We start from the raw sequence: 287,033 nt of genomic DNA on the forward strand, positions 1-287,033 counted from the left end.
GATGTCGTGTAGGTATATGAAAGGGGTGTCTTTTTGCAATTAAAGGTATACGAAAGGGGTACAATTTCTATCAAAATGGTATACAAAAGGGTAAGGGGTTGGACCTCCGGGCGGAGCCTCCCCGTACAAAATTTTTTCGAGTACCCCCTCGGCCCCTCCGGGAGGAGGAAGTACCTACCCCCCGGGAGAGTCGCCACAAGGATCCTAAACGCCATATGTCACGCAACAGGTTACCTTCACCATTCACCAAGCCCTGCATCCATTTTGAACTTTCAATTCAGGGCAATCTGTAGTTTTTAACCTTATCCAAAAAATTATTACCGGCTTCGATTCAAAATAATCACCACTGACGCCCAAATATAATTTCCTTCCGTCTCTCCCGCCCTGGCTTACTCGTCCCCAGTCCTGGCAGGGTTTACATGGCCCTGGCCTTGGTTTGAGCGGTTTGAGCAAGAAAAGCCGGCATTTTACAACTCGGCGGAAATCTTCGCTTTTTAAGGTGGTAAAATGTCAGGGGAAGAGAAGCCACGTGAGACAAACGTGTTCTTGGCCAAGATAGCAGAGCAAGCTGAGCGATATGAAGGTAAACTTACCGTTTTTGACGCCATAAGTGGACATTTTGTGTTAGAATCCTTGGGTTGTAATCTCGCCAAGTCGGTCGGTTACAGTAGACAACACTATGCTTTTGACAAACATTTCACCAAAACGGTAGTTTTGAATGATATTCGCTCTTTTTAGTAAGTCTCAGGTCTTTTAATCGGCCAACTAATCAGTCGTAAACATGATTTGCACTACAAGCTTTTGAGTTTACCTTTGGCATCGATTCGCCATTTGTACATGTAAGATTACTTCGTTATTTTGGCGTTGTACATGTCAGAGGCATTTTGTGGAATGTTCACCCAGATATCGTAAAAACGTTTTCCTCATTTTAAACATTGTACACATTACACGAATTGTCGAAATTGATTTTATCGCAATTGAATGATTTCAGAAGTAAGTTTACGACTACGTTTACGGGCCGGTTTGTTTAATATTATGAAAATTGAAGAGTTTGTTCGTATGTCTAGCGGCGTGTTTAAATACAAAATCTGCTTTTCTATAAAAGACTGATCGATCTTGGTCGGTCTGAATGCTACTTCGTTTTGTTTGGTTGTTGCAATTTCGAGGGTGTGTATCTGTTCACAGTAAATCAGTAAAATGTTAATTTTTTGCGTAAAGGTAAGATACATTTTAATAAGGCGGACGAAACTTCATTAGACATTACCTTTTATATGCTTGTGAATTTTTTTCACTTTACGAGTCAGAATTCTTGATCTGCGAAACGTCGAAAAACCCGTATTGAGTGGCATTTCCTTGAAGTTTCCACTGTGCAAGAATATAAATTCGTATATGATGTTTCATCCAAGGTAATTGTTTAAGGATTTAATTTTTTTTTTGTAAAACAGACAACTTAATTAGCAGTATCCATGCATAGGACCATATTTACTAAATTTAGCCCCCGACCCCCACCCCATCCCACCCCATCCCACCCCTGATTAAGTGCCACATATGGCAACAAAAATATTAATGAGCGCTGTCTTAACTAAAACGATTTCCAATCAAGTGTCGTAAACCAAAACCAGAGTAATCACTCCAGTGGCCAGTCCCAGAACACAGACAATCCAGTAAACCAATCAAGCAAATACATGTATCTGGCATGAATGGTGCAGGAAAACATGTGTGAGTCAATCATGATTGGTTTTGGTTTTCCTTCTAATTGTTTGAGAAAGTGGCAGGTGTTTTTAACCAATAACTAAGCCTAGTGATGCAAAATCAAAGCAAACTTGAACTCCTTTTGACACTCAAGTAAAAACCACTCTAAGTGCCACACCCCAAAACAACAACTTGTCACTTGCACTTCAACTCTGAAGCAGTGTCTATTTGACATGTGTTGATGTGCCCTGATAAAGGTGCTTGAGACAGTGGCGTTGACATTTTAAACTGAGTTTCGGATGTTGTTGCTCTGTTTTTTGGATAAAAAAGAGTTGTAATTTAAAAATGTTTTTAATGGACATATAATATAAAGCGCTGCCCCTGAATAATTGCTTACCTTGAACAAGTAAGTGTCACACCACATAAAAATTATTAGCATATACTGTACCACACAAGTGAATAGTGCTTTTCGCGCGCGCTGATTGGTTAACTCCGAGGTGATTTAGATTAGCAAAGTTTTATTCACCCCCGAGCAGCTAGAGAGAAACAAACTGCCTTGGTGCATCGCTTTGTTTACCGAAAGTGACGTTTTAGTCTGCTAGTTATTCAACTTGTGTGGTATATATTAAAACAATTTTCACCCCAGTGGCGGTGAATGTGGTGGACATTTACTAAGCCGCTTCGCAGCTTGGTAAATATCCACCACTATTTACCTCCACTTTGGTGAATAATTGTTACAGTCGTGCCAAGAGAAGCGTACCCCCCTAGAGTACATTAATGAATTGATTATTTGAAATTTGAATCCGTTAATCAATTTCAATAATGCATTCATCTTATTAATAATAAGAAAAATTCAATTCCTCTCCGGCGCCTTCCCTTTACTTCAAATCAGGCGACTGTGATCAGAAACCACATTTTGATTCGAGCATTGATCCGTCCCTATATTATAAATAAGATGAATGCATTATTGGAATTGACTAACGGATTCAAATTTCAAATAATCAATTCATTAATGTACTCTAGGGGGGTACGCTTCTCTTGTTACGACTGTAAATAGTAAATATAGGATGCTGAATCCTGCTTATTATGTCCAGTGGGCATTTGGAGCGGAGGAAAATGCAAGAAGTGAACATTTTTACAAAACATTGAACAGATCTTGTCCTTTCGGGGTGAACGTTTTGAGGGCTTATATCATATCTTGCGAATAGAATTGAGCCAAAACAAACTAAACTAGCACAGCATGTGGCAGAGTATTAGAGGCGTCGCGCTTAACAAACAAGAAACTAGCAGCACAGACTAATGACCTCTAGACATTTTCTTGGCCACAACCTTGTGGCTCTATTCAATACATAATGCCTCCAAACAAAACAGTACCCCTCAGAAAGAAGTGAGAAGCAGATAAAGTCAAAAGACTGAATTTACATAGAATGGCAAATGTACAAATGTCATGAACAAAGGAGTCATGCAGGCCCATCACCTTAATTTACCAAATCCAGTGGGAAGGATTCCAAACAAATCTTTTTTGTTGGCCTGTAACCATAAACATCGTTTCTGTTTCTTTTTTAGCTGTTGTATATGGACGAATTCCCTTAACGAATCGCCTAACACTTGTTCAAACAGATCATCTGAAACTTCAAACCGCCAGATGCCATGTTTCCACTTCGAAGTGCACGCTAAACTCTTCCTGCTTCTTTTCGCCTGATCCTCGAGGCTAATTTTATCGCGTCTCATGCAAATATTATGGATTCAGCAAAATTGAGGTGTCAATAAGACCTGTCAACAATCAGTGATTTGATCAATGAGAGGTTGCACTAGAATCTTGTGCACCGCGGATGCTTAGAACGGCAGCAAAAAATTCTTTGTCCGCAGGCTGATTGTTTTGAGCTTGAATGCACTGCCAATACGTTTATTCTCATAATTATTATTTGTTTTCTTATCTCAGAAATGGCAGAATTTATGTGGAAGGTTGCAAAGCAAGGGCCAGAACTATCAGTTGAGGAACGCAATCTTCTGTCTGTTGCCTATAAGAATGTGATTGGGACAAAAAGAGCAGCTTGGCGCGTAATATCTTCATTGGAGCTGAAAACAGAGAAAGAAGAGAAGAACAAAGAAATGATCAAGAATTTCAAGGCCCAAATTGAGAAAGAGCTCAATGAGATATGTGGTCAAATTATTTCTCTCCTAGAGGACACCCTTATTCCTAATGCTGAAAACGATGAATCCAAGGTTTTCTTTCATAAAATGTAAGTACTGAGTAGACCTTGGTTTTTAGAAGAAGTCAATAGACATTTAACAGTTAGGGTGTCAAAGTAGGAGTGGTGGCCTTATGGTTAGGGCGCTGGACTCCAGATCGAGCAGGCCCTGGTCTGGGTCATTGTGTTGTGTTCTTGGGCAAGACACTTTACTCTTATAGTGCCTATCTCCACCCAGGTGTATAAATGGGTACTGGCCAAGTAATGCTGGGGGTAACCCTGTGATGGACTAGCGTCACTTACGGTGCGGGAGCAGAAATACTCCTAGTCGCTTTGTACTACAGCAACTAGAATAAGGTCTGGCCTGATGGGCCACTAGACTCATATGCAGACTTTACCTTACATTGTTCTCACTTCACTTTCACTTTAATTTGTTTACCCTCGGATTTGTTGAGTAGTCTATACAGCTAATAACTCCAAGCATTCCACAGTACACAGCACAATGGGCAAAGACCAGACCACAACACCGGGAACTCCATGCCCTTCTCTTTACGATAAGTGTGTGGGTTCTTTTACGTCCCCTGCTGACCATGACACTGAAGATGCAGGAGAGGGGGCCTATGGTTTATCGTCCTTATCCGAGAAGACTAGAATATCAAACCATTTTCAGATGTCTTTGCAAAGGCAGCATATTCTCTTCAGTTATTTTAAGACCCTGAGTGTTGGTCTGGTCTGGGACTCGAACCCGAGACCTCCCGCACGGTAACTAGTCCGACTGGTTGGCGGTTCTCACCTTTTCAACCTGTTCCCTTTTTCTTTGCTTGTCAAACAACAGAATTATTAAGAATAATTAACAGTGAGAATAATTAACAGAATAATTAACAGAATAATTAACAGGGTAATTAAGTTCTTTAAGTAGGGATCTTGCATCCTGGAATGCATTTAAATTTTGAAAGTGCATTTTTTTTGAATTTTTTGTACATAAAAATGCACAATTTCTGCATTAACACAATCCCTGTCTCCCCTCAATCAACTAGATGCCTGATGAGCTCACCATTTTCTTTCAAACAGGACTGGTGATTACTACAGATATGAAGCTGAAATTTCTGGTGAAAAAATGTCTGACGCAAAGGAAGCTTATGATAAGGCAGACAAGACAGCCCAAAGTCTTCCAGTCACACACCCAATCCGCTTGGGTTTGGCCTTAAACTACTCCGTATTTCATTACGAGATCCTAAAAAACCAAGATAAAGCCTGTGAGCTGGCAAAGAAAGCCTTTGATGCTGCGATTAGTGATCTGGATACCTTGAATGAAGATTCGTACAAGGACAGCACGCTGATAATGCAGCTTTTGAGGGACAATTTAACCCTGTGGACCTCTGACCTTGATGGTAAGTTGAAATGCAAAAAAATTGAAAATGTCCTTTGACATATGAATACAATCCCACCTCTATTAAGCGGCCACCCTCCATTTAGCGGCCACTTTCCAAGTCCCGATTGATTTGTCAGTAAACTGCCGTATTTGATACCTCTATTCAACGGGCACCTCTATTAAGCAGCCGTGGCCACCTTTTTTCTGTCGCAAGTGTATAATTTATATGGATTTTTACCTCCATTAAACGGCCAGCTAATTATTTTTCCAAGCAAAATGGTGACAGATGATACAGAGTTTTCATTCTATTATTAATTAAGGTGCAGCAAAATTATTTTGCTATGAGTGGAAAGCCCGTAGCGTGCTCTACAAGATGACATAATTTTGTTGGCTGTGACGTCATATCATGGATCAACCATCTTGGATTTCACAATTTTTTAGAAAGTCAGAAGATAATGGAAATCGTGGAAATTGATGCAAAATCAAGCCAGAATGCTCATGGAATGCAAAATCATACAGTTCTGTTTCAAAAAAAATGTAAAAAAATGATGATTTTTGGCAAAACCTGCTTGTAATTATGACGTTGCTATGACAACATCAAATATCATGGACAAATGATTGACATATCAAAATTTTCGCAAGGGATGAATGAACAGCTACTGAAAGTTTTAGCATTGTAGAGTAAATCCCCTTGTCAAAATTTTGAAAAAACCTTATGCAGGGGGGGGGGGGGTGGCAATATTAATCATGCAATTTAATTTTGTTGTAGCAGAAGTAAGTAATATGTTACTGTATCATAATTGTATCACCTCCTGTTTCAGTATCCATATCTGGATACGAAATACCACAATACAGTCAACTCCCTCTACAACGGAAACCTTCAGGACCACAATTTGGTGTCCGTTTTAAAGTCCGTAATAGCGGGAGATATTTTCAGTATTTCTTATTCGCTGGGACTTCAACTCCTGTCCATAATGATGATAATAATGTGTCCATAACAGTGAGGTGTCTGCAAGGCGGGAGTTGACTGTATGGAGTTATTGTGGCAGGGTTAGTGCACTGGTTAGTTAACCTTGGATTAAAGGTCTCTAACATCCCATTAACATCCCATAAAACTATTTGGTTTTGAACAGTGGCATGGCTTCTCTTGAAGTAAAATCACCATGCAAGTAGATGAGAAAGCAAAACCAAGAAAAAAGAGAGCTTTTGGGTTATGCTTTGTTCTTTACTTTTTGTGATTGTTGGGTGCTCTTATAGGGTGCTGTCTGTTTGTTAGAACTGGCTGGCCAGAATTCAGAATTCTGTTGTTAATCAGATTTGTCCTGTCAAATCAGTCAATACATAATATTATACGTTGTTATGGGAGTCTGCATAATCTGCGGGCCAGCGAGCCACCATGTGAGCCATGTGAGGCATGTGAGCCATGACTAATAGAATTATAAAAATACAAGCTCACCTTGCTTTGCAAACCTCTCTCTTTGATTGGTCTTGGATGTCAAATTAAATTTTCTTGTTGGAAATATGGGCTGGATAGTTAGGTTTGCTTGCGGTTAGCTCAACTTCATTTTGCTTGCGGTTAGTTCCGCCCCTGTTTGCTTGCGGTTAGCTCCACTCCGGTTTGCTTGCGGTTAGTTTCACTCCAGTTTGCTTGCGGTTTGATTTTCCCTGGTTTGCTTGTGGTTTAATAGTTCCACCCCGGTTTGCTTGCGGTTAGCTTTCATTTGTTGGTTGGGGCAACACTATCATACAGTGATATATTTATGCTTATAGCATATAAACTTTTAAAATTTGGATATCTTATAAAACTCTTGTTTTTGGTGGATTTGTGGGAAAATCTCGTGCAAAAAAGCCCATTTTCACATTGAAAACCACCAGACCAGCCGTCCGGTTCTGACAAAAAGGAAGCGCCCATGGATTCTGCAGTATGAAATTTATTAGGAGGAATATCAGATTCCTTACAAAGGGGGTGGGGGTGGAGAAGAATTAAGTACTGAAAGAGAACCAGGCTTCTTTCTTGAATCAGACTTTTTTCCCCTTTCAATGCAGGAAAAGATGACACAAAACTGGAAGATATGGAGGGAGATGACGCAAAAGAGTAGTTGACACAGCCCAAACACAAGAGTTATCTTAGAAATGACTTGCATGCTTATCTGCTTGATAAAGTGTTTTGATCTGACGTGGCCACAGATGTCAAGCTTCTCAATTCTTGTTTTTAATTCTAATAAGCTTTGTTCCCTAAGGTTATATTCTTTGTTTTAACTTTTATGGCTTCTTCACGCACTTGAATTTTACACCTCAAAATTTAGTGCATATATATCATGTCATGTGTATGTGATAAAAATTAACTAAGCCTAGGTAGTAACAACATCAAATCTACCTGTGTATATTTGGAAAGCTTTGTAATGTTTTCTTTTTAAATGGCAATTTAGTGGCGTTCCTTTAGCAGAGCAAGCATGTTTTCTGTCATATTTATGCAATTATTTTTCATGAAAAGTGAATTATTCAGTGGTTTTTTTTTCCCAAGAAATGTTTGTTACAGTGTGGCTACACCAACCAAGCCCACCCAAGCAAATTCTTCACAAAGAAATTAATAAAAATGATCACAAATTTTAAGCTTCGGTAGCATGCAGCTGGTGTAGATCTATAATTTGTGGGAAATCTATTGTTAACATGGGACTAACTATCCTGCACTCAGTTGATGAAGTGAGACAATAGCGAGACACCTCATGACATATTTATACCACGTAACACTCAGTTCATATAGAATACTACTGACTAAACAGCACTGCGGTTAGCCTAACTAGCACTCCGGTTAGCCTAAATAGCACTCCAGTTAGCCTAAATAACACTCCGGTTAGCCTAAATAGCACTCTGGTTAGTCTACTTTAGCTTGGGTTGCTTGCGGTTAGCTTTTATAATAGGGTTAGGAGTTCTGTCTAAAAAATCCAGATTCTGGCAGCTGGTCGTCGATGGCCTAGCGGACATCGCTCTCGCTTTTTTTAACTTAAAAAAGATAAGTTAAGTTTGATATGTACCTCGTGTTTGAAAAAATAAGAAGTCTCACCACATCAGCTGAGCGCACGATGGTCACTCCCTTGTTAACATACAAGGTTTTCATTCCTTCTCTTATGTAGATTTTGCTGGGCGGCCGTGGTTGGAGTAGTCACACAGTAACTACTTTCTAATAAGATGTTGCAATGTGCAATTTTCTTTTCTTTTTTCTCAGTTTGTCAACAACTTAAAATTAATTTAGTTACTGTAAATCTTGTTTGTTTCCCGTGCCATACACTAGCCACTTAATGCCCTTTGTCTTTGTGGTTTTCAATCTCTTGAGGTGATTTAGTGGCAAAACAGATCTGTCCTTGTGGGAGACAGAGCTGCCATAGGCCAGGAAATGGTCAGAGAAAAATAAAATTCTTGAAGGTCAGGAAAAGTCAGGGAATTTCGGTTTATTTTGAGTCAGGGAAAATCGACATTTTGAAGAAAGTCAAGGAAAATTAAAATAACAACACCTGATTTACACCATTAATGAGGGTCGGAAAGGGGGGAGGTGTCGGTCACGGTTCACGGGAATTAAAATCGAAAATTCAAGTTTCACGGGAATTTTACAGACTTTTCACGAATCACGCATAATTCAGCGTTTGATTGGATCGCAAACAGAGGCTGGAGGCCGCTGCTTACATCCGATATTTTTTATTTACTTGGCCAGGGAAATGTTATTTTTCTCAGGGAAAAGTCGGGAAATTTTAAAAACTGATGTCTGGTAACGATGGGAGACTCCTTATTGGCACACCCAATCACATATTAGAGCGGTTTTCACTTGAGTGTCGAAAGTAAATTGCGTTTTCTTTGGTTTTGCATTACTACGCTTAGTGATTGGCTTAAAACTCCTGCGCCACTTTCTCAGCCAATCAAAACTAAAACCAAAACCAATCGCGACTTGCTCGCGCACGTTTTCCCGCGCTTCGTGCCGGCTACATGTATTTGCTTCGAGTTTTGATTGGTTCACTGGGTTGTTTGTGTCCTTTGTGATTGGCCGGAGTCAGTAATTACTTTGGTTTTGGTTTTACGACACTCAATTGAAAACTGCTCTAAAGCCACAGTAAACACATGTCTGTATGTACATGTGTCTTCATGGGCCCACATGGACACCCAAACAAAGGCATGGTTTACACGGATGCGGTTTCCAATCGACACGGTTTCGGTCTTCAAAGCTGACTCGTCCCCAGTTGTCTCTTATGCGAAAATTGCAAGACGCGAAGGATGAGGGAAGGAGGAAAGGCGCTTCTTCCTTACCATGATTCCCTCCTAGACTCACGACGACTGGGGACGAGTCAGCTACACGGAACCTAACTAACCCAGGGTTCATACAAAAAATTGCAACCATTTTTCAAGGACCAATCTGAATTTTCAAGGACCACCTACCAGGAATGTAATTTCACAGATGGTGCGGCATTGATGCACATTCCCAGTCAGTCCAATAATTCATGCGGCATGCGCAGGACAATCAAGAGTTCTATACAAAACCGCGAATGGTGAATTTGTTTAACTGACATTTGAACTCGCGTACGCAGTTGGATTACTTTGCTTCTCAATTTCCCATAATCAGCTGCTTTTACACCCGGCTTTTTAAGTGTTTGAAAGTCTATGTAAAGCAATTCTCTTTCGACCCCACTACATTCAAAGTTGAAGAAAATTCAAGGACTTTCCAAGAAAAAAATGGAATTAAAGGACTTTTCAAGGACTCCCCCTAAAATTTAAGGACTTTTCAAGACTGTGCGAACCCTGTAACCGTTTTCGAAGTGTTTCGAATGTTAGTGTGCGAGCAAAAGCTGCCGCCACTCCATGCGAGGTTCAACCATGTTTACTCTTCGCAATCCAGCCAATTTCGCACCAGTTTCCTTAGGTTCTCGTTAAATTTCCCTTCAAAAATCCGAATTTCCAGCTGTCGAAAGTCCCGATAAAAACAACCAAAAGATTTAATGGTGTAAGCGCCCCCAAACGTCCTCCTTCAAATGCGGAGACTTTTATTTTCCGAAGATAAACGAAGTTTTCCGCATCCTCGGAGGGTCTCGGAGACCCAGGGGCAGTTAGCCGGGGGGCGACGGGCAGCTTATCGGGACGACGGGATTTTCGGGCGAAAGTTTACAACAAGAGCTGTTACGCTCTTGTTGTAAACTTTCGCCCGAAAATCCCGTCGTCCCGATAAGCTGCTCGTCGCCCCCACTAACTGCCCCTGTAGCCTGCGTAGCAGGCGTCTGTTTACGTTTTTTAGCGCGTTTAAACGAGTGCGCCATCGCGAGAAGGCCGCGCGAGGAAAAGTCGAGGAGATTTTTCCTCGCGTGGCCTTCTCGCGCCTTTCACGTTTCCCATACTCGCGCTTAAAACTACGGCGCCTGCTACGCAGGCTACTGTCCCTGGGTCTCCGAGGATGAGTTTTCCGAAGACTTCCAAGGAAGTTTCGAAGATATTTGAACTCACTAACGAGACGGGATGTCTTTCAATTTTTTCACTGCAGAACGTCAGTCAGGTAAACAGTAGGTAAGAAGTCGCTGCTTTGGAAGGATCATTTATTTAAGAGTTTTCGCAAGAGAGCTGAAGAGACAGCTGAAGAGAGAACCTTTTCTCTTGGTTTTCGTCGACGCGATTTCGCGTATCGATTACAGTGATTCGATCGAATACACCCATGTATGGCAAAACTGGGAAACATTGAGGTTCGTTGAGGAAACATGCACGCGCTATGAATGTTTCTGGAAACGTGTTACCTCTTTTTGTTTAAAGGGACTATGTCACGGTATTTATATAGATAACTCTATTTTCGTTATTTAAGAGCTGTGAACTTTAAAATGGCAGGGCAAAAGCCTTTTATTGGCAAAATCACTGAAATTTAAGGCCACATAACAAACAAGGATGATTTTCGAGCATTTCATACAAATTAAGATAAACTTGAAAAAAGTCGGGCCGACGTTTTTCAAGATTACCCAAACGCAATCCGTTTCAATCTTCTCGAATTCTGCCCATCCATGCCCCTTATTGGCCTTTCTGTGTTTCTTTTGAGTTCTTCTACAGTTTTAAGCCGTTATTCCGTGATATTTCAGTTAATTCTATGAACAATTGCTCAGTGCCGAAATTGCCTAAAATGGCATGACATAGCCCCTCTAATTAATTAATTGGCTACAGATGACAGGCTTAAAATATTGTTGGCGGTTTGGGCTATAGAGCAGATTACCCGCGTTAACGGTATTACATACACTGTTACATATCTAGCCTGCGTTAAAAGTTGTTATAGGAACCCTTTCAAATCAAGTGTAACTCAACAATAAATGGCCGCGTAGAGCACGAAGGAAAATACGCCCAGGCAGTTAGATCCAAAGGACTTATACAAAGAAGAACGAAAGACAAATTCAAATTCAGAGTCAGGAATTAAATTTGACCAAGGTATTGCTGGTTTTCACTGTCACGCAAGTAACGATACTGTCACGCGCTACAAGAAATAAATCCAAATCTTTTTTAGTCAAAAAAATCAAGAATATTACAGGTTGTAGAAAATTACTAGATAGTCTACGTGTCCAAGTCTCAGGTCTGTACGGTATTCCGTACTCGAGTTATCCGTTAAAAATTTCACGAAATTTTAGAGAGCACAGTATGGAAATTCCATGCTGGAGTCCGTGTGAAGGGGCACCAAGATGGCCGCCGGAAATGAATGAAAACATCTGGCATTCACTTCTGCTATAAAAAGCGGTCAGTTCACCTTCGTGAATACACTTCTTGTAAAACCTCAATTGTTCAGATCGATAAAAAACACAGGATGAAGCATTTTTTTAAGTATACGTGACAGTCTTCAGGCGGCCATTCTGATGTCGTGTGGCGCAAAACTCCGAAATTCAAAATGTTATATCTTAAAGACGGCGGATGCTAAACGAGCTGAAAACATTCAGTAAGATATATGTTGAGGACGTCTAATGGCCAGTGAAGGGTAAGAAGTCGCGATTCTGGATTTTCCAATTTCGATGACGTCACGTGAAAACCAAGAATATCACTGAATGGGGGGGGGGGGGGGAGGAAGGAAGGGGGGACTTGTGCTCTCTCTCTGCAATTGGCCGTTTCAAAGGGAACTGGAGCGAGTTTTTAATTTTCAGTAATCGATAATTTGACACCACTACAGGTCATCACGGTGAGATTGGTCATTTGACCACGTTTGATGGTTTCAGGATAAACATAAACAAAGTTATGGACCTTGAAACATGGTTCAAAATCCATACAAACGTCTCTTGTGAGCCAGCGTCCCCCCAAATCATATAAACTCTTAAATTTTTTGTTCGCCTTATAACAGCAGTAAAATCCTGCCAAAGACCCACTATTTGAAAGAAACCAAGATGAAAATCACTATGTTTGCCCATTTCAAAGACGGTATCGCAGAGTTTATATGGTCTGTCTGGATTTTCAATCATGTTTCAAGGTCCAAAGTTTCGTCTCTATTCATCCTAAAAGCATCAAACTAGGTGAAACGACTAATATCACCGGGATCTTTCATGTGGTGGTGTCAGATTATCGATTGCTTAAAATTAAAAACTCGCCCCAGTTCCTTGCGCAACCTCGGAATGGCCAATATCCTCCACCCCACCTTTCTTAATTTTCTGGATCCGCCCCTGGTGCACATTTCAGTTACCAGTAGCAAAACCTCCAAGTATCAAGGTCTTTTGACACTCTATAGTACCCTTCTAAGCTGTGTATACCCTATTGAGGTGTTAAGTTTCAGCGCCAAGATTTTATAACTGGTTTGTTTGCATTTTTTATACCGTAGCAATAAACCTTGTCCAAGAAATATGAAAGTAAACCTCTAGGGTATTGGTTAGATATTAAAATAATCACAGATGCATCCTCGGAGAACCATACGGGCGAAAAAAAAAATCGGCGAAGATTTTTTTCGCCCGTATAGGCTTTCCCCTGCCCCCACTAACTGCCCCTGGGTCTCCGAGGATGTCACAGATGTAAATAAGTATATAACATAAAAATTCCACCTTGTACATTTCTTGTTTGGCCTGAATTAAAAACCCATACCCTTTGTACTTATAGAGAGTTGAGGTAATGTGATACCAGTAATTCTGATTACACGTTCTTTTTAAAGTTGCTTACTTTAACGAAAACTACAAACTGGGACAAAGACCATATTCGCTTCTTAAAATAAAAGTCAAACGCTTCAATACAAACTGTAATGCTGTAAGAAAACGTCTTTTTTGGTGCACAAACACTTACACAGAGAAGTAGTCCGTTATAAAAGATTGTTTCTGGTAAGTTTGGTATCCTTTAGGCGCTGACTAACTTTGCTTTATGAAGTTTTGGAAGTGCTAAATTCACTAGTCAAACAATTAATTAAGCATGCAAAAAGATGTGTTTACTGAGGTTACTCAGGTTGTGCCATAGAGTGGTTTTCTCTTGAGCATTGAAAATATTTCGCATTTGCTTTGGGGTGATGATGAATGTGTCTGCACCCACCCACAGGCCACAAAGGTCCGCCTAATTGGGGAGTAAGGGTTAAAATTATTATCAGAATGCAGAAAATGTGGACTTCAACAACTTGATTTTTCGTAATTTCCCAGGGGAGAATGCCCCTGGACCCCCTCAGATGCTCACGCCTCTGGCGCTCGCACTCACCCATGCAAGATCCTGCCCATGGCCCTGCTATGTTTTGTGACTGGTTTGAAAAACTCCCACCACTTCTCACCCAATCATTATAAGTAAAATCAAAACCAATTGCGAATTGCTCACATAGGTTTGCCCACACTTCACGGCAGCTAAACATGTTTCCTATATGTTTTGATCACATCACTGGATTGTTTACGTCCTTTGTGATTTGGTTTAACAACAACTGCTTTAAAGGAGTTTTTCCAAAACAAGAGGTTTGTTATATGGTGCTAAATCACATCAAGAGGCCTTCAAGTAACCTAAAATCATGCCCTCCCTCCCTACTACTCTTTCGTCTTTGCAAGGGAAAAAAATGCCTAATTGCAGGTTAGCCTTCAAGTAGCCTGCTAGCAGTCTCCAGAGTAGGGCAGGGTGAAAAAAGAAACCGGCGAGCAAAGCAAGCCAGTGTGGCTTGGGGGAGAAAGAAACGTGCGGCCATGAGGCCGAGGCCACGCTCAGCTCGCTTTGCTCAAAGATTCATTTTGTGCCCAGCTCCACTCGGGAGCCTGTTCGCAGACTAGCCATCAAGTGGCCAGTGTGTCACACTGGAATGGGTTTGTGCCGCTGGCCTCTCAGAACCCCTACCTCATTATAGTCATATTCTATGGCCAATTATAGACCCCATTTTAGTCACTTTTGGGTAAATGTAATTTTCACGAACCTAACTTAGTCGCTTTCTGTTTTTGCGTCTACCGTATAAATCATTTTAACTAAGTCATTCTATCAAAGTCTCTTCGAGATATCGACGTTTTTGCATGAAGTATGAGTCGAAGGTTTATCCTGTGCATTGTTCTTCGAACTTATCATTACAGTTTCTTTGTAGTTTAGTTTAACAATTTCCTATCTTCGCGGAGGAAATGCAGCCATATAATTTTGTCAAAAATGGCTCGTCCGCGCCGGGTATTTATACACATATTCCTTAACATTACACAAATAAACAGTGCAAATTTCAGCGAGATCTGACAATTCTATACTTTAAAATTGCAAGGACCTTTCGAGGCAGTCGATTACGGCAGCGAAATTAGCAAATGAAACAGCAAAATATGCGTTCGACGCTTTGTTTTTGCGACGCCATATTTGAATTATATTGTTATAGGTAGACCGCTGTTCAATGTGTTCAAGGCCGTATCGTTACGATTGCTCCACGAAAAAGCACGAAAAAAATACGGATATTTCCGACTACACACAGCGGAAAGTAATCCCTTGAGAAATTAAAACAGTCCCTTGAGAAATTAAAAAAGTCCCTTGAGAGTTTACAAATATGTGGTTCCAAATTTTGACCACATAACCCCTATTCTACGTTTTTAGCTTGTAAACAAGCTAAAACGTCGAAAAAATGAATTGACACATTATAAAGTGAATAAAGAACACTTTACTTTTCTACTGCACTATAAACATTCTGGTACATTTGCTTACCATAAACATTTACAAACATACCGTCATAGATTTTCTTAGCCTCAAAATCCTGGAAAGTGTGACCCCATTCTAGCCATCCTAAAAAAATGCTTGAAAAGGCGACCCCATTATAGTCAGTCCAGTCATGAAAATGCGACCCCCTCCAGCGACACATCCCCATTAGCCCATTTATAGGAAGTGCCCCCCCCCCCCCCCGGGAGATTTACCAAAACACACAGTTGATTATCAGTTGGAAGTTGATAAACTAGAAGGTAAAAAAACTGCTGTAGAAAATTTGGAAAAGCTGATGTTTAGAGCATAAGCCCTTCACTGCAGCAAAGTTGATGCACAAACATTGCTGCTTAGCTGAAAAAAAAAAAACAGAAGAGTGCAAAAAAAATCAACAATTCAATCTGCATTAAAATTGAAAACTTTTAGTCTAGGGCTTGCTTTCCAAATCTACACAGGTGGTCCAATGTTGCTATATCTTAGCACTGTTTAATTGTATACAGTAAAAACTCCTGTAGGGGGACTTTGCTGGAACCTGAAAAAGTATAAACTTTGAAAAAGGTGTCCACTTATTCTGGGAGGTTGAAAAGACAGTGTTTCACATGGACTATGACTAAGAGTCCACCTCTAAAACCTGTCCGCCTACGGGAGGCATCTGTTAGCCACGGTCTATCTGTGCTCGATTTCTTACATGATGCATACTTTTACTTTAAAGGTGTAAAGCAGCCTTCAAACGACAAACTAAAGTTGGCAAACTCATGTTGGCAAACTCAAGTTGGTGTGTGTGTGAACGACACAACAACAGTTGGCAAACAAGTTGGCAAACTGTTGGTGAGAATAGAGACAAGTTCTATTTTGTTGCCAACAGTTGGCCAACTTGTTTGCCGTTGTTGTGTCGTTCACACACACCAACTTGAGTTTGCCAACAAGAGTTGGCCAATAGTTTGTCGCGTGAATGGAAAAAAATCTGTAATTATTACAACAAATAATTTATCTCAGAGAGCAAAGCTTATTAGCATTAAAAAAGAAAAGAATTGGGGAGCTTTGCATCTGGGCTACACATTTGCTGTGGTCACATCAGATCAAAACAGTGTATCAAGCAGATAAGCATACAAGTCATTTCTGAGATAACTCTTGTGGTCGGGCTGTGTTGACTATTATTTTGCATCATCTGCCTCTATATCTTCAACTCTTGTGTCGTCTCTATCTGCATTAAAGAGAAAACATCAAACTTGGTATTAAAAAGGTTGCCTGAGTTTTTTTTTGTAGACCTAATTTTTCCCCTACTCAAGAAATGCTCTGTGGGAAGTGCGGTAGCCTAATGGTTAGTGCACTGGACTCTGAATCAAGCAGTCTGCATTTGAGACTTGACTTGGGTCATTGCATTGTGCTTCTCTCCACCCAGGTGTATAAGGGAAGTGGTCATAACAAGTGTACTCGACAAGGACCCACCTTGTGTAGGGGAAGGGGAGCTATGCAAGATACCACCTGTCTGATAAATCAAATGGACAAAATTTATTGGCCTTAAAATTTAAGCTGCGACTTTCATATTCAGTGTGCATATAGCTTGAATTGCTGGAGAAATGGCCCAAGGATCTTTTTCTTAGTTTCTACTCCTGATAGAGTGGGGGCTATACAAACAAGACACCATCTTAAAAGGGGGAAAAGTGGGGGGGGGGGGGAGACATGAAGAGACCACCTGTCTTTTGAAGAGTGATGGGTCGTGTCTGAGTACTGGCAAATTTAATGCTGGCAAAGTGAAGGGGGGGGGGGGGATTCCTGCAATGGACTACCATCTCACGGCAGGCCAAGTGAACTGTCCATAATAAGGAGGCACGTCCATATTAAGGAAGTAGGCAATGGAAACCAAAATGATTGCACCTTTCAGCACTGTGCAATATTCCTTAAAAATATAAACCTCAAAATATTTTTATTATTAAATTCTTTCTAATAAGAAGCCCTCCAAACAGGGTTTTGAGCAAAACAAGGCTTAAAGCGAAGGTTTCAGTTTCTTAACAGTCATTAGACATTAATCATAATCAAACAAAGCAATTCAGAATTTGTCGAGTGTCTTGTAAGGGCTATCTTTCGATTTGCTCCTTGAGTTGATTTGCCAGAGGCAGCAAGGGCTATAAAACTGTGAAGAGAATCGATTGAATGAGTCAACGAACTTGGCACCCAAAAGTTCCACTTCATGGGCAAATTTCGTGCTCAATTTTTCGTGCTTAATTCTATCTATTATTTCGAGACATATTGCTTCCGTATGCCTATGGTCTATAAACAGTAGAAGTAATTTTGCTTGCGTCACAGCTTGGACATGCACAGAACTATGAAACCCTCCCTTTAATATCAGAATTTAACAGTAATCTTACACGAACATATACCTGTAGAAGAAAATTATAATGAAAGAATTTTTGGAAAAGCTTTTCCCCCATTTCAACCCTTTTTTGCCAGACTTACCATCTTGACTGTCAGCGGTCCACAGGGTCAAATTGTCCCGCAACAGCTGCATTATCAGCGTGCTGTCTTTGTATGACTCTTCATTCAATGCATCCAGGTCACTAATCGCAGCATCAAAGGCTTTCTTTGCCAGCTCACAGGCTTTTGCTGGGTTATTTAGGATCTCATAATAAAATACAGAGAAGTTTAAGGCCAAACCCAAGAGGATCGGGTTTGTAGCTGGAAGTTCCTTCGCGGTGGCTATTTGCTGTGCCTCGTTGTACGCTGACTCTGCATCATCACGAACCTTCTTTTTCGCCTCATCGTCAACAGCAATTTCAGCTTTATACCTGCAGTAGTCACCCTTCCTGTTTGAATGAAAACAGTTTTAAAAGAGACTTTGTCACGGATATTACCAGATTTTTGAACAGCTAAAATATTTTTGTTGCAGGAAACCTAAAAACAATAGTCCATTTTTATTAAAAATTGCTATATTAGAGCACTAAAACTGTAAATGAGCATTTTTGGCTGTGGATGGCTTGGATGGAAATGGATCGCAACTTGAAAAAGTAAGGCTTACTTTTTCTTGTTTCTGTGTGTCTTCAAAAAATTTGATATTGATAGCCGTAGCTTGTTTTTTTTTACCGCAAAATAATTAAGGTTATATCTTGCCGCCAAACAAACTGGACTTTATTATATAAACATCAGTGAAATACCAGGAAATCTTTCGCGCGAAAAAATCATATCTTCACACGTGAAAATAACATGTTATTTTCACATGTGAAGATATCGATTTCGAAACATTTTCTGACAAGTTTGCCCTGTTTCAATGCTGAATGAGTCAAAGTAAATCGATATTAAGTCGAAACATCTTCCGATCTTCCTCGGCAATCTTCGGATATCTTCGGAAATTTTCGGAAAATGTTCGGAAAATGTTCGGAAACATTCGTACGATCTTCGGACAACATTTTGCAAATCTTCGGAAATCTTCGGAAAACGGTCGGCAATCTTCGGAAAATCGTCAAAAACATCGTAATTAGTAGGTTTATATAATAAACAGAATATTACATGGTTGCTTGGAGATATGAAATTTATCTTCTCGTGTTCAAATCGATATCCCACTCGTTCGCTGCGCTCACTCGTGAGATATCGAACACTCGAAGATAAATTTCATATCTCCGCGCAACCATGTAATATCCTCTATATATCACTCAGAAGATAATGTGCTAACAAAGTGTGTGAGGCTTTTTTGATATTTCTTTTGGTTCCTGAGAAAATCCACTTTGAGGCTGGACAATAGAGAATTTTTTGGTTGTTAATACATGTCGGGACACCACAAGAAGAGTATTTTGAATTTCTTTAAAGGGGCTATGTCACGGATTTTAACAGAGTTTTGAACAGCCCGAATTTAGATTTGTGTTGTAGGAGACCTAAAAATAATGGTCCATTTTTATTAACAATTGCTATTTTAGAGCACTAAAACTGTTTAAGGTCATTGCCCTGTATTGCATTGCGCATCCTTACTGCGCAGAATTTTACGCGTATTTAGTGCGCGTGCGCGCGAACATCAACAAAATGGCGGCTTTTTTCTATGTGGCTTAGTCCGCGAGAGAAGTAAATTGTCACTTTCTCCTAAACGAATCTGGTGACCTATCAATTTTTTCTCATATTTTTGGTGTAGCGATCAAATTCTTTCTGTAAAATGAAAACAGATCAATTCATGTGTTTGAAAAATAAATTATCGCTAAAAAAGTGTACTTTGCCAGTACTCGCAGAGGAATTATAAAGGAATTATATGGAATATACATGGTCTTCCTGCTCCTAAACGAATCTGGTGAGCCCCCTTTTTATTTCAAAATTTCAGTTCCCTCAAAGTAATAAACCAGTAGGCGAAGTTTGGTTAAAACATTGTGTTCAGTTCTATTTCAGGGCAATGACCTTAAAAGTGCGTTTGGCTGCAGATGGTTCGGATGGAAATGGATTGCAATTTGAAAACGTTAGTCAACGTTTTCAAGTTGTTTCCGCGCGTCTTCAAAAAAATCGATATTTATGGCCAAAGTTTAATTTCTATCCACAAATAAAGGTTGTATCTTCCAATAAAAGTTCAAAGACAATGTTGCCTACCACTCATTTTAGAACAGTTTAGACCAAAAAACTGTGAAATCCCTTTAAAGCCCCACAAACTTTGGTGCATTAATATCTCATGAACATTCTGGCCAAGTTTCGTCAAAATCTGATGAATCTACATACAAGCCTGCAAATAACAGCCGGTCACCCGACAATTTTGAAAATTTTGACCAGATTTTGTTAACAGTAACCTTAAGTTGTTTACCACTAATTTCAGAACAGTTTAGACCAAAAATATGCAAAATCCCTGTGACATAGCTCCTTTACCTCATTAAATAAATGGTTTGAACCCAGGGAGTATCCACACAGCGGTCAAACGCCACGCGTGCGCAGTTCCTGTGTAATTCCCGCCAAAATTTGCCATACAAAGTCTTAAATTTTCCAAAAACTTTCGCTTTAAAGCCAAAAGTTAACGCAGTCCCTGGAAAGTTAAGGTTTATACGTCGCTTATGGATTGGAAATTTGATAAATTCATCTTCACTGAGTGTCCCAGCTTGAACTGTTCTTTCACCGTACTATTTCTTTAACAATTTCTTACAAAAGTTTGTCCACTTTCGAGTCAAAAGCTCGAGGCGGCGAAGACCGGATGTGACGTCAACTTTTGCGTTTGACTGCTTTGAAGGGAGTATCAGTAGTTTGTATAGTGTAATCGTCCAGGTGAGAGTTGTTCTGAAAAGAACTGTTGTTGGTGACTGATGTTTCAACAACCGGACTTTTCTAAAAATCAAGATTTACCCAGTACTTACATTTTATAAAAGAAAACCTTGGATTCACCAGTCTCAGAGTTGCTGTTGGGTATAAGGGTTTTATCCAGGAGATCAATAATCTCATCACAGATCGTATTGAGCTCATTCTCAATTTTATGCTTGTAATCTCTGATTATTGCCAACTTGGATTCATCTTTATCTACTTCCTTCTGCTCCAAGCTAGAAACTATGCGCCATGCTGCCCGTCGAGCGCCAATCACATTCTTATAGGCAACGGAGAGAAGATTGCGTTCCTCGCTGGACAGGTCAGACCCTTCCTCTGCAACCTTCTTCATAAACTCTGCCATTTCTGAAAAAAGGATATATTAGATCATATGAGTACTAACAGATCAATGCAGAAAGTCAGAAAATAACAAATCCCCAGAATCACACCTGATATTGATAATGACTGGTCACTATTTTGACTTAAGAATTTTTTTGGTCTCATGATTTTAAAAACTCTTAATCCAGTTACTTAAAAGAGACATGGACAACCTGGAGGTTCAAAATTGTTTGCGAATGAATTGGCGTGTTTTCGCTGCCTTTTTCAGAGAAAAACTGCCTCAAAATGATCAATGTCTTCGGAATTTTTGTTTGTGAGGATGGTTAACAGCTGATTCATCGCTATTATGAAGCAACTTATGATCTTTTTTTCTGTTTTATGTGGAAAAATGCACCGATGATGCAGAGGATGCAGAAGTTAGCAAGCTAAGCAGATCTGCACCACCACATTCTGTCAGATGCTCATTAATATTCATTTGTTACTTTCGATTATCCAGACTCTTGATCATCCGGACTATTTAGCCTAGTCCCAACGAGTCTGGATAATCAAGGTTCGACTGTATATCGGGGTTCCACTGTATTAAGTATTTTTTTATGTTTTTTTAATTACCGTATTTATTCGGCAATAAGCCGAGCGATTTTTTCACCAAATCTTACAGAAAACTGGTCAAAACTCAGCCAAATTGGGGGTTCGGCTTTTAGCCGAGTATTTCCGCCGAAAAAAAATTCCATGGTACTAGAAAAGAGTTGAATTTGAATAAATTATTCATCTATAAGCCGAGCGATCATCGATAAAGAAAATTAACAAGCATTTGTAATTAATTCTTGTTCATTACCTTTTATTTAAGTGGCGGCTCCTAAAAAGCCATTGAGTTTAGTGAAGAAACGTTAAGAATGAAGTTTTTATTCGTCTTTTCTTCGCTATTGGAACTGCGGTCATCCTTCGGCTCGCTCTGGAATCCGAATATTATTTTGTCGGCGTGCGTGATCGTCTTGTGAACGGTCGAGATCATTCGAAATCTCGCATGTATTGAACAATTTCCTCGCAATCTCTTCCACAAGTAAATTTGAATCAACCGCTAACGTGACACTTCTAGAGAAGAAAGAAAGAATCGATTGTTTTGACTTGCTTTGGCGACGTCAGAAACTGACCAATCAGAAGCTGCTGTTCCCACGCGCTTGGCAAACATTGTAACACGATCTATCAGAAAGCGGCTGGCTGGATGTAATATTTTTGTTCAAAACTACAAACTTTACACGACTTCTCTGCTCAAAGAAACCACTTTAGAAGAGTTTGATTGGATTCAGAATACTCGACAAATACCGGCAACAGCACGGCATTACGTGTTGATAACATCTAAAGTTCATCCGCTTGATCTGCTCGCTGGTGACTTGCGAAATATTTTGCAACGAACTGAACAGTATTCATCCCGTATTCTCTTGCGATTTTGCAGTTGTTTCGAACGGTCTCTACCTCAGCAACAACTTTCATCGGAAGGTTTAGTTGTTTGAAAACTAGTAGCTTTTGGTATGATGATCGATAACCACTTAATTCTTCAGAAGAATGCGTGATTGTTTGAGATGGGATTCTAAACTCAGGTGAATTTTTGTCACGCGTATGTACGGTTCTAAATAAATTCATCTTTTATTAGTAATTTCTTTTGTTGTTTTTTCAATTGCATACATGTAGTTGTTATTTAACAAATATGTTGATTTGCTGCTCGTGGATTGTTTTGTAGTTTGAAGGAAAAACTAGGTCTCAGCTTATAGCCGAGTGCTTTGGGTTTATTTTTTGTCAGACTCGAACTGGTTCTGAAAACCGAAAGTTTAGGGTCTCGGCTTATAGCCGGGGTCGGCTTATAGCCGAATAAATACGGTAGTGATATTTAAAATGGGTTCCCATGAATTTTCATATGATCTCTGGGCACTGGGCATTATTTTCCGTGGGATTTGAAATCCTAGGGCTTGTAAGTGTTTGTAGAGAGCAGTTTACAATAATTCTAATGTCATAAATCCAAAACCAAAGTACAGTAATCACTCTGGCCAATTACAAAAGGCACAGACCATCCCTTAAACCAATTACAGTTAATTTCACATTACTTTACCGTACCACGTTCGTTGGGAAATTGGGAACTACATTACGAAGTAGCCAATTACGTTGGGAGTTAGACAAAAAAAGTTGTGAAATTCGGAAGAAACTTCTCAACTTTGGTGCGACTGAACTTCCCAAGTTTGCAAGTTGAGGAGGAACAAGACATGTTGCTCGAAAGTCATGGTGATGTCGGAAATCCAGGCCAAGAAAAGTAATGTGAAATTGACTGTAAAACTTCAAGCAAATTACATGCAGTGTAACTGGTGTGAAGTGTGGGTCCAAAAGCTGTGCAAATGAGCCAAGATCGGTTTTTTGCTTTTAAGCTGGCGTGAGATTTTTTAACCAATCACTAAGCATAGTAATGCAAAACCAAAGCAAATGCAAAATACTTTTGATACTCAAGTGAAAACCGCTTTAAACGAGGTTATACCACCTTTGTTTCAAGGAATTAGAAAATAAATGCCCCTTATTCGACTATTCTTGAACAGAATGCGAGAATAAGTGACAGGCGTAGTTTACATTGCTATGCATGCTAGGAATTATGCTTCAAAATTACAATTAATGTAAGCTGTAACTTGCAGAGCAAATTTGAATTTTTAAGTGCAATTTCAAGTTTGGTGATTTCAACCAAGTCTGCCGTTAATTTCTCGGCAATTAGTTCATCCTTCTTTGAAACAGAGTGGAATTGTTATGTTTCATACAGGGGAAAATGAAAACCGGAACTTGGCAACTTGCTCAGGCAAATTTGAATTGAAAGTTGCAAGCTGCGATGAGCAAGCAAACTGTCAATAATATGTTGGAACATTGTGCCGCAACATTGCAAAGTTACCATCAAAACAACATCTGCCTGACTGTAAAACTGCAAACAAACTGGTTGTCAATGAATGAAGTTGACATTTAGTATACTCTTTTGAGTGAGCACTTAAGGAATCGGTATCTTTAGGGGGTAAACTAAACTTGAATCATAATCAAAAACTGATTCTGGCAGTTTTAGGGGGGGGGGGGTTCTCAACATTTCCAAGTGTCACTTTTAAATGGATGTAACCCCCCTCCTACCCCTGGCTGTGTTACAAATGGCGAACTCATGTCAAAGGCTTGTACGTAGTTCAAAAGCTTATCATGTTGAGGCTGTATATGTAACAAACTTGAGTAGGCAGATTAAAAGATAGACTGATTGCTGAGTGTGAATTACATTTAAAAACACCGTTTTGGTGAATATAAGCTTTAGAAATGTTTGTCAAAAGGAGCGTATTTTATTTTAACCGACTTCGAGCCGACGATAAAACAACCGGGGATTCTAACAACACAAAATGTTTACTGATGGCGTCCAAAACGACCCATTTACCTTCATATCGCTCAGCTTGCTCGGCTAGCTTGGCCATAAACACACTTTCTTCTTTCCCAGCCATTTAACTGCCGTTTAAGGGAAGATTTTAGCTACAGAAGAGTAAAATGCCGGTATTCTTGCTCAAACCAAGGGCGTCAACCTAACTAGTAACCAGGCCCTTTTGTTTCGGTCATTTCCATATTTCCTGTCCGTGACGTGCCGGAAGTAATGACGCTTCCGGCTAACAATGCCTGAAGCTGAGGCAGGAAAAACGCTGTTTTGATCTAGCTGTTTTCCTACTATTAGATTAAGAAATTAACAGCTTTAATCATTTCCATACTAAACGTAAATTTTAACTTTTTTAACGATTGCAATTCAATGTTTTTGTCTAAGTATGTCTTTCAGAGCGCAGAAAATAAATCATGTTCATTTGTCATCTCATAATGATATGGGAAAATCTCATTTGCATTTACTTTCAAAGTAAATGCAAACGAGAACAGACTAATATACAGGTTTATTAATACCTTGTGTGCGGCACGTATAAAACAATTTTTCTAAAAATGGTCGACGAGTTTTTAACTCTTGGTTTTTAGAAAGGCCAGGTGGTCAAGAAGTCCTCTTTTTATTCTGGACTTAGTTTTGCTTTCAAAAAGGTTTAAAATTTTATACTCCACGATTTTTTTTGATGTCCTAATTCAGCCTGACGTCTAAAATCTGATCCAAGACAGACCGGTTGCTGTTGAATTTGTGTCCAATTCTAGGTTTTGATCATGATTTGAAAAATCAGTTGGCTTCTAGCTCTTTTTTCATTTTCCCTTGGTAAAATTAGCCTGCGAATAACGGGAGCGAATGAGAGGCGGCTGTATTCGCAAGCAATGGTAAAATCAGCTAGGCAGGGTTCGTACTCTTTTGAGCTTTTGAAATTCAATGACTTTTCATGACCTATTCCTTGACTTTTCAAAGCTTTCCATGACCTTACTTATTTTGACCATTTTTCTTGGAAATTGTCTCGATTTCGGGTAGGTTTTTTACCCTTTTCCTCACAAAAATAACCTACCAAATTTATTTTGTAGAATCAATACCACTTTCCAGGTTTTCCATGACCCGTACGAACCCTGCTAGGGTTTTATTAGCCTGCGTAGCTTGTGTTTTGTTAGGGTATAAAGCACGCACATGAAAGCGGCAAACCCCTCGTGGCTTCGCCGCTTGCTTGTGCGTGCTTTAAATGCAGGCTAGGGGTTTTTTACCTATGTAAATAAAAGTTACACATATCTGGGAATCAAGAGAGTAACTATTATTCTGTTCATCTGATTGTAAACCGAAAAAATCCCATTAAATTACTGTTTATCCAGTGACTCCAACAACGTAAGCATGCTAATTTTCTAGGAGCTTAGTCTGTCATCAAAACAATATTGCAGACCAGTCTCATGGGTGCAAGCAAGAAGTGATTCACACCTTTCACTTCACGCCCAAATTCTTCTCCCTCCCCGTTGCAGAGGCACCTCAAAAAAGTTTTCGGTGGGAAGAGTCCACTGAACGAAGTGAGTGCAGGCGCAATAAAACAACAAAAGCAACTACGCAATGGATCTCTGTTCTTTTGCACCTGCACTAACCTTGCCCAGCGGATTTTCACAACAAACGCCCCATCGGAGACAGAGCGACGGAATCGGGAACCTCTGCGAAGGTGAGAGAGCCCCTTTCTAACATTTGCCTGAAAGGCAAGCCTCTCCTTAATATTTTGTTTACAGGCAATGAGCACAAATCAGTTGAGTTGTACGCTTTTATTCTTGCAATTTACACCAATGAGCTCAGAATTTCAACAAATGAGGGTACTGTCCCTTTCTGAGTGAGAACAGGGTCTTCATGTACTTCTTGAGGTGCGGCACTTTAGAGATCTCAGGAAGGATTTGCTCATCAACGGTCTTTTGATCTTCTACACGCTCCTCACTTGGTTTCCTCTCCTTAAAAAAAATAAAAGAAAAAAAATGGTTATTGATCGATATTCTCTCTTCTCTTAGTTCCTTGCCCCCTGGTGGGGGATAGGGCCGGATTGATCGATATTCATTAAAAGAAAATTCTTGTGCACCCTCAATGCACTCTTCTCTCTTGCGGAAGTCAACCCCAAACTCCAGATAAAATGAGAGCAATGATCAGTGAGAGTTAAAGGGGCACTGTCCTGCCAAAATAGCAAAGTTTCACTCGGCTTATTTCCACATTATAACGCCAAATGCCACCAAATCTACAGCTAAGTTGGATAAAAAGATTTTATAGAGCAAAACAGAAGCAGTAGATTCGAGATAAAGTGCAGGATTGCAAAAATAGAAATGGATTACAGTATATGAAATTTGATTTATGACAAGGTGTCAAGAAATCAAACTTGCTATTCTTGTGACAGTTTGACCTTTCTAGCCATTATTTTGTCTGCTTACTGGTAGTTTATATTTTTTTGCTTGTGTCACTTTTGGAAATGATTTCTTCCGGTTTTTAAGACAATTAAGTAAGCTTAAATCAAGCTCCTGGCCCTAATCATAAACGTTATATTTCAGCCAGGACAGTGTCCCTTTAAGTTGATGTTGAAGCAACAATAACGATTACAATTTAACAATAATTATTATTGTTGTTGAATTTGCCATAGCTGTTAATTAACCTTCTTACTGTCGATTGCATCTACCTGTGAACGCACACGCTAAAAACATGTTTTCAAATGACGTCAAACGTCAACGTTTCAGGTGTCAATCTTTGAAGTTTAGCAGACCGAAATGCAAACTTTTGCACTCAAAATACTCACCATAAACACTGAGTACGGGCGAAACTTTACGCTAGAAATGATTCAAGTGAACCTGTGTATGCATATCGACAAAGATCAGCATCAGTTTCTCAGAAGAAGTTTCTATATCTAATCTTTCCGCCATTTCGAAACCGGAATATGTTGAACTTTCGGCGCGAGAGTTACCGTTACGGTCTGCTAAACTTCAAAGTATGACAGCTGAAAGGCTGACGTTTGACATCATTTGAAAACATGTTTTTGGCGCGTGCGTTCACAGGTAGATTCAATCGACAGTATGACTAAATCATAAAACTTTTACTTGCCAATCAATCTATGTAGCACAACAGCTTTTAAGCTAATTACACACAAACAAGTTTCCCTTGACAAGACTAATGCTCAGATTGCCATTTTTTTCTTTGACTGTGTCAACGACCAGCAAGTTTTCCATACTGAGTTTTCTCTCCCTAGTTTCATTTGCACACGTCAAGTAAAAAATGTTCCCTCCACAAGTTTTTCTTACAAGAAGCTTTTCTCCTTGTACAACAGAATTTATCAAAATGTTGAAGATTATTTGTCAGTTAAGTTTTTCCTTGACAACTTTTGTCTTGTTGGGCTGTCTACATGAGCAAGTACTGTCACAGTTGTACAATGTACATACATGCGTCAATGAAAACCTGCTCCTGCATAATTAGCTTAACTACAGTTAGACCCTGCTGATTCGAACTCAGTTATTTCAAATTCCTGTTACTTGGAGCTTAAACCTATTCCCCTTGGATTTGCTCTTCAGTCATTTACCATCTGAACTAATTTTTGTTTCCCCTGATAGTTTGAAATAACAGGGTTCAACCGTACATGTAGTCTGTGAATGCAGACGTATTTCTGGCTGTGGTTCTCACCACCACCAAGTAACTTTTTGGGAGAGAGAAACAATAGCCGGAAATACGTCTGCGTTTACAGGCTACTGTGCATGTTAATGTTTTATTAGACATAGCATTTGCATTACCTCCTGAGAATCCTCAAACATATCCTCAGTGCGCTTCTTCTTCTTTGGCTCTCTCTTGAAGAAGTCGTCAGTGAGACGCTCGGGGAGCTTGAAGCTGCCCAAGTCTATTTTCATCTCAGTGGCGATGACGTAAGCTTGAGCCACTCTCCTAAGAGGAACACCGTTCACCTTGTAAGGTCCTGTACACAAAAAGAAGAGAATGTGATTAATGTTCGCACCAAGATGCAAATTTACCCCAAATCAACGATTTTCAGTCTGTTGTGCCGTTGATGTGCTTGCTGAAGAACTAAAAAATGGCTTATTTTGGCAGTCTTCTCATTGCCTTGAAGCCTTTTGACGTTCAATAAAAAAAATCAGGGACTTTCAAGGACCGAAAACCAATTTCAAGTACTTTCAAGGCCTTGAAATCAAACTCCTGAAATTCAAGGGTTTTCAAGATGCGTACGAACCCTGAGTTTATTATTTTGACTTGATACTCTCATTATCTGTCCCTACAAAATGAAGTGGTAAAAAACACACTGAATGGCTTAAGCAACAGTGATCTATGAAATGAGCCATACCTGTGACAAGAAGAAGACCAGAGGCAAGCTGCTTGAGAAAGACAACTCTCTGCCAAAACAAAATTTCAGAACATCAACATTTCAACAACAAACTCCTTGCACAAGACACACTGCAGGTGTTTTCTCCATGTAAAATGAAGGCATCCAAATTAAATTAATATGTACTTTCATGGAACCACTCCCCTAGGATGTTCTGGGGACATAGTAAAATGGTTAAATCTGCATACAAGCCAAGGGGTTAATCAGGTCAGAGCTTATCGCAGTTTCGGGTTGTCAGAACTCCTTATCTTTAGCAATATATTTATACAATAATCCTGTAATTTAATTTAATGATAAGGAAATAAAGATGATGTTGTTGTCCATAGCATAAAGTATTTCTACTCCCCCCTGGATGGGATGCTAGTCCATCGCAGGGTTACCCCCAGCATTAAATTCATTGGTACCCATTTAATATACACCTGGGTGGAGGAGAGGCACTGTGAGAGTAAAGTGTCTTGCCCAAGAGCACAGTGGCCAAGGCTTGAACACGAAATTGCTCAATTTGGAGTCAAGCGCAAATAACCATTAGGCCACTGGGCATAATCGCAAGGGTGAACCCAATTGAAGTGCAATTAAAGGGCCTTGAGAGGACTGCCTCCTTGATTACACTACTTCCCAGGTCAGCTGAGTCTGGGGGCATGCAACTCCCAAAGCACAGGGGGGTACTTGCAGTATTCATGACGGGGGGGGGGGGGTCCGACAGAGCTTCATATTGCGAACCTAAAAAAAAAACATGAGCCTGAAATTTTACACCCAAAAAAATACCTGGCAACAAAATTTTCTACCCCCAAAAATACAAAACCGAGCACCTCGATACTGATTTATTCAATCAAACAGACTTTAAGTCCTAAAAAAATACATGACAGATCTCTTGACCCAAAAAAATACCGAGGGTGTAAATTTTCAACCCAAAAAAATACGTCGGACCTCCCCGTCATGTATACTGCAAGTACCCCCCTGGGTCCCAAAGCTGACAAAGAAATGTTAAATGCTATTTACTCACAGAAGATTTTACTGACCTTGCCCCTGTGGCGACCTGCAAGAAGGATGAGAATGGTTCCAGGAGTGATAGAGGAGCGAAGCTTGGTAGGCTTAGGCTTTCGGCTGTTACTCAGAGGCCGTCGCACGTCTTCAGTTGGATAATAACGAGACTAAAATGGAACATTATTATGCTTTTATTAGTAGCTCTGGTGTGATTAATAATGTTTATAGGACTGAGTGGAGTCCAATTTTGTCTGTAATTATTCGAGTGATTAATGAAATCGGACGACCCCGAAGCGCGAGTCCGATTTGTTTAATCACGAGTACCTGTGTCATACTTGTGTAATTGGACAGTATGCAACTTTTGCCCATGCTTTTGTTGTGTATTTTGTTGAGTAAAGTGTTTTGCTTTTTTATGCAACATTAAACCATTTAACGAATGGTAACTTTGATTTTCCAATTTTGTCATAGTTTTGATTAATTGGTATCAGAACTTTACGTCATACGCCAATTCTGTTTGTAATCATACTTGTGATTAAACAAATCGGATGCCCGCTTCGCGATTGTCTGGTTTTGTAAATCACTTGTATGATTACAGACCGAATTGGACTCCACTCAGTCCTGTTACCAATATATAGCAAAGAAATTTCCACCTATTTAAAATCATAGCTACCTTCCTGTTTTAATGTTAGTAGGGACACCTGAAGCTGGACAAATGTTCACAAATTTTCAACAAGTACACAGTAAAAATCTCAGGCTGGCCAAAAAGTAAATCAACCCAGCTATCAATCTCCAGACCTTTATTCAGTGAGATCGTGGAACAGTCATGCTAATATTTATTAAAACATACCTCTCTTTTCACTGGAACAACTCTAGTCCCTCCATTCTTGTCTCCTCCGATTTCCTTCACTCTAGTTTTCAATTCTTCCGACACTAATTTCTTAACACCGGTCTTCTTCCTTTTATACAGAGCCCTCTTTTTGTAGATGGCCGATCTACTGTACCTCCCTATGCCGGGGGCGAGATCCTTGTTGCGTGGTGTGTGGACTTTTGCCATCTACAAGAAAACACGTGAAATTATTATCAAGAGTGTATAAAGAGGAATGCACATCTCGTAGAGCATAACAGCTGGTTAAGAGCTCAAAACACTGTCCTTGGCATCTTCAGGCGCTAACAAAAACTACTTTCTATCAGTTAGATCTCACAATTATAACAACTGCAACAAGAAACTTAATTTTTAATAGCGATTTTCCATACAAAACACGTCCATAACATTTCACACCATAGGAAAGTACAAGAGAAGAAAACAAAGAATTTTTTTATTGTTTGAAGGAAATACATCCACATGACGCTAGAAAGATTGTTCGCCGAGGTGTACACTAAAAATGAGCGGATGATGTCGTAAGGGAAGCTAGATGGAGGTTGATTTTGAGTCACCATATAGATTCTTCCCCTTACCTTTCCAAAAGCCACAGCGAAGAGACAGATAACATCCGGGAGATCGCGATTGAAGAATTGTTGAGCCTGCAGTTTCTAAAGTTTGAATCAGTGGCAATACGAATAAAAATAGTACTCAGTCTCCGCTCGATCGGATATCGAGTCGTCTGGGGAAAATTTTCCGTATCTTTGCATGCGAATAAGTACGGAATTTTTCACCTTTAGGACCGTTTAACAATGGTTTTTCTTCGCATTGTCCGTGCCATAAGCGCGCGTAAAACAGCAAGTCTTCTTGTCGGATTTGGGGCATCAGCTGTGGGTATAAGCACAGCTTTTGGATTCACCTACGTTGCCGCGCGCGAAAGGAAAGTGGACCCGTCCAAATTTATGGCGGAACCGTTGACAGAAGTTCACAGGTTGGAGAATAGTATGGACGACATGAAAAGCAGGATGGAGGTGATGATTCTTGGCGTACAAGCCGATATTTGCAGGAGACTTGCAGCAATCGATGGACAAGAGTTTCGTGTAGATCGCTGGTTACGCGAGGAAGGTGGTGGTGGTGTTAGCTGTGTTCTGCAGGATGGTAAGCTTGTATTGCAGTTCATACATTAAACGTACATCAATATAAGATGTTAGTGAACCGGCCGTTGGCGAACCGACACGTTGGCAAAAACTACCGGAACTTCTGGATACCCTTATGAGTGCCTCGGGCACTTTTTGGATGCTCCTCTCATTACTCTTTGTTTCTAACTTCTTTTGTAATTTTTCTCTGTGGAGAAAACCCTAATTAAGTAAAGTAGTTCCCCCCTCCCCAGACGTCTTTAACTTTAATTCCCACAAACTGACAGCTCCAGTGGGGGATTCAGGGGTGCTAAAAATGAAAAGGCGAGATGGCTTCGGGGGGGGGGGGGGGATTTGGCTCAACACTGTATTCTTGCTTGATGAACAAGCTGGTAGAATAAAGGTAGGCCCTTTCTTTGCTCCAGCTCCCTACCCTACATGTACCTACTTACCTACCTACCTACCCACCCACCCACCTACCTACCTACCCACCCACCCACCCACCCACCTGCCTACCTACCTACCTACCTACCTACCTACCTACCTACCTACCTACCTACCTACCTATCCACCCACCCACCTACCTACCTACCTACCTACCTACCTACCTACCTACCTACCAACCTACCTATCCACCCACCCACCCACCCACCTACCTACCTACCTACCTACCTACCTACCTACCTACCTACCTACCAACCTACCTATCCACCCACCCACCCACCCACCTACCCACCTACCTACCTACCTACCTACCTACCTACCTATCCACCCACCCACCTACCTACCTACCTATCCACCCACCCACCCACCTACCTACCTACCTACCTACCTACCCACCCACCCACCCACCCACCCACCTACCTACCTACCTACCTACCTACCTACCTACCTACCTATCTTCCTACCTACCAACCTACCTACCTACCTACCTATCCACCCACCCACCTACCTACCTACCTATCCACCCACCCACCCACCCACCTACCTACCTACCTACCTACCTACCTACCTATCCACCCACCCACCTACCTACCTACCTACCTACCTACCTACCTACCTACCTACCTATCCACCCACCCACCCACCTACCTACCTACCTACCTACCTACCTATCTTCCTACCTACCTACCTACCTACCTATCCACCCACCCACCTACCTACTTACCTATCCACCCACCCACCTACCTACCTACCTATCCACCCACCCACCTACCTACGTACCTACCTACCTACCTATCTTCCTACCTACCTACCTACCTACCTATCCACCCACCCACCTACCTACGTACCTACCTACCTACCTATCTTCCTACCTACCTACCTACCCACCCACCCACCTACCTACCTACCTACCTACCTACCTACCTATCCACCCACCTACCTACCTACCTACCTATCCACCCACCCACCTACCTATCTACCTATCCACCCACCCACCTACCTACGTACCTACCTACCTACCTACCTACCTACCAACCTACCTACCTACCTACCTACCTATCCACCCACCAACCTACCTACCTACCTATCCACCCACCCACCTACCTACCTACCTACCTACCTACCTACCTACCAACCTACCTACCCACCTACCTACCTACCTACCTACCTACCTACCTACCTACCTACCAACCTACCTACCTACCTATCCACCCACCCACCTACCTACGTACCTACCAACCTACCTACCCACCTACCTACCTACCTACCTACCTACCTACCTACCTACCTACCTACCTACCTACCTACCTACCTACCTACCTATCCACCCACCAACCTACCTACCTACCTATCCACCCACCCACCCACCCACCTACCTACCTACCTACCTACCTACCTAGCTAGTGTCTTGCACAAGAGCAAAACACAGTAACCCCTATCATAAATCTGTCAGCAATTGGACATGCCTTTCTCATTATTAAATGTAATTTAGCCAGAAAAGTGATGTTACCTGAAAATTAACATGAGCGGTTTTTGCTCTATTACTCCCCTCCTTTTAAGCCTCGCCTCAAGCGAGATACAGTGCATAGTTTCATGGTTAAACAGCACATGTGCAAGCTATTATGTGGCTCAGTCAATTCCATTGTCTACGAAACAATCAGGTGTAAAAAAGAAAAAATTTCCATCTGTTCAGAATAAATTCTTCGGGTCAACAATAAATTTAACTTTTTTAACTTTTTTTTTAACTTTTCCTGTATTGACATTTTCCATAAAAATTGTGCATCATTCTGGCTGTATACATTATAGCCTGTACATGTATTCATACATAGGTGCATATATAAACAACCCTCCAAGTTTATTTTTTTTCCTTAGTGGCCATTTTGCCACCCAATGCACAAGTTTGGTTTCCAGTGAAAAAAATTTAGTCGCAAAATTAAGCTGGCACTTTCAATCCAGCTTCTCAAGTTTAGTCGCCAGGCTGGGGACTTCGGTTCCAATTTAGTCGCTAGCTTTAAAATTTTAGTCGCCATGGTGACTAAAATGGTCTTAACTTGGAGGGTTGATAAATGTTAATATTTTAGCTCAAATAATCTGTGATTACTGCAATGCATGTAGTTGATAATAATAAAACTGAAAAAAGTTCCATTAAGAAATATGCATGCTTCCGATTGATTCTTAAACAATGGAATTGAATGGGCAAATATGATTATAGCTTGCACGTGCCAATTTGTGAAACAGTTCCTTAAATAAATCATCTCCATTAGTCTATGAACCCTATTCGCCACCACCACCCCAGTTTAAAGCAAATTGTGAGTTTTTGCATCACAAGCTGTCTGTAATGTATTTGTTTGTTTCATTGCAGGGAAAGTATTTGAGAAAGCTGGTGTTAATGTTTCTGTTGTTTATGGCAATCTGCCTCCAGCAGCTGCAGAACAGATGAGAAACAGGGGTAACGACCTTAAAGGAAGCAAGTTGCCATTCTTCGCAGCAGGAATAAGCTCAGTTATTCATCCTCGTAATCCATTCGTGCCAACCATTCACTTCAACTATCGTTATTTTGAAGTCCAAGATGAAACTGGGAAGATACACAGTTGGTTTGGTGGAGGGACGGATCTTACCCCTTATTATCTTAATGAAGAGGTAACTGGATTGAACTGTCTTAATGTTTCCATTAATTTGCCCCCAACCTGAAGTTGTGTTTTCGCTAATCTAAGTACCGGTAATGTGTTACGGTACGTTGGCTCTAACCTACGGCATACTTTTATCCGGGTAGAAGTCCAGAAAGAGGGCCAAGGAGGGCAGGTCCCTGCAACACAACCCTCCCCCCCCCCCATCACCTGCAATTATGTCTGCGAAATGTAAAACCTGTCATTTGAAGCCTTAACTTTTTTATCTCAAAAGTTTCCAGAATGCAGGAAATCTAGCATTTTTGAAAATCTAGATCTTTAAATTACTTTAAGGGTGGTATACTCTACCCTGCTCAAAGTTGTCACGCTAACTTCTACAACCCCACCCTGTTTCTGAATATCATGGATTGCTATAGACTTATGAGAAATTTTTAAAAAAGGAGCACTTGCCTCCCTTCAGCATAAAACTAACCAAAGTCGTGACATCCCTAACTTGAATTCATGTCACCCCATATGTAAGTGTTTGGTGTTAGTCATTATATTTATAAAACTGTTGATATTCCCAATTGTTTTATTTTTTTTTTTTAAATGCAGGATGTAAAACATTTCCATAAGACTTTGAAGGATTGTTGTGATAAGCATGACCCATCCTATTATCCAAAGTTCAAGAAATGGTGTGATGATTATTTTGTTGTGAAGCATAGAGGTGAGTCAAAGAGTGCGTGCACAAAATGTGTTTACAATTTTTGGGAACATTATAATAGAGTGTTTAATAACCAAGAACGATTCGATTCCCTCGTAAGGGCTTACAAAATGTAGGGTAGAAAAATAAATTTTATCTAACTAACTATCTGTAATTAATTTCTAACAAAACTACTGGTAATGCCTGATTCCCTCAATGGTGCATGCCTGCAGGGAATCATGGTAGTTGTATTTATCAAACCATGCGCAAGACTTAGCAACGATGAATACAACTACCATAATTCCCTGCAGGCATGCCCTCTTGAGGGAATCAGGTACTGACAAACAGCTATCAAATATCGGCTACCAAAATGTGCTTTTTTCTTGCTTTACTGGCATTGATGGTTAATCCCACTTCCCAGAATGAATTGCCCCCCCCCCCCCCCCCCAGGGGGAAGTATTGCTTCACTTGCACTTTGTGAGATGGGCACCGGGGGGGGGGACTCCTACATGAAACGGACGGGGATGCTCGTCGGAAATTTTGATAAGAACCCCTAAAAGAGACCAATCTGGGTGTGGCTCAAGCTTTCTTGACCCCTAAAAGATACCAAAAAACTAAGAATGGAGTTAATATTTGTATATTTCTTCGTGTGTAACCCTAAACGAGACCATTATGGCTAAAAATATTGGCATTTTGGGCGTTTTGCCCGGAACACCCTAAGCGAGACCAAAAATCCGAAATTTACACCCCCAAGTGAGACGACGAGCATCCCCGGCACTTTCATATACGAGTAACCCCCCCCCCCCGGGGATGGGCACTGCTGGAATAGGCCAATTTTGATATATTAAAATCCTTAGTTGGCTTAAAAGCTTCTAGGAGAATAAAACAAAGTTTTATTTTCCTTAGCCTAAGCCAACTAAGATAGACCTTTTGAATGATGTATTATTTTACTGGTGCGTTGATGTCATCATGCGAGGGAGAAATATATATCTCTGTATTTGCTTCACTATAGAAAAAATATCAGTATTATTTTTTCTGACTACAGGTGAATGCCGTGGTGTAGGTGGTATTTTCTTTGATGATCTTGACAAACCCTCACAGGAAGAGGCTTTCCAGTTTGTTCAGGCTGGGGCTAATGCAGTCCTTCCCAGCTATATTCCTATAGTTCTAAAACACAAAGATGATTCTTACACTGATAGCGAACATCAATGGCAGCAGTTGAGGCGAGGCCGGTGAGTACGAGCAAATTCCCCAAAGAGCTAGCCTCCCATACTGGGGAGTTAGCTAAGTACACTCAAAGTACCTTCATGCTTTCAATGACCAGAAGTTATCTTTGTAGTTATTTCTTTCTTTTTTTGCCTGGCTCACAGATATGTGGAGTTTAACCTAGTTTATGATCGTGGCACCAAGTTTGGACTCTACACTCCTGGTGCTCGCATAGAAAGCATCTTGATGTCCCTACCTCTGGAGGCCCGCTGGGAGTACATGCACACCCCAAAAAAAGGCAGCAGAGAGGATGAACTTCTGCAAGTGCTGCGGGTCCCAAAAGACTGGGTTGAGTAGTCATGCTTATTGCATAGTTCTTGACAACTAAGGTAGACAGTTAACACATCATTCTCTGCTCTGTTTTCCAATCTTTTATGATTTCAAAGAAACTTACTAGAGCCAAAAAAAATTAACATGTAAAGTTTGTCATCCCGAGCGCCAGTGGCGAAAAATGAAAGCAAACGTTCGAAACATGTGATTCCAGCTCACAAGTTCGTGCTGTCAATTAGCAGTCCTGTGTTTGAAGCCATGTTTTACGGTGAGCTAGCGGACCTAAAACACAAGTGACACGACTGCGAGTGCGCCTTTGGCTTGGTTGAAGTCAGCTTTGAGGTAATTTAAAAACCATAACAAAATTCTTGAATCTGATTGGCTATTTCCAGGCCTGGTTTGGGCCTAATACCACAGTTTACACGTCATGAATGCCATTAGACACGGAGGTCTTATTAAATGGCTATGACTGCAGACTGACTGCAGAACGAACAGTCTGGGTTAAAGCCCTAAATGGGTCACTCGGTTACTCTCAAAATGGCTCTCTCCATCCAGGAGTATAAACGGGTATTAATGAGTGTGTAATCCGTCCATCAATCCAGCAGACTGAGCAAGTTTGGTCATCTGCAAACTAATGATGGCGTTTTAGATAGTAAAGAGATAATGATAGAAATTTTCTAAGACATTTCGTTTAGGTATAGTGCCCTCTTCTTTTACAGCAAGGCGCCCAAATGTGTGACCACTTTTAATTTATTCACATTCTTTCGTGCAGATTTAATCCAATCAGAAGTCAACTGCAAGCTATCCACGGCTTTTGATTGGATTTAATCTTCATAAAAGAAGGTGAATAATTTAAAAGTGGTCACACATTTGGGCGCCTTGCTGTAATGTACGGGCAATAAAAAGAACAAAAATAGGAAACTCTTAGAACTACCATAAGAGGAGAAGCTTGACAGTCAAAATGAAGTATTGATTTTTCTTCTTTGGACTGAAAGACTAGTCTAACTTAACTAAACATAACTTAATATCCCTTCAAGAGTAAAAGTAAACCTTATTCGTAAATGGTCCCCATGCAATTGTTTTTTGCTTGGCTAGGCTTTTATAGAAGTTATTAAAATCCCATTTTCAAGCATGGTTATCTTGACAAGTTTGAGTATTTTCAGTTTGATGGCAGTATAGTCACAAGTCATTCATATTAAAAAAAAAATGTATGAGAAATTGTATGAGAAATCACAACCTTTCCTAACAAGCCTCGCTTTCATGTTGTGGCCAAGATGGAAATGCTTATACAGTAGAACCCCGGTAACCCGAACTCTGAAGGGAAAGAAAAACAGTTCGAGTTAGCGGGGTTTCGAGTTATCGGGGTAGATTTAATATTTAATTTGCCAAGTTAATAATTGATAGTTTACTTCTTTTTCAGCGATTCAGTACACAGTATAGTGCAAATTGAACTTATTTCGTCAGAATCTTCAACACTGACGATCATACATTCTTATGATAAGAGTGTAAAATGGCTGTCAAATACGTGATCTGTTCGTTGCTCTAATCAATGAGCAACCGTGGCGAGTTGCAGGAACCGGACTTTTTTATCAACTTTTGATCAAGGGAAACGAAATTTAGTTCGAGTTAGCGGGGTTTTCGGGTTATCCGAGTTCGAGTTAACCGAGTAAAAATGATTGAAAGTGGGATCAAATCCAAGGGAAATGGAAGTTAGTTCGAGTTAGCGGGCACCCTGCGTGCAGAGCCTCTTTTAACTTCCCTGCGGTTGAGATTTGGGAAGTATATCAGTGGAAAAGAAAGGGCTCTGCTCGCAGGGTGGTTAGCGGGGTGCTCTAGTTACCGGGGTTCTACTGTAAGTTCTCTTCAAAAGAAGAATATAGCTTGAAAACAATACGAAATGACTCACTTTGGCATGATCTTTCCCGTGATTTCATCTACTTGTCGTCTGTTTGTTCACAGACATTTCAGTTTTGGCTAGAGCAGTTTTCAATTGAGTGTCGTAAAACGAAAACCGAAGTAATTACTCTGGCCAATCACAAAGGACCCAGACAACCCAGTGAACCAATCAAATCGAAGCAAATACATGTAGCTGGCACGAAGCGCGGGAAAACGTGCGCGTGCGAGTCACTATTGGTTTTGGTTTTACTCCTGATTGGCTGAGAAAGTGGCGCGAGATTTTTAAGACAATCATTAAGCGTAGTAATGCAAAACCAAAGCAAACGCAATTTACTTTCGACACTCAAGTGAAAACCGCTCTAAACATGAAAGCGAGGTTTGGTAGGATTGATATTTCCCACAAAAATGCCTTAAATTTAAATGAGCCATAACTTTGTAGCCGTTAAACCAAAACACTCGAGTTTCTCAAGATAACATAATTTGCAGTGAATGTTAATGTGATGGTCGTCGACTTCTTTGAAAACCTAGCAAAACAAAAAAATTGAGGGTGCTTATTTATGAATATTTGGATTTACATTTTTCACTGTGACTAAATAGTGGGGTGTTTCTATTTTGTTATTTAAGTGGTTTTCGCGTTTAGATGCAGGTCTAATTCCTAGAATTGCAAAATGAAAACAAAACATTAAAAAGTAGTGTTTTGACAATTTGAAATCAAGAGAATGATGATCGGAGCAAAGAATAGAATAACTGAAATTGAGTGAAGTAGAAGTGTTCGAGTAGTTTGACTTTTTATGCACATTTTTCTAGAATTACAGCATGAAGGCAAATAAATGAAAAAATACGCTATTGTGTTGATTTAAATCATTCTGATAGGATTGAAGCAAAGAATAGAAAAGAGAGAAAGTTACTTGAATATAAATGAAGGATTAGCGTAAAGGTGATGTCGAGTATAAAAACGCTGATATCTCGGAGACTGCTAATGCTCTCTTCTCTCAAATAATTGTGGAAAAAGAAATAAAGCTAGATATTTTTCTAATTTGCTCGTTTTATTTTCTTTTATGCCCAAGAAAATTCTCCAGAAGTTTGCATAGAGGCGCAGTCTTCCATCATGCTTATATTTGACCGGATTTATTGAAACCAGGTTATAGAAATTTTCACCGTTTTATCTGCAAATCGCCGTAAACGCGTTTTTTTTTTCTCGCCAGAAACGTAGACGATATAAAAACGAAAGTGAATGTCAGTCTTTTTTTTTTCTCTTCTCCTCTTTCTTATCTACCTTTCAGTGCTGTTGTTCATTTTTTCTTACTTTCTGGGCATGTTTCTATCCATATCGCAGTGCAATGTACGTGGTCAAAAACGCTCAGGTCACTTTTCGTTGACCACGTTTTTACAAATCCAGTTAGATATATAACTCAACTATGCACTCGGGCGCGTTAACCACTTTCTTAATAAAGTCGATATACAGTAAAAACCCGCGAGTATGAACCTAACATTAAAGAACCTGTTCGGCTAAAATTTGCAAATTAGACCCCCCTTTTTATAAGAACCTATTTAGCCTTAAATTTGGAAACATGTTCTTATTTTCTACAATTTATTAAAAATGCTTACTTTTGGGAAAATAAGCTGGGACAAGGCATTACTGTACAGGTGTATAATGTTATGTTCTGAATAATTAGTGCTTCATTTTTACTAAACACTTTTGAGGTATGCGAATTTTATCAGTACAAGAAATAGTCCGAATACCACTAAAAAATCTATAAGCAACAATGTAAATTTTCCTTCAGAAAATTAGAACCTATTAAGAACCCAAATAGCCTAAATTTGTGTTAACTACCATTTATGTAAGAACCTGTTTAGGCTAACGTGGAAAAATTAGGTTCTTACTCGCGGGTTTTTACTGAATGACTTTTTGATTAACCGTACACGTCCTTATGCGTTCAATGGCGCCACAAGGACTGATGATGATGATGATGATGATGATGATGATGATGGTGATGATGTGCTCGTCACACTTTTCGTTTGCGCGCCTACAAGAATGCTCCTTTGCATTTTTATCCCGTAGAAATTTCTTAAGGGGAATAAAACTCCTTTTTCTGTCCTTATAATGTGATTGAGGTTATAGGACACCATAATGATTTACGCTCTCACGAATGACTGATAGAATTTCGGGGAAGAGGGAAGAGGGAATTTCGGGGACAGGTAAAAGATTGATTGATTGATTGATTGATTGATTGATTGATTGATTGATTGGGATTGATTGATTGATTGATTGAAAAGTCGGCGATAGCAAAGATATAGTTGACGTCATTAAATTGCTTATAATGTGCTAATTACGAAGATATTGCTTGGTGAAACAAAAGCTATTTTTGGTAGGTTGGCAAATGTAACAAAACAATGTTTGTAAACAAATATAAGGAAAACGTACGGCTTGCTGAGAAACGAGCTATTACCAAAGTACAGTATTACCAAAGGATCACAAGTGAAAATGGAAGAGATTAGAGGTAGTGACCTCGTATGACCAAAACGGTTAAATTTTGGGAGCTGCTGCTACTCAGCAATTTTTACCCGCAACACCGAAGCTGAGCATTGGCTGCTGCCAGTTCGATTGCCCTCGCTTTTGAGCGCTGTAAACATGCAGAAGTTGCCGGAAAATGTTCGTTTTTTTCTAGAAGTGCAAATTGCTAGTATAAAAGAATTTTTTTTTACACAACTAAGACAGCTTAACGGGCCAATAAGTGAAATCAACAAATTAGAGTGCTTTATTGCCCGTCCAATATTTTTCTACGTATTGGACTGGGTAAATATTTCTCTTTATCCATTATAAAGTCGTGCAATAAATCTCATATTACCAAGCTTGCTTGGAACCTTACTTGCAGAATATCGGCCCTTAGTCTTTTCCAAGACCTAGGGCCGATTTTCCCTCAGTACGGTGCTCTCGCTTGGCTATTAAGTTATATATTTATCATGATATTTATCATGCTGAATTGAAGCGTGGCTTCGTGACTATCCGTTTAGTTATGCATTATAGCTACACTATTAACATGTCAAAGTTAAAAACAAATAATCAGTGTTTACGCGTTTGTGATTCACACAGCAAAAATGGTTTTCCTTCGTATTTTTCGTGCCATACGCGCACGTAAATCAGGACGACTTCTTGTCGGATTTAGGGCATCAGCCGTGGGTATAAGCACAGCTTTTGGATTCTCCTACGTTGCCGCGCGTGAAAGGAAGGTGGACTCGTCCAAATTTATGGCAGAACCGTTGACAGAAGTTCACAGGTTGGAGAATAGTATGGACGACATGAAAAGCAGGATGGAGGTGATGATTCTCGGCGTACAAGCCGATATTTGCAGGAGACTCGCAGCAATCGATGGAAAAGAGTTTCGTGTAGATCGTTGGACACGAGAGAAAGGTGGAGGAGGTGTAAGCTGTGTTCTGCAGGATGGTAAGAGCTGCTTGAAAGTTAAAGGTCAAGGGTGACTTAACATTTGTGAGCTGGGACTTGACTGGGACAATTTCCATAACCCTACCCCTTCAATAAACTGACAGTTCCTATTTTGCGACAGTTGAGTTATGTTGCTAGTCACACAGAAACACAACACTCGTTTTTCCATGTAAAGGCGCGGTGACCGCGGTCCCTTGCCAGGGTCATTTACCGGGGCCCAGCCCAGCCGAAGGCTGGAGGCTGGCGCCACCGGTCATAAAATGCAGTTTGTGTCGTCGTTCAACGTTACATTGTTAGGGATATATCGCTGACTTGACTTGAGATATATCGCTGGCTCGTTACTTCGCAGGCCCTTGGCGTTTGACCGCTGTGTCTATTTATGCAATCGACTCGTGTCCCACCCATTGGGCCCCGGTAAGTTCCACGTAGTGGTTCTAGTTGTATTTTGTTTACGAGCAAGGCACTTGAGAGGGTGGTAAAGGGAGTTTTCGTGACCCGTGATCGGCTTTTTTTTATTTCCCGTGAAATGTGAACTGGCCATTTTATCCTCGTGAGTATTTTAAATGTTTTTAGGCTTAGTATTTTTTAAGTGTTAATAGTTTTTAGGTATTTTAATTGGTTTCCCCAATTAGCCCACAAGGGCTAAATACATAGACACGGAATAAAAGTTTTTCTTACTTACTTTACATATTTTACTATTTCCATAGTAGCCTTGAACCGTGATTTTTCAAAACGTTCTCTTTTATTTTCTGTGAAGCGTGAAAAGGCCAATATATTTTTTTTTCGTGAATAGTGAAAGGGCCGTTTTATTTTCCGTGAAACGTGATCTATCCCCCTCCCCCCCCCCCTCTTTATTACCCTAACTTAACTCTCACAGTGTCTCTCTTCAGCCAGGGGCCGGATTCACGATGCCTTTCTAAGATAACATTTATCCAAGGTATTGTTTTTTAACCATAGCCTATTTTTTTTTTTTTAAAAAAAAAACAATACTTAGGATACTTATTAACTTGAAAGGGCTTTGTTTATCTGTAAGAGCCACCTGACAAAATTGCTCGGGGGTAGGGAGGGAGAGGGACTACTTTCGATAGATAAGCATGCATTCCACTGGCAGAGATTTCGTGCAAGAGTACGTTATTAAATTTTCTTGCTGGTGAACAATTTCCAATGCTTTTCGCCCGACAACGCTCGACAAATTGTATACAAATGGCAATATAGCAACAACATTTCCACTACTGTAATCTCAGATAATTTTTCGTCTATTTGATTATACCTTGGATTACGATTTTCGTTTTTAAACAGTTTAAATGAAAGAAAAAACGCTTAACGGTGCAACCGTTTCCTTTCTTGGTAAACAGTATGCACAAGTGTTTGAACCACACACAAAATGGCGTCATATCGAATCAACCTCAGGCGTAAGCGGGCACGGCGGTTTTGTCATTCACGCAAATTGCAGTTGAGGGGCGGAAAGGTCGGCTTTCATCTGAAAGGAAAACTGGCACAGTAAGCATTAGCGTTGCGGAGGAATTCTAAACTGTATACTGCTGTGAAGTCCAGGGAAGTAATTTAGATCTGGGAGGCCCGGATTTTAAGTACTAGACCTTGATCACTCAGCCACGCTTCCATGCCATATTCTATGTGCCTTAACATTTACATCATGCACTAAAAGCTATAATTGGTTATATCTTTTTTGTTGCAGGGAAAGTTTTTGAGAAAGCTGGTGTTAATATTTCTGTTATTCACGGCAATCTGCCTCCAGCAGCTGCAGACCAGATGAGAAGCAGGGGTCATGACCTTATAGGAAACAAGTTGCCATTCTTTGCAGCAGGAGTAAGCTCAATCGTTCATCCTCGCAATCCATTCGTGCCAACCCTTCACTTCAACTACCGTTACTTTGAAGTCCAAGATGAAAGTGGAAAAAAACACAGTTGGTTTGGTGGAGGGGTTGATCTTACTCCTAGTTATCTCAATGAAAAGGTAGCTGGATTGAATTGCCTTAAATCGTCATATCAACACATTCAACTTGTTGCCCCCAATCTGGAGTCATCTTTCCTCTAACCTAAAGTCTTACCATTCCTAATTAGCCCAAAGTCAAGTCTCCCCATCCTACATTCGTGTTGTCCCCATCCTATTAAAAGTCATGTTACCCATAACCTGAAGACTGAAGTCATGCCATTGCTAACCTAAAAAATGTCACCTCATCTGCAGTCGTGTTGTCCCACAACCTAAAGTCATGTTTCCCCTAACCAGAAGTCATGCCATTCCTAACCAGAAGTCATGCCATTCTTAACCTTAAGTCATGAAACCTCATCCTGCAGTCGTGTTGTCCCCGACCTAAAGACGTCTTAACCCTAACCTGAAGTCATTCATCCCTAACCGGAAGTCATGTCACCCTTTCCTGCAGTCATGTTGTCCCCCAACCTTGTTTCCTCTAACCTAAAGTCAATTCATCCCTAACCTTGACCTGAAGTCATGCCATGCTTAACCTTAAGTCATGTCACCCCATCCTGCAGTCGTGTTGTCCCCCAACCTGAAATTATGCCATTCTTAACTTAAAGCCATGTCACCCCAACCTGAAGTCATGTTATCCATAACCTGAAGTCATTTCATCCCAAACCTTAAGTCATGTCACCTCATCCTGCATGTCGTGCACATTGTCCCCAACCTGAAGTCATGTTGACACTAACCAGACGTCATGCCATTCTTAACTTAAAGTCAGGTCACCCCATCCTGCAGTCGTGTTGTCCCCTAGCCTGAAGTCATGTTACCCCTAGCCTGGAGTCATTTCATCCCTAACCGTAGGTCATGTCACCTCATCCTGCGGTCGTGCTGTCCCCCAACCTTACGTCATGTTGCCACTGACCTAAAGTCATGCCATTCTTAACTTAGAGTCTTTTCACCCCATCCTGCAGTCGTGTTGTCCCCTAGCCTGAAGTAATGTTACCCTAGCCTGACGTCATGCCATTCTTAACCTTAAGTCATGTCACCCCATCCTGACGTTGTGTTGCCCCTAACCTTAAGTCATGTCACCTCATCCTGCATGTCGTGCACATTGTCCCCAACCTAAAGTCATGTTGACACTAACCAGACGTCATGCCATTCTTAACTTAAAGTCAGGTCACCCCATCCTGCAGTCGTGTTGTCCCCTAACCTAAAATCATGTTACCCCTAACTTGAAGTCACGTCATCACTAATCTCAAGTCGTTTGCATGTATTAAATTTAAGTTTGTAAATGAAAGTGATTCAACTGTTTAACACGAAAATGGCAACCTTGGATTATCATGATTACCCTTTTTGACATCCTCAAAAAAAGTCTTTACTAAAATCTTTCACCCCCAAAAAGGCCTCAGCACGCCATGCCAAACTCCAAAAAGGTCTTCTCACCTTCCCGTCGCTATTTGCCTGCGCTTATGCTTGTGCTTGCAAATTAGTGAAAACTAGGCTTGATTTTGTCAGAAGCTTTTTTTTATAAAAGGGACTTATTTTAATTTAATTTTAAACTCAGGATGTAAAGCATTTCCATAAGACTTTGAAGGACTGTTGTGATAAGCATGACCCATCCTATTATCCAAAGTTCAAGAAATGGTGTGATGACTATTTTGTTGTAAAGCATAGAGGTGAGTCAAATAGGGCTTGCACATATTGTTTGTTATCATTCAACAGATGCGCCGCCGCCCATATATGGTCAAAATGTTAACGATATCTGTCATCCGTACATAACATATATCCTGCGATATTCGTAGGTTGCGAAGATTCGTCCGAAATCTTGTAAAGCACTGCATAATTACAGTTTTTCTATGTGCAAAATGTGTTTCGTTGACAATTTGTTGAATAATAAAACAATTATCCTGCTCAATCTTGCGGAATATCGTCTGATTTTAGCCAACGCGGCCTACGGCCTCGTCGGCTAAGTATCAGGCGATTTCGCAGGATAATTGTTAAATAATTCCCATTACAATTTTAATGACCTAGACAGATTATTAATTTAACCTTGAGGTGGCTCCGTTTTAATTTTGGGCAGACCCGTGTATGACAAACTTTGGATCATAACTTTTTCGCCTTTAACGGGATGGCTATATAATTTTGGGAAAATGTTAAGGCTGTATTCATCAATAATACGAAAAATATTTTGAGTAATATTAGAGCTTACGGTTCGTGGACCACACGTTTTCAACAGTCATGCCCGGTAATAGATTTTGCTGTTATATTTGTGTTACATTACAGGAATTAGCTTATTGACTTTTTACATACCCTAAGCACTGCTAACCAAGTTTCCGGCCAAATCCGTAGAGCGAATGGCTATCTAGTTTCAGCCCTGATTTCTATATCTGATGCTCTTTAAAAAAGCGACAAACCCAACTTTCCGTCAGAAGACCTCCCAATGCTTGGATTGCTCGAAGTACCAAGCAGATTGCCATTCGTGCGAACCTCTCGATATATTTATCGTTCATATCAGGTCTTTTAAATATGAGTGATGAATATATATCTTTATCTCACTTGAGATAAATACGAGTTTTGATTTCTGACTGCAGGTGAATGCTGCGGTGTTGGTGGTATTTTCTTTGATGATCTTGAAAAACAGGAAGAAGGATTCCAGTTTATTCAAGATGGAGCTAATGCAGTCCTGCCCAGCTATATTCCCATGGTGTTAAAACACAAAGATGATCCTTACACTGATAAAGAATATCAGTGGCAGCAGTTGAGACGAGGCCGGTGAGTTACAAATTGGCTGTTGTTGCTACAATGTGGGCATGTTGGAAGCGTGTGGGCCTGATGGTAATTAAAACTGCATTCGGCTCCAGATCAAGAGTAGCTTTCAAAAGTCTTTTCTATAATATTTTCGGTCAAGTTGTTACATATCTTGATAAAGAGATCCTGTTCTTGCGCAAGACACTCACAGCGCCTCTCTCCGAGGCCGCGATCCTACTGGTCTGCGCCAGAAATCGGGACCTCTGGGCTTATCTGAAAGCCCGCCACAAAGGCGACCGAATCTGATTGGCTGTTGACTGGTTCCGGTTTTGGATTAGCCCAGAGCCGTTGAGTTTCCCAACCTCTTCTCAAGTGGAGCGCAAGCTCTGGGAACGAGATTGTCTCTAATATACCAAGGTGTATCCAGCTATTTCAATTAACGTTGTCGGATGAAAGGGTTAAGCCTACGCGACTAACGAATTTTGCTGACCGAGACCTTTTCCTTTTAATAGCTTTTCTTTCACTGTTACACGGCTTCGAGTTTTGAAAATTCTTCTAAAATTTAGTGTGGTTAAAAGTACCTTGTTTCCACATGTCTGAACAGAACGAAAACTTACAAAATCACGTTTGCGATGTCGTTATATCTCATCGTATTCAGGGCATGTAGCAGCCCACGTCTTGTCGCGTAAGCTTGAAGCTTTGATCTGACAACGTAAAGTGAAATAGCTGTAAATGAGTACCACAGGGCTCAAAATAATTTTCGGACAGTTGTCGGATATGCTGACTGGCTAAACCGATTTTAGCTCGGTCACATGTCGTTTTTTGACCGTTTAAAATATTGAAAATAGTAATTGCGTTCGACGAAGGAGAACGCGTTTCTAATTTCGTGTGGTGTCCTGTGCACATAACTCGGCGACAATTGTGCCACAAAAATTTTTTAGCGAGTTAGTTATCAATATATTAGTTGTTGGCAATAATCGTGCCAACAACTAATATTGCTCCACATGTCCAAAAAGTTGTTAGAATTAAAGTTACTACAAAAGATATGAATTGCTACATATTTTTCTTGTCCTCAGCTTTTATTTTGAAAATCATGAACATGACCGGTCAAAATGACCGGCAAACTGAAACTTTGTCCGGACAAATTACTATCTTGACCGGACATTGTCCGTTGGCCCGCCGTTATTTTTAGCCCTCTACCAGCAAATAATTGGGATAACCTGGCAAAAATGCCTCGGGACGGGTACCTGCAATGTACTAACCCCCCTTGTAGAAAGCCAGCTAGACAGATACTACTTCATAATGAGATATTTCTGGAGTTAGTAATTTTTCTCGTGATTAACCTTCAGATATGTGGAGTTCGTCCTGCTCTATGAACGTGGCACCAGGTTTGGCCTGTACACCCCTGGTACTCGCATAGAAAGCATTTTGATATCTATGCCTCTGGAGGCCCGCTGGGAGTACATGCACGCCCCCGAAACAGGCAGCAAAGAGGAGGAACTTCTTCAAGTTCTGCGGACTCCTAGAGAATGGGTTGAGTAGACAGTGTATGCCAATGGACTACTAGCCGAAATAATTCAATTTTGCTCTAGGGACGCTAATTTACTTTCGGTAGCTTTAGGGCCGGCGGGGGAGGGGTGTTTATTGGAGACAGGAGCGCTTATTAGGAATGGGGCGCTTATTTCGTTTTCGACATAAACATCCGAAAAAAAACAGATATTGTAATTCATAACTGTAACAATACGGGGTCTCGCTTAGTCATAGCACCATTCGCTTGTTCAATATGTTAAATATTACGTTCAGATGAGAAAGCAGACCGCATATTTCACTTATCTTAACAGTCTATTCTATGTCAATGTCTTTAGTGTATACAACACGCTTTTTAACCTAAAGTTACAAGAAACCTTATACAAGAACTCACGACGTAGCTGGTAAAATTCCACCAAGAATAACTACAAAAGCTAATCTAGTTTGTGCGGGGCTGACAAATTGAAGAAAAAACTTACATCGAAGAATCGTTTACATACTTACATCGTTTCTTAAACAAGAGTTGCCAAAGGATTAGGCTTGGGATCACGATCACTTTCGGTATAAAATAACCTTAAAAGAGAATTAGTGAAAGGAGGGAGATGGCAATATTATTGTATGGTTTGAATATTGTTGGGTAAGTTAATTGTTTATTGTAACTTTAATTATTACCCCAGAGGACATGTGAGAAAGGTTTTATAGTTAGGTCGTGGCGAACGCCGACGGCCACGGTTCGAGACGGGGGGCGCACCAGAGCCGCGGCAGCCCCCACCGACGGAGGCCCAGGCGACACAAACGAAGAGCAAACACGGACGAAAAGAGACCAAAACGAACGCGAAGACGGCGGCCCGGGCCCCCCAGTCCCACAACAGAGGGAAACAGCGATTTATTAACTCTGTAGTATGGTTTCTACACGTATTCACTCGCTCTAGACGCCGTATTCAATAGGCTCACTCTCGTAGAGTAAAGTTTGTATCGTATTGCGTTTCATTTCGAGTTTACTGAACCATTTTATTTTGTCATAGAAAACATGCACAATGCACTCGTGACACTCCTGCGCCTCGTCCCTGGTGGTGCGCGGTGCGCATGGAGTTGTGGGATCAAACGGCCCTGTTTCCCGCCATACACCAGCGAAATGCCAACGGAGCCTGGGATCAAGGACATAACCTTTTCTAAAGTTGTCTATAGCATCTTGCCCATTGAAAAAGCGATAATCAGTATTAGTGTGTTTGATTTGCTTTTTATAGCTATCCTTCCCTGATACATAGCAATTGAATACGCCTTTTAATAGTTACCCGAAACGTTTTAAACGTAACACATTCTTGAAATACTATCAGGCGGTGTACATGAAATATATGTAACTAGGAAAGATAGATCGATGATTTTATCTAGCGTGCGTGCTTACTCTACGACAAACTCACACGAATTCATACTCGTTCAAAGTTCGCATTTTATATGTCTTTTCTAAAAGTTTTAATTAGTATGTTATTGCAAAAGGCGAGGAAACATAATACATTTCAAGTTTTTTTATTTAAAGTGGGTTCGAAAATTGTTGAGGAATAAAAGAGTTTTTCAAACTTCTTTTTAACCGCCACATGCAAACGTATTAATTAAGAACAAATAAGATGATGTGTGTGCCTCCGTGTTAAACGCTATCTAAACTTCGTTTAAATAATTGTCACTAGCAAATGATGAGTAGTGAATGAAAATACGTATATTTTATTCATGAATCTTCCTTCGGATTTTGCCCCTCCCCTCCCTTCTACCTGGGATAAGCCGCCCCAAAATCTCTCACGGATTTGTATAATGCTTGAGCTTATTACATGGTTTTAAAGTATACTAACAGTAATCCATGAAAGAAGATTGAGATCTTGCCGTCAGTCGGAGATCCTCTTATGGGAAATAACCAGTGAACAAATATAAAACATTTTAAAAGTCGCTTCTGTAAATTTGCTTTTAGCTTATGTACAAAATGACCGAATTAAAATTGAGTTTTTTCCCTTCGTTAAGGCTTCGTTAAGGTGGCATTTCTGTGTCATGTTTGGATGATTTACACCCTTTCGTATTTCGGCACAAATGTTTAAAATTTAAATGTCTTAAATATTTGCGGCTTTTCAGATTCGGTGATATGTAGTTGCGAATTGTCTCACTTAAAAATTTAACGCTAAGCAACTTAATTTTTTACAAAAGCACTGAAAAAAACGCGATTTCGATTGGACGTTTTTCAATTGACTAAATTTTAAACAAACCATCGCTAATTCGCGACTGGTTTGTTGCCCATTCGCATGCAAATCGATTCTAAAAAACAGGAATTGTGATAAGCATCAGATTAGCATTTTACAAACCGCTTGCATAGAAAAATTTTTGGTTGCTGAATAAGGTTTGTTTCTAAGAGTTGAATCTTTTACAGTAAGATAAATCAGTGAAACATGTCCGAACTGATTCTTTCCAACGATATGATTATTGTATGTACATTACTCGTCAAAAGACGTTCGTTTTTTGTTAATTGCACACAGTTCTTGCCTTTGAGCTATGAGGTTGACATTTGCCGCATGCCTGACGTTTTTCGAGCGACCATGCTTGTTTTGACTAGATCCCTTTCTTTTGGCTAACCAGAGCACAAATCTGGATCAATGGCAAATTAAACCTGCTTCATATTTATATAATGAAGTCAACTCCTCTTATCAGCTCGTCAAAATAAGCTTGTTTGAGAAGAATACGTCGCCTGAGTTTTCCTTCTTAAAAGTGTGCGCGCGATTATCTCAAAACAGAAGCGATGATACTGAAAGGAAACGAACAATTAAAAGACGATTGGATACCATTTTATCAAAAGAGCTTTCGGAGGCATTTTACAATAATTGCTGTGAATTTGTAAGCAAAATATCAAGCTTAAAAACAGGTGTATCATTGTCGAACTTGTTTATATTTCACACTCGATCAAATTTGCTCATGACCAAACGCATTTAATTTACAACCTCAACAGAAAACGCTGACCGAAAAGTATTTGCTAATCTTACGTTAGGCAAATCGAAACCGTTCCACGTTTTTCGCAGTGAGTAAACTCATTTCCTCTTCATGAGCTTTTTACTCGGCTTCGGTTTTTCAAAAGAAGACTAAAAAGCGATTGTTTTATTTTAGTTGGGAACGCGTGAAATATTTATGAGCTGAGAGACTATTTTCTCGTTATCTAGTGCAACTTTTATTGTGAGTTGCGGTGAATGTTGCGGAGTTCCTGTTCTGACGACTGCCAAATAATACCATTGCCATCTGCCTCGAATGGAACTTGCTTTAAATTTTAATTTGCTATTCAAAAAGATCGACTCTTGCTGTTCATACGCGCATAGATTTACCAGCCGGGTCAAATGCTAAAGGGAAAAGCTGATGGGACGCTTTGTGATCATTGAAACAAGGTAGGGCAACCCATTTTATTTTGTTAGTGCCTAGTTATTCACCTTTTTTACTGAAACGATCTCAGAAATTCACCCTTTTTAAAGACAGAAACAGAATTCCTTTCGCTGTGGCAATTTTAACTCGGCTGAAAAGAGACTTTATTTCCATAGCACGAACCTTCTGAATGAATAACCTTCTCTTTTTTGATTCATGCAACGTTTAAGATTTTCGCGCGTAACTTTAAAGCACAATGCGTTCTATGTAAATTGTAGCGAATTCAGTAAACCTTGAACAAGAAAATGCTGCATTCGAATTGCAGATTAAACCATATGCGTGGGACAATTTGTTCTAATCATTTATGCAATGTTACCGAGGTTAAAATTGCCACAAACGTGTATACTGCCTCACTTTATTAAACCATGCATGCAAAACACCTTTTACTGTCATATTTCATCGCAATGTTCTCCGTGTGATATTGCAGAGGGAAATATTTACACGATGAACTCAATATCGGATACAATATCACGAAGCGAGAAACTGTTCCTAAAAATACGAATTATGATAGGTCAAATCGAAAGAAAATTGTGCATTTATAAAAAAGTTTCTTTTGTATTGTTCAACCGCTTTGATTAAAGCAAACTTCGAGGCAAACATTCATTTTAATCCAAGGCTTTTGCCGCCTTTACCGTTTTTGCATTTAAACCGCGGTAAGACATTTTAAGACAAATAACGAAACCTGGATTTGACGCGATTTTTTTTTTCATTAATGTAAGTTCCGTCTTTGGAATGGATTTCGAGATCGATTACATTTAGAAATTCTATATTTTTGAAAATTAATTCTTGTCGCATGATATATGTAGTATTTCCCTTTAAGTTTTGTCAATTGATTCATTTGTTCTCGAAACAAAAATAATTGGTTGGCTAAAGTTAAAAAGAGTGTGAACCAACGTAATTAAAAATGCGGTCTAAGGAGTCTTTTTTTTAATGATTTTTAAAACATTCAAAGAGGACTTTTATGTGTAATTCGAGTAACTTTACGTTACCGAGTTTTTAAAAGGAAAACGTTCTTATCAAGAAAAATATCGACAATGAATTGACTGATTTTGTTTGTTGGAATAGTTTTTTTTTTATAGAATATGTAGCTTGACGATTTAAAAACATTCAATATTACAACAGATGAATTATACCGCAATTTAATGAAATAATAATTCATATAAGTCGGGTTTTCTATTTCGAGAGCTTTGGGAGATTAAAATTTAAAATATTGTGCTTTGATTTCAGTATACTTTTTAAACGAAAAACCAAATGGTTGGAAACTGCATCATGCATTTTTCATTAAAAAAAATATTGAAAACAGGTTATGTCGCGACAGAACTGTTCCAGGCAATTTTTTTTTCAAAAACGGTTACCTTAATATATTTGTTTGACTACTTTCAAACAAGCCGGAATTTTTTTACAGAAGGAAAACGTAGTCCAATAATAGAATGTTCCAGTGAAAGATAAGTTATATAAACGGTTTTAAAGATTCGAAAAGAAAAAAAAACAAATAAATGCGTTTGACCAACTGTCATCTGAAATGATGACAGCTAGTCGAAAACGTTCAGGCTTTACGTTTTTATCTATTAGCTTCTATGTAAATATTTTCAATCCTTTAAAATGACGCACATTACTTCGAAAGCGATTGAAAATCCTTTATATTTGTGATAGCAATACAAATTATACTGTTTGATTCTTGCTTGCTAGCTTTAATTAAGCCGGGTCTCCTTCTGTTCTGAGTGTTAATTAAAAGTGTACTTAGGACTTTGGCGTGCTAAAGTTAGCGACGTACTTTCTTTAATGAAACGCGCGCGACGCGAGATCGCAATTTTAAATTCTCCCTACATAATGAATGTATCGCCAAGCGTACATTTGATAAGAATAGCGAGAATTATCAATTCTAGGACGTTTAACTAACATCAAAACTGACACACGTATATAAGTTGGTAAGGCGAATCGCTATATCAAGACTAGGACCGAAAAGTTTCTAACATGAAAAAAGCTCCAAGAATTAACATGCACAGATTTTACAACGGCAAAGCTCGCTTGATTTCCACAAAAGAAAACGGTTCGAAAAGTTGTGAGCGTGCAGTTGGTTAATTTTGCAAAGAAACTGTTTTGTTTCGTCGGCAATCGAGTGATGAGTAAAACACTTCGTTCATCAATTGTTGTCAACCTTAATACATAATTTAGATTAATCTCGATCCTTCTTAGATCTGAACATAACGTAGCGTTTTCCACCTGTTATCCACAACCGTGGCTCGATTTTGTGGACATGATTTGTCTCAAAAAGTTATGTTACTACACTTGCGGTTTTCAGTGTTTATATTGCCAGGTATCACACACGATTTAACCCTAAGTTTAATCAGTCTTGATTACCTAGGGTCACCTAGGAGCTGGAACACGGGCAAGTTTATTTTGCTGAATTGAACATACTTTAATGTCTGCGAATACAGCCACAGACTGAAATAATCCGTTTTTCCGAAGTCCATAATTCGGGCTCTGTTTTCTGAACTCCTTGAAAATTTCTTTTTATTTGAAAGTATGGAAACTCGAATCTTCCTTAGGAAAAAGGAGTGTCAAAATAACCAGGTCGTTTATAAAAAAACGATGTTGGATTTGTACTCATTTCGAGCGTTTTATGCCTGTTAACTGGAGTTTTGTGATTAAAATTTGGATTGAAATAAATGGAACAGTGGTTCCCTCGAAAAAAGTGGTGTAAAGACTGGAAAAGTATATAGGAAAGACTAGTTTTCACAATTGTCAGGCGATACTAAGTCTAATAGAATAGTTTTTAATACTGGAAAAAAGTTCATGATCAACATAACGTTCGAAATGACATAGAAAAGCAGAGGAATACGAAAAAGCCGTAGCTCTAAATGGAAGAAGTTCCAAATCAGGCAAGCCTGTCTTGAAGCAGGTTGCAACAAGAACACCATAGGATACCATTTTCTAGAAAAAAAAATTGTGTGGTTTTACATACTTATTTCATCCTCCTTGATTATTTTGCTGCAGTTTAGGCTTCATTAATAAATAAATAGTTATTGTTGTCTTTCACTTGGAGCTTACCAATAAAAGAATTAAGCAACACTTGCCAAAACACCGATGTGTACCTAGACTCGTTTAAAACTCAGTTCTGGGTCATTAGGAACAAAACTGTCAAACGTTAATGAGAACGTTTTATTTTTGCTCTTCGTTAACACCGTACAGCGTCAATGAGCGCTTTTGATCCACTGTTTGACTGTGAAGCCATTAAACCAGTAATTTTTTTAACCGAATATGCTTCATAAAATCATGTTCCCAGCATAACATGTATAGATCTCATGCATGTCTGCTAAAGGAAAATAAACTAAGGCCTTTTCTCTACGAAAAATTTGTCCGGCAAAAGGTTTTGTACGACTGTTGTCGTGTTAGTTGGGAAACCTGCTTAAATTATAACTTTGAAAAACTTTCATTTGAATATTTTTAATTAATTGATTGTTTATAAAATAACTGAGAAAAGGCGCAAGATCTGATTGACTTTCTCGCGTGCCGGTTTCAATATCTTGTAAAGTAAAAGCAAGGTTGTTTTCAACGGGCCGCACGTATTGTTTTTCTTCTGTCTCTAATTTAGACTTAAGTATGGCCGTCAATCAGGCGCGCGTCTTAAGGGTTAGGATTAGTTTTAAATAACAGTGATAGAAGCGAAGTTTGCGATGAGGTAATCTTTATCGCCACCATGCAACTAAACGCAGCTGACGTTTCGAACGTTACCATTCGATTTAGGAGGGACGGTGTTGCCTAATCACCTTTAGTAACTATTTGCACGGAATGCGCAAGGTAATGTAGAGGGACTGGGTGGGGGTAGTGGAAGCTTATTTATCAGTTAAATTTTCAGCGATTTCTCAGCCATCAGTTATAAAAAATTTCAGCCCATTTATCTGCTATCAGTAAATATTGCAGATCTCAGATCTCAGGTATCATTTAGAAAAAGCGTTAATTCCCAACTAACACTTAAAATTTTTGATAAGTTGTTAGCTATAAGTTAAACCCATCTAGACCCTCTATGTCGCTTTCCCTAAAAAAGTCAGGGCACTACCCGGAATTCGAACGAATTTACTAGCTTTGAAAAGTAGCAGGCTGGTTTGAAGGAGTCAAAACAACTGAAAAATGAACAGAGACATGAGACATCCAACATAACGAAAAATAGACATGTGTAGAGTACAGACGAAAAGGACTAATATAATTTTTTGTCAATAGCTGTTTCTTGAAACAAACCTGGCTGCTGTATAGGGTGGTTCTGACATTATGGTCTGTGGTTAAAACCCTTGTGTGTGACCATTCAAATGAAAGTTGTTAAACACTTCTTTCCGGATTAAAATTCTATTTGATATTTAAAATGTTTTCTAGTTTTGTTTAGTTTTGCCATGGTTTTGATCTGTTAGATTTTTGAGTCAATACGGCCAAATGGACAGACCTAATTTCGTTCGAGTTTGGCACCCCTTCAATCGATAAAAGGCGTTTGTCTATTTATTAAATGTTATATCGAGTACAAAACCGAAGGTTCGGGTTCGGGTACGGTAGCAATTCTTGCAAGCTCTTACTTGAGCTAATGGCTCGCCACCCTTCGAGAGAACAATTAAAAACAACGGGAACAAATTATGCCACTTTCCAAGGAAGCAATAGCAACTGCTACACTAGAGGACCACACTACACTACACTATTAGTGCTTAGTAGATATCTACTAAGCACTAAGAGTGGGTGAAACAACTACTCAAAGCCGGGGCAGTTTGAAAATGAGCCTATCTACATACATCGAAACTTGTGCGGGCAAAAGGCGGTAGTTTTCCGTTTGTTTAATAAATTAGAGGCAAGAAAATTGAGCCTAATTTTACCACGGTGTTTACACCGCCGGAAATAGATACACACTGGACAGCCAATCAGATTACTATTAGCGTCATTAATATTCTATCATTGTACTTAACTCTTTTTAAGGTCTTAGTGATTTTAGCATTCAAATTCTCCTCATGTGTCATGACATTTGTTATAGTTTTAGTTGAGGGAATTTGTTCATACTCTGTTGGTGACCAGATCATTCCGGTCGAGATTACATGCCTCATGATCAACTTGAAAATTGCTTTGCCAAACCAGAACATCTTTGAACTTGTTACTAGTGCGTAAAACTAAACTTACTTGATTCCGTTCAAATAAATGATAAAAAGAAAAATTTTGTATGAACATGGCTTCTTAATAGCGATTGAGTAAATTCCTTTATTGGAGCCACATAACTGTTATTAGTTTCTTTTTTTTTATACAAATATCAGTTACAAGCAACTACTTTCGTCGATCGTGTATGCTACACAAACACCGTCAAGAAAAACACTGATTTATTCAAATTTTCATTTAAAACGCCATTTTCCTCTAGCAAAACAGTAATTGCTACGTTTTGCGGTGTCTAAGACAACGCCCGCATTTCCCCAAAGTTGGCGCCAAACGTACACCAATCCATTAAAATTTGCCTTTTAATTACCACGTTCGTAAACACCTGTTTTGGAAAGAGCAAAACCAGCGAAGTCAAATGCATGGATTTCGCCAAATATCAGCCTTAGCTATTGAAAAATGATTCAAATTTTGGCTAGAAAGTTTACAATTGAGCTAGCGAAGTTTCAGAGGCGTGTTCCGAAAATCGGGAGTTTGAAGAGGTTTTTTATTCGTGTAAAATTAACTTTGCGTGGCGAACCGTCTTGGAAAAAAAGATCGGCAATCTTGTTAAGCATCGAACGACGTCATCGCGGGCAGTAAATTCAAAACAACACCATTTCGAGGAAGTAAGATGTTTAAAAATGAATACTGTACACGGCATCTTTTTTCCTCGCACCCTTTTATGGAAAAAGTTTTTGTTTTAGATATGGATTTTTCCACAACATTATTCTCGTTTGGAAGCTATTAGGTGGTCAGAACTGACGCGAATTGAGGGCAAGAGCATTCACTCAAATTTGAAAGGGAAATCAGTGCAAAGATTATACAGACAGTGAGTAACCACGAAGAAATCTTCTCGTTCTTTTTTCAATCTTTTTAAATGGTTTTGGTATGATGCGCTTTACGATTTACTACGGTTATTTTTCAAATTTAGGGCGTTTTGATTTGAAAATACCAATTTAAGTGTTAATTGCACGGCGAAGGCGCCCCGTCGACATATAATTTCAAACAGGAACTAGCCTTGGGCACAGACAAACTATCTATTAATTAGACATTTTTAGAAGAAAAGGCAACCATGGTCATATTAATAAATATATTCCTAGGCTTCAAACTTCGTTTTGTGAAATGCGTGTTTGATTGAATTTTGGCTTAAAAAATTGCCAGAACATTTACTGTAGTGCAAAACTTAAAATAACTAGTATTGTTTTTCTTTTCTAGGTTTTCATGAGATACTGAAAAAGCCTTTAGACCTTTAGACGCAGGATTTGGAAAAGAGTCAAGGAAATCTTCCGAATATCGCAATAATTTATGATCAGGCAATATGCAAGGGTAGAAACAAGCGTTTTCTTCCAAACTAACTTATTTATAACACTTACGAATGGCCTACTAGAATTTTAGGAGCAAGAGGTGAAACAGAACGTCGTACAAAGAATCTCCGATTGGATTTTACAGCGATCTTCAACACTTCAGCATTACATATTTAGCAGCTGACTGGCTGGGAAATTAAAAATTTCGCGTTTCCTCAAGACCAAGCCAAGGAAATTAATTATTTTCAAGGCGTACAATTCAAAATACTGAAGCGGGTGTCTTGCTGTGTGTTTTGAATAATTTAAATAGTTTGTTTTTAATTTCGGATTAATCAAAGGAAGATTTAAAAAAGGCTTGTTCCTAAAGGATTTGCAAAACGTTGGAACAGTGCGACGAATGTTTCAAAAAGCTACGGAAAGATGTGTCTTGGAAAAACTGAGCTCTATGGATAATTTGCAAACGAGAATTTGCAAATAAACGCTCCAAGAGGAAAGTTGGAAATTAAATTAGTGGAACAAGTGTCTTCAAGGGAGGAAAACCACGTTTAAAGAGAGGGAAAAAATTTCTTCGGTTTTCCTCTTAAGCCTTATGGCAATGGCTGTTGCGACAGCAGTTACCCTCAGTTACCGCCGTTCACGCACCACGTCACGTGACTGGTCCATCTCCAACTCGGTACCAGTCGTTGTGGACAAATTGGCGGAACCAGTCATCATCAACATCGGCGGGAAAAAGTACGAGACATATGAACATACGCTCAACCAGTTTCCAAACACGCTGCTGGGAAATCCTGAGAAGCGGAAACGATACTATGATGAGAAAAACAATGAGTATTTCTTCGATCGGCATCGAAGCTCCTTCACGGCCATCTTGTACTACTATCAATCAGGCGGGCTGTTGGAACGCCCTCTGCACGTGCCGAATGACATTTTCCTCGAGGAGATTAATTTCTTTCAGTTGACTGATGACATACAGAAAGAAAACGAAGAGGCTGCTGCTTGTGAAGACAACGATGGCGAAGATAATGACGGCGATGAAGAGGAACTCCCTGAGAACAAAACACTGCGTGCAATTTGGGTGCTGTTTGAGTACCCGAGCTCCTCGCTTCAAGCGAAGGCTCTGGCGATATTCTCGCTTGTGATTATCATGCTTTCAATTGTGATATTCTGCGTGGAAACATTGCCCGTCTTGGACGATTCTGTCCCCGAAAAAAGGGGTCCCAACGGTACGGTAATCCGGCCAGCTGAGCGCGGTAAAAACAACCAGGTCTTCTTCGTGATGAACGCGATTTGTAGCTCGTGGTTCACGTTTGAGTACGTGATCCGCTTGATCGCCTCTCCAAATAAGATCCGCTTCCTCAAAGGTTTCCTGAACATCCTAGATCTGCTCTCAATTCTTCCTTTTTACGTGACCCTTACGGTGCCGGCGGAGTCGGCAGGAAACATCGATATTCTCCGAGTCATGAGGGTGATCCGTGTTTGTCGGATCTTCAAGCTCACTCGCCACTCCAAGGGCTTGCACGTTCTAGGGAAGACCTTGTACGCCAGCGTCAACGAGCTGATCATGTTAATGCTTTTCCTGGTGATCGGGGTCGTTCTGTTCGCCAGTGCCGCTTATTATGCCGAAGAAGCGTCGAATCCCCAGTTTTCCAGCATTCCTGCCGCCTTCTGGTGGGCAGTGGTTACCATGACAACGGTTGGATATGGCGATGTCTCGCCTCAGACCACAGTTGGTAAGTAATGTTTTTTTTAAAAAAACTCAATCTCGAGGTATTTATAAGTCCCTTCTCTTCCTACCATCTCTCTCTCTGGTTCAATCAATTTTGCTGACTCAATTTAGAGAACGTTTCTTCGTTATGGCAAGTCGTGTCTAATCCTCGCTATCCTTACTGACTTTCTGAAAAATAACCTTGAATTTTGACTGACAAACTATATCCTCGCCTCAACATCCTTACTGCCAACTCAGACAACTTACAAAACTGCCAAAATTTTAACCGACAACGTAACTGACAGCTGGCCCAACTTTATGACTGACAAATCGTGTATTAACCTCACCATTTTAAATTTCAACTAAAAATGGCCAATATTTTAAACAGCAACAAGGGAATGATCAAAATGTTTATAAACCTCAGTTAAGACAAGATGTGAAGCTTGTCCGTGGTCTCCTTAGCAGCCGTTTTTTGGGATGCAACGCAACGTCGCCCCCGTCGCGTGAAGCGATGCGTGACATCTCCAAAAAACGTCTGCGAATGAGACTAGGGTGTGCGCTGATCGATTGCGTTTTTGTTTGTTTCTCAGGTAAATTAGTTGGAGCTCTGTGCGCCCTCTCGGGAGTGCTCGCCATTGCTCTTCCGGTACCGGTTATCGTCTCAAACTTTGAGTTCTACTACAAAGAGGAACTTGCCAAAAGAGAGAAAGCGGAGTCGTTGTCCTACCGAAATCTCAATAATCTTGTACTCAAGTCTCCGATGTTGGAGCGCAAATTAATGACGCCTAAGGATTCACCGTTGCACTCTGCCAAGCTAGATGTCCCGGCTGGCCAGTACTCCAGCCCTATTGTGGCGCATCGAATCACCAACGGTGCTATGAAATTTGGACATGACACTATTGTTGAAACTGACGAGCTGAGTTCGAGTGGCGGCAGCTCGAGGCCTTCAACACCGAAAGCGCGAAGGAAACAACATCCACCGCCTCCTACTTCGGAAACCATCTTGTAGTCCTGCTAAAGCGTTCTAGCGCGCTTGAACGGTTCGTTCGTTAAAAAGAAAAGAAAAATACTGACTTTATTTGACCTTCTAAATGTCTCAGCGGTTAACAGGATTGGTTCGTACTAATGCTCACTCGTCTGCCTCGTGGCACTTAGACGAGGTTAAAATGCATGAACCAATAAGAGGGCCGGTACGGATTGTTCGCAGGACTCGTGACTTGTGGTTTCTGGAAAAAAAAGGACAAACTTCTTTTCTCAGTAAGAAGGGGATATCTGAGCTTACTTTAAAAAATTGCCCCCAAAATGGAGCAAATTGCAGCTTATTTTTAATAGCACCTTCATCGCTTATTGAAATTAAGTGCGAGAGTGTAGCTCCAAATCCATCGCTATTTTTAAAGGCGTAACGTTCGAATAACCGGTTTGGAGGCCGGTGTATGACGTGTGCTGACAAGGATTAACCCGAAAGCCACTGTACCGTCATTTCCTAATGAGTTTCGTTGAAAACAAAAAGAAATATGCAGAAGTTTGAAAACAGAATTCATCTTTGGTCGGGAAATACTGAATTGATGACTGTCTTAAAATTGATGCTATTTAGAATCGACGAATTCTCGTGAAAGTATCCGAACAGTTACCGATCGTCATAGGCCAATGACAATGTGGTACGAGGACTTACGAGCGAGCAGAAAGCTCTGCGTCATGAGAATAACGTCATGTTGCCTAGCAACTAGACACAATAACAGCGGTCATTAGCAGATGGAAGGAATGGAATTGTGCCAAGTCTACTTTTAGCTCATGATTCACGGGAAAAAAACAAAAGTGTACCCACATTTTGGTGGAATAGCTGGTCAAAATTTAAAATCTAAAATACGAGAGGCAAAGTGACTGATGTTTTAGAGCGGTTTTCACTTGAGCTCGTCGAAAATAATGCGCGTTTGCTTTGGTTTTGCATTACTATGCTTAGTACAATTTGAACTGTATTTTTACAGTTCAAATAAACCTTGTTGTTGTTGTTGTTGTTTTTTTATTGGTCAACCAAAACCACCAGTCCTTCGTGACGGCTACATGCATTTGCTTCGAGTTTTGATTGGTTCACTGGATTGTATGCGTCCTTTGTGATTGGCTAGAGTGATTACTTGTTTTGGTTTTGCGACACTCAGTTGAAAACTGCTCTATAACTCTGTGCGAGAAAAACGTTTCTCGAGCTTCGAACCTTCACATAGGTGGTCTCCGAACTAATGCCGGTCGTGTCAGTTAAAGATGGTTTCGTGTCACTCACCTTAGCTAGCAAAGCACGCACCCACGTGATAGCTGATCACCTGCGTCACGTGGTAGTTTATGTGATAGATCATTGGTTGGTAGGGGTGACGTGTCAGCTCCCTACGTGACTACTGCAGAAATTCTGTGTTTTAATGTGACAGAACATCCTGGAGATGAACAAGTGGTCTTTTGTGCTACTGTTTTACTTGAAGTACTCTTGAAAGCTCAGAATTATTATTTTTTTCTCAATTAGAAAAGATAGAACACGAATACTCTTCTAAAATTGTTGCGTGAGCTTGGCAGGACAAAAGAGATGCGTTCAGTTACTTGGCAACCCCACTGTCCAAAAACATTGCAGGGTCAGGTGTTTCTGGTAGACTAAATCTCCACAAAAACTTAATTTATTCCCTCGTGGAGCGAGAATGAACTTTTAACACAGGAACAGATGAACGGATTTGAGTCTTTTACTCTCAGAAAATTATGTAAACGTAAAAAAGGGGCTAACATTTTTGTATTTAAGTCAGCTCCAGTTTGCACTACAAACAGATCGAAGAATTCCCGCTGTCAGCGAATGCAGAGAAGCAAACTAACGCAAGTGCGAAAAGTAGCCGCGTAAAATGTTTGCGCGGGAAAATTTTTTTGCGCGTCCATTTTTCGCGCTCGCTTATTTTTATCCTCTTGGTCGATAATCTTTGGGGATAGCGGTATTGCTCGCAATCTAGACCCAGTTCAATCGTTGGTCATTTACTAGCGTCGCCGAAGTCAAGCTGCAGTCGTACCGCGGCCTTTGATTTGTCGTCGAGCCCGTCTAGAACTGTCTAAGTGCATAGACAGCCTAAGCTCGATTTCTGCGAGCGTTCGTCGAGCCTATGACAATTTTTCACGTTTGAACTGGGACTTTTAACCCTAAAGATACGGTATAATTATTAAGAAAATAATAAATAAACAAATACACTTTCTGTGTAAACTATTTAAAGCTTCGAGATATTACAAGGAAAACAGCACAAATTGCATGTTTATAAAATGGCACCTTTCTGGCAAACAGTTTGAATAACTTAATAATAAACCTGAGTGGAAATAATAAAACGCAAAGAAGAGAAGTTTGTATTTGTTAGTTAAGGACAAAATGAGAGGGCAAAACTTACTTACGACCGCACATTTGACTCGAACTCCCTCAGAGTCAGTAAAAACAATGCCAGATTGCCATAATGAGACGCACCTGAAGGGAATCACTCTAGTTGTATTCAGCAAACAAAGACTTGACAATGTTGAATACAATTAACATACCGTAGAATTCCGGTTAAAAGCCCTGGACTTATACAACTTCGTAAGGGGTTTTGTGTGAGCTTATAAGCGGAGGGGCTTATATCCGGGAGGGCTTATAAGCGGAATGAAAAAAACGTTTCGAAACGAGCCACGGGAGTGTTGATGGAAATACGTTTTTTAGTTAAAAACGCATAATAAAGCAACATTTAGCCCTATTCAGTACTGTCGGCTTATATCCGGGGGGGGGGGGGGGGCTTATAATCGGATGCATTTTTTTGTTTCCAGGATGATGGGCCTATAACCGGGGGGCTTATAAGCGGGGGGGGGGGGGGCTTATAACCGGAATTTTACGGTACTTGTCTAATAGGCGTGTCATAACATAATAGGCGTGTCTTGTAGAGGGAAGTGAGCATTACGTGATCCGAGTTGAATTAGTACTGAACGTGCCTCCTTTAGGATCAAAGACATTTTTATTATAACACAAATATTTGTCTGTCGCTGACTAATATCAAACGTTTAAAACAACGTTTTTTTGAAACTGTGAGACACTCCCGCACGCGCATAATGTAACCCTTGTAAGCCGTTGGCTTTTTCAAAACCGAGGAAGGCCGAAGAATTTCGGCCGAAACGTCTTTTTAAGAGTTTCAAAAAAACGTTGTTGAGAACGTTTGATATTAGTCAGCGACAGACAAATATTTGTGTCATGAATATTCCTGACTGCAATGTTAGCGTTTACATTTTTATTAAAAGAAATGCACTTAAATTGCAGTTAGGGATAGGAATTGAAATGTAAGTGTCTGACGCTAACGTGAGCATAAGGTTAGATACAATTTTTATGAGAACTTAGTCTGTTAGTTGGGGTGCAGTTCCACCGCGGTCAAACGACAGAAATATGCAAAAAATAAGAAAAGTACTGCAAAGATAAGGTTTTAATTTTCAAAGTTTAAAGTTCGATACAAAACCGGTATCCTAAGGGTTTACTAAGTTTTTTGGAGCTTTACTAAAAAAGTTCTACGTGTTTGAAAATAGCGATATGCGGACTTGTCGGCGCCATTTGTCAAAGCACCTTTGATTCGGATGCGAAACATTTAAAAAGTAAAAACACTGGTTTACCTGAGGGAATGGGATTATGCTTTCACTCGGCAATTATTTTTATCTATCTTTGCTCTTAATAACACTTCAATTTGAACAAAAACGGTGAAATGGAAAGAAAACCTGCCCGAGACGTTTGACCGCGGTGAAGGGTGCAGTGAAAAAAACGGCGAGCGAAAAAAAGGGAAGGGGTTTGGGGGAGAAGGCTATCTCACCCCAAACCCCTCGCCGTTTTTTCCACTCGCCCTACCACTTTGTGCTGCTTTCCGACTAACCGAACGCCTGAAACAGGCTACTGAAAATTAAAAAAAAAATCAGCGAGCGCAAAAAGGTTCCCGTCAAGTCAGCATTAGACACAACAGACACTTTTTACATTTGTTGCTTTTTTATATAAGTTTTTGGGTCCAGCCTCTGGTCTTAATAGTGCCGCCACACAAGGGGTCATGTTGCAGAGACACGTTGCACACAAAAAATGTAGCAGCGACATGTTGCAGCAATATGTCTCCTCGTTTGTGCTGATGCTTCGATACTTCACAGGGGCACGTACCTGTTACATTTCCTTGTGTGTATGCATGTTGTGATTTTGTCTCTGCTTGCTACATATCACTGCGACAAGACCTTAAATTGGACACAGCCTTAAAAAGACCATTAAAAAATGATCGAAGATTTCACTTAATGAAAAAGACAAGTAGAAAGGAAAGTGTTTCTTCTCCACTATGTCGTCCATATTATGTAAATGCCAAAAAATAGTTTTACATACCGTATTTATTCGAATAAACGCCGCGGCGTTTATTAAATTTTTCGCGATTCCAGTGCGGCGTTTATTCGAGGGCGGCGTTTATACGAGGGCGGCGTTTATTTAAAATTCGATTTATTTCGTGCAAACAACAGCATGGCAACTGAACATTTGAACTTTAAAAATAGGAACATGTTGTAGTACTTGTCTAAAAAGTTATTTTCAATATCTTAAAACATTGTGACCATCAAGGTAAATAATTACTTTAGGCTTCCTCAAACTTGCTAGTTACTGCATTTGCTTTTTGAGTCTATAATACGAATAAACGCCGCATCATGATGCGGCGTTTATTCGAGGGCGGCGTTTATTAATATTTCTGCTCTAAAATGCGGCGTTTATTCGAGGGCGGCGTTTATTAATATTTCTGCTCTAAAATGCGGCGTTTATTCGAGGGCGGCGTTTAATCGAATAAATACGGTACTTTTAAATCTGAAAACAAATGGAATCAGCAGACAAGTGACACCCCCCCCCCCCAGCTAAATTTAGTATCAGCTTGGAGTTTGAGGTCATACATAAAATAAGGGTATGATTGTAGCAGCTGCCATTAAATGACTGCAGTGAAAATCGCCGATTAAATCGATGGAAGTAAGTCATAGTTTTCCTCTCAGCGAAATTGCTTAGGATGTTGTAAAACTGCCTTCTTTTGTTCCTGGCATTTTCCTTCATGACAGTCCTCATTTTGCCACACAAAGCACGGTACTTTTAAGACATTGAAAAATATTTCCCCGACCTTTTTCGCCGTCTCAGTGTTTGCCACTTTCAGGCACTGATAAAAGTCTGAATCGCAGTCACAATGGGAGACGGTGTAAGGCAAGTCGTTCTTCACTTCACCAATAGAGCCAAAAGCTGGGATGTAGTGTTTACAGTTGTCGTGAGCTCGGCAACATTTGTCAGTCTTGATCTTCATTCCCAGGTCTTTGTAGCTTTTTGCTTCGTTACCTGTGATCGAAAAACAAAATTTACAATTGTGACGTGGACAATATAATAAACTTAATGAGAATGGAACTAGAACAGGAGAACAGGGGGCGGGAACATCGGAGTAGAGGGCGTGGGAAGTTTAGCCTCTCCTGCCCCCTCCCACCTCCACACAAACTCCCTTATTGTGTGATGTTTAACTTTATAACACATAGGAAAATCTACACTTGAAAACGGAGGAGAATTGCTTGTTTATTTGACTAAAACATATGCATCCATATACACGTGAATATGCCCATTTGCCTAAACAATTTGCAGTTTCGACGGTACCCATTTACGCTCCTGAGAAAAAATCTAGAAAGGTAAAAAAGAGTCAATTCTCTAGCCCATGAACATAACACAATGGACCCAGCCAGCGAGCAAACCGGGGCGAGATTGGAATCCGGCTGCTCAATCCGGAGTGCAACGACACATAAATTAGGCCACTATACCTCCCAAATGTTTTCTACCGTATTTATTCCATTAAGCGTCCACCTCGAATAAGCGCCCACCCTCCCCACATCCCGTAAGTACACAAGAGGAGTATTCAGTAAGTGCACAATGAGATTGAAATTGACTAAGTACTTCTAAGAAACTTCCCTGGGTACCGAGTTTTCTTAGAATTTTACAGAAACTTTCAAAGAAGAGTTAAAATTCTGCTTTGGTACATCTTCACGTTTTGTGATTTTTTGTTGTTTCGTTGCAAAATAAACTAACTACTTGCTGAAAATGGTGAAAATTTAATAAGCGCCTAGCCTCAAATAAGCGTCCACCTCGAATAAGCGCCCTCTATCAAGGTCCAAATATTTAATAAGCGCCCAGGGCGCTTAATCGAATAAATACGGCATGCCACAAAATAAACATTTTTCACGTATTAACGCTCGCAGTTTTCTGCTTCATACTGTGAACTGTGAACTCTGATATTAACATAGAAATTTTTCTTACTGATCTTCGTACACTTCTTGTAGTACAAGTTTAATAGGAGAATCCTATAATACAGATAATTTTCCTTTGTTGATTTTTTTTCTCTATTGCCTTTTTCGTCGGTATTGTAAGGAGAGATTAAAACTCTGTTAGAATTGACAAGGAAAATAGTAGTCGGTGCCAAAAAATTTTTATGTTATAAGGACACTCCGAAATGAAGGATTCTGCCAAGGCCAACGTAAAATTTAAATCATTACTTTCGGGGAATAGTTCTTCCCAATTTAAGTTATGACCTTTCCATCTACGGTTCGTCTACAGCTGAGTGTTAACTGCATGCTATAAATATTAAGAAATTGCTAGAGAAACAGAACAGAAATTAAAAATCTTTTAAGTCGTATCCTTGCAGCATTCCCTTCTGTACGATCCAATGCCGAACTTATTCCAAATTTCCAACCTATTTCCTTAGACAAATATCGTTTACTCACTACCCGAAGTCAAAACAGAACGTTATAAGAACTCATTTGTAAACAGACTTATTATTAAATGACTGAAAAATATGAAAAATCTACATGGTTAAAATTTATAAATTTATCTCCTCAGTCAGATTGAAAATTTGAATACCGTGCCCGCAAGTCCCACATTTTAAGGTTAAATTATTGAGGAATTATATTTTTTTACAAATAAATTAACTCACCCATTCCACACCATTTTGTTCCTGGATATATGAAGGACGATAAACGCTTCCTTCGACTTAAATTGATCGTGGAGGAAGAACTTCGATTGGTAAACAACAAAGGCAACATGGCATAAATGGAAATTCTCAAAATGAACATTTTTGAAACGACGTGCTCGTCTTGTCTTTTCGTGCAGGAATTAGTTCAGTTTTGCATTTATCAGGCGGTTTTCTGAGAAAAGTCCTTTTGCCTAGAAGTGTTTACAGTGAACACTTTTAAGAAAACTGATAAAATTTAATATTCTGCTGGAAAGAGTGTATAAATAAAAAGCCTTTTTTGCGATGTGTATATTAGAATATGAATAAAAGATTTATGCACCTCACACTTAAAATGTGCAGGTGAAATTGCAGTTTTGCGCAGAATTTATTAAAGTATCAAGAACTCTTTGTTTAAGCTTAACAGTTTAATTTTACTAAAAGACTTTTCCCGCGGTTTTGTTTTGTGTGATTAGACCAACTGGTAATTTCAAACATAAAGTTGGATTTTATTGCCATAGTAACATGCATTAACAGTAAAAATGTGTCTGGCTTTTGTGATGGAAAAACATAATCAAATGCAAATAAGCTTTACAATGTAAGGTTATCCAATAAATGAAAGTCATAAAGTTTTGTCGTTTATTGCAGTTACGTTTCCAAACTGTCAGATTTTGACTGGCGTTCAATTTTGACGACACTTATGTAGGCTACGCGTCGCGTCTCCTCAGGCGAAGAAATTTTCTCGTTGTTCGCGCATCGTTCGCGCGCGCCCAGTCCCAGCTCATTTTTGTCACTGTCATTCGAGTACTCGTAGTCTAAGGCCCGGTTCAGACGCCGATCTCTTCATGAGCCGAACCTAATTCCTTGAATTAAGTACATGAAAGATCGGCGTCTGAATCAAATTAGAACGGCTATTTCAATTTGGAACGGCTCACCCGTTCTTCCCGCCTGGCTTGGCCGAGAATTTCGCCTGTGGAACGCCTTTGGAACGGCTTTGATTCAGATGCCGTACTTTTCACGTGCCGATCCTAATTCATAAATTATTACTAGTAATACGTGACTCGCAGGGCCCGCGAAGCTCTGGGTTGGGGAGGGAGGGGGTGAAAATAAGGAGTGATAACCGGTTTACCGGTGATTTGTTATTGTTGCCAGAACGGACATGGCCGCGACACCCTCGTTCCCAGGGCTACCCGCTTCAAAATGGCGGCCTTTCTGGTCGTAAAGAGGTATAAAGCGGGGAAGCGCAGGCATTTCAAATCACGACAAATTATTGGAATTCGCATTTTGGACATTATTTCAGGGCAAAAAAAAGAAGAACGAACGGCAGGAGGACGAACCCCCGCCCGCGCGCCCCTGATGGCCATGAAAGGTTATAGCCTGAATAGGCGTTGAGGGAGATTATGTGGAAATCAGTGTTATTGTAACCGAAGAGAAAAACGATAAAAATGAAAGGCCAGGACGAACCACAAAAAAAAAAAAAAGAAAAAAGAAAAAAAAAAAAAACCTTAGCGGGGCGAACCCCCGCCCTCAGTCCCGAAGACGATTGAAGTTCGACGCCACCATTAGGCCACCAGCGCGCGGCCGTGTGACGTCACCGCCAGACACCAAGCCACAAAAAATGACCGAAACTCCACACGAGATTCATCCCGCCTGAGCCCTTTGATGGACAAAATATACACCCCGACGCCGGCCTTCGGCCTCGCTTCGCGAGGAATAATGTATTTTGACAACTTTGCTCATGAAAAGTACGGCGTCTGAACCGGGCCTAACATATATTGTGAACCAGAGTCTAGTCCGGCTAACAAATACGTGTAATAAAAGTTATTTTTTGGTGATTGTATGTCGACAATTGAGCCTAATGGACAACTGGCAGATTTTATTTCTTTTATTCACAACACTTGGTAGCAAAAAATTTTTTTTTGAGAATTATCCTTTGTTTAGATGTCAAATGTTGCGGCTAACCATCACTTTTTAGACAGGACCCGCCACTCTTCAAAAAGACAGACAGTCTCTTCATGTATCCCCTCCCCCCTTTAAAGATGGTGTCTTGTTTGTATAGCTCCCACTCTATCAGGAGTAGAAACTCAGAAAAAGATTCAAACCTCCTTGTGACATTTCTCCAGCAATGCAAGCTTCTTCGTGCACGCCTTATATGAAAGTGTCAACTCAAATTTTGCGGCCAATAAAATTTGTCCATTTGGCTAATCAGACAGGTGGTATCTTGTATAGCCCCCCTACCCCTACACAAGGTGGGTCCTCCTCAAGTACACTTGTTATGACCACTTCCAAAGTTATTAACTATTCGTCAGTGACAGTAAAAGCTTACGTTTTAATTAAAGGGGTAGTGTCACCGAGATTTAGTGCTACTTGAAAATCCAACGAAGGTGTTGGTATTAATGGAAATCGTCTAATTGTGACCTGGCCTGGCTAAAATGTACAGCACTCGGTTAAAAAGTTGTGTGGGCGCGGATAGGTAAGAAGAAAGTGGCCTTAACTTGAAAATGTCGGGCCGACGTTTTCAAGTTTGACTTACTTGAATGAAAATCGCATAAAAACCATTGATTATGGTTTATTTACATCTTCGAGATTGAATTTATGCCTTTTCTTATTTTTAAAGGTTATTGTGGTAATCGGTGAGTGTACCCTCAAGATTTCTCGTGACACGGTACATATAAGGAAGGTCTATGTACCGCGGTCTTATGTAACTTGATTATGTCCCCTTTGATCACAGTTAATAAAACAACTTTTTTCCTGGAGACAATTTTTCTTGACCAAAAATCTTGTTCCAAACTTCCCAGCGGTTAAACGTGGAGCGCATGCACAATCTTGCCAGAAACATGGTTATTGGGAAAGGTTTCAATTATTCAAATCCTTGTTGTTGCTATCGTTATCGAATCTGATATAAGCCAGAAGATAGGCAATAAGATCTTGTATAAGCATGGTAACTTTGGTCGCGCAATGTTTCCACAGGCCTGCTAGCTGCCACTGTTTATGTGTTTTTTTTTTCAGTTTAATAAATAAATAACCCCGTATTTAACACCGCAATAAATCATTATCATAGTTGTTCTCTAATCACTTTTGCAGTTAAACACCGAAAAGCAATGCGTTTGAGCAGTTTGTTTACTTGTGGCGGGCAATCTATGATCGAGAGCTCAAGCCACTGGAAATGACAGCAACAGAAGCTCGGCGCTCAATGCACGCCGGGCTGGAAGAAAAACTCTTTAACCGCTTTGATGTTGTAAAATGATAAAGAAAACAGCATTGTTATAAAGAGAAAACAACAGCTACAAAACATAACGAGTTTGCGTTAGTTGCGAGGTCGCCCCCCTGAACAGCGGTTGTATGCAAAACACATCACTGTGAAAACTGTAATAAGTGTCGCCGCATAATTACAAATTGTTAGAGAACAAAAAAGAACTGATTATGTCTCTGCACTGTTAATGTAAAAAAGGATAATGGATAAACGCTTGACAACAAACCAGTATGTTAATCTATCCATATAAGTGATTATCCAATCTATAACTGTGCGGTCATGATTTGCATTGTGTATGACCTGTAGGCGATTCCAATTTTTTCATTAGAGGATTCACGCACCATTTTCTTGGCCGCTTTTCAAGCTTTGCTTCGTTGACGATATCGCAACCCTCACTTCGAGGTTGTTAACAGTCGTTTAAAGCCAGCTGATAATGATATACTACATGTTTTACGAAGGGTATCTCCTTAAAGTGAGTTTTCCTCTCGCTGTGGTCTTCATCGTATTTGGCTTGCACACAGTCGTTGGAAACACGCTAGTCTGCGCCGTGTATTTTATTGATCCGTTTAAAAATCTTCGGCGCACCCTGTCTTTCTATTACGTGGTAAATCTCGCTTTCGCTGATATTCTAGTTGGTATTGTTGTGGAACCTCTGAATGTGTCCGTTTACTGGACGGACAGCGAACCGGCGCTTTTTGCGTTCTACATTTTTGCCGTGTTGTCATGTGTAAGCTCGATTCTAAATATCTCCGCTATGATGTTGGATCGTTACATCGCAGTCAGCCAAGCTTTTCGCTATCGTATTTTGGTGACTGTAAACCGCGTTCGCGTTTCCGTAGTCGTTTTGTGGCTCTACGCGTTCCATTTTTCGCTGTTGGCGCTTCTAGGATGGCGCGATGCTAGCTTTCAGATTTACTTGTACAGTTTTGGAGTTTTATTACCGTCTGTTATAATGCTTGTGTCATATCACGGCCTGATTCGAATCCTGAAGAAAAAGGGCGCCAAGCTAAGGCGATTCTCGTCTGCTCACTCCAAAGAAACTACGCAAGCGAAAATGATGATGCAGAGAGAACGTCGAGTTTCTACCACTGTCCTTATCATGCTAATGGTTTTCCTCATTGCCTGGTTTCCATTCGTTGTGGTGGATTTCGTGCTAGTATTTTGCGCGCACTGCCGATCCCAACGCCTCCTGTTAGCCAGGGACATTACGTTATCCCTGGGATTTTTCTCGTCCGGGATTAACCCTGCACTGTATGCCTGGAGAGTTCGCCGATTCAAACAAGGACTTTTGAAGATACTGAAGCTTGGAGTAAGCGCGAACATTAAAATACCGCGACGACTTTCCAAGGTTGGACCGTCAGACTCAAAATTCTCAGCAGCCGCTGTTTTAGAATTGTATCCTTTACCTCTGAGCCCTCAAAACTTAGATAAAGACGTTTGCTGGGGTGATATGGGGAATATTGGACTCTGTAAAGGAAGCAGAAACCGCATTTGCTGAGACTAGATTGGGATATTCTTCGGCACGAAATTAAACTGTTAAGTATGGAGTAGGTATGAGATCATGGCCGTTTTATTAGCAAAGCTATTTTGAGCAGACAGTTTGTTTCAATGTGCTTTTCTGCATCAGGGACGCTGCATATTCTGAAAGAAACACCTTCCCATGGCTTTAAAAGGCCAATCGGCTTTTTACCGGCATATTAATTTGAGATACTTGTAAATCTTTTCGCCTGTCGCGGATGGAGTAGACGTGCAAGGGTAGAAGCGAAGAGAAAGGTGGAGTGCTAGAGAAAATGGAAAAAACCCTCAGAACTAACAAAAGGGAAATGAGGGAAAGACAACCAGATCGACTAAATCTAGCAAACAAATGCTAACGAGTGGTTTGTTTACATGTAAGATACATTTGAGCAGTTAAAGGAAATTTTATTATTACAATTTACACTGATGCGAAATCAAACAGGTTCTAGTCAAATGACTTAAAAAATTACCCGTTTTATTCAATTGAGCTTGTAACTGAGCCATGTCAGTCTTAGAACGAATAATCGAGCTTTAAATTAAACAACAAGCGTTATATTAAACGAGCCAGCCACTTGTATACGATAAAATTGTTTTAATTCATTGGTTTGCACGTAGGTTTTAAAAGCTTTTGCGCTTTCCTGTAAGTTTTATTTTCACTAACTCATTGCTTATCCAAAATTTGTTCCCCTTAAATAGTCGGAAATTTAATAGATTATATTTGCGATTTGATAGTTTCATTCAACTTAGATTTAAAGCGAATATTAAAACAAATAAATTGAGGGCAATTTTTAACATTTCCTTAAAAAAATTGTTGTTCGGTCGGTCGGCGATAAAAAAAGCACTAATTATTAATAACGCCTGAGTATGCTTTTTTATGCCGAAGTGCTGCTTTGATTTAGTGGGTGACAATTTAGTCAATAGTTTTAATTTTATTTGTCTCTCTTTGTCTGTGTGGTTGTTTTGGACTGCATTCGGTGCACGCAAGCTAGCTATAGGGGCACTGCTAAATTAAAAGCTATAATAAAAACAATTTCAATTAATAAAACCTTTTCAGTTTTTTTGAACAATTAACTAGTAAACGACACGAAACTCCAAAGTTCACTTTTAGCACCTAAAAAAGCTGAATTATTCGGCTTGGCCATTATACTTTACTTGGTGAATTCGATAGAATGAAAAAACTGCGCACGCTTTAGATATAGGCTTTTTAGGTATATGTTCAAATTAGAGGTTTGGTTTGAGAGAGGGAAATTAAGTAGTATTGAAAAAAAAAAACAATACAAGAAAAAAATACAAAGAGAAACAAAAACAAAAGATGAGATTTAAAAGTATAAAACAATCAAAGATAATAAGAGCCGCACGAACTAAAAGAGAATAATTCAGCAGCATAAACTGTTATCATGCGTTGTACGGCGGAAATTCGTAAGAAGATCTTAATGATTTTTGAACACTAAACACAAAATTTTAAGGCAGGTATTCACTGGGCATAAGATAAAGCATAATCATACTGAGCGCATATATAAGACGAACGAACATACTCATTCTGTTCACACTAGGACATAAGCATAAGCCCAAAAAATGTTCGTTTTTCTTGTACTTTTGTTTATACTTATTCCTAGTGGGGACAGCATATGAAGAACGGAGCGGGTTTGTTCTCCTTATGACTTTCGATTGTACTTGTGCTTATACCCAGCCGTGAAAATTGGTTTTTAGCCACGGTTTTCTCTTACACTTGCAGCGGGTACATAAGAAGTACAAGCAATACATATTGTTTAAAAGTTCTCGTCTTGCATGTCATTAGAGAAGAGAGTTGAGAGGAACGGAGAAGGGTTGAGAAGGGAAAAGGAGAGAAAAGAAGAAAGAAGAAAAGATAAGAGTTGAAAGGAAAGAGAAGGCAAGGGCACGTGGGCCCATATTGGTTCTTTGATCGTTTTTCGTAAGACTATGCATATAAATCCGGTTGTGATGTATTATTAGGGGGTCTTATGTTTTGGCTTTGTAACATGGAACAGTTAAATTTTATGCATTTTAACATTATCAGTAAAAATTTCACTGTAACAGAACATTTTATCCAGAAAGAAACAAAAACGGCTTTAAAAAGGCCAATATTATTTTGTTTAGTATATAAGGAAGTTTACGGTCATTTTCCGACGATTTCCGATCATTTCGGAAGATTTCCGAAGATTGCTGCATATTCCCGAAGACTGCCGAAGATTTCGGGAAGACTACCGAAGATTTCCAAAGAAGAAATCCGAAATTTTTCTCTTAGTTCATGAGCGATTTTATCCGATTTCTGAAGGGCAGATAAGAATTCACAATGCCACATTTTTCACAAAATCCCTCCAAACACTAAACAGTATTTTCTCCGTAAACAGTAGATACAGTTTAAAAATTGGCCAATGTAACAGCAAACACTAAAAGTTATGGCCAAATAAAACTTAACACTAAACCCCATCCAGACCTTATTACATTTTGTTAGAACCATTCCTTTCACATGTTAAAAAAATAAAAAAAAAAACACATAAATTCCTATGCAAATTCTGGTAGCGATCCAGTGCTTTGTTGCGGACTAAATGGAGCATTTTTAAAACCGAGGACATGTTGTAAAATGTCGCCTTAACGGATATTTTTATGCCATTTTTGTATTTCCAACGTGATAATAATTATTTCGTGTTTAATTTTACGGCCGCCGTATTGGTGCCCCAAAAAAGACACCAATATGCGGCTTCAACTAAGTATACAGCAATTTTCGCAATATTTCGATTATGAAAAACACTACAAAGCTGTAATTAATTTAGACAAATCCTTTCCCAGTTCTGCCTGTTCTGTTACCTGTTAGGTTTCCGATGCTTTTCATGCAACCAAATTGGAAACAAACATATTTTTTTTGTAACTCCGATGAAGACCAATTGGCGCGGGTGACATAATGTGTTACAACTCATGAATAAAAATAGTGTGTGCACAGTTTCGATCGAGCAAACGCTATCTCCAGTTCAGACTGTCTTTCTTGCTTTATTCGTCACCTCACCGAAACCAGTTTGACCTGTTTCTGTACACCAATATGCCACGTGAAACAGTGGCGGTGTCTTCTATGCCTATAGGGCACTCCAACCTCTAGGTGATTTTAAAGAGCGTTTTAACCAGAGCGGTTCTGATCAAAAGCAAATATAGAGTAAACGCCCAGGGGTTTGGGCAAGGAAAAACGAACAAAAAAACCTGCATTTGAAGTCTTTACATCAACTTGAGCCTTGAGAAAATATTGACATATGTAGATAGACTTAGTAAACGAGAGTAAATATTTAAGATCTACTTTATGAGTTTGGTTTTTCTTTGATGAGCCCACGCACATGACGCACGTAAGCTCTTTATATCAGCGGGAGAGTTGTGACAGTCCAAAAAATTCTGGCTTTTAAGACTTTTGTTACAAAGCTTTTCAACACAGTGTGAGTGATGTATCTTCTTGTTCGTGGGTGAACAAAAAGAGCTCTTTTTACTTTTTTAGAACGTTCTAGAACCGCATCGTGTAACAACGCGCTCACTGAAGAGGCCATATTTGTTTCTCCATAACGTCATCCCCGTCTTGACCAATTAAATTCTCTGTGTGCTCGAACTTTTAAAATTGTGTGCTTGTGTTCTCGAACTTTTCAAAATTGATTTATGGCCGACAGTCAAAGTTCGAACTGATCATAGTAGGGTTAAGATAATTGGACCCCTCGTGAGAAGTTTGCCTTGATATTTAGAGTTGTGCTACTAAGTAGTTAAAGTTTTTAAAATTGAGGAGAATGGGAAAAGTAAGCAATGACTACTCTACTTTAAATGTGCTGCATTCTGGGAAAAAATTGGCCAATGTTTTTTTCATTTGTCGTTTGAAATCTGTCTTAGCCGTTTTCAGTCGTAATTCCTCGCGAAGCGAGGCCGAAGGCCGAGCGTAGCGGGGTGTATAATTTTGTCCCTCAAAGGGATCAGGCGGGATGAAATCTCGTGTGGAGTTTACGGTCATATATATTTCTATATATATATATTTGTGAGCTTGGTGTGTGGCGGAAATGACGTCACACGGCCGCCGCGCGCTGGTGGCCTAATGGTAAGGCGTCGAACTTGAAATCAGATCTTCGGAACTGAGGTCGGGGGTTCGAATCCAGCTAGGGTTTTTTTTTTTCTTTTTTTTTTTCTTTTTTTTGTGGGTTCGAATTCTGAGCCTTTCATTTTTATCGTTTTTCTTTTCGGATTAAAATAACATTGATCTCCACATAATACTCCCTCAACGCCTATTCAGGCTATAAATCTTTCATCGCCATCAGGGGCGCGCGGGCGGAGGCTTCGAATCCTCCTGCCGTTCGTTCTTCTTCTTTTTTTTAATGCCATCAAATAAATGTCCAAAATGCGACTATCCAATAATTTGTCGATGATTTTGAAAATAGCCTGCGCTTCCCAACGCTTTATACCTCTTTACGAACCAGAAAAAGGCACCATCTTCAAAGCGGAGTAGACCCTGGGAACGAGGGTGTCGCATCCATGCCCGTTGAAATTTCTAACAAATATATCTTTCTGCCTACTGTGGAAAATTGAATATGTACAATTCAATAAATGTTCAACTTCAAATAATCCACTCCTTATTTATAACACCCCCCCCCCCTCCCCAACCCAGAGCTTCGCGAGGCCCTGCGAGACACGTATTACTAGTTTATTTTGCTTTGTTATTACTTCCCGTGTGTTTTTCCTTAGAAAACTATTATTTTGATGACTTTTTTGTAGATCAAAAGTCGACTTAAAATATTCTCATATTCCTTAACACCAACAACGATAAAAGGAGGAAATATCGTAGAAATTTTAATAATTTTTATGCAAAATACGGAAAGATGTTGATATATTTTCATTTGTGAAAAAGGTTTATGAACCGCTATTTAGTCTGCCTTGGTTTACATATAATCTAAAGCGTGGGAAAACTGAATTTTATCAGCGGGAAATAAAAACCAGTATATGAATCGCCACAGGGCGATTATCGCTTATTTCATGGTTAGCAATGATATGAGAGCTTTAGATACCTCGTTTATCAGTCGCCCGACAAGTCGTGACACTCCGTTAATCCAATCATCGCAAAAAAGTTCAGACGAAAGATAATTAAGGTGCCATAACTGAAACGAGGCGAAATATTCCGCAAGACACGAGTCTTTAAATTATGACCGACAAATTGGGTTGGTTTTTCGTAATCGAATTTTATTACTTTTTTGTCATACATGGAATTGTTTTCATGCATTCTGCATTGTATATTTATGTTACAGAAGTCGTAAATTGTTCTGTGAAGTTCGCAGGTGCGTCAATATTCGCCAATGCTATAACAACAGCATGTTAATTTTTTGCAACCTTGGTTTTATTACTCGAAATGTAGCTTAGGTCGCTGATTATATAAAAAGTATTTAATCCTTGAAAAGATATTCAAAATGAAATAATGTCGTTAACTTTCGAGAGCAAGAAATTTACCTTAAATACTTAATTTCGCTCCTCAAATAACTTGACCACGATTAACATAATTAATTTTTCTCTTGAAAGCTCGCCTATTAAGTATAATTGGCTACAGATTCCAAACTGGAAGCAAGCTAAACTTTTGAAGCAGTCTCGGCGAAAAAAAAATGTAGTGACTGAAAAAGCAATATTTTTAAAAATTACTGAAATAATCTCGCGAAAATTACTGAAAAATAACGCTCTTTACATTAATTTTGATTTTCGTAACCGCGCATCAAATTCATAAAAAATTAAAAATCAAAAATATTTTTTCAGAAAGAAAAATATCCGCTCTGGAACTGACTAACTTCTAATTGTTGACCGTGAGTTGATGATTACGTGTTAAAGTAAATTTCCTTAATGTTTTGGCACCGCATGAATCCTTGATGAAAAGGTTTTCATTTGAAACAAATCTAAAATCAGTTGTTTGTTCAGAGTTTTTCTATGAAGTTTAATTCACAACTTATCGAAATGAAAACATCCAATAACGACACCTTAGCGTTTTATTTTAATGCTGTAGTAGAGACCTACATTGTCGAAAGAAAAACGCAGTTTTACTGACTTCAGTTTAACAAGAGTAGTGAATGTGTATTGAGCTCAGAATAAACTGATATTTTCTTTTTGTATTTCCGTGCGGCTTGCGTTGTCAGGCAAATTGTACATGTCGTCGTTTCCGAGATAACCGCTTTGTGAGTCGATAACAGATGGTCTACCTTTTTTCCGCAACGGAGCGACTTGTACAAGTCTTGAAGGCGATTTTATACCGCGTTGGAATAACAGCATTAATCCTTGCCTAAAATTCGGGACTCGCCAAGCGTACAATCCAGGATTTATCCCTGACGAGAAGAAACCCACTGTCAACGTTATATCACGGGCTAAAAGGAGTCTTTCAGAGCGACAATTCTCGCAAAATACGAGAACAAAATCGACAATTACAAACGGGCCCCAAGCAACGAGAAAAACCATCAGCATAATGAAAACTGTCATAGAAACTCTGCGCTCACGAGACACCATTTTTTTAACATGCGTCGCTTCTCTTCTATCCGTGGAGATTTTTAGGTTAGCGATTTTTTCTTTCAATGCCCGTAGCAGCCCGTAGTAGGATATAAGCATAAGTGCTGCTGGAAGCAAAACGCCCAAGCCGTAGAGATATACCTGAAAACTTGCGCTCCTCCAGCCGATGAGAGGTAAAATAGAGAAGTGAATGGAAAACAGCCAGATGATTAACAACGCCGTGCGAACGCGGGACGGCGAGACGAGGGAACGGTACTTAAACGGTCGAACCACGGCGAGAAAGCGGTCCGCCATCAACGCCGAAATATTCACAATGGAGCAAACGCAAGATAAGACAGCAAAGATATAGTAGCTGAAGAGAACATCCCGGTTCTTTGTCCAGTAACTTGCCGCGTTTATTGGCTCCACGGTGATGCCAACTAAAATATCAGCCACAGCCAAGTTGATGACAAAATACGAGTTAGAGACTCGCCGTAGTTTTTTCCCCGGATCCATAATGTACACCACACACACTAACACATTGCCAACGACCGTGTAAATTCCGAAAATAACAAACACGATCGCCAAAGCGGCATTAGGAGTTAGGAGATATCCCTCATAAAACATGTAGAGTTTCATCTTGTCAACTTTGATTCCGTATACGACGCCAAGGTTGATAGGGCTAACCTCTGTTTGCTTGCGTCGCTATACACTGGCAGCCCTAGGTGGAAATAACTCTTAGTTGATATTTCCCTGTTTATAGGTCTATAAGGATCTCACAACAGGGAGTTTTTATGAGGCTTTTGTTCGCCACACGATAGCATCTTAACGGAAAGTAAGGTCTCTTAGCAAATGTGAGCATCTCGACGCGACGGCAGGTCATTTATATAAGCCTCTCATTCTGTGAAAAACAATTAAGTCGCATTTCATCCAGTCATTATTTTGCGACGTATTTGAACAGGTGTTTAGCTGTGAGGTTCAAGTCGCTTTCGGCCACTGAAGAGAGAGAGAAAAAAAGAAGGTGAAAATATAAACATCCGAGTATTTTTTATCTCCAAATCTAAATCCTCAATATTTCAACTGATAACAAAATTTTATAGCAGTTCCCATGAAGCATTGATTGGATCTAGTTGTCTAGGACAGAGCGAAAAGCACGATTTTACATTGCGATTAAACGAGAGTATTTTTTTTCTGAAAAAAAAAAAAAAACCCTCGTTAAACTAAAAAATCAATTTGTTTACATTTGACTGTATGTTATTTTTTTTTAAAATCGCTCTTTCTTTTGTTATTTTGAAGGGCGCGAGGGAAGAAAACCTTTGAGTGCACTTACCGTACCGTCAAAATCTTTTGTGAGGTTGCAAGGGAGAGATCATGAATTTCTATTTATTTTGCGCCTGGTGATAAACATGAGAGCTTCATATTGTTTATTTTAATGACATTCTCTTTAAACGCGATTTTTGTGTTTGTCGCTGTGGAGACAAACAAACAAACACAGCATCGAAACCTTAAACTGCTTTCTCTAATCAAACGACATCATGTCAGCATGCTAATAGCGATGTGATCTTTTGAGGACTCGCTGCCGTTTTCACCAGCCCAAAGAATTAAGACTTTTGTTTAAAGGTTAAAAAGCTTTAGGGTTTTGAAGCGACTTTTACAAAGAAAAGTTGCTAAGTTCACATCCCGTGTTTTGTGAAAACACTTGTAATTAAATAATGAGAGAAAATGGATTGAAAGGCGAGAAACGGCATGAAACGGATATTAATGTTTTCATTTGGAGAAAAAACACCAAAATGTGATCATAATTAGAGAGTGCAGTAAAGCTCGTCGAATCTGTTTTCGTACTGAATATAGTATTTTTTTTCCTAAAAAAAGCAAGAAACAGCGAGAAATGGGCGAATTTACGCAAACAAGTAAGCGCCAAAAAAAAAAAAGAGTTTAATTTTTTTATTTGCATAGTCGAATAGAACATCTTCAAGGCGAAATTCACTGACAATTCACTGACAGGATTAAGACTAATTTATAGCTCTGTCTTTATTTATATTTGACTGATGTAAAAACAGAAAAAATGACGCCTAAAGGTTTGCTAATGGGATCTTTTTAAAGCCCGCTTTTTAAGAAACACGGAAAATTGCACAGTTTATACAGCTTCGATCAACGGCGGGTACAAAATCATTTGCTCAACACTCCGAGCTATGAAAAAACGACTTCTACTTTCCACCGAGCAATAAGGGCTCGCAAAGTGCTTTTTCATTTCAAAAAACTTGGAATGATTCGGGTCCTTTTAATTTTTCTGCCAGTATTTGTACCTGCATCCAATTTGTTTTATTCGTAAGTTGCAGTTATCAGCGAATAAAAACTTCTAGTAAGCAGTTTGCGGTTAAAAAACGAGAGCTTTTAAAAACCAGCAAAGGGATTATTTTTTAATCAACTGAAAATGACATCTCACAATTAAAATGAACGGTTAAATTTTGCGACCTTTCGACCGCTCTTCGGTCATTATCAAACTAAAAAATGACATCCTCTTGATAAAGAAAAGACTCACGAAAAAAAAGGAAATACACTTTGACCATTGCATTACTGCATAATAAAACTGAGCAACTTAACTATTGATTGAATTGACGTTAAGCTTAAAACCTATATATATTGTTCTGTTTTTCTTAAGTGAAAATAAATCTTCCTGTAATTCTCATATAGACCGCTGTGTAAATAATTTGCTCCCTCATGATTTTTACATTACTAGTAAATGCGTTTTAAAGCAAAATGCGCTCGTTCGCGTCCACGTCTAAATGTAGCGAGAATAAATTTATGGCCATCGAGGATGTTCCGAACCATGTTATCAAGCCAGTTATTGGGGGAGGTGAGAAGTGCCTTACTTGTGTTGTTTATTTGCTTCCAACAATTGATTTTTGGAAAGGTTCTTACGCCCGGGGGAGGGGGGGGGGGCACTTCCTATAAATGGGCTAATGGGGATGTGCCGCTGGATGGGGTCGCATTTTCACGACTGGACTGACTATAATGGGGTTGCCATTCCAAGCATTTTTTATAGGGTGACTAGAATGGGGTCACACTTTTCCGGGATTTTGAGAGTACGAAAATCTGGCAAGTTGTGATTTATGAACGGAAATATTCGCCGAAAAAAATGTTACCGTATTTATTGCTGTTGTTCAATATTTGACAAACGGCTCCCAGAAAGAGTGACTAAGTTGGGGTCGTAAAAATTAAATTTACCCGGGCCAAAAGTGACTAAGATGGGGTCTATAATAGCCCAATTTCGATATATTAAAATTCAGCCTAAAACAATAGACCTCAGGACGAGGCTCCGGGGACTAAAATATAGAGTTTGTGGGGATTATTCCCCGGAGCCTCGTTGTGATGTCTATTGTTTTAGGCTGAATTTTAAAATATCGAAATTGGGCTATTGGCCATAGAATAAGACTATAATGGGGTAGGGGTTCTGAGAGGCCAGCCAGTACCCCCCCCCCCCCCCCGGGTTCTTACGTTCATCATTTGCAACTGTTTGAACCTCTACCGTTTCTGATACGACAATCTCGCGTGTTTTTTTTTTCTTCAAATATTGGCCTTTGAAAATCGCGAAAATAAGTTGTGGGAAAAATGTACTAGGGTAGGTAGCTTTCTCTGTAAACTAAAGGGCGGCCTTTTACCTTTACTTAAGATAGTTTCAAAACAGAGATCAGCATAAAATGGCACAAAACACAAACGTAAATAAGCGGAAATTGCATGCAGATAACATCGAGCGGGAATCTTTGGTAGGGCGTCTTCTAAAGGAAAACATACTTTGCCAAAAAAAGAAACAATAAACGATAAACAAAACCAATAATAACAACTGAGCTGTAATCTCATGTAAAAACAGCCGTTGTTTTTTTTTTTTTATCAGACTCTGTCGGTACCCTGCTTTCATCGGTTGGAACTTTTCTGTGTCGTCGCGGCAAAAACTGTGTGCAGCTCACAAAAGACTGGTTCGACAAAACGGTACATTCCTTTCCTATTCCTTTAGCTGACCAGTTATCAAAACCAGTTTTGAAAATCGCTCATAACCCATTCAGTCACTGAAATACGGCGGCACATGAAGTCGAGATTTCTCACTTAGTCACTCCCCCGCTTTACCAACATGTTCACATTGTAAGAAGAAATGTGTGGTTGCCATTTCTTGGGATGCCTTATCACCAAGTTTTGTAGCTTGCGTATTATACTCCTGCAATTCTCTCCCTTCCCCCCCATAATATACAAGTTTTGCCGCGGTCCACGTTTGATAAACCTTGTTGCTAGCCCGGGAACTACACACCAAAAATTTGGGTGGGTGGGGGTGTTGTGAGGAACGTTTCTTGAAATCCTTACCTTATTTCAGACCAAAGTGTGCATTTTTTTCCCGATGTTAGTTTAATCGCACTTCTCAAGAAATGAAAAATAACAAGATTTTTACAATGATAGAATTTTTTTTTAAGAATTATAACTAATAGTTTTCCATAGTGAACAAACCATACCCTATTTTAGACCACATTCACATACCTAGCTTTAAAAGAGTTAATTGGTATCCAGTCACAAAGTCAAGGGTGGCAAAATGGCGGGAAATACGAGTTTTATATTCCAGGAAGTTTTAGTGAACTGTAAAATTTACAGGAAATGTAATGAATGCCGGGAGGCTTGCTGAGGGATGAAAAGCCGAGAGATACTCGAGTTAAACAGACGAGCCTCGAGGGAACTAGAGCGGTCCACCGCCATGTTGGATTAGCAGCCTCACTTCCACTCCCTCTACCCAAGCCTCTTCCGAGTTCGAATTCAATATGGCGCACGCGCGATCAAAATGGGCTTACTCGCAGAAATACACTTCATTAGAAGGCTATACGTGACCATTCAAATAGAAGTAATTCTTTCATATTGCGCTGTTTAGACTGCTTGTTCACTTGCGCACCAAACAATGATTACCTTAAAAACATTGTTTAAACACTTTTATTTGATTCAAACAGCCGTGACATGTGCCTCTAAAAAAGAATACAGTAATCCCCTTACAACAAAATAAACAATGGTATAAACGATCTTTTTTTAACGTTTTAAACTTTAAAATATTGTTTAATCAGCTTCGGCTTTTTCACTCTGGCGTTTACAGTTGAGGGAGCGGAATATCTTTTTTGATTGGCTGCGCCATAAAAGACCTTGAAACTCTTCACTTACTTTAACAAGGGCTAGCTAAAAAGAGGCATCATTCCCCCAATTGTAGAAGTATCATTTCAACTAGATTTATCACAAGTCAGTAATTTGCGCTTTTGCCCGAGTACCCCAAATGAATTAAGAAATAAAAATACCACAATCTACTCAAACTTTAAAAACATCAATGCAAGATTCAGATTTAGTGGAAACATTTAAGCATACATAACAAATTAACCATTACATTGAAATAATTTTTGGACCATCTCAACTAAGTCGATCAATGCTTAAAAAGTAAAAACAAAAAAGAAAAACGAAATAACGAAAAACTCTTATGGCTCTCTCCGGGAATTCTGCCCTCTCTTCTTGAACCAATTCTTCCAGGCCTTTTTGAAGTTGGTCTTCATGGCCTGTCCACGCTTCATCCATTGCTTCATCTTGCGGTTTCGTCGTTCTGACATCATGTTTGATAACACCTCCTTCATAGGCGAGGTGTTCTCTTGTGTCTGGGTTTCCTCCATGGCGCCCTCGTCATCATCATCCTCTTCCTCCTGCTCATCATCATCATCATCAGCTTCCTCTTCCTCTGAGGGGATGTCTACGAGGCCTCCTTCTCCTTCTACTGGCTCTTCGGGGAGTATTCCGCCTTCAGCTACCTCGTCCTCATCCTCCTCGTCCTCCTCCTCTTCTGATTCTTCAGGTGTCTGTTGCTCGTCATTCAATACTTCCTGATCCACATCAGACCAATTCTCGTTTCCATCGATGTCCTCCTCGGAATATTCCGTGGGCAGCACTTCGGTGGCGAACGTAGGGATCTCACTAGGCTCGGAAGTGTACACAATTTCTTCGGTAGTGCTCGGGAATGTCAACTCAGGTTCGTCAGTGAATGGTTCATCAGTAAAAGGCTCGGCAGTGGCTGGCTCGTCAGTAAACGGCTCCTCTGTAAAAGGCTCCTCAGTTAATGGTTCCTCTGTGGATGGCTCCTCTGTATATGGCTCCTCGATGTAAGTTGGCACTTCGGTTCCCTCCTCTGGTACTTCTTCCTCGCCTTCTTCTTCTATGGGCTCAAGTCCTCCTTGCTTTTTCAGCTGGCGCAGTTTCACTTTAAAAGCTTCTTTCAAAGCTCTGCGGAGAAGAAAAGATTTTGTTTTGATCAGTTTTGAACTGAAAAACAAAACAAAAAGACTGTGCCAAGCGTGGGAAAACATGCAACCCGTGCTAAACGCGGGAAAACGAAAACAAGCCAAGGAAGTCACGATTAGTTTAGTTTTTTTAGCTACTGACTGGGTAAATAGACGATTAGTTAGAGCATGTTAACGGGGGCTGTCTTGATCAATTTGAACTACATACTCCATCCTCAACAATGTTTTGCTCCACGACAAAAGGCTACCCTATTGTATTCAACAGTGCAAAGAGTGAGGGCGAAGGAGGAACTTAATTCTCCAACTGGCTTGCATAAATATCGGCCGGAATAACCTTGAACAGAAATTCCGATCTTTAAAGAATGATGCATAAATTATGCAGCAATGCCGTTCATTTCACTTACATGATCATGTCCTTCACCTTCGAGCGCATATTTTTCATCTCCTTCCAAGGCTTTTCGGGAACGTTGGCGCCCAGTTTCTCCTGGAGGGCGTCAATCTCCTGTTTAGCCTGCTCAAGTTGTTCCGCTGTCATGGTCTTATACTTCTGCCATTTCTGAAAGTGAGAAACACAGCTTGGTTACCTCTGTCGTCGCTAAGTTACTAGTTGCGCAACTCATCTCGCAAATCGTAATCTACGCAAATCTATGCATTATTGATTCTTTTTGCTTATTATTTTAGACTATCGCGTCTTTGGCGTCTTTCTGCCTTAGATAACAACAATGTTGAGGTTTGCTCCACTTTGAAGATTATTTTCGTATACCAAAATAAACGACACATATTTTGAAAGTATCCTAACTTTTTTTACACTTTCATGTTTGCGTGGCGTTTAAATTTTCGCGCATCTTTGAAGATTCCCCAAATTAAACCCGCAAAATAAATCCACAGCAGGGAAAAAGTCCAGTTTTTATCTGTCTTTGTATGTGATACAGAGAATATGGCGAATATTTCCAAAAGATTAGACTACTAGCTCGATCGCAGCTGTTAATTGGGTCACGCAGTCTTGGGTCACGAAGCGTTGCATGACAACCAAAATTACGGCTGCAAAGGGTGCCATTAGACCAACAAGATTTTCGTATACTCTAAACGCTGAGAAGTAAAAGCGCATTATACTTTACTGACCTCTTCAGCTTTGTTGCGCCAGCTTCCCTTGTTCTCCTTCCACATTTTCTTGAATTCCTCTTTGTGCTCGCCAGCTCTCTGCTTCAGATCTTTCCACATTTCTTTCATCTGTTTCTTGCGTTCTTGCCATTCCTCCTGACGGTTGCCGGCCTTTTCTTTAATCTGCTGCCACATTTCTCTCATGCTTTCGGTTGGAATCGAGGTTGGAAGTTCTTCCAACATTTCTTTCTTCTGCTGCACGGTTTCTTGAATCTCATCGGCATGTTCTTTCGCTTTCTCGATTATTTGCTTTCCGGCTTCTCTGATTTTCTCCAAAGCTTCGTTGGTGTCAAAGGATGGGAAAGAGAATCCACAAGCTTTTGGGAAAAGAACAAAGCAGTTGGATTGTTAGTTTGTTCGCTATTCTCAAATATGACCAGAGAATGATCGAATCGTAGTTTCTCCACACAAAATTAATACACTGATAAGGCAGACAGGTAATGAGAAAAGAAAATTGATCATCTTGGGGGTATTGTAGAATCCCTGGGCTAACGAAGCTTTGTAAGGGGGTCTGAAAGGGCTTGAAACGGGAACAGGATACATATAGGGGAATCTTTCACCAGGATGGAACAATAAACACTTAATGACTGGTCCTGACAGACAGTTGATTTTGTTTCACGAGAATCTTAATGTTTCCCGAGGAGGAGTCGGGAAACGAAATTTACCGGTTTCCCGAGGAGCACAACGAAGACTTTAGAACAATGGCGGTCGTTGGTCATTATTCCCGGGTAACAGTGCACTATCACCCTCTGACGTCATAGATTTTGCAATGTTGCCCGCTCAGAGACTTTTGGCGGGAAACGGTTTTTATTGTTAGATGTCATGTGACCTCGAAGTAGCCAATGACAGCGCGCGATAAGGGAAAAATGGGTCAGGGAGCGGGAAAAAAGAGAGATTCCCGGGATCGAGGTTAAACGCAATCTGTTGCGAAAATCAATGGGATATAAAATACTTTTGAGTTTTAGCTTATCATATCTTGTCGCCTACCGGTGTCATGTTTGCAACGCGAAACCTGACCATAAAGAGATCAAAGATTACTGGTGTGTTTTCTAAAATTATAAAATCAGCTATAATTATCTTTTCACATATCCCCACGCATATCACGTTATTTCACAATAATTTTGCTAGATGAAATAGAACGTACATTTGGCCAAAAATACAATTAATGGGCTTGTTATTAGTTTTTTCACGGGCTTTAAAAGCAATCGAATCATGTTTGCTCACCAAAGAAAATAATCTTCTTTTAAGAAACATTTCTGCGTTTGAATTTCCTCGATCCCTGCAGGCGCCCAGGGATTTCAATTTTGGATCATGGACTTTGTTCTCATCCTGTTTCTTGCATCAGTGTGTATGTGTGAGTTCAATGAGATAATTGGATTAATGACTTGCAACATAAGTTCGGAGGTGGAAGCGGAATCATTGGATTTTGGATATTCATGATTCCTGTCTTGTTTTACCTCAATGATTCATGCTTCATGTATAAGTTTTATTCGATATTCATGATTCATTTTTCATTCTTTTCATCCAGTTTTCAAAATAACGTGTTACCAGTTTCTGTTGTTTTGCACTTACATGCTGGCTGCACATTCCGGTTCCCTGCTAACAGAGTCTCCTTTTACAAGTGGAGACTCTTCTTGCACAGCATTATGCCGGAAGCCGATGTAAAATATTTTCAGTCGTCATATTATTTCTAAATATTCACTGTGTGTAACATACTTGATCACTGTAAAGTACCGGTACTGAAGCCGCGGATGAAGATGTGAAGCGAAGGGTGCATTCGTGTTTCTATTCCTTTCCTATTGGGGGGTCTGGGGGCATGCTCCCCCAGGGAATTTTGAAAAATTAGATGCTCAGAAATGCGATTTCAGGCCATTTCTGGAATATATTTGTTAAGAATTTAGTAAAATGACCCATCAGTTTATTTTTTGTTACATTCTATATTCACAAGCATTCAATATCGATGGAAGCATTCATTTGTTATTCATGATTCTTTTAGCCATCTCTCGTTATTCATGATTCCCGAGTTTTAAACACCATGATTCATGATTCATGATTCCGCTTCCACCCCCGAATAAGTGCCATAATCGAACTGGAGACTGCAAGATTTATCTATTTTGCAGTCTATAGAGAGAAACAACTGATAAACGCGAGAGAAGGCGCGCTCAGGAGTTTTTTCTGTTACGCGTTTTCCGCATTTCGATGGTGTCGTACTCTTATATGAGACGCGATCGATCGAGAACGTGCCAAACCTACACGAAAGATCCTAGTCGAACTGGCTACAAATTTACAGGCTTCTCTATCCACAGGCACAATAAAATGATGGCGAAGACAACTCGGGTTACTTTCGTCTAAAGTCCGAAATTGTCAGAAATAATGAAAACAACACATGATGTCATCCAATACGGTAATTGTTATTCGAAGGAAATAATCCAATTATTTATCTCGGCAGGGTATAAGAGAAACTGTAGTAATGCTCAAAAGTACGTAAAATAAATAAAATCGCGTAGATAACTTATGCCCCCCTGCGCAGAGCTCTTTTGGACTCGTCACATATAAAAGTTGAACTTTATGCCTGCGTAGCCAACAAAAGAAATTCGATCGCGCGTGGCTAATACATGTAAGACTTCCTGGAGTGCGGTATTTGACAACTGTATAGAATTTTTTCGAAATTTAGGCAGTAAAACAGCGTCCCAAAATTAAAAGTAGGGAACTCCAAAACTCGAACATTAAAAAAGCCCCGTCTTGTATAAATCGTGCAGCCGATTCCCAAATCTACGTCACAAACTTGACCCCAACGATAAAAGTGCATTACGTCAGTCAGAATTAGTCCGCCGCTTCTAAACAAAAATATGTCGATAACGAGTTCTGATAAGCATATAGTATATAAGCAACTTTTGATTGTGCTCTCTCTTTTGCAATACAATGAATGTTGTTTTTGTGCTCTTTCACTTTGGTAGAATAAAACGGAAGGAAGTTTGGTCGGCTAGGAATGCTTCAGCGCCTCTTGGCGCCAGTTAAGCTTGCTTGATCGAGGCCTCCTCGTTCGCGGCTTAGCGCATAGCCAGTTGCTTCGTCTGAGCACGATTTCAAGATTTTGATGGCTTGTTTTAACAAAATGGTGCTTAGATACCGGAAATCGGGATTCGGTAAACAAATTACTAAGAAACAAAGAGGTGTGAGGGGGAGAATCTCTTTTGCCAACAATAACAAGACAGGAAAGTTGATAATTTCCATTTCAGTCTTACGTAGTAAGCGTGCTATTCCAAATCCCTGACAGTTTTGAAAACTTTAATATGCTTTTGTAATGCAATTTAAAAAGAGTAAACACCAGCATTTAAGCTCGAATAAGCTCGAGCCCATGCATTTTAAGAGATTAAAATGTTACTGAATACCTTAAAAGTATCCATTTACTAATTGAGGTTTTGCGGGTTGCTTTTTCATACAAACTACGCAACTGTTAATGACTGCAGTTAGCACTGCGATGGTAAAATTGGTCAAAGGATGATAGAATTTTTCAAAATGGATAAAAATGGACGAGTAACCAGGATTAAACATATTGTAAAAAAATTTGGGAGCGTTGTAGTTCGGCGGTCGAAAGCTTTATAACAAAATTTTTAACCAAAGATTGCTCCTAAAATTTTTTCATTATCAAAATCTGCTAAGAAAAGGAAATGCTTTTTAAAGGCGTAAAAAAATAGCAAGTTTTAATGAAAACGATTTCTCTCGCTGAAACAGACATGAAGGAAATACCTTCTGGTATTTATCAATGTATTTTTAGCAGGCAAAAGCCTTTTCGGACTTTTTCTCTACTTAAAATCGAAAAAAACTTTACAGATCAACGGCTATGTTTTGAGCTTGAGTGTAGACTGCAATCATTCAGTTTTCTACTTGGCTTTTAGTGACACTTACTTGTAGGAGAACGAGAAAATTATTTCAATGTTCTAGATGATTCACGCAGCGCAGAATAGTCGCGTGTTTTAGCTGCACGTCCCTCGTTGCGACATACCATTTTTACAGACTTGCGCCAAAGAAAACTCTAACATTACGAGTGACAATACCAGTCCCGAAACAATCAGTCGAACTTTATAACTTCGGCGGTAAAATGAAAGAAGTTTCGGCTTTAACCTTGTGAAAACATTAACAAAAGGGGTCGACGCAAGAAGCAATTCTGACATGTAGAACTTAGGGTGTCAAGAGGTTGAAATGTTTAGTCTTATTTCTGCGTTTTTTCAGCACAGAAGAGTAAAAACGAAAGACATACCATGTGGGATCGCCACACAGACCAGAAGGACTGCTACAGCAAGCTTCATCGTGAGTTTCCGCGCTTAGAATGTCCAAGTTCGTCTGAAGTGGTTGTGTAACGTCGAAGTGACGCGTCGCACTGGACAAACGAGTCTTTATAACAGGGTTTAAAATATGAGAAGGCATTGACAGATGTGATCACGTTGGAATGCTGAAGCGGAAATTACGTCATTGACAAAAGAAGTGAGGTCATGAGATCATATCGTGGAGGAGGGAGGCTCATCTTCAGCTACCATTCTCAAAGTTGCTCAGTTTATTTAGGACATATATGACAAATAGATCAGAAGTGCAGAAGAAGATCGAAAAGGCCTTTTCATTTTCCCTTATAGAATCTTGTTGACGCCGTTACGCTGGGTCTCTGTGTGGCGGACTGACCTGTCAGACAGGCGGGTAATATTACTGGAATAATACCGTACTTTCGATTCACGCCCAGCTGAGTGCTGTTGACTTATGGGGTCGACAAAATTTCTTTTTTTAATACGGAAGACGTAAAGCATTCAGCTTCTATGTTTTTATACTCCGATAAAGATCAAAACACGTCATTACCCTCCTGAGCTGAGAGATGGCCTGAGTCTTCTTCGCAGCCGCATTTCCCGGGGGGGGGGGGGCACCAAAAAAGTATACGGGAAGGCTCCGCCCCAAGTTCTAACCCCTTACCCTTTATATACCATTTTTGACAGAAATTGTACCCCTTTCGTATACCTTTAACTGAAAAAAGGTACCCCTTCATACACCTAAGAAAAATAGCGTGGACTTAACATAGGACGTTTTCTTGTATTTTTATGTAGGCTAATAATTAAAATAATACAGCCATAAATTGCGTCTGTTCGAAATTTTTATAAAGGCCCTTTAAATAGCCAAATGACAGATTTCCATACCCTTTCATATACTTAAACCGTGAAATCCCTACCCTTTTAATACCTGAAGCCTGAAAAAGGTACCCCTTCGGGCGGAGCCTCCCCGTATAGGCCATTATAGGGAGTACCCCCCCGGGCCGCATTTTTGGGATGTCACACAACGTAGCCTGCGGGCTTCCCCCAATTTTGGGGGAGAAGTGCGTGTCATTCTCCCACTCCCAACAGGATGAGAACCTGATCAGTCATCCGAGAACCAAATAACGTGCTAAAGTATTGAGACGTCGGGGCTGAGGGTTTATTCCTTTTAACCTGCGATCACCAGGCGTTTTTTTGAAAGGGAGAGGGGAAAAAGAAGTGATAAGGCTAATTCCATTTACGAGTTTTGTTACTGGACACGCAATGTAATATTAAACCTGAACGGAGTGGGAGTTTGACAATTAGACTACGAGCCCGAGTTTATTTACCGTAAACTTCCGGTTATAAGCCCTGGGCTTATACAACTTCGTAAGGGTTTTTGGGTGGGCTTATAAGTGGAGGGGCTTATATCCGGGAGGGCGTATAAGCGGAATAAAAAAAAAAGTTCCGAAACGGACCACGAGCAGTGTTGATCAAAATACATTTAGCCCTGTTCAGTATAGTACTGTCATCCGGCAGAGGGGGGGGGGGGGGGGCTCATATCCGGGGGGCTTATAATCGGATGTATTTTTTTTGTTTCCAGGCAGATGGGCCTAAAACCGGGGGGGGGGGCTTATAAGCGGAGGGGCTTAAACCCGAATTTTACGGTAGTCTCATTCTCATCTTTTCTATAGGAAAGTTACGTGCTAGACTAAGACAATTCGAACTATTTTATAAAAGCAGAGTAAACAGGCCTTGCTCATAGGTCTTTCATAGATCCTACGTACACTAGCACTCGTACACTAGCAGCATTTTGATTTTGCCAACCTCGATATTTAACGTACGAGTTGGAGTGCAGTAAAGGGTAAGAAAAATTGTCATTTAGGTTATTAAAAGGGCCTTTTAAAATATCTCGAACAGACCCACTTATACAAATTAAAAATCAAGAAAGGAGATGCATTATCCCTCACATTTTCTGTCAAAAATGGAGGACCCGCTCCGTATATAATTTTTTGGAATACCCATCCCCCGGGCAGACTGTTGAAACAAACACAATAGCGACTAATTCGAAAGAAACTTGAAAAAGAGAAACCTTTTTCCACTTATAAAATAATTGCTCTTAGAAACTAGGCACGCAATGCGTGCTAAAGAGCGACAGTGAAAACGTGCACATCCGGTCCGGCGAGCAGTCCCACGTTTGGGACCTCACGCACGAGCTGCAGAGCCGTGCGAATTCTTGACGATATCTCGTGTTTTCGAATCATAAATCAAAAGTGCTCTAAAGGCGCTATGGAGCAACCAGAATACCCGGCCACTTCATGTACATGTGTCGGGACTTTTGTAGCACGAGGCATAACACAATAGGTTCTATTCTTATTCAATGACATGTACGAATAAGTGGCCGGGTATCCTGATGTTTGGCTAAAATCGGCGTTGCCGTGATCCGTTGCATCTTTGGGACACTCAGACATGGCAGTTCGGTCTTGGAACACGTGTTACAACAAATTTGCGCGACAAGTTGCATAGAATATTCCTTGGAGTAGTAGCGAAGGTTCCTTTAGCTGTGAAATGAACTTAGAGAAAGTTTTGTCACAATGCCATAAGTGCCTTATAACGTGTCAGAAAAAAAAAATGAAGATTACGCAGCGCGACAGATCGCATTTTATTAAGAAATGGCGTGACATCAGAGCATGATGTTTTTCTATTGATTTATAGGAGAGGGATATAAAGGGTAAGGGTCTGAAAGAGTAGGGCTTCAGAAACTTAGAATAGTGGAGGGGAAGGGGGGCAGAAACTCAGGAGTAGAGGAGCCGGGAACGATACTAAGGCAGGAGAAGAGAGGGAGGGGGAAATGGGAGAGTATTTTGCAACGTGTGATATTTCGCAATAGAGAAAAAGGTAAAGTAAAGGTGAAGTCTGTCGGTGTTGAGCCAAGTGGCCAGGCCGGAGCATATCCGACTAGGAGTATTTTTACTACCCCTGAGTGGAATGCTAGTCCATTGCAGGGTTACCCCCAGTTTTAAGTTGCTGCCGAGACCAATTGATACACCTGGGTGGAGGGAGGCACTGTAAGGGTAAAGTGTCTTTAACACAACAAAGTGACCCCAGCAAGAGCCTGAAACCAGACCGCTTGATCTGGAGCCAGCACACTAACCATTAGGCCCGTGAAGGGAGGAGAGGGAGCCAGGAGTAGACCCCCACCCCCCAATCCCACAGAAGAGGATCACATCAATTATACTCAGTGGCAGTATCCAAGAGTTGGCCACAACAGGCCAATGGTTTATTCCTCAATCATTTCAATCATCAGTTACAAATACACTCACACAATAATCTAAGTCATTATTAAGAACTTGTTGTGATTACAATACTAAATATTAAATCTTCATATCAAATTACAACTATGTTGCATGTTTTATCAGGAGTTAAAGACTCTTGTTTAGAAGCAAACCAAAAAATAAATATCTATATTACCTCTCAGAAAACACATCTCTATTTCTCTTGGCAAAACAAATAAATTAATTTTAATGTATTTCCACTTATTTTCCCACATACATGTACTAGCCAAGATTATCCAAAGGTTTATAATTATTCATTAAAAAAACAACAACAACAAAACTCAAGTATGATGAGTCTTAAACAAATTCTTAACAAAATTTAGTGCAAATAATTCATTAGTGCAAAAAAGAAATTGATTTAAATGTTTGTTTCTTAAACAATGTGCTATAACCCTTTCACACCCAAGAGTGTTGAAGCTCAGAAATAAGAGTATCCTAAAGGTATATAGAGTACTATATTAAATGGCAGATTTACGAAAGTTCTTCTTTTACGGTACCTTTTTCTTTAAAAACAGCTTTTGGAGTTTTGCATGTGGCAAAGCCACTAGTCAGAGGATCACTTAAACAGTAACAAACAAGGATTTCACCCAAGGCCAAAAGTTAGAACCATCCTGGCATTAGGCTTTACTCTGAGGTTCTACTCTGGGAGTGAAAGGGGTTATAAAAAACAGTAAATTTTTATTTTTTTAAACAAGTGCTGTAACATTAAAAAACAACAATATAAAGGACCAAGACCTAATCATTGCTGATCTTCCTAAACGCAGATACAGTAGAATCCTTATAACTTGACCCACGGTAAAAACTAAAAGCAACTTTTGAGACCCGTACTCTTATGTGGTATCAAAACATAGAAATGATCCGGTACCATTGGCACTCTATGGTCAAAAATTAAACACTGCTCTTTGGAACAGAACAAACTTCAAAGTAAACGTAAAGCAAATTCAAGGGGTAATGGCTTCAGGCTTTGAGTAAGCAAGAATTTCAAGTTTTCTGGGGTTTCAGTTATTAGAATTCTACTGAATTTGTCTCAATCCCTAAGTCCTCTAATAAAGCAACCACGATTACAAAATTTTAGGCAATGTTGTCACAAACACCGAAGCATGCCCTCGGTCATTCCCCATTGCATTTCTTACTTGGCTAACCATGCAATGCTTCTCTCTTATTAATTATTATTAATGAGCGACACATTATTTGGATGAAAACCAAAATATAAAATAGCTGTTGAGAAGACCCGCTGTTGCGTTGTGTGGTTTTGTATTTGAGATAAAAATAAGTCAGGGGTGGCTACAAAGGCCACTTAAAAATCTAAAAGTGCAAGTGTCAAAAGTTTCAAATTGCTAAATGCAGGGTTTGTTTGTTGCAAGGGGTACAAAACAGTGTCATCTAGTGAAGGTGCCAGTGTGGGTCTCCCCCATATGAAAAGGACTGGGATGATTGAACTAAACTTCTAAAGGACACAAATCTGGGCATGGCTCAAGCTTACTCGAGGCCTTCCAAGGGTTAAAAGCGACAAGCAACAAAATCCTGAATACTGGTGACAAAGGAACATTTTAACAGCGACAAGCGACATCATGACGGCACTGAGATGCGACAGGAACACAATGTGACAGCAACACAATAGGGGGAAAAAATGACAGTGACATTTACAGCAGTTGGCTAGGCATCGGTTCTCAGAAACATGTGACACGTCTACCCCCATGGAAGGCCTCTTTCTTGACCCCTTTTACTTCTTCACATAAAACCCTAAAGGAGAAGCATTCTGTCCTAAACACCCTAAGTAAGACCAACATCTATTATATACACACCTAAGTGAGACAATGAGTATCCCTGTCCATTTAAAATGGGAGTCCCCCCTCCAGGTGAAGGTGGCTTATAGGCCAGGGCTTTGCTAAAGCCTTTCACTAGATCTCGTCAATCAAAGGAAAAGTTGAAATACAATGGAAACCAGAAATGCAAAGAGTGTGATAAAATCAGTGAGACTGCTATTTTTGAGGTTATTGATGTTTAAGCTGTGGAAAAGGTTTGTGGGACATTTTTTTCCAGATACATAAATAACATGGTTTAGACTTTCATTAGCCGAAAAAATTTAAATCTATCGTTGTTCCAAAGTTTAAGCACTTTTTGCATTACACAAGTTAGAATTATTTAATAACCAAAAGTGTTGAGCCATTACCTTTACCAGACCTCCTGGGAATTAAATGCGGGAATGTAATGTTCTGCAGCCCTTCACACAACACAAAATTGGCCAAGCAAATTGTCCATGCAAATTGTCCATGCAAAGTGTCCATGCAGATTTTGTAGTTGTAAAGTTTGGAGTTTGGAGTTTAGTGTTTAGTCCAAGTGATGCTGTGAAGAATTTTTTATTCTTTATCATGCTTGAGGTACATGCACAGTCAAATAATATGTAGCTTGCCAATCAAGCTGTAGTAGATTGTAATGGAACAAATGTCATGTAATGGAACATTTGTAATGGAACAAATGTCAACCTTCTTCTGTTCTTGAAGTGCATCTTAGCCTTCTCAAAATCCATCGAATCCTTTGAACTTCAATAAAATTATTGATCATGACACACTTTTGAAGGCAAACATCTGCTGAGCTGATGCAAGTTTGCCATATTATGGTAATAAAACATCCCTCCATTTGCACTAAAGTGATCGCAGCTCACTTTACACTTAAATTCGCCCCTTAAAAACATTTCCATGTCTTTCTTTGTTCCATAAGCCTTAACATGCTGAAAAGGTTTAAGCTCTTTCCTAAAATAAAACGCAATAAGGAAGGTTTTGCTTAATGCACCTGCAAACCTGTTCCACAACCTTAAGTGCGAGATGTTATGGTGTTTTGAAGGTTTAAACAACTAAGAAGATTTAAATGGAGAAAAGTTGCTTTGTTATCCAGCATAAAAACATAGCAAAATTAAATTGATTGTCGAAATTTTTTAACTTTCAATCTGTCATGAAATCTCACACTAAACATCAACGGTCTCAAAACTGAAAATCTTCCTAAATTTATCACACTCTTTTTATTTCTAATGTCCACTTTTAGTTTCAAGTACTTAGAAATTAATTTTATGATGGCAACAAAAACTGCTTGGTGAATCACACAGTCAGGCAGACCTCAAGACACTGAACTTACAGTGGACAGTAACTTACAGTTTGGCCTGCAAAAGAAGCTGGATTCTTTACTTGCTGTTTGGTGCAACCATGAAAAACACCAGCTGTTTACACCGACTACAGTTGGAATCCATAATAACAGATAATTATACCAGTATCCCATATTTGACCAATAACATATGGCCACTAAGGAACAAGGACCTTGTGAAATAACTACCAAAAGTAATGGGCACTAAAACCTAGCTTTTTTACTACCCTTAAACAAGTTCTGAAATATCTCACTGGTACAGGGCTCAAAATAACGGCCGGTCAACAGACAATGTCCGGTCAAGATGACAATTTGTCCGGACAAAGTTTCAGTTTCCCGGTCTTTTTGACCGGTCACGTACATGGATTTTAAAATAATAACTGATGACCAGGACATTAAGAAGCGATCTAATTGAAAAAATAGTGGGGGTTTCTATGCTATGCAAACAAAGAGGTAGTTAAAAAGTGCTATTTTCAATATTTTGACTGGTCAGAAACGACACGTGACCAAGCTATAATCTGTTTTGCCGGACAACATGACTGGCAACTTTCCGAAAATTATTTTGAGCCCTTCTGGTAGATCAAACCAAAACAGTTGTAGATTAAGTTTTAGAAATTTTTGGCTTCTTGGAAAGTACGATCTATTTAAACTGAGTTGGTAAATTATCAGTGCATGTACTGAGATAGCCTTCTACAGAATAAATTGAAAACACAATGTATGCTAACTTAGCGGGTTGTTTAACCTCCCAGGCAGACGCTCATTGGGCTTATCACACAAATTTTCCTGCATGTTACAAGCCCAAAGAATGTTTACATAGGAGGCTATGTATCTAGTACATGTCTGTTAAATACTAAATAATTATGGACTTCTATTTTATCACGCATGGTATCCATGCTACTAGCTAATGCTTGCACACAAATAATGAACGCTAGTATGGTGTCGTCCTCGTTACTTAATTAACGTATGTTCCCTCTCCATATGGAATTTATTGTCTCCAGACATTGGAAAAGTACTTTGTACACTCAAAATAATAATTTACTATTAATATTAATTAATTTACTATTAACCTTTTCTAAATATCTACAATGTAATACAATCCAGAGATAACTAATCAATTTCATCATAATTCAATGAGTAACAATTACTTAATAATAATTAAGTAATCATTGAATCATCAATAGAAAGCCATAGTCCATTGTAAAAATACAAGAGGACTAGAAACAAGAACATGTAAACATCCAATAGATTTAAATGCTGAACCATATAAGTAAAAGTTTTACAGTGCGACGCGCCTTGCTGTGGCCACCCAACAAACTTTTTTACAAGTGTGCTCTCGTATTATTATTCAGTGTTGGACGAACACGCCTCGTTGCAAAGTTGAATACATACAAATACATGTAGGTAACATCGTGTTTATCAACAAATGCAGTGAAAACGTAAAGTATAACAATATGACACTTGTGAAAAAGTTTGTTGGGTGGCCACGGTAAGGCGCGTTGCACTGTAAGTCTAATGAAAAGCATTCCAAAACAGTTTGAGTTTTAAGCTGAAACTTGCAAAATTTCATACTTAACAATAATATTATTCCACAAGTGTGCATTGGATATGACATGGTAGCAGACAGCCGGCGAGGCATAGAGCACTGAGTTGGCTATCATCTTCTCATATTCAACGAGCAGTTAGTGGAATAATAATTTTATTAAATTATTAAAAGAACTATGAAATATCAGTAAATCTTGCTAACTTTATGTTGTAACAAAGACAGGAAGATGATTTTTGTTGTCTTTGTTTATCAGGCAAGGTTTAATGGTTGATATCCAGTGGTTGCTAAGCCACTAAGTAACATAATTTTGCAAGGTGACCTTTTATTTGAATATTTACGCTTTTGAAAACAAATTAAATAAATAAAAAACAAAAACAATGACAACAACAAAAAACAAAACAAACAAAAAAAAAGAAACAAAACAAAAACCAGGAAATACATGTACATGTTTGTACATTGTATTCCTGCCCAAATTGTTCTCTTGTTTTTGCAATGGACTAATGCTGACAATTAATGACTCTGTAAAAGATTACTCATTGATATACATGAAATATGAGCACTGTTTAGTGTCACCTGGACTAATATACAAAATAAAATAACGAATCTACATGACATTATCTGTACTCTCACTGTCAAATGTTAATAATAACAAAACAAGGGAAAATAATTGTTCTAAATTACAATACTTATTTAACCCTAGACAACCATCTTTGTGAAATAAATTATGTTTAATTCTGTGCACTAAATAATTATCTACATGTACCGTACACTAAGTATGTTGACATTAATGAAGGCTACGTTTCACAAGTAGCAAGATTTAGGACCCTAGAACAGGTCTGTATCTTGTATGCGTATGGTGACTCCAAAACTAATTTACAATTAGTTTTTTTTTTAAGTAACAGGCTTTGCCTTATGTTCTAAGAGGATTGAGCGAGTGAGTTAGCAAGCGGCATGCATATAAGGGACCTTTTGTTCAGAGTATGAGTATGGGACTGATTACAAGTTTAAATTTTCAAAGCTGGTACATCAATAAATGTTTTTGTTTATCATGTTTCACACTAGTCTTATACTAATAGTCTATTATAGGAGTGTGGGCTCTGGGAATGTTACTAGATTAAAATTGGAAAGTTGTATACACATCCTCAATCTCTTACTCAAACTGCTATCTTAAGGTCCCTATTGTCTGTAGAGAATTTTTTTTTTTGCTTCACAATGTCTTCAACTCACCCTCTCTTTCTCTTTTACCTTGTGTCCTTCTAGAGGACGTCACACTAGTTACCCTGCACCAAGGTAATACATCTTAATACTATTCACGCCACATACAAAAACAGCTATCAATGGTAATTTAATTACCATAACTCACTTTGGAAACCCGGTACAAAAGTGGGCATGTAAGCATTTATGGTTCTGCTCTGGGGAGTTAAGGGATTTTTTTTATTGTGCTTAGGCTGTCCTGGAATTGAATTACCCTTTGAACTAATTTTAACATGTTTCTCAGACTTCGACCCCACTGTTGTTAAATCCATAAAAGCTGACAAGCTTGCTTGAATTGCGTGCTTGAACATTCCAGCTAAAATCCATTTTCAGACTTCTACCTCTGTCATTCAATGCACATTCCCTGTTGCTCCAAGGTATCATTTATGCTTGCATTCCCACCCTCATCCCAGGTTAAAAGTTAGACTTTTCCAAAGTGAGCTATATAGCTGCAATAATTTATCATTTTATAATAATAACATTAGTTATAATATAATTATTGAATTCAAAGTTGCATTCTACATGGACATCAGTTTATCCAACAATAGATTGTCTTGTTGCTGAATCTTGACTAAAATAATGTACATGTAAATGTACAATCTGTTTTTTGCGGAATCTGTTGTTGAGGGTCAATCAGTTTGCGCAACAACCTATCGTCTTGTTGCTGAAGACTAAAGGTGCAATATACATGTACATGCAGATGTCTGCAGCCAATGAGCTTGTCAAAATGTACCGCAACATGTACATGTACAACACAACCTTGCAATTATCACATTATTTGCCTGTAACCACTAAAATACCGAAAGTTCATTGAAAGATACCTATTTCAGTCTACCCAACTGTGAAGTCAGGTGGCATAGAGGAGACTGGGATTTCTCGCATACGACATACCTGAAGACTTGGGGTGCTGCCAGCCCCATACGAGATTGGAGGTTTGAAACTCCCGCCAAATGTTGGATGATCCATCTTCAAGGGAGGACTGAAGCTGCGTTGCTTTTGAGGATACACCATAGGCTGCATGGAAGCTTTTGTGGTGAAAGTAGGTAAAACTACCGCTCCTCTTGGCATAGACTTGGGCTTTCTCGACATGGCTTTCCTCTCAGGTTTGGGGTCATGTGTCTTCTTGTGCGATCGGAGCTGACTGGCCTGTGTGAAGGTCTTGTCACAGTGGCTGCACTTGTAGGGCTTTTCCCCAGTATGAAGCCTCACATGTTGGTTTAATTGGCTAGCTTGCTTGAATGCACGGCTGCATTGTGAACAGTGATAGGGTTTCTCACCTGTGTGAAGCCTCATGTGTTGTTTGAGCTGGCAGGCTTGCTTGAAGGATTTGCGGCACACCTCACAGGGGAATGGTCGTTCATCTGTGTGTGTTCGCATGTGTTGATTCAGATGACAGGGTTGCTTGAATCCCTTGTTGCATTGGGGGCATTTGTAAGGGCGATGTTCAGCATGATTGAGCAGATGTTTTTCCAAATCTTCCTCAGTCTGGTACACCCTTTCACACATTCTGCAGTCAAAAGCTCCAACTCTGCTACCTAGAAGAGTAAAGATCCATGGTCATCCACTACTACTGCAGTTATAATCATATGTGACCTTCAGAACCAAAAGTCTAGACAAAAAGATGAGTTTTGGTGGATGTACTTTTGATGGTTTTGGCAGCATGAAGTGACCAGGAGTATTTCTACTTCCACCCTGGATGGTATGCTAGTCCATCGCAGGGTTACTCCCCAGCATTAAAGTTCACCGGTAACCATTTATAATGTTGTGGTTTAATTTTTTATTTGGATGAAATTTTTTAAAACCAGTTTTATTTTTATTTTTCATTGTCTCATGTTCATTATTACCGTAAAGTTCCGTGTATAAGCCGCACTCGTAGATAAGCCGCACCCCCGATTTGGGAGCTCAAATTTTGGAAAAAAAATATACAGACAATAAAGTTGGAAGTTCAAGTGAAGTTCTATTGGTAAACAAACAAGGGCAAACAAGCACGGTTTCAAAACACTGACACAGCGGTTGTTGCAATATTTAATATAAATTAAGTCTTACGAAACTGAAATTTCACTTGTCATACCTCCTTTTTAGTTTGAGTTCACAACATCTTAAACTTGGATGCTCTCTTGATATCATTTTTTCGAGATTATCACTTCTAAACACTCCTGAAACACTTGCAATTCGTGCAAATCGTACGCGAATGATGAATGCTTAGTAGCCAAGCTTTGAAATGTAGAGAGGAGTCTGGGCATTAAAATACAAACATCGCGGCACGTTCTTCGAAAGAAACCACTTTCTCAAGATTCTTTGAAACTGCTACCCGCAACAGGATAGAAACTTCATGTAGACTAAGAGTTTGATAATCCAGCAGATGTATTTTCTGTGAAGGTCAACAACAAAAAAACGAAACGGTCGGCCATTTGCCTTGTGAGTACTTGCGTTTCTCTTGGTGCTTTCTCGCACGCAAAGACATGCTTCGAAGTGACTGGCAGGCTTCACTGCAAACAGCTTTGCAGAGGAACTAAAACGCAGTGAACAACAACAAAGTTTTCAGCTTTTTATATGCTTATTGAGTGACGTCTTGAGAAGTTTTTTTATGAATATTAATTAGGCCATTGAGAACTCAAACCAGAGATGTTTCCGTAGATAAGCCGCACCCCCGATTTTTGACTTGAATTTAGAGGAAAAAAGGTGCGGCTTATACATGGAACTTTACGGTATAATCTGAGACAAAGGGAAATAAAAGTCAAACTAGTTTGAAAAATTTTCAACCAAGAATAAAATTAAACTACAACATAAACATGGGTGGAGAGAGACACTATGGGAGTGAAAGTGAAAGTGCCTTGTCCAAGAACATAACACAATGACCCATGCCAGGGCTCGAACCCGTACCGCTCCATCCGCAGTCCAGCGAAATAACCATTAAGCCATCGGACCTCCTATACCCAGTAGGGTGATTTAAATTGATACAGGAAAGATACTGGACATTTTCAATAGCTCAACAAACCTTCATTTCTTGCCCTTTTTGGTATCACATCACTGTGCTCTTTCTTGGTGTAAGAAGGTGATGAACGAGTCAGCACCTCACAGCCTCTGCTATCTGGTGATGAAAAGTGAGGTGCTGTGCTATGGACAAGGGTTGGTCGATGATCACATGTGCAAGAGGGTCCAAAATTACATTCCAAGTAGTCCATCCTGCCACAAACAAAAGGTGGTACAAACTTAAGTTTAATATTACATAATTTGTCAAAGACTGTACTGTCACTTGCATCTAAGCATGAACATATGACGCCGAAACAAGACCTAATTGGGTCTTAAACATGGCATGATTGGTTGTCAAACGTTTGAAGTTTGGCAGACCATAATGGCAACTTTCGTGCCGAAAGTTCAACTCAGGCCGGTTTCGAAATGGTGAAAGATTTGATATAGGAGACTTCTTCAAAGAAATTGATTCTATCTGTGTCAAATGCATACGCCTTTCAAAAAAGTGGCACTCCAGGTTAAAATGTCCCACCAGTACATGTTTGTGGTGAGCATGTTAGGGTCTGCTAAACTTCAAATGTTTGATGTCCAATCATGCCATGTTTAATACCCAATCAGAACATGTTTCGGCAATACGTGTTAAGGTGTCACGGAAGGAAAATTGGCGTTTTCGTTCCAAGTCAAATTGTGTGCAAACCATCAAGATGGTAACCCCAATAAAGTATATGTTTTCTGAAAGCTTATTGAATAAAGATTGTAATTTTGGATTTTGTTTACATTATATAGACCATAATAAGCAACGTCAGCATTTTGTTTGCAATTATGATGTTGTGCAACTTTAGGTTTATTTGAGAACACATTTACACGAGAGCCAAAACTTTTATGTGGAATTTGTTCTACATATATTGGTCTGAAAACGGTGTCTCAGATTTATCTTTTCTTGCTCCATTTTATATATTTTTTATCCTAAAGAAGCCCTAAAAACGCCATTTTAAAGTTTAAAAATTCATAAAAAATTAATGGAGCAAGAAAAGAAAAATCGGAGATACTGTTTTTAAGACCAATACATGAAGATCAAAATGCACATAACAGTTTTGGCTCTCATGTAAATGTGTTCTCAAGTAAACCTTAAGTTGCGCAACACCACAATTGCAAACAAAATGCTGACGTTGCTTATTACGGTCTATATGATGTAAACAAAATCCAAAATTACAATCTTTATTCAATAAGCTTTCAGAAAATATATACTTTATTGGGGTTACCATTGATGGTTTGCACACAATTTGACTTGGAAAGAAAACGCCAATTTTCCTTCCGTGATACCTTAATTAACGCTTTAATGCAAGGGATGGTAGTTGGTAGCTGAAAGCTTGTGATATACAGTGTACATGAATGTAATTGTTTGATTTTTCAAAATAATTATTATTTAGACACCTTATTTACAAGATTGCTTGCACCCGTTATGGCATATTAAATGCTTTGTTTAGTGATAATAACTTATTTGATAATTAGCAATCTAAGATTATTTTATTATCAAGTTTTCATTTCATGTGTAATAAATTTAAAATATGGAGTGATAAACTAATTTTTCTTCTGAGAATTAATCACACCATGACATCACGGTGGCCACTTCTCTACCTGCAACTGAATGAAGAATTATTTCTTTTGTCTGCTTTTAACAAAATAAAATTAAACAGCACTGTATTTTTGCTTTTATTTGTTTGAGCTGCTACAAGAAGTGGCTGTAACTTTGGCCAAACAAAATACGCAGATTTGCTAGGGGTGTGAAAACAAATATTTTTGCAAGAAATTAAGTGGTTCTAAGCAAGCTCAAAAAAACTGCTATTTAAAAAGCATGTGTTCCCCTCATCCCATTAACTTTAACCTGAGTATCAGGCCTTCCTAAGGGGAGGGGGGAGGGTAGGGAAGGAAAGAGGAGAGGAAGGCCTGACACAAACGCTTTGATTGGGTCATGTCGAACATCCAGATTCTGGATGTGGCGCTGATTGGGTAATTCACAATGGGCCCTGACGTCACACCACCGGCCGGAAATAAAAATTTCATAACGGCGTCTTCTATGAACTGATGTCCACGCGAACGAACAGTGAACGAAAACTTCGCTCGACGTTATTCAGCGTTATTTCAGTGTATTTATGGAAGGCAACGACTTCAAAACGGCTTGTGAAGGCGCTCTACAGTTTTTCCTGGAATTGACGTAATAGAGGACAGAAATTATGCCTCGAAAGCTGCTTGTGAAACGGAAAGTCGACGTCCTCGGAGTTTTAGCAAAATAAAGGTGACGGGCCTACGTTTGTGACATTTGTACCCTTGCCGTTCTGTGTTAAATTCGGTTTTTCGACGTAATTTGTTTCTCACTTCTTTCTGAGGGGAACTGTTTTATTTAGAGGCATTATGTATTAAATAGAGCCGTAAGATTGTGGCCAAGGAAATGTCTAGAGGTCATTGCATAATAGTCTGCGCTGCATGGTTTCCTGTTTGTTTCACACTTCTTTGCCACATGTTTTGCTAGTTTGTTTTTGCTCAATTCTATTTGTGAGATATGCTTTAAACTCTCGAAATTTTCGCCGTGTAAGGACAAGATATATGTTCCGTGAAAACGTTGATTACTTGCATTTTATTGATGCCGGGATCGGCATTATAAATATTGTTGCAAGATGTATTGTGTCTTATCAGTTATATCTTGGTCCGGCTTCGCAAGTGACAACCGGAAATGAATTTGATTGGTTGACGCTTATCACGCCGTGAGGGGCGGAAAACTGGAGTTAAAGCGTCTGTGTCAGGCTTTTCTTTCCGTCCGCGCTCCTTCCTTTTCCCCCTACCCCTTAGAAAAGCCTGATACTCAGGCTACATTAACTTCAAGTAACAGATGAAAGGAAAAAACATTGTGACTTTTACTTGATCGATTTTCAGCAACAATTATTTATCATTGACTTCTGCCGCCTGTTATTTTATCATCAACTTGGCTGATAAAGACATTAGCGACCTTTAGATTTGACCACGAGTACAGATCTCGAGTACAGGTTCGACTTTGGAATTTCGAGACAATTGTATCCCCTGAACTATAACTCTTTCCTGTTGCTGACTAACACATAAATGAAAGTTAGGGATAAGATTGGTGTGATAGGTGATATAGGAGGCACACGAATTTGGTTTGAAAACTTGTTATCGTCCTCAACCTCGTACTCGTAGACATGAGTCGTAGTCCAATCTAAAGGTCGCTATTTTTAAACATGCATGTATAATTAACACAATAAAATGTGGGTTGCTAAACGTGTTATGCTTTGATTGGGAGGCTGGCCGTGTTTCTCGATGCTTTGTAAACATCGTTACGTTTCTTCTTTAATGCAATAAAAGAAATAGAAAATAGCCACTTTAAAATGTTAACTTAACCTAACGGCAATTTGAAGGTTCTTGATGCTCGTTGTAACTGAATTAATTCCCAGATTTTCATCAATTGCATAGACCAGAGTTTTTTTTTTGGCCTGCAATTCTAATCCAATTACAAATAAATTCACTGCCTTCTTAAAATAGAAGTCATTGGCGTAAACTGTTTTGAAAATTTACCACATGTTTTTGCCTTTAAGGGCTTTCAACTTATGGCCACGCATGTATAAATTTGAAATGTCTGGAACACAAATTCATATATTGTCACTGACAATATAAAATTGTCTGATCTTATTTGGATTATAGCGACCACCTTTCCCAAACATAACAAGGAAACCCAAAGGAAACGTGGTCGTTTCGTTTGAAATTTCCTGGACAATGTTTAGAAAACAAAATAATAAAAAAAACACACGAAGCTCAAATAATGTCATCGCGCCAGACAGGACTTGTCTGGGTACACAAAACGCGCACGAAACATATTTCAGGCATTTGCGTTGAGCAAAAGAAAGCCAGTTTTTGTAGACAAAAAGAATTATAATATATTATTACAAAAACATGTTGGCGATACCCAAATCCGGAATTTGGAAACCGAGAAGACAAACTAAATACGCGAAGAAAAAAAAAGCTCGCGTTAAATCAGACATGCTCGCCTGACATTGTCTGATTGTAAATCGTAAGATATAGATAATTATGTAACGCAATAGGGCGGACTTTTGCGATATAGCTAACGTGGCAATCCTTAAACAAAGCTGGCGAAACTGGACTAACCTTCCACATTACTTGCTCATAAAATTATCCAAGTTTGGCAGCGAGAAATTCTGTTATTGCGAGACAAAAGCGTTGGACGACCTGAAAACACGAATGCCAAGATCCTTTGTAACCGAGCCAAGTGCTGACAGTTCAGCGGCTTCCACCATTAGCGATCAAGATCCAAGATGGCCGCCGAGGTCGGGGCATCAGCTGGCGAAGTGGAGGATGATTTTCTAGAAGAAAGCCTGTCTAAACCTATATTCTACTCGCCTGAAGTTGAAGAGGCTATATCTCAGGTATGAACAATTTAGCTAATTTGTGTTTTAGTTGATGTGTAGCTTCATTGTAAATGACTTTCATGGAGCCATTGTAGATCAGCTGTAGACAGGTGTAAAACATACATTGTATGCAAAAAGTCAATACAGAATAAAATAATACACTAACACGATACAAAGGAGCCATTTCATTTTATGCAGTCATGAAAAAATTGAAATCCCGTATCCCGCTACTTTTTCATTAAGATTCTCGCATCCTGACCACAGAAAATCACAAAATCCATCTCCTGCTTGTTCTTTATCCTGCTTCCCGCTCTTGTTTTTATTTCATCCCAAATATCACGACAAAAATTAGCCAAATCTCGCATCCTGCCAAACGTATTCTACACCCCTTTTCATACGTTTTGTAATTATGGGGGGGGGGGGGGGGAGGGAGTGGATATAAGGGAATGGTCGACCCTATCTCTTTACTATAACACAGTTACCTTGCAATGTTCAGATTTTTCATTATCTTGGACAATAAACAATCTTGAGAAGGTGGGGGGAGAGCTTGATAGGAAAAGAAGTGTTATTTTCCACTGGCTGAGTGAAACGAAATAAGTGGAAAATGTTTTTCTCACACACCGTAGGGACCTGGGAAAGGGTCATTTTGTTGCGTCTGCCATTGCTGACCTTTTCCCACCCACCCGCCCTAAGATTTTTAGTTGGCGCGGTATTTTTTGTTAGCTTTGCCATTGTGCAATTTTTCCTTGTGATACAGGATGTACATGTATGGTTTTGTTGAGTTTGTAATAAAGGTCAGGTGGCAGTCGGCCTGGCATGGCTACCAGTGGTGTGTGAGAAAGAAAGCTTACCGTAAATGATCTAATAAACGCCCTCTCTCAAATAAATGCCTCTTATCTAATAAACGCCCCCTCTGAAGTGTTAAGTTTGTATTAGACGCCCCTCTCTAATAAACGCCCCGTGTCTAATAGACGCCCCCCTCCAGGAATCATCTCATAAACCAAGGAAATGCTCCATAGAGTAATTTCACGCAATAAAGTTATTTTTTTTTCTTGACTCGTGCATCGAAGAGATCAACAACGCCAACATGGTTAACCCCAATGACGATAAAAAAATGTCGATATCGAACTATGAACGGCATCTCAAGGCTTTGCATTAGCGCAGATTAGATTAGTCTCCTACTCACAAACTCTGTTATGTATCTTTAGTTACTCCAGTAGAAAACTATCCATCCTATTAGTTGTGTTGACGTTGCTACTGTTAAATTGAAATAAACGTCTCTTTCTAATAAACGCCTCATATCTATTTAACGCCTCCCCTGGGACCCCAAAAATTTAATAGACGCCCCGGGCGTTTATTAGATCATTTACGGTATTAAAGAATTTAAGTTCCAGCTTTAGGCTTTTAATGAGGTGCTTTACTAGAACTCAAATTTTTTTTGAATAAACCCCCCTAGGTGGGATTTGAGGAGAGTGAATCTCTGACTAGAGAGTGTTCACTGATTAGTTTTGTCGTAATGTTGGACATTGAAGGGGTGGGGGGGGGGGGGGAGGCATGTGAACATGAAGAAATTTGCCAGAGATGAATGTCAGCTAAAATTGGTGTAATTAATTTGAAACTGATTCTCCTTCTGCTGCTCTGTTAATTATATTTTGATCAGGTATTTAAGAGTGATGATCCCTTGGACAGTAAAGATTTTAACCCAGTGGACTATATCAATTCTGTTTTTCCCACTGAACAGGTTTGTTTTATTATGAATTCAAAATTATATTCAAATTAATAATCACTTGCAGTTTGATTGTTAATTAAATTGACCTTCTCTAATTAGAACTTTGTGCCATAGTAATTTATTAAGTACCGTAAAAGTGCTATTAAGCCCCCCCCCCCCCCCTCCTGGGACCTATTTCTTTTTAAGATCTTTTTAAGGGGGTGCGGCTTATTTGCTTAATGGAGATGGGGGCTTGTTAGAGACAGGGGACTTATTTCAAATTGTATATCAGATAGGGTACATATAAAAGAAATAAAGCAGACTTTTTAATGTTTGTGTGTTGTTTGGTAACACATTTTCACAAAAAGCAACAATAATAAGTAAATGGTGGATGAATACCTTTAAAAGCATAAAAGTGGCTTGTTTCCTTGTTCATAAATTGTCATGATTTCCCATCTAGGGAAAGTGGAGGCCTTAGCTTCATAGAGAGGGGGGCTTGTTAAAAAATTGTTTGTCAAAAACTTGTTATTATAAAAACTTTCAGATATGGGACTTATTAGAGAGGGTGGCTTTAAAGAGAGGGGGGCTTAATAAGAGATTTTACAGTATATCAAGCAGTAAGCCATAGATAGTGTAATATTGAAGTGCGATTCAGTAAGAAACCATGAACATTTTAAGCTCAGTGTATAAGTATTAGATAATAGCATTAATTGATAAATGAATAATAGCAATTTTTTTTACAAGCTAATGGTTATTTATTAATTTTAGTCCCTAGCCAATATAGATGATGTTGTTAACAAGATGAGGCTGAGAATCAGGTTAGAACTTAGTATATAATAATAGACAAGTATTATATAATTTCAGATTTCGTGTCACTTAACTCTTTCGCTGCTGACTTTTCTGTTGACCTTACTCCCCCGCAGTGCTGCATTTTTTTCACAGTGCGTTGAATCACACAGTCACGCATCATATTCAACAATATCTTTCGTTCTATTCAAGCAATTTAATTAAGATTTTCAGGAATTGTGCCTAACATAATTCTACATCGTAAAAAGCAACCTTTTCATAAATTCATTGCATTTTGGTCCTTTCAGCAATTTCGTTCGCCATCTGATAGCTTCCTTCCCAAGCGTGAAGGTTGAAACCATTGTTTTGCAATAGCGGCGTCTCAGATACTCAATCTGTTCATTGAAATCACTTGATTCGTAAACCACAACTGTTATATTCTCGGCGAAAGTCGGTTAGAATCTTCTCCGAAGCACTCCTCAATTGAAAAATTCTCATTCGACGCCATGTTTAAATGTCCTTTGGCCGTAAACAGCAACAGTGTAACATGAATTTGTCGATAATACTCCGCCATTATATGCAAATGGCAAAAGATCGTGCTCGTCACGCTTTCCAGTTCTCCTAGAGGGTATCTGAAGTAATTATTGATCATAGCGTCCCTATTGAAGACAGTTTCGAAAGGAAATCTGGGATTGTTTATCATGTCGAGAAAACTCGACATCCGCACTCAGAGTCACGAAATGAAATGTCGAGTTTTCTCGACAACCGCAGCGAAAGAGTTAAATTTAAAAAGATAAAAAAAACAACATTCATTGGCAAAATGTGTGGTAGAATAGATTGCCAAATCTTGAGTCCTTTCTAAATGTATACTTACTGTGTGGCTGAGCTGCAATTAATTATCCTAGAAGAAAAATTTATCAAAATTAACAATGCAGCCAAGGCGTGTATAAGGTGGGGCAGTTGGTCTGCATATTGGACTTATAATTCAGATCGAGCAGTTTCGGCTGAAATCCTTGCTGAGGTCATTGTGTTGTGATCTTATGCAGGACACTTTACTTACACAGTACCCCACCCACAGTGGGAGTTACAGTGACCTGATGGTTAGAGTGACAGATTTTGGAACGAGTGGTCCAGGTTTGAGCTATGGCTGGGGTCATTGTGTTATCAAGTGTTTTCAGGCAAGACACTTTACTCTCAAAGTGCCTCTCCACCCAGGTGTATAGATGGGTACCGGTGAATTAATGCTGGGGGGTAACCCTGTGATGGACAAACATCCCATCGAGGGGAGAGTAGAAATACTCCTAGTTACTTAATGTTACAGAAACTGGGAGAAGCTCTGACCTGATGGGCCACTCTTCTTGACACACTTTTCCTACAAGTTAAAAAAATGGTAAAAATAGATGTTACATGTTCATGTTAAATGCATGATGGATTTACACTTACTGGTACATTTGCATTTATAGTTAAATACACAAAAGAAGTCTACTGTTTTGTTTGTATCAGTTCTTGTTTATCATTCATACATACAATGGTTTCTAATTTATGCATTGACATATTTCAGGGGGCTTGATGAAGAAATAAGAACAGTTGTTAGAGGACAGACTAACATTGGTCATGAAGGAAGACAAGTAAGAGAATTTAATGTGTAGCCGGTGCCTTGTAAATAAATGAAACCATCACTTGACAGAATAAGAACTCACCAAAGAACTCCATAATTATAGCAGCTGTGCATGGTAGTTCTAACTTTTCAGACTGTGGATGTAACTCTAGTGCGCTACCAATTCAAATGAAAGCAGTGGAGCAGTTCTGTCATGTGGTACTGTTCATTATGCTGTATAAGGTTGTTCTAAATTTTCTGTCTGTGGATGAAATTATAGCATGTACTAACTATTTAAGTGAAAGCTGCTCAGCATTTTTTTCATGCTTGGCCTTATGTGAAAAATTATATGAGTCATTACAGAGATACATGTACAATTAAGTAACACATAAATTAAAGTACCTTCGTGTAATCAGTAAAGTACTGTTTATTAATTCGTGCAAGCTGTTTCCAACCATTACAATGAATTTCTGTGAATAAAATGCATTGATGAAAGTTCAATAAAGATTTTTGGTGTTAATATTAATTAATTTTTTGCAAATAAAAATTGGTATTTTGTCTCTGTTGCCAGGCACTTGATGAAGCCAAACAAGCAATTCAACAGTTATTTGCAAAAATCATTGACATAAAAGAAAAGGCAGACAAGTCAGAACAAATGGTAAGCTAATGTATCTGAATTATATTTTTTCCTTGGCTCAGCAATTCATTCTCCTCTGCAGAGGCTCCTGAGGTGAACATAGTGCCACCTTCTGTATAACTTTGACTGGTCAACTAATTGATTGATTGAGGGCATGCATTCCTTCTTTCCCGTTTTTGACCACATGCCTCCCCAATCCTCCCATGCATGCATGTGTATGCAAAAATAAAACAAAATCCCTTTGAGAAGAAAGAGAATTTAACGCAAGGTATAATTTGTGTTGTCTTATTTGCACAATTAAGTAAAGATTAGTTTCAGAAAGAAAAATCCTCATGACATACACATCCCCATGTCTCCATATTTCTACAATGAACTCATATCCCCATATCCTCACATCCCAATTCCCCCCACACCCTCACATTTCCACATCCCTACCCCACCTCACCACCATGTCCTCATATCCTAAAGTCCCCACATAACCATCCACTATAAACTCATCCACATGGCCCAATGCCCCCATTCCCTCACATTTCCACATCCCCATACCCCCACCCCATTGCATCCCCACACCCCCATGCCCTTACATCCCGAGGTCCCCACATCTACACACCCGCAAGTCTCCAGGTGTCAGGTTCTACAATGTACACTGTGTGGCTCCACACCCCTTCAAAACCATCCATTCATAATTTGACCATGTTGACCATTTTACAGGTGAAGGAAATAACAAGAGATATAAAGCAACTAGACCATGCCAAGCGGCATTTAACAAGCTCCATTACAACTCTAAATCACCTACACATGTTGGTGGGTGGAGTGGACACTCTCATGTAAGTAAAGTGTGTGTAACTGAACTGTTGTCAGTAACTACAATGTAGCACTGTTTATCTAGTTTGAGTTGAAGTGTGTGATAAACCTGTTAATCAGGATAAAATATATATTGTTATGGAGTGCCGAGCCAAGCCCATGCATATCTTTTTGAAATGCTTTTTATCAAAGAACTGTACCCAACACTAAACACCCAGTGCAATTCAATCCATGCAAAATTATTTGTTTCCATTAGTTCTTTTTTAATAAGCCTTACAATTGAACCTCTCCTTACAGAAACCTCTATAATGTGGACATCAGTCCCTATTATGGACAGTTCACTTGGTCCGGAAGAGACCGAAATTCATATAAACTCTTCTTTGTACAGTCAAAGCTCTCTTAAGGGACACTCTCGTAGGCGGAGAGCTCTACTTACGGCAGTCTTGTTTGAAACCCCGTTTTACGCTCCCATACAAACTCTGTATTTTTACATTCTCGTAAGAGGACATTCCTATAAGCGGCCGTGGATACTTTCGGAGATTACAACTTAGACTTTTTCTTTGTTTTTAAGCTTCTGTAATCGGACACTCCAAAGAAAATCCTTTTAACAGTCTTTGTATCTGGTTTTTATCAATCAACTTCACACCGCCGTTTGTCAGAATGATTTTACAGTATAATTATACAGTACCATATTTCAGTGTTTGTTTTGTCGTCATCCATGTTCGTCCGGTTATTGCTAGCTGGGCAAGCTCCCGTAAGCGGTCATCTATCACCTACACCTCTAGTGGCTGCTTATGAATACCATTCTGGTAAGCGGCCAGCTCCAGTTTTTCGCGTCCCGAGGGTGTCCACTTACGAGAGCTTCGACTGTAATACCGACACCTCTATAATTTTATGGACAGTCTTTCCTGTATTTTTACCCACACTTGAAAATGATCTCAGAGGTCGAAGCGTCGTGACTTTTCATGGTTAATTTTTATCACAGAATTTAAAATTAATAATAAATAAAATATTTAATTTTAATATTGTTAATTTTATTATTAATAATATTAATATATTAATATTAATATTATTATAATTAATATTATTAATATAATAAATATTATTTATAATAAAATTTATAATGAATTAAATAAATAATAAATTAATATTAATAGTAAAAAATAATAATTAGTTAATAATTTGAATTGAATTTTTTCATGTCAGGAATCTAACCAAAAAGCGACATTATGGAGAAGTCGCTAATCTGCTACAAGGAGTTGTCAATGTTCTGGAACACTTCAAAAAGTACTTTGGAATTGCTCAAATTCGACAGCTAGCTGACAAGTAAGTGATATTTGTAATATCTCAAATTCAAACACATTGGGGAAAACATTGGGATAAAGCTACGGTAGAACCCCACTCTTTGGACACCCGCTTAATAAGGACACCTCGATATTATGAACAGTTTCGTTTGTCTGGACCAAAAGCTCATGTGATTTCTTTAAAATTAACGTGCTTATTGTACAGACACCGCTAATATGGACAACAGACACTTTTCTGTGTCCCTTGTGACAAACTCTAGACTTATACATGGTTAACCCCGCTTTACGGACACTGTTTATCTGTGCATGTTGTCAAGTTTCAAGAACAGTAAAGTAATTTTAAATTTGTCAGAGTTACAGTTACAGAAGAAACTAGACAACTTTTTGTTGCTGTTAAAATGCCTGCTTTATTCCTTGTATAAAGTAAAGTCAAGGACCTTTTCAAATGATTTCCACTGTTGAGGTTCAGTAGACATTCAACACAAAACTGTATTACTTTTAATAAATACAGGGCTCAAAATAACGACCGGTCAACGGACAATGTCCGGCCAAGATGACAGTTTGACCGGACAAAGTTTCGGTTTGCCGGTCATTTTGACCGGTCATGCACATATTTCAAAATAAGAACCAAAGACCTGAAAAATTTGTTGTACCGATTAATATTTTTAGCGATAAAGTTAGTTCAAACATGGTGCGGTTTTTTTTTTTGCTAGTTTTTGACCTGTGTAGTTTTGTTGAAGTCAGGAAAATGCAGAACTTTTCGTGTGAACGAAAAGAAACTTTCGAAGCTTGGAAACCAGGCATTAAATTCGAGCGTGCGAAAGAGAAAGAACAACGTAGGAGACGTTCGAATTTTGCCTCTGTGAGTCAGATAAATGGCTCGTCGCTATCTCATCTTACAAGGGTATTAAGAAACAATCAGTAAAGAAGTGCAGGGAAAACAGTGAAGAAATGGCTGGTCCTTTTCTACCACGCAAACAAAGACAATTTAACGAACAGAAAAAGCGACTACTAGTTTTCAATTTTTTGACCGGTCAGAAACAACACGTGTCCGAGCTAAAATCGGATTGGCCGGTCAACACGACCGGCAACTGTCCGAAAATTATTTTGAGCCCTGAAATATATTTTTGTAATGTTTAGGGTTAAACAAATCCAGAATGAACTAGGCACTCAAATATTAGCAGATTTTGAAGAAGCCCTGTCTGTCAAAGGAGTGAAGGTATTTAAGCTTAATCAATATATGTGTTGTCAGCATACCCGGGGGGAGGGGAGGGGGCTACTCCAAAACGTTTTGTACGGGGAGGCTCCGCCTCTAGGTCCAACCCCTTACCCTTTTATATACCATTTTGACAGAAAAGGCACCCCTTTTGTAAACCTTTTACTGAAAAAAGGTACCCCTCTCATATGATATACCTAAATGACATAGCATAGGCCTAAAACAGGAAGTCTGGATGACATTTTTATGGAGCTTTTTATAAAATTAAATGATACAGGCATAAGGTGCATCTGTTCGAAATATTTTAATTGAAGGCCCTTTTAAATACCTACACTGTAAACTGACCGATATCCTTCCCTTTCATATATACCTACACTTGTGTTATTTCCCTACCCATTTATATACCTGAAGCATGAAAAAGGTACCCCTTTCGGGCGAAGCCTCCCCACGTAGGCCATTATAGGGAGTACCCTCCCCGGGTCAGCATACCAGATTACCAGAGATTAATTGGCAGAGTACATGTATCTGAGTGTACTAATTACCAGATTAACTGTACTCAGTCTGGTGCTGTACTCTGGTTCCTGTAGCTTGTAATAAATAAGAGTATTGCAACCCCCTTCCCCTGTTTGGGATGCAGATAACCCTCAGCTCTCTTTTAGAAACATGCCTTAACTGTTGACATGTGCCCATTTATACCCCTGGGAGGTGTGGTGGCCTAATGGTTAGTGGGCTGGACTCTGGATCGGGTGTTGTGTTGTGTTCTTGGGCAAGGCATTTTACTGTCGCAGTGTCTCTCTCCACCCAGTTGTCTAAATGGGAGTGGTACTTCTTGGGAATTTAGCGCTGGAAAGTACCCGTAACCCTGAGATCCATCCAGGGGGGGGGGAATAGAGAAACTTTATTCGCTTTATGCTTCTTAAACTGGGATAAGCTTTGACCTTATGGGCCACTAGACTGGAACACAGACTTAACCTTTTTACCTACCATTTATACTCCTGGACTATGGTTTTTGCCCAGGAACACCAGGGATCAAATCTGGACCACTCAATCCAGAGTCCAGCACACTAACCATTAGGCCATAGCACCTCCCACTCTGACAGTGACGATTCAATGATTATTCCTCATTATAATGCTCTGTAATTATTAATTTTATAACAATGCCCCGTAACTATTTTACCTGTTTCCAGCCTCCTGCAGGACCAAACTCACAGTTAGCTGAAGCATGTCAAGTAGTGAATGTCCTTGATCCTAAAGTGAAGTAAGTTCTCTGATCGATCTAACTGTAACAACTAATTGTATGTGTGCTGTATCAACTTAACTTGAGCTGTACTGCCTTAAAAAATTGCAAACAGTTTTGTATCAGTGGGAAGGAAGAATTTATAAAAAGTAACAATGATCACACATTGTTCAGTTGCAGCAATTGCATTAATAAGTGTCGGCTTATGAGGCTGTGATGTACGTAGTCTTAAAATCATGAGTTAAGATCATCACTTCAAGGAGAAAGTGGGACTGGGATAAGGCTTGAAAGATCTGTCATGAGTACTTAATTTGACGTTACTGGTGTCAAATGTTTTGAACATGCATTGTTTCACTTTATTTCCATGATAGAAATGAGTTGCTTATGTGGTTTGTCAAACTTCAGCTAGCAGAGTATCAACAACTGTTCAACGAATCATTTGAAGTAAGTTATGGTTCCATACCTCTGCGCTTCCTTGAGTATCTACAAATATCCCCTCTGGAATGGAATATTTTAAAGTTGTTAGCCTCACATGTGGTGTCCCATGGATACCTTATTTCGAACCTGACATTTATTCAGGGAGCATATATAATCATTAGTAACTTAAGAAAGAAAGTGCTCTGACCAATTATGTTGATTCATACATGTACATGTAATATGCTTATTTTGTTGCATGTGCAGGTTGCATGGCTTGACAAAATTGACCGCCGATACTCCTGGTTAAAGAGAGCTCTGGTCAAATTTGATGAAGACTTCCATGGAACTTTTCCCTCTGAATGGCATGTGGAGGAAAGAATCAGTGAAGAATTCTGTAGAATAACCAAGTACGACCTTGAAATGTCAATTTTCTTTTATACATTAATTTTTTCTTGATTAAGACCTATGCTTTGAATCGTAGTAGACATACACTCATGTTTACCTATTTTGTATGAGAGACATCCTTATGTTCTAAAAACAGCATTAAACATTTTACAGTGTTCCTTTTAATATTATACCTAAATATGGAGAGAAGTTATTTACAATCCGTAACAAAATACTTCTGACTTAATCTGCAGAAAAGATTTATCAAAAATTATGACAGCAAGGGTACAAGAAATTGATGTCAAACTCTTGCTATTTGCAATCCAGAGAACGACAACGTTTGAAAGTTTATTGGCACAGAGGTTTGTTCGCCATGGTTACGAGGTAAGAAAATTTGTCCGTACTTATTTCCTTGTAACAATTTCTATCTTCTCTAGAGTCGATGATATATTTTTTCAATCTCACTGAGATCTATGACTACCTATTAGTGCTTAGTCCCTAGCTAGATATTTAAGTGTTGTTAAACGTTGTCAATATGGTTCCCTTTTGTGCTTATACTCTAGATGCAACAAACTGCTACATACATCTGCACATACTATGTGCTTAATTTAATATACTTGAGGCAATTGGGGCTTGTTAGGCCCAGGGCTTGAGACTAACTTTTTAACTCACTGGTTTACTGGCTAGTGACATGTCAGATTTTACTAGCCAAAAGTAATTTTTCACTAGTCAGGTATATTGATTTCTATCAAGAACAGTTGACTTTTCCGATTTTTTCACTAGACAAATGGCTAGTAGGAATGCTAAACCTGGTAGCCAAAACCTAAATTTTAATAGCCTTTGGCTAGTTGGCTACCGTTAGTCTCGAGCCCTGAGGCCCTTAAGCTTTATCGGCCCCTGACAAAAAACATTGTTTGCACAGGCTGATTTATTATTCCAAGCGTTATGGTTTTGACAGATTGTGTCCAATTTCCTTTATAGGACAATGAAGATCCAAAGGAAGCAGGAGGCAAGGTGCGGATTGTTTAGATTCATTTACCTTACTGATTCAATAGAACTGGCTTTAACATAATCATTCCTCAGTCCAATTTCTTTTCTTTTCGTAATTTGTCACAAAAACAAGTATGCATCTGACTGCCTTTGTGGAAAAGATTTCGCTAAAAGGGGAACAATGCAATTCAATTCAATGCAATTTAGTAGTTTTTGGGACTAAGTAAACGATTTTAGAATGATTTACTTTTCTTTTAAAAAATTTGAGATAATTAACATTTTGAGATTGTTCAACAAAAAATGTTACATCAAGAAATTACTGTGGAAAACAGAACACTTTGCAGCCTTTTTGATTTCAAAAAGACGTGATGAAACTTTAATTGCCAGATTTTTGTTTGATCATCTGAACGATTCCAGGTATTACAGTTAGTGATTAACGTTTTCTTCATTTCCTTCCTGTTGAAGCCAAAACAGTCCAAGTTTCTGGGGATCATCTCAAGATGCTTTGAGCCACATCTTCATATTTATATAGAATCTCAAGACAAGTAAGTACAAACTGACAAACTTGCACATTTTCACTTGTAAGCCAGCAAAAAAGGTAGCTTGTATGAAATTGTCGTTTGTTACGCTCAGTAATCGCCGGCTTGTTTGTTATTTGGCTGCGATTTTGCCACTAAAATACTGCTGAGCTGCTAATCTGAAGCAGGGCTGTTATTAAGTTTTTAAGCAGCTGTTACATTGAAGCTATCACCCGTAGCATTTTGCTCTGTATGCAAGTATAACATAACACAAATCGACATCATCATCCCCGGCGTAACATCAAGTAAACGCAGCTGTAACAGGTGCTACGGGTTACGGCCCATAATGACAGCCCTGTGAAGTTTAAAGCTTATAATTAGCGATTATTAACAGAATCACCCAGGATATTGTCACCTTTAAAGACTGTTTCAGTAAATGGGATGAGAGTAAGCAGATGGCTATCAGTGCCCTCTCTTAGCTCTTATTTCCGTGGCATTAAGCTGGTAAGAGTGTTAATAGTACTAAGTACCCTTCGTCTGGAAATAGTCAGGTTACTATTATTAATTAGACTTTGAACATCGCATATTTTCACAGAAACCTGTCGGAGCTGATGGACAGGTTTGTCCAAGATTTCAAATCCCTGGGTATCCCCATGGTTGAAGGAGATGGCAGCAATGTTGTGTTTCCCAGTGCTGGTGAACTGTTTGTATTCTACAAGAAATGCATGGTGCAGTGCTCACAGCTCAGTACAGGGCCTCCTCTGCTCTCACTCACAGCAGCGTTCCAGAAGTTTCTTAGAGAGTATGCTACTAGAGTTCTGAACAACCATCTACCTGCAAAGTGAGTATTGGATTGTTTCTCTTGTCACTTGTTTATATTAATAAACATTTTCCAACTAATATGGCTGCACCACTGCAATTATTCTTGCATTTAAGTTGTACATTTGGTCATGTAGTTTAATTGGTCATTTGTGTGAGCAATTTTTACACTAGTGTGTGTGGTGCTTTAAGAATAACAATGGGTGAAGAAAAATGACCACATTTTGGAAATTTTAAAACATTTCCTTACAAATAGATCGTAAAATACATAGGGGAAGAAATCGGCCGATTAATAAAATGGTTCGATGTTTTGCCCAATAACTATGATGCATGCAGAAATGTTACTCGTTGCTCATATTTTCCCTCACCCCTGCGAAGCTAAGACCATACAACCCATGGATAATCATGTATATGAAAGTGACAAATGACCATCGCAGTGAATTTCCAATTTAAGCAATTGGAAATAAAGAAGCCTGAAAAAAATTCAGGGCTTCAACGGGATTCAAACCCGTGACCTCCGCGATACCGGTGCGATGCTCTACCAACTGAGCTATTGAAGCCACACATTGGGAGCGAGGTCAATTGTGAGTTCATATTTTCCCGTGAGAGGAGTGAAATGATGTAATGTATATGAACAGATATGAAATGATTCATATATGAACTGCGGATGTATATGAAAGTGACAAATGATCATCGCAGTGAAGCCCTGAATTTTTTCAGGCTTCTTTATTTCCAATTGCTTAAATTGGAAATTCACTGCGATGATCATTTGTCACTTTCATATACATCCGCAGTTCATATATGAATCATTTCATATACATTACATCATAATCATGTATATTATCTGCCAAAACATAGAATAAGATGAATTGATTGCCAATAGCATCGGGTGTTTAATATTTAACTTCAGTCTTTTCCTTTCCAGGAGCACGGGCGGTCTTGCCAGCATCTTGAAGGATTCTGGCGAAGTGAAATTCAGCAAAGAAGAACAAAGTTTGACGTGCTGTATCCTATGTACAGCTGATTACTGTCTGGAAACTACTCAACAGGTATGAAATGTTTCTCCAAGTTATGAAAATGGAAGCTGTACACTTTCAAGCTTACCACATTTAAGCTATTCCCTTCCTCGGCATCGTCAGTCATCCTCACTTTCTAATGGGTTCCTGTCATTTAGTGAGCATTGTTATATACCTGGAACGGCAACGGCACGCTTTCTTATTGGCTACTTCGAAGTCACATGACATCAAACAATAAAACTTTCCCGCCAAAAGTCTCTGAGTGGGCATCATTGCAAAATCTATGACGTCAAAAGGGAAACAGTACACTGTTGAATGTTGACCGACGACTGCCGTTTCTCTCCAAGTCTTCGTTGTGCTATATAACAAATCACTGACTAGTCCCTCGGATTAATTTTGTTTTCCTTGAATCTCAATGTTTCTCTCGGGACCAGTGATTAAGACTGTATAATGTTCTGCGGAATCATACCCTTATTGTTTTTTTTTTCTATGATGTACTCGTAGGTATGCCTAAACTTTTCAGAATCATTTTAAGTTTGATCACAGCGGCACTGTGCTAACTTGTTGTTTTATAATTTAACTCTTCTTACGCAGCTGGAGGAGAAATTAAAAGAGAAGGTTGATCCTGAGTTGGCAGAGAAAATCGAACTCAATGGAGAGCAAGACGTGTTCCACAGGTAACTGACACACACTTGAAATCTAACCATTTGAAACTGTCTTGTTTCAAACTTTTGGGCTCTTGGAAAGTAGCTATTGCTAATATCCAGAAAAACACATTTCTAGACTGTTCTTTAAACGACAAGCAACCTGATTCCAGAATGGCCAGTTACTGGGATTTGGGAAACATTTTACCTTTACTTCCCGTGCGCCCAGTTGTATTGTCGAGTTTCATCAAGCTGACGCTCTACTTTACATGACTTGTGACCCTTGATTTGCCCGTCATATTTGATAATTTAATTAGACAGTAATTTTCTAGTTTAACATTAGCTTCTGAGGGACTTTTATCTGTATTTTGTTTTTATTACGGTTGCCGTTTGCGACAATTTTTGTTGTTGATTAAGGAACTGTGAGCTCGAAAAGAGAAAATTCGAACGACCTTTATCATTCATCGTCAAAAATTCGAAAGACTTCGAAAATACGAGAATAACATTTCGAAAATTCGAATCACTCTTCGAAAATTCGCGTACAAGCATCGAAATCCTCAACGAAACGTCGCCAGAATTTCAAGGAAGCATTTCTCCGACAACGGCGAAATTTCGAAAATGTGAAAACTATGGTGTCAGCAAAGATTCGGGGGAAATTTGTTGGAGTTTCGTTTCCTACGAAAATGCGCTCTTTTCGCCATTTTGCGTCGAAAATCGCCCTCATTACTCTTGCACAGTATTGTAGCTGTGAAACTAACAAGTCAAAGTTAAAGCAAAAACGACTTATCAATACGTTAAATAATTCAGGTGTTCCTCCCTGTTACATTTTCCTATTTTGGGTAAAACTCCACAAAGCTCTTCCTGTACATGTCTCCCACACTTTCCCAACATGGCCACGCAGTAAAATCTATGAACAAAACAAGTATTATTTTGTTTAGTTTATAAAATATAAGTTTTCCTTCCACTACATTTATTTTTATTGTACTTTTGATGACGGAGAAGTGTCATTTGAAAGTTAATTGTAACGTACCGTGTTCTATTACAAATGCGCCAATCTGACTGGTTCTCTGATTGTTGACAATCTAGTAATAGACCACGGTCGCACGCGTGTTATGTCTGAAAGAGGGAAATTGTTATCCGGCGATTTTTTACATACAAAAAATTGTTTGTTTCTGACTGCTATTCTTTATTGTGTCTAGCAAAACCATTGGATCACTTACGCTTGTTTTCTATGCCCGGTTGTTGAGTGGGGAAAAACACGTCTTCCTACATGTACATCTATTTTCATGCATGTACGCTGGTTAATTTATTGTTGAATTTTAAAAATTCGTAAGCCCATTCTCCCACCTCTTTCACGGGCTTAATACAGATTATTTGCGGTATCTGTAAAGTTTCCTCTCAGTTGAAAATCTGCAAGAGTAAATGAGTCCAAAGTGAGCAAGGATCGAAAGGTTATGCGGTGGTAATTTACATTATAAATGTACGATAAAATCATCGCGAAACGTCTTTTGCTTTGGGTGGTGAAAAAACTGGTTTAATATCCTCAACGGATATCGCGAATTTTATTTCTCGCGAAATATTTATCGGCCAATTTGGCAACTTTTGTGCGAATTTTTAACCTCGCAAAAAGGTAACGCATTTGGTAATGACATCTGCTTGCCCCCTGGGAAAACAGTTTCAATTCAGAGTAACCAGTAGCGGAAGTTACTTAGCAAATGGAAGTTGCATTTGTTCTTTCACAACAGCCCATCCAAAAACATAATTTTACTTAGGGTAAATATCTGTGGGTTATGAAATACATTGTACCCTTTTGACCAAAGTAAATTACCATATCTATTGACATTTCTTGAACTGATGGGTTTTCTCAGCGATAGTCAAAATACACTCGAATATAAAAGACTTGTTCATTATGTTAAATAACAGAAAAAAAAATATTTATTTCCTTAGAAATGTTGTTTACTTTGCAATACATTGCTTTACGTAAATTTATTGCTCGATCGATCAACAGCACGTAGGGAACCTTGGATGCACATGAGCGTTGTGCAGCCATGTAGTGTCTTGAGTTATATTTTACCATTGTTAAGTGAATTTTCTGTTATTGTACATTATGTGAGTCTCCATCTTACAAATTTTCACAGTGACTTGTTACTTTAATTGGAATTACAGTGATCTCTAAGTATTAGGGAAGGGTGGCCTTAGTAAAATTGTAAACCTATATAACTGTTAGCAAAATATTTGCCTCAGACTCGAGTAATAAAGTGTAGTTCTATAAGCATCCAAGAAACAATACGGTGTAATCGTCGTCAAGTCTGATCATGTCAGTAGGCACATAAGACCGTATACAGTTTAATGGCGCAGTCATTATTAACTGGGTCATATTCGGAAAACCACTTTATAAACGTCCCTTTTGAACACCTACAGTGGGGTGTATCCTAACTTGGAGGCAACTTTTCGCCTTGAAGTTAAAAAAAACCCTTTTGTCCGCTAGTTTGCTTTCAGGAGTTGCGTGATGAATTCCGTGTCTTTATTTAATTTTTTTTTTCAAGTCTGTCTTTGTCGGTATTCAATCAGTCTCAATCTTCCCAATCTTCATCATTTTTGCTTTTCCTTGGTTTATTTGTTATGTATCTCTTGTCTTTTTACCTTCATAAGATAACTTTGTACATTGGAAAAATGACTAAGTACAATCATGTTGTGATAAAGATAGGTAAAGTCTGCTTTCCTTTTATGTCATTTGTCAATTTTGCCTTGCAACTTTTCCTCGAGTACAGCAATAATTTAAAAGCAGTTAAGCTGTCTGATTGTGTCTTTTGCTGCTTGTCTCACTTCTCGGATCTTCCAACAGTAGAAGATTGGGTTTAGAGATGAGTTTAAGTAGATCAGAGTTGCTGTAGCATTCCACATCACGTAATTATCCATTCCATTGACATACAGAACGAGCGGAACATAACAGACAACTAATGCCAACTGCACCCACATTATGCTAGAAACTGTCTTTTTGTATCTTGCTACGTTCAGTGGAATCCCTGCTCCGTTCGGTTGCCCTTGAAGGTCTTGGTTTTGTACTTGGGCTTGATAATGTCGTAGTTTGAGGTAGATCCTCGTGTAACAAAAAACTGAAGTTACCAGAGAAAGCGTTACAAGAATGGAGGCTGCATTCGAGGCAATATCCTTTCTCCACATCCGGATCAATCCAGTCGAGGAACCAATTAACCAAAAACAAATTATGTGTACACGCACTCGCCGTAATGTTACGACATATCTGTACCTTGGTCCTAACGAAAGGACGAGAAGTCTGTCCACACTAATTGCGGTTGACGTTAAGAGAGATATTACACATAAAATATAACCTAAAGCACCACAAACTGCAAGGACATCGTACGAAACATTCGCATTTGTCTTTGTTTCACGAAGATTTATGTAAGTTGTAAAGAGTGGCTGTACGATAACGCCAACGCAAAGATCAGTGACCGCTAGGTTTTGGAAGAAAAGTTTCGTCGGAGGTTGAATAGAAGATACTTTATAAAGAGCAACGAGGATGAGAGCATTGCCTAGAGATGCCAGGATGGAAAGAAAAATGTTCAAAGCAGAAAAAACTTCAACTGTGCCTGCTGGTGATGGGTTGAGTGTTTGGTTCAGTTTGCTTGTGAAGTTTCCATCTCCAGTAATGTTTGCCATTGCTTTTGCGTGGTCAGAAAATAATGCTTTCTGTGAAGAGTGTTTTTAGGTAAGAGAAAACCACCTACATGCAGCTATTCTGGCGAGGTGACGCTGTTAAAAGCACGTCCGGTTGGGCTTCATAACTGTCAATTTTAACAGGCCCGAAGAGGCATTAGACTTTTTAATGTGTTAAAACGCGATAGATATGTCATTTGCTTGGTAATATAACATCGCTTGCCAATTAACCTTTAATCGTCAATTATCTTTTCTTATACTTTTAGCTGTAAGCGTAAGAACTAATTAAAAATAAAATGAAAATAAAGGCCGAAATAATTGTAGCGGTGAGATAAAAAGAACCAACGCATTTTGATCTGGCTTATTAAGGGACAAAGTCTATTCAGTTGAGTCTGTCGATTGATAAAACAGCTGTAAACAGGTTGCCATGCTCTTAGCAATTAATCGGGCTTGAATATTAAAAACCGTAAAAGGTAAAAAAAAGTATTATGCGTACATGGATTGAGTATGTCCGCTCGCGCGCAAGATGTGAGTAAAAAAGTCATGCACGAAATCATTTATTTTCAAGCCCACTAGCAGATTGTCGTGCGGCGGCTATTTACTTTTTTATATTGACATGTTCATCAAGTGGTGGTATAAATTCAGTGTTTATTTCACCAAACTAACTAATCAGCCTTCTTTCACCAGGCCATTTGGAAAAAAACAATAGCGGTAAACTTAGTAAAGTGGAAGCGTTATATCACATTTTAGTTTTCACTACATCCATTTAAAATAATTCTGAAAGTAATAAATTGGAACACATTTTACCGTGCAACGACTTTAACCAGAGACTTGTGAGAGTTTTCAACCAATCACAGCATCAGATGGAAACAAAAGAATCAAACTTTGTTCGTGATTGGACCAGTCATTTTGGAAATTCACTGCCTGTTAATGGTTGAATTTCCATGACTTAAACGGTGCATCAAATGAGTCCAGCAATAAAACAAGAATAATTTAAATGCAGCGTCAAAACAACTCGAAACAGACTGACGACATGAATAGTTTTGAACCAAGTGTCAAACCCGGGAACAAAAGTAATTTAAAAGCTAGCGTGGGGTCCAGCAAGAAACAAACAAACAAACACACTCTCAAATAAACAAACAATCAAGCGAACAAACTACAATTAAATAAGAACCTTTATTCGAGTGTCACATACAAATTCTAGTGCACAAATCGGCACTAATTGGCGACACCAAAACTGAAATAGGACCAAATGTCTTTACTGCCAACATTAAACTTTTCTTCAAACTAAACAGACAAGGGTGTAATACGTTTGAATAGAAGGCATGTTTTATAATAATACTAAAATTGGAGCTGTTCTTTAGCCGTTATTTGATTTTTCCGTATTTTAAAGTAGTATCTTAATTGTAGGAATTAGATGTAAATACAAAGAGTGTTGGAAAATGTAGCATAATTTAATGTAAATAGACCAGAATCGCTTTTGTACTTATATTATATTTTAGTTTAAACAGTGTCCCCGATTAGTAAGCTTAAGGCTAGCTAGAAGACTAGACACTTAAATAAAGTTCTTATTATTATTATTATTATTATTATTATTATTATTATTATTATTATTATTATTATTATTATTATTATTATTATTATTATTATCCCTAGAACAATCGTCAGAACCGACGAAACTTGATGCACACACGCTATACAATTACTGCCAAATTTAAACTTTTCTTCAAACTAAACAGCAGTAGTTTGAAGTGTATCCTCGAGTAACAGAAAATTGAAGTTATCAGTGAAAGTATTGTGATAACAGAGACTTCCGTCAGGCCACTATCTGGTTTCCTCGCCCGGATCCATCCACCTGAAGCACCAATTAACCAAAAAACAAATTATAACTACACGAACTCGTCTTAATGTTACAACATGTCTGTTTCATACGGACATGTCGTAACATTAAGTTGAGTTCCTGTAGATGAACTTTCTTTTTGTATCTTGCTATGTTTAGTGGAATCCCTCCTCTTTTCGGTTGTTCTTGGGGGACATTGTTTTGTACTTGAGCTTGATGATGTCGTAGTTTGAAGTTTATCCTCGTGTAACAGTTAATCGAAGTTACCAGTGAAAGTATTATGATAACACTAACTCGTTTCCACGCCCGAATCCACCATCTTGAAGCTCTAATTTGCCAAAAACAAATTATAACTACACGAACTCGTCTCAATGTTACAACATGTCTGTTTCATACGGACATGTCGGGACATTAAGTTGAGTTCCTGTAGATGATCTCAGTCTCAACAACAGGGTGAGAAGTCTGTCCACACTAATTGCAGTCGAGATCGAGAGGAATTCCTCACACAAAATCCAACTTGATAAGAGAAGTTGTGTTAATGTTGTACAAGACATTCACGTTCATCTTCCATTGGACCTATACAGGCTATTTTTAAGTACAGCAAAGATGTCTGATTGTGTCTTTCACTGCTTGTCTCACTTCTCTAATCTTCCAGCAGTACAAGATCGGGTTTAAAGATGAGATTATGTAGACTAGAGTTGTTGTAGCTTTCTTAGACATGTTATTGTTAATTCCATTCACATGTAGCACAACCACAAGGTATAACGGAACATAGCAGGCAACTAATGCCAACTGTACCCACATTATGCTAGAAACTAACTTTTTGTATCTTGCTATGTTCAATGAAATCCCTTCTCCGTTCGGTTGTCCATGCGGGACATTGTTTTGTATTTGGGCTTGATGATGTCAAAGTTTAAAGTTTATCCTCGTGTAACAGTTAATCGAAGTTACCAGTGCAAGTATTATGATCACAGAGACTTCCATCAAGGCACTAACTCGTTTCCACGCCCGGATCCATCCACCTGAAGCACCAATTAACCAAAAAAGGAATTATAACTACACGAACTCGTCTTAATGTTACAACATGTCTGTTTCATACGGACACGTCGTAACATTAAGTTGAGTCTGTGTAGATGATCGCAGTCCCAACAACAGGGTGAGAAGCCTGCCCACACTAATTGGAGTCGAGATCGAGAGGAATTCCTTACACGAAATCCAACTTGAAAGAAGAGAAGTTGTATAAATGTTGTACTAGACATTCACGTTCACCTTTGTTCTTTGAGATATAATGTAGGTTGCATAGAGTGGTTGCAAAGATCAGTAATAGTTTCGTGGGAGGGTGAATAAAAGAATGAGACTCTTTGCAAAGCAATAAGTATCAAAGCGTTTCCCAGGGATGCGTGTTAGAGAGAAAAATGTTCAAAGCTGACAAAACTTCAAGTATACCAGATAGTGATGCACTGACTGTTTGGTCTAGTTTGCTTTTGTACTTTCCATCATCCAAAGCAGGTATTCGCCATTTTTCTACGTGGTCAGAAAATTGACGTTGTTGTTACGATTGCTTTTAGTTGAGACAAACCCTGATCGGCTTGCAGGTTTGTAAGTTTCCGGTGCTTAATGCCTATGACCATTAAAATTCTTCATTTTTCAATTTCTTGAAAGTTTGTTGACATATTTGTGCTGGAAAATAATAGACATGTCAGTGACTTGTGAAAGTTACCTCGTTGACCAATTAAAAAAGAAAGAATTGAGATTGTGCTATTTTTTTCTCCCTAGCTGTTAGTGTATGAACTAATGTAACCAAAAACAGAGCATAACATCGGTCACATATCTTTTTAATACAGTAGCTGTAGGAAATAATACACCACTTTCATAATGGCGGCCAATTTATTTATTCTTTTATATGTATGTTAATTAGCCCTACTGGCCTCGTCAGCATGTGAAAAATTCAAAAGAATTTTTACTCTAAAACGAGGCCAGTAGGGCTAATTAACATACATATAAAAGAATAAATAAATTGGCCGCCATTATGAAAGTGGTGTATAGGTGCGTTTTAAGTTCTGCTTTAATTGATTTGCAAAATATTTTACTTCAGTTTCTGGAGTCTATTAATGGCACGGTTTCACGGCATTAGACTTTTAAATCTTGCCGTTTGTCCATTTTTACTAACTTATGAAGTCAGTTGCCTTAACAAAATATCGCCATACCCACCAATTAGAAATGCGAAATGAGATAATGGCATTTTCCCTAGCTGTTAGTATCTTTCTAATGCCTTACACAACACATTGGGTGTGTATTGAATAAGCCTAATAAATATTACTTTTTCTCAGAATCGAAACACAAAATATCAATGTACACTGACAAGTAAATGTTGCAGTTAACGACAGCCGTTTTTAATTCAGAAGACTTTTTTCTTATTTTCCTTATGACATATCAAATTTAACCAGTAACAATTCATCTTCATGATAAATTTGCATTTCTTTTTAAGGAGCTTCGTTTCTGACGGTTTTTATTGGAAAATTTATCTAATCTCTTTTAAGTTTGGCGTTCATAGTACGCCTTAATAACCTGCTGGCTCCATCTCATCTCATTTGTTTATATTTCCTACAGTTTGAGCTATCATTCGACGGTTTTCTGCAGTCTTTTACACATGCAAGAGAGAGTAAAGTGTTCATGGTTTTCTGGTTCACACTGTAATCTTCCTTATTCGTAACCATCCTTGTTTATTTTTTTTGGTAAATTATTACTTCTTCGTAGTTTTCGTGACTTAGAAAACTATTATTTTGTCATTTTAAGTGCTCTTTCTCCTTATTTCCTTTTTCAAGCTTTTAAGCTTAGTGCCAAACAACCTCTAATATGTAAATATCGATGAGTTTTATTCAGCTCCATTAACAGTTTAATTATCTTGAGTGAAATTAGCTAATTTTGCATTATGATATTGTTATGCAAAGTTAAACAAAGTCTAACGTTAATACTTTTATGGTAATAATGCGTGTGTTGCTATTGTTTTCCTTTAGTTTGAAAGTAGTGTTGCATACGTACGAAATTTCGTTTCCTAACTCCATAAGGACTAGCCATGGCAAATACATAATGAATATCTTCACCAGCCTTCCCTTATTAACCGGGCAGAGACTGGGCCGAGCCCGGTTCATAAATCGCCCGGAATTTTTTCGTCGTAGTAGTCGTAGTAGTAGTCTTGTCGGTAAATCGTTCCAGACCCGCTCGGCCGCTTCCTTGGCCAGGATTCAAATAACGCACTTTTGATATTTATTCGGCAGGAGCTATTAAACCCGGCTATTAAATCACTCTTCTATTTTAAATTTTATCTAAAACCCTGATTTCTGTTTAGCGTGAAATATATATATGTTTGTGTTATTCAAGCGTTTGCATTGCGAAACCGGTGATTGTTTTGACAGCTCCAAACCGCTACGTCAGTCACGCAATGTTTTTGCAGCAAGCTTTACGCATAACTGCTCTTTTAAAAAACGGCTGGTAGCCAGAGCATTTTTGAGCCGGAATACTTTGAAGATGCTTTTCATTTAATAGGACGAATTATGTCCATTTTCATCCTTGCACAGTTGAGCTGGCAAAGTCGCGTATCAGAGACGATTGAATGTTTACACAGCAAAATAATCTTATTTTGGTTCTTGATGTAAAACACTTCCCAAGACTTAAGTAAACAAAATTGTAATGTATAGTATTTCTACGAACTATGATGGTATTTGTGAAGGGATCCGTAAAGCCAGCAAGTAAAACAAATGGTCTGCAAAATGAAAATGAAATCTTGGCGCGGGTAATTTAATACATGTAATTAAATTCTACCACGGCATGCAAAATTTCACGTTTTTGAAATTTTCTAAATCTTTTTGCCTTTTAAAATGTTTCTTGACCCCATCTTGAATAAAAATTCATCTAAAACTTTTTTCATGCTTCTTTTTTTATTTTTTCACGTTTGTATTAGTTGCCTTTTTAGGCTTTTGAAACGAACACGGCATCTATTTATAGATTGAGGCACCATGTGATGTTTACATATTTGCGTCATTTGTCGTAGTAGTTCACTCGGCCGCTTTCTTGGCCGGGATTCAGATCCCGCACTTTTGATATTTACTCAGCAGGAGCAATTAAAATTTTATCTAATACCCCGATTTCTGTTAAACGTGAAAGATATATTTTTGTGTTTTTATTCAAGCGTTCGACTCAAGCGAGTTCTGGAGTCCGAAACCGGTGATTGTTTCGACAGGTCGCTGAGGTCGAAGTTTTTTACATCAGTCACGCAATGTTTTTGCAGCAAGCTCCTGCATTTAAAAACGGCTCCAGACTCTACTTTGAAGATGCTTTTCATCTAGCAAGAATTGTGTCCATTTTGACTATTTCCATCCGTGTACAGTTGGGCCGACAAAGTCCGTGTGTCACAGACGAATTGAATGTTTACACAACAAAAGAACCTTATTTTGTTCATGATGTAAAAACTTTACTTGCACACTTTTCAAGAACTCAGAAAACAAAACGGAAATGCAAAGTAATAATACAATAATTTCTACAAACTAGAATGGAATGTAAATCGTTAAATCGTTAGTCCTGTGAAACTGAATAGACGGCAAAAATGAAAACTTGCCCTTTGGCGCGTATAATTAATTAAATTTTATCACGGCATGCTATTTTCACGGCTTTTAAGGATTCAAAATTTTTAATGCAACTCAAATGTTTCTTCGCCTCATCTTGAATCTTTTTTTTCACATTTAGTTGAGATTTTTAGAAGCATCTGTTATCTAATACGTGTGGTCTAATGCATGCCCTTTTTTAGTCTTTTTTATTTTCTTTTGTAATTTTGTTTAGAAATTTTTCTGTTATTCTTGATATTTGACTCGTTTTATTCGTTTTTTTTTTTATTATTTATGTGACTCGTTTTATTCGAGCAGGAGCCAATACTGTAATTTTCTGGTTACTCCACTCTTTTTAGCGAGGAATATAAAATATATATTTTTTGTTTCTCATTCAAGGGTTTTGAGTTTCAGTCGGAACCGAACGGCGATGGAGAAATGACCTGCAATGAATCACGCAATCAAGAACTTGCGTTTGCGTGACTGCTTCCCAAAATTGACGTGAAGAGCTTCATGTTTGAAAGCTGAAAAGCTTTCTTATCTTGTTCTTATTCCCATTTTTTTGGTGTGGTACATTTTTAAAAATGTTTAAAAACGCGTCTTAGTTTTTAACGAAATCTTTCAAATTGTTTCTTTGTTTTGGTCGGAGATCATTTGTACTGCCATTTAACTGGTATGAGTTCATTTATTCAAAATTGCACACAAAACGTTTTCAACACCTAGGTTATTCAGTATTCGAAAAAAATTTGAAAGCCTAAGCAGGAATTTGTCCAAGCATTGACAAGCAATCCACAGACTTGCGTGTTACTCAATATAAATTAAATGGTATTTTAAAAGTTTTTGCTGTACTTGTCTAATCAGGTAGTTAAACATTAACTGCCCGGTTTTAAGCATTAAGCTTTAGGCGTCTTGTTACAGTTCATGTGTTTGGAGACACGATTATAGAATAACACACCTGCAGGGGAAGTAAGTTGGTAAAATGATAGTTTATATTTTCGGCATACATTTCACAACAGTGCGAAACCGCGAAACAAATTCGACTGTCACTCTTTTGAGTAAAATATTCTTTTATTGCGAAGTAAAACTTTAGTAGCAACGATTAAGTTTGCTTTGAAGGCAATTTGGACTTGTTTTCAGCGCTTTCAAAAACAGGTGATGTACTCAGTGTGTTGTGTTTTGTTGTGTGTGTTGCGGGCAGTTTACTATCAGGGTACCTCTTTCCAAACTGGAGTAAAAATGAGTATTGTAAATTGTTGAGGAAACCTGGCTAAATGCTGGAAAGTCACACTTCTAACGGAATACAGTCAACTCTCGTTATAGCGGACACGCTCGGGACTTCGTTTAGTGTCCGTAATAGCGAGAGTCCGTTATAGCGGGGTGTGAGGAAAAAAATGGCGTTAACATAGGTTAAATAGTATGGGCTATGACGAGCTTATCAACAGTCGTGAAAAGACTCAGTAGTCGTTAGGTATGGAGAATGACAATGGTCGAGGGTTTGAGGGTTTGATCTCTCAAAAGGAGTCGTTTGAAAGAAAAGGGCGCAAGCTGAAGTGAAAAAGCAAAGTCTGGTGTACAGCTACTGACGCAATTGATGCAAAAATAATTATTGCAGAAGACTTCTGAAGTGTGTTTCGACAAATAGTATTTAACACACTGCAATTTTCTGCAATAATGTTATGTGAGAAGTTCATGGTGTCCGCTTTATCGAGAGTCAAAACAATAAAATTGTTCTTTTGGTGCCACGAAAGTGTCCGTAATTCCGTAATAGCGAGAGTCCGTAATAGCGGGAGTCATTTCCAGTAAAACCTCTATAACTTTCGCCGGGGATCTGAATTTTGTCCGTAATATCGAGCGTCCGTAATAGCGGGGTGTCCGCAAGGCGAGAGTTGACTGTAGCATCTTTGGTGATATTCTACAATTTTGTAGGTCGTAGGTAATGATAAGTCTCAATCTTTCTCGAACTCAATAAACCTTCTCCTTTTTGGCTTACTTAAAGCTGATTTCCAGTCCGTACTGCGCAGACTCGGGGTTTGTTTTCGTTTTTGTTTTGAATTCGTTGAAACGTTACACTTCGGTGACAGCAAACATGAAGTTTATTTAGTCCGCCATTACAGTTCGTTTGGTTCAAGAATTTCCGATGAGCTGAAACGTCGGTTTGAAATAGCGTCAAGGTTCCTCTACTCGTTATTATTTGTTTTGCAATGATATCTGGCGTTAATAATGAAGAAAAAGGTAAGTTTGTCGCGAAATTTTTAGTTTTGCTTGTAAACATTCCTTCGTGTTGGGCTCGCATAAACATTGCAGCCGAGATTGCGCAGTACGGACTGGAATTCATCTTTAAACCTCCTTTTTCTGCTTTACTTCCTTAGTTAACAGCTACTGTAAGCTTCTTTCGATTTGAAGGAAATTTATTTTGTGAACACATTACAATAAGAAATGAAGGAAGCTACTCGTTACAAAAAGGGCTGAGTTTTCTGTGGCCTAGCCAGTTTAAATTTTCTTTTTCATGTATATGCTATTTGTTTGTCATTTTACTCTGCAACTACTGTGTTTCCATCTTTAAGGCTTATTTTTTTTTAAAAACAGTAAAGATGTCTGATTGTGTCTTTCACTGCTTGTCTCACTTCTTGGATCTTCCAGCAGTAGAGCGTCGGGTTGAGAGACGAGTTTAAGTAGACTAGACTTGCCGTAGCTTTCCAGGCCACGTAATTTTCTATTACATTAACATTAAGCCCAGCCACAATGCCAAACGGAGTATAGCAGGCAACTAATGCCAACTGCACCCACAATATGCTAGAGACTGTCTTTTTGTATCTTTCTATGTTCAGTGGAATCCCTCCTCCGTTCGGTTGTCCTTGGGGGACAATGTTTTGTACTTGAGCTTGATGATGTCGTAGTTCGAGGTGGATCCTCGTGTAACAGAAAATCGAAGTAACCAGAGAAAGTGTTATGACAACAGAGACTAGCTTTGAGGCAATATCTCTTCTCCACATTCGGATCGATCCACCTGAAGCGCTTATTAACCACAAACAAATTATAACTACACGAACTCGCCCTAGTGTTACGACATGTCTGTATCTCAGTCCCAACAACAGGGCGAGCAGTCTGTCCACACTAATTGCGGTCGATGTCAAGAGAGATACTGAACACAAAATCCAACTTACTGCTTCCCGAACTTCGTAAACATAGTCCACGACATTCATGTTCATGTTTGTTACAGGTGACACTATGTTGATTACGTAGAGTGGTTGCAAAATAAGTCCAACGCTAAGATCTGTGAACGCCAGACAGCGAAAAAAGGCTTTCGTTGGGGGATGAATAGAGGAGACTTAATGAAGAGCAATAAGAATCAGAGTATTGCCCAGAGATGCGGTGATGGAAAGAAAAATGTTGAAAGCGGAAAAAAATTCAACTGTGCCTGCTGGCGGTGAACTGAGTGCTTGGTTTAGTGTGCTTTGATCGCCTGTAACGTTTTCCATTATTCTTGGGTGGTGAGAAAATTAAGGTTACTGTGAAGAGTGCTTCTAGCTTTAAGTTGAGGAAAAAAAATGCCAGGTTGTAGCTTCGTTTATAGGATGATGATTCTTGGTATATGTCGCTGATAGTACGAAAACCTTTTAACCGATAAGTTGACCAATTGTTATTTATAACCGTTTTACAGGACTGCCCATTAACGGCAGGACTGTCCATTAATGTTTAAAAGTGGTAGCATTTAATCAATGATAGGGCGCCTATGGTATTAGATATTTTAATTCTTGTCTATCTGACCACTTTCTGAATTTATGAAGAGACTGACGTTTGTGTTGAATTGTGTCAGTTGCTTAGAAGTACCCCTCGCTTACGATTTTTTTTAAAAAAGAACTCATATATTTATAGCTGTTAGTGATTAACCTAATTAAAAAAAAGAGAATCAAACAAAGTTCGACAAGATAGCACTGGTCACATTTTGTTTACGCGAAGTTTGGGAAAAAAGGAACATTTAAAGTTTTATTGTGGACTTTAAACAGTTTGTCCTTTTAGCAATTAAAATAAGGCTATTTTTCTTATGCTTTTAATAACGTATATGTATTGATTACTAAAAACCATTTCATAATTGTGTTTGAATTGTGAATGATACATCATAGGTACATAGGCACATACATCAATTATCCGAGAAGTAACCGATCTATATGTATTTCCACGTAGGTAGTAGGTATTGTAGCTATTACTACAGCAGTTATTTTTTTACCTTGATTAAACGGCAGAAATTATTTTTCGCGGAAATTTGCATATGCTTTTAAGACTCAACATTATAAGTATTTATTTAGCTAAAAGGCCCTTGTTTAAATGGTGACAGTTTATCGTGTGGAGAAATGACAGCCCTTTTTGAAAGCACTTGCTCACTTGAAACAAAAATTTTTGTAAATGAAAGGTAAATTGTCAGTACACACGAAATATTCAGAAAGTCTGCTTCTTGGATTGAACAATTTCACAAAATGTCTTAAGGATCTTTACAATTGATTTGAGAAAAGGTCGAAAAATGTAAGAAAGCAAAAACTGTAAAGATTCTCATAAAAGCTAAAATTGTACTAAAATAAAAAGTGAAAATTAAAAACACCAAGTCTCGGTAAAAAATGGTTGCAATAGAAATGTCAAGTGGAAGACAAAACACTTTTAAAAGACACCAAAATCTTCCCTAAAAATCTCTGAGAAGGTTTGACCATTATTGATTGAATCACAGGCTTCCCAAGCTCAAAATTCGTCTTTTTGATGTGTTTTTGAGCCTTTCGGGCGGCCGACTCTACATACGTGGTGTATGCGACAGCTTGTGTATATAGAAAAATGTATGGGAAAATCACGGGTTCTCTAAAATCGGGTAAATAAATATATATTTTGAAATAAAGTTTACCTACCTCAAATGTGTCGCTTACTTGTGTCTTGTGCCGAATTTGGAGTCATTCCGACGCCATTTAGCGAAGTTATTCGAAGTCGTTGTCTCCCCTTCTAGAAGGGGAGTGGTGAATAAGATATTTGTCATTTGTTTGGGAGAACCCCGCTTGCCAATTAAGAAAAAATAATAAAATGAATGCTACTTTATTTATAGTTGTTAGTGTGTGAGCTAATAGAAAACAAACAAACTGAAATAAGGCCGTTTTTCTAATTGATCACAAAACGAAAAGACATTTCATAATTGTGTTTAATACATCACATGATAGACACATACAAAAATTTTTCTTAAATGGAAAAACGTTTTGATTGAAAAAACAAACTTCGATCAATATGGATCTCCATGTAGATACTGTAGCTATTACCACAGATTTTTTTTTTATCTAATGATTTTTTTTTTTTACTTTGGTCAAACGGCAGCAAATATCGATCACGGAAGTTTGAGCTAGTCAAAAAAAGGAAATTTGTATTTATTTAGGTAAAACCCACCAGCCTTAATGGTGGCAGTTCATTGTGTGGAGAAATGACAGCCTTTTTAGATTAAAGCGCCTACAAAGGAAGTAAAAAAGTTTTAAAATGAATATTACGCCTTTATTGATTACGCGAAAATGATGTCATATCATCGAAAACTCGGCCCTCATGTATCCTGTATTTTGGTGTGCAAAATTTTTCAAAACAATTGTCACAAAATGTACAAAGTTGATTTTGCAAATCGAAAATAAAAATATAAAAGCTGTTAATGTTTTATACAAACTCTTCATGAAAACCATAATCTCACTAAGACAGGAAATTAACTTAAGTCACATTTTGGCCCCTTTATAAGAAAGATAAGTTTGAAATCAACGTGGGTTCTTTGTGCTCCCTAGCCTCTCCTTCCACATAACACATGGTTTTATAACCACACCTCCTCCGCCGTCTTTTTTCTGCTTTTGTTACACTATATATTTTTTTGTTGACCTATACAGGCTATTTTTTAAGTACAGCAAAGTTGTCTGATTGTGTCGTTTACTGCTTGTCTCACTTTTCTAATCTTCCAGTAGTAAAGGACCGTGTTTAGAGATGATTTTAAGTAGAATAAAGTTGTTGTAGCTTTCCAAGCTATGTTACTATCAATTCCATTCACATGTAGCAAACGGAACATAGCAGGCACCTAATGCCAATTGCACCCACATTGTGATAAAAAGTGTCTTTTTGTATCTTGCTATGTTTTGTGGAATCTCTCCTCCGTTCAGTTGTCCTTGTGTAATTGGGGGACATTGTTTTGTACTTGGGTTTGATGATATCGTAGTTTGAAGTGTATTCTCGTGTTACAGAAAATCGAAGTTACCAGTACAAGTATTATGATAACTGAGACTTCTGTCAGGACACTATCTCGTTTCCACGCCCGGGTCCATCCATTCGAAGCACCAATTAACCAAAAAAGGAATTATAACTACACAAACTCGTCTTAATGTTACAACATGTCTGTTTCACACGGACATGTCGTAACATTATGTCGATTTCGGGTAGATTATCTCAGTCCCAACAACAAGGGAGACGTCTGTCCACCGCGATGGAGAGGAATTCAACTTGAAATAAGAGAAGTTGTGTAAATGTTGAACAAGACATTCACGTTCATCTTTGTTGTTTGAGATATAATGTAGGTTGCATAGAGTGGTCGCAAAGATCAGTGACCGCCAGACATTGAAATAATAGTTTCGTGGGAGGATGAATAGACAAGACGTTTTGCAAAGCAACAAGTGTATAAAAGCGTTTCCCAGAGATGCGGTGATGAAAAGAAAAATGTTCAAAGATGACAAAAATTCAAGTATTCCAGATTGGTTCATTGGTTCAGTTTGCCTTTGAAGTTTCCGTCCTAAGCAGTGTTCGCCATTTTTCTTCGTGGTCAGAAAATTAACGTTGTTGTAAGGATTGCTTTTTTTAAGACAGGCCCTGATAAGCTTGCAGCTTTATAAGTTTCCGGTGCTAAATGCCTTAGACCTTTAAACCTCTTCATTTGTTGATTTCATTGAATGTTTGTTGTCACGTTTGTGCTGCAAAGTGATGGATATCTCAGTGACTTGAGAAATTTGTGCAATTTTTTTCTCCCTAGCTGTTAGGGTACGAAGTAATTAAAAAAATATATGCCAGTGGCCTTAACGAAATGTGTTTTTACCTACCGTTTAAAAAGTGACTTGAGATAATGCCGTTTTCCTTTGCTTTTAGAGTATGAAGTATCTTTGTAATGCCTTACACATTTTGAGAAAACAAAAAAAGAATTACTATTTGTTTCCACTTCTCTTGCTTTCAAGAAACACAATCTCACTATACATTTGCAGTCAAGCATTAGATTTAACCAGTGAAAATTATTCACTACGATTTAAAGAAACCTTGCTACAGTTGGTGCATTTTTTCACTCTGTCGTTCACAATCTTTTTAATTTTCCTTATTCGCATCTATTCTTGTTTATTTTTGGTAAATTATTATTTCTTTGGAATTTTATGCCTTAGAAAACTATTATTTCGTCATTTTAAGTTGACGGTCTTTCTTCTTTTTGTTTCCCGTCTTAAGCTTTTAAGTAAAGTGCCAAGCAACCTCTAAAATGTACATATCAATAAGCTTTTTAGTTACCCTGAGTGAAATTAGCTAATTTATGTGAGATAACATGTTATGTAAACTAAGTTAAGTTTTTATATATTGGTAATAAGGCGCGAGTTGTTGTTCTTGTTTCCTCTAGTCTTGAAGAGGTTCTGTACGTCAGAAAATAAGCTAAAGTTTGCTTTCCTGTCTTCGTTCAAAACACTTGCAAGAAAATATAAAGTTTTGTGAAGAAAGGTAAATTGTCAGTAATCGTGAAATATCCGGAGAGTCTGTCATCTTAGAATGCAAAATTTTACGAAATGTCTTTGGAATCTTTAGTTGATAATAAAATCGAAAAACGCAAGCAACTTAAAATGTAGAAACGATTTGCACAAAAGCCAAAATTGTACAAAAATACAAAATAAACCTTATAAACACCAAGTCTTGGTAAAACTGGTTGCAATAAAAACGCCAAGTGACATGATCAAACAATTAAGACACCAAACGTTTTTGTAAAAAAACATTATTGCTTGAACCCATTTTATTAAGACCTGTTTGAAACCATTGTGGGCACTTTGCGATCTGTTTTGTCATGCTAAAATAGAGTTTAAGTGCTGCTATTTTTTTCTTTTACATAACGAATTTTAATACGCACACCTTCGTCTTTTGCCGCTATTTGTACACATATTGTTATGTTACGCTACAACTTTACGTTTATTTACAGAAGATATTTTTTAATTTTAACAACGATGTATTGTTTTTTTCACTGTTCTCTTGCTTCTATTTTGATACACGTTTTGTCATGTTACATTCATTTTATATGTCGATCTATATGGGAAAATTTTTTAGTATAACAAAAATGTATGATTATGTTTTCACTTCTCATCTCACTTCTATTTCAATACACGTTTTGTTATGTAACTTTACATTTCTATGTCGATCTATAGAGGATATTTGTAAGTATAAAAAAGATGTATAATTGTGTTTTTACTCCTCATCTTACTTCTGTTACTGTACACATTTTTGTTTTGTTACTCTGCAACTTTATGTCTATCTATAGAGGATTCATTTTTTAAGAATAACAAAGATGTATGATTGTGTTTTTACTGCCCTTTGCACTTCTGTTACTGTACACATTTTTGTTTTGCTACTCTGCAACTTTATGTCTATCTATAGAGGATACGTAACTCTGCAACTTTTTGTCGATCTATGGATGATATTGTTAAGTAAACCAAAGATGTATGATTATGTTTTTACTGCTCCTCACTTCTGTTACTGTACACATTTTTTTATGGTACCTTGCAACTTTATGTCTGTCTATAGAGGATAATTAAGCATAACAAAGATTTATGATTGTGTTTTTAAATGCTTGTCGCACTTCTCGGATCCTCCAGCAGTAAAGGATAGGATTTAGAGAAGAGTTTAAGTATATTAGAATTGTTGTACCTATCCAGGCCTCGTAATGTTCTGTTACATTTACTTTAAACCCAGCAACAAAGCCAAAAGGAACGTAGCAGGCAACTAATGCCACCTGTACCCACATTATGCTATAAACTGTCTTTTTGTATCTTGCTATGTTCAATGTAAACCCTCCTCCGTTCGGTGTTCCCTGGGTGAGATTGTTTTGTACCTGAGCCTGTTGTTGTCTTAGTTTGAAGTGGATCCTCGTGTAACAGAAAATCGAAGTTACCACAGTTAGTATGATGATAAAAGAGACTACCTTTAAAGCAATATCTCTTTTCCACACTCGAATGCATCCATTTAAAGCACAAAATAACCAAAAACAAGATATAACCACAAGAACTCGCCTTGATGTTACGACGTATCTGTATCTCGGTCCCAACGACAAGGCGAGTAGTCTGTCCACACTTATTGCGGTTGACGTTAAGAGCGATACTGCACATAAAACCCAGCCTATTATTTCACGAACTTCGTAAATATAGTGCAAGGCATTCATGTTTATGTCATTCATACGAAACAAAATGTTGATTGCGTAGAGTGGATGCAGAATAAGTCCAACGCAAAGATCGGTGACCGCCAGGCATCGAAAATAATGTTTCGTCGGTGAGTGAATAGATGAGACTTTGTGAAGAACAAAAAGAATCAGAGCGTTGCCTACAGATGCGGTGATGGAAAGGAAAATGTTCGAAGCTACAAAAAATTCAGCAATGCCTGTTGGTGTTGCACGGAGTGCTTGGTTTAGTATCCCTTGATCTACCATACTTTTTGCTATTATTCTTGGGCGGTTAGTAGATGGCTTGTTTTTTATAACTGTCTTTTTCGACAGGGATGTCCATTTATATTTAAAGCGGTGGTGGCGTTTAACCAATGAAAGGGTGTATATGCTGTTAGATATTGAAGTCTTGCCTATTTGTCCACTTTCCTGAATTTATTAAGTGACATTTGTGAATGTTAAATAACGTGTTTGTCAGTTGCTTGGGAATACTCTCAGATATTTAAGTCTTGCTTATCTGTCCACTTTCCTGAATTTATAACATGACGTTTTTGTTGAATGGTGAATAAGATTTTTGTCATTTGCTTGAAAAAAACTTCTCGATAATAAGTTAAGGAAAAAACGAATGCTTTATTATTTGTAGATGTTAGTGTTTTTACTAATTGAAAACAAACATTCAAGCAAGGCTCGACAAATTACATCCGTTACGTTTCGTTTTAGACTGAAGTTTACGAAAGAAAATGGCACCTTTTAAGTATATTTGAGGGCTGTTAATTTTTTGTCGGCTAAGTCATATTTCTAATGCTCTCGATAATGGATCGTACTGATTACTAAAAACACAATTCATATCTGTGTTTGAATACTCCAAAGGCACATACGCGTCTTTTTTTTTAAATAAAAAATGTTTCACAAACAGACTTCGATCAATATGGTTTTCCACGATGCTGTAGGGTATTATTACCACATAAGTTTTTTTTTAAGAGTCAAGGAAATCTAGGAAATTCGAACTGGTAAGAAAAATTTACATATTCCATCAGGATTTCACTTTACAAGTATTTATTTAGTTTGATTGCACTAGCCTAATGGGGGCAGTTCATCGTGTGCGAAAATGACAGCATTTTAGATTAAATCACCAACAAGGAAAATAATTTGGTAAAATGGAACGTAAATGGTAGTATATGCGTAAATTAGTTCAAAAAGTCCGCCGTTTTGTATTGCAAAATTTCCCGAAAAAGTCTTAAATCTCCTAAGCTAAGTTGAAAAAAGTAAACGAATGAAAGCAAACACTGTGAAAAAAAAGTTCACAAAAACAGAAAATTGTCTTAAATTTACTAAGTCTCGGTAAAAATGGTTGCAATAGAAACGGCAAATGACGATAACAATGAGGAAAGTTTGACCACGATTGCTTTAATCTCTTTTATTGAGATAAGTTTAAAAGTACCGCGGACACCTTTTGACCTTACTTTTGCCGGGCTAAATAGAGTTAATGGGGTTTTGTCACGTATTTTACCAGATTTTTAACTAGCCAAAATTTGTATTTGTGTCGCTGGAAACCTAAAATTAATAGTACATCTTTATTAAAGATTTCTGTGTTAGAGAACTGAAACTGTTAGCGAGCGTCGTGAGCTGCGGATGGCTCGGATGGAAATGGATGGTAACTTGAAAAAGTAAGACTTTCATGTTGATTCCGCGCGTCTTAAAAAAATCGATATTTATAGCTGTGGCTTGCTTTCTATCCGTAAATTAAGGTTATATCTTCCTTTAGTTGTTCAAAGATAATTGTTTTCATTCGTCTTCTTTGAAGTTTTGACTGTTTAGCGGTCAAGCTGGTGGATTTGGGTACCATTTTCACCTTTCCATATCTCATTGTTATATTCATGTGTATTGTAGGTAGTGAGAATATTTTACTACTTTGAATCCGCATTGCAAATTAATTTGCCCTTTATGAGAATACAGAGCACGGCAATGACGTCATTCCACACGCCAACGACGTCTAAATAGTTTCTTTTATCTGACTCGTCCCCAGTCGTCTTTTGAGTCCGTCTTGAGTCGACTGCTGAACACGGAGGGAATCATGGGAAGTGCCTTTTCTCCTTCCCATCATCCTTCGCGTCTTGCATAAGAGACGACTGGGGACGAGTCAGTTCTTTTATTGCAAAAGAAAGGCATATTCCTCAAGAAAGTGAATGCGGGTAAATTATATATTAAAAACTAGGGAAACGACAACAACGCTAAAAATACATCAAAGTCACTCGCCTGCAGCTTGTATTTTTCACACATTCTTTATTCATTCACTTGCGGTAGTTGATCGATGAAGTAACTAAATTTGCTGTCATCATACATTCTGTAATATTCTAACATACAAATTATCACAGGAGTTTGATTATAAACCGTACTGTTTGCATGTATGATCATTTTAATCGTAATTTTGAATTTTATTTCACATGAAATTAACTAAATTTTCCGTCAGCACATTCTGTGATCTCCCATCATACAAACTACTTGATCCCAGGAACTTGATAACAAAACCTACTGTTTATAGGAAAGTTTTTAAATTACTTGTACCAATGATATAATCGATTTATACTCACCTTATGAACACTACAGTTAATGGAAGAATTATAAAGAATTCGAACTCTTAAACGTCTCTTAAATAGGAAACTTAACCAGGCGTTTATGAGTACTTTATTTAAGTTCTCCCTTTGGTGGTTCGGCATTATAAATGAGGTAAAGTTGAAAAATGTTGATGGTCACTTTGTGTTAAGGTAACTGCTAAACTGTTCAATGTCTGGATCAATCTTTTCCATATAAACAAACTTGGTTCCACCTCCTCAGCACTTTTCTACCTAAGTAAACTTCTTCATATTAATAACGGCTTTCGTTTGATTCAACTGAAATTTGCTCATTGCTTACATGGCTTTATACATTAAACTCAATCTAAGGAGTACACCCTCGGGACCTGCTCTCAAGATGTCCCTTAGAAAGTTATCTGTATTCCGTTTCAGATTCTCCCAGTCCATCCAACAGTGGTGGGCGTTTTGAGAAAGTTGACTGTATTTAGTAGCATAGCCCGACTTGAAATTTACTGAAATCGTTTTTACGTCAATTTTACACTCAGTTTTCTTTCCAACATTACGTTGATCTAAACATCTTATTTCTTAAAAACAGCAGAGCTGTCTGATGATGTTCTTCACTGCTTGTCTCATTTCTGTTATTTTCCAACAGTACAGTATTGGGTTTAGCGATGAGTTTAAGTAGCATAGACTTGTTGCAGCTATCCAGGCCTCGTAATTCTCTATTCCATTCACAAATAGCAGAGACACAATACCGAACGGAAAATAGCAGGCAACTAGTGCTAACTGCACCCACATTATGTTGGAAACTGACTTTTTGTATCTTGCTATGTTCAATGGAAGTCTTGTTTCGCTCGGTTGTCCTTGGGGAACATTGTTTTGGACTTGGGCTTGGTGATGTCGTAGTTTTAAGTAGATCCTCGTGTAACAGAAAATGGAAGTTACTAGAGAAATTATTATGACAACAAAGACTTCCCTCAAGGCAATATCTCTTCTCCACATCCGGAGTGATCCACCTGAGACACCAATTAACCAAAAACAAAATATTGCAACTCGAGCTCGCCTCAGTGTTACGACATGTCTATATCTCAGTCCCAACAACAGGGCGAGAAGTCTGTCCACACTGATTGCAGTCGACGTTAAGATAGATACTCCACCCAATTTCAAACTTAAAGCCCAGCAAACATTGGCAACAAAGTCCAAAATGTTCACGTTCATGTTTGTTAAAGGAGACATAATGTAGGTTAGATAGAGTGGTTGCACAATAAGTCCAACGCAAAGATCAGTGACCGCCAGACAGAGAAGGAAAAGTTTCGTCGGAGGATAAATAGAAGAGATTTTATGAAGAGCAACAAGAATCAGAATATTGCCCAGAGTTGCGGTGATGGAAAGAAAAATGTTCAAAGCGGAAAAAAATTTAACTGTGCCTGCTGTTGATGCGCTGAGTTGTTGGTTCAGTTTGGCTGTAAAATTTCCATTTCCTGTAACATTCGCCATTGTTCTTGGGTGGTAAGAAAAGTTGCCTGTGGTTGCTTTTAGTTGATTGAGAAATAAACCATCAGCTTGAAGTTAATAAGTGGAATGATGTATTTTTTGGTTGCCGAGAACACCTCTTGTTAATAACTGGTTTGGACTAGATATTAATTTTTAATTTGTAAGGACCCGATCTTAATGACATTAGACTTTTAAATCTTGCGATTTGTCAATTTTATTGCAGTTATGAAGTCGTGTTTATGTTAAAAAATAGACAGACATGTCAGTTGATTTAATGGGATATTGTATCACTTACCAATAAAAAATCAACATGAGATTCCGCTATTTTTTGTCGTTAGCAGCTGGTGAAGCTTTCTGTGTACGAAATATTGTCTAATTATCTCACACGACCTATCTGGCTAGTATTAAAGTTAACTAGTGGGATAATGTTTTTTTTTTTTTGCCGAGTACTCCTCTAGTTTGCTTTTTAACTGTATTCACTGGCCTAGAAATGAATTTTTAATTTGTAAGGGGCCAATGTTTATTGCATTTACCTTTTAAATCTCGCGATTTGTCCATTTTTTCGGACAGAATCATGTTTATTTTGTATAAAGACAGATAATTATGTCAGTTGCTTTTATGGAGTGTTATCTCGGTTACCATATAAAATCAGCTTTGGATTAGCCGTTATTGTACGAAGTATTTTTCTAATACCTCACAAGAACTATCGGGCGGGTATTGAAGAGAATTAGTGGGATATTTTTTTTTGCCATGAACACCTTATGGTTTGCTTTATAACTGTTTTTTTCCCAGGACTGGATATTTATTTGTTATGTGTAAGGGCCTGATTTTAATTACATCAGACTTTTAAATCTTGCTATTTGTCTATTTTATTGCAATCATGAAGTCATGTTTATGTTAGAAGAAGACAGATACTTTAGTTGCATTTATGAAATATCTCGCTTACCAATTAAAAATCAGCATGAGAATATGCTATGTTTTTGTCCTTATGTTAGTGTACGGAGCATTTTTCGTGAAAGAAGTAATTTTTCTAATGCCTCACACGATCTATCGGCCAGGAATTGAAGATTATTATTGCGACAATGTTCCTTTTTTGCCAAGAGAACAGCTCATGGTTTGCTTTTTAACCGTTTTTCCTCGAAATGGATATTTATTTGTTATTTTTAAGGGCTTGATCTTAATTAAAAATCAACACGAGATAATGCTTTGCTTTTTTTACTCGCGTTTTGCCTAAAAACTGTTTTTTTTTTTTTCAGGACTGGATATTAATTTTTTATTTGTAATGGCCCGATCCTAATTGCATTAGACTTTTAAATCTTGCGATTTGTCAACTTTATTGCAATCATGAAGTCATGGTTATGTCGAAGGAAGACAGATACGGTTGTTGCGTTTATGGAATATTGTCTCCCTTACCAATTAAAAATCAACACGAGCTTATGCAATGTTTTTTTTTGGTCCTAAGCTGTTGGTGTACGAAGTATTTTTTCAATGCTTCTCACGAGGTATTGGGCGGGTATTGAAGAGAATTAGTGTCATTTAGTGGGATATTTTTTGCCGTGAACACCTCATGGGGCTTATATAACTGTTTTTTCCCAGGACTGGATATTTATTTGTTATTTGTAAGGGCCTGATCTTAATTGCATTAGACTTTCAACTCTCGCGATTTGTCCATTCTGTTGCAGTTATAAAGTTGTGTCGTTATTGTTGAACCATGACTAGTACACAACAGTGGAGACTGCCTGTCATGTTAGTATCCAAAAACGTTGTCTTAGGCGGACTGACAGATGTTTTTACAGCTTATATTTTACAAGCAGTAGAGTTGTCTGATTGTGTCTTTCACTGCTTGTCTCACTTCTCGGATCTTCCAGCAGTACAAGATCGGGTTTAGAGATGAGTTTAGGTAAACTAGAGTCTCTGTAGTAAATGTAGCCACGTCATTTTTTATGCCATTTACATCGAGCACAGCCACAATGCCATAAGGAACATAGCAGGCAACAAATGCTAACTGCACCCACAGTATGCTAGAAACTGACTTTTTGTATCTTGCAATGTTCAGTGGAATTCCCGCTCCGTTTGCTTGTCCCTGGGGAACAATGTTTTGTATTTGAGCTTGTTGATGTCGTAGTTTGAAGTGGATCCTCGTGTAACAGTAGATCGAAGTTGCTAGACAAAGTGCTATTAGAACAAAGGTTTTCATCAAGGCAAAATCCCTTCTCCACATCCGGATCCATCCAAGTGAAGCGCCAATTAACCAAAAACAAGTTACAGCTACACAAACTCGCCTCAGTGTTACGACATGTCTATATCTCAGTCCCAGCAAAAGAGCGAGAAGTCTGTCCACACTTATTGCGGTCGACGTCAAGCCAGATACTCCACACACAATCCAACCAAAAGCACGATTTACTTGGTAAACATAGAACAAGGCATTCGCATTCATCTTTATTATACGAGACAAAATGTAGGTCGCATAGAGTGGTTGTATAATAAGTCCGACGCAAAGATCAGCGACCGCCAGACATCGAAAGAAAAGTTTTGTTGGAGGATAAATAGAAGAGACTTTGTGAAGAGCAGCAAGTATCAAAGCGTTGCCCAGAGATGCGGCAATGGATGGAAAAATGTTTAGAACTAAAAAAATTTCGTCCATACCTGCTGGTAAAGCGCTGTGTTTTTGGCTCAGATTGCTTGTGTAGTCTCCGTCACCAGCCAAGTTCGCCTGATTGTTCTTCAGAAAATTAAACTCCCCGTGAAGAGCATTTCTAGTTGAGAAAAAAATTAGGAGCTTGCCGCTTATTGCTGGGATAATGGCTTTGTATGTCCAGGTGTTCTTTATCTTGTTTATACCTGTTTTAACAAGACGTGATATTAATTTTTAATTTGGACCCAGTGATAATTATGAACTTAAAAAAATACCGCCATTTGTGGGATTGTCCATTTTATGACCTCAGGTTTACGTGTCGAGTTAAGCCTGAATAGCATTCCGACTAGCCTAATTAGCAATACGGGTATACTGAGTATGACTAGCTTTCATTTATAGATTTTTGAAGGCAAGGGTATGACACTACATATTTACGTTTACACTACAGTAAACTCCCATTATAGCGGACACCTTTGGGACCACAATTTGGTGTCCGTAACAGAGAAAGTCCGTAGTAGCGGGAGTTATTTTCGATAATTTTTATTCGCCGGGACGTCAGCTCCTGTCCGTAGTTACGGGGTGTCCGTAATTGCCAGGTGTCCGCAAGGCGAGAGTTGACTGTATACATAGTTGAAAAAAGACTGTTTGTTATATGCTACAAGTATACATTCTTACCAAGGGGTTTTTTTTCCTTAAAAATTGCACTGAAGCCCGAAATTCTAACTCGAGCTTGTGAAGCTATACACTCACTATACACGTTTGCCGGCTGAGAATTAATAGATATATTGCATGATATATTACCACACTTGCTAATCAACAAACAACTTGCAACAATGATATATTTTCCCTTGCTGTTTAAATAAATTGTGTTTGGATGTCAATATGGATTTACACATTAATGTCGTAGTTAACCACAGCCATTTTGTAGAGTCAAGAAAGTCTCCTTTTTGTCAAATTTCAACTGGTGGCAATTATTGACCGTGATAAATTTACATATTTTCCCGAGACTCAACTTTAGAAATAACAATGCTAAACTTCATAATGACAGTTCATTGTGTGGGGAAATCATTTTAAGTAAAGACACCTGCAGGGACATTAACTTGGTAAAATGCAACTAAGATAAATTATTTCACTAATTCAGTGTGAAATAGAGCCTAAGTCATAATGGTTACATATGTTGTGGAGACGGGCTTTCCGGCATCATCTTGCATAAATTAGCAGTAGTCACAGATTAGGTTAGTGTCGTCGACTCTCCGGCTCTGAATAACGTCAATTGCGAATGGCTTAGTTGATTTGACTGTCCATAAAACTCTGTACGTACATAACAAATTGAAATCAGGTCTCTTTCTGCCAATTATTTGCTGGTGTATATCTGAAAATGAAAGTTCATATCTGTCGATGCCTAGTACTGAAAAAGTGTATTGCTCGACACGGTAGCTAACTTGCTAACCTTTCATGAAGCTCAGTACGGGATGGGTTGATCGGGCTACGATCGATCTGCGATTCACTTCAAGTGAATACTTTTGTCGTGTTACTTGTCCAAAATTTTTCCTTTTCCAAATTTATTAGCCTTTATATATTAAAAAGTGTTACATCTACCTTGGAAGCGGGAATGGCGCAGTGGTGAGAACGCTTGCCTCCCATCAATGTGATCCAAACACAACCCATAACTGGGTCGAGTTTGTTGTTGGTTCTCTCGCTTCGAGGATTTTTTCCGGGTACTCCGGTTATCCTCCCAGCTGAAAAACCAAAATTTCCCAATTCCAATTTAAACTGAACAGAGGACCCGCATTAAAACCAGCTATAGGGCAGATGTGGCTTCAGGCACGGATCCAAGCCGGTTTTCACCGTTTTACGGAAATCGTTCAATTTTTTTATTACAAATAAATAGTTTAGTGTTTATTATGTTAAAGAAAATTTCCAAGTCTAAACATCCAAAAACAAATAATTTGTTATCATCCTGTCCGAAAATACCCGGAAATGGCACTTTAGGGAGTTAAAACTATTTTTTTTTTTTTTGTGGGAGTTTTTTCCCGCTCCTTTTTTTTTTGGGAAACGTTTTTTTTTTCCCGGGTCCCCCCTTCCCTTCCCTTTTTTCCCCTTTTAAAAAAAAAAATTTTTTCTAAAAATAATTTTTATAGCAGTCTAGAAGATGCTCTTGTAGGTCGCGTAGAGTGGTTGTACAATAAGGCCAATAAGGCTACAGTCTAGAAGCAGAATCATTGCCTGCAACTGGGTCATCTTCAGTATTCCACCTAAAATACCCCTCATTGACCTTATCAGACGTTTATTTATACGTTTGTCAAAGTTTTCTAATCGTGGCTTATCATTGTTGTAAAGTAAAGTACATACATGTCTTAAACTTCACCCATCTTAACAATCATGAGCGATCCTTGTTATTTTAAGGTAACATCCTCGCTATTATAAGGTGTCTTTCGGTTAGCAGAAAGGTAATTTTGTTCATTGCCAATAAAGCTTAAAAATAACGCATTGTGACCAAATACAAATTGTAACTACAAGAACTCGCTTGAATGTTACGACATGTCTGTATCTCAGTCCCAACAGCAGGGCGAGAAGTCTATCCACGCTTATTTCGGTCGACGTCAAGACAGATACCCCAACCATAATCATCCCTATAAAGAACTACAAACTTTGTAAATATTGGTTACAACATTCGCGTTTATCTTTGTTACAAGAGACAACTTGTAGGTCGCGTAGAGTGGTTGTACAATAAGGCCAACGCAAAGATCAGTGAGCGCCAGACATTGAAAGAAAAGTTTCGTCGGAGGATGAATAGAAGGGGTTTTTGAAGAGCAAGGATAATAAGAGCATTTTCAAGAGATGTAGAGATGGAAAGAAAATGTTCAAAGCGGAAAAAAAATTCAACCGTGCATGCTGGTGAATCGCTTAGTGTTTGGTTTAGTTTGCTTGTGAAGTTTCCGTCTCCAGTTTCGTTTGCCATTGTTCTTGGATTGTGCGAAAATTGTGCTTGCTTTCAGTTAATCGAAAAATAAACAGTTTTGTCGCCGAAAACTCCTTCAGTTGTGCATAATGACCGTTTTCACGTGTCTCTTTAAATTTTGAATTAATAGGGGCCCGGTGTTCATGGCATTGGGCTTTAATTGCTTGCTCTTCAGTCACGTTTGTGTTCAAAAGTGACAGATTTGTTAGTTGCTTTCATGGAATATTATCTTGCTTACTAATTAAAATCAGCTTGAGATAATTTTAGCTGTGGGTGTATAAACTCAGTTTGGATTCTTCTTAATTAGTGTCCCCAATTAGCCCTAGGTTTTGTTTATTTAAGTATGTGTCTAATGCCTCATGCAACGTATCTGACAATTATTGAAAGGATGGAAAAGAGACCGTTTTAACTTTTTCGTAGATTCAAAAACACAGAATATCTCTATGCATTTATACGTTAATGTTGTAGTTTCAGAGTTGTAGAGTGAGATCTGTTTGCTTTTTTGTCTTATCATATGTGAAGTTTCATATGTATATGAAACTTCACCAGCCCACATAATGACAGTTTACTGCTGTATGCAAAAATGATTTCAGATGCATGAACACATATGCAGGAAAGGTAACAGGATAAAATGGAAGTTATTCTTTGAGTATACTTTTCACAACAATGCGAACTTGGAAATAACTTCCGCGGAGGTCAATTTTGTCGACCTGACGCCATTTTGGCACAGGAAAAGCAAAAATCGCACTTTGGAACCGAGGCACTGTTAGGGAATTCTAGAGGTTGACCGAACTGCGACGAACCAACATGGCTAACACTCTTCCTGTAAGACTTTAATTCAGCAGTTTAGCAGCTCTCGTGAGCTTGTAATTCTACTGGTCCTCTAGTGTAGCGGTTGCTTCTGTTTTTTGAGGCTTGGAGCATTGTTCCTGTTTTTTTTTTTTTGCTATAGATCCCTTGAAGGGAAGCGAGCCATTGATGTGAGACCTTACGAGAGCTGCCACCTAACCCTTTTAATCCAGTTACCCTTTTATATGATAGACTTTTGTTTCTTGTGAATAGCTACTTCCGAGTTTCCCTTTGTTTCTCCCCCTTTATTTAACAAATAAAGAAGCCTAAGCATGTTTTATACTGTCATAAAACACGACGGGCATTTGAGAACACGAGGGAAATGTAGAAAACATGAGCCGTAGGCGAATGTTTTCTACATTTCTCGAGCAATTTCATCCAGGATAATATAGTAGTCTCGATGACATCCGTCCCTTGCTTCGTTCGACTTGAACAAGGCGTATTCCAGAAAAGCTATTGCTTCGGATATTCCCGTAAACCTTAATTGTTGTCACAACAAGTTCAGCATGAATAGACGATAAGAGGAGAGTGAAGATCCGAAAGAAACTCTCTCGCTCGCTTTCCTGCGGTTTCATCAACTCAAGCAGTGGACCCGCGCCCAATTTTTCCCGCCTCACTTCGTTTACATCAAAATGAAATGTCCAGTGGATTTATACTTAAAAAGGAATTTAATAAAACAATTATTCCATTCGCCCTTGTTGGATACGAGTGGTATAGCCAACGAACAGCACGACGCGCGAAGCACCGAGGAAAGCTGACGAAAAACAATAAACATGATTTTTCTATGTTTTATACTCTGATAAAACATAGGTTTTTAGCCAATCAGAGCGCGCGTAGACTCCTATCTATATTATAAATTGAAATAAGTTTTTGTCGTATAAAAAATTAGCTTGAAATGTCCGGCAGTTATCTCCTCGTTTCTTAACCAACCTAACGGTAAACTTTTTTCTTGTCCAGGGTTTGAGTCGACAGACAATGAAGGACAATGATTTTAAACTGAAGATCCATGCCAGAAACAAACAAACAAACAAACAAACAAACAAACATAAAACTTTTTTCGTGTAGCTTATACTATTAATAAACTCCTTTCTTTTCTTTTTATCGCTAGTGTCATATCAAACTGTATCCAGCTACTTGTGCAAGACTTGGAGAATGCCTGTGATGCTCCTTTAACAGCATTAATAAAGGTGCAGTATGCAACTCTATTTCTCCGTCTGACCGGTGAAACTTGTTGGAATATGGCTTCAAATACGTGAATGTACTTAGCACTGTCACACGCGTTTGCCGAGAATATTTATCAGCTGCAAAGATGTAAAAGTGTCAGTTAAGGTGATTCCACGGTATTGCATTGCGCATCCTTGCTGCGCATAAGTTTTCGCGTCATTTAGCGCGCGCACGAGCGCGCGCGCACACAGAACACTACGAGATTCCCTTTAGGCTAAGCTCGGTAGGGAAATAAATGGTCGTTTTCTCTTGAACGAGCACGGTGACCCCCATTTTTTAATGCATTAATTTAAATGTCAAACTGTTGTCTACAATATATCGCGATTTAAAAAAAAATTTAAAATTCTACATTGAGATATTTTAATTTGAATGCCGTAAAAAACACGTTTTTAGGTAGTGCCGTTAACGTGCGCACGGAGCAAAATCTTAAATTTCTTTCCTTATCTTAATTCCTGTACAATAAGAATAGTTTTTAATATAAGATAAAAGTCCTTTTTGTTGAACTAGACCAGTTCTTTAATGCAAAATGATTTTTTTCTGGAAACAATAGCGATCCCCATTTGGATTACTAGGGTTCCTAATATATATCTCGCGGGTCGTATATTTACTAAAATGCCCATCCATTTTACACAAAAACTAGCGCGGTGACCCCCATTTTTTATTTCATTTTTTTAATGCTCCTAACATAATTGTAACCTGGAAGTTTTAGAAAATTTTTAATACTCCTTCTATTTCAGTGGAATCACCTTAAATTAAACTTCATTGAACTCGGAAATGTTGGTCTCGTGCCGTATTTTAAGGGGACTTTTATTTATTTGTTTTGGGAAACTAGATGGAGGGTTTACATTCCAGCAAACTATGAAAAAAGGGTGAATTACTGGAGGGAATGTGACATGTTTGCCTACCAAGGGGGAGTGGTGGTGGTGGCGGGGGGGGGGGGGGGGGGGGGTGGGGATAGTTTTTTAGCGCTATATAAATGTATAAATTATTATTATTAATTATAATTATTATTATTATCATGCACTAATAAGTGAAAGCCCCCTACGTTTATGGATCACGCCTTTTCTCCATCTGTAGACTTTCAAAAAGAGGACCTTGTAAGCTTGTAGTAGTAGCGAGTAAGCTAGTTTAGTAACATGTATGTACATCTGCCATGTTTGCTTGTAGGTCAACTGGCAGAGTGTAGAAGCTGTAGGAGATGAAAGCTCTTACGTGACAGCGATCTCTAACCACCTGAAGGAAGCATTACCCCTCATACGAGATTATCTGTCGTCGGCAAGAAAATACTTTACTCAGTTCTGCGTCAAGTTTGTAAAGTAAGTCCTGAACATAAAACATAACACATGTCATATCACTTCGCTACGCTAGTGGCATCACAATTGGCCATGTTGTTGAATTTCGTCATGCTCTTTTCATTTCTGGTCATTAGTCTTTAAAATTATAACCCCTACATAAATGTCATTTTAGTGAAAAGTAGTTTGTCAAAGCGAAGACGATTTGTGTTAACTTTGTATTTTCATTTTCAAAATTACATGTATCATGCATAGTGGCTTTGGAGTGGCCGTATTACGGATACAGATTATATTTATGAAGAATTATCTTCTCAGCGGGAGTTGCAACATGGCTAAAAGGTTTCTACCAAAAAGAAATGTTTGATTTTTTTTGTTTTGGGCCACAAAAAGTAGCCGTAACAGTTTTGCAGCCATGTTAACGTATAGCTACAACTCAGCTTTTAGGTGCCAAACTAAAACTCGGCTCACCACCGTCCTGCCAGCGTTTGCTTGTACTGATTCTTGTTTTATTTTTCTCAGCTCTTTCATCCCGCGGTTTATCAGCAACTTGTACAAGTGTAAACCAATCAGTACAGTTGGCGCCGAACAGGTAACGGTTGGAAAACACGTATACGTTTGTCTATATCTGACGAAAAGCAAAGATTTAGGGCGCTTTCCATTTGCCAGAACTGGCAGGCCAGACCGGTATATTCGAGAACAGAATTTTGTTGTAAGTCAGTTTTGTCCTGTCAAATCAGTCAATACATAAATAGAGCGGTTGTCACTTGAGTGTCGAAAGTAAATTGCGTTTGCTTTGGTTTTGCATTACTGCGCTTAGTAATTGGCTTAAAAATCTCGCGCCACTTTCTCAGCCAATCAGGAGTAAAACCAAAACCAATCGTGTTTCGCTCGCGCACGTTTTCCCGCGCTTCGTACCGGCTACATGTATTTGCTTCGAGTTTTGATTGGTTCACTGGATTGTCCGTGTCCTTTGTGATTGGCCAGAGTAATTACTTTGGTTTTGGTTTTACTAAACTCAATTGAAAACTGCTCTAGTATACATTGTTATGGTGGATTTGTGGGAAAATCTCATTGAAAAGCTCATTTCACGTTTAAAACTACCGGCCAGGCCGGCCGGTTGTGACAAATGGAAAGCGCCCTTATTCTGACCCCTTAGATCACGTCTAGAGAGAGTGTGGCTTTGACAATGGAATCCGTGTATCTTGTCTTTATAAGAAGTATATTTAACACCCTCATCTTATTACGTCGTGCACAACTGCGCGTGCCGTTAAGATGGTAGGTTTTTGTAAACCAAAAGACTAGCTGCTCTATATATTCTTGGGGAGGGGGAGGAGAGGGTAAGGTTTGTAGGGTGCATACTAGTGCTAGAACTTAACAGCTTCAAATCTAGAGACGAAGGCATTGCGAAGACGGTGTTTTTTTTTTTTTGCATATGACCAAAGAAACTCAAATTGCTTGCCAGTTTTCTTGCGTGGTAACTAGGTGTCTGGGCAAGCAAGACGCTGCCTTTTGGGCTGAGAAAGCGGGTTGTTAAAAACACCACATTATTTTTCTATTATTAAGTTCCTTGCTGAGTGCAGTTGTGGTGAGCACTTTTTTTCGATAAAAGCGAGCTTTTTAACTCCAACATTTACATTGGCTACTTTTCTTTCTTCAACAGTTGTTACTAGATACTCATTCTCTCAAGACAATTCTCCTGGATCTTCCCTCCATTGGCTCCAAAATACAAAGAAAGCCTCCAGCAAGGTAACTCGCCACGGATAATAATTTGGAGCCGTTTCCGTGTGACTGTCGCAAGTAATTAATATGTGTCTGATTCAATTTTGCTGAGGTCTGCGATTGGTCCCTGAAACTCAAGCAACGTGCTGTAACCAACCAGAACGAGCATGCTGTTTCTATTTTCAACCATTTAGTAACGCTAAAAACACACTGAAATTAATCGTCACTTGGCGTGCGCGCGTTTTCCTGTGCTTGACACGGACTGCATATTCATGCTTCGAGATATGATTGGTTTATTGGGTTGTTCTTGTTCGCAATGAAAGGTCAGCAGATTTTATGTTTTGGTTTTCCTTATACGACAGTCATAAGGAAACCGCTAATTCGCTAATCGTATACACCTTATTCATAAATGGCGTAACGCGCGGAAGAGTTTGGGCCGAGTTCATGAAAGCGAGGCTAGTGAGGCTTCGGCTTCGAACCAAAACAAAGAAAAGTATGGCGGATTGAAGTAGTATTTGATAATTATTGAAATATCTCGTCGGTTAGAGAGCGATTCTTGGCTGTTGATGACTACCATTGGAATCCCTAGACTGTCCCTGGTTTGACAACTGCATATACGGTCGTATGGATGCGAAGTCAACACAAATCATGGAACAATTTCGTCGCAAAACAGCATCGATCTTCTTGACCTCTTCCCTGCCTTGTGTACTGTTGCTATCCGTATTACTATAGTTTCGTTTTAATGGAAGACTTTGTAAGCTGGCAAAAAGGCAGAGGATAATAGATATTATAGAGACTATAGCGATTTTGCACGTCTCTGGATATGAAAATTTAAAAAAAAAATCGCCAACATTGTGCGACTAGCGACAGGTTAAAAATATTTCAGTTCAGTCTATCGTTTAACAAAACTTGCACTCACTAACCTCGGCATTCTAACCCGAGCATTCAAATGTATACACAATTTAAGAATCACAAATAGATCAGTATATATGGACAAAAAAATCAGCAAGAGGATTTGGTATCAAAGAAGTGCTTAAATTCTGAATTCAGCAAATCAGATCGGAACATTAAATATTGCAAGAATCTTACCGTCCGCTGTAAAATTTATTTCAATTTGAAAAGTTAAAAATTTGAAAGCTCGCTCTTTATACGCTATTTCTACTTTCCTTGGCTTTACTTTTTCTAAAATTTAAGGATTTGTTACAAGCAACATCTATAAAGAATGGTCAACCAACTGTGAACAACATTTCAGCTTATTAATGTCTTCGAAGGCAAAATACTCAAGAAACCTATATAATCACGATTTTTGCTTACTGTATAGAGAGACGTGTTAATTTTTTTAACAAGCTCCATAGTCTTTTCTATATCGTGTTTCTTCCCTCTGCCTTCCTGCAAGCTTCTAGGGTCTTCGAAAGGAAACTTGAAAGTTGTCTGGATTACAATTGTACACGAGCAGGCAGTGAAGAGACTCATAGAGGATCGATGCGGTTTTCCGACGAAATTTTTTCCATGATATGTGTTGAATTCGAAACCATACGGCCAAATCTGCAGTTGACAAACCAGGGATTTCAAGGGCAGTCATCAAAACCTAAGAATCGCTTTTTAACCGACGAGATATTTCAAGAATTATCAAATACTACTTCAATCCGCCATACTTTTCTTTGTTTTGGTTCGAAGCCGAAGCCTCACTAGCCTCGCTTTCATGTACTCGGCCCAAACTCTTCCGCGCGTTCCGCCATTTATGAATAAGGTGTATTGCTTCCATGTGGGCTTTGAGGTTATTTATGCAAGCTCGAAATTAAAATTCTCCCTCCATATTCTTATACATTTCTTTTAATGTAAATTGTGAGAATTTAGTGTTACAACAGGGTAATTTACTCTTATTGACGATTGTCCTTATTTTCATCATCTGTCTGCTTGATTATAAATTGTAATATTTTTTGCTTTTTCCGCTCGTTTTGATATCGTGGAAAAAAAACAACGCTTTTATGTGGTAACGTCAGCAGGAAACCAATAAATCCAGAACATTTTGCTAGTCAGGTTATCCTCACTGGGATTTTCTCTTTGTTTCAGTTTCACTAAAGTTGTGGCGAAAGGAATGAAAAAGGCAGAAATGATATTGAAGGTAATTACCATAGGTTTCTTTACATTCATCGCATCTCTAATTTAGTACGAGGCCGGCAAATAAAAACGCCCTAATGTGCAGGATATTTCTTTTCTATCAAGACATCATCCGCTGCCAAGTGGAACCTCACCTTACGACCACACCCCATGTGACGTCTAAAGTGACATTTTGCTGCTCGTTTTGAGATCAAAACATAAATATACCGTTGGGGAAATTTTTGTTGAATCACTATTTTTAATTGCACATGATATTGTACTTCAATATTCAATAAGCCGTTATCCAATAAATTTTGTGCTAGGTGTGATACACCCTGTATGTTGAAGTTATTTCAAAACAGTGACACTTTCTTGTCAAGTACTCGTTGCTTGTAGCCCGCTTAATATTTTTCTTTGTTGTCAGGTGGTAATGTCCCCGCACGACCCTGCGGTTGGCTTTGTCGACAATTACATCAAGTTACTTGCAGACGCTGACACTTCCAACTTTCAGAAACTTCTGGACATGAAGGTTAGAGGAGCTAAACTATACATTTTTTCTTATGTCTCCTTCTGATGGTTGTGCTTTATAATTGGTGGTTTGTTTCATTATTACCAAATCTATTTGCCTGCATGAAGCACGTCAAAAAAAGGAAAAGGGACGTAGATAGGCAGAAAAAAATAAGAGTCGACAAAAGAGGCGATGAACGCAGCTAAGTGTTTTAAGGCAAATGAAGCGTCCTCGTGTAGCCTTAAAGCGAATTTTGCCATCGGTTTCGTAAGTTTTTGTGTCAAACTCCTTAGATATCATTTCCCGACCAAATGATGTTTTGCTTTGCCTGATATTTACCGCGCGTATGACAGGTTACTTGTCTTCCCACCCTTTCTGCCAATTATCTCATTTTCCGCGTTTGTTGCTGTTACACGTTGTTGTTATACATTCTCGCGGATTTTCACTGGTAGCCAAAATACTTTTCTGCGCTTGCCGCCGCTACGGTGTTTTTCTTCGAAAACTAGTTGTTTTTCTGTGTGTATTGGCGCTGTAGTGATTGACTTAGTCAATACTTCAGTATTCGTTTTACAAAAAGCAGTAGAAAACTGAACGAACCGGTCGTTTGCCGATTGATCTTTTTTAGTGATATGATGGCAAAGATAATTTCAGCATAGAAACATTTTGTATTGCGCATCATTTGTTTTGCACTGGTTATGTTACATAGGCGGTGAGGGAGAGAGGAAGAGAGAGACAGGAGAGAAACTAACTGAAGAGTTTCTGGTATATACCGGTAGAACCAGTTATAGGAAGAGTATGGCTATCAGCGTATAGCAGAGAAACTTTAGTAGTTAAACTTTCGCTTTGGCTCAAGTTAACAGAAATCTATGAGTATAAAATGCTACTGGAAATAAATTCAGCTGAGACAGCAGGAATTGAAGATGCCTAAAAACAGTTTGTCTGATAGTAAACGACTTAGGCCTTAGATGGACAAAATAGGCCTAATATTCTTGCTCTTGCTTTTGTCTATGTTGTGATTTAAATTTATCTTTGGTTTAAAATTTTTCAAACCAGTTTGATTTTTATTTTTCATTGTCTCATATTCATTATCATAATCTAAAACAAAGGGAAGTAAAAATCAAACTGGTTTGAAAAAAATAAACCAAGGAAAAAATTAAACCACAACATCTACATGTACAATTCTTTTAATTACGGTTTTTCTCAGCTTGACATTTTTTTACCACCTTCCCTCCCTAGGGTTTAAAGCGCAGCGAGCAGCACAGCATGCTGGACCTATTCCGCTCCCGACTCCCCTCCCCTCCGGCAGGCAGTTTACCAGGAGAATCCGCCGCTACTCAATCTCATGCAACGACCGAGCAGGAATCGAGCAGAATAAAGAAGCTCGAGAGACTAATCAAAAAACCGTTCTAGCGTAATACTTAATAATAGTTTTTTTACATTAATATTAAAGGAGCGCTGTTGTGAGATGCAGTGCAAACTAGCTCGTTCCGAACATTTGTCATTTTATCAGATGTTTCCCGAGATTTGGTTCGTCATGTACGATGTTCTCCGAAGATTTTGTTTGTCACATCCGGTGTTCTCTGAAGATTTGGTTCGTTGTATCCGATGTCCTTCGATGATCTGGTTCGTCATATCCAATGCTGTCCGAAGATTTGGCTCGTTATACCCGCTACTCTCCAAAGATTTTGTTCGTTATGTCCGATGTTCTCCGAAACCTCGATTCGTAACGTCCGATGTTCTTTATCGCGTAACATGGATATAACAATGTGGCGTTTACACCGAACCGTTCGTTATATCTAAGGTGTCTGACTGTTTGAAAACGTTTTAGTAGGACAATAGTCTCTGTAAATTATAATGGTAATGGTAATGTATTTTAGCGCATCGTCCTTGTGAATATGTTCAAATGCGCTTACGATGCAACTCAAGGGTGAGGTCGGAAGGCGCCTGTGGCGATGGCTATCAACTGTGGCAATGGCTATAATGGAGATCATTGGCAATGGCCAATGATCTCACCCCACCCACCCGACCAATGAATACATGTTAACACGCCAGAATACAACACCTAGGGCAACATGTCTGTAAATTGTACCTTGCACACAAGGGCCCTGTGTGGATAAGTCCATGGTTTGGTTTGAAACCAAAATTTCAAATGCAAAATGTCACCAATGTTTAGTAATGTTACTTAAATGGAAGATTTATTTATCTGTTTACAGTTTATAAGGTTGAGCTTGTGATTATTTGAAAATCACAGATTGGTAAAGGGGAAATTGAATCATCTTTGCGTGTGTTCGATTGTAGGACATATTTACAGTCAGAAAAGTGTAAATATAAATGAAAATATCGCATTTCTTCGATTTAGTGCCCAGAAGCTTATTTCAAATATCAGGTTTATCAATTAAATTTTGGGAAGAAACTAGACCTCATTCCGCTTTGTACTTTCTGCGTAATTTCATTCTGACTATTTTTAAAGAGACAAACAACTTAAGCCTGCGTATAGACGTCTTCTATTTTATGCACACGGGTAAAGGTAGCTCTACATTTTAAATCTCATGATCTGTCGAGGCGGTTATTAGAGAAGGGGCGGAAAGTCGAGGAAATATAGGTAATAAAAGTCTGAACTTGTTATAAAAGAACGTTATTTTCTTAAAATGAATTTATAAAATATATTTCATGCTTAAACTTTCTGAGACTGTTCTTTTATTGCCTCTTACTATAGTACTCGAGAGATGCGCACAGGTGAGTCGGGGAGGGGTTGGGATACAGATTGGGTTGAATCTAGCGTAGCTTAGGTCGACCTTGCCGTGTTCATTAACTATGGCTTGAGTTATAAACTACCGTCAAAGCTCTGAGCCCCCGTTGGGCTTATTTGTTTTAAGACCTTTTTGTGTTGTTGTTGGGGGGAGTGGGGTGGGTGGAGGTAGCTCATTAATGAGGGTGGCTCATTAGAGACGGTAGGGGGGGGGGGGGGCTTATTTCAAATAATGTATCAGTTGGGGCTGTTAAGGTCTATACTAAAAATATAATAAAGTGGCTTTCAATGTTTTGGTACTGTTTGGTAACAAATTTACACGAAATAGCAACAAAAAATAGATAGTTGTTGTGGATAAATAACTTTAAATGACAAAGTTGCCTTGCTTCCTTGTTCGTACATTGTCATGATTAGCCATCTAGAGCAGTGGGGAAGAAGAGAGGAGGCAAAAGGAGAAGGGGGCTTAATTTGACGGTAAATTTTAAGGAGTTTCCTTTGTTTTAGTTTTTTGGGGGTGGGGTGGGGTGGGGGATTTATTTTGAAAGAAGAGCCTGATCGTAATTGTGGTATTTCTGTAACCTATTTTAAGTGCAGGAGGGTTTCATTAACAACTGGGGCCTTTCTAAAATGCTCAAACACGGATGTTTTTAAGAATGTTCTTAGAATAGTAATGTTGCTTCATCGCAACTCAGTTACACAACGATAAGATGTTGCGGAGTCTTAAATGTGGACTTTGGTCAACTCAATTCTCGCAGTAGGTCTCCGAGGTCAAACGATGAAGTTCGTAAAAATATAACGTTAAATTTTCCCCTTTTTTCAGCAGTTTGTTTTCTCTGCAGGATTTTTTTTGAGAAATTGCTCACCCCATCCTTCCTTTCCCTATGGTCCATCTCTAAACACGAAAACATTTCACATCACGCTAAGCCATTTCGTGTCACGCTAAACAAATTTCAGGTAACGCTAAATCAGATGATGTAAGGCAATTCGATGTACTGTGGTACTAAACAATTTCAAGTGAGCATTTTACTGTTTCGTATCAAGCCCTTAAACCATTACACAGCACGCTAAACCGTTTTGTATTAAACTACATTATTTAACATTACGCTAAACCATTTGCTAACATGAAAGACTACATCGATTCCGGGGGGGGAGACTCGCATATGAAAGTGACGGGGATGCGCGTCGTCTCGCTTAGGGGTGTAAATTTCGGATTTTTGGTCTCGCTTAGGGTGTTCCCGGAAAAACGCCACTATTTTTAGCCATAATGGTCTCGTTTAGGGTTACACACGAAGAAACTGTACAAATATATATTCTATTCTTAGTTTTTTGTATCTTTTAGGGGTCAACAAAAGGTTTGAGCCACACCAAGATTGGTCTCTTTTAGGGGTTCTTTTTAAATTTTCCAACGAGCATCTCCGTCCGTTTCATATAGGAGTCCCCCCCGGGCATCAATTTTCCATCAAGTCTACTTAGTCTATACTTTATTACAAACGGAAACTTGCATATCTACATTTTGATAAGTGTCTTCATTCATTCTAGCCTGCGTTGCAGACGAACAAAACCCCGGTATAGTACCGGGGTTTTGTTCGTCTGCGGCGCAGGCTACATTAATTCATGTTCATTGTACCGTTTCGACAACGGCAGCTAAACGGTTTTTAAGCAGTCTAAATCATTTATTGGTTGAGTATTCCATTCCATCACAGATAACTTATCAAACTGCATTTTAGCCGCATCATTTCCAAGTTATTTTTCCGACCTACAAAGGACAACTAGATCATTTCTAGATGAACTTGAAATTCTAGATGAACTAGAAAAGATCAGTTATCTTGGAACCACAAAGCGGTCTATGTTTGACAGCTGTACAGTTTAATTTAATAATATTTTGTAGTGGTCGATCAAACAATTGATCTGTACTCTTGTACATGCACAAGATCACGTTTTGCCCGTTTCTATAGTAACTTGAAATAATATCGTTGACGCGCTAACTGCTCCGGGAGTGGAATGGGGGTGGAAGGGAAGGTGGGGGAGGTACTGCCTTACAGGTTATGTGCGGCGCCAAAATGTATAATTTCCTAGCCGTTTTGGTCTGAAAAAGGGTATGGCTTGTGCACTCTGGCCAGTAATAAGGTATCCCATCTTCAATGTTTACGCAAACCAGATCGATTGGGGTTAGGTCTGAAATATGGCAGGAAAATTGAGGAAATGGTACATTTTGGTCTCTGAGAGTAAGGGTTTCAAGAAGCGCGCCGCACACGTCACTCCCACGCAAATTTTCGGAAGTTCCCCCCCCCCCCCCCCGATCTGCTGAACAACAACCATCTATTTTTACAATCTGCAGATCTGATTTCTGTTTTAAAACAGGTTTACGCTTCATCGTACTCTAATTCCACTATTTCGACATCATAAAACTCTAAAAAGTCATTTCGCTTCCAAACATTGTTTTGCATTGTTCGATTAGTGATACTTTGCACTCACCGCGACTCAACTCTCGGTGGTTTATTGATTGATGTATTTGTGTCTCGACTTTATGCAAATTGACTTTCCGAAACAAACGGTCTATTCTATTCAGGTACGTATCGTAGAATCTATCTCTTAATGCCTGTCAAGGAACGCTTTGCTGCCCAGCACTTCGTTGGGTTGGCTTAAATTTCACAGTCAAGTCAAGGGTCTCGAGACAGATGACCGTCCATGAAATTCACATTGATACAAATCAGTTCATTTCTGCATAATAAAGTACCGATGACACCTTTTCCCACTAAAAGGTTGTTTTGGGCGAGATTTTAGATTTGTATCTGGTTCTTTCTTAGTTGCCAGCATTCATGTGCCAAGTGGGGCGGTGCGTTTGCGCCAAAAATACCTCCGTTATCTCATGATAAATAAATGAAATGCAGCCATCGTCTTGATTTCATAAAAGAATAATTGTAGCAGACGCCTTCCACTTCCTTGATTTTTTTTGTGTACCAGACACGTGACACGTAGGCACACAATAAGTGCCCATTGTATTCCAACCAATGAAATTGAGTGATTGAACTGATCGCTCCTTTGCTTGCCTAATCTATTAGGAGGTGATTTTGATTGAAGATGGCCGAGCACTTTGCAGATCCACTGCAGTTTCTTACTGAAAAACTATTGTGCCCGAAGTGCGAGGAAGTGTTAAAAAATTTAAAACAGTTGCCGTGTTTGCACAGCGTCTGTCGTAGCTGTTTGGAGACGCTTCTCCAAACGAGGGACCAAGATGTTATCGTTCCGTGTCCGTGTTGTCAACAGGAGTGTAGGCTTGAAAGTGGAAACGTTGACGATCTTCCAGAAAGTCTTTACATTGCCAGCTTGTATGATGTGGCTCACATTATGTCGTCTAAGCTAACACTAATGACATGTGCATTTTGCAACAACTCACCGTCCACCTTACAAGGCAACTACTGCTTCCAGTGCAAAAAGTTTTGGTGCGAGAACTGTTTAAACCAGCATAGTGCCATTCATGTCAATCATGATCGCTTGGTTGCTTTAAAAGACATCCCCGACGATCAGTCTCTTTTAAAGCCATGCACATATTGCAAAAAAGAACACCACGAGGGCGAGGAAGTGATTTTTTTTTGCACCAACTGTGATATTGCCATATGCAGGTTATGCAGTCAAACTGATCATGAAAACCATAAGAAGACGGTTTTGAAAGCAACTGCTAGTCAATTTAAATTGCAGATGGAAACTCTTATCGACGAACAGTTAAAAGAAGCGCAGAAAAAGATGGACGAAATTGTTCAAGTTGACAAAGAATGCGACGAAGTAAACAGCCAAGAAACCGAGGTAGCTAATGATGTGATTAATTTCTTCGATGCGATCACTAAATGTCTTGAGGCGAAGAAGAAAGAAATTGTAGACGCAGTGAGTGATGAGGCAATGAAATCGCGTTCACTACTAAAAAGGCACAAAATGCTTATTCAGAATCAAGGAGAAGTGATTAGATTCGCGATGGAGGCCACTGAAGCACTTCTTATGCACAGCACAAGTGTTGAGATTATAGATCTAAAGAAATCGTTGGATAAGATCGTAAATGAAGTAAACCAAGAAGAACGGGTTCATTGTGACCCCGAAAGAAAACCGTTGCAGATGAACTTTGTAAGAGCTCAAGAGGCTTTGGACATACTGCAGACAAAAGGAATCGGCTTGTTACAAATGCAAAGTGAAACCAGTGCAGATCAGTGCAGTGCCGAAGGCAATGGAATCCGTGAGGCGTTTGTTGGACTTGGCGTTTGTTGGACGTTGAGTACAAGAAACACAAAAGGGGAACCATACTACAACAAACGAGATCGGATAACGGTCGAAGACAAAGACAAAGATGGCGAAGACAGCGTGATGGGAGTGGGCATCCAAGATAATCACGATGGTACCTACCAGATAAGATATTTTACCAAAGAAGCTGGAGAAAGTGAAGCGTCAGTGAAGGTAAAATAAAGAAAGAAAATGATAAAATAGCTCCGGATATAAGGGCCGGGTTGCACTAGAGGACAAAATTGTCTTGTTGTGTTAAAATTTTACTCAAATTTCTGTTTCCGGTAAAAAATTATTTTGGCGTACTAGGGTCGCACCAGTTTATGGATTTGTCAAACAATGTGTCAACAGGAGAATATTCAATTCGTGTTCCAGTTTAAATTGAGTCACGTTATCGGGAAAATTGCGACACGAAGCTTTCGCTTTCCTTGGGATTTTAGTCCTTTTAACCTGCAAGCAGGCTAAAATGGGTAGCATATTCAATATGCAACGTATTTAATGCCTGCACAACTTAAACAATCAGCTGCTTCTGTTTAATTATGGGCACCAAATTAGGCAACGTAGACGGCGAAGGCTGTGCGACACAATCCGCATCGGTGGTAATTGCCAAATTATCTTTCGGAAAGCATTGGAAGTCATATATGGCCACGAGGGATCCATATCGAGACGAGGTTGGCACAAAAATCAGGAGAATATTTATTTTACCGTAATTTTCACTTCCCATTTACGTCTCGATTGACATCTTAATAGCTTTTTTGACGTTTTGTGAAATTTTGACGAGGTCCAGAGCTTGGGAATTTTAAGAGGGCGTCTTTCTTAAAAGCACCCACTCAATTTCGCTTAAAAAATAATTTTGCCTGAAACTCTGTCAACTGAAAGACATTACCAAGGCAAGAACTAAAACAGATATGGTTTGATTTGAAATGATATTCTGGCCGCGTTAGGAGCCATAAAATATTTTCCCTTGTCGGCGCCGGTCACAACGTCTCGAAAATTGAAAAATATGCACTTTACGCAACACTGTAAAATATTTATTTCGCATCATCTAGTCGCAAATTTTATATCAACTTGCTCATAAACCTTTCTAGTTTTACAAGACAGTCACAATTTGCCTCTCGATTATCCTGAAAAGGCAAAATCGAGCGTATTATGACCACTACTAATCGCCTTTGAGCAAAGGCTGTAAATTGGCTTCGATTTAGAGGCTATTTTTTAAATTTTGGGACCAACCTAATACTTCTAGCCTATCCAGCCGACAAGAGTAGTCGTTTATCTACAAATATGTGCAAAATCCCATGTACGTTTTCAATATTTCAAAAATTATGACCGTTTTTATCAGCACATGTACCAGCATTTTCGATTTTTCGCCTATATTAAAATCGACTTCTCTCGAGCAGATTTTGACACACATACAGCCTACCTGCTTCTCATCTCGGCTTATGTCCAACGTTAGACGGTTAACAATCCCCAGATTGCTAAATCTCATAATAACTCCAGCAAATTGGTAGGTATTGCCTTCAAAACTTGAGCACCACGGCATCTATCGAGTCCCTTGTTAGCGAGCGAAAGCCCGAATCCAAGGCTATATTTCGCACTAAATACCCCATTAAACACCGTTTCAGAGCCGTATTTCTTCGAGAATCAGACAAAAGACCCTCCGAGACTGGTATTTAGAGAACATAGCCGTGATTTGAGGTCTTAAATTCCGAAGAAACAACACCATTTACAGTGTACATCTCGACAATCGATACTGTGTGATGCTGTTTCCGCAGAGGTCCGCATAAATGGGGAGACTGCTGCTCGCCTGTGCCAACAACCACGGCTAAATGTTACCATATTTTTTTAAATCAAAATTTGGAAAGCAATTTCGAGTTTTAAAGAAATCAATCCTATAAATAAATAAACAAACACGAAGCCTCGTGCCAAATGGCCCATACTGTCACAGCTTATCCCGGTTTCGATAGCATTAAGCGGCTAGGAATATTTCTACTCCCTCCTGGATGGAATTCTAGTCCATCGCAGTTCCCCACCCCCCGGCCCTCCCAGCATTATTTTGCCGGTACCTATTTATACAGCTGGGTGGGTAGAGGCGCTATGAGAGTAAAGTGTCTTACTCAAGAATAGTACAACACAGTAACCCTGGCCAGGGATCGAACCCGGACAGTTCGATCTGGAGTCCGGCCGACGCGCTAACAAATAGGCCACCGCGCCTCCCATATGAATAAATAAATAAATAAATAAATAAATAAATAAATAAATAAATAAATAAATATCATTCGCCGTCTGTAAGATATAGCATTTTGAATTTCGGAGTTTCACGCCACACAAGACTTTAGACGGCCGCCAGAAAGCTGCCACGTTTTCTTAAAAAAAATTGCCTTATCCTGACATTTTTAATACTCTGGACAATTTTTGACGGATAACTAGAGTACGGAATAACGTGCAGATCTGAGGATGGGCCCTAAGCAAACCGAGGAGCAACGTTAGATTTTCGCCGAAGGTTAAAGAACACCTTACGGCACGGTTTACACTAGGAGAAAGAACTGGGCGAAAGGCACACCTTCCCAAAATTAAATGTCGCCGGATGACGAGAAAGATGTCCAATGCCTCCAGGAAAATACCCGTTAACCTGGTAGACCAGGTTAACAGAGAAATCAACGTCTCCCATCCCATCTGCTACGACACGTATGACTTCTGTGAGTGTTACTACAGCAACACGCTTCAAAAATTCAATGTGGTCATGCTGAAAGCCACCTGTAGCCACTTTGGGATTCCTGTAAAATCAAAAGAAAAAAAGAAAATTCTGATAGACAAGCTGACGGACATGATCCGTGAATATGAATGTGTTTCTGACTAAAACAATGTTAAACATCCCATAAGAGTAACAGACAGTCGTTGAGTAGTCTTGGCTTCACGCCTAAACGCAGCTGTGCTTTCATTACGTTAAGTCCTCTCATCCCTCTCATCAAAACATAATGTTAAGGTAGGCAGGCAGGCTAAGAATACCTGTACCATCACATCCTATAGGTGGTTTTCACTGTCATGCCGCGAAAAATAAAACCAAAACTATTGAGTAAAAAAAATCAAGAATATTACAGATTGTAGAAGACTACTATATAAACTACCGTTACTTGTTCAAGTCTCAGATCTGTACATTATTCCGTACTCTAGTTATCCGTAAAAATGTTTCACGCAAATTTGGAGAGCACAGACACTGATCTGGCATTAAATTCTGCTACAAATCAGAACACCATCACGAAAAAGGAAACATTCAAATAAACACTTTCCGCAAAACCTCGACACTACTGTCCAGAGAAATAAAAATGGCAGGATGAGGCAATTTTTATTTATTTATTTATTTATTTATTTATTCATTCATTCATATGGGAGGCGCGGTGGCCTATTTGTTAGCGCGCCGGCCGGACTCCAGATCGAACTGTCCGGGTTTGATCCCTGGCCAGGGTTACTGTGTTGTACTATTCTTGAGTAAGACACTTTACTCTCATAGCGCCTCTACCCAACCAGCTGTATAAATAGGTACCGGCAAAATAATGCTGGGAGGGCCGGGGGGTGGGGAACTGCGATGGACTAGAATTCCATCCAGGAGGGAGTAGAAATATTCCTAGCCGCTTAATGCTATCGAGACCGGGATAAGCTGTGACAGTATGGGCCATTTGGCACGATGCTTCGTGTTTGTTTATTTATTTATAGGATTGATTTTTTTAAAACTCGAAATTGCTTTCCAAATTTTGATTTAAAAAAATATGGTAACATTTAGCCGTGGTTGTTGGCACAGGCGAGCAGCGGTCTCCCCATTTATGCGGACCTCTGCGGAAACAGCATCACACAGTATCGATTGTCGAGATGTACACTGTAAATGGTGTTGTTTCTTCGGAATTTAAGACCTCAAATCACGGCTATGTTCTCTAAATACCAGTCTCGGAGGGTCTTTTGTCTGATTCTCGAAGAAATACGGCTCTGAAACGGTGTTTAATGGGGTATTTAGTGCGAAATGTAGCCTTGGATTCGGGCTTTCGCTCGCTAACAAGGGACTCGATAGATGCCGTGGTGCTCAAGTTTTGAAGGCAATACCTACCAATTTGCTGGAGTTATTATGAGATTTTATAGCAATCTGGGGATTGTTAACCGTCTAACGTTGGACATAAGCCGAGATGAGAAGCAGGTAGGCTGTATGTGTGTCAAAATCTGCTCGAGAGAAGTCGATTTTAATATAGGCGAAAAATCGAAAATGCTGGTACATGTGCTGATAAAAACGGTCATAATTTTTGAAATATTGAAAACGTACATGGGATTTTGCACATATTTGTAGATAAACGACTACTCTTGTTGGCTGGATAGGCTAGAAGTATTAGGTTGGTCCCAAAATTTAAAAAATAGCCTCTAAATCGAAGCCAATTTACAGCCTTTGCTCAAAGGCGATTAGTAGTGGTCATAATACGCTCGATTTTGCCTTTTCAGGAGAATTGAGAGGCAAATTGTGACTGTCTTGTAAAACTAGAAAGGTTTATGAGCAAGTTGATATAAAATTTGCGGCTGGATGATGCGAAATAAATATTTTACAGTGTTACGTAAAGTGCATATTTTTCAATTTTCGAGACGTTCTGACCGGCGCCGACAAGGGAAAATATTTTAAGGCTCCTAACGTGGCCAGAATATCATTTCAAATCAAACCATATCTGTTTTAGTTCTTGCCTTGGTAATGTCTTTCAGCTGACAGAGTTTCAGGCAAAATTATTTTTTAAGCGAGATTGAGTGGGTGCTTCTAAGAAAGACGCCCTCTTAAGTGCCGGCATTTTTGAAAATTTGGTACATTCCGCTCATTTTTGAAAATGTCTGACAAATCGGTCGCACTGAAAATCAAAAGCCCTTTGGGCTTAGTGTCTCGTGTCACTTTTCAGAATTTATTTTAAAAAGAGATCGCTTTTCACGTCTTTTTTTTGCTTGCAAAGATATCGAAAATTGAAAAGCGTGTATGTAACATAAAAAATTAAATTCAAAGTACTCTTCAGCATCTGGCCGTTAAACAGTTATAGGACTCCAAAAACAGCAGAAAAAGATGACAGACAGATACTAAGCTGTGGAAAAACGCTGTATTGCACTTTGGTTCACTAAGCATTCATTCTAGATTCTACTGTATACTTACACTATGACTTCCATGTGCTTTTCGTCACGCTATATGAAGTATCGCTTTGGGTGTTTATTCGTGACCGCTTAGCCTGTTGTGCCGGATAATGACATGCGAGTGGTGATGATTTTGTTAATTCTTATAACCTCTTCTCCTGATTTAGTATTGATATTGTGAGGAGAAATTTGATTTTGGTCACTCTTGAGCCGGTCTTAATGTTTTTGTAACGCCAAAGCTGCAACGCAGCAGCTGATAAACGTGTAAATTACAGTCATTTTCTTCGCAATTTTCTGCCTGTCCGCGCTTAGACTCGGCTGGCCTGCTTATTGGATGAAATCTACTGAATGAAATATTCTGCTAGGTTCTGCTAATTAGGAAACATTCGATCTTGCTTGACACGTGATTCCGCGCGAACGTACGCAATAAACAATGTAGTAGTGTTTAACTCGCACAAAATCGTTATCAAATCTCACTTTTAAAGGGAGACTTTAACTTCTACACAGAGCTACGCTGTTTGATAACTGGTCATAACTTTAAAATGGTTGGGTATTCAATCGACTAACGATTCAAACGATTCAAACCTTTTGTTCAAACAACATGTGCTATGTGTGCAAGATTAACTTTGACATTCAATCCCGAACCGCCAGCTAATTGCTTAGATTACAATCCCTCTTTAACCCCGATACAATCTATTCCCGCGGCTAAATTTAACCAGAATAAAACGAAGATAAAATAACCTTTTTATTAAAACCATAACTTTAAATACAAGAAGCAAACATACTGAGAACGATTCAACATATCAACACGTACATTTGCACGAACAAAAGCCTTCAAACACGAAGAATCAGGAACATTGCGTTTAATATGATTCTTTATACTACGTTTAACTACACTCTTTTTATGAAATAAACTATGAATTTTCTTCAAGCAAATTCTCGATGGAGCTCTATCTCTTTTTCTGCTGATTCTTTTCAAAACTCTTCGCCCATTACAACAACATTTATCGCAACAAAACTTATCAATTTTACTTTCATCAGACACTGATTTAAGCTGCAATTTTTCATAGTCAAAACATTTCCTACAATAACAACCTTTGTTTCTCATCAATTCCCTACCTCTTTCACATACTCGTTCACAAACGCCACCATTAATACATTTCTGACATTTCTGACAAGTCTGATACATCAGCAGCTTATTCATCACTATTTTTATTTTACAAAAACTTACAAGAACATGGACTAACAAACAAACATGTACGTTTTCTTAGAAATATTATAACGCTCTCTAAATTACAACCACATTCCAAACACTCCATATAAGGAAGAAAACTACAACCCGTTTTCAAAACATGCAAAGCAGCTTAAAAATGCTACACAACTGTCAAACACTCCACAAATATCTAATGAAATACAAAACTTCCTACCTCATAGTTAGGCCATAAATAAACCGACTAATTGATGATAGGTCTCTCTCTCACTGCCTTCCTCAAACTTTCTTTCAGACTGTCTTCAACAGAAACAATAAGTTATACAGAAACAAAACCTAGAAAACAAAAACAAAACAATAATCATTCCATTAAAACAACAACTACTGAAAACTAACACATAACATCACGTACTCATATCACTCACCTATCTTAAATATCTAAACGTCTATCAAATTACTTCTTACTTCTCTAAACTAAGTAACAACTGACAACTTTCCACACCTTCAAACTAATCTGACCCGTTTGTGACCCGTCGCACATCCGTGCAAGATACTTGAGCAATTCATTAATAAGAATCAACTGATCGTTCACATTTTACGACACACAAGGAGAAATCACTTTATTCTACCACTGCAAACCCGATTTACCTTGCTACCTTGTCACTTCTTTACCTTACTGACGTCTTAGATGCACACTCTTGTTTTCAAAGTTGTTAAGATGCCATATTTTTGACACAGATTTTTATTTTTATTGAAATGTAAAAAATGGAGAACAGATGATTTGATGAACATCCAAAAATCATCACAAAATCATCTGTTCTCCATTTTTTACATTTCAATAAAAATAAAAATAGGGTTACATGTTTAATAGGCGTCCTTATTGTTCATATTGTCATTACCCGTATAAGTAGGTAAGCATCACAGATATATTTAGAGCGGTTCGTATGTTAATGAAGGTTTTCAGTTGTTACTTAGCTTCTGAGTGTTTGTGCCTGTATACATTTAACAAGACAATGAATAAGTAGTCTGCCTTGATAAAAATCTTGTGAAAACTACTCTCGTCCAATTATGGTCTACGTCCTGTCTACCTTTTGTTATACCATCGTGCTTTCAGGCCTTATAAAAGGAAAATAAATATCCTTCCAACAGTTTGTCAAGAAAGCGATTTATGCTGTTTGCATCGATACGCTCAACATAAAGAAAGAAAACACGTTCAGTTACGGGCACAGTTGTTGGCTTCGTTAAACAACAGAACGTCCGTCATTTGGGAGCAGGTCCACAGCAACCGCATGGGCATGCAAAATGTCGAACTTTATTGCCGTGTTAAATGGTAAACAGGCACAAAAACTCAAACGCTTCCCTGTACATAGCCTGCGAGCTGGCTCACCTTGGGGCACGCGCGAATATACTTTGGCGCACTCGCTGTCGCGGCTACGCCGCTCAAGTGTTCTCGTGCGTGCCCCAAGGTGAGTCTGCTCGCAGGCTACCCTGTACATGACTGCACAAGAGTCGCTATCAAAACATCCTTATCATGATATTTTGAAAGACGCTTTCAAAATAAAATAAAACATTTCATAAAATAAAAAGAAAATTAAAATGAAAAATATTTGTTAATCAATCTGGTTTTATATTAATATTTAACTTTTTAATAGTGTATGAAGATTGACCGGAGACCGGAGTCCATAGTCCAGGGTCCAGAGTCCAGTCCAGGTTTTAGACTATGCCCTTTTGAGCTTGAGTAGCTGTGACAGCACAAGTTGGAAAGTAAATATCGGAAACAACACATCGGAAACAACCACGAGGATGGTTAGTTGTAGTGGGTTTACGAAGTTTGGCGCTAACTAATAAATTTCACATTTTATGACGTACATATGACGTACATTATAAACTCGCAACACCGAACATCCACTACATGTTTATCGAACTCGAACCGCGTCTATGATTAATATGTTACTAATAGCTCAGGAAGCGAATTATGAGAAAATCATTTTCAAGAACTGGTGCCCAAGTCTGAAACATTCTCCCTTCATTTATATAACCGCTGGGGGGGGGGGGGGAGAGACCGGGCATAGACAGGGGATTTGACAGCAATTGTTTGCCCGTAGTGAGGACCTTTGACCGTTTTTATGGGCTTTCTTACAACAGTTTAATGAAGTTTAGTGACTCTTGAACATCCACAAATGCCCTGAGGTTGGGCAGTTGATCAGAAAGTCTCAGCTAAGTTCAAATTCCCGGCCTATGTCCGGCCTTCCCCCCCCCCCCCCCCCCCAGCAGCTTAACACTGATATGTGCATACAGTCTTCATATAAACAACAAATTAAGCTTAAGTTAAAAATCCTACTTTTCGACATACCAAAAAGGGCAAAAATCAGAGATGTCTGTATTGAAATCTCTCAGATTTTATTTAAAAAATTTCGAGACTTAGGAAAAGAACCAAAGGCTGCCTTATACATAGTACAATTGAATATATTATTATACAGTATATTAAATTAAATACAGTCGAAGCTCTCGTAAGCGGACACCCTCGGGACGCGAAAAAAGTGTCCGTAACTGGAGCTGGCCGCTTACGAGAATGGTTCTCGTAAGCGGCCACTTGAGGTGTGGGGGAAAGATGGCCGCTTACAGGAGCTTGCCCAGCTAACAACAACCGGACGAACGTGGATGACGACAAAACAAGCACTAAAATGTGGTCCTGTAATTACTGTAAAATCATTGTCACAAACGGCGATGTGAATTTGATTAATAATAACAAGATACGGAGGTTGTTAGTAGGATTTTCTTTCGGGTGTCCGCTTACGGGAGCTTAAAAACAAAGAAAAAGTCTAAGTCGTAATCTCTGAAAGTGTCCGCGGCCGGTTACGGGAATGTCCGCTTACGAGAATGTAAAAATACAGAGTTTGTATGGGAGTTAAAACGGGGTTTCAAACAAGGTGGCCGTAAGTAGAGCTGTCCGCTTACGAGAGTGTCCATTAAGAGAGCTTCGACTGTATAATCAGATTTCATATTTCAAATACACTTCACACTGCAGATTACTCTTTGTTTATATACTTTTAAAAAGTAGTTATTGTACGTGTTGTTGTTGCGTTCGTTTCTTGCACCCGCCACGAATTACCCTTCGATTAACTGCGGTGACAGGCATATCTGTTAGCTATTTCGTTTGTCAATACAGCTTTGTTGTCGTTGTAGGAAAACGGAAAGCACGTCCGAGACAGTCCTTTTCATATTCAAGTCAAAGCCAGAGAGTTCAAGCCCGTGATGACATTTGGGCGGACATATGGAAAGAATAGGGAACGCTGGGGGCTGGCGGTAAGTGATGATGACGAGATTGCAATGACTATGATCAACGCAGTTCAGCTATTCAAAAGTGACTTGATCACGACGCTATCGTTCACTAAACCGGATAACAGCGAAAAAGAGTTTACTGGCATAGTTTTTGACACAAAAGGCAGGATTTTAGTAGCAGACAGTACTAATGGCGTCGTTCACACGTTTAGTCCTACACTCGAGTCTAGAGAGTACGTGTACAAAGGTAAAATGTTAGGAGTGAGAAGAGAGCTAAAGTCTCATGGCCTATCGCTAGACGACGGCGGCAATATTATAGTTACTGATAGCGGAAGCAAACTAATTAAGATATTTTCTCCTGAAGGCGAATTCATTAGGAAAATTGGTGAAGAAGGCTCTTTTACATATCCTGTTCACTGTGTGCAGTGCGAGAAATATTTTATAGTCTCCGACACTCTTGCCAATTCCATAAAGGTTTTCGATTTGGAGGGGGCCTTCCTTTACAAATTTGGGAAGAAAGGGGCCGGGGTGGAGGATTTAAATGGTCCGCGTTGCCTAGCGGTTGACAAGTTAGGACACTTACTAGTCTGTGATTCGGGTAACAACAGAGTCCAGGTTTTTAAACCGAATGAGTCAAGTTTGAAGTTTATAGGTACCATTGGAAAGAAGGGCTGTCGGGAAGGTGAATTTGAACAACCATTTTCCGTGGGAGTTCTTAGTGATGGGCGCATAGTTGTCAATGACGTCGAGAACCAACGTATGCAGAAAATTGCATAATGTATAGATCAATTAAAAAACTCCAGGATATTTACAATTTTCCGAACAGACAGATTTGGTTAAACTTTAGTTTTGGAAACTCTTGGGAACCAAATGTTTCCGTTAAAAAACATTAAAAAATCAGTCAACTCTCTCTTAACGGACACCTCTATAAGACGGACACCTCCATAAGACGCACACTTCCATAAGACGGACACCTGGTGTTGGTCCCGTCCCTGCCGTTTTTCAGTCATTTTACTGTAACTAAACTCCCTATAAGACGGACACCTTTCTAAGACGGAGAGTTGGAGCCGGTCCCGGAGGCGTCCGTTTTGGAAAGAGGTGACTGTGTACTAGGGAGATGTCCATTTTGGATATGAGTACGAGCTACGGGTTATCTCGGGAAAACAAGTATCTTTTTCAGGCTGTTTATTTATTCCGTCTGTGAGAATGAACCAAACCCGCGTAACACGGATGGGTTGGTAACGTCACGTGTTCTTTTCGATTCAACTTGTGGAAGACCGTGCGATGGTGAGTGCCCGTGCATTTTTGAAATTGAGTCAATTGAAACTCTTCGTAAAGTTTAGTGACGAGTAATTTGCCAAAAGTGAGACTTGTTTTCCCTACCATGTTCACGGCTTATTAAGGAATGGCAATTTAGCATCTTTTTTCTTAACAGTTTTGCCCAGCTTTGAATACACATGTAGTAGCACCAGTGGTTGTTTACCATTTACCAAAATATGTCAGAAATTTTTTTGGGATGTACAGTTAAAGACCTTTTTGGGTTTCCCCAAAAAGGAAGTTCAAAAAATCCAACAGATATATCCAAACTATTTTCTTTTATTCCTTTATTCTTCTTTTATTTTGTCCTTTTCCTATGACTTTTGCCAGTTTCGGTATGTACATTTCTAAGTAAATTCTGGTAAATGAAACACATCAAATACGGAATTTATGTTCGCGGTCTTTGTGTACTCTTTGCCCAAACCGTGAACCAACTGGTTCCCAGTGATAAACAGCCACTGTCTCCCAAGATTTATCGGAAAAGAAGCAAGTGCCAAAATAAACAGAGCATGTAAAATGTAGTTCTCAGTACTTTACCAATACTACTTTTCAGGCAGTCACTTTACGAACTCTAACAATTTAATTTGTCGTTTCAGTAATAGACGTTTGCCAGATGTATGCTAGTCAGTGAGTCATGTATAGTCGTAAAAAGTCTGATATCTTCCGCTCTATAAATAGACTCTGTAGAGTACGCACTTGGAGTATTCAGGTCCGGTTCAAATATCCATTTATGAAAAAAGAAAGGTGCAAATTTAGTGTTTTGAAACTTTATGCACTTTCACCTAGGCCCGAAATGCCAAGCCTTCTATGGTAAATGAGGCCTGAATTTTCCAAGTTTGTCAGTTACATTCCATCTCAATCTTCCTGATTCGAGGCAATCTTTGTTTTTCATAGTTGAATTTTCTTATTTGTTTGTTGTTTTCCTTGGTAGTTAGTAAGCATTAGTTCTTGGTTTCCTTTGATTTGAATGTAATTTTATTTTATGCCTGATTACAAAATGACTTAATTCGTTGTTCCCGAGGTTTGTGCTTTTGATGTCCAGGTTCGTTAAAGACGAAGAGAATTTATCCAAGAGAGAAAATATCTCATGTACGGTATTGCTCTTTTTAATTTCCTCTGGAGATTTTTCTTAAAGTCTACGAACTCGAGAAAGTTACCCATCAGTGCTCCCCATTTCGCGTTTAACTTCGTTTCTTCGACTCAAAAGTACAGTCAAAACGCGAATCGCCTACGAAAGACCTACTCAACGTGCGCGAATAACCTGTCCACGCCGCAGTTGTAACAACAATTATTAAAAAAATAAATTGATCGCAAGTTATTGGCACTCTCTTGGCGCCAAACTCTCTTGGTACGTTTCTCTTATCTGCTAGTGTTGGCATCACAGACTTAACAGTTTTTTCCCGTCTACAGACGGATTCCAGGAGGGCCATACTTTAATATATATCGCCGTCACACTTTCTTAACAGCTTTGTTACGTCACAATTACTTTCAAGATTTAAAACGGTACCCACCAGGAAGCCCCCCCGGGGGGGGGCACTCAAAAAAAGTTTTATACGGGGAGGCTCCGCCCCGAGCTCTGACCCCTTACCCTTTTAGATACCATTTTTGACAGAAATTGCACCCCTTTCGTACACCTTTTACTGAAAAAGGTACCCCTTTCATATACCTAAAAGACATGGCATAGACTTAGAACAGGACGTCTGTTTGAAATATTTTAATTAAAGGCCCTTTTAAATACCTAAATGACAGATTTCCATACCCTTTCGTATACCAAAACTTATAAAATCCGCACCCTTTCATATACCTTAAGCCTGAAAAAGGTACCCCTTTCGGGCGGAGCCTCCCCGTATAAGCCATTATAGGGAGTACCCCTCCCCCCCGGGCAGGAAGCCGAGTAATATTTATTCAAGTCGGACAAAAATTGAGTACCAGAATAATTTAAATCCAATTGCGCCATTTCCTATCTGTTTGGTGTGGTTGGAAAATTTTCTTTTGATAAGATATTTGAAGCAGTAGACAAAATCTTACAATAAGGTGTAAATCATTTTGGTACAATTTTGTCCAATAACAACTCGAAGTCCTGGCAGATTCCATTTTAATATCTTTTTATTAAATCTATTCTTTATTTGAAGTGATAGGAATATAATTACTGAAATAAAATGCTCATTTGCGAGGATAATTAATTTTCATAGTAAACGTATTATAAAACGTATTATAAGACGACCTGCCAACCTTAGAACTTGTAGCGACTGCAAAATGTTCTGCACGGGAGTCAGAACGCACTTTCTTAGGTCAAGATGTGACCAATAGTAGCTTTTAATATTATTTTAGCTATAGGAATTTTTGTCTTTTTATATTAATTGTAAGTTTTTAGCTTTAGGAATTTTTCTTTTTGTCTTTTATATCAAATTGTAATTTTTTTATGTTAGCTATATGAATTTTTGTCTTTTATATTAATTGTAATTTTTTTAGCTATAGGAATTTTTTATTTTTGTCTTCTATATCAAATTGTAATTTTTCTACAGTATTAACAGATGAAGAGCCATGTAGTATGGATATACTGTTAATAAACCATTATTATTATTATTATTATTATTATTATTATTATTATTATTATTATTATTATTGTTATAAATATTATACGTTTTTAAGGACACTGCAGCTTTGTCTGTGAAGCGAAACTTGGAGTGATTTTGCTCAATTATCAGTTTAATTAATATAAAGTTTGAGCCTTACCAATAGGCTAGAAAATATCCCTCTGTTGTAGCAGTGACTGTGTAAATTGAAATTTTAAATCAGTCTTAATTTTGTTTCTGGTGTATGGGACTGCGTAGATTAATAGTTCAGGAATTATTCGGGTAAGTTGTTTTAAAATTGGTCGAGCATCAACGCAATAGCCTTCTACGCAGTCGTTCTTTTGGATTGCGTGACGAGCCAAAAGAACGTTTATGTAGGAGACAAGTTGCGCAAGGCCACTTTGTACAACTGACCCTGGATTGTACGAATCGAAGTCCAGACATCAGTTGGTCATATCATAGTAAATACGAGTGTATAAATGATGGGATATTTTGTGCTGATAAAAAATCAAAATACAGTAGTGGTAAATTAGTACACTTAGTTTCTTGCCAAAGTTTTAAGTAAGTGCCATAGTAGGTCACTATAATTTTTAAAGATTACAGTATAAAATTGTGTGTGTATTTTATAGGCCGGATCAACTCAACGCTTTGCGCCATGTCCATGAATGCTCCGATGCGAATCCTTTGTAGATCTGTTTGGTTACAACGTGACTAATTAGGTAAAGTGAAAACTTTCGGAAATGCTTGTGCTTACTCGGCAATCCTCAGTTAAATCAGAGCACAGTTTAGCAACACGCGAACAAAAACAATTCGAGTTAACTCACGGCCGTAATTGTACATATTTTAAATACAAATTGGACTTACTCGGGATTGGAATCATCTCCTTTTTTTGCTTTGGACGTGAAGCGCTGGAGTTGAGACCGACAAGAGGTTCGTTGTACCTAATGAAAAACTGAGACTTCATGTATGAGTGCAATGCCGACTATTGGAAGACGGCAAAAAGAGAAAACAAAAAAATCATAAATACCTTGCGTTTTCTTATTAATTCACTTCATATGATTTTAGATCGTGTTAGTTTTGTACTGAAATTCGATTTTGGTATCATTGATTAAAGATAGCAAAGAGAAACACTTTGTTTGTCTTCTGTTCTCACGCCGCCAAAATGTTTGCTGGCATGAATATTGAAAAATTTGTTTTTCTTCTTCCAAACCACGATAAAAGAGGTAGGGGAAGAGACAACCTGGTGAGGGGTGAAAAGGGCGTGGTTGTGCTGCATAGCTCAACACTGTATTGCAGTTGCACACTTTATATTTCCTTTGCCACCAATTACCATCTTAAATATAACTCACGACTTGCTCCACCTGGCTTCCTTGCCGGCTCATTCTTTAATATTAACGGCGATCCAGTCCGGAGGTCATGGGCTCCAATCCCACCAGGGTAAAAAGAAAATTATTTCTTTGCCTTCAAACGATGCCCGCCCCCTCCCCCCCCCCCTCTTTTTTACAGCTATCGCTCGTATGACCATTCTCATTCATAAACTATACCGCTTATTGTCTCGTGTGGTTACGTTATGGGAAAAGATTGTGTCTGGGGAGTACTCTCCCCGCTGAACCATAGGACAGACAGACGTGGCTTAAAATGTGATTGGCAGAATTTAGAACTGCAGCCGAGGTAAAGAGAGATACCTCACAAAAATCCAACTTGAATCACGAGTGATTCTGTAAACATTTTACAAAACATTCAAGGTCCATCTCTTTTTTTGTTGGAGACATAATGTAAGTTGCATAGAATGGTTGCAAAATACGTCCAACGCAAAGATCAGTGAGCGCTTGGCATTGAAATAGAAGAGACGTTATTTAGAACAATAAAAATGAGAACGTTGCTCAAAGATGCATGCAGTGATGGATAGTTCCTCACCCGACTGCTGACTCATTAGCATTAAGGTGTGGGGAGACTCAAAATTTTGCGACACTGACAAACACATGATTTATTACAGAGCATTTTTTTAAAACTCAATACAGTTGAAACAACTTTACAAGCTTCTACAAGCAGATCCGACACGGGTTACATGAACTGCACTCACTGGCCTGAAACTAGCTGCCAGAAAGTCACGGTATATCATGACTTTGAGTTGCCCTACAATATACGTTGTAGATATAATGCCCTCACAGAGAACACCCTTTTTCATTAAATTTGAGTTTGCACCTATCACGTTGATCTCAATCGGTTTGACATCAAGCTCTATGCATTGTAAACCACATCCCCTCAACACAGTGAACCACAATGATGATTAAACTTCCCGATTTATCAATTGCAAGCTCACGAACATACATATTACGTTCGCAATAATCATTGCGTTAACAAAGTCGACCCCATCAGCAGTTCCATTGGTCTCATAAAGATATCCATTATACACCGTTAGGTACACCTAGACACCCGAGGTCAGTAGGTTCACGGAGACAGTCATCTGGGGTCACTAGAGTAGAAACCCTCCTTGGGCTCAGTCGTGGTCCAGCTACTCTCTCAAAGACTAAAAGAGGTATCCCTAGAATCAGTTTTACACAGATATCTCAGGGTTCACACAGAACCCGAGCTCCTCTCCTTGAGACTGATAAACACCACACATGATTGCGGCGTCATTTTATCTAGTTGTTATCTGTTTTCCTTTTTTATTAATAATATAGTTGTAGTTATGCTCCTCGATCAAATGAGTCGAGCGCTCTTCAAAATACATTCTTCCCAAGAAAGAAAGAAGTTGTAGTATTATTAACGTTTATTCTAGGGTAGGGCCACAGGTTTATCAGTTTCAACTGTTAAGTGTTACCCTCATTTAGGATAAAGATAAAGGTGTCATCATCATCATCATTATTATTATTATTAGCAATTGAACTTTCTGCCTGTTTGTAATTATAAGCGCCATATTGTTGGGGGACGAAGCAGCTTCACCTTCTTTTTGTGTATCTCTGCTGTCCAACTAGGTCGTACAGTGTGATCGTCCGGATGAAAGTTGTTTTGAAAAGCACTGTTGTTGGTGACTGACGTTTCGATAACCTCAGCGGAAGTCATCTTCAGAGTCAAGTAAATTGTTGTTGTCAGTCGATGATGTTATAGGTCTGGTCCGTTCCCTGCGACCAAAATAAAAAATCAACCGATCAAATCTAAATTAAAGCGGCCGGTCCCTCCGACTAGTCCCTTCGTGTGAACACCACCGGGGACTTATTCCGGCGACTAGTTGTAGGCTAATAGGCGTGACTAGTCCCTTCGTGTGTACTGCGTATTGTGTGTATGACTAGTCGCAGGGACTAGTCTGTTCAACAAGTCCATACGACCTGTCCCCTCATGTGTGCCATCCTTAGTGATCGGTCATCATTTAGAGGGTGGGGAGGGCTGGTGCAAATTGGGAGTTAGGTCGATTTTATGTGGGAAAAAAGGAGGAAGGGGGAAATACATTTATGCACGCACATTAAGGAGGTTGAAGGGGGGAAGTGAGTAGGAGGGGGGAGGGTCAGCAAAAAATGTGCTTCATAAATAAGAGGCTCACTTTAAGGGAGGAGGCTGATTATCGGAATTGTGCGTTTCTGTAAGTAAAAAGTAGAATTTTTCAAAATGCTCATACAAAGATGGCTTTATAGCCTATTCCAAGCGTTCGGATAGTTGGAGAGCTGCGCGATAAAACAGGTTTCCATGGATCTCTTTCCTTAAGGTCATTGCCCCGAAATAGAACTAAACCAAACTTTGTCAATCAAACTTTGTCTACTTGTTGATTACCTCAAGGGGACTTAAATTTTGAAATAAAAAAAAGTGGGGTCCCCATATTCGTTTAGGAGCAGGAATAGAAGACCTTGTACATGCGAGTACTGACAGAGTACACATTTCCAGTAATAACTCATTTTTCAAACATAGGAATTGATCTGTTTTCGTTTTAAAGAAAGAACTTGATCGCTACACCCAAATCAAAGAAAAAATTGATAGGTAACCATACTCGTTTACGAGAAAAAGACGACTTTTTTTCTCGCGGACTAAACCACATAGAAAAAAGCCGCCATTTTGTTTATGTGCGCGCGCTAATTACGCGTAAACTTCTGCGCAGTAAGGATGCGCATTGCAATACAGGGCAATGACCTTAAGCCCCTTGCTGTATACTTTATTCTGGTTAAATTTCTTGAAACACTGATGGTGACACTTGGAAATAATTGGAATAATATGCTATCTGGAGAACTTTTGGCGTTTTTCGTTAAAGGCTGAAAAGTTGTGATCCATTCAAATTTGAAAGTTCTTTGTTGAAACAGCATAAGAAGAATGAAGCCTGGCCTTTTCACTAGCGACGCACGCACAAGCGCAAGCATAAGCACAATCACGTAAAAAGGACAAATTTTGATCCTTGTTCATGTGCTTGCCGCAAGCACAAGCACAAGCATAAAATTGCAATGCGCTTGTGCTTTTGCTTGAGTCGAAGTCGTTTTCACGGTGAAATAAGAGCTGTTATTCTTGCGCTTGTGCTTGCGTCACTAGTGAAAACCAGGCTTGAATGTTTTCGTTGTTCTTATGCGCTTATGTTTATACTTTGATTATGCTTGTGTTTATGCCCATTGAAATCCAGCCTTAAAAGTGAATGTTTATTTGTTTTTGAAGTACACATTACATCAACCAAACCAACAAAACCTTGGTAACCAAACCGCGATATGTTGTTACCAATGGCACGAAAGTATACTTGAGAGATTAAAAAAAAGACAAAAACGTTATTTGGATTAACAATGGTTTGAAGTTATCGACATACGTGCGTGTCAGTTAGACTAAGACACTCACTATAAACCTACGTTACAATCGTAAACGGCTCTTGTCCCGGGGGCCCCGGGGCTCTTGTACTTGCAAAACGAAATCTTGTCGTTTGCTGTGCCAGTTGCTGTACTTAATTTAAAAAAATCGGTACACTATGCGATAGAAACTAAACAAAAGTATTGCTAACGCGCTAGATACGATAAAATTTTTCGGCCGTTTCGAGATTTCTGTCTAGGAACAGTTAAAGGTGCCATGCCCTTAAGTGCTTTAGCTAATGAAACAAATGTAAAAATAAGATAAGCCTTTTCGCGAGCTAAGAGCGCGAGTGACAAAATGCGAAATTGCCTACCCGAAACATTACTTAGTTTTAAAGTGAGGAGTATATTTTACTGCATGCTTGAAAAGTTTGACTTAAATGTATATTGTTTTAAAAAATTCTAAGTAAAAAAAAAACTGGTATCGGCTTGTAACAAAAGTAAATCAAATGGCGGCCATCTGGTGTAAAAGATGCCATGGACGCCTGTTTAAACACAAGTTGTAGAAGTTGCAACGATGATAAGATACATAGCGTAAAAACGCACTAATAGGTAACATGTGTAAATACTGAACTACATTAAAAAGGCTTCCTTGGAACATGAGGACTCAATCTAGTGTGACATTGTTGCTGGTGTTCGTCACTAAACGCGAGTCCAACGTCGGAACTTGGTTTACGGTACAGCTGCGGAACAAAATAGAGTACATTTAAATCAGTTCAGTTCAAAAACAAAGGCAACTAACTGACTATTACGCCTTACGTCAGGTATGGAAGTCACCGAAGTATGGTGTATTGATGCGAGGAGCTGGATCGCAAAAGTGTGTGTTGTTCATCCCGACAAAGGGAGGGATGGGATAAAGCCATCGCGGCAACGTTATTGACAGATATTTTTCCTTAAAAACACTGATTATGATACAGTTCTAAACAAATACAATTCTAGGATAGAGTAGGGATTGTTGGTTTCTATTCTGGTAGAGGATTGTAAAATCAGCTGAATATAGTCTGGTGTAGGGTAAGGGTTTCAGAGTCCCAGCGGGACACCACCACCCAAAAATATAGAGTTTACTCCCTCCCTGGGTAGTGAAGGTAATGACTATGTCGAGTCTTAGCAATAAGATTTACTGTGGGCGCAGGTTGCTTCGACAAGATTCGGAAGAATTGTCGGTCTCATCTGCAGCTCCGATGGTTTCTTTGAGAAGACAACTGGAAAGAACTAATCTCGCACAATGAATTCCTAAGTTAATTTTTTTTTTTGAAATTTCTTAGCGTCACTTGCCTCTGATTTTTAACTCAGACTCAGTCTAAATTTTACTAAAAGGAAAACTCCCAAATCGACGTCGGATCTGCAATACATTTCCTTTTTTATAAGGTCAAAATTTTCGAACTCTTCTTTTGTTCTGTCCGTTTCAGCCAAGAAAACTAAACACTCACCACAGTAACGGAGCGAGCACACAGGTGTCTTTTGTAGCTCATATACGTAATACGCTCCACAGTTCTTCACTCTGATGTTGTTATTCCACCGACAGCAGTTGTTCACCCAGTGATAACAAACTCGACGAGTCACTACACCGTCTGCGACAGAAGGATGTTGTCCATCGAGCCATCCTGGAGCATGCGTACCACAACGATTTGTAGGGTTTACACATTGGGTGGGCATCTTGGGGTTACCAGAAACACCAGTAAAGCGATACCAGCCAGGGGTGATATCATTTCGATCACATCTCACTGGGTTTTGACCAGTGAAAGTTGTAAGACGGTCGGCTGCGTTAAGGCTCTTGTAGTTACTGCATGGGTCATTCGATGCTGCAACTGGATGTAAAAACGTATTTGACTTATAGGCAGGAATCATCTTCACTGGCTAAATTCCACAATGCAGTTTTTAGAGGAAAGTCTAGATTAACTAGTTTCGGGGAAAAAATTAACAAATGATTGAAGAGACGATGATAAGATGGTGGATAGGGAGTTATGTCTGGTCTAAAACGGAAAGCACGGAGTTTGGAAGGCAAGGGCGAGCACAGATCGATGTTGGAATCGATGCAAATGTTTCAGTTACTCTCACTGTTGTACGTTTCTCTTATCTATCTTTAGCACAAACATTTGTCAATATTGCTTTAGTGGAGTTTATTTTTTATTAATACTCACCACAGTATCGAAGGGAGCACACAGGAGTCTTTTGCAGCTCATACACGTAAAACGCTCCACAGTTCTTCACTTTAATGTTGTTTTTCCACCGACAGCAGTTGTTTGACCAATGATAACAAACTTGACGAGTCACTTCACCGTCTGCGACAGAAGGATGTTGTCCATCGAGCCATCCTGGAGCATGCGTACCACAACGATTCGTAGGGTTTACACATTGAGTGGGCATCTTAAGGTTACCAGGAAGACCAGTAAAGCGATACCAGCCAGGGGTGAGATCATTTCGATCACATCTCACTGGGCTTTGGCCAGTAAAAGTTTCAAGGCGGTCGGCTGAGTTAAGGCTCTTGTAGTTACTGCATGGGTCATTAGATGCTGCAACTGGATGTAAAAAGGTATGCGATTAAGGTTGAAGAGACATTCACTGGCTAATTTAAACACTGCATGTTATAAGCAAACATCTTGGATAACTTATTTCGGAGAACAAAATGAACATAACTCCACACATTGATATTGACATTGTTTCGGAGAACAAAATGGAGTAATGTCTGGTTTAAAACGGGAAGCACGAAATTTGTAAGGCAAGGACGAGCAGCGATCGATGTTGGCATCGATGCAAATGATTCAGTTACTGTCACTTTTTCACGTTTCCTTTCTCTATCTTTACCAGAATCATTTGTTAATATTGCTGAAGTGGGTTCATTTTTATCAAAGAGAGATAAATACTTACCACAGTATCGAAGGGAGCACACAGGTGTCTTTTGCAGCTCATACACGTAAAACGCTCCACAGTTCTTTACTTTAATGTTGTTTTTCCACCGACAGCAGTTGTTTGACCAATGATAACAAACTTGACGAGTCACTTCACCGTCTGCGACAGAAGGATGTTGTCCATCGAGCCATCCTGGAGCATGCGTACCACAACGACGTGTAGGGTTTACACATTGAGTGGGCATCTTGAGGTTACCAGGAAGACCAGTAAAGCGATACCAGCCAGGGGTGATATCATTTCGATCACATCTCAATGGGCTTTGACCAGTAAACGTTTCAAGGCGGTCAGCTGCGTTAAGGCTCTTGTAGTTACTACAAGGGTCATTAGATGCTGCAACTGGATGTAAAAAGGTATGCGATTAAGGTTGAAGAGACATTCACTGGCTAAATTAAACACTGCATGTTATAAGCAAACATCTTGGATAACGTAATTCGGAGAACAAAATGAACATAACTCCACACATTGACATTGACATTGTTTCGGAGAACAAAATGGAGTAATGTCTGGTTTAAAACGGGAAGCACGATATTTGTAAGGCAAGGACGAGCAGCGATCGATGTTGGCATCGATGCAAATGTTTCAGTTACTGTCACTCTTTCACGTTTCCTTTGTCTATCTTTACCAGAATCATTTGTTAATATTGCTGAAGTGGGTTCATTTTTATCAAAGAGAGATAAATACTCACCACAGTATCGAAGGGAGCAGGCAGGTGTCTTTTGCAGCTCATACACGTAAAACGCTCCACAGTTCTTTACTTTAATGTTGTTTTTCCACCGACAGCAGTTGTTTGACCAATGATAACAAACTTGACGAGTCACTTCACCGTCTGCGACAGAAGGATGTTGTCCATCGAGCCATCCTGGAGCATGCGTACCACAACGATTCGTAGGGTTTACACATTGAGTGGGCATCTTAAGGTTACCAGGAAGACCAGTAAAGCGATACCAGCCAGGGGTGATATCATTTCGATCACATCTCAATGGGCTTTGACCAGTAAACGTTTCAAGGCGGTCAGCTGCGTTAAGGCTCTTGTAGTTACTGCAAGGGTCATTAGATGCTGCAACTGGAAGTTATATCGTATGTCATTTAGGTTGGAAAGATCTTTACTAGCTAAATTCCACACTTCAGTTGATAGGCAAATATCACGGATAACTTGAGCTTACTTGTTTCTAAGAACAAAATGTGCAAATGGTTGAATAGCCTATGATAAGATGGTGGATAAGGAGTTTTGTCATGTTTAAAACGGGAAACACGGAGTTTGGAAGGCATGGGTGAGCACGGATCGATGTTGGCGTCGATGCAAATGTTTCAGTTACTGTCACTGTTTCACGTTTGTTTTGTTTTCATTACCATAATCGTTTGCCAATATTGCTTAAGTGGGTTTCTTATTAAAGTAAGATTAACACTCACCACAGTATCGAAGGGAGCAGGCAGGTGTCTTTTGCAACTCATACACGTAAAACGCTCCACAGTTCTTTACTTTAATGTTGTTTTTCCACCGACAGCAGTTGTTTGACCAATGATAACAAACTTGACGAGTCACTTCACCGTCTGCCACAGAAGGATGTTGCCCATCGAGCCATCCTGGAGCATGCGTACCACAACGACGTGTAGGGTTTACACATTGGGTGGGCATCTTAAGGTTATCAGGAAGACCAGTAAAGCGATACCAGCCAGGGGTGATATCATTTCGATCACATCTCAATGGGCTTTGACCAGTAAAAGTTTCAAGGCGGTCGGCTGCGTTAAGGCTCTTGTAGTTACTGCATGGGTCATTAGATGCTGCAACTGGATTTAAAAATGTATATGAGTTAGGCTGGAATCATCTTCATTGGCTAAATTCCACCATGTAGTTTATAGGCAAAAGTCTACAATACCTTGTTTCGGGGAAAAATGAGCAAATGATTGAAGATTTGATGATAAGGTAGTGGTTGAGGTCGAATAGCGAGTTATGTCTTGTTAAAAACGTTTAGCACTGAGTTTGGAAGGCAAGGGCGAGCACGGATTGATGTTGGCATCGATGCAAATGTTTCAGATACTGTAACTGTTTCACGTTTGTTTTGTTTTCTTTGCCATAATCGTTTGTCAATATTGCTTAAGTGGGTATCTTTTCAAAAAGCGATTAATACTTACCACAGTATCGAAGGGAACAGGCAGGTGTCTTTTGCAGCTCATACACGTAAAACGCTCCACAGTTCTTCACTTTAATGTTGTTTTTCCACCGACAGCAGTTGTTTGACCAATGATAACAAACTTGACGAGTCACTTCACCGTCTGCGACAGAAGGATGTTGTCCATCGAGCCATCCTGGAGCATGCGTACCACAACGATTCGTAGGGTTTACACATTGAGTGGGCATCTTAAGGTTACCAGGAAGACCAGTAAAGCGATACCAGCCAGGGGTGATATCATTTCGATCACATCTCAATGGGCTTTGACCAGTAAACGTTTCAAGGCGGTCGGCTGCGTTAAGGCTCTTGTAGTTACTGCATGGGTCATTAGATGCTGCAACTGGATGTTATATCGTATGTCATTTTGGTTGGAAAGATCGTTACTAGCTAAATTCCACACTTCAGTTTATAGGCAAATATCACGGATAACTTGAGCTTACTTGTTTCTACGAACAAAATGTGCAAATGGTTGAATAGCCTATGATAGGATGGTGGATAAGGAGTTATGTCTGGTTTAAAACGGGAAGCACGGAGTTAGGAAGGCATGGGCAAGCACATATCGATGTTGGTGTCAATGCAAATGTTTCAGTTACTGTCACTGTTTCACGTTTCCTTTCTCTATCTTTACCAGAATCATTTGTTAATATTGCTTAAGTGGGTTCATTATTATCAAAGAGAGATAAATACTAACCACAGTATCGAAGGGAGCAGGCAGGTGTCTTTTGCAGCTCATACACGTAAAACGCTCCACAGTTCTTCACTTTAATGTTGTTTTTCCACCGACAGCAGTTGTTTGACCAATGATAACAAACTTGACGAGTCACTTCACCGTCTGCCACAGAAGGATGTTGCCCATCGAGCCATCCTGGAGCATGCGTACCACAACGACGCGTAGGGTTTACACATTGGGTGGGCATCTTAAGGTTACCAGGAAGACCAGTAAAGCGATACCAGCCAGGGGTGATATCATTTCGATCACATCTCAATGGGCTTTGACCAGTAAAAGTTTCAAGGCGGTCGGCTGCGTTAAGGCTCTTGTAGTTACTGCATGGGTCATTAGATGCTGCAACTGGAAGTTATATCGTATGTCATTTAGGTTGGAAAGATCCTTACTAGCTAAATTCCACACTTCAATTGGAAGGCAAGTGCAAGCACGGATCGATGTTGGCATCGATGCAAATGTTTCAGTTACTGTCACTGTTTCACGTTTGTTTTGATTTCTTTACCGTAATCGTGTGTCAATAAGGGAATAAAATGACATTTTGAGGGAATATTGTTTATTTGCGCCCGCGTAGTGTCATTTGTGGCCCGAGCGCGAAGCGCAAGGGCCACAAATGACACTACAAGGGAGCAAATAAACAATATTCCCGAAAAAAGTCATTTTATTGTCATTATTATCAATAAACAAGGCCAAATAACATCCAGATAGGTAACACATTCAGTGTAATGAAGTTAGCATCATGATTTTCAATTCAAATAACACAAGTACTTTGTCGCAATGAAAATTATACACGATGCTACTGAGGCTTATTTCTTATTGTGTAGTTGTAGTATAAAAGAGCTAGCTGCAGTGTCTCTGAAAATAATGATCAATGGCTTGATTCATGGATAAAAATATTTTACAAACTTACATTTTCCCATTAAACTTCGGCGTTAAATTCCTGTAACTGCTTTAGCTAAATTAGCTCGACCGGAGATACACAATTCAAGTGAACGTGATGTTTCGTTTCTCGCAAGACAACAAGGAGTTGCTCTGTTTGTCTCTTCGCCTTGTGCATTTGCTTCTAAATCCGATTTTTGGCTTTATTTTGTCCCATTCACAACAAATAGCCTTTGATTTTTCCTACCGAACACAATTCGCTTCTCGAAAAACTGTTCGAGACTCTTGCTGTACGCGTACGCACCTGAATGGTTTTCCCGTGTCAGCGACGCTGATTGGTTAAAGTTAATCGGATGATGAACTGAGAACCATCAGCTGCAGGGCCGTTAATGCATTAACAGCCCGCTAGGAGTCATTTGCGGCCCGCAAAGCGCGTGTTTTCAATAGGGCGGATTTCAATTTGGATAATAATATTGCTCTAGTGGCTTCATTTTTATCAAAGAGAGATTAATACTCACCACAGTATCGAAGGGAGCAGGCAGGTGTCTTTTGCAGCTCATACACGTAAAACGCTCCACAGTTCTTTACTTTAATGTTGTTTTTCCACCGACAGCAGTTGTTTGACCAATGATAACAAACTTGACGAGTCACTTCACCGTCTGCCACAGAAGGATGTTGTCCATCAAGCCATCCTGGAGCATGCGTACCACAACGGCGTGTTGGGTTTACACATTGAGTGGGCATCTTAAGGTTACCAGGAAGACCAGTAAAGCGATACCAGCCAGGGGTGATATCATTTCGATCACATCTCAATGGGCTTTGACCAGTGAAAGTGTCAAGGCGGTCGGCTGCCGATAAGGATCTGTAGTTGCTGCATGGGTCAACCGCTGTTGCAACTAATGGAATGGCATGATTTTGTAAGTGGTTATTATATGGAACATATAGAAGACTTGTTTAAAATCATGTTGAATTGGTTGTGTAAATTAAATTAACTAAGCTTTAAGGAGTAACTTGGATTAAACTGAGTCTTTACGCTCTCTCTCGCAACATGGAAGAATAGAAAACGAAGACTCCTTGAAAGTTCTGTTTTTATTGATGCAGCCGCCATTCATTGATGAAGTTGCTATTTATGGAATCTACTTTAGCGCAGCAGCCACCTTCACTCACAGTTAGGTTGACCGATAGCCAGATAGCGGGCAGTAAATTGCCATTGTGAAAAGAGGCTTTCGAGAAACGGGCCCCAGGCCCGAGTTTTCCTCAAATATGATTGACTGGTATAACAAACACAAGAGAAAACGACTCTTCTGGGCAAACGTTTAAAATTCAGTTGTGGGTAGAGCTTGTGAATTTATTTACCTTGTGTTAATCCAAGCAAGAGCAATAATACACTTTTCTTCACAGCCATGTTAAGTCCTATGGAAAAAAGAAGAGGTATATTGTATTAGCGGAAAATTAAAACGTTGTGCCCACACCTTCATGTCAGAGAGACCAAACAGCGTCTCTTCTTCATATCTAACTTCTTTTGTTAATAAAGTATTGTATTTTAATTTTATAATTATGCACGTTCCAATTGGCTGCTCAGTCTTTCTACAAATGGAAAAACACACTTGTGATGTATTATTGTCTCCCAAAAATGATAAGAGAGTCCAGCGAACAGAATGAGTTTTACCACCTCTCTAAAGCTTATTTTAAGAAGAGAGCCGCAGACAACTTATTATAATTTCTTTTATCTTACCGTTTTCTTTTCATATTATCTTAACACAATGTATTTTTACTATAGCTCAACTTTTTAGATTTTTTAACATTGTTAATTATTATACATTATATCATAACTTTTTATCATAGTTTTATTTATATCTTAGTTTTTAATTAAGTTTGCATAGAAGAGCCAATATTGTTGGAATGCAAATAAACCATTATTATTATTATTATTATTATTATTATTATTATTATTATTATTATTATTATTATTATTATTATTATTATTATTATTATCATCATTAATATTTTGTTGACTATATTCCAAAAGTGAAATAGAGAAGCGACCGCTTCTTGTTCAGTGGGTCTGGTGGCATGAATGGCTCGCTCGCTCAACAGGAACAATGCCGCTAGCAACAAAAAACAGTAGCCACTGCTACCTTAGAGGACAAGTAGAATCACAAGCTAACGAAAGCTGCTACACCAACGTTATTGCTTAGTTGGCCTGATAGGAACACTCACAAAGTTTTGGAGGATTTAGAACTAAGGGACGGACCATTATTTTTTTGGAGGGGGGGGGGGGATGAAAAATATTGAAAAAAAATTGCTTGCAGGGCCTGGAAAGACAATAAATCATGATTGTTTGCAAACACGATATGTATAACAAAAAATAGTAAGAATTTCGAAAAAAATGTTTGCAGAGGTGCATAAACTAAAAAAAAGTTTGCAGAGGAAATTTTTCATCCCCCCCCCTCCAAGAAAATAATGGTCCGTCCCTAAGTAGTTCTTCGTAACTCCTCGCCTGGCGCTCGTTTTATGAAAACGCCTATTCACATGTAAATGTCCACTATTTTCGTTTCCTAAAATTTCTTAACCCTTTCAAGGGCCATTCGCTGACGTAAAACACTTATTAGGGAACAAATGTTTTTAAAACCACCGTTATCTAGGGTTTACGTAAGTTTCTTTTGTTGTGAAAGCGGAAAAACTACTGACAAAGGGAACGTGAATTAGCGCTTGTTTTAATAAACTCTTGGCATATTTTGTTTGAAAAAGATTAACGACCTCTTTATTAAATGACAAAAAAAAGAACCTGCTAGCCAGGTCACCAGCCTTAAAGGCTTAAAAAATAACAAGACTTTGCATGCAAGTTTTTTAACTCTTCCACGCAAGGCCATGCTGACGTAGCACGTCTCCATGTGAACAAAACAACAATTTAAGAGCACAATAAGCTCGGGTTTAAGTAATTAATTTCCCCTATTGTTATGTGAGCGAAAACAAATTACAGTAGAACGTTCAAAGAAGGCTTCGCTAGATTTCGGTGGAAAGACTAAGAATAGCTGGTAACCAGCTATTCTGGTTACCAGCCTAAAAGAGCTAAAACAGTATTCCTTTCCATGCAAAATTTCTACCCTTTTATCCAAGGCCATCCTTATCTCGGGTTCAAGTAAGCTTTTTATTGTTGTGAAAGCGGAAAAACTACTGACAATAGGAACGTGAATTAGCGCTTGTTTAAATATAATCTTACCAGATTTCGTTTGAAAAACACTAACGACCTTTTTAATGTCATGAGAAAGACCCTGCTAGCCAGGCCACCAGCCTTGAAGATGTTAAAATTAACAAGCCTAGGGACCGCGGAGCATTTTTCCAATTGGGGGGCTGACAAGTGACTTAAAGTGGGGGGCTTTAGCCTTTGCATGCAAATGTTTAACCCTTCCACGCTAGGCCATGCTGACTTAACACGTCTGCATGGAAACAGAGCAATAGTTTAAAGAGCACAGAGTGTAACTTTTCTTTATTGTTTGTGTGAGCGGAAAAACACAGTAGGAACGTTCAAGTAGCGAGAACCTCCGGGGGTGGGGGTCATGTTCCCTTGTTCCTAACAAAATTTCCCTTGCGTTCTCCTGTTCCTTAAAAGTATTTCTTCAATTTTGATGTTCCTTGTTCCCTAAAATATAAGTTAATTTTGTTTTCTGAAACCCCTGGAGGGGTGGGAGGCTAAGTAGCACTCGCTTGATTTCATTTGGAAAAAACTAAGGGACCTGTTTGTATGAAAAGTGGAAAACGTACTAGTCTGGTTACCAGCCTAGAGGAGCTAAAACAGCATGCCTTTACATGCAAAACTTCTATCCCTTTCGTCTAAGGCCATCCCGACGTAACATACTGTAACATTACGAAAATAAGGCCCCGAATATAAGCCTCAATCCCCCCCCCCCCTCAAGAAAAATAAGCCCCCAAATTTCAGACGCAAAAATCCTTACATTTAACTAAAGCTCTAAATTTTCGACTGTAAGCCCATATTGAAAGGCTTGTTTTGAACTCTTCGATGTTATAGAGTTTGCTGAGGGACCTGTTTAGTTTGGTAACGACTATAGGACTTTTTTTTAGTGTCATATCGGTATGTTTAGAGAGTTTTGCCATGTGATATCATTTCAAGTAGCAAAATTTTTTGAAACAAGATTTCCACCCGAAAATAAGGCCCCCTCCTCTACCCCAGTATATAAGCCTTCGAAATAAGCCCACCTGTAAACCAGCTTGAGCAAATATCGAAATATCGCGCTAAGTGCATGGCAACGAAACAATATCTTAGAAGCACAATTAATTCGGGCTTAAGTAATTTCAGTATTGTTCTGAAAGCGGAAAAACTGCAATAGGGACGTGAATGAGCCCTCGTTTCAAGTAACTCAACAAAGGGTTGACAGCGCCCAAAACTACTAACTTCTGTAGCTCCAAATACGCAAAGCAAAAGACAAAATCATCCATCCACAACGCAAAACATTTCTATTTTTTTGTAGACTGATTTATCGAGACATTTTTGGGTTGTAATCGGTCTTTCGTAACCAAACTTTAATAATGTACAGTTTGTTATTTAGGAGACTCCTTCCAGCGAAATTTTTTGGGATTAAGCTGTTGTTCGAAAAACGTTTTTCCGATGGACTATATATAGCTCACATTTTAAGTATTATAGACTCGAAGACTTAAGTAGCCCGACTAATCTTTCAGCTAGTCAAATATTTGTTTGAAATCCGACATTTGCCAAATAACTTGCGATGAATAACTTGCATATATTTTTTTTATTTTCTAAAATATGATATCGATTATGCGCATTGTAGCGAAACAAGTGTCGTAGCCGCGTATCTTGTTATTTCCCATTGTTCTGAAAGCGGAAAAAACTGCAATAGGAACGTGAATAAGCGCTCGTTTCATGTAACACAAGTTAGGGTTGACAGCGCCCAAACTAATAACTTCTGTAGCTACAAATAGCTAGGTAAAGCAAAATACAACTTTAAAACAAAGTCGTCCGCCATTCACAACGCAAAACATCTCCAACTTCTGAAAGACTGATTTTTTGACCCGATTGTTTAGATTTTGATTGGTGTTCCGGCACCAAAGTTAAATAATATATTTGTTATTTAGAAGACCCTTTCCAGTAGAAATTTCCGATGGATTATCGGGATTTAGTTCACATTTTCACGCTCGAAGACTTTATTAGCCCGGGTAAACTTTAACTAGTCAAATATTAATTCGTTTAAAATCTTTCTAGTTTTAATAAATCACAATGAATAACTTAACGTGTTTTTCTTAACATGATATCGATTATGCGCATTGTAGCGAAACGAGTATTGTAGCTTCGTATCTTGGCAAAACCGTTTTCTTTTACTGATGGGCGTTGAAAGCTGTTATTATTATGCACAAATTCAAAACGTTTAAAAAAATGCTAAATTTTATTGAAAGTAAGGCTTGGTTGACCGAGACGGTTGGCTTTTTATTGGCTTTTTAAACCGAGTTAAAAAAATATAAAAAAAATGGACATTAAAGAAAAAGAAGAATAGCAGCTTTATTCCTACTCAAATTGAAAGCTTATAAAAATGTGTGGAAAAGAAGGCAGAGAAGAAGGCATTAATCGTAGATTGGAATCTGGATAACTGTAAAAATATCGGTCTAATATTCATTGTACTTCTAGTCAAGCTTCAGGAGGCACGATATTTTAAGCGTGTTTTTGTTTGTAGCTGTTTGCGCAAAAGAAAGCGGAAAATGTTGCGAGCCCCTTTATAAAGACAAACACTCGAGGGTCATGCACAGCGCGCCTTTTGTTCAGAAATGGTTATGGAGCGTGAAACTTTTGCATGCATGTTTTTTGTGTGTTTCAGTTTGTGTTGCAGTTGTTTTCAGCCATTTCCAGCTCGGAATGCTTCGTCTAAAGCACAGTTCTAGTGTTAGGTTAATTTTAATGCCTTTACACTAATTGCAATGACCGCGCGCGAAAAATAGTTGTAATCTCTATCATTCCAGGGTGTGATATCAAACAACAGGTCAATTAGACGACCAATATATTTTCCGCTTACCCAAACTGGAATAAACCTCAAAATAATAGCTATCTCAGGTAGAAAACACCAAATAAGAATATAATAATAAAATGACAAACTGAAAATAAACAAGACCGGTCACTACTCAGGAAGATTGGGTTGGATCATGAACAAACGACAAACTTGAAAAAAATATGCCAATCTTTTAAAAACGCGTCGCCCGTGAAATTGCTTCTTTAACATTAGCTAACATTCAAGATCTAGAAATTCTACGTTAAATAGAATACGAGTGTGTGAGTCTTGCACGATTTTAGAAAAACCTTTAAAACCATTCTTTACCAATAAGGTTTTGACATCAGAAAGCCAATAAACCCATCATTTTAGCGGAAAATGCGAGAATTATGCCCTTACCTTTCGCCATCTCAGAAAGGTCACTTCTCTCGTTGCGACTCTTGCTAGTCCAACTGACCTCTCAACGCAAACTGAACCGTTCTTATAAAGGAGTGGCAACTGAAGGACATGCGCAGATGTTGTCATATATCCAAGGCAACGTGGCATCACTTTAAGTGAAGGGAACAATAGGCCTTTTGAACGTGATGTGAACAACTTTCAATTTTCAACGTGCAGAATAAAAGTGTGTCAAGTAAGCCTCCTTATTTCGCTCTGAAATGTTTACTTAATCACAGTTTCATGGTCAGGTTAACTGACCATACAGATATGAGACATTTCCAACAGTTTGCCATCCCCTCTCTCTGTCCTTCATAAAATGAATACGTGCGGCAATGCACATGCCTTTAGATTTTCAAGACAACTTGACAAATCGCTAATGCGTAAAAGTACTTTATAATAAACCTTTTGAAAATGGTGTAAATTAAATTCCATTCACGAAAACAACGTAGAATGAATTAAGCTCTCTCGTTTCAAGAAATTAACGTCATTTTGTTCTCAGTGAAAACTTTGATGAAGCACAGGTTGACTGGCCTCTCTTCTTTAAGCTGAACAGCGAACATTTGCAACGGTTTCATGTAGTTGTCTCAAACATTACTTAGATTAGTACGATATCGATTACGCGCAAGGTAGCGAAACGAACTTTGTGGTCTCATAACTGAGCAAAACTATTTTATTTCATCGATGGGCTCCCGAAACCGCTATTCTGAAACAAAATTAAAAAATATATATTTTACTATTGCGATATTTATAAATATCGGAAATAAAAAATATCATATAAGGTAGTTGATATGGGTGTTAAAAAAAACGAAATTAAGAAACCAATTGCAACAGCCCGAAAAATCAGTCAAAACATCTTTTGCCACCGACACGGTCATGGTCAGCAAATAAATAGTCAAACACTGCCAGTCTGAATTGAAAGGCAATTTAACTTTGACATGATTTGTCGGACGAAATGATGATATAACTATTTATTCAGAAAACAAAAACTCTGTGCGCTTGACGAGAATACTGTAACTACAGAGCAACTTACTCAAGAGACTCTTAAGAAACACTCGTGTTACTATGCATCTAGTACACAGGTATGAATACATTACTTCATTTTACTCGCTTTTGTCACGTTCAGAATTCCAATTTGGTCAACTTGGTTATATGGGTAATTTGCTTCTGAAATCCATGAAATGCTACAATTTTTGTGCGATCGATATATCCTTTTTTCCCATGCAATACTATCTTTGTGTTGCTTTTCTTTTGCCGAATTTTCGGGGCCAGAAATAAATAACTTCAGCAGTAAATCTGATGATTGTTCCTTTTATTTCTCTCACTATTATACTCTTGAATCAGAAAGAATGTTTAGTTTTAATTTCTTTTTGTTATGTATTGTCTTGTCTTTTCTTGGCCGCAAGTTCTTCTGGCCTCTTGGGACGGACTGTTTGGTACATTGTACCTCCTTATATTTCACGGTTCTATTAATTCACTTGTCGTGAAGTATATAAAATAATTCATTTTTGAACTGCATATAGATGTAAAGTAAAAAAAAAATAATGATTTTCGCAGTGAAATTGCAATTAAAGAAATTGCATAGACATCAACGGGATTCATCAATGCATCAACGGGATTTGAACCCGGCTTGACCTCCGCGATACCGTTGCGATGCTCTGCCAACTGAGCTTTGGAGCCACACGTTGGGAGCAAGCGTTCATAGCGTTTTAAAACATGGTATACAAGCAATTTTTAGTTTTTGAAAGATAACTGGTATTCTTGTGCAGAAAGATAAAATAACATAAAAGAATCTGAAATTAGGTTGATGTATTAGTTTGTGTAAAGATTTGTTAAGAAGTAAAAATATTTTAAAGGGTTGGTTTGGGAATGGTGTTAGTTATTTGCCCTTACATATCAAATACGTGCGTCAATTCATATGCCTTTATATTACGTTAGTAAATGTAATTATTTTATCACTAAGAGGAAACAATAAGCCTCTTGAAAGTGTTGTGAATAACTTGGAATGCAGGTTCATAGATCTAGAGTTCGTTGATTAGTAATCTCTCACTTTACTTCGGTTGGTACAATATCGATTTCGTGCAAGATTGTGGTCCCATATCTGGCCGGGCAAAACAGATATGAAGTTTCCGACGCTTATTTGATTGATGAGCGTCGAAAACCGTTATACTGATTATCAAACCTTCACTGCACTTGTTATAAAATTATATTAAATATCCCGTACAAGATAGTATTGTGCTGTATTAAAACGACCATTCATAAATCAGTGGAAAACAAATCAATCAGTGCAACAATATTTTAGAAATAGAAAATACGTGAAGTGTTGCCATGCAATTATGAAATGCACGCTGTTCGTTGAAATCGGAAGAATCCATCTACGAATTGACAGGCAGAAGAACACTTGTCTTATCTCAGAAAGAAGCTCAATACTATCATGTAGGAACCGATATTACACTCGATGACTATCAGTACACAGCGTCTTTGTGGAAAGATTGCATTGACAACGCCCGTGTTAGGAAGTTTACATAAATAAAAGAATGCAAGCGTCTTCCGGACTGAAATAAAGTCAGGAATTTTGGTAACTTAACTTTGTCGAACCCCAAATTTGATCCGGGACAACAGACCATTTCTTGGCACAACTTCATGTTAACGTACTGGTTTTTGTAGGCTATATTTGCCCTCTAAAAATGATTTGTTGACATTTGATAAACTTCGTTGGCTATGAAGTACAATAGTTTTCCTCTGGTGCTAAAACTAACTGCCGAGGAATTAGTATAGTACCGTATAGTTGTGAAGTTTTGCTGCCGGGCTCACTTTTACAAGTAATATCGTGTGGTTGTTACCCGAAGGCAGAGAATAATAAAATAGGGAAGGTTAGCAGCTCTCACAAGGTCTCCGGATCAATTTAGGTTTCTGGGAAACTGCTCACCTACCCCTCCCCAAACCTAACATTTTGCCCAAAGCGATAAGTAAGGGTTAATGTTAGGTTTGGGGAGGGGTAGGTGAGCAGTTTCCCAGAAACCTAAATTGATCCAGGTCTCCTATGAATGGATTGCTAGTACATTAGTAAACGTATTTATTTTATCACTAAGAGGGAACAATAAGCCTCTTGAATGTGATGTGAATTACTCAGTTAACTTGGAATACAGTTTCATTAAGCTCGCACTGCTGACCTTAGTAATATAATTTCCAACACTACTTCGGTCAGTACGCTTTCGATTTCGTGCAAGGTAGCAAAACAAGCCATGCGGTCCCATATCTGGGACTGCAAAACTATTTAGTTTGATTGACAAGCGTCGGAAACCGTTATACTGATTCTCAAACCTTCACTGTATTTGTTATAAAATTACATTAATAACAAAGACAAATCCCGTACGATATATTTTTTTCTCGACTGAAACCACAATTTAATAAAACAATGGAAAACAAATCAATCAGTGCAGCAATATATATTAATTTTAGAAATAGAAAATACCTACGCTGTTGCCACAAAGTTATGGAATGCACGCTCGTATTGGAAATCGGACGATTCCATCTGCAAACAGGCAAAAGAGCACTTGTCTAAAGACACTCAGAGGTATCATGTAGGAAACGATTACACTCGATTATTATCAGTAAGAAAGATTGGCAACGCACGTATTAGGCAGTTTGCAGAAAATATGGAAGATGTAAGCGTCTTCCAGATAAGACAAAGTCTGGAATTTTGGTGACTTTGTCGGCCACCAAATTTGATCCGGTAAAAATAGGCCATTTCATGGTACGACTTCACGTAACTAACGGGGTAGAAATGATTGGTTGACATTTTATAAACTTTCTTGACTATGATACACTGCAGTTTTTCCCTGGTGCTAAAACTAACCGCCAAGGCATTAGTACATTACAATTCTGAAGTTTTACTGAGTCACTTTTACAAGTAAAACGTGTGGTTGTTATCCGAAAGTGATATCGTTAGTTTCTTATCTTACTGTTTTCAAGATCTAGTTGAGTTAAAATAAGCATCTAGAACTAATTCCATTCCTATGTTTTGGTTGATAGTATCTGCCCTCTACAAATGATTTTCTGATATTTATTTAACTCACTTTTTACTTTGATACTGGGCACTGCAAAACTATTTAGTTTAAATGATAAGCGTCGGAAACCGTTATACTGATTCTCAAACCTTCACTGCGTTTGTTATAAAGTTACATTAATATCAAAGACAAATCCCGTACGTGATATTTTTTCTGTATTGAAACCACAATTTAATAAAACAATGGAAAACAAATCAATAAGTGCAGCAAAATTAATTTTAGAAATAGAAATACTTACGGTGTTGCTACACAGTTATGGAATGCACGCTGGTCGTTGAAATCGGACGATTCCATCTGCAAATTGACGGGCAGAAGAACACTTGTCTTATCTAAAGACACTCGGATGTACCATGGAGCAACCGATATTACACTCGATGACTATCAGTACACAGCGTATTTGTGAAAAGATTGACAACGCCCTTTTTAGGCAGTTTGCAGAAATGGAAGAATGCAAGCGTCCTCCTGACCGAAATAAAGTCAGGAATTTTGGTAACTTTGTCGGACCCCAAATTTGATCCGGGACAACAGGCCATTTCTTGGCACAACTTCATGTTAACTTTCGCGTCTTCTAGTTTTTGTAGGTTATATTTGCCCTCTAAAAATGATTGGTTGACATTTTATAAACTTTGTCGGCTATGAAGTACAATATTTTTCCTCTGGTGCTAAAACTAACTGCCGAGGCATTAGTACATAACAGTTCTGAAGTTTTACTGAGTCACTTTTACAAGTAAACTTCGCGTGTGGCTGTTATCCGAAAGTGATATCGTTAGTTTCTTGTCTCTCTGTTATCAAGATCTAGTTCAGTTAAAATTGGCATCCAGAACTAATTCCATTCTTATCGTTTGGTTGAAAGTATTTGCCCTCTACAAATGATTTTCTGATATTTATTCAATTTTCTTTTTCCTTTGATACTGCTGTTACTGGTGCTAGCTAAAACTAATTACCAGGGTATTGGTGATGACAGTCTTAATTTTTTTCTGAGTCATGATCCTTTTTTACAAGGAAAACGTGCGACTTTCAAATTTGAAAGTAATATCACTACACCGTTATCAAGATCCTTTTGAGTTAAAAATGGCGCCCCAGAGCTTACTGTTATAAATAGGCTCAGGAGATACAAAACGTCTCATTTGCATTAGACATTTTTAAGTTGGCGGATTTCATATGATGGTTACCCTGACTGTAATCATGTTGCGTTTAGGTACACTTTGAGATAAAAGGCCACAATGTTATCGATATAACACGTGTTACAGATTCTACCAAACTATTAAATATATCGTGTGTGTTTTTTTAAAAAAAAGGAAGAAAAACAAGTGCAACATCGATAATGGTTCGTGCAACTTGCGATCCTGATGCTTATCAGAGTGTCTCAAAATACTACTAACACAAATATAAAATAGTGTACTTGAAACACTACATGTAAATAAGAACAAATGCCAAGTTTTAAACTGATACTGTTTTCCCTTATGGCAATAATAATCTGCGAACTTCAACGATGTACAGCGAAATGTTGTGTGGCTCGCTGGCTTTCAACTTTGAGTAGTTTTGGGCGAAATAAGTTGTAATGTATATGATGCGTGCAAACTGCAACAATGTTTAGTTTGCGAGAATAATGTTGCAAGAAAATATTGCTTTTGTAAGGATAAGAGTACCCTCAACAAACCCATTTCCTTTGCATTATTGTAATGGCCGTCGTAAACCGCTTAAAACAGCATTAAAACGGCAGCAGGGCCGTACCTAGGATTTTTTGTCTGCGAGGGCAAACGCCGCTTAACTCCCCTGCGGGGACAAACTCCAATATACAGGGACGGGGTAGCCGGGGGGGGGGGCTGGGGGGCTTAAGCCCCCCCAGAATTTCCAAAAAAATTAAGACTTACTAAGAGAAGAGTCTTTTTTAGCCCCCCCCCCCACTTCAAGTTACTAGTCAGCCCCCCCCCCCCCACTTGGAAAAATGCTCCGCCGTCCCTGATATAACTACAAGAAATAGCCCAGAAAAATCAAACACTGTGTTAGTTCCTGGTGGGAGAAACTGGCCCCCTGCCCCCACCTCCCTTAGGTACGGCCCTGGGCAGTTCCTTGGTGTCGTGGATGGTGACGTAAAACAAAGGAAAATGAGGCAGTGGTAAACAACACCCAAACCGCGGCACTTTTGTCTCCCAACAATAGATTCTGCAACACAAACACAAATATTCATAACGATAATCAAACTTTAACTGTTTTAGATGAAATCCGAAAATGCATGGGGAGTTGCCTAAATGGAAGGAGTAACTTTAATGCGTTATACTCGTGATAAACTTAACGGAACGAACATTCAGTAAATAAAAACATCAAAAATAAAAATTGAATTTCTTCAAGCTCTTAAAATACACATTGTATTATTGATTTAGGCAGTACCAATAAATTACATGTGCAATAGCCCGATTCAGGCACTCTTCACAATTGGAAAAAAGAGGAGAAAGTCAACTTCGCCCAGGGCAGTTTTCTCTTCACATTTAATGGTAAAAGCAACCCGGAGATGATAGTTTAGTTTTACACGCATAGAAACGGTACATGTGCTACAGAAGACCACTTTCAGCAGACGATTTAATTATCAGAACATAAAATATGTGTGCTTAAAAACTCTAATGGACAGATCAATTGGCCGTAATAACTAAGGGCGCTTTCCATTTGTCAGAACTGGCCGGCCGGTCCGATGGTTTTGAATGTGAAGTGGGCCTTTTTCACGAGATTTTTCCACATATCCACCACAACAGTGTATAATATTCATGCAATGACTGATTTGACAGGACAAATCTGACTAACAATGGAATTCTGTACTCGAATATACTGGACTGACTGACCAGTTCTGACAGTTATACTTTTCCATTGCCTGTTGCATTGCATCACTGACAATGGACAAAGAACTGTCCGTCATACCGAGATATCCATATAAAAAAAATCCGAAATCCCCGTTTTATAGCACACTGCATTTAGGAAAAGTGGCTTTAACATCAATGAAGCCGGTGGTCAGATCTATTTAGATATTTTATTGAGCGATGTACAACTACTTCAGTTGTCAAATAAACATATTTTAACCTTATAAATTAAATTTTTAACGACTGTCAACATGTTTGCTTACATTTTTGCATTCAATAACTATTTTAAATAGAACGGTTTTCGCAGAACATGTTTTTTGTCAGTTTATTTTCCTTTTCTTTTTGACAGACCTTATAGTCTAAACTTTGCTTAAAGTTTATGGATCACGTTCAGAATGTCCATTCAATATCAAAAAAAGTGAAATCTATATGCAAAAAAGTGCCAAAGCGTGATGAAATTTGCACGTGTTCAACTTAATCATTTACATTTTGACACTCTTTTTCGTTGAAAGCGGCCAATGCTTTCTTCGTAGAAAAGGCGAGTTCAGAAATGTAGACCATTAAGGCCTCGTCCACACTAACCCGGTAAATTTGAAAACGCATCTTTTTTCCACCGGATAGACACTGAAACAGCGTTTTTGAACACCGAAAACGGTACTTTTCAAAAACGCTCTCCAAAGTGGGTAAATTTAAAAACGTCGGCCAGGTGGTGTAGTGTGGACGGCGAAACCGGAACCTTTTGAAAACGCTTACGTCAAATAGCCATGTGTTCTCTGTCAAAACAAAAGGTTTAATTAGCTAATGTTTTCAAATTTACCCGGGTTAATGTGGACGGAAAACATTTTACACGGCGTTTTCAAATTTCCCGTTTTCAAATTTACCCGGGTTAATGTGGATGGGGGCTTAGAATGAGTCACAGCGTACCGTGCAGCTAGCTTGACCCGCCGCCGTTACTCCTAGAAGAAACTGTGCTTGTGATAATCTGCATTCAGTCCGCTTAAAACGTCGGGCCCGATGAAATCGTCAAAGGCGAATCTCAAGATACATTAAAAGGTATGATTTTGTATTTGAAACCGCGCAAAACTAATTAAAAAAACAAGGAAGTATAAATTTGTGTTAAAAGAATCCATCTTACAGTAGTTATATTGTGTAAGAAATAATTTTTGTTCCTATTTCGTGACACTATACTCGGTGTAACTTGTATTTATGTTCTACAACATAATCTGATTTGCATTTTGGTTTTGCACGTGGAAGCACGAGCTCATGCGAACCCTTGTTTTCTTCGTAGATTTTAACGCCTTTGTTAACCTGAAACTAAAATTTTCCAAAGTTTTTACGTATAACCACTTATATAGGCAAAATATCGGATAAAACTTTAATCAACTTAAACTAATGATCATCATGACCATTGAATGAACATGTCCAAATTAACGGATGGTCGATTCTGGTGTAGATGATGAATGTAGCGTTAAAAGTTTGCTTGCGATCGGGGCGATCATATGAGAACATTACAGAGGCGTCTGCGACGATCGGGGCGATTGCGATCGCTTCGATCTCCCGTGTTCTATCCGGGCGATCGGTCGCAGACCGCGGCGATCGGGAACGATTATATGAGAACTACTGCTACAGAGGGAGACGATCGAAGCGATCCAAACTGCCCCATGGTGCATCAGTATTAACCCGAACTACGTTTCCGTTTGGCCTCCCTTTTCCTTCTTCGCCGTAAAACGACAATAACAACAAGACAGGAGGCCACGAATTTTGCCTTTGCATCGAAGGCTGCCATAAGCGATATCGGAGTTTTGAAAAAACACACGTGCGTTGTTTGGAATAAAATCGAATATTCATTTGCGGGAACAAAGAAAAGATCATGAATTATTATCTTGATTAATTAACCCTATTTTGCATATACCAGACGATCGGGGCGATCATATGAAAACCCCCTGATCGCTTCTAATCGCTTCGATCGCCTACGATCGCCTCAGAATTTGCAAACGACAGAAGCGACAGAGACACAGGGAACCCAAACGTTGTATTAGTTATTTATAATCTTAAAATAAAAATGTTCTTATTTACCTGCGTTCCTGTGTTTTTTACCGGTTTTGGGGGCGATTTGAATCAGAGCGAAAAGCGGTTTACGTTGCGAGTTTTAAACGGTAATCGATCTGTCGCAATGTTAATACGACGCGCCTCAAGTTTCAATTGTTATTAACTCAAGCTACTAACATCATTAACTATTAACTCTCCTCGCGGGGAGTTTCGAGTTACAATTTAATGGTCACGAATAGTTAATAATAACAGTTAAAGTAAAACTTGAGACATAATTGAGGCGCGTCGTATTGACATTGCGACAGACCGATTACCCTTTAAAATTCGCAACATAAACCACCTTCGCTCCCAAAACCGGTTAAAAAAAAAACCCACAGGAACGCAGGTAAATAAGGACATTTTTATTTTAAGATTATGAATAACTAATACAGCGTTTGGGTTCCCTGTGACAGAGACGATCATATGAGAACCAGCCTTTAGGGATAACGAATTAGAAATAACAAAACGGTAAACCCCGAGCTCCAGCAATTGTACTTAGAATTCCTTCAAAAGGGTTTTTCTTGCATTTGCCCTACATATATAAACAAAAAGCGGCCATTTTCTAATCGTTTACAAAATGATACTTTATAAAAATGTCAAACAGCCAATCAAAATGCACGTTATCATGTAAAGCAATATTTCAGTAAACTATTGCTCTGAAGTCAGTTTCCTCCGACACTTGATCTGCTAAATACATCACTTGCAGGCTTTGGCATTAAGTAAACGGCAATTTAAACCAGGGGTGAAGGGATTTACCTCCGTTTTCTTTGTTTATTATTTTTTGTAGTCGTTGCAAGAGGGGGGCGATGCAAAACGCCAAAAGAAAAGAACCCAGCAGATAGCGCAAAAGCAGTCACCAACTTCAGACACCAGTGAAATTAGGTGAGTACGAAAAATTAATGTAGTTTCGCAGTTTATATTTTGACGGAATAGTTTTTCACCCTTAAAAAATATCCTTGAACGTGTGCTTGTGCTTATTTCTCCCCACCTCTAGCATATGCGACTTTCACATTTATTAGGCACCGTAATCAAAACTTTGATGGCTCTTTGCACGCATTGGCAATCGACAAATTTTGCTAACTTGTGAAGAATGAATTATAAGCAATTGAAAATAGCCCGAAGGCTACAAACGAACAAAGATCGGAAAGCTTGTGGCCGGTAAAGGAAATCTAGAAAGTGATCGTAGCCCGACAAAGGGAGTAAGGGAGGAAAGGGGAATGGGAGCAGTGTTCTAATTTCCCTTTTTCTTTTACATTTTTATCCCCGTTCCCGTCGCTTCCTTTTGTTTTTCACCTTTTTGTGCTTTTCCTATTCTGAGTATTACGCAATGTTGTCAAATTGTTTTCTTTTTCTCCCGATTCCCGTCCAGGGAATTCCACCTCCTCCCTTTTATCGTAACCCTTCGACTCCCTATTCTCTCCCGTCAAATCACAATCACAATAAATACAACGACAACTTTTTGAACAAAAACTGTTTGTAAATTATAAGAGTTAAAGCAAGGAAAGAGGTACTCAGTTTAGTTACAACTGGCTTCTTTATTTTATTGATATGTACTACATTTATTGCTTGGCGGAAGAACAGAAATATAAGACTGTTAAGTATGTAGTGCCGTACGCGTTGTATATTTTTACGAGTTGTGCCAAAAACAACGAGTAAAATACAGCATCATCTGTTAAACTATAAGGCATAAGGCATAGAACAATACTTATTAGAGACACATTAAAGCCGGCCGCACACTAGAGCAGCTGGCTGAGCTAACCGCCTCGCGTCCCCGTTTGCTCAGCAACTTTCTCTTGTGTGCGGTCATTTTTCGTGAGAATTTTACCTCGCGTGGCGTTGAGGAAAATATCTATCGATGTGTTTGATATTTTTTGCCTCGAGAGGAAAAATCCTCAACGTGTGCGGGCGATGTGAACTACTTGCTCAGTCGGAAATATCAACTGACCAATACAACACACACAAAATGCTCACGTGATTCAACATGGCGGCCTTCTAATCAAACTTGCTAAGCATTTTCCTCACTGTTTGCCGTAAAATGTGCAGTGAGCAAACGGGCACGTGAGGCAAATAGCTCAGCTAGTCACTCTAGTGTGCTGATGGTCGCTGATGGCTTTAACCAACGTAGAAAATTTGAAAAGCCGACCTCGCGCGCGTTTATGTTTAGAAGGCGTTTACTGCCTACTCCATTGTGCTCCGACAACAGGCTAACGCTCGAAACGTCAGCTTTCCAAATGACGCCTCGCTACCTGACTGAGTTGATAATTAGCCGTGTTTCTTACGGTTTCCCGGAAAATAGTTGCTAAATTGACTAACTTGATAAAATAGCTAACTATACGAATTTCAGGAGTTAATTTTTACTCTACTTAGTGAAGTTGAATAATATTAAAGCCAGTTTCTTAAAACGCCATAGTCGATTATGGTGTCTCACAGATGTATTCCGGTTCCACTTGTGCTGTGGGATAGAAAAACATATATATTGAGAAGGTATGTTTATAAAAAGTTCAAGGCAAAAGTTCCGTGAAACAAGATCGCTGCTCTTTCCTCACCTATGGAGACCCAGGGGGCGGTCCCGGGAGGGGGGGGGGGTACTCCCTATAATGGCCTATACGGGGAGGCTCCGCCCGAAAGGGGTACCTTTTTCAGGCTTCAGGTTTATAAAAGGGTAGGGATTTCACAAGTTTAAATATACGAAAGGGTATGGAAATCTGTCATTTAGACTTTTAAAAGGGCCTTTAATTAAAACATTTCGAACAGTTGCAATTTATGGCTGTATTTTTTTGATTAATTAAGCGCTACATGAAAATGACAAGAAAACGTCGTGTTCTAAGTCTATGCCAGGTCTTTCAGGTATATGAAAGGGGTACCTTTTTCTGTCAAAATGGTATATAAAAGGGCAAGGGGCCGGGTTAGAGATCGGGGCGGAGCATCCCCGTATAAAACTTTGTTGGGTACCCCCCGGGGTTCCGGGGGGCCGGTCAGACCGTACGACACGGGGTAAGGCGAACAACACAACCTGTGCAACATGAGTTTTTAAGACTAGTTTCAAACCCATTTTAAAATCATGCAAGGTCTCTGATAAGGTACAAAATTTGTGGCATTTTTTTTTTGCCCAATCGGAGAGTTGCATCTGATCGCGCCACGCTCGTGCCTTCTACCACGTGGTTGTTGTTGGTTTATTTCTTGCCATTGATTGCTATATTTGTTTTGCTTTAATCGGAAGTTTCGTTGAGGAAAGTGGCTGGAGGAAAACCCGAAAACGTTTAGCATGACCGCAAGAGAGTTCTTCAGCAATTCTTAAGTAATGAAGATTCTTCAAAGGCCAGGCCGTATGTATATCTAACAGTACAAAGAATTTAAGGGTGCATTCCTTTAGGATGATCCTGATCAGAATATTGATTGGAGATCACTCGAATCCTGATGAATTAAAGGAACCGATGGATCCACTTTGGTCAAGGATTCATCGGTTTCTTTGATGCACCATGATCCAGGCGATCTTGGGTTATTGATCCTGATCGAGATCATCCCAATAGACACCCAAAGTAGCTAACCAGTCTTACCAATATTACTGTCTAACAAATGAAAAGTCAATAAGGATGCCGACTCACCTGCGGTGCCATACACCTCCACTCGAAGACAGTTCCAATTATGTCGGTTTGTTGGATTAAATCGAACATATCTTGCAGGCACAGTCACTGGTAACTTGTGTTGGTCAACTGTGTTGCTGTTACCTTGTCTGTGAAATTCCTATCGATTAAATAAAACACATAGTTGGTAAGCACTCTTTTTAAAAACTTGAAATACAGTAAAAACCCGCGTGCAAGAACGTACTTTTTCAGAGTTTGGCAGAACAGGTTCTTGTATTATGGGATACTTATTGGCAGTTGAGGCTAAGTAGGTTCTTAATTAGGTTCTTAATTTCTACAGAGTAGACATTGTTGTTGATTGTCAGAAAAAAGTATAAAATCTGGTCTGTTCTTCATTATAAATATTCATTAATGTACCCATGTTGCGAAAAGTCCAACAACATTAATTGATCAATAATACAGTACTGCAGCATCTTGTGGTTTTTGGTAAAAAAAAAATATAAATTAAATTGTTAAACCCCACATATAAGAAAAAATAAAAACACACTGCGGGGACAAACATGACAAGACAACGAATGTCGGAAAAAAACTTTGATTTAACATTCCGTATGTTACAACATTTGGTTTAACGTTTCGTATGCTACAACATGCATCTTCAGAAGTAACCTTTGGCAAGATTACAATAAGATTTAAATGCGAAATCAAAGACTGGTACCTAATCTGAAAAATATAACAACGATGTCAATTAATAACAAACAGACTTAAGAGGGTCCTGCTCTTAGGATCGCCTGTACATATGCAAGATAAATAAAATCGATTTTCTCAAACTTTGACAGGATAAAGGCTTTTACTAACTTGTTTCAAAAATGTATCTCTGAGATTGTTTCGATTTTTATTTTTTTCGTCGAGACGACTCTTCGGATTTGGCCGCTCGAAGCGCCAAATTCGGCTCTAAATTACCACTTTTTTCGAAGGCGAGCATAAAAAAATACGATCCGTAGCAGCAAAGGCTGGTACATAGTATTAAAATATCATCTTTCAACAGTTATTTAACGCTCTTAGATCCGAATAAAATTTAAATCTGAATTTTTATCAAATTTTTAAAATTATACGCTTCGGCTATGTTGCATCACGCTTAAATTTAGGTCAACTTCGTGAGCCAAAAAGCCAATCTGGTACATGGATTAGGCTATCAAAACTATTTTTCTGAATAAAGGTATCACTTCATCTTCGAATTTATCCAAAAGCTAGCCTGGGTAAATAAAACGGAAAAAATCGAGAGCGGCTTGAAAACTTGACACTTGAGCTAATTACTTGACATTTTGACCTTTCATGTTGCGATTGTTATCGCACAGATTGATCTAGAAAGTTCGACTTCGGATCTTATTCCCCGTCAAATAGTATTTTTAGTCTCCCAAATAACCAAGCGAAATCATTTTTTATATTACAGTAAAAATAAGCCTCAAATGAACATTCTTAGCACGTTTATTTTGAGTTACAAATTTTGCAAATTACATCTGGCGGTTTGGCGAGGTCCAACAATGCACGCAATGAAAATATCAGTTTATAAATCACCACCGAGATAAATCTTCCTTAAAAATCGAAGAATAGATAGTAAACTAAATTAATTACACATTTTCCTACCTTTATCGAGCCTATTTTGACGAGAAGTGGTAACGTAAATGCGTCCATTCTACAAATTCATAAACTGTCGGCGAATGTTCTCAAGTTACATATTAACCACAGACACAGGGTACCCAAGCACCCCTTGAAGACTGGGGAGGTGGGGGACGGGTTTTGTACAATGTGTAAAGAATTACGACTCAAAAAAAAGAAAACGCTAAATTTAAAGGCTATAAAGCAAGTTATAATGGAAATTTTGCTTTAAAAATGAAAAAACTCTTTGCTTTCGGTCACTTTTCTTGTCCCCAGTTCATTACTCTGAAAAGGTGCGACACAGGATAATATTTATAATGATAATCATCCTAAGTTTAGTTTTCCTTTTTTTATTTCCACCTGACACGATTGTGTTATCTTTGCCTTCAATAAATTAATTCGCATCTTGGGCAAATAGATACCTAACAAACTGTAGGAAAAATACCCCCGTAAATGCATTTTTTCTCTTTAACATGATAGATACAGTGGAACCCCGCTTTACGGACACCCGCTTAATACGGACACCCCGGTATTACGGACAGTTTCGTTGGTCCCGACGAAAACTTCATACATTTTCTCTAAAAATAACCCGCTTAATACGGACACCCGTTAATACGGACAACGGACACTTTTCCGTGTCCCGAGTGACAAACTGTCATACATTGTCAACCCCGCTGTACGGACGTTTATCTGTTCAGAGTTATTAACTCTGATCTGTTGACTGTTAATTTTTTCTGTCGCGTTTACTTGCTAACTTGAAGACATTTGACCCTGGTCAAATAATGACAGCATTCGACGAATTCTAAAAAGGAACAACAGTCAAGGTTTTCTGACTGCTGTTCCTATTTAAAAGTTTCACTTTCTTTGCTTTTTGCTTCAGCTATAGCATAGTTACTCTACTATGGCTATATCTTGTACTCTTCTTCCTCTAAGAGGTCCTTTGCTTGCCACTAACAACAACAGCCTCTGTTCATATTGCTGGGTTACTATCAACGTCTAGTAATTGTTCGAGTAAATCCACGTGCGACATTTTCAAAAAATTCCACTGTTGAAATAATTAACGTTTAGTTCGAGTGTCTGACTAGCTCCTAAGGGTTTTGTAAAACTATTAAGAGAGAGTTTATAGTTTGCATTTGCTACAATTACAGTACAATTACATAACGTTTTGTTGCCGTAAAAACGTTTCCCTTCGTCTTTGTGTCGATAAAACATGTATACATGACTTTTTTCTGAGACCCCTCTTAATACGGACACCCCGTTAATACGGACAATTTGGCCTGTCCCCTTGGTGTCCGTATTGACGGGGTTTCACTGTATCCTGAAATCAAGGAAGCATGTTTGTCCTCTTGTAATTTAAAACACGCATTTCTTTGTCTTGTCTTTTGAAGGCAGTAACTGATTATTCTTACTTTCATTAACATCAGAAGCACAGCCTTTTTTAGTACTGGAAATTCTTCATGCTTCGTTGAATAAAATATTTTTTTCGCCTTACACACAGAGGCCTGGGGACAAGTCAGTTTCACATTCACTAACAACAGTCACAAGCGAGGGCAAGCTCACTTAAAACAGCAATGTACTCTGCTTTACGCTTGGAATTAAATCCCTCTGTAGAAATGTCAAAATAAATGCACACTGTATTGAGCATTGCAATGCTGAGTTGCTTCAGCCGCTTTTCCCTGTACATGGCACAAATATCAAGGTTGTCATACACGATTGGTTAGCAACTGCACTTGTTCCAGTATAGCTTGGCGTGTGTCGTCCATCATCTGCTCTTCTTCTGCTGCTCTTCTTCTGCTGCTCCTCCAGAAGATTCAGCTGACCATGACGCAATTTCGCCGCCATTATTGAGAAAAACCCCTGTATTTGCTGCGCGCTTGAGGTAGTCATTACTCTTAAAACGCTTCGTGCCATCCATTTTTCTTGCAAATCGCATGTCGCGTGCTACGACGTTGGGATCCTGTTTTTGGCCTGTTGCTTGCCCAAGGTTAAATTTTTCTTCTAGGTAACTCTTCTGGGCGTCGTTGAAACGGGTAGCCTTTTTAGTTGTCTTTAAGGCCCAGCCTTCGGGTAACGGGCTCGCACTTTCAAAGGTGTGGCCTTGATCAGGGGTTGCCGACACTGCCTCACTCGTGCCGTCAGCTAAAAGGGCGTGGTACTTTTTAATTGCAATGTCATAAAGTTTTTCTTTTTCAGCTACCATCTTACACTGTCCAAACAGAAGGTGTTTTTCTAGACTTGAGTGTCGCTGATACATCTTTACGCAACCTTCATTGGGGCACCCAAGGAGCTCGCACGAGGACTCGTCTTTCTCGACTGCTGGTTGCTCATCATCATTTTCCCGCACTTTAATTCACTTTTCTTGAGAAACACTCACAAAGTCTCCAGACAAAAAATGTCCAACAAAAGAACAATTTTGCAAGTAATTTGGAACTGCAAGAAACAGACATATCGTCGTAAAGGATACCATACAACAGTGGGAATACATGCGTCTAATTTGAGTAACTGAGTCAAGTGAACCAGTGATTTTTTAATATAATCACGATGGAAAAAGTGCGAACGTTTAGTTTGCGTTGAAAGTTGTATGTTGACAAACTTTTTCAAACTCAGGATTCATTATAGAAAATAAGGTTAAGGTAAAGTCTGTGTCCGAGCCAAGTGGCCCGTAAATAGCCGGAGTTTACCCCGGTTTCTGTTACATTAAGCGACTAGGAGTATTGCTACTCCCCCCTGGATGGGATGCTAGTCCATTGCGGGGTTACCCCCAGCAGTAAATTTGCTGTTACCCATTTATACACCTGGGTGGAGAGAGCCCAAGGCAGCACCCCTGCCAGGGCTCGAACCCGAGCCGTTCGACTCAGAGGCGAGCGCGCTAACCATTAGGCCACTGCGCCTCTCAGTTAAAGAAAATACTCTCTAAATACTAATTTATTTTCTCCAACTGACCTGAAATCTCGTTTCTGAGATGATATAAGGCATGCATGTTAATTACTTTATATCTTGCTAAAACAATCAATCAATCATTTACCGGTATAGTCAGGCAAAAAGTGCTGATAAATGGGTTTAAACTCAGGAACTATATCAGCTATTAAAAATGTTGTCATTCAGCCAGCAATTTGAAAACTTTCAGAGTTATCAGAGTTCCCCAAACACCTTGTTGTGAATATTACAGCGTAACCATATGTTAGATAACTATTCTAGCCATGGAAATTTAATAACAAATAGAAACCGTTTCTTTTGGGCATTACAAGAATAAAAAAAAACACCAAAAATCTTGAATTACTGGTACGCCGTGCAAGCTATACGTACCTTCAAATTGGCTTTGATCGATTAGTCTCCCATGTCCGACTTCAAACGCTCTCCAGACAGTTACTCATTGCTCGCTATACTGAAAGTTATTCAGGCAACTTACTTTGATATACTACAGCTTTTTTTTCATTCAAAGTCACACCCCCACCCAACAGACCCGCTTCGCAGGATGTTTTAAAAAAAATTTGTCATTTCTGGATACGAGATAGAAAGCGGGAAATTTAGTGTTAATGAGATCCCGCTACGACCAGCGTGGCAAACCAGACAACGTAGTTTATGTAACCTACGTAGTTTTGGGTGCGCATTTGGAAAACGCTCGTTTTCTAAATGCGCATTCAAAAACTTCATAGCCTCGTTCTTCGCAGGCTACTGTACAGACAAGTGTAAAACACCAAATGCGTAAAGATTTTCTGAATTTTTACCAGCCTCGTTTCCAGTGCCTCTCTCTTGGAAAGGAAGGGATGAGGAAAACAGCGATGATTGTTTTTTTTTTTTTTGCGTGACGATTTATTGGAATACGCAAATAAAGTCAACGATCACACAAACAATTATTTTAAAATACAAAACATATACTAAGCTGCTTACCTGCTCGAGAGAGTACGAGTTTCGCCTCACAATCTAATAGAGAGTCTCCAATAACACGGTAGGTACCCAGGTGGCCTTGGATACTTTTCTTGCAACTTGCCACAACGACACATTTAACATTAGCCGGATTAGTGGCACTGGATCCCCCGGGGGGGGGGGGCTACTCAAAAACGTTTTGTACGGGGAGGGTCCAACCCCTTACCCTTTTATAGACCATTTTGACAGAAAAGACATCCCTTTCGTATACCTTTTACTGAAAAAAGATACCCTTTTAATATACCTAAAAGACATGGCATAGGCCTGAAACAGGAAGTCTGGATGTCATTTTTATGCAGCGTTTCATAAATTTAAATGATTCAGCCTTAAGGTGCGTCTGTTCGAAATAATTTAATTAAAGGCCCTTTTAAGTACCTAAATGAGCGATATCCCTACCCTTTCATATACCTACACTTGTGAAATCCCTACCCTTTTATATACCTGAAGCCTAAAAAAGGTACCCCTTTCAGGCGGAGCCTCCCCGTATAGGCCATTATAGGGAGTGCCCCCCCCCCCCCCCCCGGGCTGGATCCGCACGCTCCTCCAACAAGTGTGGCAAAACCACATGAAGCCATTGATCGTGAATTAAAGCACAATTCAACTAGTTTTCCAGCTAGGTATTTCGCAACCCAAAGTGTGCACAACACAGTTGGAAGTTAATTTTAAAAAGAAAACAACAACAGCAGTTTTCCAAGGGCAATATCGTTTGTTCCCACAAACACGTGTACCGCAATATCGGGAAATTTGATACCAGGAAGTAGCGAACCGCTGTCACACATCCGGGTGACAAGAAAATATGTAACTTGCAAACGAACGCTTTGTACAAGCAACGGCAGCAACCGTGCTACTATTTCTCGTCAAAATACGCTCGATTGAGGTAAGAAAACATGTTATTTAATTAGTGTACGATCCATTCTTCGAGTTTTACGAAAGATTTTTATCGGTTGTGATTTATAAACTGATATTTTCGTTGCGTGCATTGTCCGATGTCGCCAAACGGCGAGGTAATTCAAAATAAACTTGTGCTAAAGATTCTTATTCGAGGCTTGATTTTGACTCTGAAACATAATAAATGAATTCTCTCGGCTATTTGGGAGACTAAAAATACTATTTGACGGGGGATAAGACCCAAAGTCGAACTTTTCTAGATCAATGTGTACGATAACAATCGCAACATGAAAGGTCAAACCGCCAAGTAATTAGCTCAAGTGTCATGTTTTCAAGCCGCTCTCGATTTTTTCCGTTTTATTTACCTAATCTAGATTTTGGATTAAATCGAAGATGAAGTGATACCTTTATTCAGAAAAATAGTTTTGACAGCCTAGTCCATGTACCAGATTGACTTTTTGGCTCACGAAGTTGACCTAAATTTAAGCGTGATGCAACATGGCCGAAGCGTATAATTTTAAAAATTTGATAAAAATTCAGATTTAAATTTTATTCGGATCTAAGAGCGTTAAATAACTGTTGAAAGATGATATTTTAATACTATGTACCAGCCTTTGCTGCTACGGATCATATTTTTTTATGCTCGCCTTCGAAAAAAGCAGTAATTTAGAGCCGAATTTGGCGCTTCGAGAGGCCAAATCCGAAGAGTCGTCTCAACGAAAAAAATAAAAATCGAAACAATCTCAAAGATACATTTTTGAAACAAGTTAGTAAAAGCCTTTATCCTTACAAAGTTTGAGAAAATCGATTTTATTTATCTTGCATGTGTACAGGCGATTCTAAGAGCAGGACCCTCTTAAACATAAAAAAATATATATAATAATGGTTTCTCACTGCCAACGTTTTCTTTAAAGGCTGGTTTTAAATCACGAATTAATAATGTATTTCTTTTACAATGCATGATGTCTGATCTTCTTGTTGCTTAAATGTCAACGGGTCACAACATCAATTGGGATCTCACCACTTCCACGCCATTCCCGTCCTTGTAAGGTGTCCAAACGTTTCCATCCGATGAGTAAGACAACTTGAAGTCCGTGACCCATTCATTGCCATTTCTGTCTCCCTGGGTAGCAACAGCACACACCTGAATTGTTGTTCCAAGATCAACCTGCAGCCAGTCGTCATTCCTGCCGGCTTCTTTGGCACACCAGCCGTCGCCTCTGTCTCCGTTGAGTCGACCGTAAGCGGCCTGGTAACCATCGCTATATTGAGTAGAAGCAGTAATACGATCGTCGGGGATTTTTGATTGGTCAGAAATCCCTACAGGCTTGGTATAGCAGTCATCTGCTAACACTGAAATTGAATTTTCGTTTGAAGTTGTTTAATGCAGAATTTTCCCTACTTTGTAATAACAGTTGCTCTTGTCTTCAATATGCAACAATAATTATAATAGTTGCAGCTACAAGAGTTTGCAAAAGAAGCTGAATAAAACTTAATAAATATGAATTTATCTGCTCCTAAATAATGGGTTTTATGTCTTCTTCTCAAATAATGCATGAATGAATGAATGAATGAATGAATAAACGAGCAGTAAAAAAAATAAATAAAAAAGCAAATTAAAAATAAGGAAATAAATAATTGAATAAATCAATGGATAAATCAATCGATATGAATACCATTATTTTTCTACCTTGTACAAGATTTAAAAGGAGCAAAACCACACCAATCTTCACAGCCATGTTTGATCCTGAAAACAAGAATTATGTTTTATTACTAGTTTATAAAAAATAATTGATACCTGGTGAATGAGGCTAAAGAGCGTTTTCGCGACGGCACCGATTGGGTGTTTGCAGACATGTTACAGAGAATGTCACAGAGAAAACTTGTTTTGTAAAGAGTAACTAGAAAAGGCTGTAGGCTGTAGCTGGGGATTGCTTAACCTAGCTGTTTTTTGGCGAGTAGTTGTATTTTTTTGGTTTAAGTCAGTCAACGAGTCGGGAACAAAAAATTCAGAAGGTGTTAGTATTCCGTAGATAGTTAGGACTGGTTTTAATGAGTTCTAGAAAACTCATCTTTAATATGACTAATGGGAGTCATTTTGATTTCGTTCCACTGGTTGTGCAGTATAGAAAAGATAGGCTGGAAATGTATTTTGTTACTTGTGATGTAAGAGGAATCTTTCGGGTTAATTGCGTAGGCCAATAAAAGTTCTTGAAATTTGAAGGAAATGTTGTTCTGTATGGAAGCTACGATTTTTTGTGTGGATGCTAAAAAACTAAATCCCATAAAATATAATGACATCGGCGTGGCAACTTGTCATTGCAAATATTTAAACCTTCCAAAACAAATTCTCTGTTAGTGTGATCACAGACAGTAAAAGAGCGACCGACAACCAGTGTCATTGGCGCGCATCTCTTGTTGTACTGTTACCACACGAAAGTGTCATTTAAACGATGTCAAAAATGAAACTTTCAAAATATTAAAGAAACTATTGATTTCTCGAAATCTGGAGCTACTGGGCGAAGATTCAATCTGATAAAGACCCGAAAATGTCATTTAAATGTAGACAAACATGAAACATTCTAGATATTAGAGAAACTATTAATTTTTCAAATTCAGTAGCTACTGGGTGTTAAAAACACAAAGATGCAATCTGATAAAAATTATCTCCCCAAAGATTCGTAATTTCTGTAGTACATAAAGAAGGCAACGCATTATGGTTCGCTAAAAATATTTTGTCTTGTTGGTTACTATTCCAAAATTTACTCCATTAAAGAAACCCTCAGATATATAGAGGATATTACATGGTTGCGCGGAGATATGAAATTTATCTTCGAGTGTTCAAATCGATATCTCACGAATGAGCGCAGCGAACGAGTGGGATATCGATTTGAACACGAGAAGATAAATTTCACATCTCCAAGCAACCATGTAATATTCTGTTTATTATATAAACCTACTAATTACGATGTTTTTGACGATTTTCCGAAGATTGCCGACCATTTTCCGAAGATTTCCGAAGATTTGCAAAATGTTGTCCGAAGGTCGTACGAATGTTTCCCAACATTTTCCGAACTTTTCCGAAAATTTCCGAAGATATCCGAAGATTGCCGAAGATTGCCGAGAAAGATCCGTAGATGTTTCGACTTAATATTGATTTACTTTGGCTCATTCAGCATTGAAACAGGGCAAACTTGTCAGAAAATGTTTCGAAATCGATATCTTCACATGTGAAAATAACATGTTATTTTCACGTGTGAAGATACGATTTTTTCGCGCGAAAGATTTCCTGGTATTTCACTGATGTTTATATAATAAATCACCATATCTAGATTAAGCGTACAATTCAGTTATTAAAAGGAAAAAGATCGAAACTTGCTTCAAACGATGCATTCAAAATTGCAACCCTTACAGACATTTTGAATTTTGTACGGCAGGGCGGCAACTCTTGGTACGTAACCACACAATAAATATCTCGTTAAATTTTCAATATTTATTTTCGATAGTTACTTAGTGGCATAGCTGCAATCGATTTATTGTACCATACGTTTTTCAGAGTAAATTTAATTTCCACGTAAATTATATTATGGGAACGAGAATTCAAAGAGCGCACCGTCGACCGAAACACAGATCACCTTATTTGCTTCTCTGAGCAAACTCTTCTGCGAATTTTCAGATTTTCAGGTTGAGAAAATGCAAGGCAACGGAATTAAAAAAATTGATCGTTTCTTAGTCTTCTTAGTGTTTTGATACTTTGAAAGGTGCTTGTTTAACATAATCGTGGCAAATAGCGTACATCCTAGAACACAGTCGAGAAAGTAAAACTTATTATTAATGGACCATATATAATTCAAGATCTGCTTATCATAATTTGTGAATAATTGTCAATATTAGCGATCTATTGCACCTGTCCGTGTTAGTACACCTGTTTGTTACAATCTTTCTTAATTGTAATTATTACTTTTTTCAGTCCCAAGAGCTTAGAAAACTGAGAGAAGAAACGTTTCCTACAAATGAAGAATATATTTCAAGAATAAAGGTTCCATTAAATTAAATAAAATAATGAATATTTTCGAGAAAACAATCACAAATTTATAAGCACCTTCTAACATGTTATAACTGTTATCCAAATTTTCACGGTACAATAAGACTTCTTTTTTCTCGCACATAATTTTATTCTCGGTTAATCAATACTGCATTTAGATGTAAAAACCAAGTGGGGAAAATTACGGAGTTAAAATTGCCAAATAAGTGAATTTGCTTGAAAAAACTGGCCAGTTTATGTCAGTCAGTTGCGTGGCCATGTTAAATGATCTATTGGCTTTTTCGCAACTGCAAACTGTGGTCTCAGAGCATTTGAATCTAAAATTAATTTACAAACTAACATTCATTTCCACAAAAATTCAAATTCATTTACCAAAAACCACAAACGAGTCAGAGTTGATTTTTAAACGATTATCAGAAAGTTGGTAAAATGTAACAAATAGGTTAGGTTTAGGTTTATTGTATCATTTGAACAAGTGAGCTTGACGGTCTGATTACCAAAAGAGAGCATTGAATAGCATATCAGCCATCACAGAAGACATTGGTCTACCTTTTTATGTAGCAAAGTCTACACCTATTAGTATCAGTTAGATATCTTTTGTTAAAAAAGCCGAGCATTGCAGGGGGAAGCTCGTGTGAACCGGGGAGATTCTAAACTCGAGTAGAACCCTTTTGTTAAAATTCTGGGGTTTTTCAAAAAGGAATAAAAAAATAGCGGCAACTATTTCTGAAAAGTACCTTCCTTTCTTCAGAGAACTGTTCGTCAGGCCAGACCAGTCGTAATTAAGAACGATTACAGTCAGTTCATATGTTTACACTGTTCCTTGCAATGTCAATAAATGAATGCTATCATTTACATTCTGCACATATTAAAGCCATGGTTTGACGGCCTGTCTTGATTTGAAACGTTCAATTTAAAAGGATTTAATTAAACACATAGGACATTACTGCATAATTAGCAGCTTCAAATTTTAAAAGTTTTTTTTTACACCGTTAAGGAAACTATACATGATATAATCCATATTTCTTATTATCTCCGTCATAGGTAGGCAAAACCTTTAGTTATCATAGCATGCAGGCATTTGCAATTACAGTGGAACTTCCCATAAAACTGAAGCCCTTGGGACCTAAAAGTGTCCGCTTAGGATGGGGGTCTGTTTATGGGAGGTTAACAATGTCGTGTTTGTAAATATATGTGGCTGTGACCATGACTAAGTGTCCGCTTAGGAGAGGTGTCTGCCTACAGGTGTCCGTTAGCAGAGGTTCAACTGTACCAAATTTAAGTGGAGTTCCCACATAGCGAGCTCCTTTACAACGAAGTCCCCGGTATATAACGAGCAATTTTCTTCAGGCCGGCTTATGTCACTTACAGTAAAGAAAAATGTTTTGAACAGATCCCTGGTTAGAGCGATTTTACCTTAAGTGTCGAAAATAGTTCACGTTTGCTTTGGTTTTGAATGACTATGCTTGGTCATTGGTTTTAAAAAAACTCGTGTCACTTTCTCAACCAATCAGAATAAAAAAACTGAAAACAATCGAAACAACGCTCATACACCTTTTCCCGCGCTTCACGCCGACTATATAATAATTATAAAAGTAATATATAATTATAATAAAAACCTTCCCAAAATCCTTTGCAATTGAAAAATCGTCAATGCCAAATAACTTGGTCAGTTTGAAGTCAGTAGAAGTAGTACGTCGTTTAGAAATATCCCTTACCATAAAGTACTTCTTGTATAAGTCGTATGTCAATGACGTCATTAGTCACGTGACTTTGCTCAGAAGTTTGTATTTGCTCACTGTGATGAAAATAGTTTGTTACTGAAAAAACAGTCATTGCAGTTTGAAGCACATTGGTGTGAGGCATTTTGGACTGCCGGGGTACCGAAAAAAAGTATTAATATTAAGGTGGCTCTGTACAATTTTCAAAAAATGGGAGTCTGGGTACAAGTGCGTACCTGGCGTTGCATCAAATGTGAGGAAGAAACAAATTACATGTTGGTAGATATTTATATGTTAAGTACATTTTTATCACTTTTATTGTTATGACGTCATAAGTCACGTGACCAGGACGGACCGCAGTTTTAAACTCGCTTGAAAACTTTACCTTTATCTCTCTCTTAAGATTTTTTTAAGCCAAGTTGTAGCTTTTTAAATAGTGTTATTAAAAATGGCCATTATTACTTTTTCCTAAAAAAGGACGGCAGTAAAAAATACAACTAAAAGGTTGTTAGCTTTCTTCTCAACGACCATTTGCGTTAGGAATAAAAGAAAATTTTGCCAAAGGAAGGAGTGTATGCTCTTTATGATATCGTTGTCAGTTTCTCCTCATTTCAATTGGTTTTAACGAGGTTGAACGTTATTTCTTTCAGACGAAATGAGTCGGCCTGGGGAGAAGTTAAATAGCTGCCTCTCCCCCTCCCCCCTGCTGGGGGTCATCCCAGCGGATTCCCCGCGCGGACCCTATTGTGGGCTCATGTTATTTTCAAAATGGCGACTCTGCGGTCGACTCTGCAAGTTATAGAGGACAGTTTTGTCGATGTTTTTCTTCTTGACGCGATCAAATCGAGTCCCCAAACGTAGGATACACCTTCTTCATTTGTATTCCCGATAAAGAAGAATATGGAATGAGTAGAAACGTGCGAAAACGTAAAGGTGAGCGTTTCTCATTGAACAATGATTTTTTTAGACTGGTAAAAACTGATGTCTTCGACGTTTCTCATGATTATCAATTTAGCTTACTGGAATTAAAGCCGGGCTATAGGCGTAATTTAAAAGAATAGATAGTGAGATTCGAACGGGGCGACAGTCATTTCGTCGAGGCATGCAACTGTTTATTTATGTTCGTCATCTGAATTTTAAGCTACTGCATGTTTTTCAAATTAATAATGCATCAGTCAATTGAAACCCCGGCCCCCCCCGACCCCCGGGACTTACCGCGGAATTTAACATTTGTCAAGTGTTAAAACCCAGCTTATTTCCCCGCCCTAGGGGCCAAGACGTCTGTTAAAAGCCCCGCATAGCGGGGACATCCTAACCAAATAAAGTAACAGCTCAAGAGCGATATTCAGGAAAAACCGGGGGAAAATCTTGATTTCGTTACAGAAGTTAACAATCCTATTTCTTTCATTTATTGTCCATATAAAGCTATAAGGTAGAAAAGAATTAAACCTGATGTAGCTTGTTTCCGCCAAAGGCCTTTTATTTGAGAAAACTAAGAAATCATTTTTCGTAGTCAAAGTCACAATTGCCAAATTTCTAACCCGAAATAAGCACATTATGAACACACCTGTCGGAAGACCCATAATATCAGGTGTGATTGCCCTACAGAACGTATTTCAGCTTTTGTTGACCATCTACTTCAGCCGGATAGCACAGAAACAAGCTTCGTCTGACAGAATTTAATAACTTCAATGAGAAGATTACACTGCCTAAACAGTCTAAAAAAGCCTTCCTTGTCTCATTAACACTGTAAGCGAAGCATACGAAGAATTTCATCAAAGGAAACCCTCCAGAACCTAACAGGTTTTAAAGAGAGATACTCAGTTTGATTGTTAAAGAAAACTCGTCCAAATTCAATGAAAAAGATTATCTTTAAACCCATCGAACAGCCATGGGCACGAAAATCACCAAAATATAAAACGAAATACTCCGACAAAGTAGCAATAAACCTATCCTTTGGAAACAATCCATCGACGACGTCTTTCTAATGTGAGACACAAGAAGAAACAAAAAAGAAGAATTTCTTCTAAAGGCAAACAGCTTTCACCCTTCGATAAAATTCATGGCTGAAATATCAGAAACAGAAACTACTTTCTTGGAGACGATAGCGTACAAAGGTGGAGATTCCACAGAAGCATTTTTAATTTCTAAAGGGAAAACACTTGAACCCTATGGCATGAATAGACGGGATGAAACTTGATATATTTTGTTTGTCAGTTGTATGCTATTTCTATCTTCTACCGTTATTTGTTTTGTTTTCTTATTATCAGCCTATCACGTACCGGTTTTTCATCTTAGTTTATTTAAATTTTGTTACCGTTTTTTTTCCATACTCACTTAGCATTGTATGCCCCTGATGAAGGTTGGTTTTGTTCAACCGAAATATTGGGCCAAAATAAATTTATAACATCAGTCCCTAGCTGTTTGATCAGCCCTGCATTTAAAGTTTATTCCACAAGGAGTCTATCCTTAACGTGCGAGCACATTACAAACCTACAGAGCCGTTTCAATACACGAATTTCTATTCGTGCCATCTGCCAGGCGTCACGAAAGGCTTTATCAAGGTAGAAGCGTTAAGACATCTTAGAACAAATTCCTCACAACGTACATTTGAGAAAAACATTAGTCCTTCACGTTAAATCCCGGCTGTCGTCCCCACTTCAGGTGATTGCGTGCTGTTAAATCACCGCTCCACGGTCTCGGTCTACTGACGTTTTGTTAAATCCACCGCCCACCGGGGCCAATGCGCCGTTAAAAGTGTAAATCCGGGCGTTAAATCCCCGGTAAGTCCCGGGGGTCGGGGGGCCGGGATTTCAATTGACTAATGCATAAGAATTGCATCCTTTCATTATTTACGTGCGGAAATGTTTTTTAAAATATTGAACAAGTGGCCATTCTAGGTTGCAAAGAAAAATTAAGTCAGGAAAATTTGATGTGTTCCCTTTGAAATTAGAAGAAACATTTCAGCTCAGTGTGATCTCTATTTTTTTAAGTTAGAGTACAGACTTCTTGCAGTTAAGTGAGTTAACCTGGTAGCTAATCTAGACTTAAATTAAACAGTGCTACTCACGTTTTGGAATGCCTCTTTGGGCAAGTTTAATATCTGAGACCATTTCTTAACTTAATATTAGTTCTTCCCATGATGTTTTATTGTATATATATATTGCCTTTCCTTTGCATTTTGTGGTCTACAGGTCAGTAATTTTTGGGACTAATAAAATGCCCGATGTTTTGACAGAACATTTTGGGTTAAAGTTCAGTAAGTGAAACTATGGATTGTAACAAGTTCACTACAGGTAGTTGTTGATCTCTTAGTTTTACACATATTAATGTGACAGTCAATTCTAGCAATTCCCTTCCAGTTCTCTCTACACACGTTCATTACCTGAGGCATTTAAGATCTGCTTTTTGACCAGACATTTGTCTACTTTATAAAAAATCTGTTTGACATTTTTAAGGCCTGTATTTTCAGTTGTTAGATGACCTTCAGTAGCATTTTAAAGTAGCAATATAAAAATGTGTCAGGCCTTAAACTTAAGCAAGCCAGAAAACCCTAATCCCAATATAAAGCTAACTGCAAGCAACATGATGTATCCTTTGGCAACCAAAGTGCTTTTAAGGCAAACCAGAGTACTATGTAGGCTAACCGGAATCCTATGTAGGCTAACTGGAATGGCTTGCATGGCTTGCATGGCTCGCATGTTTCATGACACATAAGTGCCATCCAAGTCAGAAATACCTAACTTAAATAAATTTAATATCATAACCTCAAGCCACCTTAGCTAACTATACTCAGGCTAACTAGAGTACTGCTTAGGCTAAGCAGGGAGCTTTTTAGGCTAACCAATGCCCTACTTATTTATAGTGGAATGGCTCTTTTTTAATACATGACATTTTTCTGCAATACTTTATGAAAGGAGGTGTGCAACTTTAGAAAATTGATTTCTTCTTTCATGATCCAGGAAGACTGGGCAAAGTGAAACCATTACATATAAGCTTAACCAAAGTCCCATGTTTCTTTCGAAACAAGCACAACAAAAAAATTAAAATCCATAAATGTCATTTGGTCATCTAGCAAGTGGAAAAAAATATTGGACCCACTAGCCCAACATAAAAGCAGCCAGGTTTTTTCACACACTGAAAAAGGCCATTTGATTTTAATGTATAGTCTGCATGCTGGAAAATAGAAATTTCATCAAAATAATATTTTTTTGTTTGTTTTGTTTCTATTTACAGGTGACTTGAAGACTTTTGAAGGGCATTCCTGTATTAAGTGAAAATGAACTCAAAAATAAACACTGTGTCAATGTAATAAAATTGTCACATGATTGATTCCCACATGTTGCCAGTTTAAACTTGAATATACTTTAGTGACATTTATGGCTCTTTAGGGACCGGTCATTATTTATGTAGAGGGGGGGGGGGAGGGAAAAAAGAAGGGGGGTCAAGGCTATTTCAGAGTGGCAAGAGAAGGGGGGGCTAGAAATTTTTATAAAGAAGTTTAGGGTGGGAACAGCAGTTTGCTGGAAGAAGAGTGCAAACACTATAAGTGAAACAGTGATGCTAAATTGTACAATTTTATGCTATTTAGAACTATTGTTTTCTTTTGTTTAAACTCCACTATAATTATGTACAACTTTAGTGATTTGTATTTTACAGAAATACTGTTTGCACTCTAAACTCCATTGTTATCTCAAATGTTAGTTAAATAAAGAATCCAAAACTATCTGCTTTAATATCTTGTTTGACTGAAATTATTTCTTTTTACAAAATGATTATCACTGCAATAACCCAAGAAGTAATAAAACATGATATAACAACAAGAAAGTAGTTAATAATAAAGATGGTAAATGTTAAGCTCGGTAATAAATAATAAAGATAAGATGTTCTACATGACACGAGCATGGGACAAAGAAAAAATTCTGAGTCCCCGACGGGACCGGTTTCTGGGAGACCATGGGTTCGTTTCCCGTCGGGGACTCAGAATTTTTTCTTTGTCCCATGCTCGTGTCATGTAGAACATCTTATCTTTATTAAGAAAGTAGTTCTTTTACACTTAGGAAAATCATTGGAAAAGAATTATATTTTGATGGTTATTACATTTGTGTTCATCATGAGAGCATAATTTGTAAAAACTATCACTTTTCCAAAGTTAAGGAGTTAATAATTGAGGTATGTTTACTATACACGTAACTCATCCAAAATTTGCCCTATTGCTGGAATAGTATCCATAGCAAAGAAGCCTTGGCTGAATAAGTGTTGATCCAGCCTTTGTGCATCAGAACAAGTGTGCAAATAAGATTGTATGTAACATGCATTTAATAATTACTTAAGGCATATAAAGGGAGATACAAGTTGAGGGGGGGGGGGGGGAGGGGGTCATAGCGTAAATACTGAATAAAGAAGGGGGGTCACTTGCTACTAACATGGCTTGGAGGGGGGGGCCTTTCCAACATATTTTTCCCTCCCCCCTCTACATAAATAATGACCGGTCCCTTATATAATATGAACATCACAGAACCCAATAAGGCTACATGTAAATACTGACAATTACATGTAAGTTTTAAAACCATTCTGAGGTTTATGACAAAATTTTTTTGTTTCAATAAAAACATGCAAATTAAATAATGAAATAGAATAGAGAATTTACGTTATTATCATGGCAGACCATAAATGTTACTCCAGGTTAATGTGTCAAGTTTTTTTGCAGCACAGGCTTGGTTCCACAGGGAGTCGTTTTAAAAAATATCCATACGTGTACCTCCCCCGAGGATAGTTCTTTGGTTTGGACCCTCCCACCCCCTGGGATTTCCAGTTTAGCTTCATACTTTATTTTAAACTAGAGGACTGGGCCCGGCATCATGGCGGACGGACGCGGCCTAAGCATGTTTTCTATAAATTGCGCGTTGGATTAGGCCAGCTTTAAAGTGTTTATTTTCAAATAGATGGGCAGAGGTAAAAAAAGAAAAAAGAAAGGGTCTTCGAGCACATCTTTTGGTGAAGACGACGAAGAAGCCATGCTGGCGCCAGATAGTTTGCAATTACTGCAAGAGTCAATTGATTGCCTTAAGAAAATTGTGACAGAAGGCTTTGCGGGGATTCACGCGGACATGGATAAACTCCGTCACGAGTTTAAAGAGGAAATTGACGCCGTAAAAGGCACCATCAAGGACGTTGAGAAAAGCCTAAGCAATACTCAAGATGATGTAGAGTCACTGAAAGAAAACGTCAAGAACGTTTCCGATGCTAACACTAACAGCATGAAAGCCCTTAATGACAGAATTCTTAAACTGGAACAGAAATTAAAACTAGAAACCGAAAGAAACACTCAACTAGAGCAATACACGAGACGAGAGAATCTACGATTCAACAACATTAAAGAAACGGAGGGAGAGGATTGCAAGGCTTTGATCTGCGATATCTTACAACAAGATATGAAGCTGGACGCTTCCTCGATAAAGTTCCACGCTGTACACCGCGTTGGGAAAAAAGTGCAGGAAAGATCAAGGCCGATCATAGCGCGTTTTGTAAGCCGCGAAGACAGAAACGTCGTATGGGCGAAACGAGGGAAAATCAAACAATCTACTGTCCACACAGATGCTTACATAACAGAAGACTTCGCACGCGCTATTCAAGAAGAGAGGAAAGTCTTAATAAAAGCAATGACCAAAGCAAGAGAAGACTTAGGAATGGACAACGTCAAAGTCATCGGAAGGTATTTGACTATTGACAATCAGAAGTATGACTTTAATAACATCCCAGATTTTCTAAAGTAACCATTTTCTTAAGACATCACTGAAACACGGAGATAATTATTCGTTTTTTTTTGGAACCCAATACGCATATTAAATAAGTTTATTTGTACCTTAGGGTGGGAAATAAGATCCCATTGAGCACAATAGCGCGTTAACTGTGAATACCTTCATTAAATCTCGTGGGGTATTAGTCCTAAAGAAAGAGATTTTAACGCGTTTAATGTTATGTATTGTTCGATGTTTTTTTTGTATTCCTCTTTGTATATATGTAATAATTTTTGCGCCACTACAGCACAGCTAGCTGCTTTGTTTCAAGCTTTCAGCTGCCTTGTTAATTACCCTAAAGAAAAAGCTACTTTTAATAATTTTTGTGACACTAAAGCTGCTCCAGAAACAATCTTTATTTCTAGATTCCTTACATGGCTCTCAAAATATGTTCACTTAACGTAAGAGGCTTGGGAGACATGCTAAAGAGAAGAGAGGTATTTTCTTGGCTCAGGGCAAAAAACAACTCTATTTATTTTCTACAGGAAGTCCATTGTCGCGAGAACACGTCCTCGCTGTGGTCGGCAGAGTGGGGATATAAATCGTATTTTAGTTGTTGCACAGGAGCTAAGGCAGGAGTCGCAATTTTATTCAATAATACATTTGATTTCGAAATGAAGCGGGTATATTGTGATCCGAACGGACGATTTATTATTTGCGACATCAAAACCAACGAAAAGTATTTAACGCTCGCCGCCATTTATGCTCCCAACGACGATGACGCGGTTTTCTTCGAAGGTTTCTTCGAACATTTGTTAGACTTTCAATGTGAAGAAGTAGTTATTGGTGGAGATTTTAACTTAGTGCTTGATCTAGAAAAAGACAAGAAAGGTGGTGTCGCGAAAACACACAATAATTCATTGAAAGTTGTACAGGAATTTATGGAGAACTTAGATCTGAGTGATGCTTGGAGGGTGCTGCACACTGATTCCCTAAGATATACCTGGCGCCGCCAAAAACCCGAAATTCAATGTCGACTAGACTTCTTCCTTGTTAGCCAAAGCTTAATGTGCAATGTCACGCACGCCGATATTTCAACAGGATATAAAACCGATCACTCAATGATCGATATCAGTATAACTGTTCAATCGAATCCAAGAGGACCAGGCTTTTGGAAACTCAATACTTCTTTTCTTACCGAAATTGAATATGTTAACCAGATAAAATCAACAATTCAAGCTGTTAAAGAAGAATATCAAAATGACGACACTGTGAACCATGCGCTACTGTGGGAAATGATAAAAATGAAAACCCGAGAACAATCATTAAAATACGCAGCAGCCAAAAAGGCTAAAATTGTAAAACGGGAAGAAGACCTTGAAAAAGCAATTAACAACTTGCAATTACAGATAGAGACAACAGGCGACAACGAAGGTGCTAAACAATTAGAATTAGAAAGAAAAAAGGCAGAGCTGGAAAAAATAATTGAGTACCGCACCAAAGGTGCAATTTTAAGATCGAAATGTAGATGGTACAATGAGGGTGAAAGAAATACAAAGTATTTTCTTAACATGGAAAAAAGGCACTACAAACAGGGGGTAATAAGTCAGCTAAAAACCAATGATGACGAAACAGTAAATTCAGACAAAGAAATCCTAAATCATTGCGAATCCTTTTACAAAAGTTTATACAGCTCCCAAATGAATACCAACGACACTTACGGTGATGGCATGTTTTTTGATAAGAATAATACTAAGTTTCTGGACCCAGATGAACAAATGTCATGTGAAGGCCTTCTGACCAAAGAGGAATGTTTACAAGCATTAAAAAATACAGAAGCAAATAAAACACCTGGCTCAGACGGAATACCTGCCGAATTTTATAAAGTTTTTTGGAACGATTTGTCGGACCTGCTTGTTAATTCACTTAACTTTGCATATCAGTCAGGTCAATTTTCGGTAACCCAGAGACGTGGAATTATTAAATTAATCCCAAAAAAGGATACAGTACCTTACTTTATTAAGAACTGGAGACCTATAACCCTTTTAAACTGTGACTACAAAATTGCGACCAAAGCTATTGCAAACAGACTGAAAAACGTTCTACCGAGCCTTATAGATAACGATCAAACTGGATTCCTTAAAGATAGGTTTATCGGGGAGAATATCAGACTCATAGATAGCGTAATCCATTATACAACGGCCAACAAAGTCCCTGGACTTTTACTCTTTCTCGATTTTGAAAAAGCTTTTGATACAGTAGAGTGGACTTACATTCAAAAAACATTTAGATATTACAATTTTGGACAATCTCTAATTAATTGGATTAAACTGTGCTACCACGGCACAGAAAGTTGTATTCTTAATAACGGATGGGCCAGCGATTGTTTTAAGCTAGAAAGAGGAGTGAGGCAGGGCTGCCCTCTTTCTCCCTATCTCTTTATTCTCTGTGTCGAGGTTCTAGCAGATGCGATAAGGAAAAACCAAAATGTGAAAGGCATTATTGTGAATGGAAAAGAAATAAAAATTAGTCAGTATGCGGATGACACCACTTTAATACTGGATGGTTCCTTGGAATCCCTTATAACTTCTCTGCATATGTTGGATAACTTTCAACTGCTATCTGGCCTTAAATTAAATAACAAGAAAACGGAAGCCCTCTGGATTGGTGCTAATGCCGGAAAAGAAGAAACATTGTGCCCGGAAAAAGACTTAAAGTGGGTGAAAGGAAAGGCCAAAGCCCTTGGAGTATGGTTTTCGACTAATCCTGACCTAACCGCAGAGCTGAACTACAACGAAAAATTAACAAAAATAAAAAATAGCCTTAGCTGTTGGGAGTGTCGTCGACTTACCCTCTATGGCAAAATTACGGTTTTAAAAAGTTTAATCGCGTCCCAACTGGTATACATTTTATCCCCCCTCACAACTAATCACCTTGTCTTGAAGGAAATCAATAGCCTCTTCTATGATTTTTTATGGAACGGCAAAGGCGACAAAATCAAGCGGGAAGTAATGATTAACGACTATGCAAAAGGCGGTTTAAACATGATTGATATTGAATCTTTTAATAAAGGATTAAAAACTACGTGGGTCAAAAAATATATTGATGTTAACAACCATGGGAAATGGAAACTCTTTTTTGATTTAGAACTTAGGAATTATGGGGGAAGAGCTTTTTTCAGCGGCAACCTCAGAAAAAGCGACTTGTCAAAGTATTTTAAATTATCCTATCCCTTTATCGTGGAGATCGCAAATATCTGGTCTGAAATAACTTTCGAGAACAATTTAGAGTCTACAGATCATTTTCTTTCCTTGAACCTTTGGCACAACTCTCTTTTACGGATCAATAACAAACCGATCTTCTACGAAGCATGGCTGCAAAAAGGGATTAACAAGGTTTCGCATTTGATGAAAGATTCAGATGCGTTCCTATCATTTCATGAATTCAAACAGCGCTATGATCTCAACGAAACAAATTATCTTGCTTTTTACGGGTTGTTATCTGCCTTAAGAACCCTACGAAATAAAATAAGAGTGCCCGTACGCAACAAAGCAAATACACAATACGAAAGCTTTTATACGAAATTTATGAAAGCAAATAAACCAAGTAAGCAAGCTTATAAAAAATTAATTAGTCTCAAACAAAAGTGTCCAACCAATAGCCAAGAAAAATGGGCCGTGGATTGCGCCTCTGAAGCTTGCGAACCAATAGATTGGGAAGCGGCATACCAGTTATCTTTCCAGTGTACAAAATCTACAAAACTTATTATATTTCAATTCAAACTTCTGCATAGACGATTGGCGACCAATGATTTTCTTAAAAAAGTAGGAATAAAAGACTCTGATCTCTGTAATTTCTGCAAAACGGAGAAGGAAAGTTTGATTCATCTTTTCTGGTCCTGTAGTGTCGTTTCTACCTTCTGGCAAAACTTCAAGGATTTTCTTGTAAACCAAAATCTCGCACTCAGGACATACAACTTATCTTTAAATACCGTCTTAGGCTTAAAGACAGACATTTCAAAGAATAAACAAAAGCTTAACTTCCACTTTCTTGTGGCGAGATACTATATTTGGTCCTGTAGGACACGCAACCTGACGCCTGAAATAAAACATTTCTCTGTCTTTCTGGCATGTCACAATAGCCTCAAAAGTGGAGCAGTGTCCGGAAATTAACTCTAGAAAGCGTTGTATGTTAAGACAGAAGGCAAATAACGAAACCTAAGCTAGAATTATGTTTATATATTATTATAAGAACTATATGTAGAGCGTATTATTACTAGTGTAATGATTGTAAGTAATTGTTTGTTAAGTAATGTAACTGTCACGTAAGTAATGCTAGTTTTGTAAGTAGTGTAAAGAATGTAATTAATTGTACTTTAAGTAATGTAACTGTTACGTAAGTAGTGTAAAGTATGTAAGTAATTGTATAGTAAGTAATGTAACTGTAACGTATGAATATAAGTCATTTTTACGTAAGGTAGTGTAAGCAGTTGTTCTGTAAGTATGCTCGTTTTTTTTTTTTTTTTCTGTGTGTTGCATTAAAAAAAAAATATTGTAGGCATCAGATGTAATTAGTCTAAGTACTGTCAGTTGTAAGTAGAGTATTGTAATTAGAGTAATGTAATGTAAGTAGCGCCTTTGTGTAAGTAGTATAATGCAATGCAATGTAATGTAACTTTTTGTTTTGTGTCTTGCAATAAATAAATAAATAAAAAAAAAATAAAAAAAATAAAAACTTTATTTTAAACTATTGAGACCCCCATCCCCCTGGGAATTCGCAATGACCATCCTTGGGGTAGGTATGGATATTTTCTGGAACTGCAGAATGTGAATTTGCTTATGAAAGTATACATAAGCTGCAGAATAATCTGATTGATACACACTAATCTATTTTCACATTTAAACCTGTTTTCTATGGGATATATAATTATATATTGCTTTTACCGGTTTCACTTGTAATAATAATAATAATAATAATAATAATAATAATAATAATAATAATAATAATAATAATAATAATAATATTTAATATTTATATTGCGCATTTTCTATAAAATAATCAAATGCGCATTACAAACATTACAATAGATACAAAAATAAGAACCTTTATGTATCCTGTTCCTCCTAGATTAGATGCTATGCATATAAACAAGTATGTATGTGTTGCTTTGGCAAAGCTCTGTTTGCTGGGATAATAAAAGACAAGACTACCATTTGGCAGATTTTGGCCACGGGTGTGGCCGTTTATTTTTTATATCAAGGATAGAAAGCTTAAAATATGGAAACCTTAAAGTATTATCCCAGCAAAGGTGAGGGAGAACCCGCCAACCCAAACCAACAACAACAGAACGCAGGGAGCGGAGGGAGGGGAAACTTTTCTTCCCTCGTAGACGCCATAAGCGTAAAGGCGATGTAACCGCGCCTTCATAACCTAAAAGCCCGCGAAATTGTAACCGGGAGTGATAGTGGAGGGAATTTCACCGGAAGCTGGTAAATACTTACGAAACAAGCTACATAAAACCATTTATTTTTGCAAAATAAATATCCTAGTTACAATCTTTAGAAAATTAAAAACGAAACCTACACTATTTACAATTAGCTATAAGAAAAAAAAATCTTAATATAAACTAACAAAATGCCTTGCTAAATAAAAATGTCTTAAGTTTCTGTTTAAAATCACTTTTAGTACATGCAGATCTAATGCTTATGGGAAGACTGTTCCAAAGCCGTGGCGCTGCCGCCAGGAAGGATCGATCCCCCATGGTAGCTTTTGTGAAACGCTTTGGGGTGCTCAGAAGAATTCCCTTGTTATTTCGCCGTAAATCATAGCGGGATGGCGGTCAAACAGAAATTAAATCGATGAGATATTTAGGGGCTGAGCCCTGGATCTGGAGTACTTTAAAGGTGATCAAAAGGATTTGTATGTATTGTTACAAATTTTGATTGATTCATCGGAATGTCTGTGTGCTTTACGATTGGCCAGAGTGATTACTTATAAACGCTCTTGTTTTATTGGCCATTTCAATTTCACCAGAAATAAAATACAAACAGCGGAAACAAACATAACACATGGACTATACGCATGGTCTGAAAAAAGAATATAAAATTTCATGAAAATTTACTTGACGTTTCGCATGTTAAGTTTTAAATCTTTCGCTTTTTGTAACCGTCACTTCTGAAGATGCGTGCTGTAGCATGCGAAACGTCAAGTAAAATTTAGATTCTTTTTTCAGTCCATGCGTAGTCCATGTGTTATGTTTGTTGTCGCTGTTTGTATTTTATTTCTGGTGATTACTTATGTTTTGGTTAGTCCCGGTTCCCTAGCATTTTGTTACACCAGGCAAATTGAAAGCCAGGTAACAATCGAAGTAAGGTTAGAAAGCTTAAGCATGGCCGGAAAACGGAATCTAGAAAGAAAATGCTAAGTAAAGATATATGGTGGAACCTCTCGTAAACGGACGCTGTCCGCTTAAGACAGTTGTTAGGGATTAAGACAGTTGTCTACTTAGGGACATACCATTATTTTCCTGGAGGGGGAATATGAAAAATTTTCATCTGCAAACTTTTTTCTTTATAATAAATGCACTTCTGCAGACACTTTTTTCGAAATGCAAACTATTTTCTATATACATATTGTGTTTGCAAACATTTTTCCTTTTTAGGCCCTGCAAACAATTTTTTTTAATATTTTTTATTCCCCCACCATCTCAAGGAAAATAATGGTCCGTCCCTTTTGGGAGGTTAAAACTGTAGTGTTTGTAGTGTTCGATAGTGTTTGGGTATGGCTGGGACCAGGACTGCGGATGTTCAGGTGTGTTTAACTCTTTCTAAGCCTTTGAAACAAAAAAAATATAAAAGGAACAGCGAAGAAGAAAAATAATACGGGAGGAAATAAATACGGGGAAAGTTTTTGGAGTAGGGGAGGGGGGAAGTGAAGGAAGTGAGGAGGGACTGAACTTCCCCTTGCTGGGGCTTGCTAGCTTATTCTCGCGGTTCCAGCCCTTCCTTAATAGCTCCCGCCACTACGTGCAATTTCAACGAAAAATTAATCAGTTGTAATCCATTTCCATCCTAGCCACCCATGGCCAAAGACGCTCGTTAACAGCTTCAGTGCTTTAATGTAGCAATTGTTAATAAAAAATGGACAATTATTATTAGGTCTCCCACGACACAAATAGGAATTTTGGCTGTTCAAAAATCTGCTATTATCCGTGACAAAGCCCATTTAACAGATACACTAAAAGACACTCTCTTGCTACAACCACATAATTTTATTTCATTTTATGTAATTTCTTGCTCGAAAGCGCCAGCACATGCAGGTTTTGTAAACAACCTAGCTGATTACTCCTCGCAGTTGTCTTCTTCTGAGGAGGTTGGCGGTGCGGTAGTCGGCGCTGGGGGCGGTGGAGTCGGTTGTGGTGCTGCTGTTGACACAAATCACAAAAATAGTTTTTTGCTCACAATTCGTTCTATTCTAAACAAAGAAATTGTCTTTCTAAAAACTTTTAAACAGACCACCTTCAAGCTGATTCAAATAGAGTCAAGCCTCGTTAATCCGGCCAACAACGGACCACTAAAATCTGGCCGTATTATGGAATGGCGTTCTAAAGAGGTTCTTTAAATTAGGGAATTACTGAGTGAGTTTTTGTTCTGGCAAAAACAAAGTGGCCGTAAAAACGAGTGGCTGTAATAAAACGGGGTGACCATAAGGGTTGGTTCCACTGTATGTAATCTGCTTACTCATTTTTAAACAGACGTTATGGTGACATGTACTCGATATAAGCTTATTTAAAGGCGGTACCCTTCTTTCTCTCTCAAAGAAAGAAAACTTACATAGAAACGTTCAGCCAGGGTAAACAGACACCTTATTTCGCGCGCACATAGTTATCTCAAAAATTCAAACTCCATATTGATGACGTGGCTCTATAGAGGTCCCTGTTTAAGAGTGACTTTTACGGGAGTTTTGCTGCATTTTTGGTCAAAACGATGCTAAAATTACGACTAATTTTGTATTTGTTCCTTGCTAATATACGAAATGCGTCTAGAATATCACTATAAAAATATTAAGTGAACTGTTGATGGGAAAGCAAATTGCAATTATAGTTTTTTAGCGAATTTTCCAAGGCACAAGGGCAAAACTTAAAGGCGCTGGTGTACCAGACGTTTTGAACTCGAGATCAACCGTCCTCGTGCCCGTTTTTACATAAGTAAAAACTTAAAAGTTTTTACTTATGTAAATGTGTCGACTTTTCAAAACCTTGTTCATGGTAGTTCCCTGTCAAGTGTCCTCCTGTTGGTTGTTGCTCGGTTTAGAATTTTTATGGACAAAAATAACCAGGCCAAAGACTAGCTCAACACGGATTTCTCTACAGCCGTATCATCAGCATGGAATAGTTAGGGCCTCTCAAAGTTGTCTTGAGTGGAAAAAAATGATCGCGGTGATCGACACGGAGGTTCGCTTAGTCAATTCAGCTTGTAAACGTTACAAAAGTTACAAAAAATGTCAGTTATTTTACCCGTTGTAGGTGGCTGTGTCACAGGTGGCACGGTTGGTGTTTCTGTTGACAAAATCACAATCATTTTTTGAAAGATCAGTGACGAAGGATGACGAAGAACAATGAGAGCGGCTACTCTACTACTGCTATTGTGGTTAAACAGTAACATTGGCAATTGTTGTGTCTAATTCATGTATTGAAATTCAAATTTCGCGCTTTAATTGTAATTAGCCAATCACTGTTTAACACTGACACAATGAAGCTCAACGGTTGTTTTTGGATCCGGCCTATTGATTTTTGCCTACTACTTGCGAGAATAATTACTTAAACAAACAAACAAACTAACTAAGAAAACAGACAAAAATGTAAGTTAGTTTTACCCGGCTTGGTGGTGGGTGGTTGTGTTGAAGGTGGCAAAGTTGATGGTCCTGTTGACAAAATCACGTACATGTTTTGAGAATATTTTATAACAGAACGCTAATTTAATTTATTCCTTAATAATTTAATGAGAAATACAAAAAAAGCCAGATATTTTACCCTCAGTAGGTGGTTTTGTCGTAGGTGGCACAATTGGTGTTTCTGGTAACAAAATCACAAACATGTTTTAAAACAAAATTCAATCTTACAACACGATAATTTACTTTAATTCAAACAAACAAACAAACAAACAAAAATGTCATTTTTTTTACCCGGCTTGGTGGTGGGTGGTTGTGTTGAAGGTGGCAAAGTTGATGGTCCTGTTGACAAAATCACGTACATATTTTGAGAACCTTTTATAACAAAGCGCTGATTTAATTTGCTTCTTAGTAATTTAACAATAAATACAAAACATGCTAGATATTTTACCCTCTGTAGGTGGTTTTGTCGTAGGTGGCACGGATGGTGTTTCTGTTGACAAAATCACAAAAATATTTTGAAAAAAAAAAAAACTTGTACAACTCGCCTATTTTTTCTTTAAATTAAAGAAAAAAAGAAGAACAAAAATGTCCTTTTTTTACCCGGCTTGGTAGGTGGTTGTGTTGAGGGTGCCATAGTGGAAGGTGCTGTAGACAAAATCACAAACATGTCTTAGAGACTTTTTATAACAAAACGATCACTTGTTTCTACATATACTTTAAGGAGAAATACGATGAATTATTTTTACTTTTAATGTGAAAGGAAATATAATATGCCAAATACTGTACCATTTGTAGGTGGTTTAGTTGAAGCGGGTGGCATTGTTGGTGGTTCTGTTGGGAGAATCAAACATTATTATTTTTTCAGTTATCAAACAGCACTCAAATTTTACTTTTAATTTAAGGGAAAACCTATTTACAATGGTCTTTCGCAATTAGCTGATTTTGATATACTACACGTTACGGTTAACACTAAATCAGATACCTATGAACGGTTTTTATGGTCTAAACTTAACAAAAACCTTAAAAACTTACCCACACTGGCAATTTTCAGAAATAAAATTAGAAAATTAAACTTGTCAGACTATGTTGACTATGTGGTTGTAGGCTCTGTAGCAAGTTATTCACATTGTCAAAAATAAGTTACGGGCCAAGCATTGGACGCTGTTTTATTTTTAATCATTTACGTTGTACATGTACGTTGTATTTCTTAATTAGGACCACTTTTCAAAGTATCTTTAATTATTTTGTCGTACATTATTTTAAAAACTTATAGTTATTAAGAATTGTTGGTGTCCCCAATTAACCCGTAAGGGCTAAACACATAGACATATGAATAAAGTTTTTATTGCAATTTTTGTTACTTGGTAGAAGGGTATAGTTTATACCCGGGAATTTATATTTATGCCATGTTGGTCAACATATCGGAAAACTGTTACAGGCAAGCCGATGTTCATACTTCGCCTACCTTTTTCCTTGATTGTATAGACATACATAGCAAAGGGGCCTCCAAAACATAGTCTTGAATCATTGCGCTTTTCATCGCAAGCCTCGAAAAAACACTCGTTGGCCTTGACCATTTTACAATTTCCAGACAGTCCATAGACACTAAAGTTGGCATTCATTCCGCTCCAACATTCTCCATAGTTCTCGATGGCAAAGTAGTCATAGTTCTTTTGTTTTGCCTTCACTGCGCACGCGCAAGTAAACCTAAATGATCAGAAAAAAGGGAAGTTGCGTTGAAGATGACGCTTGTTGAAAAGCTTTAACTTTACAGGTTTTACCTTTCTCTGCGTTGGTTAACTATAACTGCTAGGTTTTCTTCGATTTTCAGAAGAGTTTTGTAAATAAAAAATCAAAATTATCCTTAATATATCAAAACATAACTCTTTAAAGTGACTTGATATTATTGATTACTTAACGAGATACATAACCAAATGAAGAAAAAATTTGTTAAAATGTGAATAAAAACTTTTGTGGAAGGTAATATAAGGCACTGATTCAGAGACCGTGGAGAGGGAGGGGCTAGGGGAGCTTTAGCACCCCACTTTTTTTTACACTAACAAAAAAAATATTATAATGAATTAAGAAAGGAAGGAAAAAATATTAAAAACATTTCATTTCTGGGCGCCGTATTGTAGATTTAGTTTGTTAAGGACCAAGGTAACAGCATTTACTTTTACCAAAATACGCTCGCCTTTAATTTAGATACATAAAGAACAAGTAGATGCGGACAATTGCCTTAAAAATTTTCAGTTATAATCGAATGTTAGGCTGCTACCCTTAACTAAAAACTGGCTAGACTTCACTTGAAAAGGCATGTTTCAGTCTTGGTCAGTTTCAATCCGAAAAAAATGGTCTAGTGTAGACCTAAAGGTAAGTCATTTTGTAAGAATGAAAGAAATATTGTCTTTTCTGTTTTTATTCGTTCTGGTACATCTCAGTTACCAGTACTCCAACATGGTGAGAAACGTTCGTGTCTCTGTATAAAGTTTAAAGAACCAGTGAGTAGCGGTATTGTAGAGCAACACTGCCATTTTAAGCAATACTTTACAACAAAATTTTAAGCGCTGAACGTTTCAATTTTTATTTTTAAATGCGTTTCCTGGTATCTAAGAGAAATTGAGATCCAAATTTTCCGGACCCCCCTAGTTGGCTCACGCGTACACGTTCGCAGTTAAGCCCCCCCCCCCCCCCCCTAACTCAAATTCTTGCTGCGCAGTCCCTGTGATTTGAAACATAAACAGTTAACGAAAGTGACTTTTTTTCTACGCTAATTAAAAGACAGAAGTCTCGAAACGTCCGAGAAATGTTGTATTTCAGCACATTAACAAAATTTTTGTTTAATTTTTGTCATATCATACATGCGCTACACAGTTTTTTCCTGAGTTGACTTATTTTATTGTTTTTTTATTTTCATAAAATTTCTTTTCCGAAATTTTTGCGACCACTCCTTCGCTGTATTTGCTGACGACGACAACAACAACAATGGCCTTTTTTTTTAACGTATTTCAATTATTTGGTATGGTGCCAGCGCATAAATGTCCGCCTTTACCTGTCAATGAAGTTTGCCCATTCAAGCCAGTTTATTTTCTCTCCAAAGTAAACCGCTGACTTTCTATCCTTTGCCGTAAGCAGAAGTTCGGGTAAAGCTCGTTGGTCCGGTTTGCTTTTATAACAACCAACCGACTTGGGTTTCAAAGAGCACTCAGGTTGACTTGACATGTAACAGTCTGGTCCTGGAACTACTGTATATTAAAAAAAAAAAAGACAAGAATAAATTCGAAGATGGAGAGGAACTCACCACCCGAGTAATAAAACTAATTACTCTAATACGAGATCAATGTGACGAAGGAACTCACTTACCAAGTAAGACAAAATAATCTAACACGGGGCAAACATGCTTCCCTCAAATAATTTGTGTTCCATATTAACTCACAATTCAGGTATGACAGAATCATCTAGGACGAGGTCAATATGCTGCCCTCAGATAACAAAAGTTCAATAAGGAACTAAAAACCCAAGTAATACATATTTAACAACCAGACACGAGGTTAATAAGGGGTAGCCAAAGTCCCCCTGCCTGCTTCTTAACATGAGTGCCATAAAAAAAAAAATTCACCCGAAAAGTAAGATAGAATAATCTAAGCACGAGGTCAATAAGAAATTAGCTAGAAAGAAATATGCTGCCCTTAGATAACATGAGTTCCATAAGGAACGCACAACCCAAGTTAGACTCAATAATCTAGCAATAGGTCAATATGCTGCCCTCAGGTAACATGAGTTCCATAAGGAACTCACAACCCAAGTTAGACACAGTAACCTAGCAGGAGGTCAATATGCTGCCCTCAGGTAACAAGAGTTCCATTAGGAACTCACAAACCAAGTTAGACACAGTAACGTAGGAAGAGGTCAATATGCTGCCCTCAGATAACACGAGTTCCATAAGGAACTCACAACCCAAGTTAGACCATAACCTAGCAAGAGGTCAATATGCTGCCCTCAGATAACAAGAGTTCCACTAAGGAACTCACAAACCAAGTTAGACCTATAACCTAGCGAGAGGTCAATATGCTGCCCTCAAATAACATGAGTTCCATAAGGAACTCACAACCCAAGTTAGACACAATAACCTAGCAAGAGGTCGATATGCTGCCCTCAGATAACATGAGTTCTATAAGGAACTCACTATCCAAGTAAGACATAATAATCTAGCACCAGGTCAATGTGCTGCCCTCAAATAACATGAGTTCCATAAGGAACTCACAACCTAAGTTAGACACAATAACCTAGCAAGAGGTCAATATGCTGCCCTCAGATAACATGAGTTCCATTAGGAACTCACAACCTAAGTTAGACACAATAATCTAGCAAGAGGTCAATATGCTGCCCTCAGATAACATGAGTTCCATAAGGAACTCACAACCCAAGTTAGACACAATAACCTAGGTTGATATGCTGCTCTCAAATAACAAGAGTTCCATTAGGAACTCACAACCCAAGTTAGACACAATAACCTAGCAAGAGGTCAATATGCTGCCCTCAGATAACACGAGTTCCATAAGGAACTCACAACCCAAGTTAGACACAATAACCTAGCAAGAGGTCAATATGCTGCCCTCAGGTTGCATGAGTTCCAAAAGGAACTCACAAACCTAAGTTAGACACAATAACCTAGCAAGAGGTCAATATGCTGCCCTCAAATAACATGAGTTCCATTAGGAACTCACAACCCAAGTTAGACACAATAACCTAGCAAGAGGTCAATATGCTGCCCTCAAATAACATGAGTTCCATTAGGAACTCACAACCCAAGTTAGACACAATAACCTAGCAAGAGGTCAATATGCTGCCCTCAGATAACATGAGTTCCATAAGGAACTCACAACCTAAGTTAGACACAATAATCTAGCACGAGGTCAATATGCTGCCCTCAGATAACAAGAGTTCCATTAGGAACTCACAACCTAAGTTAGACACAATAACTTAGCAAGAGATCAATATGCTGCCCTCAGATAACATGAGTTCCATAAGGAACTCACAACCCAAGTTACGACACAATAATCTAGCAATAGGTTGATATGCTGCCCTCAGATAACAAGAGTTCCATTAGGAATTCACAACCAAAGCTAGACACAATAATCTAGCACTAGGTTGATACGCTGCCCTCAGATAATAAGAGTTCCATAAGGAACTCACAATCCAAAGTTAGACACAAAGATCTAGCACGAGGTTGATACGCTGCCCTCAGATATTAAGAGTTCCATAAGGAACTCACAATCCAAGTTAAACACAAAGATCTAGCACGAGGTTGATACGCTGCCCTCAGATATTAAGAGTTCCATAAGGAACTCACAATCCAAGTTAAACACAAAGATCTAGCACGAAGTTGATATGCTGCCCTCAGATAACAAGAGTTCTATTAGGAATTCACAACCAAAGTTAGACACAATAATCTAGAACGAGGTTGACATGCTGCCCTCTGATAACAAGAGTTCCATAAGGAACTCTCCACCCCCAAAAAGCACAAAATCTAGCAAGAGGTCAATATGCTGCTCTCAAATAACATGAGTTCTATAATGACCTCGCCACACAATCAAGACGTAATAATCTTGCACGAGGTCAATATGCTGCCCTCAAGTACCTTGGGTTTGATAATCACTCACTACCCAAGTATGACAGAATAATCTAAAACGAGGTCAAATTTACCTGCTCTGATTGACCGTGGTGAAGAAACCGTACATGATGTGTCTGTTGACAAGAAAACAGAGCACACGGTTTATATTAACATAACGGTACGAAAAAGGCACTACAGAAAGGTGTATATCCTCGTATCTATTTAAATCCTTGTACTAGTGTCACAAGACACAAGACACAAATCAAGACACAAATTTTCCCAAATCACTTTATTATATTTTTCACGCTTTTCGGAAAATACAGCAATATAGGCGAACCCAAATACTACCATTAAATAACGTGTTTTATCTATAACAGTGAGATCATATCATCTCAAAATAAAAACTTGTAAACTTGCTTGCGATTCATCAAAATAATTCAGAACACAATTTGCAGCATTTTCGTTTTACATTTTTAACTTTTATTCACTCTAGTCCAATTTTCAATTTCTTAACGATAATTGTGGTGATTTGATTTTAGTGATTTCGAAAAATTAGACAATAGTTCGCTTCGCTCTCCATTTCAAAATGGTAAAGATTAAGTCGTTCTAAAGGTTTCAACTTACAATTGTTTACTTCTAGCTTATATAAAGGTTTTTCATTAGAAGATGCCTTATATGATCAGTCCGACACACAGTATTTTTACTCGCTTGCGTCATTCTAACACTAATGGTCGATGGGAATCACAAGCAATGGCTTAAGGAAAGTCTGCGATAATATTCAACGCGGTCAAGACTTGTACAATATACCTGAATCTAGAAAAAGTATTACAATATAGAAGGAGGGGAAGGGGAACCAATGGTTTTCTTACATTTTGCAAGACCAAGAATAATCAAAACCACTCCCAACTTCATAGCCATGCTCGATCCTAGAACAAAACAGAAATAATGTTTATCAACCGCTTGTGAAGATACGGAGAAATTAGGTTTGGAAGAAAGCAAAAGCTACACAAATCTAGACCAAATGATTTTTTTAAGGGCCTTTCTTGGAAATTGTGAGTTAAGCTGTCAGTTTAAAATAATTACAAGGAACAGGGTTGAGAGTTTCTAAGTGTTTATATAATAAGTTCACCTCAGACTTACTTGTTTCACCACCAAGCCTTTCTTTCGAAGTGCAAACTTGTAAATTTTATCATAAGAATTCACTCGTGAAAACTGTATGAAGGTGGCAGAAGGTGGAGAATAAGTTGCTTAAACCAAGCTTGGTAAATTTTGAGCATTTTTCAATAGTTTTTATTGATTGATTGTGGTAATGCGCATTTGAAAACTAATAGTTGATATTTGCGCATCCTCATCCTCATCATCATCATCATCATGGCCTATTGCAAGTTTTCTCGCTGGCTCACAGCGGTATGCAAACGCAAGACTTTTGTAAGAGAATAGTATAAAAAAAAAGTGGTAAACCAAATTTTGAGCCGGTTAGCTAGGTGGATATCAATTAAGTTAGTAATATATATTTGTGTCCTAGGAAATCTAAAAATAGTGGTCCATTTTTATATAATTGATATATTAGTGCACTGAAACTGTTAACAAGCGTCTTTGGCTGCGGATGGCTATGATGAAAATGGATAACAACTTGAAAAATTTCGGCTAAACTTTTTAAGTTGTTTCCGCGCGTCTTGAAAAAAAAAATCGATATTTGTAGCCGTAGTTTGATTTCTCTTCGAAAATACAGTGAAAAGTAAGGCTACATCTTTCTTTAGATGTTCAAAAGTAATGCTTTTTTATGGTTTAAGTTGCCAAAAACTAATTTCAGAATAGTTTAGAGCAAGAATCCGCCAAATTTCCGTGACGAAGCTCCATTAAATTTTGACTGAAACATATACACGAATTCTCGGAAATTGTGTTTGAAATATGATAAACCATGAAGAAACAACAGTTTTACCACATTTGACGTGTCAAGTACACTTCAAGAACTGTCGAATGGCAATCGATTTTTGTCAATACCTGTCATTACTAGCGATCACGTTCAACTGCCGCTTGCCTAAACTTCTACATGAATTCTTGGAAACTGTGTTTGAAATATGATAAACCATGAAGAAACAACAGTTTTACCACGTTTGACGTGTCAAGTACACTTCAAGAACTGTCGAATGGCAAATCGTATTTTGTCAATACCTGTCATTACTAGCGATCAAGTTCAACTGTCGCTGTTAGTACACCTGCTTTTAAAATATTAAAACTAATAATTACTAATTATCTCACATTGCCAAGAGATTAGGATGAAAGGTGTAGGAAATCAATTCAAGGACACGTAAGAATAAAACTTGCTTTAAAAAATAATAAAATTAAATCAATAACAGTGAACGATTTGAAGGACGACTTCTATCTGACACTGCGATTCAATCAGATTTTAAGAACTTGGATTTAACGAGGAAACTTGATATTTCTTTACTCGTAAGGTTGATTGCCCTTTTTTTACATCAATAACCAAGTCGACTTAAATTTCATGGGTTTTACTTGCAATACTGAACACATTTTTCAGACTAAGCAATTTAACGAAATTTTCTGAAACCTAACTCGGATAACATGCACAAAGCACTGAAATTCAATCGAATAAATTGGTTATCGTGCTATGCTTCCAAAATTTGTTGTAGTTTGTCTAGAAAGACTACTTGGAAATTAAGTTGTTCGTGGAAATAAGGGGTCTGATAAAACGTTAGTTTGTGTTAGGTTGCGGTGATAAAATCAAGCTACTGAAAATAGTTAAGTATCAATTGTAGATACTTGAATGTAACAAACATTTTGAAAACGAATTTTCGTTACAGCCGAGTGGCGTGTATAACGAATATCGGATACAACTTATAACGGATAACGGATCGATAAAACGAACCCCTCAAATTTAAAAAAGCGAGCGAGCGAGAGTTTACACTGTAGTACATGAGTTTAAAAATGCATATAAGTGAAAAAAGATCGAACGATAAAAAGTTGTATACTTACCTTATTTTTTTATTACAGCACAAATAGAGAATGTTTATTCCGTTTTTCGAAGAATGAAGGAGACAATCCTTTTCCTTTGTTCAGCAGGGCTAACAAATTGACCTTAACAGCGATTCACACCTGTTACACGTTCTCCCCTTCTAGCGGAGCATGCGCTCTTGTGACATGGCAATCCTTGCAAAGTTAATAAATACACTTATTCGATGGTTTAACATATAATACACGCGGAAATTTTGCGAGTTCTGTAGTATTTTTCCGAGCCCCTACGGGGCAAAATGTCCGCTCGTATTATATGTTTAAAGATCGAATAAGGGATTGATAATTCCACTTTTTTCCACTAAGTTTGGGTCCGTATTCCGTACGTTTGTCCGTCCGTATTTTTACCCTGTTCTACAGTGCAATAACGTGGCATATTTTTCACGTTCTTTTGCCCTTATATGGTAAAATGGCACAATAGTGGAATAATAAGGTGCCGTAAATAACGTATCAAATTCTCGAGTTTCAGTTGGTTAAGTACTTCAATAATACCTAGGGTCTTTTTAAGGCGAATTTCTTCGACAATTTTGATATTTTGCTGTAATTTGAGAGTGCGAAATTTTAATTACGACACAAAATTCTCAAGATTTTGCATATCTTCGAAAGATCAAATTCCAAGTAAGTAAAAAGTAAGGTAAACAAGCAAATTGTCCTATGTTTGCTTTTCTTGATTTTGATACGCAAGTATCAAGGTTCTTCAGAGATGAATTATCGTCTATAGAAGCAAGAAAATGAACAGTTTGAGGACTGTACTGAAGGTATACTTTATTACAAAAATTCGTTGCTGAAGAGAATAGTGATTAATGACGGGTCTGAAGAAAATCAAATAAGTGTTTGGATTAAAATGCTTTATTGGTTTTTTTCTTGACGTTGGCAATTTAAAATTACGCCCACTAATTTTCTACTCACTGATTTTAATTGTTTTTTCTGGCGCCATCGATTTCATGGTGAAAACATGATACCTCAAAAAGTTCCTGTAATAAGTGCCCTTTCTGCGCCTTGCGCCTTTCACTTTCCATTGCAACACCCAAACCTGTTTTGTTTTTGGTCGTAATATTATCACTACCCAAAATCATATGCTTTAAAATTTCTCCCAACCTGTCATATGTCACTTCAACTCAAATTAGACCTCTGTGGTAAATTTAACTATCATCAATTATCTCAAAGATTCGTGACTTTTAAACAAATATGTTTTAAAGGAGAATGGAAAAAATAGTAGTATTTCTATTAGTGATAGTATTGCTTAAGAGAGAGAGTAAGACATTGAACATAGTCATAGTAAGCTCACGACCAGTAACAGAAAACAATTCAAGTAAAGTGAGTTCGTGGCTAAACGTTTGTTGTTGATGATGTGCTTCTGTTTAGCTCAACAGCTCCGAAACACAGTACGCCATGACCACTACCTCTCGGGAACCTCTATTTTCATTCGCCCCTTGTAAACACTTCTTCTATTGTTTTCTAGGTATAGGGGCATTGTTGTGACCTGTTAGTTATTGTTGTAAAAACCAATGGCATGTCTCGTTCCGAAAGGAAGTGGTTGATCCCTGAAATACGACGGACTTTTCAGAGTTAAGGAAATTCAATTTGGCCTCGGAAGCTGCAGAGTAAACAAATCGCGTGTTTTTTGCAAAAACTGTCATAAAAATTATGGAGAACATTATCAGACGTTTTAAGCAATCTCTTAGAATCTAGTTTGGTAAAATAGGTTATTACATAAAATATTTAAGAATAGTATAGAATAACGTTTTGACGACTTCATGTCATTGTACAGTCATAAAACATTTACCGGATAATGGGAGATGACTTTTAAGAGATTTGCTTGTTTGTTTTTTTTTTAATGTTTTTTTTTCTAACTATTGAATAAATCCATCAGAAAAATAGCAAATAATTTGCTTATTCACACCAAACACCAAACTACTCACTCTGACGTATAAGCGACAAACTACAAACGGCAAAAGTTGGATTTTGCCGTTCCCAGAAAAATCAAACGCAAATCTTAATCTATCTTTTATTGTATCGCGAGGAGAGCGTGAGAAATTTAACTGCATGTAGGACTATAGCTTGGTGCGAATAGGTAGAATTAAGGGTTCAGTTAAGGTTTCTTGTTTTAATTAAAGAGCATTTCGTAGGTTAAACTCACAGCTTGCCAACATAACTATTCAAGTGTCTTCACGAAATTTTTCTGCGGCTATCGAAAATTACCCTTCCGCGGGTTTGGGGTTAAACTGCACCACAATTTCACATGTTTTTATGAGATAAACACTTCTTCGCGCATCATATTGGAAGTGCACTCAACAAATCTACGTATTACTAGCGCGTATAAATTATTTTTTTACTTCACGTTGTCCTCGACTTCGCCGTCGTGATTTCCAAAGAATTTCTTTTGGGTACCGCCAGAGGACGTTTTGTGGGGAGGACAGTTATTATGATCAATTTTGGTTCAAATTGCGTAAATTATCCAGGCTGGTGGTACAGATCATAGCTGAATCCGAAATTTACGACCTTATTTGATATTTCAGCGAGAAAGAAGAAGAATGCGCGACTAAAATTAGGCCGAATTAGGTATTAGAAGGACTTCAAGAAATAACCGTTTTCTGTTGCACAGCATAGCACACGCAATTGGCATGGCAAATTTTGCTGTTTAACCTTTCCCCATTTCATAAAGCGTATTGAGTGACGTTACATACAAAGGCACGTCATGCGACACCAAAAAAAAATTATCCGACTAATCCGAAATAAAGGTCATTAATTTTGCGTTGTGACGAACTTATTTACGCCGACAAATATTTGGGTTGTTTTTTACTGGGAGCTTATGTTACCTTAAAAGCCAGGCCTTCATATTCACTCGTGAGATATCGATTTGAACACTCGAAGATAAATTTCATATCTCCGTGCAACCATGTAATATCGTTTATATATCAAACTTTTCAATGTCATGAAATTCAGATTTCGTTAGATATTTACTGAATTGCATATGCAGAGTTGCTCTCACCAAGGACAGAATTTAGAGTTTTAAAGCAGTGGACTGAAAGAGATTCTTTTGTTACAACTGCATGCTTTTATTTCTTGCTCACTGGCAGAATTACAAACAGTTATTTTACAGTGAAACGAACTCAACCGGGGCCACCCAACGTTTTTTAGCCAATCACAAGACAAGTTTTAAACAAAAGAATTGGAGTTCCTTGGTCAGGCAACCAATCACAGTGGAGGGCAATTTCAACTCTTCGCTTGACTGAATACGATGCGAAGGCACGCTAAAGTGTTGTTTTTACGGCAAAAATATAATTTTGTTCATTTCGTTTACGGTTAAGGCGAAAGTCTGCCGGTAATTTAGAACACTGGACGGAATCAACGTAAATAAGTTTACCGAATGACGGCCGGGAATTTTGAAGACTGAACGGACTCAACGAAAATAGCACGGCCTGCGCCTGGAATGAAGACAAAACGGACTCGACACAAATTTATTTACCGGCTGAAACTGTGAAGAAGAAACGGCTTTTCCTCAAACCAGTATTTATATTTGCCGAAGCGAATCAACACCGGTCCACAAAGAGATAAACTCAGTGTATTACATCAGTGATATATATATACAGTGATATAGTGATAAAAAGAACATTGTACCTAATGAACAAATTACAACGGCGAACATTTCAAACCATAAATATTCATCGCCGGATAAAACTCAACAAAACGTGCAGAAACGTGACAGGTTCACGCATACTTGTTAGCGGCTGTAATTTGGTAAATTTATTTTTACGTTGAGCCCGTTTCGTGTTCAAAAATGTCGGCCGCAAATTCGAGGAAAACTGACATAAGCTTTCGTCTTCGACATTCCCGGCCGTGTTTTGGAAAATGTGTGTCATATCGTAAGTTTTATAGCCGATCATGCTTCGGTAAATTTTATATTTACGTTGCGTCCGTTCAGTCTTCAAAACTCCCGGCCGTAATATTCGATAAATTATCCAAGCTTTCGTCTTCGACATGCCAAGCCGTCTTTCGGAAAATATTGAGCTGGCCGTGAATCGGCCGGTAAATTTATTTCGCTACGTTCATCACTTCGTTCAGTCTTTCGAAGTCTTCAAAATTGCTCGCCGTAATTCGGTGATACGCTGAATCCTTTCAGTCTTCAAAAATATTCGCGGCCGTAATTCTGTAGACGTATTTACGTTGATTCCGTCCAGTGTTCCAAATTACTGGCAGACTTTCGCCTTAACCTTAAACGAAATGAACAAAATTATATTTTTGCCGTAAAAACAACACTTTAGCGTGCCTTCGCATCGTATTCAGTCAAGCGAAGAGTTAAAATTGCCCTTCACTGTGATTGGTCCCCTGACCAAGGAACTCCAATTCTTTTGTTTTAATCTCGTCTTGTGATTGGCTAAAAAACGTTGGGTGGCCCCGGTTGAGTTCGTTTCACTGTAAACGACAAGGTTTATTACTCTAGCTACTTAGTCTCTTCCAGTACTTTGGAGTTGGTTTTGCTGTGTTATATTTGGCCATACATCCGGCGTGCAACGGTTACTCACGGCGGTAGTGTCGCGGCGGTAGATGGTGGTGGTGGTGGGGATGGTGTCGGCGGCGGTGCTGTTGACATAAACCACAATAATAGAAAAAACGTATCTTTAAATTCTATTGAGTGCAAACATAACAGACCTATATTAATAGTCAGCATAATCGAGAGCTGTATCTTTATCTTTCATTTGAGATGCTATGGCTCGGATTTCAGTGAATCTCTCTGCAATTTGTGCTACCTTTCCAACAGCGACGAGCAAGACAAATCCGATCAAATGCGGCCGGAAGTCCTACAGCAATATGATATCCCCGATCTCAACGAATTTTCCTCGAGGAAAGGCCTTAAAATTCTGCATCAAAACATCAGAGGACTGTTAACAAACAAGCATAGTATCTTATGGTGGGTGATTACCGTCATAATTAAACTTTGGATTATGTTACTTGTTATTGCATTTTGTTTTACAATAAGTTGCTTGTGTGTTTGAATTTTATGTTGGTTGTATCAATTTTCTGTCAGAATTCAGAAATTTTCGCCTAATCAAATTTTCTGGTGTATTTTTTGCCAGTAGTTCGAATTTTCGGACACATTCAATTTTCTGCTAGTAGTTCGAATTTTCGGACACATTCAATTTTCTGCTAGTAGTTCGAATTTTCCGACACATTCAATTTTCTGCTAGTAGTTCGAATTTTCCGACACATTCAATTTTCTGCTAGTAGTTCGAATTTTCGGACACATTCAATTTTGGAAAGCATTAAATAACAACTACTGTAGCCCTAAGTACTTCATGTAATAGAACACAAACTATAACCCAAATATAAACGAACAGCACCCCCTATAGTAGACCCCTACACACCCATGTAAACCCCTATACAACCATATTTACCCCTATATAGCCATACAAACCCCTGTATAGCCATGTAAACCCTATACAGCCATGTGAACCCCTATACAACCATGTAAACCCCTATACAACCATGTATACCCCTGTACAACCATGTAAACCCCTATACAGCCATGTAAACCCCTATACAGCCATGTAAACCCCTATACAGCCATGTAAACCCCTATACAACCATGTATACCCCTGTACAACCATGTAAACCCCTATACAGCCATGTAAACCCCTATACAGCCATGTAAACCCCTATACAGCCATGTAAACCCCTATACAACCATGTATACCCCTGTACAACCATGTAAACCCCTATACAGCCATGTAAACCCCTATACAGCCATGTATAACCCTATACAGCCATGTAAACCCCTATACAGCCATGTAAACCCCTATACAGCCATGTGAACCCCTATACAACGCTGTAAACCCTGTACAACCATGTATACCCCTATACAGCCATGTAGACCCCTATACAGCCATGTATAACCCTATACAGCCATGTAAACCCCTATACAGCCATGTAAACCCTGTACAACCATGTATACCCCTATACAGCCATGTAGACCCCTATACAGCCATGTATAACCCTATACAGCCATGTAAACCCCTATACAGCCATGTACACCCCTATACAGCCATGTGAACCCCTATACAACGCTGTAAACCCTTATACAGCCATGTAAACCCCTATACAGCCATGTGAACCCCATGTAAACCCCTATACAGCCATGTGAACCCCTATACAACCCTGTAAACCCTTATACAGCCATGTAAACCCCTATACAACCATGTATACCCCTATAGAACCATGTGAACCCCTATACCACCCTGTAAACCCCTGTACAGCCATGTAAACCCCTATACAACCATGTATACCCCTATACAACCATGTATACCCCTATACAACCATGTATACCCCTATACAACGATGTATACCCCTTTACAACCTTGTATACCCCTATACAGCCATGTAAACCCCTATACAACCATGTATACCCCTGTACAGCCATGTAAACCCTTATACTGCCATGTATACCCCTATACAACCATGTAAACCCCTATGCAGCCATGTTAAACCCTATACAACCCTGTAAACCCCTGTACAGCCATGTAAACCCCTATACAACCATGTATACCCCTATACAACCTGGTATACCCCTATACAACCATGTATACCCCTATACAACCATGTAAACCCCTATACAACCTTGTATACCCCTATACAACCATGTATACCCCTATACAACCATGTAAACCCCTATACAGCCATGTATACCCCTATACAACCTTGTATACCCCTATACAACCATGTATACCCCTATACAACCATGTAAACCCCTATACAACCTTGTATACCCCGTTACAACCATGTATACCCCTATACAACCATGTATACCCCTATACAGCCATGTATACCCCTATACAACCTTGTATACCCCTATACAACCATGTATACCCCTATACAACCTTGTATACCCCTATACAACCATGTATACCCCTATACAACCATGTAAACCCCTATACAGCCATATAAACCCTAATAGAGTCGGAGAAAACAAAACACGATCTTTCGCATACTCACGAGGTGTACGTCAAGGGTGTATCCTAAGCCCCCTTTTATTTAATCTTTATATAAATAATTTGCCATATTTATTTGAAAACACTCTATCTGATCCATTTGTACTTCCAAATGGAACAAAAATAAACTCCCTGTTGTACGCAGATGATTTGATTATACTATCAAGATCCAAAGTTGGATTGCAGAACTGTTTAAACGTCCTTTCGTCCTATTGCGAAACGTGGATGCTAAAAATCAATCCAAAGAAAACAAAAATAATGATATTTCAAAAACGCCAAAGAAAGTCCATTGACATCAGCTTCAATATAGGCACTGAATCAATTGAAATTGTTCAAGAATACACGTATTTAGGAACACGTTTAACCCCAACGGGAAACTTTACTCTTGCACTCGAACACTTAAAAGAAAAAGCGATGCATGCCTTTTTTAGTATACGAAAACACTCAACCCTTAATAGACTTAGACCTAATACTGCATCCCAAATTTTTGACACAATGATATTTCCTATCTTAAGCTACAACAGTGAGATATGGGGGATGTACATGAAACAGAATTTTAAAACTTGGGATAGTTCCCCAATAGAAAAAATTCATCTCAAATTTTGTAAACGGTACTTAGAAGTAAACAATAAGGCCTCGAACATAGCTTGTAGAGCGGAACTTGGAAGATTACCTTTAATTATCCCAATTAACCAGAGAATTATGAAATACTTTGTCTATCTAAACAAGAAAGACAACGACTCAATTGTCAAACAATCTTTTCTTATGTCAAAGAACTTACACTCTATCAACAACTCCGGATTTTATTCCAATTTTTTGAATTTAATAGAACACTACCATCTCCCCAATTTCGACCCGGAATCTTTAGATAATTATAGAATTAAACGATACACAACCAATATGAAAGAGAAATATATATCTTTCTGGCGACATAGCCTAGAACACTCAAGGAAATTAGAATTTTTTAAAGTTTTTAAAAATGAATACGTTGCATCTGATTATTTACAACAGTTAAGATATTTTAATGAAAGAAAAAATCTTGTGAAATTTAAATTAAGTAATCACAAACTTATGATTGAACTGGGTAGATATCAGACTGACCATATACCCAGAGCAAATAGATTATGTCCATTGTGCAAGTCAAATCAAGTAGAAAACGAAACACATTTCTTATTAGATTGTAGCAAATACTCTTCCCAAAGGCGGACATTCTTAAAACGAATCAATGAGATAGTACCTGACTTTGAAAGGAAAACAACCTCAGAAAACATTAAACTTCTTATGAACTCTAATGATTATCATGTTAATAAGCTTGTTATGAAGTTTATTTCTTCATGTATGAATTTACGTGATGCATTGTTATTATCAGGTGAAAGCGATGTAACTTAATCAAGTTTTAGTATGATATAATAGGATCGTTTTGTTACTTTTAGTTTAGATATGCTTTTGCAACACTGTAAACGGTAACGGTCATGCAAATAAAGCAATTTATTACTTACTACAACCATATAAACCCTAATACAACCATATAAACCCTAATACAACCATGTATACCCCTATACAACCATGTATACCCCTATACAACCATGTAAACCCCTATACAGCCATATAAACCCTAATACAACCATACAAACCCTAATACAACCATATAAACCCTAATACAACCATGTATACCCCTATACAACCATGTATACCCCTATACAACCATGTATACCCCTATACAACCATGTATACCCCTATACAGCCATGTTAACCCTTATACAACCTTGTATACCCCGATATAGCCCTGTAAAACCCTATACACCTCTATACAGCACTATACACCCCTATACAGCATTATACATCCCTATACAGCACTTTACACCCCTATACAGCACTATACAGCTCTATACACCCCTATACAGCACTATACACCCCTTTACAGTACTATACAAACCTATACAGCACTATACATCCCTATACACCTCTATACATCCCTATATATCCCCATACAGCAATATACACCCCTATACAGTACTATACAAACCTATACAGCTCTATACACCCCTATACAGCACTATACACCCCTATACAGTACTATACAAACCTATACAGTACTATACAAACCTATACAGTACTATACACCTCTATACAGCACTATACATCCCTGTATATCCCCATACAGCAATATACACCCCTATACAGTACTATACAAACCTATACAGCTCTATACACCCCTATACAGCACTATACACCCCTATACAGTACTATACACCCCTATACAGTACTATACAAACCTATACAGTACTATACACCTCTATACAGCACTATACATCCCTGTTTATCCCCATACAGCAATATACACCCCTATACAGCACTATACACCCCTATACAGCACTATACACCCCTATACAGCACTATACACCTCCATACAACACTAAACACCTCTTTACAGCACTATACACCCCTATACAGCACTATACACCCCTATACAGTACTATACAAACCTATACAGCACTATACACCCCTATACAGCACTATACACCCCTATAAAGTACTATACACCCCTATACAGCACTATACACCCCTATACAGTACTATACAAACCTATACAACACTATACACCCCTATACAGCACTATACACCCCTATACAGTACTATACAAACCTATACAGCACTATACACCCCTATACAGCACTATACACCCCTATACAGCACTATACACCCCTATACAGCACTATACACCCCTATACAGCACTATACACCCCTATACAGTACTATACACCCCTATACAGCACTATACACCCCTATACAGCTCTATACACCCATATAAGCACTATACACCTCTATACAGCACTATACACCTCTAGTACACCCTTATATACACCCCTGTTTTTTGTTGATATTGCATGAAGAAACCAATTGAAAGGGTGCATGTCTTTTAACATTGATTTAGTGTGGTAGAAAATTGTGTTTTTACTAGAAATCTTCCAATCAGATTATTAGCGCTCAAAGTTTTTCTTCTCTGTGTAATAAATTTTTGTTTAAATTTGTGTTGCAATTTATTTTTTTCATTGGTGGTTTCGCAAATTTTAGATAAACCCTTTAAGTTTGGGCTAAAAGAATAATTCTACTCACACTCAATTTCTGTGAGCAATAGTCAAATTGACTGTATCATGTTGACTAATCCTCATAAATGCATGCTTCTACTCTAAACATTTTTTTTTGCAAATATTCAAATTCATGTTGTTATCAATGCTTCTTCCTTTTAAGTGATCACCTTATTTCCATCCCTCATTCCTTTTATTTAATTAAATACAGATAATTACATTTTCCATTACAACAACTAGACATTTTCATTTTTTTTCTCTGCAATATGCCCCTATTTAGATAAAGCAGAAAATAACTCATCTATTTATCAACCAGTGCAACATTTGCTTTATTTGCATGACAGCCACCGTTTACAGTATTGCAAAAGCATATTTAAAATAGAGTAACAAAACGATCCTATGCTATAGCTTTCATATTAAAACTTTATTAACTTACATCTCTTTCACCTGATTATAACAATGCATCATGCATATTCATACATGAAGAAATAAACCTCATCGCCAGCTTATTTGTATGATGAGTACATAAGAAGGACTATGAATTATTTCATTGATTTCATTTAAGAATGTCTGCCTTTGTAAAGAGCATTTGCTGCAATCTTATAAGAAATGAATTTCATTTTCTACTTGATTTGGCTTGGACATAATCTATTTGCTCTGATGGTCAGTCTGATATCTACCTATTTCAATCATAAGTTTGTTATTACTTTATTCAACTGAACTTCACTAATTTTTGTCGATTATTAGAATTTCTTAACTGTTGTAGATAATCTGATGTTGCTTATTGATCTTTTAACTTTATCAGTAAAATTTTTATTTCCTTGAGTGTTCCAGCTAGGCTGTATCACCAGAAAGATATATTAATTTTCTCTCTTTCATACACTGTATAATGGTCCTGCATTGTTGAGTATGATTATTATCTAAGTACTGTGGGTCGAAATTGGGGAGATGGTAGCTAGTGTTCTATTATATTTTTTTGGATTCTTTTCTTGGTCTCTTTCCTGTCAGTAAGCAAAAAGAAATTTTAATCAGGTGAGTGAAAAATGAGATGCCCCTTGCCAACTACAATACCGTAAAATTAAGGTTATAAACCCTGGGCTTATACAACTTCAAAAGGGTTTTTGGGTGGGCTTATAAGTGGAGGGGCTTATATCCGGGAGGGCTTATAAGCTGAATGAAAAAAGGTTCCGAAACGGGCCACAGGAGTGTTATCGAAATGTGTATTTTAGTTAAAAACATATAATAAAGCAACATTTAGCCCTTTTCAGTACTCTCATCTGGCAGAGGGGGCTTATACATATTTTTTTTTTTGTTTGTTTCCAGGTAGATGGGCCTATAACCGGGGGGGCTTAAATTTGTTTATAATTTAAAGAATGAAAAAGAATTTAAGTTAAACTTTTTACCACTGATAATCCCTTGATGGATTTCATCAAGAAGTCTTGAGGCTTCATTTTTATTACTTGCTGCTGCAACGAGAATAATTACATATTACAATTCACATAATTGTATTAATATTTTACAACGAAAGTTTTACTTATGGCACTGATAGGCTTCTTTAGTCTCTTTAAATTTAATTAAACATTGTCATATTATGAAAAATGTGTGATTCTGACATCTTTTATGTAAATTATGGTCATATACATGTTGATGGTAAATTGATTTACCTTTCCGCCTTCTCTTTGTACCTTTCCCTTCTTGATTTTCTGCAGTTCCAAAAATTATATACCATCAATACAACCACTTTAAAGACATGATTATAAATAATAGGGCCCTGAACACATATCAAACCTGGTCAGTATAAAATGCAGACTGTAGAATTGCAGACTGGGTACAAAATGTATAATACAGAGTGCAGACTGGGAACAAAATGCAGACTACCATTTAAAACGGGTTTTCATGTAATACATGTACATCATATCAAAACAGGGTGATAACATAAATAATATTATTGTCTGTACATGTTTTCATATGATAGTTTTAATTGTAGTATTGTAACAGAGCTAATTTCCCAACACTTGATGTGATCAAGACTTTTCTTACTCCTGCAAACTTCATATTCCAGTGAGGGGCTATATGACATAAAAAGCGCCTTGCCCAAAAATGCAACTTGACAAAAGAAAAAACGCAGTACAGTGTGAGCAGATACCTAACTGAGCCAATCTCTTCGATATTCCTGCATCCAAATCCTAGAGAGATGAAATTTTTTTCAATGTTTAATGCATTATGTATAATTATCATCTATCATCAGCTCAAATAACACTATTTAGCTTTTCTGCCATAATCTTCCAAATCCTTATCCTCAGTAACTGACAGAACGTCAGAAACCTGGAATATTCCTGGAAAAAAAATCTAAATTCAAAAAGATGAAAAAGAGATAACTTAGGAAACATAATAGTGTGAGATTTTTGAGTCTGGCAGTTCAATCAGACTATCAACTAATTCTTCTCATGACCCCAGCCATGACATCATTTAGAAGTGCATACTCTCTCAAATTTTGTACAAATCAGTTTGTTATTTAACTCAGTTTTCTATTATTTATATTTGCCAATATCTTGTTACCTGTTTTGTGAATAACTCTAAATTAAATTGCCATAACATTTTTCCAAAGTCCCAAAGACATTATTTTTGTGATCGAAAATAATTTTATGACGTCTGCAGAATGTTTACCAAGAAAGAGCATTGTTTTGTTGAATTTCAAGGTACCGTACCAATTAGGACTTGTTTTTGTTCTTAAACTATGTGTTTTGTACCACAGAGCTGACGACTTTTGTCATAGACCATCAGACAAAATAAGAGAGGTTCTGGAGGCATGCCACCTGTCTCCCCTGCAGAAAGTAATGTGACTTCACATGAACAGTATATTGCGATTCGCGATCAACTATTTACAGGTGTCACCCTCACATTATTAAATTAAAAATGTAAAGTTATATTTCTAGGATTCAATTATGATTCCAGATTTTTTGTTTTCAGTGTCAGTTTTCTGACCTTTTCATTTTGCGGGATAATGGCATTATCATTTTTAAAACCCCATTTTGATGGCGGATTTCCATTTTCTAGTAAATGATTCTTTCTTTAAATTTCCTTTTTTATTATCTAAATAATGTCACGGTATGTAAATGACATTATGGCACAGGAAATTACAGTTTTGAAACAATTAAAACATGAAAGTTTTCAATTTCCAAGGTTATCGCAATGATTAAAAAAAATTGAATCAATACCATGTTCTCATCTTCTAAACTGAGCTGGTTCTCTTCAGAGTCTGTTAAAAAATGTAATGGACAATAATTAGTAATAATTTTAACTTTATGTCAGCTGGCTCTGAGTCTCTAGGATATTATTAATAATTATATATACATGTATAACAATTATAATTATAAAAATATCTAACATTGTCTGTTAACTAATTAACTAATGTATAAACTAAAATTTTATCACAAGAGAAAAAAATAAAAAGACATTAAAAATTAAATGGGGTAATTTAAATTATATTTATTGTGTCAGTCGCTGGTGAAAGCAGGATCAACAGAGAGCCGAGGTATTTTTCCACTACAATTTAAGAACTTAGTTAAAATGTTATTGCTCACCTTTGACGTCATCATCAATAAGCAGCCCAGTAGCACCATTACCAGCACTAGTACTAGCTTCAGCTGCTGAAATTTGGTTTGTAGAGCTGAAACTCTGAGACTCTGCAACCAAATAATGATCTTGGTACTTTAACTTTAGACTATATAATAATATATATATAACGTAAAATTCTGCTCTCAGGCGCACTGTCTAGCCATGTCTTTTCAATTTAATTACTCTTGCCATTTGTTTCAGTTATGTCTCGCAATCTGATTGGTTGCAAAACAATAAATATTTCAGAAATAATTTTAGGTGTTCGTGCTTTTATGGTTTTGACCGTAAAAGATCACTACTGTTATATAATTTACCAAATGTAATTCATGTCTGTACTAGTTTTGCATTTCTAGGCTTAGACTAGATTGGCTTAAAAATCTTATGCAACTTTCTGAGAAGTAAAACAATTGAATCAATTATGACTAGTATACATCACACCAGTTTTTTATTTTACTTTTATTGTACATGTACATAGGGTACTTACCTTTTGGCAGCTCTTTTTCTACATTTACAGGTGTAGGGACATTGTCTTTGTCTCCAGTTGTACTAGAATGCAATTCAGTTGGACTGTCTGTGGCTGCAGTAAAATTTGTAAAGGTAGTGCATGATTATGGGATAAAATAACATACTATGCTGATTTCCTTTATTGTCCTTGTATTAGAAAAAAAGATAAAAGAACAAATTGCTCATTTTCCTGCTTAATAATCTACATATAATTTATGTGACACATGACTATATACACATACACGAAATGTATATTACATGTAAGTTTAACACAGTTAACTTTAGACTATATAATAATATATATATATAACGTAAAATTCTGCTCTCAGGCGCACTGTCTAGCCATGTCTTTTCAATTTAATTACTCTTGCCGTTTGTTTCGGTTATGTCTCGCAATCTGATTGGTTGCAAAACAATAAATATTTCAGAAATAATTTTAGGTGTTCGTGCTTTTATGGTTTTGACTGTAAAAGATCACTACTGTTATATAATTTACCAAATGTAATTCATGTCTGTACTGGTTTTGCATTTCTAGGCTTAGACTAGATTGGCTTAACAATCTTATGCAACTTTCTGAGAAGTAAAACAATTGAATCAATTATGACTAGTATACATCCCCATGCAAAAATAAATGTGTGATCACACGTGTGATCTCACGTGTGATGTAAAGCGTGATCACATGTGTGATTTTTTATAAGAAGTGTGAATCACACTTTTAATCACACTTTTTCACACTTTATATCACACTTCTGTATAGTGTGATAAGAAGTGTGATAAAGTGTGAAAAGAAGTGTGAAAAAAAGTGAGATCACACATGTGATTTTTTAAAAAGTGTGATCACACATGTGATCACACTACTAAAAGTGTGAATCACACTACCAAAAGTGTGATTCTGGATAAAATCACGCTTTTTCTGATCACATTATTAAAGTGTGTACATGTAATAACATCTATAACGAATTTTAGTTCTACTTTGCTACCCACAGTGTACATGGTCAAATGCAACATGTATTATTGCATGTATATTTGACATGCACCAACAACTAAATAATTAATAGAATTATCGGCTCCATAAGTTCCTTCACAGGAAACTTTAATTTGATTACGCTTAACAATACACTGACAAAATTGCTTTATTTAAAACTTACATTTTAAAGGAATTAATGGCTAATTTTGGGAACAACCAGAAATTTCTTTTTACAGGTAGACAAAATTCTGCTGAACCTTAAAGAGGAGTTTGTTTATAGGCATACAAAATTACACATAGTTTTCAGTTTCAGTTTAATTACCATAAGGCTAGTGCTGCGTGTTAACACTTTTTTGTTGTATACACTTTCATATTCCCAGTGCATTAGGGAACAATACATCAAATGGTTTCTGACTCAGAAAAAGAAAAAAACAGACTTAGCTGCTAGCTGTCTATCAACTGTTTTGCTTATATTGTCCACTTTAATTAGAAAGTTTCCTTGTTCTTTTTCCTGTAAACATAATAAATTAAATGCGATTAATTATAATCTCATGATATTTTTTTAACTGTTTTAATGCCTGATTCCCTCTATGGCACACACCTGCAGGGTCGAATCATGGTAATTGTATTCATCAAACCATGCGCGACACTTAGCAATGATGAATACTCTACCACGATTTTCATCAGGCGTGTGCCATAGAGAGAATCGGGCATTAAAGAATATTTATTACTGATTACGGCACTTATTACCTTAATTTAACCCTATTCGCACCCCAGGCCAATCTGATTGGCCAGTGCATAAACACCTTTTTATGCCAATTGGCGCATCAATGTAATGAGCAATTAGATTGGTTACTAAGTCACAGGAAATACATCACTCACTCACTCAGTCCTCTTCGTGCCCTTGGGCACATAAGGAAATACATCAAGCCAATAAGAATTGCTGTACTATGAATCATTAGTGAACTTCGCCAAGTCCTTGTAACTTAAGTCATGAAGCCGACAGTCACCTGACTTTGAGCGTCAGCATTTGCAAAGAGGAAGATAAAATGGTGGCCATTTTGTTATGTATTTCATCTCCCAAAATGTTACGCATCCTCAGAACAAAACGAGAAAAGAAAATCGTGGAAATGGGATCTTCCGGACCTCAACAGTGATCAATAACTGATAAATTTTCTTCGGCATGTTGGCACAAGACAAAATCTGCTATTTATCGTCCCACATTGTGGAGTGACTTCAACATGTCCATTGATCGTGAGCTTGGCAAAAATGTTAGATTTGCCACTAAATATTTAGCTCCTGATCGCTTTTTTGGTTTATGGAATGAGTTTAACCCTTGCTTTTTGAGAGTATGTCTGTTTTGGATGGTTATAAGGACAGAAACATGAAGGTAGAGTTAAATATTTATTTCATGTATGTTTTGGAGCAATAAATGCGAGAACTTGATTTGCTCTGACAACAGTGATAATATATAAACAGAGATTTCATTCTGTTAGTTTGTACAAACATAGGGTTATGCTTCTGCAAATCTAAAGCCTGCATGTATGCAGTTCAACTTTAAAAAGTCCAGCTGGTTTTTAATAAGAGAAATATTAAGCTTAGTTGTACTCACCAATGCATGTTATAAACGACTGCATCCATTACATGACACCTCAAAACCAAGACCTTTGATCCGCTCCAAGAGTCACAAGCTTTTATAGTACACTGTTCACCTTTTTACAAGCACAATCTCTTCTCTTAAACTATTAAAAGTAGTTAAGAATACAATTTGCAATGTTCACAATCTCACGAGTGTTCAAACGGCCTGCAGAATTCAAAACAATCGCGCCAAAATCGATAATGAATAACGATGAAACTTTATAATAGTCACGTGGGGTGATTCACGTACCATAATTGGTTAAATCACACAAATCCGCTGGAGCCTTTACTGCGGGCTCAATAATCATGGTATTACATGAAGTATATACCGTTCGATCGCAAGCTTATCAAAGGAGACGAATGCTCGTTCTACACGATCTCCTTCAGGTGAAATTTTCAAGGTTTATAAAGAAATAAATGGTGAGAATGAAATACATATCAGTTGTTCAGTTTATCTGCCATGATTTTCGAAAATATGAAGAGTGGAAAGTCCTTAATATTCTATTCACGATGGCATGCAGCTGGGTAGGTGAAAACACAATTCTATGTTTCTAAATCTCAGCGAGTATCAAAGTTTATATTGGAATGCTTTCGTGTTAAATGGTGCTCATTTTTTATTTGTTGTGTTTGAGCTTGGAATTCCGAGACATTAACTTAAAGTCTAAGCTATAAAATTGGTATGATTTATGAAAGTGTGATTCGACCTTTACAACCATCAAAGTCACACTTTACTTATCACACATTATCACACTTAAGAAAGTGTGATTTTTGCCAAATCACAGATGCAAAGTGTGATTAAAAGTGTGATGATGTGTGATTTCAAGAATCACACTATTATCACACTTTCGAAGTGTGATCACACATGTGATCACACATTTATTTTTGCATGGGTCACACCAGTTTTTTATTTTACTTTTATTGTACATGTACATAGGGTACTTACCTTTTGGCAGCTCTTTTTCTACATTTACAGGTGTAGGGACATTGTCTTTGTCTCCAGTTGTACTAGAATGCAATTCAGTTGGACTGTCTGTGGCTGCAGTAAAATTTGTAAAGGTAGTGCATGATTATGGGATAAAATGACATACTATGCTGATTTCCTTTATTGTCCTTGTATTAGAAAAAAAGATAAAAGAACAAATTGCTCATTTTCCTGCTTAATAATCTTCATATAATTTATGTGACACATGACTATATACACATACACGAAATGTATATTAAGTTTAACACAGGTAAGATAAGAGTCACATAACTTTAATTTCGTACCCATTTTAATTACTTGTTGCGACTGACACTTTTTACCAAGTCACCTGTGTAACTGGCATTAAATCAATATTAGCCGGCCTATTCTTATAAACTTTTATTAAACTTCACTAATTATAAAAAATGTGCATAGATTTAAAAGCTAACAAATTGAGTACAATAAGATTACACAATAACTTAAGTATTTATATGTATCACAAATTTCCACTGGTCAATTTGTCTGTATGTACATTTGTCATGATGTGCAATGGTATAAATAATTATATTTAATTTGGCTTGTAAATCAGATTCTTTTATAATTTAGCCATGTACAGCCAGGATCACTGGTTATATTCATGATATAACTCACCTCCTTGATTTTCCTCCAAGAGTTCATCACCATCAGGTTCCATTAAAATTCTGCCTTCTTCCGAGGCTGCAATAATGAAATTAGCAAACTGTTATTACTCTACTTTTTAATTTTCTGAAATAAGTGGTTTGCAGCAGGCTTTCATTGTATTCCTGGATTGAAGTTTGCCCTTATGTTTAACAATGACATTTTTGATGCAAGCTACCAGTTCAATGATTTTAAATACCTTTATTATCAAGTATGTCAATCAGATGAGCTGGAAGCTTGTGCCAACTTAGATGCAGGCATGTCATGCTTTTTCCATTGAACTTCATGTTCTTGCCAGTGCACCCAAGTTCAAATCTTTTGACATACTGTCTGACTGTTGCTGAGGGAATTTTAATGTCACTGTGCTTAAAAGCAAGTGATGTGTTGAAGGCAACCACATCTCCACACAGACATCCTGTTGGGGTACTGTGGAGTCTCAAGTACGCTTTTGCCTGTTAATGGAATGGAAATCAATTTCAACAACATTTCGCATTAAGTTCTTATTTTATAATTGGTTGTGAATTTATTTCTTATTTTGTGATTCGGTACACATTGTAGAAATTATCATAATTTTAAATTAAAGGGCTTGTAGAATCATTTAATCAAGTCTGCTCAGGAATGTTAAAAGCCACTAAATTCGGTTCAAAATGTATAGTTCAGAATACACAAAATATTCATAACCAGTTGCCCACGGAAGGGATTAATTTTTATATGGAAATTCCAGCAGGTGTTAAACTCTATACATTTCTTTAACATTTTAAGTATTTAAGAACCCCTTCCCCTAGGAATTTCCAATCCCTTCTGTGGGGGAGGGGTTAAAAAAATTGATATTTTCTGGAACTACATTTAGTAAATTTACCAAAAAAGCTAATTACCAGTATTATCCATTTTGATTTTTCTTTTTTAGTGCAGTCTCATCAGAAAATAGCTATTTAGTAATGCAAATGTCTTTGATCACCTTATCAGGTTCTTCACTAGCCCTTTCAAAAATTTTTCTGATGGCCCCCAGGCAAACATCATCTTCTCCATTCAGTAAATCAGTTTTGGTTGATTTCAATGAATGCTGGCTACTTTATTGGTTATCTGGAATATCTCCAGCGAGCAATGCTTTGTAGTCTGGCACCATGATGTCCTTCATAAACAGAAGGATGTCTGCCCAGTATGTTTCCTTCAGGTCAATGTACTCAAGGATCTGCCAAACAGTCAAGCATAAAAAGAACACATAAACTGACGGTTCCCTAACTCACAGAACTTGCATTAAAGGGGCTTATCCCGCAATTTTAGCCAATTTTCGCACTGACCAACTGTGGTCATAGAATTAACTGAAATATCACAATAATTAACGGCTTAAAACTGAAAGAATAACTCAAAAGAAACACAGAAAGGCCAAAAAGGGGCACGGATAGCCAAAATTCTAGAAGAATGAAACGGATTGCATTTATTCCCTTGTCCTGCAAGATTTGGATTTTAGCCATAATATTTTCAACAAGTCAATGTCAACTTGTCGTACGAGTGGAGGTTCCCTTTAACTCAGGCTATTAATAGGCTAACTGAATTGCAAAGTAGACTAACTAGCTAAAACTCAAAAGTCCATTATTTTAACCTGCAACCTGGAAAATATACCTGCCTCATTTTAACTATTTGAAAATCATGTTCTGCTGCACACAGTTACCAGTGATTGATTATGTATATTTAGTTTCTATATAATGATCGAATAGGGGCAAAAATCAGGACCTCAAAAAAAACCCAAGGGCTTCACAAAAACCCAAAAAATCCTGGGCAAACCAATCTCATGCCGAGTTTCGTACCCATTAATTTTTTTTTTTTCAAAAAAGAGGAATGATCTTAAAATATAACACAAAGAAAAAACAGTAGAAACACGTTCAGGGTTTGTACTTTATTCGCAGAACTATGCAGTCTATTGTTTTTAATACCCCCAAAAAATCCCTTTTTAAATCAAACCACCCAAAAAATACTTACTCAATTTTCCTACCCCCAATAAATCCCGGAATCGAAAATTCCAACCCCCCCCCCCCCCCAAAAAAAAAAAAAAAAAATCCCGCCCGGATGCGGTATAGTGCTTTATATGGGTGTATAGTGCTAGATAGGGGTTTATAGTGCGGTATAGGAGTATATAGAGCTGTATAGGGGTGTATAGTGCTATATAGGGGTTTATAGTGCTATATAGGGGTTTATAGTGCGGTATAGGGGTGTATAGAGCTGTATAGGGGTGTATAGTGCTGTATAGGGGTTTATAGTGCGGTATAGGGGTGTATAGAGCTGTATAGGGGTGTATAGTGCTGTATAGGGGTTTATAGTGCGGTATAGGAGTGTATAGAGCTGTATAGGGGTGTATAGTGCTATATAGGGGTTTATAGTGCGGTATAGGAGTGTATAGAGCTGTATGGGGGTGTATAGTGCTGTATAGGGGTGTATAATGGTGTATAAGGATGTATAGAGCTGTGTAGGGGTGTATAGTGCTGTATGGGGGTGTATAGTGCTGTATAGGGGTGTATAATGGTGTATAAGGATGTATAGAGCTGTGTAGGGGTGTATAGTGCTGTATGGGGGTGTATAGAGCTGTGTATGGGGTGTATAGTGCTGTATAGGGGCGTATATTGCTGTATAGGGGCGTATAGTGCTGTATAGGGGTTTAAAGAGCTTTATAGGGGTGTATAAAGCTTTATAGGGGTTTATAATGATGTATAAGGGTATATAGGGGTCTACCTGCTTGTATAGGGGTGTACATGGTTGTATAGAGGTTTACATGGCTGTATAGGGGTTTACATGGCTGTATAGGGTTGTACGTGGTTGTATAGGGGTTTGCATGGCTGTATAGGGGTCTATATGGCTGTATATAGGGGTGTATATGGTTGTATAATGGTCTACATGGTTGTATAGGGGTTCACATGGCCGTATAGGGGTTTACATGGCTGTATAGGGGTTCACATGGCTGTATAGGGTTGAACATGGTTGTATAGGAGTTCACATGGCTGTATAGGGGTGTACATGGTTGTATAGGGGTTTACATGGCTGTATAGGGTTGTACGTGGTTGTATAGGGGTTTACATAGCTGTATAGGGGTCTATATGGCTGTATATAGGGGTGTACATGGTTGTATAATGGTCTACATGGTTGTATAGGGGTTCACATGGCCGTATAGGGGTTTACATGGCTGTATAGGGGTCTATATGGCTGTATATAGGGGTGTATATGGTTGTATAATGGTCTACATGGTTGTATAGGGGTTCACATGGCCGTATAGGGGTTTACATGGCTGTATAGGGGTTCGCATGGCTGTATAGGGGTGTACATGGTTGTATAGGGGTTCACATGGCTGTATAGGGTTGTACATGGTTGTATAGGAGTTCACATGGCTGTATAGGGGTGTACATGGTTGTATAGGGGTTTACATGGCTGTATAGGGTTGTACGTGGTTGTATAGGGTTGTACGTGGTTGTATAGGGGTTTACATAGCTGTATAGGGGTCTATATGGCTGTATATAGGGGTGTACATGGTTGTATAATGGTCTTCATGGTTGTATAGGGGTTCACATGGCCGTATAGGGGTTTACATGGCTGTATAGGGGTTCACATGGCTGTTTAGGGGTGTACATGGTTGCATAGGGGTTCACATGGCTGTATAGGGTTGTACATGGTTGTATAGGAGTTCACATGGCTGTATAGGGGTGTACATGGTTGTATAGGGGTTTACTTGGCTGTATAGGGTTGTACGTGGTTGTATAGGGTTGTACGTGGTTGTATAGGGGTTTACATAGCTGTATAGGGGTCTATATGGCTGTATATAGGGGTGTACATGGTTGTATAGGGGTCTACATGGTTGTATAGGGGTTCACATGGCTGTATAGGGGTTTACATGGCTGTATAGGGGTTCACATGGCTGTTTAGGGGTGTACATGGTTGTATAGGGGTTAACATGGCTGTATATAGGGGTGTACATGGCTGTATATAGGGGTGTACATGGCTGTATAGGGGTCTACATGGCTGTATATAGGGGTGTACATGGTTGTAAAGGGGTCTACATGGTTGTATAGGGGTTCACATGGCTGTATAGGGGTTTACATGGCTGTATAGGGTTGTACGTGGTTGTATAGGGGTTTACATGGCTGTATAGGGGTCTATATGGCTGTATATAGGGGTGTACATGGTTGTATAATGGTCTACATGGTTGTATAGGGGTTTACATGGCTGTATAGGGGTCTATATGGCTGTATATAGGGGTGTACATGGTTGTATAATGGTCTACATGGTTGTATAGGGGTTTACATGGCTGTATAGTGGTTCACATGGCTGTATAGGGGTGTACATGGTTGTATAGGGGTTCACATGGCTGTATAGGGTTGTACATGGTTGTATAGGAGTTCACATGGCTGTATAGGGGTGTACATGGTTGTATAGGGGTTTACATGGCTGTATAGGGTTGTACGTGGTTGTATAGGAGTTCACATGGCTGTATAGGGTTGTACGTGGTTGTATAGGGGTTTACATAGCTGTATAGGGGTCTATATGGCTGTATATAGGGGTGTACATGGTTGTATAGGGGTCTACATGGTTGTATAGGGGTTCACATGGCTGTATAGGGGTTTACATGGCTGTATAGGGGTTCACATGGCTGTATAGGGGTGTACATGGTTGTATAGGGATCTACATCGTTGTATAGGGGTTAACATGGCTGTATATAGGGGTGTACATGGCTGTATATAGGGATGTACATGGCTGTATAGGGGTCTACATGGCTGTATATAGGGGTGTACATGGTTGTATAGGGGTCTACATGGTTGTATAGGGGTTCACATGGCTGTATAGGGGTTTACATGGCTGTATAGGGTTGTACGTAGTTGTATAGGGGTTTACATGGCTGTATAGGGGTCTACATGGCTGTATATAGGGGTGTACATGGTTGTATAATGGTCTACATGGTTGTATAGGGGTTCACATGGCCGTATAGGGGTTTACATGGCTGTATAAGGGTGTACACGGTTGTATAGGGGTTTACATGGCTGTATAGGGTTGTACATGGTTGTATAGGGGTTTACATGGCTGTATAGGGTTGTACGTGGTTGTATAGGGGTTTACATAGCTGTATAGGGGTCTATATGGCTGTATATAGGGGTGTACATGGTTGTATAGGGGTCTACATGGTTGAATAGGGGTAAACAGGGCTATATTGAGGTATACATGGTTGAATAGGGGTAAACAGGGCTATATAGAGGTCAACATGGTTGAATAGGGGTAAACAGGGCTATATAGAGGTATTCATGGTTGAATAGGGGTAAACAGGGCTATATAGAGGTCTACATGGTTGAATAGGGTTAACAGGGTTGTATAGGGTTCTACATGGTTGAATAGGGGTTAACAGGGCTGTATATATCTTTATAGGGGTGTACATGGTTGTATAGAGGTTAACAGGGTAAAAAAATTTCCGGGTTTATTTTAGGTGACACTTTGTGTTGCGTTATATAACGTATGAAACGTTAGGCTACGGTGGTTGTTATATAGAATTTTCCTTCAATTTTCTGCTAGTTCCCGGCGCCATATTGGAATAGTAACCGCGCAGACATGATAGCGAGGCTACCGGTGACCCGTGGCTGAGCGTGAAGAGAGATTACAGTGAGGATTCGGCAATTAGCCCGTGTTTTTTCGCGTTTTTCGGAACATAAGCGAAAGTTTTGATTCTAATAATACTCCTTCGTCATCTTCTAAGATGAATGGAAAATATTGGGCCGCTTTTGGCTGTAAAAAAGGCGAGTAAACTTCTCAGGGGCTATCAGTAGTTTGCGTAACAAAACACAAGGAGATCCAGTGAAGAAATCGCATCCATGGTGTAATCTGATAAGACGCCAGCATGAGCATGGTGAGGACAATTTTCTTCGTCTTTAAAGCAATTTTTCTTTGTACTAATCATTACAAAAAAGGAAATCTACACAGCTCTCCTGAGCAAGTCGTTGGGATCAGAAAAAAGGTTTTTAACATGCAATGTTTACAGAACTTTTGTTTACTTGCTCTCAATCACTGAAGTTGATGTTTAATAATACTTTACATTACACAATGCCCAATTCTTGAAAGTTTTCAGTAAAATAGTTATCCCAAATCAGGAATTATTCTCAATTTTGCAGACTTCTTTTTTATTTTATTTCTGAGTGTGGCAGTTTATTTTATATTGGTTAGAGCTGCTTTTAGGTGAAGTTATAAGCTTGGTTTAAATAAAGTTTTAATATTATCTCATAGGTAAAGAGAAATCCCAGCAACATAGATTGTGAAACATCTAAAAGGAGTCTGCCAGTTGAAAGAAGCTCAGAAAATCATCTATTCAAGTCAAGAAATGGAAAATAACACAAGCAGAGGGCAATTTTTTAAGAATAAAAAATGTTTTCAGTTGAAATGACTGCATCAGCTACTAAGTTTTGAAATAAATCATTTGCAGTGTTGAATCAAGGTGTTTCAAAAAGCCATTTAACAGTTCCTGTTACTATAAAAAAGTATTACCAACCCAAACAGTATGGTAAGGATTATTATTATGAGATGCACAAAATGTGGACCATGTATAACTGACAATAATGCTTGCAAGTCTAAAGTTATATTTACAAAAATTGCCTGAGGGAATGATAAAATCATTGCTATACTTTACATGTCCAGGGACAACTGTATTTGTTCTTTGTCCTTGCCTTATTCTGGCCTTTAAGGAATTTTATTGACTATTTTGGAGAGAAAAGGCTTGCTTTTTCAATTTTTTTTTAACACCACATTCTCAGACAAAACAAATTCCACCCCTACACATTGACCTGGTGTGGGAGACGCGGTGGCCAATGGTTAGCGCACTCAACTCCCAGTCGAACGGCCCGGGTTCGAGTCCTGGTGGGGGAGCTGCGTTGTGTTCTTGGCCAAGACACTTTACTCTCAGTGCCTCTCTCCACCCAGGTGTATAAATGGGTAACAGCGAATTTACTGCTGGCATTCCATCCAGGGGGGAGTAGACCTAGTCGCTTAATGCTACGGAAACCGGGATAAGCTCCAGCTGTATGAGCCACTTGGCTCGGACACAGACTTTACCTTACCTTTTACAGATTGACCTGGAGGTTACAACAAGAGAAATTCCTCTTCCCCATTGATGGTAGAGTTTCATATGGACACCGAACTACAGCTAATCTAGCAGAGTTCCATCTAGCTTCATGATGAAGATTTTATTTATTTTTATTTTCTTTACTGTCTTATTTAAACAACACATTCATCTTAAACATTACATAAATATTATTAATACTACATGCAGGACCTTAAATTTTATAGCTCCCCATTTGAGATAATAAACATTCAGAAAGTGTTTAAAGTATTGACATACTTTCTGGTTTCAGTGTAAAAGATTTATGGGTGGTTAACCCTTTACTGTCAAAGAATGAACAGCCCCAAAACTTTACCAGGTCAATACATACACATGTACACAAAAGGAGATGTAACAGTAATTAAAATTTTTCCCTGAATTTGACCAAATTCTCTCATCTAGAGCTGATAGAAAAGTTGATTTTTAACCTCTTCTGGAGAAATAATACCAAAATGATGGGTTATCACTGATGGACGATTAAACTACCCTGACTGTAATGTGGTTGAGACCAAACTTTGCCTGAAATTCAACCAGTTTAAATTCAATGATGCATTATTCTCTTTGCAGATCAATCAGACTTTTCATCAGGTGATTTAATAGGGTGCAATAATACTCCTGGTTAATGAGAAAAAAGTTTTCCCTTTTCTTTTGCATTTTTATTTCTTGAGTAGATGTTTCTCTGTGCCTTCTTTTAAATAGTGACTTCCTTGTGTGATAATTTCACAATCCATGTTTACTGGGATAGTTTTCACCTATGAGACAATATTGAAAACGGATTTAAACTAAGCTTACAACTTTACCTAAAAGCAACTCTTTGTTATCAATAATCTATTTCTGAGGCCCTGCCAGGGTAAATTCCGACAAGCGACATGGCCCAAAAAGTAGCGACAGCATACTAATAAAATCGCGACAAACGACAACCTTTATGGAAAAACTTAACTTCCGACAAGGACAAGCAATTTTCCTTCAATTTAATTACCGACAGCGACATGAAGAGCGATAAAACAACGACACGGCACATTTTTAAATTTAGACAAGCGACACGGGAACCCCCCCTGGCAGGGCCTCATTTCTTTTAAATCTTATCAAAATACAATAAGCTTATATCAGACTCAAAATAAATACAGAAATAAAAAAAACCGTAGGCAAAATTGGGAATAATTTCTGAATTGAGATATATATTTAAATGGAGACTTGTCAACAGAAGGGCTTTCCTAGATATAAAATATTATCAAACAACTTCAGTGATTAGAAGCAAGTATAAAACAAAAGTTCTGTAAACATTGCATGTTAAAAACCTTTTTTCTGATCCCAACGACTTGCTCAGGAGAGCTGTGTAGATTTCCTTTTTTGTAATGATTAGTACAAAGAAAAATTGCTTTAAAGACGAAGAAAATTGTCCTCACCATGCTCATGCTGGCGTCTTATCAGATTACACCATGGATGCGATTTCTTCACTGGATCTCCTTGTGTTTTGTTACGCAAACTACTGATAGCCCCTGAGAAGTTTACTCGCCTTTTTTACAGCCAAAAGCGGCCCAATATTTTCCATTCATCTTAGAAGATGACGAAGGAGTATTATTAGAATCAAAACTTTCGCTTATGTTCCGAAAAACGCGAAAAAACACGGGCTAATTGCCGAATCCTCACTGTAATCTCTCTTCACGCTCAGCCACGGGTCACCGGTAGCCTCGCTATCATGTCTGCGCGGTTACTATTCCAATATGGCGCCGGGAACTAGCAGAAAATTGAATGTGTCCGAAAATTCGAACTACTAGCAGAAAATTGAATGTGTCGGAAAATTCGAACTACTAGCAGAAAATTGAATGTGTCGGAAAATTCGAACTACTAGCAGAAAATTGAATGTGTCCGAAAATTCGAACTACTAGCAGAAAATTGAATGTGTCCGAAAATTCGAACTACTGGCAAAAAATACACCAGAAAATTTGATTAGGCGAAAATTTCTGAATTCTGACAGAAAATTGATACAACCAACATAAAATTCAAACACACAAGCAACTTATTGTAAAACAAAATGCAATAACAAGTAACATAATCCAAAGTTTAATTATGACGGTAATCACCCACCATAGTATCTGTCAAATTTTGGATGGCTTCAAGAATCTTCACATTTTATCGCTAAGTGAAACTCATCTATCCGCCGATGATGAGGCTCAAGCACAGATTGAAGGATACACATACATCGGGAAGGCAAGAAATTCAGGTCAAGGTGGAGGTGTTGGGGTTTACATCCCTTCATCTGTTCCCTACCACAGACGAACAGATCTAGAAGCTGATGACATCGAATGCATCTGGATCGAGATTTTATTTCCAAAAACTAAAAGTTTTCTTATTGGAATTATTTACCGGCCTCCAGATTCTTCAAAACATCTCTGTGCAGATTTCAATTGCAAATTTGAATCGATGCTTTCGACAGTGTCATCAGAAGACAAAGAATGTATTCTTACTGGTGACATTAACTGCAATTATTTGGTGCCAGCGGATCACAAAGAAATTAAATCAATTCTAGCCTCCGTTGGACTAAAACAGCTTATTTCAACCCCCACGAGAATTACGCGCGAATCCAAGACTTTGATTGACATCATTTGCAGCAACGAACCCGAGAAAATCAACCATGTGAAAGTTATCTCTGCTGGCTTGAGCGATCATGAATTGATCTGCTGTTCTCGCAAAGTAAACAATTTGAAACATCATCCTAGAATCATTACCTGCCGAAATTTTGCAAACTACGATGCGAAATTATTTTGCGAAGAGCTTAATTCCATGAACTTTGTGCAAGTCTTTTCATCGTCCTGTGTCAACACTGCCTGGTGTGTTTTAAAGAACATTTTACAACAGTGTATCGACAAACATGCGCCGCTCATTGAAAAGAAGGTCAAAGGGAGACTCTGCCCATGGTTGACTCAAGAGGTCAAACGGGAGATGAACTTGAGGGATGGTTTACTTAGGAAAGCTCGCAGGACTAACTGTGAATTGGACTGGTCATCGTACAAGCGACAGCGTAACAGAGTAACAGGCCTTATTAAAAAATGCAAGAGCAAATATCATCAAGATATTCTAAGAGATAGTGCCGACTCTCCTGATAAATTCTGGTGTGCCATTAAAAAGCTGTATCCAACGAAACTACCATCAGAACAAGGATCAGCGTTTCAGATAAATGGAACGAAGTCTACCGATAAGAAATTCATCTCAAACGGTTTTTGTGACTTTTTTACTAACGCTGTCATTAATTTGAAAAGAAAGTCGTTTTTGCTTCGTGACTTTGTTTGGTGCAAAAACGGAACGAAACCCCCCTCTTAGCAAAGAGAAATTCCTTTTCAGAGCTGTGAAAGAAGCAGATATTCTGAGGGAGCTGAAAAAACTTAAACGAAAGAAAGCGACTGGTCTAGATAATCTGCCTCCTGGATTACTTAAAGATGCCGTAGAAGTCATCACAAAGCCTTTAACTTTTATCATTAACTTATCCCTCGCAACTGGAGTTGTTCCAACCGATTGGAAAGTGGCCAAGGTGATTCCTCTGTTCAAGTCTGGTTCTACGGCAGAAATAGACAACTACAGACCAATTTCAATTCTCTCTACTCTGTCAAAGATTTTGGAGAGAGCTGTTTATAAGCAAGTAGTGACACATCTCGAACGCAACGGCCTTATTTCCGAACACCAGTTTGGTTTTAGATCTAATCGCTCAACTGAATTGGCGGTGACTCTGTTTACAGACTTAATCCGAAAAGAAGCAGATGGCGGGAAAGCTACAGGAGCTGTGTTCATTGACTTAACAAAGGCGTTTGACACCATCAGCCACTCAGTTTTATTAGAAAAACTGTCTTGTTATGGCATACAGGACAATGAACTGAACTGTTTTACGGATTATCTGTTTCTCCGGAAACAGCTCGTCCAATTTAAAGGAGTGCTGTCTGAACCTAATCCTGTTTTCACAGGTGTTCCCCAAGGAAGTATTCTAGGTCCGCTATTGTTCTTGATTCACTTTAATGACGTCCATCAGCCGCTTCGTTACTCCAAAATTATCACCTACGCAGACGACACAGTTATTTTCACCTCCTCGAAAGACTTGGATGCTATTCAACACAATCTCGGTGAAGACATCAAAAGTCTCGCTGACTGGTTTAGAGACAATGAACTTATCATCAATCTTAAAAAAGGAAAAACTGAAGTTATGTTGTTTAGAACAGCGAAAAGATTAAATTGTTTCGATGGCAAAGAATTAAACTTGACGGTAAACGGATGCCGCATAAACACGAAAACAACCTACAAATACCTCGGCGTTCATTTAGATCCCACACTAAATCTTGACACGCACTTTTTCAAAACGTACAAAAAAGCAGCTGGGAGAGTAAACTTATTACGACGAATCCGTTCTAACATTGATGTCTTTAGCGCTGAACGCATCTACAGGACAATGATCATGCCCATTTTCACTTACTGTGGTCAAAGTACGCTTGGTTGGTCAGAAACACGCAAGCGCAAAATCAGAGACCTGGAACAACGAAGTCGCAGGACCATTCTGCCAAATACTACATGTCTTACTTGTGAACTCCGCCTACCCACAGTCGAGAACACTCTAATGAGAAAAGCCTGTAATTTTGTTTTTGACTGCCTACAAGGCAACGTTTGCACCCCTTTTAAAAACTATTTTAATTTTTTAACGCATAATCGTGATACGAGGAACTGTAGAGCCACTGTTGTTCTACCTAAAGTGAAACTTGAATTTGCACGAAAAAGTTTTTATTTCTCTGGTGCAAATATTTTTAATTCTTTACCTTTAAAAACTAGACAAACTAGCAGTAGGGTTTTATTTAGGCAGTCTTTAAACGAATTATTTTTATAGGTTAAGTAAGCATAATTTAATAGATTTTTAACTTTTTAACTTTTTATCCTTATATATAATGTATTTATTTTTATATTGTTATATATATTTTTCTTTTTACAGGACCCCTTTGATAACAGTACTCATGTACTGAAGGGCCATCCTGTTTACAAATTCGTTATTATTATTATTATTATTATTATTAAATTCTAATGAGTGCATTCATAACAGACCTATATAATCAGCATAATCGAGAGCTGCATACAGCTAATAGACCATATTCGTATTCTCGGTATTGGACTGGAACTAGCTTGCAATGGAGGCTAATGCGGGTCATCTTTTCAAATGCAAATGACATGAAGCTCTTTTTAATGATATTCCCCCGCATCTGCCTCCATTGCAAGCTAGTTCCAGTCCAATACCGAGAATACGAATATGGTCTATTCGAAAACGGTTGTGGAAAAAAAGCACAAAAAAAAACACGCGACAAGACCAAAGGGGGTCTGGGTATTCACTTGAATTTTGCATATTGGTCTTGAGGAAATGTACAAGTTTGTATTTTTACACGTGAAGATTTTGTTTTTCCTCTCAGGAGGCCTTTTTCTGTAGCTTTACTTTTACTGTCGCATGTCTTTGAGTTTTGAAAATTCTTTTAAAACTCAGCGTGGCTAAAAGTACCTTGTTTCCACATGACTGAAGAGAAAGAAGAAGTGCTAATTCACGTTTGTCATGTCGCAATCTTATTGGTATTCAGCACGTGTAGAAGCTCTCTACTTCTACCCATACTACCTTTCAGTCTTGTCGCGTGCACTTTTGTGCTATTTTTTCTGACAACCTTTCTCGAATTAGCTGTATGGAACTCACTAACTGTTAGGCCACCTAGCTTCTCACGTACGAAGCAACTCGCTCCCTCTACCGACTATACTTAGACATTTTAATATATTAGTCACCAAGAAGGTCAAAAGTTCGGGAACATTTCGCAGTAGGTAATTCGTAATACTCAAAATCCACTTACGCTGCATCATTAGTGTGTAGACATACAGACTCAGTTGGCTTCCAACGCAAAGTCTGGCATCATTGCGCTGTTCATCACAAGCCTCGAAAACACACTCATCTTCTTTGATCATTTGACATTTTCCAGATTTGCCGTGGACATTATAATTAGGATACATTCCACCCCAACATTCTCCATAGTACTCGATGCCAAAATGGGTGTGGTTCATTTGTTTTGCCTTTACTGCGCATGCGCATGTGAACCTAGATAATCAGACATAAGAACAAAATAAAATGTTACATCATTGAGTTTTCAGGTTCCTCGGCATTAACAAATCTTTGTAAATTTTAAGTTTATTTGACCTATTTTTTCTGTCCTAGAAACTAATATTTCGAGGATATCTTTGATCGTAGGTGTTTTTGTACATTACGAACAAATGTTAACATAATTATCATGAGATAACTAATTATTATTAACCTTATAGCCCTAGGATAGTTGGGATTAATTAACGTCCTTCCTCTTTTGACCGTTCTTGTGTTCTTCCGTGGTTGGAGTAAAATTGAAAACAGCCGGCCAGTGTATGTATGTAGGGATCACTAAAATAAAACACTGATTTAAAACATCAAGTTTCTGTTTTGACGTTTGGCGACTTTCAGTGTTTATTGGCATATAATAAATCTTCGTTTTGGACGACAGTAACAACCTCCAGATCTAGAACAGCAACACTGAACAACAATAACAACAACAACACTTTTCTTCGCTAACTTATTTTATATAATATGTACAAGCTTTTGATAAACGATTCACCTGAGTATCAATTATCTGTCTGTCTTTACCTGTCAATAAAGTTTGCCCAATCATTCCAACTTATGTTCTCTCCAAAGTAAGCCGATGATTTGGGATCCTTCGCCGTAAGGAGAAGTTCTGGTAACGCTCGTTGATCCGTTTTGTCTCTATAACAACCAACCTCGTTGTAACTCGAAGGGCACTCGGGTTGACTTGACATGTAACAGTCTGGTCCTTGGCCAGAAGCTAAAATGATGAGTTAGAAAAACAAATTAAATAATAGGTGTCAGTTAATTTTAAGGAAAAGGCTGCAAAAGAAATCTTACCTTCTCTCATAAAAGCCGCGCTTGATGCATCTGTTGGGAAAAAAGAGCCCATTGGATTAAAGCTTCATATGTCAAATTACGATAAAGATGAAAAGGCACTACAGAGGTGTTTTTGTTTTATTTTTCCATAAAAGCTTTGGTCTAGTTTAATTTTCCTTTTTTGCCCATAATTTTCGTGGCATCATTTGACTTTTTATACGCGAAAATTGAACACAGAAGTCTGGCAAGTAAAATCTAATAACACGTTTTATTCTTAACAGAGCTGAATGCAAGATCCTTTTTTTCAACTTGCCATTCTTGCTCGGAACTGAACTTTGATAAGTTGGACGTAAGGGTAAACGATTCAGTAAAAACCAGCGAGTAAGAACCAAATGTTTAAGAACCTGTTAGGCTGAAATTTGCCAGTTACAACCCTCTTTATAAGAACCTCTTTAGCCTAAAATTTGAAAATAGGTTTTACTTTTAGGAAAATACGATAAGTCGACATTCTGATTCCTCTTTGGAGACACCTAGGGTCTTATCACTCCAGTTGCAATGTAAATGCCAATGTTGAAAATCATAAAATATTATTGATACAATCACAAAAATAAAAGGAAAAGGCTAAATACCAATATAAACTCTATGAACAACAATGTAAATTTTTCTTTAAAAATAGAAGCCTATTAAGAACCTGACTAGCCTAAATTTGTGCTATACCCTTTATGCAAGAACCTGTTTAATGAGGCTCTCTTGGGAAAATGCAGGTTCTCACTCGCGCGTTTTTACTGTATCATTAACGACGAGAATCTAATGCGCTGCGCTGTAAAACCAAATAAAAGGAAAATGATGAAAGATTTATTTACCTTTTGCAATACCAAGAAGGAGCAAAACTACGACAAACTTCATCGTTGAGCTTGATCCTAAAAAAGACAGTTACGTTTTATTTTCTGCTCATGAAATATGCAGAAATCCGATTTGAAAAATGCAACAATTAGGTAAATTGTTACTGTTAAAAACTCATTTAAACATTCTCAGGAGAATCCTGATTAATACTGAATTTCAAATTGATGATTTGATTTGATAATTTTTAAGCGAGTTTTGTTCTTAAGTGTCCTTGATCGATAGTGAAGACAGGTGTATCAATAATGGCTAGCAGTTCTTGAAGTTTACTTGACACATTAAATGTGAGCCATCTGTTACTTTTCCGAAAAAAATCTATTGTTTTTCAAAAACAATTTCTCCAGTTCTTATTAAGGACTTACGTCGATTTTTTCAGACCCCAAAAGCAAAGGCTAAGTGTTCTTTTCCGCATGTTTCGAAGGTCTAGATCGCCGTCATCTTAAATTTATAGTTTATTCCACGAAACTATTTCTATACACTTCAATTTTCATAACTTAAGGATTTCCCAATGCCTATCAATAAAGCCACTCATTAAACAAATAATAAAAGACCTGTTTCTTGAAATTATTCTAAATTAACGGCGAAGCTCGTGGTTGTAAACTAGACTAGACTTTTTCGCGTCATTTTCGAAGACAACTCGAATAAAATGGATTTTTACTTACAATAGCGAACACATTTTCAGCCCGAACTTGATTACCGAACTCATTGTAAATTTTCTCATATACAACAAAAAGCACTTAAATTCAATCGAATAGTCCTGTCTTTTTAAAGGTGCGACCGTGAAGGTGAGAGATCTGATAACATTCGATTTGTGTTTTTAACCAACATTTTAAAACGATATGTACGTTGTAGCCAAATTTCTCCTGTAACAAAACTTAAGAATGACTGATATTACATATAAAAGAATATCGCGTTCAAGGCATAACGGAAATCAAATATAATTAATGCATAACAAAAATCTGGTAAAACGTACAAAATCTTAAGGCCGGTATACACGTTACGATTTGTAGGCCCAATTTGGCCCATATTTGATAAGAAAATGTGTGCGCATTTAAAAATCGGCCCGATCGATTTCTTCAAAATCTGTTATAGTGTCACAGATTTTAGAAATCGGGCCGATTTTCCTCCTTTAAATTTAAATAGGCAAAGAAAAGCCGGTTGACGAACCACAGGGTATAAATTTCCTTGAAACAAATAGGGCCGACAAATCGTAACGTGTAAACCGGCCATTAGGAGGGAGCGATTCAGTTAAAAGTGGCACTGCACTGTATTCGAACCCCGGGGGGGTACTCCCTCTAATGGCCTATACGGGGAGGCTCCGCCCGAAAGGGGTACCTTTTTCAGGCTTCAGGTATATAAAAGGGTAGGGATTTCACGAGGTTAAGTATACGAAAGGGTATGGAAATCTGTCATTTGGCTATTTAAAAGGGCCTTTAATTAAAATATTTCGAACGGACGCAATTTCCGTTTGTATTTTATTAATTTATTACGCGCTACATAAAAATGACAAGAAAACGTCCTATTTCAAGTCCACGCCATGTCTCTTAGGTATATGAAAGGGGTACCTTTTTTCAGTTAAAGGTATACGCAAGGGGTACAATTTCTGTGAAAAATGGTATATAAAAGGGTAAGGTGTTAGAACTTGGGGCGGAGCCTCCCCGTATAAAACTTTTTTGAGTAGCCCCCCCGGGATTCGAACAGTTGAAAAACAAAGACATTGAAAATGAACGAAAAAGGAACAAGTAACGAAGAAGCAAAACAGTGTGCACGTACCTTCTTTTCTTAAGAGAAAAAAGAATGTCTGCTTATTCCGTTTATCGGGAAAGATTGAACCACGAAGAATTGAAGGGTCTTTTCTTTTCTTCAGGACAAGCAAATTAACCGATCACACCCGTTATGTGATTCTTCTTTTCACGGTGGAGCATGTGCTCTTGTAGCATTAAAATCCCCGCAATGTAAATAAAGTGACATAAATCACGTATCAAGCCCACTGTTTGTTTCTTCAAGTTTTTCTTAAGTAAATATATTAAAAACTAGCGACATAACCTTGAATCGTATAAAGATGAATTTTGCAATTTCTGAATTCAAGTCTCTAGGTTTTTCGCGATATTAGCGTTCAGGTCAGATTTCAGGTCCCCCGGGGAAAACACGTGCCAAGTGGTAATGGTTATCCCTTAAAATGCCAAAAAGGTGTGTCATACTCATGAATCAATTTAACGGATTGCTGCTGCAAGTTTTACTTGAGTAAACAAGGCAATAATTACCTTTTATCTTAATATGGTGAATTTTAGCGACAATTTTGTAATTGCGCAATTTTGGAAGTCTACATTTTCGCGACATAACATTTTTGCGAATTTGCATAACGCTTTCTTTCCATGTCACTTAGATTTCGTAATGTTTACCTTCAGAGGAGATTCCAAGGGAGTTATAAAGTGAAGCAAACATGGAAATTGTCCCCTGTTTGCTTTTATTGAGTTGCGTTCCAAGTGAGTTAAAAAGTAAGGTAAATATGCAAATTGTCTCATGTTTGCTTTTATTGAGTTGGGTTCCAAGTGAGTTAAAAAGTAAGGTAAACAAGCAAATTGTCCTATGTTTGCTTTTGTTAAGCCAAATATTTTCCAAGTGAGTTAAAAGGAAGGTGAACGAGCAAATTGTCCAATGTTGATTTCATTGATTCAGATTCCAAGTTAGTTAAAAATTAGTTAAACAAGCAAATTGTCCTTTGTTTGTTTTATCGATTCAGATTCAAAGCTAAATGAAATAAAAAGTAAGGCAGATAAGCAAATTGTTCTGTTTGCTTTAATTCATTCACACTCCAAGTTAGTTAAAAGAAAGGTCAACAAATTAAGCAAATCGTCCCATGTTTGCTTTTATTGAGTCAGATTCAAAAGTCAGGCAACCAACCAATCAATCAATAAATCAATCAAATTTATTTATCCTCGGAGCTGACGGGGGTTGACTAGGCCCCTAGCAAACAAGCAAATTATCCAATGTTTGCCCTTAGTGAGTATGATTCCAAGTGAGTTAAAAAGTAAGGTAAACAAGCAAATGTTCATGTTTGCGTTTATTCATTCAGATTCAAAGTGAGTTAAAAGGAAGACAAACAAGTGAATTGTCCAATGTTTGCTTATATTGATTCAGATTCCAAATGAGTTAAAAGTAAGGTAAATAAGCAAATTGTCCCATGTTTTCTTTTATTGAGTTGAGTTTCAAGTGGCTTAAAAACGGTAAATAAACAAATTGTCCCCTGTTTGCTTATATTGAGTCAGATTCCAAGTGAGTTTAAAAGTGAGGCAAACAAACAAATTGTCTCATGTTTGCTTTTATTGAGTTGAGTTCCAAGTGGCTTAAAAACGGTAAATAAGCAAATTGCCCCCTGTTTGCTTATATTGAGTCAGATTCCAAGTGAGTTAAAAAGGAAGGAACACACTAAACAAACTGTTCTATGTTTGTTTTTATCAAGGGAGGGGGGGGGGGGAAGAAAGTCGGCACTTTTCTTTGGAGACATAGCAGTGCCTGGAAACGGTGCGAGTCTATATCAATCAAGTCGTTGCTAAGAAAGACGTCACCCAAAGTTTTGTTTTATTAGAAAGATTTAAATATCAATGACTGCATGTGTGTGAAATGCGAATAGTGGCGGTGTTTGCGTTTGATTTCTCACCTGATGTTACACGTCACTGAGAATGTTTTGGTGGCGTGGAATACCAAGCGCAAAATTGGTCACGGTTGAAATTTAACAACAAAAAAATGGTAAATCATTTCAGAATCATTGGAGTTATTTTTAATTGGTATAATTCGCAAGCCCTACTTTTGCCATACTGGACATCGTTATCAACTTCAAAAGAACAAACAAAATGCAAATGCCGTGGAGTTACATCGGCGAGACGGGAAGAGGTTTAAAAACAAGAAAAAAAGAACATATTAGAAACACAAAAACCTTTAAAAATGGTTCCAACATCGCCTCACATGCCTGGTTGAACGACCATTCCATCGATTTTGACAGTGCGCGTGTGATTGATAAAGGAAATTTTCGCGTCAGAAAAACTTTGGAATCCTGGCACACAGCAATCACGAACCATGCTGACAATAATGCGAAACAATCAATTTTATTTTGAACCTTTCATTAGCATTTTTACCCGCACACAAACATTTTTATTGTTTCTATTATAATTTTGTTTTTTCACACTTTTTATAGTATATATTTTAACGTTCGCGCTTTTTATTCATTACTTGTCAAAGACTACAGACTGGTAGTCGAAAGCTCGTTTTTCATCATATTTTTAACCAGAGATCGCTTTTTAATATTTTAAAATGCAAATAGCTATTGTGTTTTGTGCACGGTCAAGACCAAGACATGCGAACTAGACAATCACCCGAGAGCCTGGAACAGGCTACTGTTCCCTTAGCAACCATTTAATAGCTACTGCGCACATTCGATTGCCCGGCACCGCTATGACCCCTTTTTCAGTCGTGTAACAAAGGGAGTTTCTCTCCCCCCTGAATTAACTTCATCAACGTCGTGTTTGTGTCTCGGTCCATTTATTATCATTATGCAAAAAGTACAATTTGAAACATTTTTGCGATTTATTCGAAATCAAACATACAGAATTTTTTCCTTGATATTTTATTTACAGTACATCATTGTTTACTATGTTGGTATATAAAACGGGAATTCTGATTCGCCTGAAATTCAGGTTTTGCTGATTTGGCGGTTTTCTGTTTATCGTTGCCAAATTCTGACTCAATCTTCAATCTATTACCAATATTTGGTTTAATTTTCATATCGATTCGAGTAAAAGAAGGCTGAAAAAAGGGCCAGTTGCGTATTGTAGGTATGGCCTAGAAAAAGCTGTATCGAGAGCGTAAGCGAAATGTAAACAGCCAATTTGTCCTATGTTTGCTTAAACTGAGAACTGTGGTATTTTTCATGGAACCTTTTCAAAATTCTTACATTCAAACTGTTATTTCTGCAAAGCTTCTTCACCTATTCTAGACATGACAAACGTTTACAGTGTGTACATTTGGCGATCGATTTGGTGTTTCGTTTTAGAAACGAATCATTTTGACGTTTATATGATTATCCCGGTTGAAATTGTCACATAAACGGATATAAACCTGATTAAAGTTAAGAAGTGACAGCTTAAGAGCTAAGAAGTGAAAATAAACGAAATTGATGGTAAAATGGACTTTTTAATTTCGTGTTTTAAGAAAAAGACCAATTTGGTCGCTACATTCAAAATACTGTTTTTCTCCCAAAACTAAGCGCAGCTACAAAACTGTAGTGTGAAAAAAACCTTTCTTTCTCCCAGCCCTATAACCTTACAGTTTTTTGAAGCTGTTCAAGCAATCAAACGATTTTTGTAACTGATGAAAGCCACCAAAATGACCATCCTGCAATCTTGGACTTTGTTTACGGTGGAGAAGGGAAGGACTGCCATTTTAGTCACAGCAAAAATGTTTTATCACCACATCCACAACCTATTTATTTAACGGTTCAGTCTATCGCCTGGGCAAATCCTTGCATGGTTAACTGTAGTTTTCTGGGCCGCAGCTTCCGTCGAAAGCCCCTGGAAATTCCAGTGCATGCAAGAAGATAAAAGTCGTGGCTATGGAGCTAACAATGTTTTCCCATTCGCAGTGGAAACAAGAAGGAGGGTCTGAATGGGGTTTAGTGTTTAGTGTTTTTTACTCATAATGTTTAATGTTACATGTGAAATTGGCCATTTTTTAATGTTAACTGTTTTTGGAGAAAATACTGTCCAGTGTTTGGAGGGTTTTTCGTGAAAAACTCATAGTCTTTTAGCATTGTAAATTTTTATCTGCTCTTCGAAAATCGGTTATGAAATCACTCATGAACTTTGAGATTGTGGTGTGTGTTCTCCTCCGAAATCCTCGGTAGTCTTTGGTCATCTTCGGTTGTCTTACGGAAATCTTCGGCAGTCTTAGGGAATCTTAGGTAGTATTCGGAAATCTTTTGAAGTGATTGGGAATCGTCGAAAACTTTTAATGACATAATAAGCTAAAAAATATAACAATCTAAATAATATTGGCATTGTTGGAGCCGTTTTTGTTTCTTTCTTGATAAAATTTACTGTTACAGTGAATTTTTTACTGTTAGTGTTAAAATGCCTTAAACTTAACTGTTTCATGTTACAGAGCCAAAAAATTAAGTGTAAAGTGTTATCGAAGTACCCCCATTTAGACCCTCAAGAAGGACGAATCTTAAGAAGCTTGAAGACGCCAACTGGAATGTCTAGACAGAATCGCAAGTATTCTGGTTTTGTGGCAACGCAAAGCTGGCGTAGTTTATCCTACCATCAGTCAATGAAGGTTAGTGCGAAAATAAATATATTTAGTTTCCAAATTGCGAAAACTTGAATTATCCTTTTCGTTTATAGTATTGAGGAAACTGGACTTTGAGAAGAATAAACAATGCCGTTATCCTACTCCCCAAAAGGTTTAATAAGTCTTTGACCTTTAATTACAATTAGGTCACGTGATTCAGAAATGATAGTCAATGGTTACAATCTTAGACCAAAATGGGCAACGGCAAGTAAACTTCAGTTAATCATCGTTATTATGTCTTAGAAGGCCTTCAGGTCATAGCCTTCTAATCATGTGCACGTAATTTCGGGATCGCTTACCTAGACAAAATAGGTCAACTTACATGACAAAAAAAATCTCCAGCATCTCACTGGTTTGGAATCCGAAATTCTCATTGGCTAATCGCGCGCTCCTTTTTGGTCCAGCTTTTTACTATCAAGATGGAATTTGCCGGTCCGGAATCTGCACTTAACCATTTTGCAGAGAAACAAACAAAGTGTTAATTAAAAGTTGCGTTCTATTATTATTATTATTATTATTATTATTATTATTATTATTATTATTATTATTATTATTATTATTATTATTACTATTACTATTACCATTATTATTGTTGTTGCTCATTAACCGTTGATAACGTGAAAAGCTTAACTCAACAATGTAATTAAAGACCGTGAAAAAGGCGAGTACTCCAAGAGGAGCCTTTTAATCGAAAAAATCAAAATGCAGTTCTTGCTAGGTAGGTTGTCTGGAATTACTCTATGCATTTATCAGTTTTTAGTATAATTTCAGAGGTGATTATAAGAATTGAAGCATTCTGATTGGTCGAGAAGCTCGGCTTATGAGGCTATAATCACCCTGCGCGAGGTGATTATAACTTTGAAGGCTTGGTTACGAG

General features: G+C 38.4%; 21 protein-coding genes, 3 long non-coding RNA genes and 1 pseudogene across 30 annotated transcripts in view; 9 read left to right on the forward strand and 16 right to left on the reverse strand.

Moving 5' to 3' along the window:
- Positions 1–407: 407 nt before the first annotated feature.
- Positions 408–8,689, forward strand: LOC144646233 (14-3-3 protein zeta-like). Its single transcript, XM_078505774.1, has 4 exons — positions 408–583; positions 3,635–3,935; positions 4,956–5,275; positions 7,303–8,689. The coding sequence occupies exons 1-4, from the start codon at positions 508–510 to the stop codon at positions 7,353–7,355; spliced, it is 750 nt and encodes a 249-aa protein (XP_078361900.1). The 5' UTR covers positions 408–507; the 3' UTR covers positions 7,356–8,689.
- Positions 8,690–15,728: 7,039 nt separating this feature from the next.
- On the reverse strand, positions 15,729–24,535 carry LOC144646118 (14-3-3 protein zeta/delta-like). Its single transcript, XM_078505643.1, has 4 exons — positions 24,377–24,535; positions 20,658–20,967; positions 17,806–18,152; positions 15,729–16,552 (listed from the first exon to the last, which is right to left on the reverse strand). Exons 1-4 carry the CDS (start codon positions 24,438–24,440, stop codon positions 16,503–16,505), a joined length of 771 nt encoding a protein of 256 aa, XP_078361769.1. The 5' UTR covers positions 24,441–24,535; the 3' UTR covers positions 15,729–16,502.
- Positions 24,536–26,124: 1,589 nt separating this feature from the next.
- LOC144646235 (large ribosomal subunit protein eL6-like) lies at positions 26,125–31,190 on the reverse strand. The gene is made up of 6 exons (XM_078505776.1): positions 31,167–31,190; positions 30,559–30,765; positions 29,747–29,878; positions 28,689–28,737; positions 28,129–28,307; positions 26,125–26,319 (listed from the first exon to the last, which is right to left on the reverse strand). The coding sequence occupies exons 2-6, from the start codon at positions 30,763–30,765 to the stop codon at positions 26,167–26,169; spliced, it is 720 nt and encodes a 239-aa protein (XP_078361902.1). The 5' UTR covers positions 31,167–31,190; the 3' UTR covers positions 26,125–26,166.
- Positions 31,191–31,276: 86 nt separating this feature from the next.
- On the forward strand, positions 31,277–37,705 carry LOC144646218 (oxygen-dependent coproporphyrinogen-III oxidase-like). The gene is made up of 5 exons (XM_078505755.1): positions 31,277–31,728; positions 34,513–34,790; positions 35,372–35,483; positions 36,505–36,691; positions 36,830–37,705. The coding sequence occupies exons 1-5, from the start codon at positions 31,383–31,385 to the stop codon at positions 37,020–37,022; spliced, it is 1,116 nt and encodes a 371-aa protein (XP_078361881.1). The 5' UTR covers positions 31,277–31,382; the 3' UTR covers positions 37,023–37,705.
- A 3,443-nt stretch (positions 37,706–41,148) lies between these two features.
- LOC144646219 (oxygen-dependent coproporphyrinogen-III oxidase, mitochondrial-like) lies at positions 41,149–49,024 on the forward strand. Its single transcript, XM_078505756.1, has 5 exons — positions 41,149–42,336; positions 44,033–44,310; positions 45,839–45,950; positions 46,866–47,046; positions 48,372–49,024. The coding sequence occupies exons 1-5, from the start codon at positions 41,991–41,993 to the stop codon at positions 48,562–48,564; spliced, it is 1,110 nt and encodes a 369-aa protein (XP_078361882.1). The 5' UTR covers positions 41,149–41,990; the 3' UTR covers positions 48,565–49,024.
- A 2,707-nt stretch (positions 49,025–51,731) lies between these two features.
- On the forward strand, positions 51,732–63,652 carry LOC144646194 (potassium voltage-gated channel subfamily A member 1-like). 2 transcript variants are annotated; one of them, XM_078505738.1, is made up of 3 exons: positions 51,732–51,959; positions 58,372–60,190; positions 60,756–63,652. In XM_078505738.1, exons 2-3 carry the CDS (start codon positions 59,050–59,052, stop codon positions 61,172–61,174), a joined length of 1,560 nt encoding a protein of 519 aa, XP_078361864.1. In that variant the 5' UTR covers positions 51,732–51,959; positions 58,372–59,049; the 3' UTR covers positions 61,175–63,652. The 2 variants fall into 2 exon arrangements, with proteins under 2 accessions (XP_078361864.1, XP_078361865.1); XM_078505739.1 differs by lacking the exon at positions 51,732–51,959 and adding an exon at positions 57,646–57,985.
- A 773-nt stretch (positions 63,653–64,425) lies between these two features.
- On the reverse strand, positions 64,426–68,394 carry LOC144645545 (phospholipase A2 isozymes PA3A/PA3B/PA5-like). The gene is made up of 2 exons (XM_078505125.1): positions 68,148–68,394; positions 64,426–66,514 (listed from the first exon to the last, which is right to left on the reverse strand). Exons 1-2 carry the CDS (start codon positions 68,284–68,286, stop codon positions 66,180–66,182), a joined length of 474 nt encoding a protein of 157 aa, XP_078361251.1. The 5' UTR covers positions 68,287–68,394; the 3' UTR covers positions 64,426–66,179.
- A 3,454-nt stretch (positions 68,395–71,848) lies between these two features.
- LOC144645546 (adenosine receptor A3-like) lies at positions 71,849–73,197 on the forward strand. The gene has a single exon (XM_078505126.1). It carries the CDS (start codon positions 71,849–71,851, stop codon positions 72,911–72,913), a length of 1,065 nt encoding a protein of 354 aa, XP_078361252.1. The 3' UTR covers positions 72,914–73,197.
- Positions 73,198–78,234: 5,037 nt separating this feature from the next.
- LOC144646223 (histamine H2 receptor-like) lies at positions 78,235–80,587 on the reverse strand. Its single transcript, XM_078505761.1, has one exon. It carries the CDS (start codon positions 80,059–80,061, stop codon positions 79,027–79,029), a length of 1,035 nt encoding a protein of 344 aa, XP_078361887.1. The 5' UTR covers positions 80,062–80,587; the 3' UTR covers positions 78,235–79,026.
- A 3,787-nt stretch (positions 80,588–84,374) lies between these two features.
- LOC144646199 (uncharacterized) lies at positions 84,375–91,306 on the reverse strand. Its single transcript, XM_078505746.1, has 4 exons — positions 91,150–91,306; positions 86,850–87,205; positions 86,132–86,283; positions 84,375–85,710 (listed from the first exon to the last, which is right to left on the reverse strand). The coding sequence occupies exons 1-4, from the start codon at positions 91,196–91,198 to the stop codon at positions 84,918–84,920; spliced, it is 1,350 nt and encodes a 449-aa protein (XP_078361872.1). The 5' UTR covers positions 91,199–91,306; the 3' UTR covers positions 84,375–84,917.
- A 3,101-nt stretch (positions 91,307–94,407) lies between these two features.
- On the reverse strand, positions 94,408–107,686 carry LOC144646229 (uncharacterized). The gene is made up of 3 exons (XM_078505769.1): positions 107,579–107,686; positions 103,431–103,618; positions 94,408–101,967 (listed from the first exon to the last, which is right to left on the reverse strand). Exons 2-3 carry the CDS (start codon positions 103,615–103,617, stop codon positions 101,264–101,266), a joined length of 891 nt encoding a protein of 296 aa, XP_078361895.1. The 5' UTR covers position 103,618; positions 107,579–107,686; the 3' UTR covers positions 94,408–101,263.
- A 31-nt stretch (positions 107,687–107,717) lies between these two features.
- On the forward strand, positions 107,718–160,312 carry LOC144646169 (vacuolar protein sorting-associated protein 53 homolog). The gene is made up of 24 exons (XM_078505711.1): positions 107,718–107,856; positions 109,499–109,579; positions 110,315–110,364; positions 111,894–111,960; positions 112,501–112,587; positions 113,278–113,393; positions 114,577–114,696; positions 115,815–115,893; positions 117,078–117,148; positions 117,499–117,571; positions 117,809–117,951; positions 118,183–118,312; positions 118,910–118,942; positions 119,384–119,463; positions 120,032–120,277; positions 121,181–121,304; positions 121,866–121,948; positions 153,092–153,170; positions 154,375–154,523; positions 155,019–155,088; positions 156,160–156,245; positions 158,292–158,343; positions 158,743–158,847; positions 160,063–160,312. The coding sequence occupies exons 1-24, from the start codon at positions 107,746–107,748 to the stop codon at positions 160,234–160,236; spliced, it is 2,409 nt and encodes an 802-aa protein (XP_078361837.1). The 5' UTR covers positions 107,718–107,745; the 3' UTR covers positions 160,237–160,312.
- LOC144645549 (adenosine receptor A2a-like) lies at positions 123,913–125,593 on the reverse strand. The gene is made up of 2 exons (XM_078505128.1): positions 124,573–125,593; positions 123,913–124,493 (listed from the first exon to the last, which is right to left on the reverse strand). Exon 1 carries the CDS (start codon positions 125,591–125,593, stop codon positions 124,694–124,696), a length of 900 nt encoding a protein of 299 aa, XP_078361254.1. The 3' UTR covers positions 123,913–124,493; positions 124,573–124,693.
- LOC144645550 (melanocyte-stimulating hormone receptor-like) lies at positions 134,608–135,547 on the reverse strand (annotated as a pseudogene).
- On the reverse strand, positions 144,139–147,018 carry LOC144646228 (adenosine receptor A3-like). The gene has a single exon (XM_078505768.1). It carries the CDS (start codon positions 145,538–145,540, stop codon positions 144,629–144,631), a length of 912 nt encoding a protein of 303 aa, XP_078361894.1. The 5' UTR covers positions 145,541–147,018; the 3' UTR covers positions 144,139–144,628.
- Positions 147,130–148,304, reverse strand: LOC144645551 (adenosine receptor A3-like). The gene has a single exon (XM_078505129.1). The coding sequence runs from the start codon at positions 148,179–148,181 to the stop codon at positions 147,342–147,344; it is 840 nt and encodes a 279-aa protein (XP_078361255.1). The 5' UTR covers positions 148,182–148,304; the 3' UTR covers positions 147,130–147,341.
- Positions 160,313–164,656: 4,344 nt separating the features above from the next.
- Positions 164,657–176,255, forward strand: LOC144645936 (E3 ubiquitin-protein ligase TRIM45-like). Its single transcript, XM_078505452.1, has 2 exons — positions 164,657–166,018; positions 175,383–176,255. The coding sequence occupies exons 1-2, from the start codon at positions 164,657–164,659 to the stop codon at positions 176,253–176,255; spliced, it is 2,235 nt and encodes a 744-aa protein (XP_078361578.1).
- A 7,711-nt stretch (positions 176,256–183,966) lies between these two features.
- On the reverse strand, positions 183,967–197,332 carry LOC144646165 (uncharacterized). The gene is made up of 11 exons (XM_078505708.1): positions 197,280–197,332; positions 192,223–192,279; positions 191,385–191,762; positions 189,958–190,335; positions 189,229–189,606; positions 188,506–188,883; positions 187,781–188,158; positions 187,054–187,431; positions 186,327–186,704; positions 185,616–185,993; positions 183,967–184,868 (listed from the first exon to the last, which is right to left on the reverse strand). Exons 1-11 carry the CDS (start codon positions 197,287–197,289, stop codon positions 184,858–184,860), a joined length of 3,102 nt encoding a protein of 1,033 aa, XP_078361834.1. The 5' UTR covers positions 197,290–197,332; the 3' UTR covers positions 183,967–184,857.
- Positions 197,333–207,854: 10,522 nt separating this feature from the next.
- Positions 207,855–221,201, reverse strand: LOC144646247 (discoidin domain-containing receptor 2-like). Its single transcript, XM_078505789.1, has 5 exons — positions 221,163–221,201; positions 218,071–218,127; positions 217,402–217,733; positions 209,931–210,069; positions 207,855–208,777 (listed from the first exon to the last, which is right to left on the reverse strand). The coding sequence occupies exons 2-5, from the start codon at positions 218,117–218,119 to the stop codon at positions 208,740–208,742; spliced, it is 558 nt and encodes a 185-aa protein (XP_078361915.1). The 5' UTR covers positions 218,120–218,127; positions 221,163–221,201; the 3' UTR covers positions 207,855–208,739.
- An 857-nt stretch (positions 221,202–222,058) lies between these two features.
- On the forward strand, positions 222,059–226,543 carry LOC144646258 (uncharacterized). Its single transcript, XR_013569374.1, has 3 exons — positions 222,059–223,079; positions 225,341–225,442; positions 226,383–226,543. It is a non-coding gene; the product is annotated as an uncharacterized LOC144646258 (long non-coding RNA).
- A 9,599-nt stretch (positions 226,544–236,142) lies between these two features.
- Positions 236,143–246,732, reverse strand: LOC144646226 (uncharacterized). Of its 4 annotated transcripts, none has more exons than XM_078505766.1 (13): positions 246,394–246,732; positions 244,262–244,319; positions 243,485–243,526; positions 240,831–241,023; positions 239,244–239,485; positions 238,565–238,609; positions 238,379–238,423; positions 238,227–238,268; positions 238,070–238,117; positions 237,918–237,959; positions 237,761–237,808; positions 237,402–237,443; positions 236,143–236,309 (listed from the first exon to the last, which is right to left on the reverse strand). In XM_078505766.1, exons 2-13 carry the CDS (start codon positions 244,308–244,310, stop codon positions 236,227–236,229), a joined length of 921 nt encoding a protein of 306 aa, XP_078361892.1. In that variant the 5' UTR covers positions 244,311–244,319; positions 246,394–246,732; the 3' UTR covers positions 236,143–236,226. The 4 variants fall into 4 exon arrangements, with proteins under 4 accessions (XP_078361892.1, XP_078361893.1, XP_078361891.1 ...); XM_078505767.1 differs by having other exon boundaries at positions 244,262–244,311; positions 246,390–246,732; XM_078505765.1 differs by having other exon boundaries at positions 244,262–244,318; positions 246,390–246,731.
- A 2,728-nt stretch (positions 246,733–249,460) lies between these two features.
- The window catches only part of LOC144646245 (uncharacterized), a 44,349-nt gene continuing 6,776 nt past the window's right edge, over positions 249,461–287,033 (reverse strand). Inside the window, exons 1-6 of one of the 2 annotated variants that reach the window (XM_078505788.1) lie at positions 281,585–281,742; positions 279,775–279,831; positions 278,933–278,962; positions 278,657–278,852; positions 277,842–278,083; positions 249,461–251,009 (exon numbers count right to left, since the gene is read on the reverse strand). In XM_078505788.1, the coding sequence (XP_078361914.1) occupies positions 250,948–251,009; positions 277,842–278,083; positions 278,657–278,852; positions 278,933–278,962; positions 279,775–279,817 (573 nt within the window). In that variant the 5' untranslated portion in view covers positions 279,818–279,831; positions 281,585–281,742 and the 3' untranslated portion in view covers positions 249,461–250,947. Of the gene's footprint in view, positions 251,010–277,841; positions 278,084–278,656; positions 278,853–278,932; positions 278,963–279,774; positions 279,832–281,584; positions 281,743–287,033 lie in introns of those variants that run through there. The other variant, XM_078505787.1, reaches the window with a different exon arrangement.
- Positions 256,805–266,626, reverse strand: LOC144646241 (uncharacterized). Of its 2 annotated transcripts, none has more exons than XM_078505782.1 (11): positions 265,825–266,626; positions 265,066–265,318; positions 264,840–264,905; positions 264,171–264,263; positions 260,603–260,695; positions 260,085–260,186; positions 259,719–259,759; positions 258,647–258,686; positions 258,165–258,203; positions 257,904–257,963; positions 256,805–257,501 (listed from the first exon to the last, which is right to left on the reverse strand). In XM_078505782.1, the coding sequence occupies exons 2-11, from the start codon at positions 265,151–265,153 to the stop codon at positions 257,467–257,469; spliced, it is 657 nt and encodes a 218-aa protein (XP_078361908.1). In that variant the 5' UTR covers positions 265,154–265,318; positions 265,825–266,626; the 3' UTR covers positions 256,805–257,466. The 2 variants fall into 2 exon arrangements, with proteins under 2 accessions (XP_078361908.1, XP_078361907.1); XM_078505781.1 differs by having other exon boundaries at positions 257,904–257,966; positions 265,825–266,621.
- On the forward strand, positions 270,401–271,318 carry LOC144646257 (uncharacterized). The gene is made up of 2 exons (XR_013569373.1): positions 270,401–270,741; positions 271,116–271,318. It is a non-coding gene; the product is annotated as an uncharacterized LOC144646257 (long non-coding RNA).
- Positions 272,054–273,771, reverse strand: LOC144646255 (uncharacterized). The gene is made up of 2 exons (XR_013569372.1): positions 273,390–273,771; positions 272,054–272,735 (listed from the first exon to the last, which is right to left on the reverse strand). It is a non-coding gene; the product is annotated as an uncharacterized LOC144646255 (long non-coding RNA).

The sequence above is a fragment of the Oculina patagonica genome, chromosome 3 (assembly GCF_052425735.1).
Source record: "Oculina patagonica isolate OP01 chromosome 3, crgOcupat, whole genome shotgun sequence".
NCBI classification, from domain to species: Eukaryota; Metazoa; Cnidaria; class Anthozoa; order Scleractinia; family Oculinidae; genus Oculina; species Oculina patagonica.

Excerpts from the sequence above, each read along its gene's own strand:
- LOC144646233 (XM_078505774.1), top strand. The coding sequence starts at position 508 with ATGTCAGGGGAAGAGAAGCCACGTGAGACAAACGTGTTCTTGGCCAAG. Across the intron at positions 3,936-4,955 it reads AAGGTTTTCTTTCATAAAAT|GACTGGTGATTACTACAGAT; the intron begins GTAAGTACTGAG and ends TCTTTCAAACAG. Across the intron at positions 5,276-7,302 it reads GTGGACCTCTGACCTTGATG|GAAAAGATGACACAAAACTG; the intron begins GTAAGTTGAAAT and ends CTTTCAATGCAG.
- LOC144646118 (XM_078505643.1), bottom strand. The coding sequence starts at position 24,440 with ATGGCTGGGAAAGAAGAAAGTGTGTTTATGGCCAAGCTAGCCGAGCAA. Across the intron at positions 20,968-24,376 it reads GCAAGCTGAGCGATATGAAG|AAATGGCAGAGTTTATGAAG; the intron begins GTAAATGGGTCG and ends TCCTTTTTTCAG. Across the intron at positions 16,553-17,805 it reads GACCGCTGACAGTCAAGATG|ATAGAGACGACACAAGAGTT; the intron begins GTAAGTCTGGCA and ends TCTTTAATGCAG.
- LOC144646235 (XM_078505776.1), bottom strand. The coding sequence starts at position 30,765 with ATGGCAAAAGTCCACACACCACGCAACAAGGATCTCGCCCCCGGCATA. Across the intron at positions 28,308-28,688 it reads TGGTCTTCTTCTTGTCACAG|GACCTTACAAGGTGAACGGT; the intron begins GTATGGCTCATT and ends TTTTGTGTACAG. Across the intron at positions 26,320-28,128 it reads TGTTTGAGGATTCTCAGGAG|GAGAGGAAACCAAGTGAGGA; the intron begins GTAATGCAAATG and ends ATTTTTTTTAAG.
- LOC144646218 (XM_078505755.1), top strand. The coding sequence starts at position 31,383 with ATGGTTTTTCTTCGCATTGTCCGTGCCATAAGCGCGCGTAAAACAGCA. Across the intron at positions 35,484-36,504 it reads TTTTGTTGTGAAGCATAGAG|GTGAATGCCGTGGTGTAGGT; the intron begins GTGAGTCAAAGA and ends TTCTGACTACAG. Across the intron at positions 36,692-36,829 it reads CAGCAGTTGAGGCGAGGCCG|ATATGTGGAGTTTAACCTAG; the intron begins GTGAGTACGAGC and ends CCTGGCTCACAG.
- LOC144646219 (XM_078505756.1), top strand. The coding sequence starts at position 41,991 with ATGGTTTTCCTTCGTATTTTTCGTGCCATACGCGCACGTAAATCAGGA. Across the intron at positions 42,337-44,032 it reads AAGCTGTGTTCTGCAGGATG|GGAAAGTTTTTGAGAAAGCT; the intron begins GTAAGAGCTGCT and ends TTTTTGTTGCAG. Across the intron at positions 47,047-48,371 it reads CAGCAGTTGAGACGAGGCCG|ATATGTGGAGTTCGTCCTGC; the intron begins GTGAGTTACAAA and ends ATTAACCTTCAG.
- LOC144646194 (XM_078505738.1), top strand. The coding sequence starts at position 59,050 with ATGGCAATGGCTGTTGCGACAGCAGTTACCCTCAGTTACCGCCGTTCA. Across the intron at positions 60,191-60,755 it reads CTCGCCTCAGACCACAGTTG|GTAAATTAGTTGGAGCTCTG; the intron begins GTAAGTAATGTT and ends TTTGTTTCTCAG.
- LOC144645545 (XM_078505125.1), bottom strand. The coding sequence starts at position 68,286 with ATGTTCATTTTGAGAATTTCCATTTATGCCATGTTGCCTTTGTTGTTT. Across the intron at positions 66,515-68,147 it reads AACAAAATGGTGTGGAATGG|GTAACGAAGCAAAAAGCTAC; the intron begins GTGAGTTAATTT and ends TTTCGATCACAG.
- LOC144645546 (XM_078505126.1), top strand. The coding sequence starts at position 71,849 with ATGATATACTACATGTTTTACGAAGGGTATCTCCTTAAAGTGAGTTTT.
- LOC144646223 (XM_078505761.1), bottom strand. The coding sequence starts at position 80,061 with ATGAAACTCTACATGTTTTATGAGGGATATCTCCTAACTCCTAATGCC.
- LOC144646199 (XM_078505746.1), bottom strand. The coding sequence starts at position 91,198 with ATGAAGCTTGCTGTAGCAGTCCTTCTGGTCTGTGTGGCGATCCCACAT. Across the intron at positions 87,206-91,149 it reads CTGTGTGGCGATCCCACATG|CTTGTGGATTCTCTTTCCCA; the intron begins GTATGTCTTTCG and ends TTTTCCCAAAAG. Across the intron at positions 86,284-86,849 it reads GGCGCAACAAAGCTGAAGAG|AAATGGCAGAAGTATAAGAC; the intron begins GTCAGTAAAGTA and ends TCTCACTTTCAG.
- LOC144646229 (XM_078505769.1), bottom strand. The coding sequence starts at position 103,617 with ATGGACTACTTGGAATGTAATTTTGGACCCTCTTGCACATGTGATCAT. Across the intron at positions 101,968-103,430 it reads AAAAAGGGCAAGAAATGAAG|GTAGCAGAGTTGGAGCTTTT; the intron begins GTTTGTTGAGCT and ends TTACTCTTCTAG.
- LOC144646169 (XM_078505711.1), top strand. The coding sequence starts at position 107,746 with ATGGCCGCCGAGGTCGGGGCATCAGCTGGCGAAGTGGAGGATGATTTT. Across the intron at positions 121,305-121,865 it reads GTCTGGAAACTACTCAACAG|CTGGAGGAGAAATTAAAAGA; the intron begins GTATGAAATGTT and ends CTTCTTACGCAG. Across the intron at positions 156,246-158,291 it reads CAAAGAAAGCCTCCAGCAAG|TTTCACTAAAGTTGTGGCGA; the intron begins GTAACTCGCCAC and ends TCTTTGTTTCAG.
- LOC144645549 (XM_078505128.1), bottom strand. The coding sequence starts at position 125,593 with ATGGCAAACATTACTGGAGATGGAAACTTCACAAGCAAACTGAACCAA.
- LOC144646228 (XM_078505768.1), bottom strand. The coding sequence starts at position 145,540 with ATGGCGAATGTTACAGGAAATGGAAATTTTACAGCCAAACTGAACCAA.
- LOC144645551 (XM_078505129.1), bottom strand. The coding sequence starts at position 148,181 with ATGGACGAAATTTTTTTAGTTCTAAACATTTTTCCATCCATTGCCGCA.
- LOC144645936 (XM_078505452.1), top strand. The coding sequence starts at position 164,657 with ATGGCCGAGCACTTTGCAGATCCACTGCAGTTTCTTACTGAAAAACTA. Across the intron at positions 166,019-175,382 it reads AAAGTGAAGCGTCAGTGAAG|GAAAACGGAAAGCACGTCCG; the intron begins GTAAAATAAAGA and ends TTGTCGTTGTAG.
- LOC144646165 (XM_078505708.1), bottom strand. Across the intron at positions 191,763-192,222 it reads CTTGCTTGGATTAACACAAG|TTGCAACAGCGGTTGACCCA; the intron begins GTAAATAAATTC and ends CCATTCCATTAG. Across the intron at positions 189,607-189,957 it reads CTGCTCCCTTCGATACTGTG|TTGCAGCATCTAATGACCCA; the intron begins GTTAGTATTTAT and ends TATAACATCCAG.
- LOC144646247 (XM_078505789.1), bottom strand. The coding sequence starts at position 218,119 with ATGGCTGTGAAGATTGGTGTGGTTTTGCTCCTTTTAAATCTTGTACAA. Across the intron at positions 217,734-218,070 it reads CCTTTTAAATCTTGTACAAG|TGTTAGCAGATGACTGCTAT; the intron begins GTAGAAAAATAA and ends ATTCAATTTCAG. Across the intron at positions 210,070-217,401 it reads ACGGGAATGGCGTGGAAGTG|GAATTTCACAGACAAGGTAA; the intron begins GTGAGATCCCAA and ends TTTAATCGATAG.
- LOC144646226 (XM_078505764.1), bottom strand. Across the intron at positions 243,527-244,261 it reads TATTCTTGGTCTTGCAAAAT|ACACATCATGTACGGTTTCT; the intron begins GTAAGAAAACCA and ends TCTTGTCAACAG. Across the intron at positions 238,118-238,226 it reads GACAAAACCACCTACAGAGG|GACCATCAACTTTGCCACCT; the intron begins GTAAAATATCTA and ends TTTTGTCAACAG.
- LOC144646241 (XM_078505781.1), bottom strand. The coding sequence starts at position 265,153 with ATGAAGTTCAATGGAAAAAGCATGACATGCCTGCATCTAAGTTGGCAC. Across the intron at positions 260,696-264,170 it reads AGAAAAAGAGCTGCCAAAAG|CCACAGACAGTCCAACTGAA; the intron begins GTAAGTACCCTA and ends ATTTTACTGCAG. Across the intron at positions 258,687-259,718 it reads GTTTAGAAGATGAGAACATG|GATTTGGATGCAGGAATATC; the intron begins GTATTGATTCAA and ends TCATCTCTCTAG.